The 288358-nt window shown below is 39.8% G+C and overlaps 12 protein-coding genes across 16 annotated transcripts; 5 read left to right on the top strand and 7 right to left on the bottom strand.

Moving 5' to 3' along the window:
• The first annotated feature begins 7394 nt into the window (after positions 1 to 7394).
• LOC121525816 (tumor necrosis factor ligand superfamily member 10-like) lies at positions 7395 to 21042 on the top strand. Its single transcript, XM_041811960.1, has 6 exons — positions 7395 to 8056; positions 10395 to 10535; positions 11107 to 11152; positions 11262 to 11378; positions 14385 to 14629; positions 16833 to 21042. Exons 1-6 carry the CDS (start codon positions 7943 to 7945, stop codon positions 17040 to 17042), a joined length of 873 nt encoding a protein of 290 aa, XP_041667894.1. The 5' UTR covers positions 7395 to 7942; the 3' UTR covers positions 17043 to 21042.
• A 128-nt stretch (positions 21043 to 21170) lies between these two features.
• Positions 21171 to 30020, bottom strand: msl2a (MSL complex subunit 2a). Its single transcript, XM_041811959.1, has 3 exons — positions 29014 to 30020; positions 26084 to 27501; positions 21171 to 23075 (listed from the first exon to the last, which is right to left on the bottom strand). Exons 1-3 carry the CDS (start codon positions 29153 to 29155, stop codon positions 22773 to 22775), a joined length of 1863 nt encoding a protein of 620 aa, XP_041667893.1. The 5' UTR covers positions 29156 to 30020; the 3' UTR covers positions 21171 to 22772.
• A 1340-nt stretch (positions 30021 to 31360) lies between these two features.
• Positions 31361 to 40709, top strand: pccb (propionyl-CoA carboxylase subunit beta). Its single transcript, XM_041813555.1, has 15 exons — positions 31361 to 31609; positions 32740 to 32859; positions 32965 to 33033; positions 33141 to 33197; positions 33388 to 33501; positions 33666 to 33776; positions 33971 to 34079; positions 35895 to 36015; positions 36124 to 36205; positions 36286 to 36409; positions 36696 to 36803; positions 37173 to 37273; positions 39442 to 39540; positions 39626 to 39725; positions 39829 to 40709. Exons 1-15 carry the CDS (start codon positions 31364 to 31366, stop codon positions 39948 to 39950), a joined length of 1683 nt encoding a protein of 560 aa, XP_041669489.1. The 5' UTR covers positions 31361 to 31363; the 3' UTR covers positions 39951 to 40709.
• A 1951-nt stretch (positions 40710 to 42660) lies between these two features.
• On the bottom strand, positions 42661 to 117167 carry stag1a (stromal antigen 1a). Of its 3 annotated transcripts, XM_041812964.1 has the most exons (33): positions 117015 to 117167; positions 89681 to 89799; positions 64305 to 64516; positions 63891 to 64011; positions 63626 to 63781; positions 62596 to 62692; positions 62440 to 62516; positions 60693 to 60897; positions 60216 to 60367; positions 59017 to 59090; positions 57642 to 57765; positions 57435 to 57533; positions 57233 to 57312; positions 56930 to 57037; positions 56631 to 56745; positions 55255 to 55372; positions 54942 to 55045; positions 54595 to 54687; positions 54053 to 54346; positions 52792 to 52862; positions 52121 to 52289; positions 50394 to 50486; positions 49927 to 50101; positions 49623 to 49765; positions 48635 to 48736; positions 48396 to 48544; positions 48107 to 48235; positions 47799 to 48001; positions 47548 to 47716; positions 46270 to 46386; positions 46029 to 46143; positions 45846 to 45926; positions 42663 to 43246 (listed from the first exon to the last, which is right to left on the bottom strand). In XM_041812964.1, the coding sequence occupies exons 3-33, from the start codon at positions 64331 to 64333 to the stop codon at positions 43223 to 43225; spliced, it is 3786 nt and encodes a 1261-aa protein (XP_041668898.1). In that variant the 5' UTR covers positions 64334 to 64516; positions 89681 to 89799; positions 117015 to 117167; the 3' UTR covers positions 42663 to 43222. The 3 variants fall into 3 exon arrangements, with proteins under 3 accessions (XP_041668899.1, XP_041668898.1, XP_041668897.1); XM_041812965.1 differs by lacking the exon at positions 89681 to 89799 and having other exon boundaries at positions 42661 to 43246; positions 49623 to 49762; XM_041812963.1 differs by lacking the exon at positions 89681 to 89799.
• Positions 117168 to 135876: 18709 nt separating this feature from the next.
• slc35g2a (solute carrier family 35 member G2a) lies at positions 135877 to 145490 on the top strand. The gene is made up of 2 exons (XM_041813061.1): positions 135877 to 136141; positions 143934 to 145490. Exon 2 carries the CDS (start codon positions 143952 to 143954, stop codon positions 145305 to 145307), a length of 1356 nt encoding a protein of 451 aa, XP_041668995.1. The 5' UTR covers positions 135877 to 136141; positions 143934 to 143951; the 3' UTR covers positions 145308 to 145490.
• A 2485-nt stretch (positions 145491 to 147975) lies between these two features.
• On the bottom strand, positions 147976 to 152454 carry LOC121526767 (pentraxin-related protein PTX3-like). The gene is made up of 2 exons (XM_041813494.1): positions 152281 to 152454; positions 147976 to 148634 (listed from the first exon to the last, which is right to left on the bottom strand). The coding sequence occupies exons 1-2, from the start codon at positions 152414 to 152416 to the stop codon at positions 147994 to 147996; spliced, it is 777 nt and encodes a 258-aa protein (XP_041669428.1). The 5' UTR covers positions 152417 to 152454; the 3' UTR covers positions 147976 to 147993.
• A 5874-nt stretch (positions 152455 to 158328) lies between these two features.
• On the bottom strand, positions 158329 to 168365 carry LOC121526371 (endophilin-B1-like). Its single transcript, XM_041812938.1, has 10 exons — positions 167927 to 168365; positions 167515 to 167656; positions 164753 to 164881; positions 164534 to 164667; positions 163614 to 163706; positions 163364 to 163447; positions 163246 to 163269; positions 162895 to 162984; positions 162178 to 162278; positions 158329 to 160005 (listed from the first exon to the last, which is right to left on the bottom strand). Exons 1-10 carry the CDS (start codon positions 167981 to 167983, stop codon positions 159399 to 159401), a joined length of 1461 nt encoding a protein of 486 aa, XP_041668872.1. The 5' UTR covers positions 167984 to 168365; the 3' UTR covers positions 158329 to 159398.
• Positions 168366 to 169229: 864 nt separating this feature from the next.
• atr (ATR serine/threonine kinase) lies at positions 169230 to 197377 on the bottom strand. Its single transcript, XM_041812812.1, has 48 exons — positions 197206 to 197377; positions 196944 to 197035; positions 195250 to 195402; positions 194203 to 195101; positions 193967 to 194097; positions 193456 to 193626; positions 193151 to 193314; positions 192828 to 192980; positions 192506 to 192704; positions 190526 to 190782; positions 190219 to 190415; positions 189504 to 189604; positions 188748 to 188919; positions 188307 to 188462; positions 187988 to 188182; positions 186174 to 186269; positions 185973 to 186062; positions 185339 to 185434; positions 185046 to 185176; positions 183646 to 183789; positions 182621 to 182714; positions 182397 to 182522; positions 181854 to 182060; positions 180854 to 180967; positions 180654 to 180769; positions 180367 to 180487; positions 180130 to 180267; positions 179885 to 180053; positions 179531 to 179697; positions 179078 to 179242; positions 178708 to 178799; positions 178339 to 178430; positions 178072 to 178249; positions 177797 to 177982; positions 177389 to 177548; positions 177124 to 177303; positions 176757 to 176899; positions 176367 to 176464; positions 175308 to 175537; positions 174938 to 175072; positions 174561 to 174761; positions 174258 to 174401; positions 172356 to 172506; positions 172101 to 172257; positions 171719 to 171872; positions 171418 to 171569; positions 171114 to 171219; positions 169230 to 169663 (listed from the first exon to the last, which is right to left on the bottom strand). Exons 1-48 carry the CDS (start codon positions 197256 to 197258, stop codon positions 169490 to 169492), a joined length of 7800 nt encoding a protein of 2599 aa, XP_041668746.1. The 5' UTR covers positions 197259 to 197377; the 3' UTR covers positions 169230 to 169489.
• An 828-nt stretch (positions 197378 to 198205) lies between these two features.
• On the bottom strand, positions 198206 to 221206 carry pls1 (plastin 1 (I isoform)). The gene is made up of 17 exons (XM_041812795.1): positions 221131 to 221206; positions 218700 to 218926; positions 217993 to 218083; positions 215604 to 215764; positions 215392 to 215521; positions 214977 to 215109; positions 213830 to 213911; positions 210566 to 210731; positions 208597 to 208742; positions 208411 to 208506; positions 204892 to 205084; positions 204469 to 204547; positions 202097 to 202211; positions 201874 to 202007; positions 199166 to 199289; positions 198957 to 199090; positions 198206 to 198867 (listed from the first exon to the last, which is right to left on the bottom strand). Exons 3-17 carry the CDS (start codon positions 218060 to 218062, stop codon positions 198729 to 198731), a joined length of 1902 nt encoding a protein of 633 aa, XP_041668729.1. The 5' UTR covers positions 218063 to 218083; positions 218700 to 218926; positions 221131 to 221206; the 3' UTR covers positions 198206 to 198728.
• A 1438-nt stretch (positions 221207 to 222644) lies between these two features.
• On the top strand, positions 222645 to 240840 carry gyg1a (glycogenin 1a). Its single transcript, XM_041812914.1, has 7 exons — positions 222645 to 222786; positions 227148 to 227283; positions 227381 to 227555; positions 227848 to 228010; positions 229975 to 230101; positions 231652 to 231889; positions 235062 to 240840. Exons 1-7 carry the CDS (start codon positions 222645 to 222647, stop codon positions 235224 to 235226), a joined length of 1146 nt encoding a protein of 381 aa, XP_041668848.1. The 3' UTR covers positions 235227 to 240840.
• A 715-nt stretch (positions 240841 to 241555) lies between these two features.
• Positions 241556 to 261991, bottom strand: hltf (helicase-like transcription factor). 2 transcript variants are annotated; one of them, XM_041812913.1, is made up of 25 exons: positions 261923 to 261991; positions 260107 to 260309; positions 259845 to 260011; positions 259553 to 259695; positions 257528 to 257613; positions 257091 to 257162; positions 255520 to 255711; positions 254849 to 254923; positions 254700 to 254757; positions 254542 to 254608; positions 254272 to 254333; positions 252982 to 253029; positions 252745 to 252855; positions 252539 to 252630; positions 252110 to 252253; positions 251758 to 251890; positions 251485 to 251620; positions 249591 to 249770; positions 249348 to 249463; positions 248626 to 248807; positions 248369 to 248491; positions 245103 to 245215; positions 244821 to 245001; positions 244022 to 244102; positions 241556 to 243475 (listed from the first exon to the last, which is right to left on the bottom strand). In XM_041812913.1, exons 2-25 carry the CDS (start codon positions 260302 to 260304, stop codon positions 243332 to 243334), a joined length of 2904 nt encoding a protein of 967 aa, XP_041668847.1. In that variant the 5' UTR covers positions 260305 to 260309; positions 261923 to 261991; the 3' UTR covers positions 241556 to 243331. The 2 variants fall into 2 exon arrangements, 1 of the variants encoding a protein (XP_041668847.1); XR_005993311.1 differs by having other exon boundaries at positions 243337 to 243475; positions 243557 to 244102.
• A 1580-nt stretch (positions 261992 to 263571) lies between these two features.
• On the top strand, positions 263572 to 282927 carry LOC121526605 (serine/threonine-protein kinase PAK 2-like). Of its 2 annotated transcripts, none has more exons than XM_041813249.1 (15): positions 263572 to 263832; positions 273752 to 273943; positions 274039 to 274145; positions 275363 to 275507; positions 276027 to 276043; positions 276149 to 276259; positions 276391 to 276514; positions 276615 to 276678; positions 276814 to 276862; positions 277605 to 277717; positions 277801 to 277918; positions 278889 to 278988; positions 279143 to 279339; positions 279738 to 279875; positions 281660 to 282927. In XM_041813249.1, exons 2-15 carry the CDS (start codon positions 273766 to 273768, stop codon positions 281744 to 281746), a joined length of 1548 nt encoding a protein of 515 aa, XP_041669183.1. In that variant the 5' UTR covers positions 263572 to 263832; positions 273752 to 273765; the 3' UTR covers positions 281747 to 282927. The 2 variants fall into 2 exon arrangements, with proteins under 2 accessions (XP_041669183.1, XP_041669184.1); XM_041813250.1 differs by lacking the exon at positions 263572 to 263832 and adding an exon at positions 273440 to 273559.
• The last annotated feature ends 5431 nt before the right edge of the window (positions 282928 to 288358 follow it).

The following is a 288358-nucleotide window of genomic DNA, read 5'->3' as shown; positions in this document are numbered from 1 at the left end:
AAAAAGAATGTTGCATGCGTTCCTCTGTGCGCACCCACAGTGGCTACAGCAATAAATACTCTCTCTGTCTTAGTGTGTTTCTACACTTTAAAAACGTTTCTATTTCCATGGAAGAAAGGTATTTAAGAGTGCCTATAAAAGTGGATGTTTTGCACTTTTATTGGTTTTATAAATCAATCAGGGTTAATGTAGTTTGGCTTTTAAATTTTTTTTAATCCATTCTTCTTTGCAAAACTGCTCAAGTTCTGTCAGGTTGGATGGGGATCAGGTGTGAACAGCCCTTTTCAAGTCCAGCCCCTGTAGCAAAGACTCGACCACTCCAGAACATTTACATTGTTGTCTTCAAACCATTTCTGTGTAGCTTTCTCTGTATGCTTCGGTTCATCATCTTGCTGGAAAATAAATCTTCTCCCAAGCCATAGTTCTCTTGCTGACTGAATAGGATTGTCCTTCTATATTTCGCTACATTCCTTTTACCCTCTACCTTTACAACCCTCCCAGGGCTGACTGCCGAGAAGCATCCCTGCAGCATGATGCTGCCACCACCATGCTTCACAGTGGGGATGGCATCTTCTCTGATCTCAATTTTGATTCCATCAGACCAATAAACTTTCTTTCACTTGACCATGTAGTATCCCACTTGCCTTTTGGTGAACTCTAGTCCAGATTTAATCTGAGTCTCTCTCTTTGCCACTCTCCCATAAAGCTTTGCCTGGTGAAGACCCCGACCAACAGTTATTGTATACAGAGTCTCCCATCTCGGCTGCTGAAGCTTCAGAGTAGTCAAAGGTGTCTTGGTGGCCTCTCTCACTAGTCTCCTTCTTGCATGCTCCTTCAGTTTGTGAGGACGGCCTGATCTAGGCAGGTTTACACATGTGCTATATTCCTTCCATTTCTTGATGATGGATTTAGCTGAACTCAGTGGGATGTTCAGTGCCTTTGAAATGTTTTTTTATCCATCCTCTGACTTATACTTTTCAATAATCTTTTCTCTGAGTTGCTTGGAGTGTTCTTTTGTCTTCATGGTGTAATGGTAGCCAGGAATACTTATTAACCAGTGACACTTGGCACTGTAACAACTAAAAAACATAATTTTAAATGTTATTGCCACAGATAATGTAGTTGGATGATATTTATATTTTTCCCCTTTCCTCCCTCTAACTGCCTGTAACCCCCCCTATAATGCCCCCTGGTGACCCTCCAGGGAGTTAGGACCCGACTGAAGAACGTCAGTCTAGCCTTGTCAGAGTCACATTCTTACCCTTGCACATTTTTTCCTGCTTCCAACACATTCACTTTAAGGACAAAACATTCACATGGTCTAATATTTCCAACACATTAACAGACGTGGTAAAAAGATGATCAACTTTACTGTCTTGTGCTGTTTTTTGCAGATTGGTGCAGAGTGTACTCTATCTTGTCTGCTTCTTGTGTGAAATCATTAAAGTGGCAGCTCCCAGCAGGTGCTGAATTTTATTAAAAAGAAGCTGTGGTATTTGGCCTTGAACCTTCAGTCTTCTCTGATAGCGCCTGAGAAAGAAAGCAAAGAGGAGGAAAACAGGAGCAAAGAGGAGTAACAATTAAAAGTGTCCTCCAGAGATTACAAATGTAGGATGTTTGTTGACACATGCAACTGAGAAACAGGTTCTTCTCCGGAAGCAGCAAAGCAGCCCAGACCATCACACTACCACCATGTTTGATGTTGATGTTGGCATGATGTTCTCCTTATGAAATGCTGTGTTAGTTTTACTCCACATGTAATCAGACGCAGACCTTCCAAAACTTTTGTCTGGTCAGTCCACAGAACATTTTCCCAGTCTTGAGGATCATCAGGATGTTTTAATCAAATGTGAGACAAGCCTTTGTGTTCTTCTTGGTCAGCAGTGGCTTTGGCCTTAAAACTCTCCCATAGATGCCATTTTTGCCTGGTCTCTTTCTTATTGTTGAATCATGACCACTGACCTTAACTGGGTCAAGTGAGACCTGCAGGTCTTTAGTTGTTGTTCTGGGTTCTTTTGGGACTGCCTGGATGAGTCGTCCATGCGTTCTTGGAGTCATTTTGGTAGCCTGGTCACTCCTGGGAAGGTTCACCACTGTTCCAAGTTTTCACCATTTGTGGATAATGGCTCTCACTGTGGTTCGCTGGAGTCCCACAGTCAAGATGCCATCTCATGACCTTTAACAGGCCATTAATGCTGAAAAAAAAAAAAAAAAACGCCCAGTGGGAGTAATTTAATACAATTTTGCAAAGAAGAGTGGACCAAAAAACCTCTTGGAGTAATTCTGGCAGGCCGGCTGCTCCTGGGAAGGTCCACCACTGTTCCAAGTTTTCTCCATTTGTGGCTAATGGCTCTCATTTCTTGATTCAACATGTCTGGCAGTAATTTAACCTAGCCTTTTTTTACATAGGGCTAGGCAGGTTTGGATGTTTTTTCCCTTAATAAATGAATTGATCATTTAAAAACTGAATTTTGTATTTACTGGGGTTATCTTTATCTAATATCAAAATTAAATTGATGAGCTGAAACATTTAAGTGACAAATATGCAAAAAAGGAGAAATAAATCAAGAAGGGGCTCTACTTTAGCTGCATGTCTGACAGAGGTCGAAGCTTAGGGTGTAACTGGATCCAAGACAGTGAGAAGAATAACGATAATGAAACAGATGTTGAATAAAATGGTTCAACATGACTGTAGCTGCTGTAATAATTCCACACTCACACCATCTCTCTCTCCTCTGTTTGCCATGAGACTGTAGGCAGGCATGTCTCTCAGGGTGTCATCTTCCCCGCCTGAGGCCACACAGTCTTCACATATCACTCACCGTCTCTCTCTGACAAGCCTGGGAATTGATTCACTTAAGGGAACACAGGAATCTTTTATCACTTTCTTCTCCCCATTTTAAGATTCTAATCTCCAACAGGAAGCAACCCAATGCCTATTTCCTTCTATGAATGTTGCACCAGCCTCCACTTCCAACATTTTCCTGGTTAAACAAGTGTGAACATTCTTGCTGCATCTGCTTGCACTGCACATAATTTCTCCTTGCTCTTGATTGTTAGGTGGGTCGTGCACTTACAGGCTCTGATCTCACTTCCTCATGCTGACAATAGAGCAGGGGTTAAAGGTGGAGGAATGAAAGTAAAGGAACCATGGGGAATCACTCAAGGTTAAATTTTGCAGATTGAATGACTCCCCTGTGACAGATTCCACTTAGACTACAGTGAAGCACGAACAATAGCAGGTCATCTGGCACTAATCGCCTAAAATTCCCTCAGATCATTTCACAATGGCAGGAAAGAGAAATTGAAAAGGCTTTCTTGGTTTGTTTTAACATGGTGGCTATCTTTTGTATGCTCCTGTAAGGCTTGGACGTATGAATCTGACAGCCATGCTCATCACATGCTTTTGGCCAAATGAAAAACCTGATAGCATGACATTCAAGCAAAAGAAATTGTGAGATATTTCCAATATGCACAGCAACAGTCAAACACGGATAAACTAAATCAGCAGCTGCTTAAAGCACAGCATTTTTACTGATGGGAAAAAGGACATGTCATAAACAGTGCTGGGGTAGGTCCTCAAAAAGTAATCCATTACACTTTACCAGTTACTTTCTAAAAAAGTACTGTGTTACATTGCTTAGTTACTCACAGCTAAACCACTAACTAACTATTAACTACTACCAACTAAAGTAACTAGTTACACAACTTCTTACTTTTCTATCATTTAACTGGTTAAGATACCAAAGTTTAAGTTAAAAACCTGATTGCAAAACATTTTCCAAAGCCAAGTAGACACTCCGCTTACAGGAGAAATAGCTCGTCCTCTATGAAAACATTAAGACACAACCTGTGTAAGATACGTAGCTGACCGAGCTACATAGTTAATAAAGCTATGTCGCTGTTGAGCTAAAGCTAAGCTCACAAAGCACCTACATATCTACGTTATCTGCATAGCTATGATAGTGTCAGCTAAATTTGCTAAAGCTCACTTTGCTGAAGCTAACGTAGCTATAGATAATGGAACTACATAGCAATGTAGCTAAATCTAAGCTCACAAAGCAGCGACATAAGCTACATATCTATGTGACCTGCATAGCTATGTTAGCTTAATTTGCTAAAGCTCACTTTATTAAAGCTCAGTTAGCTATAATTACAAAACTATGTAGCTACGTAGCTAAGCTCACAAAGGAGCAATGTATCTATGTTATCTGCATAGCTACGTTGGCTTACCTTTGTTTGTTAAATCTCTTTTTGCTAAAGCTAACTGAGCTATAGATAACGGTACTACTTGCTATATAGCTATAGCTAACTTCACAAAACAGCTATGTAAGCCACATATCTACACAATCTGCATAGCTATGTTAGCTTCAGCTACATCTGCTAAAGTTCACTTTGATAAAGCTAACTAGGCTATAAAATACAGAAAAATGTAGCTACTTAACTCAAGCTAAGCTCACAAAGGAGCTATGTTTCTATGTTATCTGCATAGCTACATTGGCTTAAAAAATTTTGCTAAAGCTCACTTTGCTGAAGCTAACATAGCTGTAGATAATGGAACTATGCAGCAATGTAGCTAAATCTAAGCTCACAAAGCAGCTACATAAACTATATATCTGCATAATCTGCATAGGTATGTTGGTTTCAGCTACATTTGCTAAAGCTCAGTTTGCTGAAGCTAATGTAGCTATAGATAATGGAACTACATAGCAATGTAGCTAAATCTAAGCTCACAAAGCAGCAACATAAGCTACGTATATATGTGACCTGCAAAGCTATGTTAGCTTCAGCTAAATTTTGCTAAAGCTCACTTTGATAAAGCTAACTACGCTATAAAATTCAGAAAAATGTAGCTACTTAATTAAAGCTAAGCTCACAAAGGAGCTATGTTTCTATGTTATCTGCATAGCTACACTGGCTTCAACTATATTTGCTAAAGCTCACTTTGATAAAGCTAACATTGCTAGCTACATAGCTACATAGCTACATAGCAAAAGCTAAGCTCACAAAGCAGCTATCTACATTATCTGCATAGCTATGTTAGCTTCAGTTACATAGCTAAAGCTCACTTAGCTAAAGATTATAGAATAACGTAGCTGAATCTAAGCTCAAAAAGTAGTCATGTATCTACATTATCTGCATAGCTATGTTGGCTCCAGATATATTTGCTAAAGCTCACTTTGCTGAAGCTAACATGGCTGTAGATAATGGAACTGCATAGCAATGTAGCTAAATCTAAGCCCACAAAGCAGCTACATAAGCTACTTATCTATGTAATCTGCATAGCTATGTTAGCTACAGCTACATTTGCTAAAGCTCACTTAACTATAGAATACGGAACTATGTAGCTACGTAGCTAAAGCTAAGCTCACAAAGGAGATTTATATCTATGTTATCTGCATAGCTATGTTGGGTTTAGCTGTGTTTGCTGAATCTCTCTTTGCTAAAGCTAACTGATCTTTAGATAATGGAACTACTTGCTACATAGCTAAACCTAAGTTCACATAGCAGCTATGTAAGCTAAGCATCTACATTATCTGCATAGCTTCGTTAGCTTTAGCTATGTTGGCTAAAGCTCACTTTGCTAAAGCTAACTCAGCTATAGACAACAGAACTACATAACTGTAGCTAAAGCTATGCTGACAAAGCAGCTATGAACACTATGTAAATCTGTATCTTTGTAAGCTTTAGGAATGTTTGCTTAAGCTAATTGGCTACACTGGCTTATGTTGTAACATATTTTTCCAAGCTAGTGTAGCTATGTTAGCTTTAGCTAAGGCTTTCAATGCTAAAGCAAGCCACTGTTCAAGTAACTACTTCTAGAACATGTCTCTGCATAATATATTTAGAATTTGACCTCTGACCTGTTTTTGTTTTATTCATGAACTGTTTTTTGGTCTGTTATGTTTGCAGTGTGTTTTTTCCATGAATGTAACAGCCAGCCTTTGTTTATGAATAAAATCTAATTAAATTAAAAACAAAAACTGAAAATATGTTATACTGGCACTTCCGTTCTGAGATAAATGGCGTTCTGAGATGAGCGGTGTGAGAGTGGCTGTTAGAAATGTAAGGTCCATCGCCAGACCTCTGTGGAATTTCAACAAATTATTTTCCCACCCTCCTGGTAATATGCAAGGACATTCAGAGCACAACCTGGGTTGTGTCAATCCTCCTTCCAGTCTGATGGTTCCCCTAGGCAACTTACTCACCATTACATGCCTTAATTCAGACTCAAGTTTTGGCCCAAACATGCCTAAAAGTCCTGTGCGTTACTGTGTGTATGGACGATCATACTGATAACTTGAAAACAAAATTCCTCCGGCCTTGACTGTCGCCGGGGCAGAGACATAACTACGATAAAAGACTATAAAAATGGAAAGTGAAACAAAGTCCAAATGAGGCATTCACAGAAAAAGGCAAACAACTTAATAAAACCCACAACTTTGAAACACTGATTGCTTCCAGGGTCGTTTTGCTCTTCAGATTGCCTCTTCAACTTGGATATCTGCCTTGAGCTTCTCCACATTTGGAAACTTCATGTCATAAAAAGGGTTTGTAATGACTTTAAATACTTCAACCCTTAAGTAAAAAGTAAGTGAACCCAGCTTTAAATTGTGACTGAGGAAATCAGGATTTAGGAGGATTCAAAGTACTTTGAACTTAAGACTGATTAACAATGTGGTATACAACAAAAACAGGGTATTTCAGCATCTGCTGCACAGAACTACAGGATATGACATGGTAAACATTAAAGTCTATAATGCTCTTCTTTGGATGAACACATAGACTTTATAGGAGAGGATACAGACTCTGGACTAACTTAAACAAAGAATTTTGGTCATTTTGGACAACATGCAAAAAGTATATTTGATGCATTTCAGTACAGTATTTTATTATCTGCATTTCCACCATCAAAAAGTTCTGTGAAGCTTTTTTGGCACCCTTCTGTTGGGGACCAATCTGAAAGGGTGCAGACACGTAGCAATCCGTTGATTAGCTGGGAGAATGATCACGTCCCACTTGATAGCAGTGAGAATGAACAAACACAAGATGCGCCTCACAAGTCCCTGCTTTTACATACGAGAATATTACATTTTTATTTTCCAACAACCTATAAATCATCTCTGCTGTAAGAACTTTTGAGATAATTGTCCCGAATGTCCACAGAAGTTTACGTGATGTGCTTGAGAAGTTGGGAGAATTGAGTGTAAAGTCACCTGTGTCTAGAAGGTCCAGTCACTGGTTAATCAGTATTTCTGGCTATCATTACACCGTGAAGACAAAAGGACACTCCAAGCGACTCAGAAAGGCGGTTGAATATTTATTCAGTCACTTATTTTACACATTTTTAATTTACTGACATTACACTGTAGAAATCTTTTTGCACCTTGAAATTAAAGAGGATGTTTTTGCATTTTTTTGTGTCAAAAAGCAAAACTATATTGGCCATGATTGATTTACAAAATCTATTAAAGGGTAAAGGGGGTGACTACTTTTATAGGTGCTGTATGTACTGTAGGGACGAACTTGGTCAGGAGTTATACGCACCTATGGCAAGATTTTAAAGGACAATTTGTGAGATTTATTTGATTCACTTAAATTATACAGAGGCTACTTGCATTTAATATGCAGTCCTCACGTCTGGTTAAATGGTTTCCACATTTCCGATAGCACATAAAGTTGCCCTGAAGTTGCACGTGCAGCGTTAAGGCGCTGTTTTATCTAATAAATGACATCTTGCTGCAAAACTCCATACTCTCTCTCTTTTGTCGCTCCACCTACGTGCTCTCTCTCTCTCTCTCTCTCTCTCCCTCTCTCTTACTCCTCCAGGACATAAATGCAGCAGAGCTTGATCTGACTTGTCCTCCCTCTATGCTGGAAGTATTTGGCTGCTGTTCGGGACTTATTTGGGAGCTGTTGGCCCTCTAACTCATGCTGTGATATGGCCGTGTATGTTTCTCTGCAGTGTCTGGGGCTCATTATCCTCGCTGCTGTCCTCCTCCAGACCGTCGTGGTTTCCGTCAGTTTTATTTACTTCAACAAAGTCCTGAACACGGTAAGATGTGCATTCTTCTGACCCAGAATTCAAAACATACTGAACACATGACACTGACTGCACTGTAAGCAGAGGAAGAAAGGTTTGACACAGAGTTTAACCATGGTAAATTTAGTTTAAACTGAGCGCTTTAACTTTTTACGGCTTGTTCTCCATTCAAGCGAGAATTCACCATAAGAGTCTATGAATTTGTCCAGGCATGTTTCATAGCTAAGTGAAGTCTGAAGCCCAATGAGGCAGTCCAGCATGGCTAAAATAGAGTTTATATGAGGTAAGTGTCCTACTTACGCGACAACTTCTGTCATTCTGACGCTGAACAAAGAGAAAGTATAAAGTTGGCAGGGTAGATTAAACATAACAATGGCAGGAAATTACACTAGTTAGGGACTTACAGGTTGTGACACCCTAAAGGAACATTTTTCTGTAGCAGAAAGTATGTGAAGTCAAAAGAATCCATTTTAATCAGGCTGATAGACTGAGTGCTGGACTCTGATTGGTTTAGACTTTCAAAGAAACCGCCCCCTTCTTCAAGCACACCTGTGACAACTTGAGAAATTCAGTGAGCTAATTTGCCTTACCAGCCCTGTCTGAAGAACTGGCTGGGCCCCTGATTGGCCCCTGATAAACCCAGGGATTTATGATTGTGTGTTGGATCGGTAACATTGGTGCTAGCATCCTGGCTAACAGTCAATCCATTTTCGAGCAGAAAAGTTCAAATTGGGTTCTGATGTTAAAATTATTTATTTGTGCCACTTCGCAACCATTTAAACCACCATTACTGCCAATTTTATTTGCTTTATTCATCAATGTTGTCCTCTTTATACAAATTTTTGCTTCTTTCTACCCATTTTCGCCTCTTTTTACCCATTTCTACACCTTTGCCAACTGTTTTTGCTACGCTTCCATTTCACTACCTATTATACCAATTTTTGCCACTTTTTTAAGCCCTTCTCACCTTTTTTGTTGCTTATTTCCACCACTTTAAGCACATTTTTGCCATTTTTTAAGCACATTTTCCCGCTTTCCAACTATTGTTGCCTCTGTTAAGCTTTGCCACTATAAACTGCTTTCCACCACTTTTTCTACCCATTTTTTTGCCAATTTTAACAGCATTTAATTATTTGTTTTGCCCATTTTTTTTTACCATTAAAACCCATTTTGAATCCCTCTTCACCACCTTTCTGCCTGTTTTTGCCACTTCTAAAACATTTTTGCTACTTTCAGCTTATTTATTGCCAGTTTTAACCCATTTTTCCACTGTAAACCAATTTTTTGCATTTCTTAAGCCAATTTTATTCACATTTTCGCCATCTTTTCTGCCCATTTTTTTGCCACTTTGAAGCCATTTTCCTCTGTTAAACCTCTAATTCTATTTTAAATGAAGATGTTTACATTTTAAAGAAGGCTGTATACTATAGCATGCATTTTTAAAATGTTTCTCTGATAAGATTGGTTATTTTATTGATAAGAAATAAAAATGTTTAATACAGCTTTAACGTTATAATGGACCATGATTTTGCTGACTTCCATGGGCCCCTAATTTGGCTGGGCCCCTGAAACCCCCCTTCTTTCCCCTGCTTACAGCATATTTTGTCTCATAAAAGGGAGACTTTGTAGGCTGTATCTCTGATTCCAAAAAAGTTGTTGTGCTATATAAACTGTAAATAAAAACAGAATGCAATGATTGTCAAATTTCATTAACCCATATTTTATTCAGAATAAAACTTTAACAACATATCAGATGTCGAAACTGAGACATTTTACTATTTCATGAAAATGTTAGCTCATTTTGAATTTGATGGCAGCTGCACATCTCCAAAACATTGGCTGGAAAAGTAAGTAGTACTAATGAAAAACTACTGGAGGAGCATTTTTGTAACTAATTAGGTTTAATTGGTAACAGGTTAGTGACATGACTGGGTATAAAAGGAGCATTTTAGAGGCAGAGTCTCTCAGAAGTAAAGATGGGCAGATGCTATCATCTTCTCTGGGCCAAAGCTCATTTAACATGGACTGAGGCAAAAAGGAAAGTGTTCTGTGGTCATATTAATCAAAATATGAACTTCATTTTGAAAACCATGGATGCTGTGTCCTGTGGACTATAGAGGAGAGGGTCCATCAGGCTTGTTATCAGTTCAAAGGCCTGCATCTCTGATGAGGGTTGCATTTAGCACCTTTGATCTGGGCAGCTTACACATCTAGAAAGGCACTATCAGTGCTAAAAAGTAGATCAACATCTCTTTCAGGGAAGGCCTTTCATATTTCATTTGACCCAAGTACACCAAATGTTTTTAGAAAGTTGGTCTGACATCCAAAACTTTATCTTTTCTTTTGACAGATGCAGGAGAGTTTCTCTCGCAGCAGCGTGTCCTGTCTCATTAATGCAAATCCACCCTTTGAATCAGGGGATTCAGCTGAGGACAAGAGGAGCGACCCCTGTTGGCAAGTCACACAACAGCTTCGCTTCCACATAGAGAAGGTATTTTTATTTACCTTTTAGTGTATTTTTAATATTACCAAATATGTCCTCAGGAAAAGGATAAATTTCATCAAATATTTCTTGAAGTGTTAAAGTTTTCAGAGCAACAAATCAAGTGATAAATAATTAGATGCTTGACTAGCATTCGAGTTCCAGCCATGCACAGGTTTGGTATTATATCACTGAGTAGCCAACACTTATACCATGTTAGATGTTCAGTTGGTTGAATACTAAAGGGGATCTCAGAAGAACTATGCAAATCAGCAGCAGACATGCCACCGATAATTAGTTTAAGAGTAAAATCAAATGCATGGATGCATGTCCTGTGAGGGCTTCCATACCCATCAGCCGTTAAACCAGCCCCATATTTGACTCAGCCTGAGGGGAATACTGCTGTCACAGTTCAACAGATGACGTATTTGTTTGCCCAGAGAGAGGACTGTAGGGCCTGGGGTTGAAGAGGTCCCCTGTGAATTACTGAATGTTGATAATAGAGATCTGAAGATACCTAATAGTCTTAGAATAAGATACTTAGTTCTACAGTCTCTCTTCTTGGTTATTTTTCTTCCAGACGATAGCCAACCATTTTCAAAAGGAGATATCAACGGCTATGAGAGGTAGGAGCAACACTCCTTTAAACATGCAGTTACTATAAACGAGAGTAAAAATTTATTTTTCCAGTAACAGTGTCCTGTGTTTGTTTCTTATCTGCCCGTGTTTTCACAGATAAGCTGACAGGAGTTATGCCTATCCTGAGCCCTGGAATCCGTGGGGTCCCGCTTCCCAAAGTTGCCGCCCATGTGACTGGTGTTCTTTCGTCCACAGGACCCCAAACAGCAGAGGGTGAGGACCCTGTAATACATTAATGAAGCATTGCTCCTGCTCATACACCCTGCAGGGTCGTTAACTTTATAAATCCAGGAAAGGCATGAATAAAATCTGTAACGTAACGTTTTGACATACAAACAATGCTTGCACACCTGCGAGTACTGTCTTGCTTCAGCTGAAGATTTCCGGGGTTAGAGGTGAGGAATGTGCTTCAAGGCTTCCCAGGCTGCTCTGAGTAATACTTTCATAGAGACTTCTGTCAGGATCTGCACGTGTGCAGCTGCTTTTCTAGTGTCCTGTCATTTTTGCAAATATTAAACGTTCTATTAAAGAAAAGTATCTTTGTAAATGAAAGGTGCACGGTAGTCCTCACCTGATATGATAATTATGGTTTTATCTAAAGTTGATTATCAATTGCAGTTCCTTAACATTAAACAAAAACAGTGCATTCAGAAAGTATTCAGGCCCCCTTCACTTTTTCAATGTCATGTTGCAGCCTGATGCTACAGTCATTTAAATTCCTTGTTAATTCACATTAATCTACACTCAGTATCCCATCATGACAAAGTAAAAAGCAGAATTTTAAAAATAATTGCAAATTAATAAAAAATTAAAAACTGAAATATCACATTGACAAAAGCATTCAGACCCTTTGCAAAAACACTTAAAATTTCACTCTGGTTCCTCACATTTCTCATGATGTTTCTACACCTTGATTGGAGTTCACTTGTGCTAAATTAAATAGATTGGACCTCATTTGAAAAAGCGCACACCTCTCTATAGAAGGCCTCACAGCTGACAATGCATATCAGAGCAAACACCAAGCCATGAGGTCAAAGGAACTGCCTGCAGAGCTCAGAGACAGGATTTCTGCAAGGCACAAACCTGGGGAAGGGTGCAAAAATCTTTGTTGCACTGAAAGTGCCCGAGAGCACAGTGGCCTCCATAATTCTCAAATGGAAAGTTTGGCACAACCAGGACTCTTCCAAGAGCTGGTCGCTAAACTGAGCAATCGGGGGAGAAGGGTCTTGGTAAGAAGTGTGACCAAGAACCCGATCCACATGAACGCCTACTTGAAGTTTGCAGAAAAAACCCAAATGTATGCATTTTACTGAGAGGAGAGGCTTCCGTCTAGCCATTCTGCCATAAAGCCCAGACCAGTGGGGGGCTGCAGTGATGGTTGTTCTTCTGGAACTTTGTCCCATGACCCTCTATCCTCCATCAGAAATGTCCTGAAGAAGTGCTGACAAGTAACTCAGGATCTCTCCGGCTAACCAGTCTCCACTAAAGTTTCTCTCCTCTCTCTTTTTTCTCTCTGAGTCGGCATCTGTAGAAGTTCCTCTGTGTGCTCCAGGTCATAAAAGTATCCCCTTAGCACTTCAGTAGACAGCTAATCTGATGTGGTGAAGCAGAAGAGCACAAAGCGGATAGGCGGAGCTTGCTTTGCAAAATAGTTCTGAACACAGAGGCTTTTTGATATGATGTAAAATTGAGCCAGCATTGTTTTTCTTTTGGCCAATTCTAACCAAAAGCTGGGTATAATCTGCATACTTGCATACTGTATACTCTGAACAACATCACTGGTTACAATACGTTACAACAGTGGTTCTCAACTAGTCCACCAATAGGTCCCACCATACCTTCACTTTATAAGAACTGTGACCCAAAATTGTGTTTTTTTTTTTTTTTTCATCATATGATGAAAAATGTTGCAATATGGACTTTAGAAGACAAAAAACAATGTAAATGTTGGTGATTTTTTTAAATCCTCAAAAACTGATACACCATTATAGGAAAACCAACTTTCTTGAATGTATCTCCATCCAAGATAACAGGATACTTAAGTCAAGATCTTAAGTAATCAACCAAGATGAACTCTTTGTCCAGCAGAGTAAAATAAAATATAGGGGCACAGGTCAGCCTAAGACTTCTATATATTTTGCCTTTTTTTTTTATTTCCAGGAGCCAGTTGGCAACCCACTGAAAACAGCTCCGTGACCCGCTTTTGGGTCCCGATGCACAAGTTGAGAACCACTGCATTAAGAAATACTAAACAAAAAAATCAAAACGCACCTACTGAAACTGGGGCCTGCACGTTGGCGCAGGAGTTTGCGCTCACGAGCAGGAAGGTTCCTGGTTCGCTGTGCAGAGTTTTCATGTTCTGCCTGTGGGTTCTCTCCGGGTACTCCAGCTTCCTCCCACATTTCTCTATGTATGCCTGGTGACCGGAGTCCCCCGCCTCTGGATAGGCTGGGACAGGCTCTAGCCCCTTGCGACCCCCCATGGGATAGGCAGTGTAGAAAATGGATGGAACTGCCCACAGTTAGGGCATCTTTTGTCTTTATTACCCTTTCCTAATAAAGGCAAAAAAAAAATTATAATCTGAAAAAAATTGCCCACAATTATAGATATCAGGTAGATCATGTACAGGCAAATGTGTCTGCCTCTGAATCATTTAGCATCCTTTTAAAAGCATCCATGAGACTGGCTCATTTGGCTGTCAGCCCTTTATTTTTTATGGGAACAAACCTGCCACACAGGCAGGACAGGGAAGTAAGAATTCATTGAGACGAAAACATTCTAATTTGGGTATTTTCACAAATAAGTCGGTATATTATAGCTAGTCCTCAATTTTATTGATTTATTTTTCCACATTAACAGAATTTATGGGTCTCTTAGAATTTGGACTTTGCCATACACATCTTTCAGTATGGCTGGATCTCCTGCTACTTTTTTGACATATGGCTGTTATTAATTAAGCTATAAACATGTCAGATATGATAAATGCTGGAGGCTTCTTGGCCCAAACGTATCTGAGGATTCTTTTCTTTCACATCTGCACGCCGTACTGAGTAAAAGTTCCTTCAACATTTGTTTCTTATTGATAAACTAAAGCTGTTTTTACTCTGTCAGTATGCCACCCTGCAAACTGAAATGATCTTGCATCATGGTGATTCGCTGTTATTTTCATATGTTTGTGTGTTTTGTGGTGTATTTATTTGTGCTTATGTTCTTTTGCAGGTTCAAGGAGCAGCAGGGGGTACTTGGGGGAGAGAATCAGAGCGTGGGAGGGCCAGAGAGGTCTGTCCTTCCTGCAGAACATGGAGCTGAGGGAGGGAGAGCTGTTGGTGCCCCGAGCTGGCCTCTACTACATCTACGCTCAGACATACTTCAGACTGCCCTCCATGGGGGGGACCGACGGGGAGGCCAAGGGGGAGACGGTGGAGGAGGAAGGAGCACAGCTTGTCCAGTATATCTACAAGAAGGTTTGGCTATAAAAAGATAAAACTTTATATGGGAGCGTACTTAAGACAAATAATCAATCACAGAGATGAATTTATCATTATTGGGCCCATTTATAGTGATGCTGATCGTTTGGGATGGTGTGACAGATGTTCTGGGCCTGTTTTACATTGGATATAATTAAGAATTAATTGCAGAACAGGAACTTTTTAAATAAAAGTAGCCATAAATGTACATTTCAACCCCTGTGATCATGTTTCCAGAAGATATAAAATGGGCACAGAAAAAATGTCTTTGGAAAATATTCCAGATGAAATATCTAAAAGGTGTGGTTGGCTGTTAAAGGGGTTTTCCACAACAGGTCTTTGAACATCTTTTAAGATCGTCTCATAAATCTTCACTGGATAAGAATAAGCACTACGTCTAAATTCCAGGTGGAGCATACAGTCAAATAGAAAAATCATGGTTAGTAAACTCTTCATATCTTATATAGATATTAACAAGACTTTTACTAGACTTTTAAAGTGCATGTAACATGTTAGTCTAATTGGAATTGTACTAAACCTTCTAGAAGTCAAATAACATCTTTACCTACCGTACTGTGCAGAATTTTTTTGCATGTTTTGGCCAAAAATTGAGGCTGGGGGTGCTGATGTGGTTGGTAAGCCTCCTGAGGGTGGGAAACGTGAATTAACACAACCCCAGTTGTGCTCTGGATGTCCTTGCATTTTACCAGGGACATAGGGAAACGATCTGTTGAAAAAATAACAACGCTAACACCTACAGGGGGGAGTAAGGGGTGGATGTGGTGAGTAAGCACATCCTAGAGCAGTGGTTTTCAACCTTTTTTTTTTTTTTTTTTTTGCCCAAGGCACACCTAAGATCAATCTAATATGTTAAGGCACACCATATCCATATCTATACAAAAAAGCCTCTATATAACATATTACAGTAACTTAGTTTCATTCAGGAGCACTCTTGTCATTCATTTTACCATTTTATTTCAAAATGGATGTACAGTTTTACTCGGCAGAGAAGCCTTTGCTCAAAAGAAGCTCCCTGAGTTAGCCAAGCAGCATGCTTTGACTTTCCAGGGGGTGCATAGCTAGAAACCCTCATATGGATAGATACATTATTGACAATGCATACTAAATACAATAAAATTCAAGCAATTCATAGCACATAGTAGCATGAATCTGAATATGAGGGGTGCAACAAACTATGAAGGAGGAGGCTGGGGTGGAGGAGGTTAAGCTTGCCAGCAGCAGCATTGTGGTGCATCTGCATTAATGCAAGCAGGGATTAGTGGGAATTCATATTTAAATATGCTGGTATGTTGAGAGAAAGAAGTGTGGGAGCTGGGAGGCGATAATTGGGATCCGCTGGCCGTCAGCTGATCACAACTGGGCATACGACTACTGTGTCCTGTATGAACTAACGCTGAGCTTCATTTGTTTTATAGTTGTAGTAAATGCTTATGGTTGTACAGATTCCCAAGACTTGCCTCTGTGCCTTGGCACACCATTTGAGACCTGCTAGCCTAGGGCACTGTCCTGGGCAGGTAGTAAGGTTGCCACAAACCCTGCTGTGCTGTGGATGTCCCTAGGGCTAGAAAACCTCCAGTAGTTTGTGCCTCTGGATGTGGCATATTGGGACTCTCCAGAGATGTTTGATAGGGTTCCAACCAGGGCTCTGGCTGGGCCACTCTAGGACATTCACAGTTGTCCCTAAGACACTCCAGTGTTGTCTTGGCTGTGAGTTTAGGGTCATTGTCATGTTGGAAGGTGAATCTTCGGCCCAGTCTGAGGTCCTGTGCATTGCGGAACATGTTATTAAGGATATATCTGTTTCTTGCTTGATTTAGCTTTCCCTCAACAACTGACCTGTCTCCTAGTTCTTGCTGCTGAAAAAATACCCCCCCAGCATGATGCTGCCACCACCATGCTTCACTGTTGAGGTGATGAGCAGTGCTGGGTTTATTCCAGACAAAAAAAAAATTTAGAATTGAGGCCAAACTCCCCCTTTATGGGCAGATTTGCTGATGGATATTAAAATAATCCCTGCTACAAGAGCTACCATCCGAACAACATGTCCTAACACTATAAAGTCAGCTGAGTGTTCAAAGGCATCTATTGTAAAGTATTGTAAAGCTTGCTAATACATAATGCTAAATGCAATGCTTTGTCAAAGTTTTTGTTGATCTTGTCTTTATGGTTTTGTTTGCAGATGAGTTCCTACACTGTGCCCATTCTACTGATGAAGTCGTCCCGCTCTGCCTGTTGGCCTCGAGGTCCCGAACCTGGTCTCTTTTCCCTGCATCAGGCTGGCTCTGCCTTTTTACAGCCTGCAGACCGCCTCTTCATCAGCGTCAGCAACGCCAGCACCATGGAAATGGACGGCAGGGCAAGTTACTTCGGGGCCTTTTTGGTTGGATAAAGGAAGAAAACCTTGCATAGAAATGTCTTTCACTGGGATGACTTAATACAGAGATCAACAGAAGTTCGCCCAAATGTCTGGGGGTTTGCTCTACAACAGGAGAAGTGGTCTGAGGGTACAGGACTGGTAGAAAAGAACCACCCATGAGGAGCGCCAAGGACTTTTCCTTCCTGGGTGGCCGACTCAGTGACCCAAAATGGCAGAGTAGAAGAGCCATTTGAGAGTGTTTACTCCAGGAGGTGGTAATCAAACCTCAGCGAGGTTATTAACGGTGCTGTGAAGGCTGGTAAACAGAGCGGACTGTACTGAGCAAACATGAATTAAGTGGTGCATACAGGGTACAGGGCATTTGGAGCAGTACAATAGATGCAGAAGTGCTCTTTTATTATGAACAAAGGGAGCAGGTTAAAACATTCAGTGTTTGTCCACAGGAAATGTCGGAGCTGTTGGACAAGGCACTGAAAAGGTCTGATAAACATAAAGAGCTAGATTGTACATATTCAACACTATAAATGAAGCTTATTTTAAATACACTACTTATGGCTGAATTTCCTCTTTGTGTAAAGGTTGGAATCTGTGTATGTTGTGGCAGATGAGCCTTTAAAGAAAAGCACTGATGTAGAGTGAATGGCTCAAGTATTCGAGTGTGTTATGACACATTTAAACTTGTATATCCAATGGATACCAACCCTTCTTTTATAGAGCTGGGTCAATTTTTTAATAACTGATAGCTTTATTAGCAAAATATGCAATTTCACACATTTACACAGATGAATTGTTCTCCAAACTCCACCGTTTTTTGAGCAACACTAGCTACATAAATAAGTAATTATGACTTTTAATAGGATTAACAGCCCCTTAACTAAATGTTAGGCCAGGACACATAGCCATATAGCAAATATTAGCATGCTAACACACCAGTATATTATACATGCTACATAAGCATCCCCATAATGAGCATGCTATTGCTAGCTTTATCACTAAATACCTCTTATTTCCAAACACAGGCAGTGTCAGACTAAACCTAGCACCAAAAGTAAGTATATTTGTGTTTGGTAGATTATTTCTTCGTTGTAATGATGCTTCTTGGCAATAAATCTTATGCCATGGGAAAGACTATTTATTCCCTTTTAAATGATGCCACATTTGTAAGGAGCATGCATTTGTGGGATGAGCAGCAGAGCTGAGTATGTGGGTTGCGCCCATGTGCTAAATCATCTTTGCCAGTCCCAAACAGCTTGTTCTACCATCCACTCTTGTTACACACTGCTGTGGGATGGCATCCTCTTCTTCAACCAGCATTTGTCACAAGTCAGCCAATGTGATTGTGTTGGTCACTCTGGCACCAACAGCACGCCCGAATCTCATCTTGATATTTATCTGCGTTGACGAGCCTCGTTTTTCCAGTGAGGGGGATGCTGCCTCCACCAAAAGATGTTACTGTAGCGATGCAGCAATTAGCATAGCTTTCTCAACATCTTCTCCATACTTGACCCTATGAGGGTAGGAAGAAACAGCCTTATCATCCTGTAAACCTTGACCACAAATCCGTAGAAGACAGCCTACGGTTGCTAAGTTCAGACAGAGTGAGGAATTGGTCTTCTTGCGGTGAAAAATAAACAGGGATATAAAAAGGCTTTCCGACTGTAAAAGATTTATGGCCAAGAAGCATTGTTACAACAAAGAAATAAACTACGAAACACAAATGTCCTTACTCTTTGTGCTATGTCTATATACTGTTTGAGTATTTACAAGGCAGAATGGTGGTATTTTGTTTAAGACCGTTGCAGTCTATTGGTGCTTCTCCGTTTTATGGTGCAGGCTTGACTTGTCTTGACTCAAACTTGATTTTTTTAAATTTTCCATTAGGGATTGTACCTGGTACTTCATTGTATAACCTCAGGCAAGTTTTTCATATAAGCTGAGTTGATACCAAAACAACTACACAGCAGAGTATAATCACCAGGAATGTCACAAATGGCATGTCCAACACGGGAATCGAACCACCCGCTGTTCAACTTCCCAAACTCTTGTGAACTTCTCAACAGTATTTTGTTTCACTGTTTGCAGCCAATCTCTGAAATACAGATGTCTCATTGCCATGACAAAATGCCACAGACCAAGAACCATAGACACTGTCCCCCAACAAGGGTTCCTACATACCTTTAAAAATTCAATTTAAGACTTTTTAAGACCTGAACTGAGAAAAAAATATTAACACTTTAATGGCAGCAATCAAAAATGAAAGGCCTGTGAGATTCTCAGTACAGCAGACCAGGACTGAATTTTCTGATTTATGTGCTCTTTATGAAATGTTAATTGTTATAGAACAGTGGTTCCCAACCTTTTTTCTTTTGGGCCCCCATACTCCTATCTAAGAAAAGCTAAGGCCCCCCAGAGCCCCCCACAGGGAAATTTAAACATCTGTTTTAATTGTTTTTATTGACATAAATCCCAACATGATAGGCCAACATACACTGTTTCTGCCTAAAAGATCAGTGCATGAAATAGACATTATTACGACCGCATATTAGGGCAACTCTAAATAATAAAACAGATTTTAAAAAATCTATTCGTTTTCAAGAAAGAAAAAAGTCAAGGACCTTGTATGAGAAAATACCTGAAATGTTTTACTTGACAAATTTTCAAATTTATGTGAAAAAATTTGAATTTTTTTAGATTAAATTAGAAATAAACCCATTGTATGGAAGAAAATCAAACCAGATGGATCTGATTTCCTTACACAGTTCCTGCAGTTAAGACCCTAATACAGTTTTACTTCTCAAATGTTACAGATTAATAAGGAAAAACGTAGGATTTTAGCCCAGAAACAACACATAATCGTTATCATCTGGCTTTAGCGTCAGGGTAATCAAACCACCAATTTTAGTTTGGTTTCATGTAAATTTTAGACTTAACAGTGTCATAAATTTATGACTAAAACCTTTGTATTTCTAAGATTAAAATGCAAAATATGACTTTTTAAACCCTGAAATTTATTTTTTTTTTCTGAAAAACGTAGCTTTCTAAACTTAAAAATTCAGAGTTTCATGTTTCTTGTAAATATGACTTTCTAATCTCAAAAATTATGTTTTTGCTAAAAACCAAACGGATACTTTGAGACCAGTGTTAATCATTAATATTATAATAAAGACTACACCCTATTATAATAAAGACCAGCCTTAATTCATTATTGATAAATATAGCAGTGAAGTAGTTTTGCTCTTGGAGTCAATGAAACTGTTCTAGTAATGATTATAGAAGTAAGAATGATGTTTGGAGCAATGATCACAGTAACACTAGCATTTGCAAAAGTAACTGCAGTGAAGAATATAAAATATATAAATGTGATAACAGCAATGCAATTTAAACTGTTTATGAATTATAGTAGTTATAATAATAGTAATACTATTTTTTAAAATATATGCACATCTAAGTTCCACTTTAGAAAATGCAGGGCTCCTTGTCCCTCTTCAGATCTCGGACCCCAGGTTGGGAACCACTGGTATAGAGTGAAGACATTTTTGAGTAATAAACACCAAAATTTGATGGTTTCTGGCACACTTATCACTCTATTTTGTTCATAAAGTTTATGTATCCTAAAAATTTCAGGTGTGCTAGCCTGATAATTAACATCTGAAACTTTAAAAAGGAGAAGTACACTTCCTGTCAGGGAAGGCCCATCAAAATAAAAGGGCCTGTGCATATTTTAGTGGTAAACTTGGTAGGCCTGAGAGCTGTAATGTGGACTAACTTACATGTGGAAAGAATGATTAAAAGCAAATAAGGTTGGCCATGCAGTCGAGCTTAAGCCAGTGCCAGTGTGGAAATAAAGCTTATGGTACAACCTTGCACAGCTGCTTGCATGACAACTGTTCTTTGTACTGTCTTAGTGTCAAATTTAATAATCACAATTCTCTGATCCTGTCTGGTTGTTGAGTTGTTTATAATTTTGTAATGGTTTGTTATTTCTTTGATACTCTCATTTAAACAGCTTTACAGTGTAAGAAAATGTAACACAACCCTGCATGAATAGCTTGGTTTGATTTATAATGCACTGAGCTCATCTACAGCCAACCATAAGTAAAGTCGAGTCACGGATCACCTCTTCAGAGGAAGACACACAACTGAAAAAGTAAAAAACTATCATTTAATTCATGTTGTATTACATGTTTCCATATTATGGCAGTGAATGTTTCAGCAATAATAAGATCCACTCCTCAAACAAGAGTTTTTACATAAAAAAAACAATACCAAAACTGATCAGGGTTCAAGTAATGCCCAAAAGAAATACACTTTGAAACATACACAGACACACAAGCAGGAAGAAAGATCATATCTGCTGATCTTACTGTAATCCACCTGCTGATTCTGGTCAATGAGTGGAGAACCAAGGTGTTTGTTTGTTTGGTCTGCCCGAGTCCTCTCTCGCTCTCTCTCTCCTTCGGTCTCTTTTTGGTCACCATGACTGGACTGACGAACATGTTGTAGTTACAGCTGAGACAGTAAACACAAACACGGACAACACAAAGCCTCTTAGGATATAGAAGGGCTTCAAGGTGCTTTAACCAAAACACAGTAAAGACAGTGGTACCAAATGGTTGGTATCAAAAATAGTCTCTGAGTTGGTCTCTAATCAGTCAGGACGCTACGACAAGGGGAAGAAAACGCACACGCAGAGGATATTTTGTCTTAATAACAACCTATGGCTTCAGTTATCTAAACACAGTCATGTACAATCTCATAATCAAGACATAACAGTGTAATATTTCAGAAGACAGTCATAGATTATAGAAATGGCAATGCTGTAAACAACTGTGTGTGCACAAGAGCTGGGAGGCCCCATGTTGGTGCTCCTATTGCTAAGGTAACCAGGACTGGTTTTTCATTGTAAATTGGTCAATCAATCAGACTAAGTGCTTTCAACCCTTCACACACCTCCTCACTGACATTACAGTAAATCTCAGCAGGCGCATGCACACTCACGCACTCTTCCCCACACAGGAACCGTGGAGCCCGCCAAGTGCTTTGACATTACCTCGCTGCCTGTACAATGCCTGCATCAGTCATGTTCGTTAAGACAAATTCATCGTTAATCTGACAGTACTTGGATTGAGTGAGTTCATGAAATAGAAAAGGCAAACAGTCGTGTGAAACAGGATTTCTCCGTAGATTAGTCACAAGATTCATTCACAATTAAGATGAGAACACATAACGGGACAAGTGTTAGTCAGGGCTGCCCTAATACAGATTATGTAATCGTTAAACACATGGAGTAACCCTCAAACATGTAAAATGCAGTGACAGGTGACTAGGAGATGATGCCATTTTTACAATTCTGTACCAAAACTGCACACTAGGAAATCTATAATTGTGTGCGGATACTAACAAAGACAAAACCAGTATGGGTTCCTATTGCCTCTTACAGAATATCTGTGGTCTAACGAACAAAAAGCACCTCTGAAGAACAAAATGGAGTATAGGTTTCACTAAAGGCAGGCAACATTACACACCGGCACACAGGCACAATACAGGAGGCTTTGGCACACCCATGCTAGTCTTACTACTCAGCATTTTCCAACACAGAAGAAGAAGAGCAGGTTACAGGACAGGACAGACCCATAGCTGCCTTTGATAAAGGGTGGGGGGATACAGGATGTCTGACAGACACACTGATCAGCCGTCACATTCAATCAGCACAGAGCTGTCTGTTAATGGAGTCCCAGCCTCTCATCCAATCAGCAGCTCCAGACTGTCTTCATAGTTAGGTTCTTGTGGAGGGCTGGGAGACAGGAAGGCCGTGGTAACGGGGGTCCCCGTTGCTGTGGCCACATTGAGGAGGGTGTTAGCGCGGATGCTGGTGGTTGCCGGGTTGCGGAGTGCAGCGGCGGCGGTAATGCTGGTGAGGTTTATGCCTAGGGTGAGTCGCGTCTGCTCCAAAGCTTTCTCTGGCACAGCGAAGGCCTCGAGCTTCTTCTCGCCATTGGCCATGTAAGAGTTCTGGCAACCACGACAGATGCAATCCAAGCACGCCTGAGACAGAGGATGATAAATATAAACTTAATATTGATCAAAACCTTTAGTTGATTAACTCTAGCAGGGTTCCTACACTCTTAAAAATCAAATTCAAGACTATTTAAGACCTGAACTGAGAAAAATTAATTCCAATAAAGCTGCATGGCAAAAATTAAAGGCACACAGGATTGCAATGTTTATGACAGGACAAATAGCACAAGGAAAAGATACTTTCTCATCAAGGATCCCCAAACTTGATCATTTCTGGCACATTTTATACCTCTATGGTATCAATATGCCATACAGTGATATTTCAAACATATTTTTAGCAGGTGTTCTGAGCTGATTCTAAACAGTTTAACTATTAAAAAGAAGAACAATGCTTTTGTCAGGGAGAACATGTCATAATAAAAGTAGGCTATACAAAGATTTAGGGTGGGCAACCTGGTGGCCCTAAAGTTAGAGAACTGGACTAGTGTTTGACAGCAATAAAGGACATATAAATCACAGAGTGATAAAAATTCAAAGGAGGGTATAGGGGTCCTCTGGAGGAAATTTTGAGCATACTATATTCCCTACATTCTTATAAATATTCATGAAACAATTTGAGGTGGAAATTCAGTAAAAAACAAAATTATTGATTAATAACAAAAAGACAATGCTATTTCCTTTATAAATCTTACATTCAGAATGCATAAATGCAAAAAAAGAATGATTCAAATCAAATAAATTAAGCATACATTAGTCAGCAGTCCTTCTCAAATTTAAGACCTCTCCCAAGTAAAATGAGACTTTTTAAGACGTGCGGTCATAAATTTCTAAACTCCAATTTAAGGCTTTGAGATTTTTTTAAAGGATCTGCAGGAACTCTGCCCAGGGTGTATACAGAAAATATGACATTCAATTTAATACTTTTAAAGAGCTTTTTCAAAACCCTCTCAGTATATTTAAGACCAGTTAAATTAGTGAGTTATGTGCATATCTTATACAGAATGTAAGATAAAAAAGTGACAACATAGTTAAAAAAAAATGCAGACAGTATTAGTTATTGTTGTATGCAAATAAATCGTTATTTGAGATGCTAGCAGTGCTATTATTAACAGACTGCAAAACAAAAGCTGCTTTTTTCAAACAAGTATCGGCCCCAGCTTCAGCTCCAATTCTTTTACCTCCAGCCACTTCTCAGAAAACTTGCATTTGCAAATTATTCACATGCACACATCACTGATCACATAGTTAATTTGCTTGCTAAAGGTCACAGTGGAGCTTTAAACATGCACTGGTAGCTCAGCAGGCCAGAACAGAAACAAGCTTGCAGACTAACATCAGATCTGGTGGAGTTCCACCAGATTCTCACTTGTGCTTAAAACTAAATACAAAAACAAAAGCAGAAACACTAGCATCCTCTTTTGACAAATAGAACAATTGTAGCTACAAAATTTAAGACCTTGTGGTCTTGCATTTAAGACATTTTAAAACTTTTAAATGCTTTTACTTTTGCAAAACTAATTCATCAACTTATGATACTTTTTAAGACCCTGCACACACTCTGAATTCAGATTTTTATATTGCAAGTGGATTTTTCAATATGTTGGCATTTGGGATTCATGGTATGGGATTTTTTTTTTTTTTCAGCTATCAGATATGCTGATATTTACAAATTAATTTTAGCTGATCCGGATGTTTAATTGTAGTCTTCAGTCCTTAAAATACACTTTAAGTGTAGGGTAGTGCCTACCAAAGAAGGTACAGGTGGACCACAAGGGTCATTTGCAATAAATTTAAAAACTGACATTTTTTCAATGATAATTAACCCTTTACCTGCTGCCATAGCACCGACGCTATGTTTAACCATAACTCTGTCAAAGTTTGTCCGATCAAAAAAATTCCAACGGTGTTGGAAAGCTGAGAACTGTGGGCATGCGCACATATATGGCTCATTACGGTACTCGCAACCATATGATGTGGGAATTCATAGCAAAACACCAGTTTTGTATTTTTCTTCTTTTAAACTGCTGACAGTTCCATATAATGTGCAATAATCATTAACCAGATGTTGAAAAGTCAAGTTCAAGTACTCCTGAGAGAAAAGGGACCAAAGCTCTCAGACTTACAGCCGTAATAACAAAATATGTCCAAATTGCCATTTTAACTCAGCAGATAAAAGGTTAATGTCCCAGAATTAAATAAACACAGCCAGCAGATTTACCTTCCACAACAAAGTTTTATAATTTATTTCGTCTTATGTACAAAACTGGTGACATGGTTTAACTGGTGTCGGATTAACTGGTGACAGCCTTTTAAATACTCCTAATGGCACATCACCATTTTAAGAAAATATCTCTGGAGACATTAAGGTTTCTAGGAGAGAGTTTCCAGGATCACACAGTTTATTTAAACAAAGGAATATAGGAAATGAAAATACAGATGACTTTGCAGACGCCTGCTCAAAACATAATAAATGCTAGGGTCTTGGTAACTGTACTCTGTGACTGTGAATGCTTCTCTATTAATGTTAATGCCTCTAAAAAGTAATTATCTGTAAATAAAGTAAAACCATGGAGGTAAATACTTTAAACCTTATGGTTTTGGTGGGCCCCAGAATATTTTGGGGTTTCACTTTGGACTGCTGCACACACATTTGGGAAAGACTGGTGTAAGGAATGATGATGAATAAAGAAAGACTTCAGCTGATGTACTGTGGGTTTGGTGATTCTTTGTCCGTACAGCCAGTATTTACAGCAAATAAAGGCAGATTTTTTTAAACATCGGTTGTAAATACTGGCAGAAATGGTCATATTTGCTGATGCAGATATCATGCAGATAATATTGTGCATCCCTAGTTGACATTATTTAACAATGATTCCTCATCAAATACAACACAGATGGCTGCTTAAGCTGAAGGTTTGCTCCACTGCATGTAAACGGCAACTTCAAAAAAGTAAAAAGAAAAATAGAACATGGCTGATTAAAACTTTTGCTCTCAGTTTGACAAACACTGAAATTTTGGCTATAGAAATCCTCACCTTACGGTTGGAATAGCAAGGACAGCGTTGCCCCCTGCAGGTCAGCACAGATGGATTCTGAGTAGCCCTGCCACACTTGCAGCCTTTCTTCTCTACCGGCTTTTTATATGGAGGCCTGACTGGAGCTGGAGGCACCAGGCAGCCAGACATCAATCGCTGGTCTTTGCTTCCATCCTTGGTCTTTGAGCCTCCACCACTGCGGGCCTTCACATGGGGCTTCTTAGGGCCCGGATCAACATGCTTCCTGGCACCTTTATTGTGATTTGGCGCAGGGCGACTTAGCTTTGGGGGGGCTCCATTAGAAAGGGTTGAGTATGTATGTGCTGGTACAGTTATGGAGGGTGTGGGTGGTTGTGTGTTCAACGTCTGAGGAGGTGGATGAGGATTTGGAGTGTGTAAGTGTGAGGAGGAGCCCTGCAGGATGGAGGCAATGGGGAGGGGTTTCACTTTTTCCCTGTCACTCTCTGAGCGGGATCGTTTTCGTTTAAGGCGGACCGGTGGGGGCTTGGAAGGAGGAGGGTCGAAGGAGGATGAGTGTGTATGAGCACCATGACTTGCCACTGTGTTTATCCTGTCTGTTCGAATCTGTGTGTAGTTGTGAGCTGTATCTAACTGTATGTACATCTGAGTGTGTGCTCTGTCCGCAGTGATGTGTGTGTGAGTGTGTGTTCTTTCTGGCTGAGAATGAGAAGGATCTTGACTGGGCTGTAGGGGATCCAATGTCTGTAGCACCTCCTCCACACTGAGAAGCAACACCTCCCCCTCCTCCAGCTCCCTGCTGCTTGATTCCCCATCCCTGAGTGAGCACACAGTGCCTGGAGTTGGGGCTAACGGTCCTGTGGTCAGACTCAACTCCAGACCAGCACAGCCGGTATCAGACACAGACAGGCCGGCCTGTGGCTGCTCCTCTACCAGCTCGCAGACTTCCAGCTCAGGAGATGATGGATCCAAGTCCTCGAGAACTTCTCCATTGCAGTCCTGTGGTCCATTAGAACAAGGGGGATCAGAGGAGGAGCTCTGGGGTACAGCTGAGAGCTCTGCAGGAGCAGGTGGTGCCTCTGTGGGGGTTAAGGAGTTGGGAGCAGAGGGATTTACATCTTCCTGAGCAAGGCAAAGGTCCTCAGACTCTACCTCCTCTTCATTTGACATTAGCACCTCCTCCAGCAGGGCCATAATCTCAGGGGAGCCTCCTACATGGCTGCTGATCAACTGCAGCAATGGTGAATGAGTCACATAGAGGCAGAGCTTCCTGTAGCACTGCACCAGCAAAGAAAGCTGTTTGTTCTCCTGGAAGCATGAATAGTCTTTACACCGGCTACACGACAGCCTGATACGCATCTTCTGGCCTTTGCAGCCCAAGCAGACACAATGCTGACACTCTGGATGTGTGGGTGAAATGGGATCTTCAAGCAGTTTACCTGGGACAAAAACAAGCAGAGGCTGTAAAACCAACTATTTGAACTTAAATCATTCTAAGACATAATTAAGTTGGCAATTATGTCCTCACTTAAGAGGAGCTTAGTGACAAAAAGCACCTGTCACAAGTTCTTAGAGCATGAGGAGCTTGCACCATTGGAGTTATGCATAAAAACCTACTTTTAAAAGATGCTACCGAACAATACTGGTCACGAATTTACAACATTGTTAAGAAACCAAACTGGAAAAAGTTGTTAAATAACCCCAGTTTACAGAAAAGTCTCTTCTGCTTCCAGATGATTACACAAATGTGATGATTCTGGGCTAAAGTCACAAGTAAGTCCTTATTTATCAGTCTCAGTAAAAAGTATAATTTGATTAGGCTCTCAACAGTGGGACTTGTGAAAGAAAAATAACTTCATTTGGTATGTTTTTCTTCCATGCAATGGGGAATTTTTAACTTTATAATCTCAAAAATTTCAAGTTTCATATTCATAATAAAATCATAATTTTACAACATTAAAGGTACCCTTTTCCCATAACTGAACAAGTATGGCTGGAAAAGTTTATTTTTTCTTGAAAATGAAGAGATCCTCTTTATTTATTAGTTTTTAGTGGCTCTTATTTGCTGTTTTGTGTCTAGTTTAGAACTCTGGTAGAAAGAAAAAGTGTGTAGGCCAATTATGTTGGGATTTTAACATTGACAACAATTAAAATTGATGTTTAATATTTTCTAAGTGGGTCCTGGGGCTGAGGAGGGTTAGCTTTTCTTAGATATGAGCAGGGGGGACCCTAAGGAAAAAAAGTTGAGAACCTATACCCTATACATATTCTGTTGGTAATCAAAAGAAATAATTGATTCAGTGATACCTTTGACATTTTGAGCAGTGTGGGAATCATTACATGTGAAACTGATAATGTGATCAGTCAGTCAATAAACGTTTTACTCCATTATTGATGTCCCTTTCAAAATTAAACCTATCTGCACAGACTTGATCATTATGTACACATTACAGATTTGCAGTGTATGTCCCTCAGCCTGTTAATATTGCATAGCTTACATATGCCAAACACCATTATATAATCAGCAGGTCAGATATACTGTTGCAGTCAATATCGCATTTCTCTAAATACAAGCTGTCCTTCTGTTGATGCTCCACAAGCTAAACGGAGTCAGTAAATAAGGTATGAATAGGAAACACATGGCTCTGCAGCAGCAGCCAAACAGAGAAGTCATCTGTCTTGACAAGAGGACAGATGACTGGGGCACAGCCTCGGTTGCTAAGGAGACCAAGGTGGTGATCACGACAAATGTTGTCAACTGCTGCAAGCACACGCACACCAATGCAAACTCCAATCAATATGATGGTCCAGTCATGAAATTAACGCACGTGTTTTAGGTGACCTCAAGCTTGTTTCAGTATAGTAATCATCATGCAACGTGTTGACGCCAAACAAAACAAGACAGGGGGATACATATTGTTGGTATGAAGTTGTATTTAAAGGATTCTTACCACAGACAAGACATGCGAGGGACTGTCGGAAGAAGGGTAGCAGCGTGTACATATCCGTGAAGGTGTTGGGCTGCCGGGGGTCACACTGCAGCACGGCCCGGCTGGCGGACACGTACAGAGCGGTTGCATTAACAGGGTTCATAGCGGTGTAGTCCGCAGCCACCGGAAAACACGGCCCGGGGAAATATCCAACCAATAAAGATAGCCAAGTCTCAGGGGGGATGGGGGGAAATATCAACTGGCCTGGAGGAGCGACAGTCAGCTCCGGTAGCTTTTCAATGCAGACTTCAGTATTATTGACTGAAACACGAATTTACAGCGAACATGGTGAAGCGGTTAGATCCAAACGCGCACACTAGCTCGACGGGATGCTAACTAGTGTTAGCATTACCGGCTCGTAGTCGCTCCTATTCACAAACAGGAGACGTTTATGCTCACAGTTAAAGTTTTCTTTTATCCGGATCAATCCGACCCTTCGTTTTAATAACTCACATCATCCCTAATACTACTTAACGGTTAACATTGAATCAACTGATCCAACGACCCATGATCAAAAGATTAGCATTGTGTAGCTAACGTTAGCTTATGATATCATCCAAACCGTTTCCAAGAAAAATGATAGATATTCGCCATAGAGTCCATTTACAATTGAACAACGTCTCCTCGTCGATGCCTTTTCCTCGGAGAGGCTGCTCCCGTGGTTTAAAATTCGCCTGGTTAGCAATTAGCCACCAGTCTCCAGGCGCGCACTTGATGTAAACAAAGCTAACCAGCAAGTGTTAGCATAGCTAGCTAAATTAGCTAGCGAATATTCAACCGTGTGACTAACCACCCAGGACCGCTTTATACCCCACGCAGAGGGGGGCAGTGCGAGCTGCGAATTGAAATTCTGCAATTTTCGTAGGTTCTTCTGTAATCTTTTGCGAGCAGCAGCCGAAACATAGCTAACTATCCGTTTACAAATGCATCAATCATTCGATTTTCCACTTTTCCTCGCATCAACCCCTCTCGACAGGCATGGAAATCACGCGAGATTACCAGCAGTTACCGTGGTTACCGTCCCTCTTCACACGGCACAGCACCTTCCCTGGACCCTCATTCACATCTCCTGCCATAAACGATGCTGCAGCCAGTGTACCTCTACCCTGCTCAACCAAAGAGCCAAACAGTTGAAAAAATACATATAGTCACATATACTCATATATATTACTTTTTATCCCCATTGTCAACTCTGTCAGTTGATGTTTTTTTTTCGTTTTACAAAAATGCATTATCCTCTGTTCATTTTATTCTGTTTATCTGTTTGAGTACTATGCAGTATATGCTAAAAAAAACAGATGGCTATTTTCTAAAAAGACTGATTCAGTTTGGTTGATATTAATATTAAAATTAGACAATCACAAAATTCTAAGATGAAAAGCTTAAAAAAAGCTTTAAAAGTGAAAATCATAGGCCAGCTGCTCCTGGGAAGGTTATCCAAAGTTTTCTCCATTTGTGGTAACGGCTCTTACTGTGCTTGGCAGGAGTCAAAGCCTTAGAAATGGCTTTTTAATTAAAGTTTTTGGAAAGTTGAATTCATTTTTTTTATTCACAGGAGGCCTGTTTATTGCCAGAAGAAATCACTTGAATAGATCCTGTCTAACAAAGTGAAGTAGGCTAAAAGATCTCAAAAAGCAACACATCATAGCACCTTCTATAGAAATCCAAGAACAAATGAGAAACAAAGTCATTGACACTTTTCAGTCTGGAAAGGGTTAATCACAGTTAATTCATGATTTAACAGGCGAGGTAACGGCTTTTCACATAGGGCCAGGTAGGTTTGGATGGCCTTTTCCCCTGATAGATAAAATTATCATTTAAAAACATCTCGTATTTACTCAGGTTATCTGGTCTAATATTAAGATGTAATTAATAATTTAAAAAGACATTGAAGTCGTCAAGACTTAAGAACTTTGTAAAACACAGTTTGTCAGTGTTTATTTTCAGCGTTAATTTGTTTTGGTGCTTATTTCGTGAATTTTAAATTAGACATTTGTTCATTTAAGTGATGTCTTACAACTATTGAAATATTCTCTGGTATATTTTGCAGGCAATAGTTGTGTTTTAAGGCTAAAATGAAAAAAAATGTTAGGAGTGGTGACAACCTGAACTCAGGGCTAAGAAATCATAATGCCATGTCCAGGTAGAAATTAACCAAAGAAAAGCCAGAACCCCCTTTAAGTCCCGCCCATCCCTCTATGTAATGAATTCGGTACTTTCTATTGGTTGTAAGAACTCGCCCCCCGTTTACCATTGGCTGAAAACTCTGTCCGTCACTTCCGCTTACTGTCATTCTGGAACTGACACGACAATGATGGCGGCCTTCAGTGTGGCTCGTAGCAGCGGTGGATTGATACACGGGTTGAGGACATCTCTGCGGTGTTTTGCGCCCGTTAAACATGGCGCAGTCGCCGCTACAGTACCGCAGAGGAATCCGCTTCGGGACTGCCGGTGGTATTGTTTAAGCCACCTCACCGTTAAAGAGAGGATTGAGAAGAAACGGAAGGCTGCGCTAGTCGGGGGAGGTCAGAAGAGAATAGATGCCCAACACAAAAGGGTAAAGTCAGCTAACTTGACTTGATAGTATGTGGAGATTCATTTATCTAAAGAAAAATGCATTCATAATATTATAATGACACCTGGATGGATTTAGGTTTAAAAGTCATGGTTAAGGGCTTTCAGCTGACGAATGGCTGCTGTTGGGATATATTTCAATTTCTCACACACTTTGAAGTGACCTTTAAAAAACTTTGTTTAAAGGTAGCTGCCGTATCATAATTCAGTGTATGCCATGTCTCCTCTTAATAAAGTCCATACTAACAATTCCCAGTGGTCTTGCGCAAGATTTCTCTGCAGCTACACATGACACTAGAAATCCTGGTTTTGCATGCTGGATCTGATTGGATTTCACATTCTAAAGTATTCCTATTGATTGAAATGCATTGAGGGGCAATTCAGTTCTTAGCATGCCTTCTTTAATTGTCTATCTTTCATGGCCACTGAAGAAGATGCAAGTTTTTGAGTTTTTACTTCTGCAGTGGCAGATGCCATGGACAAAACTGGATAACCTTTATGACATTTTCCATGCATTTGTGGCAGTTTGCATATCAGTATATCAGAGTTTCAAATCCTAAGATAGCGGGTTTCAACTGTTTGGACACCAGGACAAACCACCACTTCTTTAAAGTCTTTGTAAAGTGGAAAAAAAATCATTATGTTGGGTCTGTTGTATGAAAGATCATTGTGATACAAACCACCATGCCAAATTTCAGTCTGGAAAAACATCTATAAAGTTATAAAATTAAGCTTCAAAATCATAAAAAATGAGGCAGTAAAATCTGCTTTTGACTGGTGTGGGCATATCTGTTGAAAGAGCCAAAGCCTTGCCCACTCACAAGAAGTACAGTCCCCTCAAATAGAGAGGATTAAATAAAAATAATTCTTAAATAAATAATTTGTTTATGGAAACAACTACTGTGTGAACTGTTAAGGTATCAACACACCAAATGAGAATATTTAGTTTTTGTTTGATCCAATAAATAAAACTCCTGATAAATCAAGGAATGAAGTCATAAAAATTACATATTTCCATAAAGTAGCATTCAAACATGATGTAAACATCAGCCTCAAAAGCGCAGTATATATCATCCCTGACACTGGATAAATGTGTGATATTATTGGTTTAAGGGTAAGCTGACTGCCAGGGAGCGAGTGGAGCTTCTGCTTGACGCTGATTCCTTTGTTGAGTCGGACATGTTTGTGGAGCATCGCTGCTCGGACTTTGGCATGGAGCAGGACAGAAACAAGGTATGATGTAGCACAGCAGGCCATGATCGGACAGCAGAATACTGGAAACAGTCTCTTCCTCAAATTTGGAACCATGTATTATCATATCTTGATTTCTCTCAATAGTTTCCTGGTGACAGCGTGGTGACAGGCCGAGGCAGGATCAATGGCAGGCTGGTTTATGTTTTCAGTCAGGTACAGTATGTGATTACATAATAGGACTCATACTCTGTGTGAGCTTCCTATGGCACACAGCAGCTTGGTTCAACATGCATATTAATCAGTCTTTTTATTCCTTTTAGGACTTCACAGTGTTTGGTGGCAGTCTGTCTGGAGCTCATGCACAGAAGATCTGTAAGGTAAACACTCAGATACTGAGATGTGTGTCAAAGAGAGAGTGTATATTAAACATACGGTATCTCCTTCAGTAAACACTGCTAATTAACAACTGAGTGCTACTGAATGCCTTGTGTTGTAAGTCCTTTAACAGTGAATTTCCTGTTTGATCTTTAGTCATGTGATGTATAATTTTTGAAAATCTGTGCTTAGATTATGGACCAGGCCATGACAGTTGGAGCTCCCGTCATCGGGTTGAACGACTCCGGAGGAGCTCGGATCCAGGAAGGAGTGGAGTCTCTGGCTGGATATGCAGATATTTTCCTAGTATGACTATTTTTCAGAGTCCTTCCATGTTACAGTTTGTTTTTCTTTGTAACAACTTTTTAAACTATTTTTGGCTGAGTGTCTGGCACTAAGTGCTCCTCAGACATTGTGTTTTTTAACCTCTAAATGAACATGTTAAAGAACATAATGTTCCCCTCTTCCAGAGGAATGTGTTGGCCTCAGGCGTCGTCCCTCAAATCTCCATGATCATGGGTCCCTGTGCAGGAGGTGCTGTCTACTCCCCTGCTCTGACAGATTTCACCTTCATGGTTAAGGTAGGGAGCAGAACTAATACGGCTGAAACACCTTTCCTGTTTGCTCATTAATCCTCTTAAACTCACACATTTCAATCAGATAGCATTCCTCTGATTTTAGCCAGTTAGAGACACAGAAGTTTAAGTATAAGATGAAAAACATTTTTAACAATGCACTCTATTAGACTGACGTCTATATGTTTGTGTGTGCTCAGGACACATCTTACCTCTTCATCACAGGACCGGATGTTGTGAAGTCTGTCACAAATGAAGATGTGACTCAGGAACAGCTGGGCGGAGCTAAAACACATACGACTGTTTCTGGTTAGTTTGAATTATAAATGCTCTATTGATGCATTGGTAAAGCATTTGAGAAAAAGGTTAGGTTGGGGTAAGGATTGCCTGCAGATTCCAAATACTCTGCAGCATTGTGTGCACGCCACAGTTTTGCTCTGACTGACTGCACACGCCATGGTGCAATGGAGCATAGACCTGACCAGCAACAGTTGAGATCACAAGATCACAGGAGAACTACATTTAACACATGAGACTGACTGATATGATTTGAAACTGGATGAGAAAAATTATGAACAAGGCTTTCAAGTGAATAATTCAGCCATGGTTTAGGGATATTGAAGAGGTTTGAAGTAAAGATAGCTGCTACTCCACCACCCTGGCCAGTGTCTCACGGTAAATGATTTTTAATGTGAATAGGAGGAGTTGATTTATTTAAACTTATCTGATGTAGCCAGGTTTCACTTAAACGGAAATCAATATGATTTTCTGATATCAAATAATTTACTAATAAAGATTTAGATGCCAGAGATCTGAAATTAAGAAGACATCAATCTGTTGTCAGATTGTTATTTATTGTTTTCACAGTAGGTCTCTCTATATCGTCGTCCTAGCTGCTAATGCTAATTTGCATTGTTTTGTTGTCGATCAAACATGGTTGTTATCACTAATTCTTCACACATTGCCACCGTTATTATTGACATTAAAGCAATATACTACAAAATGGGAAAAAGGTTTATGGCCACGATAGCCAAAATTTGACATAAAGTTGATATAGTGAAGAATTTTGCAATCAGGAGTCTGCATTTGTCTTTTATTTTGAAGCTGACTGTGCATTCTAGCTCCTGTTTGGATTGATCTGCTCTACATGGATTGACACGTTTTGGCAGCAGGCTCTGCTAAAATAAACTCGTGCATCTCAAGTGAAGCCATGCTTCTAGCACGTGACCAAGATGGATCAGAGCGCAGTCTGTGGAGCTGGAAAGATTGACCATAAAGGGAGTTACTTGCTCCAGAGTCTGCTTCAAGTGTAGATTGCTGTGCTAAAGTATGTGGAATCTGAAGATTAGCATTACAAATGCTTTGCTGATGCATTAAAAAAGGATATGTAGCTGGGTTTATGAATGACACATAAGTGGATTAGTAATGCTTTGTAGATGATGACCTAAACCTTACTTGTTTAAAGTTGTATTAAAATATGTCTTAATATTGAAGTGCATTACCTCATAGGGGTTTGCTCTCACCTAGTGGTAGATTTCAAAACATATAAGGGTCGAAAAGCTGATACAAGATTACTGCCCACAATAAACATATAAACCTTAGTGCTCAGTCCCAGTGCATCCCTTGGTCCTACTACTTATTCCTACCCCTACATTTGGCACATTTGAGTCTAGGGGTAGGGTGTCTTGGGTCTTTAGATTTTTTGCTGGCCGCTCCAAACCAAGAGTTGTGCCTTGCAGATCATCGGCTAGATAGCTGCTCAAGGGGCAAAAGAAATGTACAAATGTCAGCAGTTTTTCCTCTAAATAAGATTTTTTTAATGACAACAACCAGGGCTTTATCTAAATTTTATCTTGTTTCAATGCATTATGGTCATTTAATTTCAACACAGGCATTTAAAAATGTTATATATGCCATTGCCAATTACTAATGACAGATCAGAAACTTCAAGGGTGGTGCTATTTTGCAGGGGAAGACATCAGCACTACACCTTGTTACTCTCTTCTCAGAGCTAGAAACTGGACTGAGCCCTTAATCGCAGGCTAATTTCTTTATTCGTGTTTTTTGTTCTATGTTTAAATTTGGCTGTTAAGGATCTGAAAACATCTTGTTTCATCTTCTTAGGAGTTGCTCATCATGCATTTGAGAATGATGTTGACGCTCTCCTAAATCTGCGGGAATTCTTCAATTTTCTACCACTAAGCAATCGAGACCCCGCCCCCATCAGGGAGTGCCATGACCCTAGGTAACCAACCGCCTCGGCCTCTCTTTCCTTACACAACCAGTGACAATATTTAAGTTGGACACATCTTATTATCACTGAATCCCTGCTCGATGTCTTGTCCTTCCTCAGCGATCGTCTTGTACCTGGCTTAGACACCATCGTCCCTTTTGAGACGACTAAAGCCTACGACATGTTGGACATCATTCAAGCAGTACGTGCACAAACACCTTGCTCTTTGAATACTCAAACAGGCGTGTTTTTAAAGCTCCCTTTCTTGATGCACTCCCTCAGATTGTGGATGAGAGAGACTTCTTTGAGATCATGCCCAACTATGCTAAAAATATCGTGGTGGGATTTGCCCGTATGAATGGTCGCACTGTAGGCATTGTAGGTAACCAGCCCAAAGTGGCATCAGGTGAGTAAAATATTTATATATATTATCAGTGTTATTTCAACAAGATTTAAATAAGAAATTAGAGACCAGGTTCCCCATACTTATGGGAATAAATACAATATTTTTGTTATAAATATTTTACTATAATAAAAAAATAGCAAAGAATTAAGCAGAATATCGTAAAAGTTCCTTGAAGAGCTTAGTGGGAGAAAACAAGAAGTTTTTACTTTATTTATAATAGTTATTTATGATAACTTAGAGTGTTTGTGCCTTGTTTCTCACTTTTTCATTCCCATTTGTGTCTCAGGTTGTTTGGACATCAACTCTTCAGTGAAGGGAGCTCGCTTTGTACGTTTCTGTGATGCTTTTAATATCCCTATCATCACTTTTGTGGATGTGCCAGGCTTCCTGCCAGGTACTGTTTGCATAAATCCTTGAGGTTTAAATCATATTTAGGAATAGATATAGACTATTAATGCTCTGTCACTCATAATAAAACAACCAACAGAATGTTTTTGCTACCTGTTAACTGTTTTTAACAGACTGGACAGTCTGCCTGCGCAGAAATCATTCAAACATTTGGCCTCCAGCTCGGAGGATAAAAATAAGCATTTCATATACACTTAAACATCAACAGCAATGAAGTAAACCACATTACTCAGAAATAGTCTAACTTGGCTAATAATGTACTGTAAGCAGAAGCTGACTACTGCCTTAGTTTACATGTAAACATTTAAATGCTACACATTTGAAACTGCTTTCACTGCTGTGATGTTATCAACAGGCACTGCTCAGGAGTATGGAGGCATCATCAGACACGGAGCCAAACTGCTCTATGCTTTTGCAGAGGCCACAGTCCCAAAAATAACCATCATCACCAGGAAGGTATGTTGGTAAAATGAGGAGAAAATAATGTGGGATTCAGGGTAAAATTTACCGTAGTTACTACAGCCTTTTGCTGGACTCGTTTTTGGATTTCTGAGCATTGCTGTCCGCTCCCGCAGCACATGCTATTCACTCACGTCTGCACCCACAATGGGCGTGTCCAATCCTGCCCGCATCCCACACGGATTCTGACAACCCATGTTAAATATTCAGAATAACACACAGTGCTTTTTAAATAATTTTACAACAATCATTTCAATTATATTTAGGAAAAAAACTCCCTGTGCACTGATTGGCTTGTCTCATTTGGTTGACAGATAGCTAGACAGGCAGACACTACCTATCTGTCAACCAGAAGGCTAGCTTTAGTGATAGCTGACAGGAAGTTGAGCTCAGTGGGTGGGCTCTTGTCTCCCATTAGGTTGCTCCAAAGTACGGTAGAGACATTTCAATATGGCAGCTGCCACAGATTTCCTTCAGCAGCTGTTTGAGTTTGCTCATTGTAATCAAACGGCTGATGTCACACAAGTTTTGTCCAATTCTTTTTAAAGTCTATGTCTTTACTCTATTTATGACGGGCTGTTACTGTCCCCATCATTAGATTATTAATGCAGTAAGGCCAATTTGCATGGAAATGGCTGTTTTTTCTGCAAATACCTGCATAATGGCTCAGTGTCTCTGCGCACTGGTACGCATGTGCAGTGAAAGGCCAACAATGCAACAAGGAGAGCATTGAAGCTGTGCTTTTTGACTTATTAACAAAGTTTTAGAGCATGCACTTTATTGTGGAGCTTTAGCAAAGCATCACACGGCCCACTGGCTGCACGAAAACAGACCAAAATTCAAACATGTTTACGCAGTACCAGCAACTACAGCTGACACAACAGCAATTAATTGCTGATAGCAAATGTTTCTAACGGCAGCATGTGATGCATCTCCTGTATTATCTTTATTATGAGCATGGAGAAGTTGTTTAAAGACAGCTGACTTTTATCAGGGTTTGTGGAGAAGGTGCATCATCTCATCCAAATACATTTCCCTGTTGGCATGTTTCAACAAAGTCCAGTTGTTTTCCAGCTCTGTCACTAACTTTTACAAGCTTGTAGCAAATGGAACATATTCAACTCAGGTGTAACGTCATACCCAGATATGACATCCATCTTCTGAGGTAAATTGAACACAGTAGAATCCCCAAATCATGACTCTGCGCAACATTTTGGGATTTTGTAAAGAATGTGTACAAATATATGACTTTTTCATGAAACCAGTGTTGAACCAGTACACCCAGGAGGTCTTCTGAGAGGGATTACGGACAATTGGAGCAACGGTGTGGCGTGAAAATTGATACAGACACATCGCCAATTAAAGTAGCAAGATGGTAATGTTGAGGTCTTCCATTTAATCATACAGAGAAGAAATAAAATGTGATAAGAGGTTACATTAGACAAACATTTAACATACATTAGATGACTTGGATCCCACAGGCAAAGTTTAAAGGTGACGCATCATACCTGTATTCCACCTTTGCCACAGGTGAGGGGAAGGTATCATTACAGTATTAACATGCAAGTCAAAATGGAAGTGAAGTGAGATGGCGCTAACAGCCCATGAGCGATGCAGGACAACCCATGTCCTGTTTTTATTCCGTTCCTGTTGCTGTGATCCTTTCTTACATAGATGAAGAACAAAGAGTGAGGGAGATTCTAAGTGAGAAAAGTCAAGAAAATCTTCCTGTAGGGCACTCTCAGCTTCTTGTCAAAGCTTGTTAGCTTGTTATGTCCAAGTTGAGACAGTTTTTCATCAATATGCATGCCCGTGAATCATGAGTCATGCTCTGACTTTTAACATGGAGGCAAAACTATTCCACTCACTGCCATCAAAAGCTTGTTGGCACCACCAAAATAAAAGCCCTAGATGTCTTTTTTTACAAGGGAAATTCACAGGGAAGGGACTTAAAAATTAAGCAGATGCAAGACAGCAAGCATGAGATGGAAAGCGACATCTGGTGCTGTTAGGACACGGTGTAATCGTGTAAAATATCAAGTTTAAATGGAATGACAAGTTTGGAGATTTTCCTTGAAATACTAACTCCTCGTCTACAATTGGTCTGGTATGGTAGCATTACGAGCTAAGTTGGCTTCTTAAAAAGCTTTTTATGTCTGTCTCAGGCATATGGAGGCGCCTACGATGTGATGAGCTCAAAACATTTGAGAGGAGATGTGAATTACGCCTGGCCAACAGCTGAGGTGGCTGTCATGGGTGCCAAGGTACAAAAATACTTTCTTCTCTTTTTCCCTTTATTTTCCTTTTAATCAGTAGTTTGATGGTCTGCTTGTTGCTTTCTCCCCTCAGGGTGCTGTACAGATTATCTTCAGAGGAAAGGAGAACCAGGCTGAAGCAGAGGCTGAGTATGTAGAGAAGTTCGCCAATCCCTTCCCAGCAGCCGTCAGAGGTAAACTTTCTCACCTCTCTCTAATCTGAATGTGCTTTTTAACCACATACCAATACAATTACTCATGCACTTCGTTTTGTGACCTGCCGAATGCTTGTTCCAGGTTTTGTGGATGACATTATTGAGCCGTCAAGCACTCGTAAGAAGATCTGCAGAGATCTGGAGGTGCTGGCCAGCAAACAGCAGGTCAACCCATGGAAGAAACATGCCAACATTCCTCTGTGAAACTTTTCCCAGAAACTCCGTCTCAAGGCACTCACTTTGGGATTTTCCTGACTTTGCATTCAGATGATCTGAGTATATGAGAGAGACTTTCCTGCCAAGTAGATGAAGTCTGGTTTTACCGCCATTTACCACTCCAGTAAAGCAGCTCATAAAGATCCTGTTAGAGCTCAATAGCGGCTTTGTATCACCGCCCAAACATTTATCCCTAGATATGACCAGATTTAGAGAATGAGGTCATTTAACAAATCAGCACCAGTATCTTTATAACACTAAAACTCTAAAGGAAAATTCTTCAATATTTTCTGGACATTTCACACCTTCATGGAAATCTGTTGGTCCCACACCACTTGTAGCTGATCCGTTCTGGCCATATTGGTCACTGTTATTGATATTTTAAGAACAAGATTGTATCTGAAAGACCAGATAATTTCAGTGTGGATAAAAAAAAGCAATACTGTATGTAGTCTGTACCAATGGATATATATTGTACTGTATGTAGGTCTTCTGCTGCATGCAGTAGTTTTGACTTTCAGACGCTCTGCTTACGTCTGATGTCTTCTGTTAAGGTCAAGAAAACTCACTAAACTGTGCCTTTTCTCTCTGGCAGCCTCTGTGCTGCTGTTTGTAAAATAAATCATGGATTTCAACAAATTATTGTCTTCACTTTTTCAATTTCAGAGTTTCTTTTGGCTCAGTTTAGTTTTTCTTTTTTTTTTTTTTTTTTTAAATAAAAGACAATTATACTGTGTATGACGTAGTCCCCGCAGATTGATTTTAAGAATAAAATTGTGTGATTTAATGAACTGGCTGTGCTTTCCGGTGTGTGTGTGGAGTATCTGTGCAAGACGGATGACATTAAATTAGAGCGTATTTATACTTGACTGATGCCAAACCCTCAGACGCTGGAAAAGAAATTATTACATTCAGGGTCTAAGTGGCCAAAAATGGGAGCATGCATAAATAACAATGAAAGTAATTTACATTAATAGTTTTCAAACTTATTTTGCATTTTTTTTTAAATCAGACCTGATCATAAATATGAAATATTAATTTATTTGGGGAATTTGCCCTTTCAATTCTAGTTTGAGTGCAAAAACCATGATGTTTGTCATAAAAAACAGAAGATGAATAAAAAGTATACTTGCAAAACAAGATTTCCTTGAAGAATATAACAGCCTTGACTGTGCAAATACTAAAAAACAACTTTGATTTTTTTATGAATTTTTTGTTTGAAACTTTAATCCGGTGTTTTTTGTGGATTTTATTTTTTCTTTTGTCAAGTTTTTTTTTTTTTTTTTTTAAATATTTGTGATTCTTAGAACTCTGATGGAATTTTCTAAGGAATTTTTCTTCAAACTGTCTTGAGACTTTTCATTGTTTATAGAAATAGAAATAAATTTCTATAGTAAATAGAAATTTCTGGGATTTTCCTTTAATTTTCTGGAACTCTCCTACACAGAGCAAGTTTTTGGTACAGTAAATCTTACATTTCCTAAATTGGCAACGTTTCCACAGCTGGAGTCTTCGGCTGCCTTTCAAACATTTTTTTTCAGCGTTATAAAAATTCAATGTCAGTTTGTCTCGATGATCCGTAAAATTGTAATGAGAAAATGTAGTTAACTTGATTGATCCCAGAAGGATTGGAAGAGCTAAGTGGAGATATTTTTACTGCTTTTCCCAGGATCAAAACTGAAGTGGCGTCAGTTAAAAAAAACAAACAAACAAACAAAAAAAGACATCTGTTTTAAACTTTTCTGAGGCTATAAAACAAAGAACAGAACAACAACGCTGGCTCATAAACTGATTACAGATTTATTTTATTAAAAAGAATTTAGGTTCACAGAAAAAAAAGAAACAAAACAGGCTTTTTAGAGCATTTTAGGGCAACTGATGTCAACTGCACTGCAGAAAAGATCCAATTGTCTCTGATATTTACAGGACTGCCAAGCCAGCCAAGGGAAAGGAAATGATTGATAAACAAACAGAGGGTGAGCAACGATATGGCTGGAAACATTCAAAACACATTCAAACAAATCTGTCAGACCTAGAGATCCATCACTGCACTTGATATGAACAATTTTAACAACAAATCTGTAACTCCTAGGATAATTTAACACTGTAGGCAGGTGTGAAACGTATCTGACCTGTAAAGTGAACAACAATACAGAGAATCTGCTGTAATACCCAACTGTGAGACGATTACAATCAGACCATACAGCGCTTTGAAAGCTGGTACCCCACAGCAACAATCTGGGCTTGGTAACCATTAGATATGACATAAAGGTGAAGGGAAGGGCTGGAATATACTGTATGTAGGCCACAATTTGGCAACAAACGAGATACATATTCAAGAAAAAGCTGTACAAACATCAGACAGAAACAGAAACACACTTGATTTAAAACTTTAGTACTAAAGCTACAGAATTCAAAATATGTTTATGGTCTTTTTTTAAAACTTTTTTTAACCTTAAAAAGCAGTTATTTGAGGGTGTGCAGAACATGTCCCAGATCTGAGACGGCGGGGCTTCTTCTGGCCAAGGAGACGGGCAAAATGACAACACTCGCTTCGCTGTGACATCACACACAAGACGGTTACATCACTTCCTCCTGACCGGTCCTGGTGTGCATTTGCGCCTCCTCAGCCCTCAACAAAAAACACCCAGAGGGGGCAACAGTGAGGGGACGGGGGGGGGGGGGGGGGTCAGTGGGTGGTAATAAGAGCAAAGATATAGAACATTAATCTTAGATCCCCTTTTTGTTTTATTTGACCAGACGGATCAAGGTGGGACACAAAAAGAAGGGGGGGGGGGGGGGGGGGGCTGTACAGAGTGCCGCGCTGCTGATTGTGAGCGGAACAGAACATCTGTGAGACACGGAGCCGTTAAAACTGCAAGAACTCGCCGGTCGGCAGCCCATCGCCATCGGAGCTACCGCTAACAAGAGCTAAACCAACAGGAAGAACAGAGCAAGACGAAGCTCTCCATAATCCGGACTAGATTCTGGAAAATATTCTGGATCCTGCAGCTTGCCTGAAAGAGCAAAGCCCATCCTCGCTGCACACTTCAAGGTGAGATCCGGCCGACGTGGGATCCTTCAAAAGACCCACTGGGTAAAGATCCTTCCATCATGTCTTTTAGAAAGAGAAAAGTACTTCGAACATGTGTTTTTTCTTCTTCTTAGGAGTTTGATTGGCAGGTTATCCCAAACACCACCTCCCTCTGCGGTTTAATCCTGATGTGGATCCTGATCTCAGGATCTTTGACTCCCCCACATCAGAACATTGGCATGCTGAATCCCTGCAGGACAGAGGGAGAGAAACCCTTAAATATGCAGCAGAAATGTCTTTGCTGTATGGAGGCTCATTAATGCCACTTAGAAAAGAAAAAATATGAAAATCAGACAATTCTAAATAGATATTTACATTGTAAATCGAGATCAAGTAATGAAATTACATAAAAAGTTGAAATTTTGGAGTAGAAAGTCATTAACATGACAAAATGCAGGAATTTTGAGAAGCAAGTCAAAATTATAAAAAAAAAGAGTCCTAATTAAGATATAAAAAAAGTCAAATGTTTTTAAATAAGTCAAACATGACGAAAAAGAAGGTTGACATTTTTAAAAGTCAAACTTATGAGATGAAGAGTCATTATTATGAGAAAGTCAGTCATTATTGAGAAAAACTGGAAATAATGAAATAAAAAGCGGAAATTTAGAGATTCAGTAAATCACAATTATGAGGAAAAAGCTAAAATTGTGATCATAAACATAACTTAAGAGTCAAATTTATTAGATAGTGAGTTATAGTTTTAAAAAATGTCTAATCATGATATAAACAGTCAACAATTTGAGGCAGGAAGTTGAAATCATGAGATCAAAAGTAAAAATTACAATAAAGTAAGTCATGTTTTTGAGAAAGTCAGTCATATTCAAGGTTATAATAGTTGTGGGGGTTTTTTTGTTCGTTTTTATTTTCATTTAGTTTTTGCCTCTTGTTTTAGATTTCTGTTTAGTTTTTTCTGCTCGTTTCTTAGTTTTGTTTTGTTTTTATTTTGAAAAAATACTTTGTTTTACTTTAGATTTTATTCGTTTTAGTTTTTTTTTTTTTTTCGGCAATATGGGACACCTGTAAAACTCATTTCATTTTATTTATTCATTATTTATTTATTTATTCAATTTTGATGTTTGTATACAACTCAAGACCTAAAATTAACCATTATGTGAAGTCTTCTGCATTAAAATCAGGTGCTTGGGTTCACATGTCAGACAGTCTGCTGCTGTCAAAGACTAAAACTAGAGATTTTATCTCAAATTTTATTTCATCTTAGTTAGTTTTTTGCCAGCCCAGAATTTAGTTTTTAGTTTTGGTTAACTTAAATAACCTTGGTCACAACTGAAAATTCTAAAATAATGAAATAAAAAGGTGAAATTAAGAGATTTAGTAAGTCAAAATTATGAGATAGTTGGATTTATGAGATTAAAAAAGTAAAGATCTTGAAAATAAAAAGTCAAACATGACAGAAGACAGTTGAAATTTTAAATAGTGGGAGAAAAGTCAAATTTATGAGCTAAAAGAAAAACAAAATAATGAAATAAAAACTAAAATTATGAGATAAAAACTAAGAAAAAGAGATAAAAACTAAAATGAGATAAAAACTAAAATTATGAAATAAAAAGTCAAAGTTATGAGATGAAAAGCCATTACTTTAAAAAAAAGTCAGTCATTATTGAGAAAATCTAGAAAAAAATTAGATAAAAAAGTTGAAATTAAAAAAATGTAGGAAATCAAAATTATGAAAAAAAGTCAAAATTATTATCATAAAAAAGTTGAAATTTACAAAAGACAGTCATATTCATGACATAAAACGTGAAATAAAACATTGAAATCATAAGATCCTACACGTACCATAAGAGTCAAAATTTAGGGACAGTGAGTTAAAGTTATGAGAGAAAATGTCTAACTGTGACAAAATAGTCAACTTTTTGAGTTAGGAAGTTGAAATTATGAGATAAAAGAGATAAAAGACGTAAACATGACATAAAGTCTACATTTTTAGATATTAAGTCATCATTATGAAATGAAAATGAAAATTATGAGACACAGAAAGTCATAATTTTGACCTAAAAAAAAATCAAAATCAGGAGGGAATAAGTCTTTTATGAGAAAGTCAGCCATAATTGAGATAAAATTCAAAATACTGAGATTAAAAGGTGAAACTAAGAGATTTAGTAAATCGAAATAGTGATTCATGAAAATGACATAAATTTTGAGACAGTGAATTTAATTATGAGATGAAAAGTAGAAATTTAGATGGTCATAATTATGTGATAATAAAAACTTGAAATTATGTGATGAAAAGTTTAAGTAAAGGTTAAGTTTTGAGATATAGTGAGTCATTCTTTTGAGAAAGACAATTACAAGAAAATGTATCATAATTATGACATAAAAATCAGATTTTTTTAGATAGAAATTCAAAGATATTAGAGAAGGATATTTCTAAATTGCCAAACTTTCATATTTTTCCTTTATTAATTAGCAGAAATGGTCTCAATAGAAATAATCCTTTACAGAAATGAGCTGTCATGGAAATGATCTGTCATATTGCTGTAACCCTGCCAGCAAGTGCTCCTCCCTAGACGTCTGCAGTTTTAAAGACCACCACTAGAGAACGTCAAAGTGAAAACTTAACTGCCTGAAAATCAAACTGGAAAAAATCAAAATCAACCCCAAATCATTTAAAACACTGTACCAAATAAGACCAGGGTCATTTTTCCTTTTTACCCTCATAAATACCTTTTATTAATCCCTTATCAGTGTAATAAAGTGTCAGTGAACTTATGTATACTCTAGTTCTTATTTTCCTGATTCACAGGTTCAAATCACAAAGTTTCCCTCACCGACTCATCCTCAATCATTGCTGCAGAGTCAAAGAAGTCCGGTCTTAACTCGGCTCTCTCACGTCTGTTCCTCGATGGCGGCTGAGAGAGAAAATGAGATTTAATGAACACAAAAGAATGAATCAAAGGAAGTATTTTTATTTCTTATATGTAGCATCATAATGTTGAACAAGCTGAACTGACCAGATCGATCACCATGGTGTCCTCAAACTCCTCGTTCATGTCCTCCAGCTGGCCTCGCGATGACATCATCACATCTTCGAAGATGGGCTCTGCGTCGTCCTCCATCAACCCACGACTGACAGGAAGAACACGGCAGAACAGGGAATTAATCTTTTCACTCAGTGTAACTTTGGTGTGATTTTTAGAGGACGTACCAAGCTGAACTCCCTCCATTATTACTGCTGCTGCTTCATGAACTTACACAGTCTGCCGGACGCCCTGATTGCTGCGTGACTTGATGTAGTTCATGCCCGTCCGGTCCTTCCTGTTCACCTCTTCCATCTTCTGCTGGCCGAGCCACGACATCTGCATCTGAGGGCTGAAGACCAACAGAGGAGGATTAAGGATTATCATTTTAATATTGACTACGTTCACACTTGACCCTCACAGTAGGACGCTTTCCTGCAGTTTGCATGGAAGTCAATGTAGAGATGTGGGAGGGCAAAGACAAAGAGGATAGCTGGCAAATTTAAGGGTAAAAAACTCTGCTGTTAGAGTGGTATGACGGAATAATCTCTGGAAATAAAAACAGTTTTTTATATTTCAGGAATAGTCCCAGAAAAGTTTGGATACTTTCTTTGGAAGTTTGCAGAATTTTCATAAAATTCTGTGACCTTTTGTCAAATTTCAAGGGATTTTTTTAGCAATTTTCAGTCCTAGAAAGTCCAGAAATTTTCTGTGACTTTTCTAAGAAATTGTCTGAGGAAATTTCTGAAAATTTTTCCTTTGAAATTTTTGTGATTTTATAGGAAAATTTCAGAGAGAAAAATCAGAAATATTTCCAGCAACCATCAGGGAATTTTTCCCAGGAATATTAGTTAGATTTTTCCATCCAATTTTTTTTTTTTTTTTTTTTGGTATTTTAAATAAATTTCCACAATATTAGGAGAATGTTACTATTGGGAATTTTTTTAAAGATATCTGAAAAATTTCTCAAAAAATGCAGTGAAACTTTTGTCTGAGATTTTTTTAAATTCTCACAGAAATCCAGGGAAGTTTTACTGGAGGACTTGTCTTAAATTCAGTAAATACGGAAGTTTTCAATGGGTCCTGGAAAAAAAAAAAAGATTTCTTTTCTGTGGTTTCTCCCAGAAATTTCCTTGTACTTTGGGGATTTTAAAGGAAATCAGCAGCTAAAAATATCATAAAGTTTTCTGTTAACTGTTGAGGGAATTTTCCCACAACTATTTGTGGACTTCACCATCTCTCTCAGTCTTTTCTTTTGGTTTTTCCTGGTATTTTAAATATTTTTCCTTGAATATTAAGAAGATGTTACTTGCAACTGGATGCTCCTTTGGCCAATCCACACAACTTTTATCTTACCATGACAAAGAGGTCTTGCTTGTGTGACAGGATCTTTGCTGGTTTTACACATTAGATCAGCTGTAACATTTAAACTCTGATGCTGTTTATTAATAATAACATTAAGATATTTTTACCTGATGTTTGGATTTTGTTGTGATTCTGTGTATGGACTCACTTGTGTACGTAGTCGTTCTCTGATCCTGGTTCCGAGTCTGGGTCTGGCATGTGTTCTGCTGGTCTGTTCTCTCTAAGGACTGTTGATGTGAGCTGAGGGGTCTGTAGTGCCCCTGGTGTCTGCAGAGTGTCATTACGCATCATCCAGGAGCCCTCCACACTGCTCTCTTCTGAAAACAAACACAGGAAGTTGACGGTATCAGAACCACAGCACAGATGATCAGTAACCCTCATGTCTGAGTGCCTCCTCACCCTCGATGCGTTTCTTGTGAAGCGGCGGTCGTCCTTTCTTGCTGCGGACTGAGCCCGTCTTGCTGCTGGATCCTGACGTGACAGACATGTGGTCCTCATCTCCTCCTGTCAGCAGGCTGTTCCTGTACGAGATCAGAGGCAGCCACACGTCCTCCCGACGCTCTGACATTGACTCTGACATGAACTTCTCCAGGTACGAGTGACTGAGGAGACACCACGTTTCAGCGCGACTCATTGTTAGGAAATTCCTTAATTAAAATGACAGAGTCTGACTTGTACTGGTGTAAATGATACTAAGGAGTACTTACACTGTCTTCTTGTCTTGGCGGATGAGTTTTGAGGAAAATTCACTCAGAACCTCCAAGAAGGCGAGGTTGACAGGAGGAAACTCTGCTCCTCGAGGGTTCTGGTACTTAAATGCAAACTCTATTCCATCCCTGAAAGAGAGGAAGAACGGGACAAAGAGAGGACGAATGAGAATAAAAGAGAAAAGGAAAAAAAACCCTAGAAAAAACGTCACCCTTCTTGTTAAACCACAGCCTTAAGAAAAGTGTAGCGCCCCCTAGAGGAGAGAAAAAACCCCTCATTGTCTCTTACTTGTGCAGTGTGGCAACAGCCTCCCTGGTCTTGATCTGGTCCAGACCGAAGGTGAGGGCAAAACGGCGGGCGAGCTCCTTGATGCCACTGACGTGGGACGACGTCCGGTCCAGGTTGGGTCCCTGGTCCTGCAGGAGCTCGTTAAACAGCTGCAACAAAAACACAAATACGGAGCGTTTTTGGGTCTGAAAATAAAAGCACAATATTTTAAATCTGTAGGATTAAGATGACCATTTTACCTGCTGCAGACTGAGGATGAGAGTCTTGGCACAGAGGATCTTGTCGGTCTGTCTGGTTTTACTCAGAGTCTCCTTGATGATGTCCCCGTAGTCGTTATAATACTGAGAGAGAGAAAAACAGTCAAAACGTGCAGGATTAAGGTAGGAAATTTAACTGTGGACAAATTAGACAACATCCCATCACATGAAAGAAAATTAAAACATATTACACACTTTTAAAAGCCTTTTAAAACCTGAACAGAGAAAAAATGATAGCACTTTTCTGTGCTTTCAAAAATGAAAGGCATGAGGGATTTCCCGGTACACCAGAGCAAATGAATTTTCTAAATTAATATCCTGTTCCCAAAATGTCAACAGGGGTTGTTCAAAGAAATCGTCTGGTCATAAACGCCCATATTTGATGGTTTTTGGCACATTTAATGCCTCTTTTCTATCAATAAGTCCTATTCTCATATTTATCATAGCATATTGGGGTCCTCCCCCAGGAAATTCTTAAACAACCAACATGGAATCCCTTGTAATCTGGAAAATATTTATACAATAAAGTGAAGAAAATTCAGTTAAAAAACTAATTATTGATAATTACTCAAAAAAAGAATACTATTAACTTTATAAAGATTACATTTTAGATCGCTTGATTTTTTTCAGTTGTAGTAAAACGGACATGGTGCTCAAGCTATATCTGAGGTCATCATCACACTGGAGGCACCCATTAATGATGGCTTTTAGTACAACTAAAGTAACTCTGGCGACTCCAGCATGAAGTTGAGCAGCTCGTTCTGCAGCAGCTGTACGGGTTGAAGACCAGCGTCTGGAGGCCCAGAGCAGCTAAGGCTCATCTCAGTCAATTTGCCTTTTAAAGTTAAGACCTCTCACTGATAAAAAAAAAAAAGACTTTTAAGGCCTTAGATATAAAAATTTTAAAACTTAAAGACTTTTCAAGGATCTGCAGGAACTGTGACTATAGTACATAAATGCGAGCAGTTACCTTCATGTAGTGTTTGAAGATGTCTGCAGCAGCTGGCATGTCTACGATGTCGTAGATGATGAGTTTGCAGAAAGCTGCAAGCAGATTTCTTCTTTTGTGAAGAGCCTCAATCTTATTCGCCTCATCCTCCTCATCTCCCTCTACTCCAAGATGAGAATATCAAGGAAACTCAGTTTGAATATCGAGTTAAGGTGACTTTTGAAACGGCCATTAAGCATATCTGATAGCTATAGACTTTAGTAATCTAGTTCCAAAAAAATAGCATGCTTTGACCCAAAACTAATGCTGTTTCCCTCTGTCCTACCCATGCTCTGATTCTCGTCATCCTGGTCGATGAAGACGTGGTCCAGGACAAAGTTGAGCAGCTCGTTCTGCAGCGTGCTGTCCGGGTTGAAGACCAGAGGCTGGAGGCCCTCTCTGCCGCCGGACGTCAGCTGGTGACTGAAGATCATGAGCAGGTCGCAGAGGAGCATGAACGCCTAAAAGAGAGGAACAAATCCGGAGTTGGGACTGCATGAGAAAACAACGCTGATGAGGTACTGATTTCTAGTAATAAGAAATATACTTGCTTTGTCAAAACACACCCATGCTTTTTCATACTACTTCTCTAGTCTTTAAAAATCTAATTATAACTCTTTTTTTATTGTTAGAATGGTTTAAAGGCATCTGTTGCAAATGCTCATTCCTAGAAACAGCTTACACTGTACTCCTAAAATGAGATATTTCAGTGAGGAATCCATAAATTTGCCCCTTTCCCCACATATCCCTCACCTGTTCTTTCACTGGTGTGTTGACGTTGGACAGGCACTGCTGGCACACGGCCAGGAAGGACTTGACGACTCTCCTGAGGGCCACCAGGTCGTCCTGTATCCAAACAAAGACACACCATTAATATCAAGTTACAAATCAACACTTTAACAGGGATCAATTTTAAACAAGCAAGTTGAAGCTGACTGGATGAGCGTTCTGTCTGTCACATTCATGATGGGCCAATCAGAACAAGAAGACAAAATGAGGTTGTACGCATGTGCTTCTCCTGAGCTGACAGGCTAATGCTGCTGTAGTTTTTGAAGGGCGGAGCTTCCTCACGGAAAAAAAGTCATGCCAAGGTCGGTTGGGAGATGTGCAAGAACATCTTCTCTGCCATGACAAGCTTTCTTTGCTCTTGTTTTGAAAAAAAAAATCGGTCCTGTTCTGATTAAACAGCAGCTGTCCTGCAGCTACATTGTAGCTAATATCTACCGCTGCAGCAGCCATTGGATACAGCGGAAAACCTCACTCACAATGATCACAAACCCATGCCGAAGCAGACCAGGAGAAGAGGAAAATATCTTTTCTGTCATAAAAAGATTTCAGTGTGGCTATTTGCTCTTTTTTTTAGTAAAGAAACGTAGTCAAAAACTGATAAAACTGCCGCCGTGACTACATCTGTGTTAATCACTCCTCTAGCAGCCATTGTAGGCACCCACACACACTACAACTAACTCCTTCCTCCAATAATTGCCGAAGAAGGTTGGCAGAGGAGCAAAAACTTTGATTCCATCATGATACTGCCGCTGCACTAAAGCTAAATCCAAGCTAATTGTCGCACTAGCGATAGCCATTGCAAACTGCTTCTGGTACATCTTAACCCTGCCCGTAGCTACCGCCTCATTCCAGATGGATTTGCTGGATGACAGAGCCTGGTAAATCTATCTGCTTTGCAATGTTACCCCAAGAATGTGTGCAAGAGTAAATAAATCGCCTAACATTTTGACTTCAATAAAGTTGCTTTTGTACAAATTCAGGCAGACTGACTTGTTTGAAAGCTTTAAAAAAAAACAGTTTTGTAAATACTTGTAAAATAAGTCTATTTGCCCCTTTGTTTTACTGCTGTTTATAAGGACATGAGTAGAGTTGAAAGACATCTATTGCACTCCTTACCACTGCAGTATTGCCTTTGTATGCTAACAGTTCAATGGTTGTTTTTACATCGAGTTTTTAGATTTTTAGCTGTTTTTAGATCTTTTTTTTTCTTACTGTCCTTGTTATGCGTATAATGAAACAACTGAAACTTGAATTTCTATCTATCTATCTACAGCAAAGCTGAGTAGAGTAAAGAGTAAAACTCCTCGTTTGAACACAACACTAGCTGACTGTGATTCTGATTCTGAACTCAGGCCTAAAAGAGCGTCATTTTACTCACAGTCTAACAGTTAATGATAGGAGTCCCAAACGTGGCACAAAGGTTAAACTCTTATGGAGGTTTGAGCTCTACAGCCTCTGAACAGTGTTTAAGCACTGAATGAGAAAGATTAGGGCCAAGCCCCAGTGTAGTGGCTCAGTATCCTTTCCCGATAATGAGATTGATCTTTACACCTGAACTGACCCTCTCTGCAGAAGTACAGATAAGCTTGCATCCCTCCAGGCTGGAGTCTTTACTCTGTGCCTGTGATGGAGAGAAAAACTGTGATCTGAGGGCAGTTGTTAGAGCTCTGTCGGGGAGGAGAGTGCAGCACCTTGCTGGGAGCTCCCTCGGTGATCTTGACCAGCTGCCACAGGATGGAGTAGTGGGAGCACTGCAGGGCCTGCACGGCGATCTGCTCTGGCATGGAGCCCTGCTCGATGCCTGCCTTCAGCAGTCGGTAACAGTTTCCAAATAAATCCCACCGTGTCAAGTCGTGGGCACTGAGAAAAGACAAAAGGAAAACCCATGAGTATTTTTAGGCTTAGTTAAGACTTCAAATGTACTTTAAAAACCATGTGCTTTTCTTTTTTCAGCCAATTTGTTGTTAACTTTAATTTTGGGGCCCCTGTGGACAAAACTTTCTGATCTTTCCCCAAATTAATTTTCAATGTTAAACAAGCAACCCATTATGAAGTTCTGGCATGGACTAAGTCAAAGAGGCTGTTTTGGCAGCAGGCTGTTAGTCATCTTGTCCCCATGGATAGCGTCAGGTATTAGAATAACCATATGGAGATTATAAATCCTGACTTTAATGGTCTCATTTGTTTTTGTAGGACATAAAAAAGCATCAGTATAATTTGAGCCTGCTTCATTTCCAGTAAAACAAGTGCATGGGAGCGAAATCCAACTTAAAAGACGAAGCTACTAATTGAGAAAACAACCAAAACATTTAACAGCAATGAATTTGTAAGATGGAGCCCAAAAAGGAACCAGAAGTCTTACTTGTGGAAGGCTGTGAGTCTCTTGAGAGTAGATAAAACATTGTAGATGTCGTCATCATCGGCCTCTTCAGCCTGTAGAATAACAAATGCAAACATGTTTCAGAAGGAATAATATTTTAAAAAAGCCTCTCCCCCAGAATTCACAACATGGAGATACGCAAAACAAGAAACAAACTGGCCCTCATTTATCAAACTTGTCTAGAAGCAAGTTTTGAAATCATCTTATGACAAGGTCAACATGTGATTTATGAAACATGAACAGTTTGTTGGCCTCATAGTCATTTTTTGGCCAAATTGTGATATGTACCCAACTATACTATCCTAACGCTGCTGATTCATTGTGCCTTATTTTTGTGAAAATCTTAAAATATGACTTAGGCGATTATGCCATGAGGCTAACAAGTTGTCGATAAATATGGTGGCTAAAAAAATGTAAATAACACACCGCTAGATATTCATGGTTCAGTCGGCCTCACCCCAAAAATTTACAACATGGAGGTATGTAATACATGTTACACATGTAATTATAAGGATAATTAATAGTGAATATATATATATATTTATTTATAGTGATTAAATACCAATAACTGACATATATAAGGAAAAGTAAGAGACTGAGGATACGTCCCTGAGGTACTCCACACTTTACACACCCCTAGATATTCACTGTTCTGCAGGCCTTGCCTTTAGAGTTAATGACGTGGAGATAACAAATATGGCAAAAATACAGCTCCCTTTATCACGGTTTCAGTCTCCAGTACCACCAGATTTACGCTGCAAGGCGACTCCACACAGAGTTGAAAATGTGCGTACACAAGCTCAGACCTGGGATTTGAGTGTATAGTAAGCTCATGTCCCTGTTCTGGTGTATTAATGTTTGACAAATGAGGGCCACTGTGATAAAATATCTGACATTTGTGCATCAATGGGATCACATGACTGCAAACAACCTACTATTTCACTATTATTTCAAATAATACAGCAAGAGATGGTGGAATAGAGACTGGTCTGTATTTAGAAAAGACCCGTATGTCTTCAGATTCATAAACTTGACTTTTGTCTTCTTGAGTTGGTTAGGAAAAGTGCCTGTAACAAGAGAACTATTTAACATGCGCTGTATACAGAATGAGAGTTTTGATAGGTGAACCTGCTCTCAAAACTCTTACAGAGCTTCAGACTGAGATTTACGACACGTTTCCCTTGCTGTTATCATGAATTAACAGTCCCTGTACACCTGTCCCCTCTACACAACACTGTTCTACCTCCTGCAGCAGCTCCTCCACAGAGTGTGCGAAGCGATCTGTCATCTCGTCGATGAGCTGGGAGCGTGCAATGTCCACCCGGTTCATGATGGTGTACTCCTCAGAACAGAGGATGCTGTAGGTCTTACTGCAGGCCTCTAGCACGTCTGTCTCGATGTGCTTCTCCACTACGAGCCTGATCTGCTTCAGCAAAGCGTCCAAGTGCTTCTCCATGCGGCCAGCGCTGTACACATCCAGGTCAAAGAACTGAGGGATCTGAAGCAGGTTGGCTACCTTCTCTGAGTCTGCCTGGTACTGTGAAGATGAAGCAGACAAAAAAGTGACATCAATAGGTTGGTTCTACTTCCCTGTTAGCACAATCACATTTTAACTTCTTATCCAGTGCACTTGTCCAGACAGGCATACGCTCAATAACAGCCCTCTTGACCACACAAATAACAAGATGATCAATAATTGTCGACTAACAGATCAGTCTTTGATCCCACTCATTCATCACTGTCTTGGGTCTCTCTGCTGCAGACCTGCTCTGATGAAGGTCTTACCTTGGACAGCAGCATGGGCAGAGCCATGATGAAGTGCTCTGTCAGTTTGTTCTTATCGTCAATCTGAGTCTTCCTCTCCTTTGCTGTCAGCACCTGCACAAGCAAAATTCATGGTCAGATTTGTGAGCTTTTTTTAAAGGAGGAAACAGGAGAACATTGTTTGAAAAAAGTCTTTTTTTTCTAAAATCAAACATAAACAGGAAAATATATTAAGTAGAATAAATCTGAGTCTGGGTCTTCTACACGTGTTGATTCTACTCATTGCTTCATCTTATTTCTAAGAAAAGGTGAACTCTGATAATGTATTTTAAGGTGTGAAGTGAGGAAAATATGTATACTAGACCTACCCGTTTGCCAGTGCCTCTACCAACAGGCGGATGCGCTTCTGCTGCCTGTCTGATGGTGCAGACTGTCAGCTCTATGAGAGCACTCTCCTGTCTGTCTGACAACACTGCAGAGACAGATAGGAAGAGAGGCAGAGACAAACAGAGAAGAGAGGATGACAGACAAGGAGACAAAAGGGGGAGTCAGATTTTAGAGGCAGATGGAGGGATTAGAAGAGAGATCTAGAGAGTATTTCAAGGAACAACATGTCATTGCATCATCTCCACTGCTCTTCAGCTGCAAAACTGTAGAAGTTGCAGAAGTCGAGAAACGCACCCTCCTCTCCCTGCACTGGCTCCTCCAGCAGAAGTTCAGTCATACACTCCCAGTCCTTCAGCAGCTCCTGAGAGCTCTCCCACAGGGAGTCCACCAGATAGGCCGCGTGCTCATGGAGCTAAAGGAGAAACAAAAACACAGAGGCCAACTTAATACAGGTTAAACTCTGCAGGGGCTGCACACAATCCCTGCAGCACTGACATTACGAGAGCTGTAAACCATTATTTTGGTCCCATCTCTTGAGGACCAAAAGTAAAACAAAAAAAAATCATTTTGTGACAAAAAGTCTTCAAGGTAGTCACATATTTACAAAAAAAAGTCCCTTTGCCTCTTTATTTTGGCTCTATTTGTGCCATTATTCAAAGCAGTTCCTGTCTGCAGAGACACAGAGGGCAACATCACAGCCTCTCTGTCTCTCTTTCTCTCCGTTATGATCTTTTCAGGCCGTCTCCTCCAGGATCTGAGTGTAATGACACACGCAGTTTGACAAAGTATGAAGCAACGATAATGGATAGCAATGGATAGATGAAACAGTCTATCAGGCCTGTCAGGCTAGGTATTAACATGTAGAGTAAAAGCAGTTTCACTGGACTACTGTCCTTCTCCCAGTAAACATGCACAAGAGAACTGATTCATTAACAGGAGCATGTCTGCCTCTGCTTTGATAGGTGGAGAGATATGCCCCCTTTCAGAAAGTAACTGTGGACCTTCTTCCTGTTGACCTTGATAATAAGTTAGCCAGCAGCTAGTCGGTTGTAAGCCTAATTATGAAAACATGGAAGACTTAACAGCCTTGAATATATTGTTCACACTCTGCTTTACTTTTGGTACAAATAAGATGAATGCAATACTTATAGCTTCTGGTGACAGCTGAAGGCAGATGACAGCTATTCTTTATATTTATGCTGTTTGACTACTGGGTCAAAGCCCGACATGAAGACTGTGGGGCATGGGCAGAACACCCTATCTTCCTTGGGGGGTTTGTTTTGCCACAGGAACTTTCCTAAATATTGTTTAAAGCAGACTTATGGTGGATCAGCTTTGAGTCTTTCTTTAAACTGATATAACAAAGAGAACGGTCTAGACCTGCCCTCTTTACAAAGGTGTCCTGGACAAATTTGGTTATGAATCTATGCTATATAAATAAAGGTTGACTGATTACCTCAGTGCCTTAGTCCAACCTCAAGAAATTCACTTAGTACAATTTTAGTCACGTTTTCGTGCATTTTATAAGTCTGGTTTCAGTTGAACTTACACAACATAGGATTTTTTTCTAAATGGATGTAAACTCACTGACTTTTATACTTTTAATCATGTATAATTGAAGCTTGCTAGGAATAATGTGTCACGTGTGCATCTATAAGCGTTAATGTTACCTCACTCTCCAGAAAGAAAAGCACCAGCATGCGGATAAGATTTCCATTTGGACTGCTTCTTCCTCTACGCTTCGCTAAAGCCTCCTCTGCCTGTGGGTCGTGACGACTGAACAACCTGGAAACAAACAGAGAGATGGAGAGCGGAGATTAAGAGACAGTTATTTGTTTTGTTGCTCTTCACTCCAGGTGTCCTCTCCTCTTTTCACCATCCCTGAAGAAGATTCAAAGATCCAAGGACCAAGGTAAGCTTTTAAAAATCAGTGCAAAATAAACTAGAAAAGATCACTGGGCTGACTCACTTTCTGTGCAGAAACTCTCCAGCAGCGACGGCCACCGGTCTGTGGGCTGAGTAAACCAGGTGGTACACGTTCTCACAGTCCTCGTTGGACAGGGCGTCTTCACTTCCCCTGCAATCATCAAAAGAGTAGAATTTTAAAAATGTATTTAGAAATCTGACATGATTTCAGATTGGTAAAAAACAAGTAGAAGAATAAAGAAAAGCTAAAAACATCCTGTTTGAGGAGAAAATTCTAGAGAAAATTATCAGCAGATTCCCATCAAAAACATCTTTTAATTTCATGATGCACTTAAAAGCGACTCACTGCAGGATGAGTGTGACCAGTCTGATGGCCTCCACAGCCACGTCATACTCCTTATCCAGTGTCATTGATACAATGCGGTCCTGTCAACAAAAGGTTTAAGAAAACAGGAAAAAAACTGGGTGAATAATCTAAAATATGACCGATATTACAAAAAAATCTCAATAAAATCAAAGCTTAAAAAAGCAGTTCCTGTTCTTTTTACCTTGAAGCGGTTGGTAAAAAGCTCCAGCTTGGGGAAAAGTTCTCGGTTTGTGTAAAGGTTCTGCAGAGCCTTCAGGCACTTCAGACGCACCTCTCCTTGCTGCGAAAGAGAGCGGCAGAGTCGGTTAAAAACATCGCAGAGAAAAGCAGACCCTCGTGGCCCGATGATAGCCCAGGACTGTCTGTCGTGTCGGTGCTGTCAGCTCACCCGGTCATGTAGCGTCCAACCGACATACTTCAGGTAGCTGTCATTGAGGAAAGCATCGCTGTACATCTTCATCCACACACCAATCTCCTCGATGCAGATGGCACGGATTTCAGCGATTGCATCCCTGAAAGAAAAAAAGATGTCATCAGAACAAATATTGCAAAAGGTAGCCACAAACCTTATCATGTCTAACAGATTATTAGCAGTAATATTGATAAAAATCAGCAAATTAAAAAAGCAAAGCTTTCAAAATGTCCATACTTTTTAAACTTTCAGATACCCTGTGTTTTTAAAATGTTACTTTGATGATCAGTACTATTAAAAACTATGAATATAGTGTGTCTTTAAAGTATCAGCTTTTCTTATGCTTTGCATCTAATGTGTTTTATGCACCTAGCTAGTGCATAAACAAAACTGTTCTCTTGGAATTTAATGAGTTTAATTTGATCTGTTGTGCATTTCTTGTGTTCTGTAAAGAAAAGTTTTGATAAGTTCTTTATAAATAAGGGTTTACTCATTTATTTAAAAACCTCAGAAGCATTACAAAAATTACATCTATTTCATTGGCAAGCATTTTCAGGTACATAAGGCAAAAATTAAGCCATCCACATTTACAGTGGCCTTTTGAGAAATTTATTTGTGCAATTTTAAAAAAGATGTTTATTGCAATTTTTGATAGCATAATAAGATAAATTACCAGACTGGCTGCCTCAGTGATGGGACACTTAGCTGAAAAGACGAGATTTTATAATATTTTTAAACTTTGAAAACAGAATATATGACTAGAACTTTTTTTTTTTTTTTTTTAAAGATTTATTTTTGGCCTTTTTGCCTTTATTTGATAGGACAGTGGATAGAGTCGGAAACAGGGGAGAGAGCAGGGAGAGACATGCAGGAAATAGTGCCAAGGGCCGGATTCGAACCCGGGTCGCCTGCGTATATGGCATGCGCCATATACCACTCGACTACCGGCGTGCCATGACTAGAACTTTTTTGTCATTTCAGTGAAAGTTTTGAAAAGTTGCACTGGTCATGACTCAGAAATGCATTTAACAGCACTTCATATCAAATATTCAGGCATGTTAATAGTGAGGTACAGTCTTATTACTTCACTTCCTATTGCTATAATTTGATAAATCTGAACCATCTTTACATTTCTACAAACATTTTTAAAATGTGAGTGAGACAGGCTGAAATTTATAAAGCTGTATAAATTCAGATAACTATTTCACATCCTCTATCAGGGATAATCACGTGGTACGAGATATCATCACACCTCTACTCTATAATTAACATTATACACTGCTATTGACTTAACATTACCTTCTGGAAACTTTTATTTGAATGGTTTCTATTCTGAAATATTTAAATGTACCTGTATCGATGCACGAAGATTCCTTTGAAGATGGAGTTCATCATATTTTCAATTTCATCCTGGTTTTCTTGAAGCTGCAGAGAAAAAAACACAAAGTTTGACAGTTTACACTTGTATACAGCAGTTGGTAATGAGTGTGCAGTCTGATACACCAGCTCTGGCATTAATTTGACTTTTGAGAAGCTTTTACATTTTTAGTTTTGTATACATGGTCAGAAAGAGAGTACATCTACTTTATATTTATCATTGAAGTCATAGTGGGTCGTGAATGCCTGCCAAATAAAAAATTGTGGTTAACAAGTTTATGATGTGTGGAAGCTCTACCTTGTCATACAGTACATCCATGACTTTTTGTAGGTTTTCCTGTAATAAGAGGAAATTTCCGTCTTTGTCCTTAAGATTTTGACTTAGTTATTTCTTTTCCCCCAGATAACAAAGCTGGCTGTCCATAGATAATAAGGAAAATCCTTGAGAAATTCTGAACAAATAAGTTTGACTTTTTATCTCAGATTTTGAGCCTTTAAATGTATCATTTTGGCCTTTTTAATTCCAAAATAATTTATCATCAGTGCTAAGTCCCGCCCCCCTTCATAAAAGTCAAATTAATTTAAGAGCTGTTGTATTGGCACACTGTCTGAACAAGATGCATATTTACATAGCTACTTTTCTTAATGATATGAAATTATGCCTCCATTTTTAAGTATATTTAAACATCATAATAATAATTTTAACAGGACAAAACTTTCCAAAATAAACAAGTATTTTCAAGTCAATGAATCGACAAGCAACAAACTCCAACAAATGCCCTTGTTTTCACAGCATGATCATGTAGACCTCAAAAAATCACTTATATATTTCAGCATCAGGTTTTCATCAGGAAGTGAAAAAAAACAAGACTTCCTGATGAGGGCCTGAGGCTAAAACTGTTTGTTGAGGTCCACCTGAAAATAAAGGCTTTTATTTGTTTAAAGAGAGAGCATTGACAGCATAAATCCCACGCCAAAGAGCACCTAAAGCGAACTCTATACCCAGTCCACAAAGCTCTCCTCTCGAGAGCATTTACAGGTACTGTTTTTAAACCCCAAAAAAAGGATTCTTGTTCGATAAGCTACTTAAGATGCAAAGGATCATGTTAAATTTTTGTGCATTTACTGCAGACATTTTAAAGATTTAAGCCAAACTTCAAACCATCCACCAACCTCCTTCCTCTTTTGCAGCAGCAGCTCCAGCTTCTCATTGGCTCGTTTTCCGACTATCTTGTTCCTCTCTGCCTCGTACTGTCTCTGCGTGTTGTCTTGGTGAATGCTCAGGTTCAGAGCCACGTTTACCAGTGCTGTCATCAGCTTCATCGCTGCACAGAGGAAGGAAAGCACAATTAAAGCTCTGTAGTAATTTTTTAAACAAACTGAAACGCTGCACACATTTCCTCTGAGGGATTTCTTAATCAGCATTGTGGCATCTCTATCATCCACAGTCCTCATTATTATCCCTACAGTCTTTTCTCTCACAGAAACAGGAGAGTGATGATTTAATCAAATCTTCTTGACATTTAAAGAATGTAACACCACCCAAACTGCCAATAAAGGGGTGTTTTTAATTCAGTTAAACACTGCTCTAACTAAATGTCCTACAGCGTTTGTAATAAGATTCAGCGTTCACAAAGATGTTGTCATTACCTGCTAACGTGGAGGTGTGTCTGAAGGCTCGCACTTGGGAGTCAGACAGTCCAGTGAGGAGGGAGATTACCGTGTCCATCATGTACTCGTCGTAGATGATGCTGTACTGGCACTGGCGGATCAAAACGGTGATGAACTCGCAGAAATTGTAGCGGAACTTTTTCCACATGGGCCCCGGCATGGTGAGAGGATAATCCCCGCTGTCCTGTTCACAAAAACAGTAATTTGAGGAATAGTTAGATGCTGTTTTTTTTTTTTTAGTTTTTTTTTTTTGGGGGGGGGGGGGGCAAATTTGCCAGCAAACAGGGTCATATTCTAAGCCATAATACCAACAACGGCTAGCATTAGCATTAGCATTGAACCATTCAGTGCTTCTGCTGCAAAATGCACTGCTATGTTTTTCCTTCATAAATGACTTGCAGGCATCTAAATCTGACTTTTTATTAACTTTCCATGTACAAAATGTGCACTACACAGATTACAGGGGATTTCTGGACAAGAGTGTTTACTTAACACTGGCTTACAGTGAGAAACATGCCCATTCTCCCATCAAGGCGAGGGCAGGGCAGACTGATGTCAGAACAAAAGGTCTATAAAGGCTCTATTGGTTTACAAGGCTTTTACATTACAAGCGATGTTTCAGATTTGTGTTTTCGGACGGCATGATTATACACAATTAAACTAATAATTCTTGAGAGATGTGTGTCCGTTAATCTGCTCTATTTTCCTCGTGTCCAGCATGGTCTATTGTAGTCATAAACCCTCTGTCTTGTAGCCTTTATCAGGTTTTAATCAGACCACACATGCAGTGGTAGACTTAACAATTTTGGGGGCCCTACACATCCACTGTTCTCCCCATTTTTAATTCTTATCAAAGAATTTGTAACTTCTTTTAATCAGTCTTTACACAGCAATGCTGAGAGGATGTCTGGGACTGGAATAAGATAATAAAAAATATAAGCAATTAAACAAATGCACTCACTATAAAAACTAATGTAATTTTCTGTATGTCTTTTGGCCTTACAGTCTACCATATTTCTTTTAAATTTCTTTTTGCAGTCTTCTAATGCATTCAGTGTTTTGTTTTTAATGCTGTTAAATGTTATGTAGTTATGGCTGTGATATTTTAGCTTGGAAACTTACTGGAGACACTGCCACATGCCTAATCATATTCAAGTTAAAATTTGATGCAACATAAACCAAAAATGACTGTTTAGCAATGTTTATTATAGAAATATCCAGGTAGAATTCAAATTGTCTATTTGGACACTCTGGAAACCAAATGACATTAAAGCTATATGAAAATTAAGTTTGCAAGTTTATTTCGAGGAAAAAAATAACAATTTTACTCAAAGAAAAAAATATGTTCCATTTTGGACTATTTTTGGGCCATCTTTTACCAACTAAAACCCCTCAAAAAGTGGCCGATATTACTCAGCCAAAACAGTATGACCAATAACAGTGTTAAGCCATTGAAATTCCAAATATCCATAATTTCTCCTGCACCAGGGTTAAGCTAATTATACCCTCTCTGGGACCCTAGCAGTCCAGGACCCCAGGTGATTGACTTACTTTGCCTAATGGTAAAGTCTGCTTTTGTGCATACGCTTTGCATCTCAGCATGTTTGTTGTCAGCGTACTGAAAAACAATTGTTCAGCCCACAGAGCAGGTTAAACCTGATTTATCTGTCGCTAAAATGTAAAGCAGGATGTTAAGTACGAATTACTCTCTGATGGAAGCAGTTACCTCGTCAAACTCTTCGGTCATCTTGCGGATAATCTCTGCGTTCTGCATGTTCCTGAACATTTCGATCCTCACAGTCCCTGGTAACAGAAAAAAAAGCATTTTTCCACTTGTTTTTCTCGTGTGCATAGATTTACTGACTCTCAGTAGTTCTCTTACCTTTACAGCCTGAGCACTGGATGAAAAAATTGATGAGGTCCAACAGGGCCAAGTCTCTGTCCTGTTTGTACGACTCGATCCACTCATCCACCACAGACTAGGGAGAGAGAGAATAACATAAAACACAGAAGAACCTTGATTTGATTGAACAACAAATTACATTCAACAAGCATTTTAACCCACAGAGGGTTAAAATGCTTGGGTTTGAGTCTTTTTTGGATTATTTTGAGGGGTAATTTTTTTATCAATAGAATTTTTAAAATTATGATCAGGTCTGATTTTGAATGAAAAAGATCATACAAAAAATTTGTTTTTTATTTACTGTAATTCAACCTATGTATTTCATCCATTTTTATGCCATACCCCGTCACGACCAGTGTAAAAATTTATTAAAATCTTAAAAATAAAAAAACATAAAATAATGCAGAAAATCAGTATGTTTCTCATTATTAACATATTCAAGGCGGTGATAATCCCCTTTCAGGAAATTGAATTTGCATGTAGTATATGAAAAATATCATTTTTGTGTTGTTTTTTTTTTAACATCAAAAATATTAGGGGTTGTGCACTCAAACTGACATTAAAGGGTTAAATTCCAAAAAAATTATTAAATAGCTGACATTTATCATCAGGTCTTATACTGACTGAAAAAAAGCCAAAAAAATCAAAGTTGTTGCTCATTATACAAATAATCAAGGCTGTGATAATATCCTGAAATACTGGTGTTTCTAATGTAAAAAACACACACAAAGAACAGAAATATTTTTTACTAACTATATGCAAATCAAATTTCCTTAATGGGTTTTATCACTGCCTTAAATATATCAATAATGAGCCACAACTTTGAGTTTCATGCATTATTACTTTTTAAATGTTAGGATTTAAACACACTGTTATAGTCGGGGTGTAAGTGACCAAAATGGATGGCATACATAAACAGCAATAAAAATATTTACATTGAAAAAATTGTCACTTTTCTGCATTTTAACTAAGCTTAAACATTTCTGTTCTTGAAACATCGTTTCCCCACCTGCATGGCACTCTTGCCCAGTTTGACCACTTCAAACAGCGTGACTGGGTCTCCTCCGTCTCCATTATGCTGAGCCACACCGTTCGCCTTCCCACGCCCTCTTGGCATGCCCACCGCCTTTTCTGTCGGCGACTTCCGAGGCTTCTTATTGGATGACTGCAGGGGCAGAGATTTCAGTTACAACAGGAAGAAAACAAAAGGGCCAAACTTCCTCATAATAATATGAGAATCAGAGAAATATTCAGATATTTTACATGACTATTACCTGGGTTTGTTTTCCAGGCCTCCCTCTCTTCTTCTTGCCTTTCGCTTCTGGATCCTCCATCTCACTCATGCTCATGCTCAGGCCCACTGCGTCTGTCGCCCCAGACTCATTGGAGGAGTCCCTGAGAGAGCACAAAAACATGACTCAAAAGCTTTTATTCACCATAAAATCAATGGAATAACAGAGAATCTTCTTAAGAAAAGGGAGAACAACCAAAACTTTAAGGAGAATAAACTAGTAGGTTTCTAAAAGTTTGATCAAAGGCCACAGAGGGGAAATCAGGAACACCCACTTCTAAAATAACCAGCATTTAAGGAGAAAACTAACATTTTTTAGAGGGGCATTTAGCTGTAATCAGAGTATCAAATGCATGCAATTTTCTTCTTCTTTCTTTTATCAGTGTGCTCCACTCACTGTAGGACGGGGAGCTCTGAGGTGATCATCCTTGGTCAGCTTGGGTGGCGGTTTAAGTGTTTAGCTTTGTTGTGTGTGTCTTCAGAATCAAAGATGTAGGTATGAGATCGGTTCAGCTGGGGGGGAAAGTTGAGGAAAGGGCAGGGAGGAGAGGCTCCAGGACGGATGGACGGACTGCACTCAACTTGCCGGCACTTAACTCTCTTCGCCTCCTGGAAGAAAACATGGAAGGGAGATTATTAGAAGACATTTAGAAATAAATACAACCATAAACAAATTCTCCACAAATTAAAAACAGAGTAAAATCTTATCCCCTGAGCTAAACGTCTTGCCACACCCCTACTGTTCAGATATTTGCCTTAATGAGCGGTTGAACAGGTGTATCTTAGTGAGTGTTTAAGTGCATTAACAGAAAATAAAGATATGGAAAAAGAAGCTGCCAGGCTGTCAATCATGCAATCGTGTGCTCAAATCAACTCGGATTTATTGATTAAAACCCTGACAGTTAAAGCTCCAAGTGTTTTTCAACCCTAACAGTCTCTAGGATGTGTGAAGGCTCCGCATCCAAAGTGTCACATTTGTCAAATGTCACTAAAAGCAAAGAAAGACAGCTCAATGTTTAACTCTGCTCCAGCAGGCTGTGTAGGTAAAATGGGGAAAGGAGGACACCAACTGGACACTTTGAGAACTACAACAGCAAAATATTATGGGAAGAGTTGTTCAGATTTATGCACAGGAGTGATGTAGTTAAGTCTTTTTGCAAAAAAATCCAACTTAAAGTGATAGAATTTACTTAAATTCATACAATAAACAGATATCTTGTGATTAAATCAAGCTGGAATAAGCTTTAAATGCATCATTGGGCTATTTTAAACTTTTTAAAGAAGGCTGTAGGGTGATAGAGATGGTATAACTTGGAGTTATTTAGTCACTGGTAAGAAAAAAAGGTGAAATATGGTTGAGATAAATATGATTTTTATGCAGGGAACCTCTCCTGAAATGGTGCAACAAAACCCTGTTTCCAGACATGATGCAACTCATTGAAACAATCCCAAAATGCCTTGCAACTAGAGCTGAGAGAGAGAGTAATTTCTCATCCAGATGAGTGGCAGCTAAGTTAATTACTGCATTAGTTACTGACCTGTTCATATGCTAATGAGAGCAAAGGGCAAAGGAGGAGTTATACTGCTCTTTACCACAAGGGGCAGTATGATCCACAAAGTCCTCTGCTCAAAGTCTTTCTCCAAACGGCTTAATTGACTTTTAAAAAGAGGGAAGGGGACTTGGAAAAATCATTTAGCATTCATTTGACTCATTGCTCCATTCTAGTCCGGTTCTGTTTGAATTCAGGGCGTTTTTAGGGCGTTTTTTCCCCAGAGTGTGTGTGAGTGTATACGTGTGTGTTTGAAAGTAGGTCTGGGCAACAGTAGGGGGCAGGCTAAGAGAGTGTGTATTTAAATACAGTCTTCCACACAGTGTTTGTAGTGAGGAATAGCACAGGCAGGAGAGCCCACTGTTTCTCCACTCACACTCACACATGCACACATGTCTGGCTCTGTTCTCACACTGTCAGCCTGTCAGCTGAGCAAAAAGCCAGGCGATGAGAACCAGGCTTCAGGTGAGAGCTTGATATCAAGCATTTCACCATGAAAGTCTACTCCTAGAGTCAGTTAACCTGCACGCCGTCTTGTAGGATGTAATAGAAGAAGTAGAAGTTGCTCTTTTTTTACACTTCTGACCAAAACTTCAAAAGGCAGAGCCCGGAGAGACGCACTTAATAGTTGGGATTTGACCTGCTTTCAAGCACATGAGCTCCCGATCGATTCTGGCACTTGATATTCCTGCAGCACAGATGATAAACCTACAAAAGGAGAGATTCCGCTGACATGACTGCACATATAAATGGTAAGGGGAAATATCCACACCACCTGTGGTGCAGCATTTAAAAATGTGCCCAGAAAAGGCAGGAATAATAAACTGCATGATACCACACTTAATAAGACTAAACATCTGCTTTTTAAATCGTGCAACCTGTTTGTCTGCACACAGAAGCTCTGCATCAGCATAAGACAGATACCTGATAGAAAACATGAAATTTAATGAGAGAACTACGCTCTAAGTCAGTTCATTTTGCCAAGGTATTAATGAATAATGCAAGACGGTGCTTTTGTAGGAGGGAAACAAAAGCTGCTACAAAATGTGTTTGCAAGTTAAATCAACATACATTTCAAAGATAAAAAAGAAATCTGCAGAAAAGCAGGAAAATATGCAAGACTTTTTGTCTCCACTGCAAATGTAAATCAATTTAAGACTTTAATCCTTTTCAAATTAACTTCCCACAGGAGATTGTTTGCCTAATCCTCTTTAGATTGATCTAAAAATAAAAATCTAGAACATTCATTATCATGTAGCTAAAAGACTGAGCTCCCATCCAGTATGTTTATTTTACAAGCTGTCAACTTAATTGACAAGTAATTTTTATAATGACAGAACTTTGGTACTTTTAAAGAACAATGTTATTTTGATTTTTATGACAAAGCACATGAAAAAGCAGCAAGGAATACCACCCAAATAAGAAGAAATGTAAATGCTGGCACTTGTAGACCAAAGCTCTGCATTGCTATTGAGTGTATCTGACAGAACAATAACTTAGAGCTGACTGAATTTGAAATACAACTCTTAAAAGTCCATAAAAGAAGGGAAGCACGTTATTATCGGCAGTATATCGGGATCAATAATAAAATTTATGCCGATCTGTACGGCTGATAATGTGATGTCATAATTAAGCGCACACGATGATGCTGGATGTGCGCCAACAACAAACTCAACATGTTGGCTGTGTAGCAGAAGTTTGAGGTGTGAGAACAAGACAGCAAAGTAGCTGTTTGCATCGCTTGTAAAGAACATGTGATGCGAGGAGGAGCTCGACAACAAACCTTTATTTTGCATCCAAAAAAATGTCACCCTGATGACTACAAGGACTTTCTTAAAATAAAGAATGACAAAACTCTGTGTCTGGGAAAACTTGTCAACCGCCTCTACTTAAGTAATTTGACAAAGCTAAGAAATACAGCAGCAACCACCCAAAGATAAGGAGCTAAACAGGAAAATGATTGAATTTATAGCTCTTGATAATCAGCCTTTCAGAGTGGTAGAATATACGGGCTTCCGTGGGCTACTGATATATTTAAAGCCCCACTACGTTATACCTAGCAGACGCTTATAGCCTTACCTGAACTGCAAAACTTCATTTCCAGTCACATAGAGAAACTCCTTGTTAAAGCTAAACATATTAGTTGTGAGTTGAGCCTCACTGCCTGAGTGGATATGAGGATTTCACTCTTAAAAAGCCTGTCCTACACTCATAGGAGTGCTCACTCAGTCACAGTTGGAGCTGCTTTTGATAACATGTTTCGGTATGGAAAATAGAGAAAAAGAACATGCATGTCATCCTACGTGACAATGCGTGAAACATGGCAAAATCAATGACGGACTTCTGTGTGCCAAGTCTCCCGTGCACGGCGCACACTCTGCAGGTGTCCTGTCTCCAGCATTAGAGATGTGGGTATCACCGGGTTGTTACAGAGCTGTTTACAGTGAAATGCCCATTAAACTTGGTTGCTTAGTTATTTAGTGTTGTTTAAAGCAGAATCAGGAGCTACTTCAGTTGAAGTTTTATTTCTTTTGTTCATCTTGAGTCTAAAAAATTTTCAATCCTGTTTAAGCTCTGAACTATAGCTAGATTTTTTTGCGTTTAAGAATCTGTCTTTTTGTTGTTGTTATTTAAAGAACTTTGTCAGGAGTATCTCAGGGAGCCATCCTGCAAACTGGCTGTTATGAGGAGAATCAGTCTAAATTTATAAACTATTTTCTTTTTTGCACTGTTGAGCTCAGTGTCAGCAGGTTATTTTGCTGCTTTTTATTGCCCTCAAAGATGCAGATGACTTTGGCTGTACTGTTAAAAATACATGTAGCATGTAATGCACATGTAACCCAAAGACATTACTGTAAGTTTTTCATTAGTGTATGGCTGTATTTGAAAAAAAAAATAAAAAAATCATCCGTCATTTATGTTAAAAATCAAATGTTTTGTCTGTTTCAAAAAAATAGACTACCAATATTTAGAAAAAAATATTTGTAGTACAGAATGGAATTGGTGATTTTTACAGTGGAAAAATATTTTTCAAATATCACTATCGGCCAAAATGAGTTTTAAAATATCAGCATATCGGATATCGGCAAAAATCCAATATCGTGCATCCCTACATAAAAGCAATGACTAAGACAATACACCTGCACATACAAGCACACAATGATCATACCCCTGCAAAAAAAAACTCATGTAGCAAGTGCAATGGAGAGAACAGTTTTACAGCAGCAAACAGGAAGACCAGTAAGGACTTGTTTCCCCGTATCCAGGGGTAAAAAACAACAACTGCATAAACAAAGCTGGTTGGGAGAAAAGTAAAAACATCATCTCCACCAAGAAAAGCTTTCAGTGTGGTTCTTTGTTCTTTAACCAGTTCTGACAAAACTGCAGCTGTAGCTGCATCCACGCCATCACTCCATTGGCAGCCATTGTCTACAGGCTTTCAGTGGAACTGAACCATGTCCATAACTACTTTCTTCTTCTCCACAAATGACACTGACTGGTCCATTCATTCCCTGAATGGCAACAGTTTTACCTTGAAGCTTGATGATGGATGTGGAATCTGGCCAACGGCTTTTCAAGGTTACCCAAGAAGAACCCAAGGATTCCCAGGGAGAACATGCTAACTCCACACATATAGGCCCTGTCCAATGGAGAATCAACATGGAGCCTTCGTACTGTGAGGCAGCTACAGTAACTACTGCACTACAGTGCAGCCCTGTTTCAATACCACAGGAAAAAAAAAAAAAAAAAAGTCCAAGGCATGATAACGGTATTGGCTGATATCTGCTAATATTTACATTAAAGCTGCATCATGCAAAGAGGAAGCCATATGTGAACATGATCCTGAAATGCCACCATGCTCTCTAAAACCATTTAAAATGGACTGAGGCAAAATGGAAAACTGTTCTGTGGTCAGGTGAATCAAAATTTTAAATTATTTTTTGAAAGAATCTCCTGCAGACTTAGAAGGAGAGGAACCATCCAGCTTGTTATCCTGGTACAGTTCTAAAGTCTGCATCTCTGATGGTATGAGGTTATACTAGTGCCGATGGTGTGGGCAGCTTACACATCTGTAAGGTACTATCAATGCTGAAAAGTAGATAGAGGTTTCAGTGCAGCATATGCTCCCATTCAGACGTCTCCTTCAGGGATAGGCCTTGCAAATTTCAGCAAAACCACATCGCACATCCTTCACAACAGCATGGCTTCACAATAGAAGAGTCCAGGTGCTGAACCTTTCACTTGGTAAATATTTGGAGCATGGTAAGGAAAAATGTGGCAAACATGACACAGGACTATTGAGGATCTTGAATCCTGCATCAGACAAGAATGGGGCAACATTCTTCTCCTAAACTCCATCCTCTGGTCTCCTCACTTTCCAGACATTTTCAGACTGTTGTTAAAAGAAGAAGGGATGCTACACAATGGTAAACATGGCCCTGTCCCTACTTTTTTTAAATGTGGTGCTGACATCAAATTCAAATGAGCTAAAATTATATAATACAGTTTCAACATCTGATATGTTTTTCATGCTCTACTGTGAATAAAATACAGGGTTATGATATTTGAAAATCATTGCACTCTGATTTTATTTACATTTCACTCAGCGCCTCAACTTTTTTGGAATTGAGGTTGTAGAATTTCAACCCAAAACAAACAGAGAAAGCAATGTCTACAATGCAGAAAAACATATGTCATGTTTTAGCAGTGAACTACTCCCAGTGTATTTGTAAAATTCAGACCGAGATGATCAAACACTGAATGCCTTTGGACTTCTACTTTAGCTGCTATGGCATGAACAATGTCAAACAAATACTGGCTATGAAAGGAGGAGAAACAGCTGAGACAGCTCATCAGCTGCTCCACTTTACAAATAATCCACAATAAAGTCCCATAAACATTGACGCCTCAATAGTTTAGAGTCCCAGCCCTGCAGCTTCACATGACCTGCTGCTGTTATGTAATCTTTCACTGTCCTGCTGACTAACTCTGCCCCCCCCCACCCCACCCCACCCCACTGGGGGGAAACCCCTCCCGTCCGCACCTCCACCTCCCTCCATCATCCCTCAGCTCTTCACAAACTGTCACGTCTCTGCTATTTGCACTCATTTTTCCCCCATCATGCCTCGGCTGCGTCCCACTTTCATCATCAGATTATCTTTCTCCGGAGGGACAAGAGCCAACTTCATTTGAATCATACTTGTCTGAGTCTTTTTTTCCTCCTCAGTCGTCCTAGTCTGTCCACAGAGGAAGAGGAAACGCTTATGTGTGTGTGAGAGTGTGTGAAAGCTGGGAGCGAGCCCGACCCATTATTATCGACCAACAACTAAATAATCCTCGGCGCACTTTGGCTTTTCTCATTTCTCGACACATCGGCACTTCCTCTGGCTTCTCACACTCGCACAGTTAGTGGCAGCCTCTTCAGGAGTCTATGAATAATTTGCTGAGAGACTCCTGAACTGTTCTTCAGTTTTTTGTGGACACAAGAGGAGCTGCCAACTGCATCACTTCACACCTCTGTTGTCTTTCTCACTTTTCTATTCCGGTATCGACTTCTACACAAACACAGTAAATAAACCCTCATCTTAAGAGAGAGACTGCTGCAGCACAATTATGAATTATGAAGGGGAACTACTTTTCCACCTGTGTTTGCAAATTTTTTACTGCTTTGAGACACCGACCTAAGAGGGATCTGTACGAGCACAAACTGAGCTTCAGTATCTTATCAGTTCTTTTAAAACGCATGGTTTGATTTTTCACGTGAATGTTCTATTATTAGACTCAGTCCCATAACTTTTACCCGAACCTCCAGCTTCCCCATGCTTGCCCCCTACAGTCACAAGGAGTAGCAGTGAAATCTTTCCCTGTGAAATGGGATGACCCTTTAAGACCATGCTGCATCATCATTAGTCATAGAGGGCATGTAATGTAAACACACATTAACAGAAGCTACATGACCGGGCGACACACTACAAGCAGTCTTGTCTATTACCGAAAAACATGACCATCATAAATAGAAACAGTACATTTGTTTAATACTATTAGTCTCAAAGGGGAAAAGGGTAAATTGGGACTGATCTAACTGGGTTTAAATACCCTCGGGAAAGTTGTTTGTGTAATGTAAAGTCCACCTTAAGAGTGTGTTTCTGTTTCCAGCAGCAGCGTCACCTAAGTGCCTCATTCGTCAACATGTAAAAAAAGAAGAAATGAAAAAGACTTGCTTTTTGGATGCATATGGTGGGTCACTGGATGAGTCTATACTACACTATATGGACAAAAGTATTTGGACACACCTGTTGACGATTGAATTCCCCCATGTTTCAATCAGACCTGTTGCCACAGGTGTATAAAATCAAGCACCTAGCCATGCAGTCTCAACATCTGTGATACAAAACGGGTCGTTCTGAGGAGCTCAGTAACTTTGATCATGGTATTGTGACGGATGCCACCTTTGCAATAAGAGATTTCATCCCTGCTGGATATTTCAGTCAACTGTTAATGGTATTATTAGAAAGTGGAAGTGCTTAGGAACAACGGAAACTCACCCACGAAGTGGAAGACCACGTAAAATCGCAGTGCGAGGTCAATGACTGCAAAGTTGCCAACACTGTCGATCCCATAGATGGTTTTCCATGGCCAAGCAGCTGCATGCAAGCTTCAAACCACCAACTCCAATATCAAGCACCAGATGGATTGGTGTTAAGCACACTGACACTGGACTGTGGAGCTGTGGAAACGTGTTCAGTGGAGTGACAAATCACTCATTGCCTCCTAGACTGCACTGAGCCAACTGTGAACGTTGGTGGAGGAGGGATAATGGTACAGCCAAGACACCAAGACATTTTGGACAATGCTATGCTTCCAACTCTGTAGCAACAGTTTGGGGAAGACCCTTCTCTATTCCAGCATGACTGTGCCCCAGTGCACACAGGAAGGACTATAGAGACATGGTTTGATGAGTTCAGTGTGGAAGACCTCTACTGGCCTGCACAGAGCCCTGACCTCAACCCCATACAGCAGCTTTGGGATGGCCTGGAATGTAGACCTTATAAAAGCCCTACAGAATGGATGGGTACATATTCCCACAGAAGAGTAGAGGCTGGTAGTGTAATGGTCAGGCAGCTGAATACTTTTGTCTATATAGTGTATATTTGGCACCATGATATGGTCTTCTCTAAAGTCAAACTGTAAAATGTGCACCACGGTTTAAAAATAATTCAGAATTCTTCTTTCTTGGTGTCTGCAATTATTTACAAGATTCATGTAGAATGAGCTTACATCTGCAAAGAGCTTGCCATTGTTGTGCAAAAACTAAATATTTAGAGTCCATCTTTGCCTGTATAACAAAAGGAACGCATGTATCGGCAGATATTGCTTAAAAAGTTTATTATATCAGGTTATATACACATTCTTGCCAATACAGTGGCTGTAAATATGAGCTTATAGCGGCTATAAGTAACAGCTGTGTGTATGAATATATTTATGAAATTTTAGGCAAGACCAAGAGAGCTACATCAGCTGAAATCATTGTTTTCATGCTTAAACTTTACATTGTGTTCAAAGGGTTGAGGTCTGTTTCTCTGCTCCTCCTTCAACTGTACGATGAGGTTTTCAAATGCCTGCCTGCGAAAAATTCTGGAAAGTTTAACAAAATTAAAAATGGAAAACTCAAATCTTTGTGCACATTATTTCATGTCCAATGTGCATGATAGACTCACAAAGACGTACTTATCACATCTGCCCACTGTACAGAACAACCTTTAAACACTAACTGCAGTTTTAGAAATTATGATAAATTTACATGTAATAGTCTAAGACCGGGCTACTGAGTAAAACTTGTTCACACAGACACAGCATTCATCCTGGTTCCTAACCTAAAAACAGAAGATTGCAGACAGTGTTATGGCTGGTATCTGTTTGGAGGTCATCCTTTCTACATGAAGGATTTCAAAACATTTACACTGAGCCTGGGTGGTGACAGACTGTGTCAGTGCAGCTCATCTAAAAAGGAAGTCTAACTGCAAAAAGAGAAGAGGAACCTCTCAGAAACTTCACCTTGATGGAAAATAAAACTCACTTTTAGTCAGAATAATAAAACTTGTAGAGAGGCTGGGCAGAAGTTTATACAGGAACGTTAGCTAACAGCCTTATAAAACAAGGAACGATGTGGTGGGCCAGCTGTTCTGCTTTGATTAGACTGAGAAAAATCAGCGGAAAATACTGAATATTATTCTGGGATGTTACAGGACAAAAAGCAACTTTTTTAACAGTTTTATTAAATATTTAAGGTATTGTAGGTGGGACTTTGTCTTCTTTATAAAAAAGGTAAGAAAGCGGTTCAGTGATGAGCTGATACTGCAGCCATTAATCTCAAACACTCAGGGGGGAAAGGCGGTTCAGTTATGAGTGCTGCTTCAAAGGCACAAAAACAAACCCCTCGTGTTAACTCTAACGTCTGTGTGTGAATGTGTGCTTAAGAGAGAGTGTAAGGCAGAGAGACAACGAGCGAGCATCTGAGAACCACTTAACATGCATGACATGTTCTCTAGGAGGCAGGCCGGCGTTGCTATAGCAACTGGTGTGGGTCATAAGCCCGGTGGTGACGGCGTATTTGATTGGCTGAGTGGAGACAGGAGGGACCCCAGTGAGGAGGAGGGGGCGCAAAACAGACCGGGACCAGTTAGAGATCCAATCAGTGGCCCTTTAAATCCGACTCACATGCTCTCACAGGACTCCTGCAGCGCGAGAGGGAAGTCGCTTGTTTTATTTTAAAGATGAATTTTTCTCAGATTTGTCACAGAGCAGAAATGGATATCATACTGCCATTCTGGATTTGATTTCAGCATCAGAAAAATGGGACATTGGCAACAAAACACTAAGAGTGTAAAATACTACAATGCTCTCTACCTTTTAAGGATATAAACATTTGAGGGATGCAGCTTATTGAACTTGGGCTAAAATCTCCAAACTCATTTTAGCCATACTGATGTATTCACACTAGAGCCCGACTGATTGATCAGCGGGCTGATTAATTGGGCCAATTATAGCGTATCACAGATTAATCAACATCGGCCAATATGTGGCTGATATATTAACCCTTAGAGCTCACGCAGCACAGATCCGTTGTGCCTTTCTAATCATGTCTTCCAAGCATTCGTAGCTCTTATAGAACATTTTCTAGTGAGCCCAGAACTTGGCTGACTTTCCAGAGTCTCTGAGGACAGTGTTGTCCTATACAACAATACGTGACAGTTTATAAAAACATTGATAAATTTTGAACCGTATGTCATAGAAATTTACTCTTTTTTTCCTCTGAAAGCTAACCATTTTGGCATTTGTGTGCTACCACCGATGTCTCCATAGCTCTAAAGGAGGCCATTGTAGCGAGCCTGGGACTCTGGTGACTTTTTGGGGTCTTTGGAGATTAAATCCACAGCGTTACATATGACAATAAACGTCTTTTTATCCATTTTTAATCCATTTTCGATCATGTACTTAGACTTTCCTCAGTGGGCAGCCATATTTGTTTGACATACAAAGCATTGTGGGAGTTGTAGTCGACCAGTTGCATCTGCTTAGAGGAGTAGAAATGCAGGAGTCGAGAATAAACAATGATAAATGCAACTGTTAATTAACATGTCCACCATTATCTAATATAAGACTATTATACAGCCATTTAAAGTCGTCTAAGTTGCATCTTTGTGAAATAAACAAAGATAATATAAATATAAGAATTTGTGTTCATGTACAGTATATATCCTGTGTATATCAATGTTCTTATTTCATATATCGGCCAATATATTGGTTATCAGCCAATATATCGGTTATCAGCCAATATATCGGATATCGGCTTTTTCTAGCCCCCAATATCAGCATCGGCATCGGCCCCAGAAACCCCATATCGGTTGGGCTCTAATTCACACCTTCTTTTATTGTAACAACATCAAGTATCTGCTGTGCAAAGAGAGGCTGAGTCAGGTGGGGCTGAGAGAGGAGCAGAGAAGGTGACAGTCTGGTAGTTGTTTTACCTTTGGGTCTTCATTCAAAATGTTCAGGGCTCAGGGTGGGCCTACTTAGGGATGGGACATTTGCACATTTTGCTACCTATGGCTCATATAAGATTTATACTGCTGATATATACTGCCCACATCTTAGAAAAAAACTACATCTATCTTATCACACAGGTGTCAAGGCCAGAAAAGGTCAGGTCAGGTATGGGAGCATATTTTCCCCGTCAACCTTGATCCTGCTCAGGGCTCCTGATGGCCATACCGGATGTCTGGACCAGCCCAAAGGGTCCTGGAAGATTTTGCTCCCGTATCCAGCAGCTGACCCTTCCCATCCCTGCTCTCCTGAGCACATCAGTAGTAGACAAATGGTCTTGCCAACTATACCCAAAAATACACATAGAGAATTTGTCACAAAGGAGTGCAGCCGGTGCCTCTGGCCATCAGTCCAGGCCTTGTAAGCATGCACAGATACCAGGGATGCCACACCACATTAACCTGTGAACCCAGCGCCCCATGCAAAAGTCAAAGTTTGCATTTATCTCAGCCTCAGAGTCAGTGGAATGATGAATTACGCTGCCAAAGTAAGTGAACTGCTCCACAACTTCCACGCTCTCACCATTCACAGACTCATTGCTTTTCTACTAAAGCTGCAAAATTAATCTAATTGCAATCACAGCATCAGGCTGTGCAATTACATAATCACATAAAAGGCTGCAATTAGTTTTGAATTAAGTAGTACTTGAAAGGTTTACCAAAGGGCCCGCAGAAAGGTTAAGTTTACAATAATACAACTATTGCATTTACAGAGGTGCCTTTATTTTCAACCAAGGAAGACTTTATTCCTATTTTCCTATAATACTTGTATGTTTTAGTTGAGAAACACACACTTCTAAACTATTATTATTCTCTGCATTTTCTACGATAACCAACCATTTCTAGACTATATATCTATATAACCAATTTCTGCAGCATTATTTTCTACCTGCAATTTCTTATAATATAAAACAAGAAATAACCAAATATTTGGTGTCTAAGATTTCTATTCTTCCTGTAACGGGATCAAAAGGGGAATCCATATCAAAGTTTAAATTCTGGTACTTTGAAAACCCTTCTACATAGCGTCCCAATATTTTTAAGACAGAACTGTAGAAACAAAACTCTTGCTAAAACTTTTGGTTTAAAAATCAAGCTTTAGTCTAACTTCATGCCATATTTAATTTCAACTATTGTGTTGACTCCACCACAGTAGTGCCAAGAAAACCCAAAAGCACAGAGACATCCTGCAGCTAACAGTCTAACCTGCTCTACTTGTCCTGAACGCAGCCTGACTGATGTCTTTTACAAAAAGACCCTTAAAACCAATCAAAGCTATGTAACTGCTCACACCTGTAAATGACTTTACACAGAAAACAGTTCTTTAGCCATTCCTGGAACAGATGCTCTGTTTGTTTTGTTTTGGTTTTTATTGGCCCCTGACAACACGCCCCCAACATTGCAGCTCGTTGCATATTTTAAACACAGACCTGTTACGCCCCCTGAGGCCACAGCTCGACAGAAAACAGCTCTCTATAAAAACAAACACAGCCCCCTCCATCGATTCAACGAAGCCTTCACACAGACGAGTCTGGCAGTCAGGAGTGACACAAAACACACAATAAGATCGCTCTGAAAAAGTTCATCCTATCTATGAGAAAAAGGGATAATTGTCACTTAAATATTTGTTGTTTTACCACTGAAAGACAACAAAACATTAATATGACTATGTAGAGTTTTACTGTTTCTTAATGTATGAACAAATTCTACTTTGTTTTGGCCTTTCAAAAGTCTTTATTGGTTATTGCTTCATACTGCACTTGGTGGGCATTTCCATAGTAACCAGAGGCCCCACCAATCAGAGATGATGCTGTGACACTCGAGGATTGTGGGTATTGCAATGTATTTTTGGCAGAGACTGCGAATAAACTTTTTCTTAAATCAAGCTTGATATCTTGCAAACTTTTGTCCTCTACAGGAACATATACTGTCGTTTCACACCCAGGGACCTCGCGGTATGTCTAATTTAGATTCTTCTGACAATATGGCTAATAATCAAATCTGCTATGGAAAAAATGAATGGGATTCGTGCTGACATGTCTACAGCCACCATGGTTCACATTATGCAGCTCTATGGAGTTTACTCCTCGGTAGGGGCTACGACGTCCCGTGTGTTGTTGCTCTGATTGGCCTGTAAACATGTGACACACAGATTGTTTACTCCAAGTTTTTTTTTGAAGGTTCTTCCCTTTCCCAAACGCTGTCTATGGGAGGTTTACCAGATGGATGTGTGAAAGAAATCCATCTGGCGTGTCAGGTTAGCGTTCAGGATCATGTCATCACAAACAAACCTTTTAGATGTTGTTAATCTAGCATTTTGAAACTTACTAATGGCTGATTTTCACTTATAATGCACAAATGCTCCAAGCATGGTTTATCCATCTCATGAACTACAAATTAACTGTCAGTATCTGCCCTGAAAGATCAATATCAGCTGACCCCTAGTGCTCTCCCTCCTTTGGTTTGAAGATACAACAAAAGATTATAAAGTTTATGAAAATCTGATACCACTGATCATAAAAATGGCAATCATTTCAAACACATTATTACAGTATAGAGTATAGAACATTTTGACAACCTAAAGATACAGAAATGCTGCTAATGTTTTCATACAATCTAGACAGTGTGCAGGAGTGAGCAATTTTTAATCATCTAAAACCACAAATTGCTTCAAATTGCCTCACAGAATTGGAAGAAAAAATATCAAGGATGGCTGAAAATAATGACAGTAATCATGACTTTAACCACTTTGAAAAAAATTGAAGTTTGTGATTTTCAAAAGCAGACTTTCTACCTCACAATAAAATGAATATAAAACTGAAAGGCAATAGAGTTTATTCTGGCAGCTGCACGTTGTGTTTAAGTGGAGGAAAACAAAATCTAAAGCCAAACTTCTGTCATCAGGCTCTAAACCGACATTAATGATAAACTGTAACAGACATTCATATAAAGCCTGACTGTGCAGTCCAGCGGGTAATGAAGTGATGCTATGAAAATTAATGGCTGTTATTCTAGTCAGAGTAAGGAATCTATTACTGATATGGCATAAAAGTGGCTTTACAAAACACGTCTCACACAAATCGATGTGTTTCATCACTTCATGTTTTCAAACAGAGGTTTTTGTTTTTGGTTGATGGGGGTAGAATAGCTAGGCTCTTGTCAGGTCTTGCAAATATGACTCTTGAACATTAGTCTAGCTTAAAGGCAAATAAAAGAAAAGCCAGATTAAACATGCATTCATACTTGGATGGAATTACCAGCTGTATTTCATAGATTTTCAGAGTGACGCTCCCTCCGTGCCTCTACAGATCAAAACACATGGGGTCAGTCAGGGCTGGTAATGATTCAAGTTGACTGGGAAAATCAACTTTTCACTTAACTGCCACTGTGGCAAGTGGATTCAAAATACTACCAGTCATTCATTATTTTTTACCAGCCACTACCAGGAGCATAAGTTAATGATTTATTACATTATAATCTAAGGGAATTGTATACTAATAACAGCAAACTGATATTGCAATATTTCCTTTCTGCTATTTTGTGATTTTTTTTTAATTGCAAAAGAAAACAAAAGATAAATTCAGTTTTCAAATCTGTTAAATTTTGTCTCCATGTAGCCCTGAGTGTAACTTCTGATTCAGCATCTTCAGCTGCCTGCTGTGCCTCTCCCACACTGCAGTACACACCTGTAGCTGCAACATAGCAATCAGCAGCACAGCTAGACCTTTGATGTATCATATCTGAGCCACAGCACTAATGTGCACTGGGACAAGGTGCTGCTGATAGCAGGAATCCTCTGAGTGAAGATTGGCTCTGTGTTACTGAGTATCTGCTTCAAGCACAATGCCGGTGTAGCCATCAGTGACAGCAGCAGTGTCCCCTGCAGCCTGTGCATTTGTTCATACAGGAGACACATAAACTCCACAGTATGCAATCCTGCAAGTCATGGCAACTCTGACTCTGGAGAGGGGAGTGGTGTGATTCATGGAAAGCAGTGTTTTCTCACTGAGTATCACACACCTTCATATACTGCTGCTGCAGTTTCTTTATCTTCAGGTGAAACTGTTCTCCTGTCCTCTTATATTCTCTCTCTTTCAACTTCTCTGAAAAAAGAAAGTTTCAGTATTTTTGTGTTTTTTCCAGTTGGGCCCAAAGAACATTGTCAGACCAAATGTCATTTGGTCTCTTCTCCCCATGTGCTTCTGTGGCTCAATTTGTTTTGGTGTTGGATTTCCCTTTTCTGGTTCTCATGCTGTGATTTCCTTTCATTGATACGGAGGTCCAAACCTTTCAAAACAATGCTTTATCCCTGGGCATGAACCAGACCGTGGTTCAGTTTGGTCCCAACTGAGATCACCTCTTTTGGTCGGACCAGGGTCTGGCTGTTTGGTCCGGACCTTGGTCCAGGGGAGGTTTCATAACTGTCATTTGGATTTGGATCAAACTAAAAAAGTCCAGGCCAAACGATGTAAGAGTGAAAGCACTCTAAGTTTATTGTTTGAGGCTTGTTAGAGTCTCCATAGCAGTCATGTTCTCAAAGGCTGAGTTAACTCCAGAACATTTTTATAAAAGTAAATGAGCTTATATGAGGACTGTCTTTATGGTCATATGAGTTTCTGCAGTGAAGTCTGCCATACTCAACTTGTGTGCACAAAACCAAAGATGACAGTCTAAATCACAGGACTGTAGTGTACGCCATCTATGTGGCTTGAAGTCTTATTTTCTGCTGTTTTTATTCCAAATGTCTGAGTTCCCCTGACTTTCTACCCCTTAAAACACTTAATTTCTTGATATGGCAGTCACACAATAAAAAGCCCTTCAACAACATACAACCTGGGTACTTTTGTTGTGTAGAATCTTTTGGAAATAGAATGCATTGTCTTTAAATTAACTAAGCTTTAGTGATGATTTTTGATAACACTGTAGGCAGAAACCACATTTTTGGACAATTCTTAATCTGCAAATCACAGCCCCTTTTTTTTTTTTTTTTAATCAACAGGTACTTAAGCGAGACAACAAGATAAACACTGAGACAAACTGTTTATCTGTTGGTCCAGATAAACAGTTTGCAATGGAAATCCATGCTATGCTCACCTCAAGTTACACCAAACCATTTCAGCACATAGCCTGTTACTGTAAATACTAACACTTATCCTGACATGAGGTGGTGCTCCATGCTCACTGAACATGTAGGACCACCAGAGTGCTCACAAAAGCAGAGTGCAACAAGCTGAAAACTGCAATTCAACCACCACTGGAGATGCTCTGTAAATCCACCCAGCACTGCTCAAAATCACCCTATAGGGAGCGATTTCCAACCCTGCTATGCAGCCATGACATACAATTTGCACTTTGATTTGAGATTTAAAACCTTCAAAGAGGGTTTTATAGCTGATAAAATAATGCAACAACTATTTTCATTCGTGCTCTGCTGAAAAGAGCTGCTCTTGCAGAAACTGTCCTGTAAACCCAGCTTGAACACACACAGGCAGGCACTAGCACACACACCTTTCTGTTGTCTTGGTCCCTGCTGGCCAATTCTTTCGACAACTGTAACCTGTGCTGCATCTGCTCTAATTGGCCATTATCTCTGGAGACAGAGTGGTATAAGCCTGTTTCTGCTACTGTGCCACATTTTGCAGCGTTTGAGGCTGAAAAACACAAGACTCGGCCCACCACTAATGATCCAGCAAAGACTAAAATGGGGGATGGTTCTACATTTCCAGATGTAGGCCTACACTTTACATTTACTGTACGCTCCCCTATGTATAACTTAACATCAATAAAGCCAATCAAGACGTGTGCTATTTCTGTCTCTGCAGTCGATACTTGAGGATGTGATCTTGCTCTGGTGAGTAAAGCTCAGTATTGACACTTCCCACTGGACCACCTGTGATGGGAGGATGGGAATTCATTAAACAGGATTAGAAAAGAAGTCAGAAAAAGTCAGCAGATAATGGTGGTGGTGGTGGGTGGGAGGGTTGTTTTGGAGGGTAATTCAGGAGAAAAGTTCATATTTGTCTAATGCATGGAACTGCTGTATAGACTTACTAAATACATTCTGAGCTGGTCCAAATGGGCAAAAAGCCAAGTATTTGCAAATGGATCCCTTAATTATGACCTAAACTTACCCCCCATTGGCTAAGTCGGTTAAGAACCTGGTTGGTAAGTCCCACATGAAGGGGAACTGAACTATTGCCCTCTTTTTACAGTGTTTTTGTTGCTTCAGGAAAGTGGTAGGTGGCACAAAGAACTGTTGCAGTTCTCTACTGCAAACGTAACAAATTCCTACAACTATTGCATTTGCAGGGATTTATGAACATTTATGGAGAAAAATCTCTGGCTTTTACAAAATGTAATAACTTCTCACGAATGTAAAATGAACATTAAAAATGACTGTTTGTAGTCATTTTTGTTAGTTAATTGTAGCATTTGTACATCTGCCAGTAAGTTCAAGTTAGCTTATGCTCAAGAAAAATAGAAAATGTAGTCATGACTAGTTTTGTTCGCCATAAAACAGGAAGTAGTTTTTCTGAGAAATATAAATACTGCTGAGCCAAGAATTTCAGCAGGAAGGTTTAAAATGTGTCCAAATCTTCATCAAGAGGGCAATTGGACTTGATTAAGGTTCTTCAAGACTAGTCCGACGGCCTCAGTCAAGTTCAGTTGCTCTCTTAAAGACGATTTGAATAACCATGACCTGGATGAATGAGAAATTACACAGAGATATTCAAATGTGTCAAAACAGCGCTCTGAGGAAATAATAAATAATGTTTAATTGTTTTAAAATAACTTTAAATTCCCATCCACTCAAAATTTGTCTTTAGTCTCAGGAAGTTTGTACCCTGTATGTTAAGGACAGAGTAACTTGCTTTAATAGGGAGAGACATCAAACTTTGACCAGCCAGCACAGCTTTGTCTGGTGAGTTTTGTTCACATGCAGAAACAGTTCTTGTCAGCTCTCTACAAACTGTAAACTACTTATATTCTGATCACATGAACCCTCTCTGAAGGCTTGATTCAAGAGGAATCCACTGGATTTTGCAGAATTTTTCCAAATTGAAGTCAATCCACTCTTTTTCTCATTAATATTCTTGGTAAGATTCGTGGCTCTACCAGTGTTTCGAGACTTGGAAAAAAAACTTCCTGTTTCATGGCGAACAAAAACAACACCATGAATACATTTTTTGATGTGACTTGAGCTTACGCTGACTGAAACCCTGGTAAGAGTTGTAAAAAGGCTACAGCTTTCATTTTTCATTTTCACTTTATGTTTGCAAAAATAAAGGTAACAACAGTGAGTTCTAGAGCGAGAACCATGCACAAAGTTTGTAATAATATGCAGGAGCAGTAAAGTTTTCCATGTTTTCCACATTTGGCATTCAATGGTGCCTTTTAATAACTTGGTATGGGATTTAATAGGTCAGCCAGAAGAAGGTCTAATTGAGTGTTTTCATTATGTGGTCTGGTTCAGGTTGGTTTGGTATGATACACAGTTGTTTGCATTTCCACAGTCAAGAGTTGGGATAGGATCCAAAATAACCAATAAGTAACAACCTGTGTTTCAGGCACCACTATCCAACCTAAAAGGTGGAGCTGGACACCGCCGGCTTAAACCCATTCTGGTCAGATCAGGGTACAGATGGTTGTGGAAACACAAGCAAGATCAGGATTTACTGTACCAAACTGTAAGAGACCACCCGGTTGCTTTAAGACTGGGACAGAGTAGTCCAGTTAAACCACCTAATGGAGGAATATCTGTAGCATTCATATTACAAATGCAGGAGAGCACACAAATCTAACTCAATGAAAGCAGTGCAGAGGATTTCAATAAAGTATACTCAGATTTAAATTCTGCCTTGATATTTTAAAGTGGACATGTGTAATTTATAAATCAGAATAAGGGCGATTGTCATGCTGAATGTCTTATTCCATTAAGTTTCAGTCTAGCTTACCAGATCCTTTAAAGGTGGATTGTACTGCCAAGTTTGTTCTCAAAACAGTTTTTTGGAAATCTATAAAACAAAGCCGGCATAATTTAAATCTAAATACTCCTCTGTTTCATAATTTCTCAATGTCAGACCTGACAGCCCCAAGAAATATGAAAACAGCTCTTAATAATATGAGAATGATTATCTGTAGTTGCAGCATGATCCATTAAAAAATTATAGTATTACAGAATTTTCTTGGCAGCATCTCTGAGTCTCATACACCATTTTTACTCCATAGAGTCGCTCCACTCAACCTTTGTCCCCTTTCTTTTGGTTCCAGGTACTTGATTTTATAATCACAGCTTACTCAGGACAGCAAGTAATTTAATTTCTCATTTGTTTATACTACTCTGTTTTATCCACAAAAAATGTTTCAAACTTAACATGGTCAGAAAAAACACAAAACCACTATTCATGAATTGTTAAAACAACAGGCAATTAGTTTTCTTAGACTATCTCATTATTATATATATTATATGGAACTTAATACTACAAGTTGTAAGTTGACTGTGATGTGCCTTATTGGCCATGACTGATAAAAAATTTTAGTCGACTCAATAAAATGTGTAGCCACTTATGTAACACGGCTTTTAAAAGAGGTGGGTTATTGCAGGACATCCTGGATTGCATGGCCAGTCAAACTGTCTGCAGTGTTTTGGACTGGATGGACTGTTTCATTTATCCACTGCATGGATCACATCACCTGGGAAACCTCTTATAGAAAGCGTAATGAAAGGTTTCAGTATTCTTTGCTCTTTATTTCATAAAGACATACATTCCAGTTCGGATAAAACAGTTGCTATACTATAGCTACATTAGAGCTAAACCCTACACTGGCTGCTTCCAATCAAACTAAAGCCCATCCATAGCTACCGCATCATTCTCCTCAAATGAAGCTGATTGGTGAGGTCCATTTTCAGAGCTGTCATAAATCATGTAGATTGGAGCTTTGCAAGTTGGAATTGCCTGATGCCAGACATGAAGTCTGGCCAATCCACCTGCTTTGCAAGGGTAACTGAAACTAGTATTTGGTATCAGTGCCAATACCAAGCCTAACCCATAATCTCATAGGCGAGCAACCTCGCACACTGGAAGCGTGCACAAAGCAATGCACAATGCAGCGTAGCCCTGATCAGCTTGAGACAAGACAGCAGAGATCATGGGGGAAGTGTGAGTTGATGCAGGAATAGTTTAGCAACAGCGGTTTATTCTGTCTTTTAAGGGCTGATTGAGCATTCATTTCGACATGATTATTGCTTCCCCCATTGATGAGTACATTATGAAATTAAAAGGTCAATGTTTGCTACAAAGGATGTGGCTTTTTACCTCAAAGGTTAACATTTCCTCACCAATGGCGGGGCTCTGTGACCCACTGACCTCCCCATGTCCTTTTGCCCGTGCTGCATAGTGAGATAGTAATAATTTATGATCAGGAGTTCACGTTGTTTTTTTGATAGGCTTGCAGGGTATCTCCATTGAAGCGGAGCAGAGTGGCTCTTCAGGGACACGCCGGAGCCGGACTGGAGCACGGGCAGTGGAACTGCTATTACTGACAAGAGAGGGAGCGGTTTGATCCACAGTAAGAGTCGCTGGTGGATCACAGCGCAGCTGTGAAATGTGGAGGCAAGTACTCATACTCATTTAACAAAGCAGAGAATGTAATGCAATGTCCGCAGCTTGATGATATTTCCAAAACACTTTTAAGAACAGTTATTATTAGGTTGTCATATTTTTTACCTGGTATCAGGGATACTGAAATGGAAGTACTTGTAAGAAAAATGTGTTATTGATGCATCGTTACTAAAACAGTATTTGGGCTTTTACCTTTAGCATCATGTCACAAAAACATGGCCATTGTGTGAATATGGTCTATTGTGCTAGGGCATCTACAATGAGTAATGGTGAAGGTCTCACTTACTGATATGACAGGGGCTGCATGGGTAAATGGGTCTTAGCCCACTTTTTATACAAGATAATTGGTATTAAAAGAACATCTTTTTCTTGTAGTTATTAGCTAACATACTGTAAACCTGATGCACAATGAAGGAAAAGAAGAGGCACTTCTGTAGCACTCAAGCATGACATTAATAGTTCAATAGCTCAACATTTCTTCAAACAAAAAATGTGAAAGTCTTTAATTAAAAAGCGGAGTCACATTCAGATAACAACATGACTGCATACCACAGGGAGTGTGTTCCCTCACTGTCTCCTCAAATTAGCTCCAGCTCTTCAAACAGGAAAAAACTTTACTTTAAATAAGCCTTTTAGCTGGATTTTTAACCATGACCTTAGACAAGCATTCACTATAAGGTTATGAATTGAACCAAAGCTGTGAAAGAGTAAAATAACCTTGATGTCTATCCTCGTAATAAACTTTTGTCAATCCCTGTTAAATAAAAACCACTCAGACAGAGATAAGGAGCTACAGTTTTCTCGTAGCCACACTGGATGTATTGCTCTGCAGAGCCTTAACCGACTGACACAAGCTAAAGCTGCTTAACTTTGTCTCTCCAGCCTCCACACACTACAGCCACAGAGCTGATTTTACATCTAGCTTTGGCCTGAGAGGATATTCACCTCCTTCTGTGAGGCTGCATTCAAAGCAGTCCAATTATTTTTACAATCTCTATTATTTAAAAAGCAAAAGAATGCCCTTTCCTCTTATACATGGATGCAAAACACTTGACTTTGCTCGGCTGGTTTCCGTAGCAACATGGCCAGGACAGACCTCAAGTGTTGTAATTTACAACATTATTCAATATTTTATTATTCACTCATAAAAGGATTTATCTTGGCTCTTTGTGCTCATGAAGGATTTACCCCTGAATCATCCTCAGCTGTTTTTCTTTATCTCTGCTCTGGTCTCAGGTCTCCTATTTCCTCTTTCACCACCACATTTGAAGACAGGGAGTGAGGTGTCCCGACTTTTCAATCACAGTATCACAGCGGTGTTGTGGTTTGAACCCTGAGGGCAGTGGACTTGTTTAACCCCCGATGGATTTAAATGGATTTAATTATCTTAAAGCTATGTTGACATGCCGGCCTCAGGGATCATCCTGTTACTAGAAAACAAGACGGTTAACCCTCCAGACAGCAGGTCAAAGTGACACCGAGCCCTATAAGCACCAAGCAGTCAGCTCTACAGTGGTGTGAATTGGCAGTATGGATGTATACTGATTGTGCTATTAGCACAAAGTGGATAAATATTGATCTAGCGTCTTAAAGAGACTGAGGTGTGTCTGAATAAGCTTGTCCCAAAATAGACAAGAAGAATGCGTGTAAATGTCTAAACCACCTGGTGAAGCTGTCAAACAGCCTGCAGACATCTTCAGTAGGTGTTGTAAAGTCAGTCTATAAGTATGACAAACAGCCTGCAATCAGTCAGACAGCTGCATGTGCAGTCAGAGCAACTCAGAAGCCTTCACAGTTCGCTCTGACTAAACCTGTTGTTTCAAAATACTCTTTGAATTCACCACTGAAAAAACTGTTAATGATATTACGCCACCATCTTTAAGGCTTTTATTGATCCCTTTAAAATGCTTATTTTGAATAAACACAAGATACTTGTGCCTTAAAAGAAAGGATCAGCACTTCGTGAACAACTTCACCGGAGTTGTCAAGTGGGAACCCTCCTTCGTCTGTATTTCATTCAGTTAGTCCCACAACACCTCCAGAGGGCTGAACGGTGACCTCCAGCATCCCAGAGCCATCCCCCATCCATGCCAGCCTCACCACCCACCATGCCAACAAGGAGACATCCTCTATCTTACTTACCCTACCACCTGACCATCACAGCCCAAACAGCAATGCCACCCTCAACAGACACAAAAGCTTTTGTCTTAGCTTCAAGTTGAGCAGGTCAGGATTTATGTTGGTATATTCACCCATAAAAAGAGCCCTTTATAGATAGTAGGCTGTATAAAGAATGGACAATGCAACACCTCCCCTCAGGTAAAGCCAAAACCTTTAGCGTTCCCCTTACTTAAAAGCTGCATCATAGATAATAAACCTCCTTCATGTTAACAGCTGGAAATGAGTCAAACTTTAGAACCCAAATACACAGCAATTACATTTTTCTTTAACCAAGTTCCAACAGAAAAGCTTGTTCTTGTCACGCCGATTGGCATTAGCCATCTATTTTTCTGCTAAGCTCCTTTTTGATCTGTGACTGACAGCTCTGTTGATGAATGTGGCTCTTTCAGAGCTGTGTATATCTGATTAGCACAGCACACATCAGAACCTGGAGTGTTGAGTTGTCAGTGCCAAACAATTCAGAGTAGATTTTAACTCCATTCTGAGTTAAATGGCCTTCAGTGTCCAACTCTGCAGAGAATCAATTGATCTAAACTCCGCTCACTGCTAGTTCAAAGTTTGAGGGCAGAGTTTTCCCACCATGCCCCTGTGTGTGTGTGTTTTGATGTGTTTTGATGTTGCCTGTTGTACAGCAACCACTGCCCCTACCTTTGTTCAACTGTAAGAGGCTGAGACATGTTGTCTGCATCATATATGGAGTCACCAAACCAGATAACAGATAGATATTAAAAAACAATCCTTTGGTAAGCTGTTTAAACTAGAGATGCACGTGATTAATCCCTAAAACAGCTAAATTTGTTTATCAAATTAGCCGGCATGGGATTTACATTGGTTAAACAAACTACCTATCCCTTTTTATAAACAGGGGCTTGAAATCCCAGTCTATAATGCTCTTTTAAACAGTAATAAACCTCCCACCACTGTAGCTTCAGTTAATGTCCGCTGCTTTCCTGTCTGGCACTTCACAGATGTAAACATGAGAAGCTTAGTGGTAGCTCAGCAGGTAGCATGTAGTAGGAACAGTGCGGTATGACAGTTTTTAAAAGTAGTAAAAGGAAACAAAGGGGTATGCAGGCTGTCGAGGGTTGAACTCGCGTATAAATTCCACCCCAAGTGAAAAGAGGCCAAATATCAAAGCACGATATTAATCTGCAAAGAGGAACGAAGGCTGGCAGCGCTAGCTTGTAATGTTAGCCTTGCTGTAGAGAGTATATCAGGCTAACATCATGCCCGCTGACACAATGACCCTGTGAGGAATTTGTCTGTTTTCTAGGGGTTTTCTCATTATTAGACTAGTCGGTTAAACAGAATTTAAATTTAGCCGAACACAGATATAGACGCTTAGGAACATCTTTAGTATAATATTAACATAACAAATGGCAAGCATTCAACGTCACAAAAACTCTATTTAAATTTAGAGCTGTACTGAGGAAACAAATTGTCAACAACGATCTAAAATTCGTTACTTTTACCTGCTTGTTTTTACTCATCCCTGTTACAGTTAATTAGAAAACTTGGCTTGGGACCACAGTCATGAAAATGACTGACAGATTCAAAGATCTGTCATTTAAAAGAAAAAAACAACTAGTCAATAACCTAGTTAATTGGCAGACTGACAATGAAAGAGTCATTGTGATTAAAAACCTGCATAAAACCAGACTAATAATATCAAATATTCATGTTGGTACACTGGTTTCAATACTGAGCTTGGGGGAAGTGTCCAGGCAGCTTTGTGACTTATCATTTATTGCATTAAACACCATGTATAATCCAATTTATGTCACAAGTAACAATTAAATGAGCCACCTTTAAATGTAACAAAACGCCTGAATCTCTTTGCAAAAGAAGAAAGAAATCAAGCAGCTTCAATCTCAATAACTCTGACTGCCTCTAACAGCTACATTCAGGTTATGTATTATGGACTCTATTAAATAACTGGCCAAGGTCGTGTGCATTATGCTTGTAAGACTCGGTGAGAAGCTGTAAGCTGCAACATTAATATAATGAAAGGAGGGCACTCTGACTGGAAAGGCTCAGCAGCACTCTGAACGGCCTGCAGCGGTTCTAACTGACATGTGACGTACTTCTGTAATCAAATATAATAATATAGTGCCTGTCATCACAAACCACAGGAGCAAATCTGGTAAATCTGAGGCTGTTCTAGCTGTAAAAACACTCCAGACATTGGCCAACATCCAGTCAGCAGTTCAGCTCTGAATTATCAGCTCAGTCTTGACACTGTGAGGCTGCAGGGCCAACGAGGTGCATGCAAAACTACGATTAGTAAAACATGCCATCTTTAAATATTTCACACACCCCAGACCTCTCTGCTTGTCGAACTCAGCGCAAGTTGTGTTTTTGGCTTAAAATGCCTCAGCCAGGAGTCCTGCTGCATCAGATAGGGTGGTGATTATGATCGCAACAGACCAGCAGATCTGCAAAACACATTAAAAGGAAAAGAGGGAAAATCATATAGAGGAACAAATACCACTTAATCCTGTTAGAGTGAGATGTGCAGAAAGAAAAAACACTTTCAGAGGGAAGGAAACTTCCATACTGGAGATCTGATACAACTTTAAAAAGGTCAGTGATTGTGTTCTATTCTCATTTAAAAATCTGCAAGATGCATCAAACTACTCTTTGCCAAGTATGTCACTATCTGCTTTGCACTAATGCACGTAAACTACAGCAGGTGTGCAACAGATTTGCTGCTTTGCCCCAGTCAGAGGTAAAAGCAAAAGGCTCTTTTTCTTTGCTACAGTGATATTCACATCCACATGGTGCCATTTGAAATGCTCTACCAGGTTGGGCATGCTGTCAGCAGTGTACCAATCCCTGCTGAGTAATGTCCGCACACCTTTTTTGTCTTGTCCATTGTCGGATTTCACTGGGAAACCAAAACGTTCCCAAACAGAAGACCTTAATAACAGTGGGGATCTTGAAGCTCTTGCTTGGTTGTGGTTGCCAAGATGGTCCAAGCATTTTGAATGTTGCACATTCATGCTTTCCATTCTGTGTGGGACTTCAAGTTTAAAGTAGATTTGTCATAAAAGTATTTGGACTGGTTCACCATGCTGACCATACCATAGCGAAGTCAGTGCATTTCTTAACCACAACTTCTTCTTGTCAGCTGCCAGTGACTAAGTAGTGGGTAGCTCTGTGTTTAACAGATTTTAGTGATTTTGTGGACAATACATACAAAGATGTTTACCAGCATTCGGATTAGCATGCCATCAGTGCGATAAATCAGATTAAAATGTCTGTAAATGAAAAAAGATTGCCATACAAAGACATAGAGGCACTGTCAGAAGAAATACCGAGAAATGTGCAAAGCAAACAGGTGTAGAAGGAAGATCAGAGGAAAATGATCTGCCTGAGAAAAAAGGAACAGAAGCAAAGTATGACAGATGGTAACCTGCATGATGTGTGAACATGCTGCTCTGATAACCAACAACAAACAAGAAGTTGGATTGTTTTTGTGACTCAGCAGACCAGAGGCAAACACACAAAACCAGCAACAGCTTCTCAACCTGACTGCTTCATTTCTCACATACTTTCTCACCAGGGTTCCCTGCAGAAATTAAGTCATGTCAACTGCAGAGAGGCAGAGCTGGGAGGGCTCCAATTTGGTCCGATGAAGAAGATGCATTCAATCTAGCACCTGCCAGCTCGGATTCACTTCCAATACAGTGAATCTGAGTCCTTTACAACAGAGGGAAAATACGGACTAAAATGCCATTTCTTTACTTCTGCAAAGTAACAAAACAAAAATGAGGAAATGCAAGCACAGGAGTAGGTAGTTATGCAAGCTTTAAGTACTTTTAAATGATACAACATTACGTTAATCACAACAGTATTTAGCGGAATAGACTCCACTATTGCAGTCATCCTGCTGCCACAAATGTCTCCAGCTCTTTCCTCATATCTTGTTCACAGAGAAAGTTTACGGCTTGACATCTGAAATCAGAAGTGATGCACGTGTCATAACTGATCATGTGGTGCTTGACTCTAAAAAGATGGGAAAAACTGACAAACATGTTTGACCACTAGACTCCACCAGAGAGCAACAACATTAGTTCTTGGTAGTCTGACTGCTGTGAAGCTCAAACAGTTAGATTAACGACACATTAACTTCAGGGATGCATGATAAGTCTGCTCATCTATTATCATAATCACCTTTGCTTATCTAGATCAGTGATGCCCTTACTGCCAGCATGGACGGATTTCTCTTTCCAGGAGCAGTCCAGCTAAATGGCATCGAAACAATGAGTAATGTGGACATTAACCTGAAAGGAGGAAAGGGAGACAATGACAGCACTGCTAATACTAGTCACATCACATAGCGCCACACACTTCAACGGCATTTAGCTCAATTTTGACTGTTGGACTGTTTTCTTAAATTTAGACCAGCCCACTTGTCTGGATTTTAGTTTTACGCTAAATAATAGAGAACATGTCACTAAGAGCATCCCTCGTCAGCTTCACTCACAAAAAAATGTTGGATTCTTGTTCGGGCCACACAGGCTATTTAATGCTGCAACAGTCGGATTTTGTTGCTGAGTACTTCTACAGGAAACTCCCTGTGAACACAACACTGATATAACAACAAAAAAAAGGCCTTTCACAGTTAGGGTTGGGCGATACAGTCTCAAAATTAAATCCCTATATTTCAATATATATATGACAATACAGAAAAAGTACTGAACGATGTTTTAGCAAAACTGCAGCTTGCATGCAGCAGCACTTATGGGTGCAAACAAAACAAAGATTTTTCAAACCTTCTTTACTAATGAGATCAGTGATGAGAGTTGATGAAGGCACTGCCTTTAAAAAATATACACTAAAACAACACATCAAAAATGTAATCAGTACACTAACCAATAATTTAATTTCATTTGCAGTACCTTCAAACAACAGATAAATCTTATTTTTGGGAAGTTTGTTCCTGAATAATTCCTGATCAGCTCTACCAATTCTTGAAATCCTCTGTTAAAAGCATGGGAAAAAATAAGGATTACTGTAAATTTAAAAAGGAACAGAATAAAAAGAATTGGCAGTCTTTTATGCCTTTAAAATCCTCTCCACAGAAAGGCCAACCAGAGCCTGACTCTTGAGCTTGAACCACAATCGGTCTCTCTGGGCCAGAGCTACAAGCTGAACCACCAGAGACAATAATTGTACCTCATCGAGCTGCCAGCCTCCATACATACTGAGACCAAAGAGCCTTGGCCTCGCAATGTGGAGCAGCCTCAAGGCCAACTGTGGCCGTCTGGTTTAACCAGATTATGATTATGTCACACGGGAGATTACCCATCCGACACGGAGTCAGAGAGTCAGACACATAGTCGTGTCTCTACACACACACACACACACACACACATGCACAGCCATCTGTTATTGCCACAAACTACAGTACTCTCACTCTCTGCAGCACACAAAGCCTGATCTTAGCACAGGAGAAGAGGGGAGGGGAAGGATGCTGTGTGAACTGCACAAACTGATAAGATCTCAGCTGAAAAATAGATTTTTTTCAAATCTCTGGAGAAATACCTCTGTGAATAAAGGATAAATAGATCATAGGAAAAAAAGGGCAAGGTTATGGAAAGGCTTAAAAGAAAAAGAGAAGAGGCAACTAATTTCTTTTCCCCCTCTCTGTGCAATGGCTTCCTGTTTGCAGCAGCTAACGTAAAATGGAGCCGCAAGAGAAAGGAGAGAAGGGGTGGGGGGTGATGGGGCAAATAAGGAGGAGGGGTAAGGTGGGGAAAGAGACAGCAGCATAGAAGGGAAGAGCTTGAAGCAGAAAAATCCTTCATTCTAAGGTTGACAAATGTTATATGTTCAAACTCCTTGATGCTACAGGTTTTTAATTTGATCTTTTCACACAAAGCTAGAGGATAGGGGCAGAAGTCTTTCAATTCACAGGCCTGATAATACTGACATTTCTCAAGGTTTTTTAGCTGTTTTCACATATGTACTCCTGAAAACTTCTAGGAAATATCAGACAGCCTGCGCCTGAAATCTTCCTTAGTTTCATTTAGATATAAGACCCCCAACTCCAGGAACTATCTCCTTCCAGTCCAATACTGTCAAGTCAGTTTCTGCCCTTATATCAATGTTACATGTAACTCAACATACCAACAGTATCAACCAAGTAAGGGTTAATGCCCAACAAGGTGTCCAATAATCAGGGATCAATGGACTTCAGAGAGGCAACTGTCCTCTGCTGCATGTCGGACGGTTCAAGCCTCCACGTGGTCTACTAATCCCTGATAATTGGACAACTCCTTAACGGGCATTAACCCGCTTAAACCATGGTCACTTGCCAAAGAAAGGACCATGGTATATGGGTAAAACTGTTTATCATTTGATAAGTTTTGCGATCAAACCACAAAGTTTTACTCAAGCAATAATTCCTTTTCCCTAGGAACGCCTGAGGGCTTGACAAATAACTGGAATAGCCATTCCAATCCCGTAATGTTCTTAGGGAATGTAAGCATAGTTCAGTACTCCAGTAAATAGGACAGGCCATAGATACGAAGTCACAACGGAACAAAAAACTAGTCCGCTCGGCGCACTTTCTTAACGGATTTGTCAATGAAAAGGCATTAAGACGAGGAAGGCGGAGAGTCATCTTTGATCAGACTATAAACCTGTATGTTAATAAGGACAGTCATCTGATAGAAAGCTTGTTTCAGCAGACCAGCTCTGTTTGAGTGAACAGAATAATATCCCTTTCTGCACTACGAGGTCACAGAGGTGAGACGGAGCTGTCCACGCCCTGCAGGTGCTGATCCTCCGTTAGACACGTCAATATCTAATCAGATATTATCATGCCGGTTTATCAGAAGCATTTCTTTTCACTCTACATAGAAATAATGGCTTCTTTTATTTTGTTTTATGTCATTTGAATCTTCTGGCAATAGTTTATAGAAGTTAGAACAGGAGGGAAGTGAGTTTTTTGCCGGTCTGCTGGCTCCTTAAGCTGGCATCTAACGGCTACTGGGCATTGATTTGGAACAGTGTAAAGATTTTTGCCTTCAGCATTCACAACAATAAGTATTCATTCCACATATTGGTTATGAGTCTCATGAACTACTAATAATTAGTATCGTATTGGCCCTAAAGGAAAACTGTATCCGCCAACCCCTACTGTTAAAGTCATGTGTAGTTTGCAGTCTTTATAGCTACTGTTACGGTCATAGTTGTTGAGTGCATAAAACAGTTTTTAAGGGATTTTTTTAAAGTTCCAAGCATGCTTTGGAGGTTGCATCTTCATTGTGTTTTTCACCCCTGGAATGTTGCCAGTGTATTTTAGGAATGTGAACAGAGTGTGGTATTTTGCTCACAAAATTTGGTAGTCATCAACAAGAAATAACCAGATACTGGGTGCCAAGGATGTCTATTTTTGTTGCTGTGGAACAGAAACAGGTAACAATATTTTTGCTAATATCGCATTTAAGCTCAACATTCAGCTCTAATTTGTTCCTATCTGGTTTGTTTTGGTTCCCTCTGTCTTTCACCTTGGCCCTGCCTTGCATTCATTTAGTAGAGAAAGGAAGAGGCAGGATTCACACTCACACAAACACACACCCCTCACAGATGCCATTAGTCTTCACAGCCATCATTATTACTTGGTAATGATCCAGGGGCATGTAGAAGATTTCACAGGAGTGAGAGAAGCTTACTAATCATAGCGGGCAGATGTCAACACAGAAACAGAAGAAAGACTGTTGTGTAGTGATAATGTAAATGCAGCTGAGGGGAATAATGACAGCTCAGATATACACTGAGAATTGGGGAGAGGGCGGTGAGCTCTAAGAGGAGCAGATGGATGATTTAATGTACGTCCCAGCCAGGTGTACATCCAAAAACAAAGAGGACAGAATCAACAGTCGGTAGTGTTTTAAGACAAAGCTCTCCTGCTGAGGGACGCACAGCTGCTAAGTCTTCTGGAGGCTATTTGGAATTTTTCAGACAGCACATCAAAGATATGAATATTTCAGAGTGATGTTTCATTTATTTGAGCAATAAATCCATTTTCAGAGAGTGTGATGCTGATATTGTCTGAGCCGTTTCATCCTTTGTCTTTTACTAAACAGATTTAAAATGCTTGTACTGGCTACAACTATGATTAAATTCCTTTTTTGTTTTCATGTCATTGTAAATAGAAGACATACTGTGCTGTTTTTAGTGTCTTTTACAGTGTAAGCAATTACAAAAAACTTCCAAGTCCTAGACACCAAACATGAGGGTGTTTTTTCCTTTATTTACCACAAAACATTGGACATTTAAGCGTTTGAGCATATTTTACAGTGCTTTCCAATGTAATACAAAATCTTGTCCCAAGATTTGACGCTGAGTGGATGCAAACGACCACATTTTTCACCTTGACATCACCTGGAATTTTTCCTGCCTGCCGTTTGGTAAAATTATGGAGGCATGTTGTCATAAAACTTTATAAAAACTGCCAAGAGTGAACGTGAACAGACAATGTGTTGGATTCAAGGGGGGATGCGGGCAATTAAATTCAGATCCCTTGGTAGTTGGCGCCAGAATGACAAGTCAGTTCAGGCCCATAATCTCGTTCAAATGCTCCATCTGGGCTCCAATGCAGCGGCCACCACTAAAAGCCACCAAAGCTGTTTTTAACTACAATTAATGTGACTTAATCAACGTTGAACTGATAGCATCGACAGTGTCTCAAAGGAGTAGCGTGTTTTGGAACTGTTTTGATCTTAAAAATGAGGGTTAAGTTGCCCAGAGGCTGTCGGGTTATACTAACTTATAACAGAAGCACTGAGTGACGATAATCAGCTAAGGATTTGGACACTCACCTGTAAAGAGGATCAAAGGCTGGTGGTGCTAGTACTGCTAATGTAAGCCACATTCTGCAAATGAACTTTGCACTGTTACAGTGTGCAGCTGGTTTATCGGTATAGCCTCAGATCCGTCATTGATGTGTTAACCTGACTTAAGACTAGTCAGTTTAAAGAAATTATAATTTGTGGAAACCAGATGTGAAATTATTCACCTGAGAGCATCCCTACTTCAAAACCAAAATCCAGTTTCCAAATAAAAGGGACAATTTGGAGCTTGACTTACATACATATCATAAGTTGACTATTTCTAGAGGTTCTTTACAAATGACATCACACTTAGAACACCCACTGGGGGGCAAGGAGGGGTTTTGCATAGAGAAATGCTACTAAAAAGGCCATTTTTTGTGCTGTTCATGACTAGGCCAAGCATTCAAAGTGCAAAAATTTAAAAATCGTACGCTGTTTTTGTGTCCCAAAAGATGAGGCACATTCAGCTCAAGAAATTAAAAGTAAAAAAAAAAAAAAAAAAAAAAAAAAAAAAACCTCCAGCAGTAGCAGCAGCAGGCAGGGATTCAAAAAGCCTCCATCTAAAGATTGGACAAGCAGTGTCCCACAATGCTCATGTATGGTCTGTTTCCATAAAGCAATCCAGATTGGTTCAGTACAGTTTTGCCGTGTTTACCGAATTAAACTCTGATCTTGCCTGTTCAGCCGATTCTCATCAGCTGTGACGGGAAATCTGTGTGACAGAAAAGAGATCCAGATCATTTGGCTCAGCTCAGTAGAGTAGTGTTTTGCCCTTAAATTACCCTTTACTTATCAAGTGCTTGGATTTTTAAATGTGGAGTAAAAAATGGCAAAGGAGGGAAGAAAGGAAACTGGCACTCAAACGAGAGCTAGCTACTGTAACTCACATAAGAGAGCCGTTTAGTAGCACAGGCTCGTTCATGAACAGCACATCGTTGCTCAATCACTCACCCAACAAGGTTAATTCGGTTGATAGATTATTACAGCTTCAGTTAAAAGCATCTTTGTGAAAAAATGATTGATTTTTTTATATGCAAAAGGGGCTCAGCTAGCTTCTTTGCTAAGCACTGTTTCCCTTTATCTGGCTAGATGACGCTAGACGCTGGCAGGTCTGAGTAATTTGTGATACTGATTGCTCCACACCAGGTTAATCAGTCAAATTGTGGAAAAAAAAAAACACATTTTGGTAAAGCGTAGGGATCGTACTCAATGCATATATAAATTTTCTGATGATAACTGCAGCTTTCAGGTCCATTTAGAGCTGTAAAGTTCTAACTTTCCTCCGTTCCCATTTATTCCTAATGGCTGCCCCCCACTTCCTGGAACTGGATGGACAATCAGGATCACAAGATTGCAAACAACCTTTTGATCCAGAGAATACTCCACATATTCACAGTATGAAACATTACTGAAACTCATTTCCAGTTTCTGTTTGACTTACAGTAGGAGTTTGGCTGTCATTACTGCTCAAAGTAAAACAGATCAACTACTCAGTATCCACTGATTTAGGTGCACTGAAGTGCATCGGCACTGTGTATGAGGAATGTAAAGCAGTGAGTAAGCCATGGTAAGATTTTCCATAATAGAAATTCAATGACAGAGTGAACAAAATAAACAGATTAACAGATTAGTCAGGGCCACAGCTGTTTTATGAGGCACAACAAATGGAAACATTGTCTGGTTTCAGTTTCTCACATGTGATTTTCTGCCTCCGTGTTTAAACTGAATAACTCTGATGTAACCTTGACTATTTAAAATGTGTTTATATCGATTTATTTGATATTACATTGACTCAGTGAACTAGCAATTAGAAAAAAGCATTTGTCTTAGTGAACTGTTACACTTGCTCACTGATTAATAATGCAGTTTTATACCCCTAGGATATGAGTTGTATGTATTGGACATCGCCAAATGACCTTTAAACTTGCACATATTTTTCAAAATCAGGAGTGTTTGTATATTAATGGAGCCCTATTCCTGCTTTTTACATTGCCTTATGAAGAGGCTGGATTAAATCAGCACACAGTGAACCTTTATAGCATAAAAACAACGCCACACAGGTCACATTTAAAATCATTAAAAAGCCCACAAAGGGCAGATTTACTGCATTAAATCAATAGAACCACATCCATGTGGTATCTAACCATGACTATAAAAGCAAAACTGTTTTAGTAAACGTGCCTTTAGTTGGTTTGTTTGAAATGATGCCGAGCAGGTTGCACTGTTTGGTTTAATGCTGGCAGGATAATATGGAGTCAGTGGGGAATAAGGAAGGAGGTTTGCGGGTAAATAGTCTGCTGGAGTCAGCCAGTGAGGGCAGGGAAGTCCCTTAATCCTCTGCTTTCCACAGGCTGCGAGAACAGATGGGGTCTGAGGGATACAAACTAAGGATGATCACAGCATATTGTAGGATCTGCTGCTTCTGCCCATCAACTGAGTTTTGAGAGGATTTTAGCCTAACAGTCTTCCTGATGAGAATTTATGACAGGAAATAAACCAATAAAGCCTGAATCAAAGCATGTATGTAAAGGAACTTATAGTCGCACTGGTCCTCATTGATAGAAGTCATAAGCACTAGTTGTGGGATCGATTTCCAGCGAGCGTTCGCTTTGCAGAGCGGAGACGCTCTGCAAAGCGAACGCTCGCTTCATGTTGCAGTTATTACAGACATCCACCTTCAGGAGGAGAGAACACACCTTTTACCTCATTACTGTGCTTCATATCAATTACATGGAACAAATGGGTTGTGTTTGGCTTGTTATCTGGCTGCTCTTTAGTGTTGGAGTGACACATTGGGATGACTGGACTTCAACTGAGATGTTGTCTGTCACATTATGGTGGCATTGTTTAAGTCTCAACACGAGCATTTAAACCGGACAGCTAAAGAAGAAAAGTGAGAGGCAGCAGTTGGTTAACGAAAAAGGTAAAACTACCTCAGTCATATGGAGCCACTCTGGTTTGAAGAGTCAGACCTGCAACTATGCATACAATTTTCTACACGGTTGTGGCTACCTTTCAAAAATGACCCATTCATTTAATTATTGGGATTCTAGCACAAAGTGGTATACAGTAATCATGATCTCAGTATCAAGCCAATCAAATATAATATGTGACGTTAAATAATTTCTGATGCCAGTCCGCCCACAGAATCGGCTGAGCCCCTGAAAAACCCAGACAACTCCTTTTCGTCACTGTTTCTGCCCATTTTGCCACATTTGTTTCCACACTAAACCCCTTTTTGCCGCTCACACATTTTGCCAACATTGCCCCCTTTTTCCTTTCTTCTACCATATTTGTTGCTTTATACAATTTTTTGCTTCTTTTAACCTTTTTTGTGCCACTCCATAATCACGTTTAACCCATTTTGCTACTTTTTCACCATTTTCAGCACCTATTTTTGCCCCCTTTCTCTTATCTTTACCAATATTTGTTGCTTTGTCTCATTTTTTGCCTCTTTAACCCATTTTTTGCCACAACATTGCCACTTTTCTCCATTTATTTCTGCCAATTTTGCACTTTAAAACCAATTTTGCCACTTTTGACCCATTTTGAAACTATATTTAACCACTTTTCACCCCTTGTTTCTGTGATTTTTTCACCCACATTAAATCTGTTTTTGCCAATTATACTGTTATTTCAAAGTATTTAATTATTTTTACTACACTTTCTGCTTTAATCTTGGTATCGTGCCATTTGTGTACTTCACAGCTTAGCTATAAAGTCTGGCTATACTTTCCAAATGATTTGGTCATTGAACCCATCCATATATTAAAAAAAGTACATCTGTTTAAGAAAATGGGTTTACATTTTGAAAAAGGCTATATTGTACTGCAAGATAAATAAATAGAAAAGTTCGAGTTTTTTTGCTTCAATAAGAGTGCTTATTATTCAGGTTAAATATAAAATTTGGTTATCACAGCTTCATTTTATAACGGATCATGATTTTGCTGGCTTCCATAGGCCCCCCAGTTAGCTGGGCCCCAGAAAATTCTCCCTTTTACCCCCTCTTATGGGTGGGCTTGGTCTCCAAAATTATCAAGATGATATCATCAAAAATTACACAAGATAACTATGAGAACTGTCTTTGACCAAAAGCTGCCAGGAGCAGAAGAGAGAGCAATGCCTAAATTCAGCAAGTATGTTGGCATCATTTCAGCACCAATGGTATGTAGAGGTTTAGTTGCAATCTTCAGTAACTGAAAACAAGAAAAGACCAATTATTGGAGTCCTAATCCTGCATTTGTTGCTGAGGTTGGTTTCTACTAGAATTATATTAGAGTTGAATAATCTGGTAGAAAAAAGGACAAAAGTTAATGCTCAGTGAGGGTAGGAAACTTTTCATTAGTACCCGTGTAACATAAATCTCTTTTATTTCCCATGTAACATGGTCTTTGGCTGAACGCAGGGTGACAGTGATAATTCTGAGCAGCTAAATACAACACATCTTCCTTGTTCTATTGTTTCAATTTTAACTGATGAAGTTGCTTTGGGAGGGAATTGTTAGCCCAAGAAACTTTGTCATCTTTTCCCTATTTATGCTCTTAAATACTTTTCCAGTGCTCTGTTTATATGCAGCAATCCCTTTTTTAAACTTTGCTAAAGTTTCTCATGGGGTCTGTTTTCAATACCTATAAATATTTGACACATTCACAGCCTGCTCTGTTACCAGCCCTGTGTTGTGGCTCACTTTGCTGAAATGTCTTCTGCTTCCACTTCATTTCCACAGTGTGCAGCCAAAGAAGTGACCAGACACAGACCAGTGAATCAATATTAAGTAAGAGAGTGTACAAATAACACTGACCGCTGAGAAACACTCTGCTCTGCCACCGCTGATGCTAAGGAGCTCATATTTGCTGCTGCTTGAAGCTGGATCTTAACCTCGCTCGCACAAACGACACCTGGAGGATTTGCAGGTCTGGTCTGATGCCAAATTTAGATCTGGCTGCCCGGCATGAGAAATGTAAATCCAAATGAGTCAAAACCCTCAGCAGCAACAGGGAGGATTTACCCCAGCCTTTTCATATCTGAGGCTTTGAAGACTATAAGCAGGATATCAATCTCTGCCTTTGAAACAGGATGTACTCTCCTCGGCCCTATAAAGAGATCAATATATCATAACTTGTCTGCTCCTTTCATTAAAATCTCTCATGAGAAGACAAAGTTACAGCCCACACATCTCAATCACTGTAAATGCTAATCGAGGACTCTCCCTTCATTTCCATACCGTGGCTGAGGCTCCTGAAGAAATTCATTCTACTACAGAATAAAAGACAAACTGTACTTAGAAAGCGGGCTTTTTTTTTTTTTTTTTTTTTTTTTTAAATCTGAACAGCCCGCAAGAAAATTCTGACATTTCCTGGCAATTATTTGCTTTATTTAATAATTGTAGCTTCATTATAACAATATATAACACAACCACCCATCTTTGCATAATGGATTTTTATCTGATCTTTGTGCTGCACACATCAGGCTACAACCATGGTCCTGTTTTATGTAGATCTAAATCTTCTCAATGAAAGTAAAAGGTTGTTCATGATGTCTGTTTTCCACATAATAAAGAGATGGCAAATTCAGGGCTTTCCAAACTTTGCTGAAGTAATCTCAAGTTGCTCATTTTGCTGAGTGTCTTGCTTTTTTAAAGGTCCTTTAATTTCAACACTGTGTAACCACAGCAGTGTTTTATTTGGTTCCCCCGTCTGTCAATTGCCACTACATTACGGTACAGCGGAAGCACGAGAGAGCACGAAACAGTGGAAGCTCCGCATACACTTACAGTCAGATATGCGCACAAACACATGCTACAACTCCACTGCTGGCACTGCAGATCCTGTTTTTGCCTCTGTTACTATCTCCAAAGCTGGCACAGAAGTATGATCATTCGTCATGCGTCCCAGCATTCCTGCAGGCCTATCAGAACGTCAGAACATAATTTCAAAGTGGCCGACACGTTCAAACTGAGGCCAAACAGTTAATAACTAGAGTAACACTGAGAGTTCCGTAACCAAGGTTCTGAGTCTCCAGAAGCCAGAATCAGATCTGTGTTTGTCTGAAAGCACTAAGAATGAAGGTAAAAAAATCACAGGAGTGTAAACGTTATGACTTGAAACGGCAATGGATGAGGCTTTTAAAAAGCACCAATCTGTCTGAAAGATTTTTAATATAAATTTAGTTGAAATAGTTAAAAATGCAAAAACTCCCCAAACGGTTTATAATTACTCTGCAAGTATTACTCAACATTAAATAGTGCTAGAGCCTATCCAATCAATCTGAATCACTTGATATTCAGTTTTTAAAAATGTTAAAGTTTTTCTCTTAACCCATTTAGACCAAATGTAATATTTATCTGTTTTAACCTTTAAGGATAAGAAAAAATCATTTAAAATCCTAGATGGAATTTTTTTAAAGGAAAATCAGGGATTAGATTTTTAGGCCATATCGCCTAGGCCTAATACTTTCGTTGTAGAGAAATTGTAGGTCTAAATGCTGCTATAACTCTACCTATTAAGACATATTTTGGATTTTTAACCTTAGGGGTTTGTGTGATTCATCACCTTAATTACTAAATGCTGTCATCCTTGCTTGTCTGTACTAGGATCTCTTTGGTTAAACTTATAATTGGTACTTTTATCAATAAAGGCCCACAATGATGGTCATGTGTTGCATCTAGGAGTCACCAGATAGCCCAGCAGGTATTAGAAGACTGTTGCTCTTTCACCCTCAGCACTTTGCCTCATGTTACTCCCAACTCTCCCATCCTGGGTTCCTTCTTGATCCCGTCCTCTCAATAAAGGCAAAACAAGCCTAAAGATAACTATTAAAAATAGAAATAGAACAGGGTGGTTAAATGGGTTCACAAACTGAAGTCAGATTCATTGCAATCCTTAGAGCAAGGGATGAACACAAACCTGATGACCCTGACCTTAGAAACTGGGTCTTTTGTCCCAAACGGTGCAGAGGATGGACGTCGTCTCACAGTGTGAAGCAGTTTGGCAGAATTTTGATCTGATAAAAATGGAGATAAAAATGTATGTGGGCTGCTTCAGGTTAAACTGGAATACTGCATAACCACATTCAGCCTAGGCTGAGGATTTTTAGCCAGCAATGATGCTGAAGGCTGGCAGTGCTGGCACTGCCAGTGTTAGCCACCATCTGCTAACCAATCTTACATTGTTTACTTGCAGTGCCACACATTTCAGCTTCATCTGAAATAGCTTATCTGCATGGTTTTTTAAACCTTTATACTGGTCTACTAGCCTAAATCTTTAAGACTACTGTCATTTATTTTGCTTTTATGCCATCATCTCTATGTAGTAACACTTTATAATGTCATGGATCAACATCTTAAGTCATATGTGTGGGGAAAGGTTAACAAAATGTTTGTGTAAAATGTATTTTAGACTTTTTATCAGTTAAAAATCTTGCTTGCAGACACCTAAATGTGCTGAGACTTCAACACAAAGGGTAAAAGCTCTTTCCACCTTAAACCCTCCTCTGCTCTCAGTAACAATAAAAGCCAGTCTGTGTCGCCTTCTCTTTGTCCAGGGCTCAGTCTTTAATATGGTGTTTCAGTCTACAAAGCCCTCCCTCAAAGTGCTGATATAAAAATGAAGTGCTGTCAGTGTCGGCACAGCAGGACAGGAGCAACACCTCCTCTCTGTCCTGACAGAAACAGCAGATGTGACACCAAAACAGCCACCCAAAGAGCCTCGAAGACTGCAGAGAGTTGCACTGTTTTTAATAAAATACACCATTTTTAGTCATTATTGCCAGATATGACTTATGTTGTAAATCATTTTCACCAAATACCAAGTCATTGTTGAGAATCAGAGGACAGCAGTAAGTGTTTTTTATTTATGTTCTCTGTTTCCATGGATTCACGCGACATTGAGCCACAATGTCATTGAGCTATAACATTCATTATCTTTTAGAGCGCATGAGAGCTCACATAAACACTACTCTGGTAGAACTTCCTCTTTTGGAAAACTCTAAGGGCCCCACCAAACATGTCTTAAAAAATCTAATGATTTGAATTTTGAGTTATAATTTTGGCCTCATATGAGTTTACGTAACTATGGAGGCTAAGTTCAAAGGTCAAAGTTGTTGATAAAACAGCAGAAAAAACAAATATTTACACAGTTTCTCAGAAATATTCTAACCCATGCTAGCATGCCAGAAAATACAACTGCAAAACAAACCTCTTTATGCACTATTACTGCTCATTCTTACACTGCCAGTTTGCATTATATTATAGTCATTTCCATTTTCATATGAGCTCTGGACTGATTTTTAGTGTTTATTTCCTGTTTTTTGTTTTTTATGTGGTGTTTTTATCGTGTGACTTTTAGCCTTTTTAATTGGGCCTTTATCACTGTTGTGATTGTTTTTTGTTGTTCTCTTTTGTGCGCTCCTGCTGCAAAACTAATTTTCCCCTTTGAGACAATGAAGAGAATCTGAATCACTGCTGGCCTGGAGCTCGGCTACCGTATTAGAACTAGCAGAGGGGCAAGCTGTCAGTGTTAAGCTGATTGCTGGAAAAGCTACACGTCTTCTACGAAACTGTGCACGGTGGACATTCATGCAATCATCAGGCTGGACAAGGCTCTAAAACTGTATTTCCCTTGCTGAGCGGAGCAAAAACAGACTGCAGCTGCATATATTGGCGCGACCTACTATCCAGATATTACAGTAACAGGCAAGTGAGATTGAGGAGCTCCTTCATGATGAGGACAAGGGTGTCTATAGCTGTGTTTTAAAGCTTTTTCTTTTTGAGGTGTGCTTTAAACAGTTGAAAAATCTCACATCACCCCAGTTGAAATGTCTTGATAAAAATGAATCTGCCAAAGGATTCATTAAGTAATAGAGTTAATAAGATTAAACTCTTACACCTGTATGTTCAACAAATAGTTTTGCAGACCTTAAAAATGCATTTTGGCATTAGGACATGGTTGGGAAGACATGCAGACCTAAAAAAAAACTTTAATGCTGAACAGAAAAACAAAAAATCCCTGCATGATTCTTGTGCAGCACATACAGATGTAACCTCTTTATTTGCTGGCCTTATCATTTATTAAAAAGGGTATATGATACAATTTTGATTTTTTTACACTGGGATAGGATAGCTAATAATCTGCATATTCATGGTAATTCTCAATTCAATTTGAAGCGTTTTAAGGCCCAGCTGGCAATGCCAGAAGGCACCCCAGTTGAGAACAGCTGGTTTATGGCATCATTTTCAAAACTTTGCTCAATCCTTACACAATAATACATATTTTCTATGAAGAGTTTAAAGATGCCACAGGTTTGAGGGTTGAGATGATTGAGTTTCGTACATGCTTTGTAGTAAAAAGCAATCTGTTGCATATGTAGGTACCATGTAGTCCAACACTGACCTTGCTCTTCTAAGCAGGATTAGATCTTTTTTGTCTTAACAGGTTTCCTCCCAACACTGTCAGACAACAGAGAGGACAAAAAGGCTAAATTGGGGGGTGCCGGGGCAACAATTAGCAAAGCTGTTAGGTCACACGTATAGAGGAAAGTGTACCTAAAATGGGCAGCACATTCAACTTCAACCATCAGCTCCTTTACCCACTCTTTCTCTCTGTTCCCCCACTCTATCCACAGTTCTGTCCCTCTTTAGAAAAGGTTAAAAAACGTCTAAAAATACATCCAAATAACTGGAAAACTAGTCATCATTGTTTCGGACTGATGCAAGACTCCTTAAATATAGATAGGGAGCTAAAAATAAAGAGGTGGCTTGAAACTTGGAGAGTAAAATCCTGTTATTGTTTTCCCCCTCTTAACTCTCTATAAAACTACTATTAGCCACAGCCAGCTGGTATCTTGGATGCAGCAGTAAACAAACTCCAGCATCAGCTGCAGGTAGATTCAGCTCACTCAGCTTAACAACCACTAAGCCATGTAGGAAAACCAGGGAGAGATCACAAACACACATGGATTAAAAACACACACACATTACACGGCACACCTTGTCTCGTTACTGCTAAACCTGACAGCTCAATGGTAATGCTTCAGCAAATACTCCATGACAGATCAGCCTCCTTTACTGCTAAGGTAATACATGTGGCTGTCGCTGCATTATTCAACCTGCAGCGTCATTATGTCAACACTATTATCATTGCAGGAGAATAACAGCATATTCAGATTAGCAAGACTTTGTAAGTAGAGAGGGCCTAGTCCCATTCAATCCCAACACTGGAGTCAAAAGATCCAAGAAATCCTTTTTTGCCATATTATAAAAAAGGACGCTGTCGAGCCTGCAGTACTGTCTCTGTCAGTGTTTTTGATTCACCGAGGGATTTGTTTAGGACACAAAAGATCATGTCAATAGGGAAATGATATACATGGTACTGTAGAACAGTGTCTCTCAACGATACATGTACCTACGAACAGCTGAACACCCCCTGACCCACCCAAAACCCACACCCACACAAAACAAAAAAAGGGTGATCAATTGCTGTTAAAAATCAGCAAAGGTCTGCACATGTTTTTCTTCAACTCAATTACTGTTAAATCATGCTGTTAGTTCAACAGGTGCAAAACTAATTTTGGCAGCCTTAAGAGCAGACAAATCCTCTTTCCTCCTGAGATCTTTGGTGGTCCTCTTTAGGGGGTCCCGGACCCTCGGTTGGGAACCAATTCTGCAGAAGACACAAGTTCATATTCTATCAACCTCACTGTGAGAAAAACAGTTTATTTACAAAAAGAACTGCACAACCTACAATCTTTGGGTATCAAAGTGAGATCTCTGATTGGTGGAGCCCGCTGTTACCTGCATATTTCCGCTGTTGGTTGCCACTACTGAATTTAACAGCTGTGAAAAAAGTGGGCGGTCACTGTTGAGCTCCGTGGTGATGATGCTGGCACCTTATTGGTCACCTGCCACCAGATCGACCATCAGAAAAATTTTAATGAAGTAGCTGGTGTGCTGCTAAGGATGTTGCAAGGTGGCTTTATACCTATCCAGCATTTGGATTGGCTAAAGCTGTGTGTCTAAAGTTAGCAGCTAGCCCAGACTACATTCCTCTTTGCATGTTAATATTGTGCTTAACATGTTTACTCATCACTTGATGTTGAGTAGTTAACAGCTGTAACCCTCTACAGCCTACATATAAAACTTCCATTTTCTAGTAAAAACCCAGGTTGTACCACACTGTTTCTACGGCATGCTAACGACTAAGATTCTCACGTTTACGTACAACAAAGTGCAAAGGAAAGCTCTGACAGGAAGGCAGCGGTCATTAACTGAAGTCACAGCGGCTACTAGTGGTGAGAGGCTTCAGTTAAGTTTAAAAAGAGCATTTTACCTGGATTTCAGGCCTGTGTTCATAAAAAAAAAATTATAGGTTATTAGTTAAACTTGTAAATCTTGCGCCGTCTAATTTGATATCTGAATGTAGCTATTTAGCAGGCTAACCACGCGCATCCATAGTTTCAACACAGCTGACAAAGAAGGTGGTCTGGAGGTTGAGTTCCTCTTAAGAAGCAGTGTTAATTTCGTCGACTAAAACTGACTAAAACTATTCGTCGACAGCCTTTTTTTCCATGACAAAAACAAGACTAACACTAACAAAAATAGATCTGTGATGACAGAAACTGACGAAAACTAAGTTTAGTTTTTGTCAAAATAACTAAAACTAGACTAAAATGTAAGTTAGTTTTTGTTGGACATTCAAAATCTGTGATATTTGTGAGAACACACTACCATGATTTGGTACCAAATTTAGGCCTGGACTAAAAGTTCAGACTAAAACGTTAGGACTTTTTATGGACTAAAACTAGACTAAAATGTTTCGAGTTTTCGTCAACTAAACTAGACTAAAACTAAATAGAGTAGAAATGACTAAAATGGGATTAAAACTAAAATGCATTTCATTTAAAGACAAACAAACTAGAATTAAGAATAGCTGCCAAAATTAACATTGTTAAGAAGTAAATGTTGAGTGTATGGTTGTCATCTGCAGCTCTGTAAAGTCTCAATAAACCTTCTAGATTTTTTTTGAAATGTTATAGGTTAAAAGATAGTAAACAAATTGTAGTTGCAGTCCTGGCTGATCTGTAAATGCTGCCACCTTAAAATCAAAATCCAGCTGATTACAGGACTGATAAAATATGTCCAAATATGCTATATAAAAACATAAATACTCTTCAGCTGAAATTTAAAGTATAAAATTGTGAAAGCATATATCAGCGTTGGAATTGTAGTTATTTTATTGTTAAATCTGTCCACTTCTATTTTAGGGCTGGTTTTTCCTAGAGTGCTTCTGTACAGCAGCAGTGCAAGAATTCTCAGGCTTCCATGAATGAAAAGAAGGAAAGAACGCTTAATAAACCGCTGCCAGACCTCATGTCAGCAGCCTGCTCTTAAATAAACAGATTGAACTGGGCTGTACTGTAAATAAATCTGAACCCAGATCTGACCTGATTTACCCCAGCGTGAGAAAAAGGCACAGGTTTGAGAACAACAAAGCTAATTACACAACAGGAAACCACAAGAAAGGAATGCCTTACAGCAGCATCTGGAGGTGACAGAACTATTTCTGAGAGCGTTATGCAGGTGTGTTCTCACAGTGACAGCAGACTGCTTTGGGACTAAATGAGAAAATAAATGGCAAAAACTATGCTTGGATTAGTTCAGCATAGAGCATGTTATACAGAGCTATCAGGGCGTGGATCTACCCATCCACATCTGCCTTGTGCTATTATTCTAATACACATTATTAAAAGGACAAATTTATCCCACTCGTACTGCCACGTTTCCAAAAAAGTTGGGATGTTGTTTAAAGGTACAGGATTTCAAATTTTAGCACTGAGATGCCTAAATTGATTTAAAAATGACTACTCTTATGTTATATATGTTTCAACAGTTTTCAAAGTCAGAGAAATTCTTAATTTTTACATAAAGTGTCTTATCACAAAGGCTGCCATGTCAGGAGACAAAATGTTTATTACTTCTCTGCAAAGACTGGATCTTGTGCCAAAGCCTGCTACATATGGAGACAAGAACTGCTGAAAGCTGCTGTTCTGTTGCTGTACATACCAGGAAGGTCACTTTTAACAGCTTTTCTCCCTCATTATGTGAGATTCATCCATGAAACATAAACACTGGTTTACTGTTTAGTAAATACACCTTGGACAGTGCATTTCTTTTAAGCAAGAAAGTCTTCTGAATCCAAAACAAGTAGTAACGTAGCAATTAGACCTCTCAACACCATTTTTTCCTTCCCGATTCCGATACCAGAGCGTGGGCTATCAGCCGATACCGAGTACTGACCTGATAGCAGCGTAAAATTCCTGGACCAGCTGTGCTGTGGAGGACTAGGATATTATTTTACTCTGTGACCCCTGAAGGTTTTTCCTGCTGATTAAAGTGAGTTTTACTGCTAAATATTAAAATAACAATAACGCATCGCAGGATCTCTCTTTCTTTCTCTCCATTATGCTGTAATCAGGGAACATGACATGATGCTAGTTGACAGACTCTCACTAAGGGAAAACAACATGATAGTTAGCATTCCAGCTAGACGTTGATAAATGATCGAAAACAGATTAAAAATTGATAAAAAGACGTTGAATACTGGGTTTACTGGTGTGGACTTAAGGTTTAGCTCCTGAAAAGTTAACCGACTTCCAGTCTCGCTAGAAATACTGCCATAAGGGATTCAAAGGTATGGAAAGTGCCAAGAGGAAAAACAAATACATACAAATTATAGTTCAAAATTTATTTTTATTTCTTAAGAAACTGCATCACCTCTTGTCATGAATGACAAGGCTGGTCTGGGAGGTTTTTTAACAAACACATACAGAGAATAATTGTCGCTGCTGCAGGGAGTCCTTTGGCTCTTCCTGTTGCTCTGAAAATGGAAGCTCATGCATGCAGTGAAGAAGAATTGATTTCTGGTTTATAATGCTCAAAGTTAGCATGGCTAAACGGAGCAAAATATAAAATTAAACAAAAGGGTATTGAATCAGTGCATGAACTTGTGTACTCACCGATACCAATACCTGCATTTTAAGCAGTATTAGACGTATTTCAGAAACTAGTATCGTAATCAGAACACCTCTACTTTAAATATCGTGATTTTAAAGATGTAAATGGAAACTGAATAAGAGTTTCCTTACCTCACCTTTTCTTTGCCAACATTCTGCAAGTATTTACGAATTGATGAGATCAGTTTGTATTCATGAAAGTGGAACGTGCTTACAGTTCTTGCTTAAAAATTCAAGCTATTATCCATCCACCAAATTTTCTACACAGCTTATTATTGAATGAGAGGCGGGGTACACCCCGGACTGCTCGCCAGTCAATCACAGGGCTGACATATGAAGACCAGGCACTCTCACGACCAATTTAGAGTCCCCAATTAACTTAACAAGCATGCCTTTGGAAGCTAGAGTACCCAGAGAGAACCTCTGCATGCATAGGGAGATCATGCAAACTCCACATAGGAGGGGTCTGAACCGGGGACCTTCTTGCTGTGAAGCAACAGCGCTAACCTCTGCGCCACTGTACAGCACAATTCAAGCTATCATTATGATTAATGATGTACAATTTCAACTGCTCAATACTTCAGTGTTTTGTCATATCATACATTTTATGACGGGCCAAATATTTTGATGAGTCCATGTCATGCCTGCATGTAGCCCAATTTAGCACCCAGACTCTTTTACCAGGGAGCCATGTTGGAATATATTCCAGAATGCAGTCTGATGTTGTGTTGCTGAAATAAGGAAGGACCTCCTTTAAATAAAAAAAAAAATCTCTAAAACCTGGTTCTGCATTATTGGAGCTCTTACAGATGAGCAGGTTGTCCATGCCATATGCAATCATGCACCCCCATACATCACAAATGCTGGCTTTTGAACTAAGTGCAAATAACAAGCCGGTCATCTCTTTCCTTTTTAACCCAGATGATGTGACGTCCATCATCATACACTATTTCAAATTTAAACTTGCCAAACCACAGGGCAGTTTACAACTTCACCTTAGTAAGTCATAAATAACCTCAGATCTAGAAAACTGTCCCAATGTTTTTTGAAATGGGGCAGTATAGTGTGTAGAATTACATGCTTATTCATCCTATTACCATAATGTGTTTCTTCACATGTACGAAATATAAAAATAGATATATATTCACAATACTAATGGACACAAGTGAGTGGTGGCATTTCCTTTGACTTTGCTCCAACAGTGCTGAGAACTGCCAAAGGTTGAACAACAATATGAACAGGAAATATTGTTCTTTCTACATTCCCCCTCTTGAATCAAGGTCACCATGTAATAGGCTCTGACAAATGTCAAACACATTACATAATCTCCCGGGCTGTGTCATTATAAGCATATGGCTCTGTAGTTGAGCCCTGAGAGCCTCTGGGACTATTATATGGCTCAATTCAAACACACTGAACCTCTTCCCATTTTGAATAATTGACTTACACCCTCGATAGTAGCTTTATGTTCCAATATTATTCATAAACAGTGTGTCTTGTTTTCATTAAAAGCCATTAAAAAGCTGTCTGCCTCTCTAAGTCACACCTGCCTGAAACCAATTCTCCTGAAAACAAACACCCATTACACATTCACACTTTCAGCCACAGTTACCTTTAAATACAGTGCATGTTTATTCAACCAATTACAGCCTTAATGGCACGTCTTCTCTGTCCTTTATTGCTTCGAGGTGGGAGGAGGGGTAGAGAGCACGGCAATTTACAAGACAGAGGAAATAGGAGGAATTATTCATCGTTTCTGTCGACAGTCAATGTCATCCAAGAGGTTTCTAACAATGATACAATCTCCCTGTCAGCTACCTTTACAAAGTTACGCATGAGATGATGCTGAATGCCAACTTGGAGTTATTCCACAGCCTGAGGCGAAGACAAACTGATGCATTAATGAATATTTATTATTGTAACACATAGAAATAAAAACAGTGGGGGCACTTAAACACTTCTGGATAGCTAGTCTTTAATACTGGAGTAAGGAAGGTAAAGATTCTGTGCCATCCTTCATAATGAGCTTTGGATGTCTAAATCAAACAATAATGCTATCTGCTCAATACCATAATAAAAAAATGAACATCTGGCCAACCAACATTGGGTCTTTTTTCTGTCAGTTATCAAACATTGCACGCAAACTCCTGTTTATGTAGAGACGACGTGCAGGAGTTTGATTGCAATATTGCATGGGGTTTTTTCCTCCCCTATGCACCTGTTTCATTAAATAAAGAATATTTTTATAATGTTAAGGCACCTTTCAATATTTTCCACCTGAAAAACAACAGATATCCTATCCTAAAAACAGCAGTATTGAACATTTTTGCAGACTTCAAGTCTATAACTGTCAGTGTGTGTTTTACTATGTAAACTGAAGCAGCCTCTGTGTGTTTCTTGCAGTTCAGTAAACAACTGGACAGAATCATCCAACCTCTGTCATAGCAATAGAGTCTGCTGTGATTCTCATTATGAAAGAGGAGCAAAGGTCACAGTGTAAATGTGTAGGTGTTCCATTTAGGTTTGGTAAATGAGAATCACTTTTGACTTTAGCATGTAAACAAACTAATAAACTACTGATAATCTAAACTGGATGATGGATAATTGATGGATAATGGGATACAGAGCTTCACAAAAATTGCATTTACAATAAATACATTGCAAAAGGCCTTAATTCATCACCATGAATAAGAACAATATTTTATGTGGCCTACACAATTTCTTTCTCACCAAGCATGCAACAAATTCTACCATGGAAGCCTGAGTATAATAACCATGTTTTGACATAGTCAAATGAAGCTCAGGAAAGCTGTTGGCTAATTAGCAACCACGTCACTGTGCTACACTGCCAGTGCCGTGGTAAACAATGAAGCAAAGCAACAACAAAGCCGTGGTAATTTAGAAAAACATCTGAGATCAAGATTTTCCTCCTTGTTGAAATCCCACAAACTTCTGCATTTTAGCATTGTCTCCATTCTGCTGCTAACTTGTTTGTTTGACGACGCCAGCATCACGTTCATCCTTAGGTCATTTCTTGCTGCATTCCTATTGGTCGGTTAGTGGACTCAAGTCGTAGCAGCAGTCACATTTGGAGATGATCATCCTAAATTTCTGACACTGTCAGAATTTTACCCCAGGTTATCTTTGGTCACAAGACCATGGCGACAGTGGTCTGTCAAGCTGTCTCAGTGCAACGTAGGACCACGACCTTAGTTATCACCATGACGGGTCACCTGTCATCGGGGACGGCGTAGAGTGTATACCAGGCTTTAGAGTTCTCATGATGCCAAAATTTTGAAAGTCACTTTGATGCTGATAAAAACCAAACTATACCAAAACTTGTTTCAGTACCACAGCAGTAACAAAAAATCACAACAGTTACCTCCTAGACACTCAGAACTGGTTGATTTAGTTATTTTTTATTGCCAGAGTGTACATAAGAAAAGGTCAGGGAAAAGATATTAAAATCAGACATATTGTTAATATCTGTCTGATACGCCAATCTTTAGTAATTCATATGAGCTGATATCAATATTTAAATGTAGTTCAGACATGACACTTACGGTCATAAAACACACAATTAAAAGTTTAAGGAAGAGCAAATTAATACATTTTAGTCCTTTAAACACACTTTAACGTGAAAGGAATGATGATGACTAAAGAGTAAGACTTCAACTGCAAGCCTATTAATCCAGGTTAAAAGGCCACAAATTCAATTGTTGATACGGCAGATATTTACAGCTGGTATTGGCAGACTTTAATTAGTTGTCGTTAATATCAGCATAAATGTTCATAGCTGTAGATACAGAGACCATGCCACTATATCGTGCATCCCTAATTGATGAAAGTAATTAAAAGTGAATTAAATTTTCCTAAAATAAATTTAAAAATGTAAAATTTTCAAATGGTTTCAAAGTTTTTCAGAGAATAACAGCTGTGAATCAATTACATAACAACATGTTATTTCTTTGTGTCACTGTTTTGTTTGTCACTGCCTAAGCGCTCTCTCTCTCTCTCTCTCTATTGATGTCAATGTCGATTGCCCACTACTGCTTGCTATGTGTGCTCTCTCTCTGTTCTCAGTAGCTTTAAATTAAATTATGAGTATATATGCTATTATTTTTAGACAACTTTGGGACCTTTGGCACAATCAAACATAAAAACAGCATATATTGTATTATTTGAGGCATGTGGTAACAAGAAAATATTAACAAAGTAGGCCTATACAGCAGGCCTAATGGGAAAATCTCTTCTTACCAATGCTGCTTTGGTAAGAAAATTATTTCTGGTTTCCATAAAAAATCTACCATCTCATTCCACACATTTAACTGGTGGAATTCAGTGTGTCATGTGTAAGGTTAAAAGATAAATCAAATCAAACTTTATTTATAAAGCACAATTGATACACAGGGCAACACAATGTCCCTCACAGTCAAAAACAAGTGAGAACACAATATAAGAACTCTGAAAAAGCATTTCTATTTTCCACATTCAGCAAAACTTGTTAAAACAGACAGCAGCAAGCCAAAGGAGGGTTGGTGGAAGAAAAAATAATACCCTAAATGCACCCTAGTTGATGATACCTAGGTATAACCTATTTTGTGAACAAGAATAACAATTTGTAGTCCAAAAGGATGGACAAAAATGCACCACTGAGGCAAAATTTTCTGTATATTCAATTACCAATTGTGGTTTATACACACAAAATGTTCAAATAACATATAAATTCAATAGGACATTCTTGAGTAAGCAAGATAAAGAAGCATTCATGTGCAAGAAAACAAGGTTACACTTTAAAATATTTCACATATCAAAGGGGTTGCTCAGTGGTGCAGGATTGTTATCTCACAGCAAAAAGGTTCCTGGTTTGAATCCCTGTCTAGACATGGCCTTTCTGTCTACATGTCCTCTCTGTACATGTGCAGTCTCTCCAGGTATATTGGCTTCCTCCCACAGTACAAAGACATGCTTATTAGGTTGATTGAAGGCTCTTAATGGCCAGTAGGTGTGAGTGTGGCCTGTGAATGATTGGGCATACCCCCCTCTCACCTAATGACAGCTGGAAGTGGCTCCAGCCACCCGCGACCCCAAACACAATAAGTGGTGTAGCTAAAGCACAGATGGATGGATGATAGAAAAATATTACTGAATATTACCGGAACAAAAAACCAATCATTGAAAAAAAATAATTTCCACAGGTCTAAATGCAACTACACCCATTTGTTGGCCCCCAAAATGATGTTTTCAGTGGGCCATTTTGTGTGAAATATAAGAATAAAGAGGATATTCATCTACACTTGAGTCATTATTTAAAATGTGTGAATAGGTAGTGTTTTGCAGCACCATTTATGGCAAGAAAACAGGGCCTTAACTTTTTATCAACCACAAATATGGACATATATGTAGGGTCTTACATGCACTGTTTAAGCTGTTTGGTCTCTGCATATTGTCTGATTTTATGCACATTTTTTACTTTTATGATGCTTGATGCACACTTTTATATGTATACCATCAATCTGGCAAGGACTTCTGGTGGAAATTAGCCTATGGATACAATCTGGCACATTTACATGTCCATGTTCATTAATGTGCACTGTCCCCTACAATAAATAAATAAACCCATGACAATACAATTCTAACTGTGTACGAAGCGGGATAAAGAAACATGACTTGTGCAGTACAGGATGCAGAAGTGAGTGATAACAGAGGACAAACTGGCAGACAAGCAAGCTGCAGAAAGCAATCCAAGACATCCTGCATGCAAAAAATCACATGGCTCACTGTAAACAAAGTAGTTATGCAACAATATGAGGGTTGATGCACACAGCCCAGAGGGACTCTGACCTCCCATCAACCAGCCCTAACTACACTACACAGCAAACAGGGTGAGCTGAGCCAGGGTCAGTGGAGAGGAGGAGGGGTAGGGACGACCACAACTGGGGCATGTTCAGACCTGTAGGGATTGCTGGTGGAGCCCATCCCCCCTAATGTGACTCATGTTTCCCCGCTCACTGTTGCCTGTTTCCCGCACAGAAGGGGGCGGGAAAGGGGAGAGAAAGCGCCATAATAATGTTGTGAAACATTGCACATTGAGTCCACCCTGTAAACCGTGGCTATGTTAGCACACATGCACGTGCTGTCATTCATCAAAAGAGCAACACGTTTATTATTAGCCGGGTTGAAAAGTCACCACTACTCTAGAAACTTGAAGGCAGGGGGAGGCTAGGATGCTGATGTTGACACAGGAGAAAGTAGCCCACATTAATATCTCACTTTAAACACATCTGAGTGTGCAAACTAACAAGGGAGAAAAAGTCAACAACAACAATATGGCATCAGCGATAATGACAAACCAAAGAAAGCAGCGCGCGGCAGGAGAGCTGTAATACTGTAGCGTACAATCATAATACGGCTGTGCAAATGAGAGAAGGTGATGCTCTGAATCCTGCCTTGCAAACAGCAAGAAAACACGTCACACAGCATGGCTCTTTATTTGTTGACAAGCCAAACTCCAGCGCCGAGTGAAAACTGATGTCAAAAACAGGTAGCGCTGCGGCAACCACTTGCCCCTCTAAGCAAGTTGTCTTCCCGAAATTTTGGGGGGCTAGCTCGCAAGCTAACAGCTCTGCTAGGCTATAATGTAACTGAGGAAGAGAGAGAAAGCACATTCACCTCCGTTAGCCGCTAACGCCCATCCCCCAACCAACCAGTCTTCCCTGTCTGTGTCCACCATCTTTAATCTGTGCTCCGTCTCCCTTCCCACCGCACAAAACACGACAAAAACACATCACACTCACCTTTAACGACCATCGCCGAATCGATTATCACCTTCCGGAACAATAAATCGATTATCGTTTTAATATTGTGCGTATTTTATTATTGAAAATTGGCCGTGCGAGCGGAACCGCGCCTTGAGAGAAGAGCAGCAATCCTAAACCGCCATCTGGTGGTATTTTCCTCTCTGTGATGCAGCGGGAGCGGCGCAGCCTCAGACCGAGACACAGCTGCCCCCTGGCGGACACACCGGGCCGCGGCGGACACGCGCCTTTGGGGCTCGAGGGGGGCGAGCGCGGGAAGGGAGGAACCGCGAGACCCCGCCAACGCTACACCGACGGGGACGCGCACAGGAGCAGAGAGACTCCCCTCCTCCTCTATCAGCCCTGTAATTATATTGAAAAAGGCTGTGTGATAAACAAACTATTAAATGCAATCTCAAGAAATAATCCACAAATAACCTGCTGAGGACTTTCACTTAGTCATTTAATATGACGAATGCCATTGAAATATAGTATTAGTCACATAAAATCCTAATTATATAAACAAAAATAAAGATGTAGCCTATTTATATGTAATGATATAAGCCACACATGTAGGCTGCAGCTAAGGCAAGGCAAGCCTGCACCATTAAAAATTATCAGAAACATATGAAGCAAAAAATAATATGAAAAATAAACGTAAATCTAAGCCCAAACATCCATTGATTCAACCCCCTTTTAGCCTAAGTCTGCACTCAAGGTTACTCTCTAACTTGTAAAATAGTTAAATGGCTTCTAAAGCCTTGTCAGCCTGTCAGCTGCATTTATTTATTTGCTCAGTCCCATCATTTATTTCATATCTGATTTTGATTCCTCGATGATCCTCTTTTTAAATTGATAATCAATTTTGCAGAATATCTTCAAGTATGCTGCTGAACTTGGCCTTGGCCTTGGCTGTCAGATGACATCCCTGCAGTAAATCCTTGGCACCCTACAGGCCAAAAACTTATGACTTAAATTCTCATGTAATTTTTGTGGGTAATTTTGCTCGAAAATCAGAGATATTGTTGTGCATTTATGGCTTTGTTATCATTATTATATATATTTTAGAATATGTGTCTTGCCATCTTCAGTAAACTGTCTTTAGAACATGTGTTACCACATAAAGAATTTTCCCTTTGAGTAATATTTCTCCAACCAAAAGGATTTGGTTGCTTAAGAAATAAATCCGTCTCATGAAATAACCAGAGGCACGGCTCACCACCAAGCAAAGCCCCATGCCAATCGGGGGCCCTGAAAGAAGACAGACTGCAAAACACAGCTGCTGCTCAGGATGTGCAAAATTTGCAATGACAGTATAGGAACCCCCACTAAGAAGGCCCCATCTGAAAGCACTCAGTCTTGATTGCTGCGAGGCATTGCATGTCTTCTTACTGTGAAAACCATAGTTTGTCAAGAGGAAAATAAAGAGCAAATATTTTCATGTCTTGTCCTATTCATTTAAGAATGGAAAATGTTCATACATATTTAGTATAATATTAAAAATTGAATAGAACAGTAGCTTAATTTAAATTACCATGTTGTTTTGTGGGTATTTTTGCTTAAAAAGTCAGATATATTCTTGTGTGTTGTTTGTTTTGAAATTTATTGTATTGTTATCATTATTGTTAATATTTCGGTGTGTCTCTTCCCGTATCCAATAAACTGTTTGTCCTAAGAACACATGTTGCCTTGTACAGAATTTTTCCTTAGAGTAATATTTCCACAAATGATGAATGTATGAGTTGCAGAAATAAATCTGTCTCATGAAATAACCAGGGGCCCAGCTTGTCCACAAGCAAATTAGGAAACTGCCCAGGGCCCAAGAGGGGGCCGTGAAGGTAGACAAACTGCAACACACAGCTGTTGCACAGATTGTGCAAAATTTGCAATGACAGTAGAAAACCTCCCTAAGGGGGCCCCATTTGCACTCTGGTGTGCTGCTAAGTAGTGCACATCTTAGTTCTGTGAAAACCAAAGATTGTCAAGAGGAGGATGAAAAGCAGTTATTTTATGTCTTGTCTAACTAACTCAGCAAAAGTAGAATATACACATCCACATTTAGTTTACTATCTTAATTTGTAAAGAACAGCAGCTTACCTTAAAATCTCATGTAAGTTTAGTGGGTATCTTTGCTTTAAAAAGACACTGCCATATTGTTGTCTTTTTTTTTAAATTAATTCTATTCATGTCATTGTTATCAATATTAGACAGACTGTAAAACACAACTGTTGCACAGAATGTGCAAAATTTGCAATGACAGTAGGACCCCCACCCCCCCAAGGGGGGCCCCATCTGAAAGCCCTCAATCTTGATTGCTGCTAAGCATTGCACATCTTATTCCTGTAAAAACTAAAGTTTGTTAATGAAAGAGGAAAATGAAGAGCATTTATTTGGGTTAAAAATGGTACTGTTACAGTGATGAGTGGAGAAAATGATGATGATAGCAGAGAATGACTGAATGCTATCTAAACTCTGGGCAGAGTTTCTTAAAGAACATGGATTCTGCTAGCTTTGCATTATGGTATTTGGTCGTTACTAGGCCTGTTAATATAAATGCATTAATGTTCGTGATTAATCCAGAAAGCTTAATGCGTAAAAAAAATAAATAAATAACACAATTTAATCATATGACAAAGTTTGACCACAACTTCCTCCCATAGTCCTCCTGCGTGGATGTTTATGTCCCTGGGGTGAAAAGGTTAAAGGCGGGTCAAATGCAGCCAGCAGTGATGAGTAAGAAGACAGACCCAAGTCTGCTACACAGTAAATTTCGATTTAAAAAGCTGCCTAATGGAATTCTGGATGAAACAAAAGTTGTGTGTACATACTGCGGTGATGAACTGTCTTTACTCTAAAGCACGAGTCTGAAGTACCACCTCCGGGCAAAACGCATCTTTGCTAATGTTAGCAAAGACGCTAACAACAACACGGGATCAAGCCATGACAGCTAATGTTGCTAATGTTAGCAAAGACGCTAACAACAACACGGGATCAAGCTATGATAGCTAATGTTGCTAATGTTAGCAAAGACACTAACAACAACATGCTACACCAGTGCAGTCCAGCAGACCCAGATGTGTCTCCAAAACAACGTCTAAGCTAACTGACGCGATCTCTAATGGGTTGCCCACAACTGCAGACCATCGACATCATTTGACAAGGGGCTTCAAGACCTTATCCGGGTCCACCTGGATGACCCGTACCACAGGACACCCACGAGAACTACTGTTACAAGAATCCGTGACCTGTATGACAGCTAAAAAGGCAACTAAAGTGAAGCAGCTGGCCTGACCTAAATTTATTACACTGACGAGAGACCCCTGACCTTCAGCTATCTTGTGGTAACAGTACACATTTCACTCTACAGCAGAAGTTATTTTTTACCTGATTTGTTTGTCTTCTTGACTCGTATATTATTGTGGGCCAGTTTAATATTATTGCTCAGTGAATTAAGACACTCTGATTTACAAATCACAAATAAGTTATAAACTCTCTTTTTTTGTTGTTAAAAGCACTTTCAAAGGGCTGTACATAAAGTTAAAATAATGAAAATAAACATTTGATAAGAAAAAATCTAAAAATTACTAAAACTAAAGAAATAGGGATGTGATTCATTTGATTATTTTTAATCAATTAACAGCACTAGTCTTTGCATTAAATGGTAAATGGGCTTGAGCTTGTGAAGCACTTTTCTAGTCATCTGACAACCCAAATCACTTTTTACACCCCCAGTCACACTTACCTATTCAAAAGGCTGCCATGTAGTGCGATCTGTATTCACTAATGGCACTCATATGAATCCATGCACATGCCACTGACACAGCAGAGGGAAGAATTTTGGGTTAATTAGGTTGCCCAAGCACACATTGACTGCAGGAGCTGGGGATCGAACCCCTGACCGGTTGAGAGACAACTGAGTCAACCTGCCGAGCCACAGTTGCCCCCAGCTGAGCAATGATAGGTCAAGGTCTCCACCTTAGTTAACTCTGCCTTTAGAGTAGCTTAGTCCGTCCACTTCTGCCGGCCTTGACTGGGTGTACGGTTCCTGGACTCGGAGTCAAGACACTGGCAGTCATTTGTTGCCTAAATGAAAATAGCAGCGCTAGAAATTACAGTATTAATAGTTCATAACCTGTCAGAGAAACAAACACGGCCTTTTCTGTGAACCTAGAAATAAAAATGTTTATATTTCCCAATTTTCTGCTGGTTTCAGGTTATTTAAAACCTAACGGTGATGAAGTTGCATGAGGGGCCCCTTGTGAATCTCTGCCTCAAGCCCCCAAAAGACTCAAACACTGGCGCTCTTTGACACCTCTCCCCCTCTGCCATCGAGGCTTCTCATCTCAAGTTGACAAAGAGAAAATAAAGGAGAGAGTATTTGAACTCATGACTACAGTCTTAATGTCATTTGTCTCCTCAAGGTCCTCGGTCTGGAGTTTGACGTGCTTCAAACCAATTACAGAGCCTGGATGGACGTGTATTACTCACTGCTGCTCACTGTAGTCTGGTAGGGAGAGAGAGGCAGAGACAGACAGGCCTCACTTAATTAGATTAGTCCCACTTGAGAGTCATTAAGTGGGTATCAAACACCTGTGTTACATTTGTGTGTAAGTGTGTGCGTTGAACAGAAGGAAAGGCTGATAGAAATTCTTATGTGGAAGCTTTTCTAAAAATCCTTGTTATAAATAAGGCATTGACGCACACAGCCACGCTTGGATGCATACATACAAACAAATGTACAGGGTGGTTTTTCGTTTGAAAGACACGCTGCTGCCTACCATAGCAACAGCAGATCCTGTCCATGAAAGCTGCAGCCAGATCCTCTCCTCAGGCTTATTTCAAACGCACACAACATAAATATTCAGACATTATCTTCTCTGATGTCAGTGTAATGAGGCGTTTAAGGTGCTGCGTGTCAGCAAAATTAAATATAGATGATCCATTTTCAGAAATGCTTTGACAAGAAATCCTCAGAATCTTTGCTTACATTTTTGTGATCAGTATTAATTAAAGCTCAAGTGAAAAAGTTTTAGCTGGCTGGGAAAAAGGACTGAATGTATACTAATGTTTTTATGAGCTAAAAGCACAAAAAACATTAATGACAGAATTGATCATTTCTATTTTGTACATTTGAAGTCTGTCACTGCTGCTGCAGGGTAGGTGTCAAAAATATTTTAGAAATTGGTACAAATTTATAAAAAATTAGAAACTGAAATATCCCATTGATGCAAGTATTCAGACCCTTTATTTAGTCCTTAGTCCTTTGGCAGCAATTACAGCCTCAAGTCTTTTTGAATATCCTCCTCAGAGCCTGTGTGCACTAGTGAGGACAATGTTACATTTTTAATTTCTTAAAACATAGTAATACATTCTGCTATTATAATTTTAGAGATAATTGTCCAGAATTTCAGTGAAAGTTTAAGTTATTTGCTTGGAATATCTGGAGAATTTGCCTTAAATTTTCAGGAATTTTCTTCAAAATGTTGCTGAATATATTTGTATGTTTTGGAGAGCTTGCTTTGAATTCCCAATTTTTGGGGAATTTAATTGGAAATTTGGGTCCATTCAGAGTTTCCTTCAACTTTGACCAGTTTCCCAGTCCCTATTACTGAAAAACATCCCCACAACATGATGCTGCCACCACCATGCGTCACTGTTGAGATGGGATGGGGCTTGAAAAGCCCTGTCTATAAAATTTAAGTTTAATAATCAGTTGTCTTGCTATTATCTATTATATAGATACGTATGGCTCTATCGTTAGATACCTCTTAAAATCAGAAGGTTGTAGGTTCAATCCCCAGGAGTCATAGTCACATGGCAGTGTTGCCCTAGACAAGATACTTAACCCCAATGTTGCTCTACAAAGCAACCTTTACCATCAGTGTGTGAATCTTTATGGCTGTGTATGAATGAGTTAGCTAAGACTGATGACCTCTATAGTAACTTTCACCATCACTAGTGAATGTCTATGGCTGTGTATGAACAAGTTAGCTAATACCGATGACCTCTACAGAGCAACCTTCACCATCAGTGCGTGAATTAATGGTTGTGTATGAATGGGTTAGCTAATACTGGTGACCTCTACAAAGCAACCTTCACCATTAGTGTGTGAATGAGGAGAGAACAGTTAGGAATGGGTTGGTGTGATCTGTGGTGTAGAAATGCTTCGAGTAATCAGATGACTAGAAAGCTCTTTACAAGCTCAAATCCATTCACCAAGTCCATTTATTAAACAAACACAAGAAAAGTTTTCTCCTGTTAAAAACAACATTATAAAACACAGTAGATATGAATAAGAAGTAAAAACTGCACCATTTTTTTGTCTTTGGACAAAACTGAGAGAAAAATAGAAGAAATAAAACCCTGTCAGGTCTAGAATAGCTTTACAGGGCAGGAGGAGGATCTGTTGTCAGAATATCAATAATGGGTTTGCAAGTATCTATTTGTCGTTACATCAGCTGCAGCTGTCTTTTACACACAACTCTGACCACTTTATTTACAGCAGAGGAGTGGTTTATTTCCTGACCCATGTAAAAATGCTGCACTCAAAGTCAAAGAGATTTAACTGTTTGGAGTTTATGCACCTTAAGGCCATTTACTGCTAATACACGCTTTTACTGGCCTTGTTTAAGGCTATTAGGATTACGATACCCAGGATATTTGTTTTGTGGGTTCACCTTAGTCATCATGCTCCATCAAAGAAAGGTAACTGTGAATAAAATCACGAGTGGTAAATCACAAGGCAGCACACACTTGAGGCACACTTTCATGTCCTACATATTTATAATTGTGGCCACTATGAACAACGATACCACAGGGTAAAAGCCATTTAAAGTGCATCTGCAAGTTCTCTTGTTTTCTCTGTGATATTTTTCCACAGGGACAGTGGAAAACTAAATTTATGAATATGGGTACAGGAGGCAAGCTTCTGATTTAACGGACTCAGTGTGGCCCATTACATCTATACAATCAGTAGCTTTTTGATGAATAAAGTTTTTATAAACACTTTTATGGGCCAATTCCTCTGAGGTAACTTTAAATTATTAACTGTCTGGGTAGTCCAGGGGCCCATGCATACCTGCGGGGCCAATAGCCTGCAGCTACTGGTGGGGAATCATGATGAAATGCCCTGCCCTTTCAGTGGACAAGTCATGACAAAGTGACTTCTGCGGTGCCTTTTCAGTGGGGTAATATGGTAAAGTGGCATCTAAGGTGTCCCTGCAGATGACTAAATGTAATCAGGTGTCTTAGGGTGCCTTTATAGTCACCCAAACATTGTTAAGAGCCATCAAAGGTGTTCTTTCAGTGGTCAAAACATGGCAAAAACCCTTCTTAGATGCTCCACCAGAGGATAAAACATGGGAGAGTGCCTTCTTGGATACCTTTCCATGGGACAATACATGGCAAAGTGCCTTCTAGGGCACCCTTTAAGTGGCCAACAGGTGGTAAGGTGCGTTCTAGGTAGAACTTCGAATTGATAAATATGGCAGAGTGCCCTCAAGGGTGCCCTCAGTTGACGTAGTGTGAAAGAGTACCTTCTTGTGCCTTTTCAGTTGCTAAAACATAGCAAAGTGCCTTCCAGGATGCCCATGCAGTAGATTAAACTTGGTGATGGACCTTCTAATGTGCCCTTCCATTTGACTTGATATGATAAAATGCCTTCTACTGCTGTTCCATTTAAAAAAAAAAAAAAAAAAAAAAAAAAAAAAGAAAAACTGCCTTCAGTGGTCCTCTTCAAGTTGACTTAAGACGATAAAGTGCCTTCTTCTGTGCCCGTCCAGTTGGCAAAAGGTGACAAAATGCACTTCCAGGATGTCCTTTCAGTGGACAAATTTGGTAAAGTGCCATCTATGGTGTCCTTAGAGATTACTAAATGTAATCGAGTGCCGTCCAGGGTGCCTTTTCAGTTGACATAACATGGCAAAGTGCCTTTTAAGATGTTCCATCAGTCGACAAAACATAGGAAAGTTTCTAGGATACCCTTCCATGAGGTGGGACCCTCTATGGTGTCCTTCTAGTCAACAAGATCCTTTCAGATAACAAAAACTTGTACTTCTTTTTAGTGTGAATGTGATAAAGTGCCTTCTGGTGCCTTTTCAGTAGGCAAAACATAGCAACGGGCCTTCTATGATGGCCTTTCAGTGGGTAAAACATGGTTAGATACTTTCTGGTGCACCCTTTCAGTTGACCTAATATGATAAAGTGCATCCTGGTGCCCTACCAGTAGGCAAAACATAGCAACGTGCTTTTCAGGGTGGTATTCCAGGAGAAAAAACATGGTGATGTGCTCTCTAGTGTGCCCACTCTGACGTCTTTATATGATAAAGTGTTATTCCTAATGCTATAATAAGATAAATGCCTTCTATGGTGTCCTTTAAGTTGACGTAGACAATAAAGTGTCTTTTTTGGTGCCCCTCCAGTTGACAAAAGGTAACAAAAATGCCCTCCAGGATGTCATCTAAATGGACTACTGTGGTAAAGTGCCTTCTACAGTGTCCTTAGAGATGACTGCCATCCAGTGTGCCTTTTTAGTTGACACAACATAGCAAAATGACTTCTAAGATGCTCCATCAGTGGATAAAACATGGGATAGGAACCCAGGGTGCCCTTCCAGTCAAAAAGATCCTTTCAGATGACAAAACGGGGTGATTTCCCTTTAAGGGTGCCCCACCAGTTGACTGAATGTGATAAAGTGCCTTCTGGTGCCTCTTCAGTTGCCAAAACATGGCAAAGTGCCTTCTAGGGTGGCCTTTAAGTAGGCAAAACATGGTTGTATGCTTTCTGGTGTGCCCTTTCTGTTGACCTCATATGATAGAGTTCCATTCCTTTTGCCAAAACAAGATAAATTGCCTTCTATGGTGTCCTTCAAGTTGATTTAAGATGATAAAGTGCCTTCTTTGGTGCCCCTCCAGTTGACAAAAGGTGACAAAATGCCCTCCAGGATGTCCTTTCAGTGGACAAATGTGGTTATCAAGTGTCTTCCAGTCATCCGAAAGTGGTAAAATGCCATCCACGGTGCCTTTGAAGTTGACACAACATGGCAAAGTACCTTCTAAGATGCTCCATCCGTGGACAATACATGGACCTTCTAGGGTACCCTTGCAGTCAACAATACCATTTCCCTTTTTAGGGTGCCTTTTCAGTCATCAAAACATGGCAAAGTACCTTCTAGGGTGGCCTTTAAGTGGGTAAAAAATGGTTAGATGCTTTCTGGTGCACCCTTCCTGTTGACTTAATGTGATAAAGTTCCATTCCATTTGTCAAAACAAGATACATTGCCTTCTATGGTGTCCTTCAAGTTGACTTAAGATGATAAAGTGCCTTCTTTAGTGCCCCTCTAGTTGTCAAAAGTAGAAAAAAATCTATCCAGGATGTCCTTTCAGTGGACAAATTTGGTAATGTGCTGTCTACGGTGTCTTTAGAGATGACTAATTATAATAAAGTGCCCTTCCACTGCTGATAAAGTGCCTCCTGGTGCCCTTTCAGTCACCAAAATGTGGCAGATTGTCTTCCAGGGTGCCTTTTCAGTCAGCAAAACCCTTCCAGTATACCTAGCATGGTTAAGTGGACCCTAGAAGGCATTTGCTGGTGCCCCGCTGCATAGCAGGTGCCATTAATATTTTTTCCTCACTGCTCTGCACTGATGATGACTCACTGCTCATCATCCCTTTCTGTCTAATTATTGTCTCATCTTTATTTTCAGGCAGACTGAGACAAAAGAAGTCCGTCTATGCACGTCTTTGCAGTGTTCTGCTCCAATTTTTAATCTTCTCATCTTTCCTTCAGGGTGAAATCTAAGCTCATTCTGCACTCCCGCTTACTCTGTTTCAAATGTAGTTCTTAAGCTAATGTAGGTGTTCCCATTCTGGCTACACCTTACTTTTTGAGTATGCATGGTGCAGTGTGCCGTTACATAACCTGCAGACTTCCACTGTGTCTGCTTCAGAGTGTCTGGACCCATGTTCAGTGTCGTAATCACCCTAATTTCAAATCCTGGTGTAGATTTTGAGAAATGATGGCATGCACTGTCATACTTGGCTGCATGTGTTTAATACACTCTCAATCACAGCATCCACCCTTATCTAAAAGAACTTATCCCTGGGCTGTAACCATGGCAACAAAGGCAGTCTGCAGTGCAATAAAAAGAAGAAAAAAAAACCTTTTGGACTGTCAAGGTAATCACAGGTTATGGCTTCAGTAGTGAAGAGCGCTGACAAACGTCTTGATCTGTGGGGAAACAAACCAGAGAGGGCCAAAGGGGCTCTGATGACTCCTGTAAGGATTTACTTTAAATGATCTGTGCTAAAATACACACTTGACGTGCTGAGAGTTACACAACAGAAGATCCTGCCTCATCTGTGGGGCTGTTGACTAACAGAGAGGCTCTACATGGCCTGGTCTATTTTTAATTTCCTCTGACCTTGCTTGCAGTGTTTTTGTGTCTGAACCCCGTCTCTCTCTGCATCTCTCCCCTCATCTCCCTTTACCACCACTGTGGTCATGCAAAATGTATAAAAGTCTGAGTGCTGTACAGGGAAAATATTGTATCACAGCCTGACTTGTGCAGTAAGCAATAGTCATCCACCTTTTTTTTTTTTGCTGCAGTGCTCCTAATTCCTGCATGTCGTTATCTTCCCAGCTTTATCTCAGCATGAGGGTTTTGTCCACTCTCCCTTTAGCCGTCGCCACCGCAGAGGGAGGGCCGCTGTGATGAATATGTCCTGTCTGCGGTTGCAGTTCACTTATTTCTGCTCTCATCAGCCCTGGCTGTAATGAGAACACACGCTCAAACATCCAGAGACCCATGCTTTGAATAATGACACCCTGTTTTGTCGTTCAGAAGCACAGAACGTCCTGAACAGACTAGAGAGAGAGTTAGTACACAGGAATATTGATTTACACTGACTAGAAGTCTATGCTAAGTAAATATCTCCTGTTTATTCATCAGATAAATCACCAAGGTGTTAATGAAAGTATAAAAATGTAAATTAAATGTCTATGAATGGTGATAATTTACAGACAGACGGAGATTTATGATGTCCCCAGAGTGAAATTAATGTGAAATTGGCTGAGAAACAACCTGCTGCACATGTGCTCGAGCAGAAGTGGGAAGCAGAAGCAGATGAAATGTGTCTGAGCAGGTGAGAGAGAGAAAGCATAAGGATGCTGCAGGAAATTGGAGACATACAGTGCATCAGATAGTATTCAGACCCTCTTCACTTTGTTATGTTGCATCCTGTTGCCTCAGGTTCCTCCCATTTCTCTGGATCTTTGCTGAGATGTTTCTACACCTGATTGGAGTCCACCTGTGGTAAATGTGATTGTTTAGACATGATTTGGAAAGGCACTCACCGCTCTAAAGAAGGCCTTACATCTGACAATGTATAGAGGGAAGACCAAGCCATAAGGTCAGAAGAACTGCCTGTAGAGCTCAGAGACAGGACTGTTGACAGGCACAGATCTGGTTCCCAAGAGCACAGTAGCCTCTATAATTATCAATAGGTATAAGAGTGGCCCAACCAGGTCTCTTGTAAGAGCTGGTTGTCCAGCCAAACTGAGCAACTGGGACTCAGTCAGAGAGGGGACCAAGAACCTGATGGTCAATCTAACTGTAACTGTACACTCTAAACACTCTAACTGAGCTCCACAGATCTTGTGTGGAGACAGGACTGATGGGGCTTTTCCATCATGACTGTGGGCCGCACCGATCCAAACCAAGCCGTGCTGATTTACTGTTCTATCACCAGTTTGGCCATGTTGGGCTAGCACAAGCAGCACTCAAAATGGTCCTGCTCTGGAGCAGGGCCCAAGTGCGTCCGCCCCGTCTTGAAACGTGGTTCGTCATCATTCAGGGATGTCACACAGATGCGTTTAAGTAGCAACCACCTCACCAAACTTTAAAATACCTACCTGATAACCAATAGAAAAAGTGGAAGAAACTTTGTCATAGAAATGATGGCCAACTCTTGACCAAAACTATGCTTACAGATGAGGCAGAAAATCTTCCAATCAAGATGTGCAAAGCTTGTTTCGTCATTTTCAAAAAGGCATGAGGCTGTAATTGCTGCCAAAGGTGCTTCAACTGAGAACTGAGAAAAGGGTCTGAATGCAAAAGTAAAAAAAAAAGTCTTGTGGTGTCCACCAATGATGTTTTAGGGTTTAGGTGTTCTAGTGAGTTCCTTATAAAGGGTTAACGTTGCAGCAGGAACTTAAAAGACATATACTGAAAACATTCAAGTTTAGAGCACTCAGCATCTGCCGCTTTCCTCCAGCATCCTTCATAATTCATCCCATCCTGACTTAACTTGGAGCGAGAGAGTCAGAAAGCTTCTCCATCATGTGCTTGAATTAATCAAAAACCCTCTCCCCTCCTCCTTTCTCCTCCCTGATGCTGTCAGCTCACCTCAGTCTCCCTCTGCATGTTCTCATCACCAACTCCTCCCAGGAGGCTGCACCTCCGAGTCAGAATACAATGAACCTCTTTCCAAAAAACCCCCGGCCCTGCAGAGCAGTCGATGGGATTGAAACTGTGCCCTAAATAGCTGGGTCCGATGTACTCTTAACCACCGTCACCATGGAAACACTGGATGTTCCCCTTCATCCCGGGAGAAAGAGGCATAAAGCAGATGCATGGATTAGATAGAGAAAGTAACAAAGAAATTGAAAGAACTATAGTTAGTTGAATTCTTAATACCACCATGGATCTTCTCAAGGCTGCTATAAAAACCTCCCCAGGGAGAGCACAGGAGGAAATTACCTGCTCTCTTAGTGTTCTATTTATTCATATTGAACTCATTCTAGCAGCCAATGTTGGTGGCATTGCCATGGCAATTATGCAAAAGCACCACCCTGGTTGTTTTTAATAAGTAAACAGAACAAATTTGGAGCCTGGCATTGCTCATTTACATGGAGCTGGCAATGATTCTGAGGACAGCCAGGCTCCTGAGGGGGAAATAAGTCTGCAGAATGACATAGGGAAGGTTTGGTTGGAGCTCAAGCTTACAAAATGTGAAAATAAACGACAATAATCAGAGGTATATGCATGTTTGGGAAACTTTGCTTATTGGTAATGGGCTTTCGGTGAGAGGATTTGTACTTTGTGCGCGTGAATGTGAAACTGAATTAAGTTTTATGGCTGCAGTGCAACAAGACATGCATTTTAGGGCTCAATAATGGTTCAGCTTAGGCTACATCTAGTAATGTAGAGTGGAAAAGTTTTACTGACAAACATGCAGGTGGTTTAAGCCAGACTTTGCATTGGCTGTCATTAGCTTTACAGAGTTTTAATTATTGTCTATAACATCGGCTTATTGTTTTGGTTGTATGGCAAACAACAACATTCATGCTAACTTTTCCTGTCAAATGTTTCAGCAGATAATCTGAGTAAATGCAAAATGCAGTTTTTAAATGATAATTTCGTTTATTAAGAGAATAAAGCCATCCAAACCTACCTGGCCCTATGTAAAAAAGTTGTTGCTCCCTAAACTGGTTGTTCCATCCTTGGTGGCACCAACTGTGAGCAAGTGTTTGTGATAGATTAGATTTAAGTCCAGACTTTGACTAGGGCACTCCAGAATCTATATTATCATCTAGAGGGGGGCTTGCTGGTGTGTTTTGGATCACTGTCCTGCTGCATAACCCACGTGTGCTTGAGCTTGAAGGCATGACCTGATGTCCAGACATTCTCCTTCAGGATTTTCTGGTAGACAGCAGAATTCATGGTCCAATCAATTGTGGCAAGTGGTCCTGGTCCTGAAGTAGCAAAGCAGCCCCAGACCATCACACTACCACCAGCATGTTTGACTGTTGGTTTGATGTTCTTTTGATGAAATGCTGTGTTAGTTTTACTTCAGATTGAATGAAAAGGTTAACTTTTGACTGGTCAGTCCACAGAATATTTTCCCAAAAGTCTTGGAGATCATCAAGATGTTTTTAGTCAAATGTGAGAAGAGCCTTTTTGTTCTTTTGACCTTTGAACTCTCCCATGATGCCATGTTTGCCCAGTCTTGTTCTTATTGTTTAATCATGAACATGGCCTGCAAGTCTTTAGATGTTGTTCTGGGTTCTTCTGTGACCTCCTGGATGAGACATTGGAGTCATTTTGGTTGGCTGGCCACTCCTGGGAAGGTTCACCACAGTTCCAAGTTTTCTTCCTTTGTGGATAATGACTCATTGTGGTTCAGTGGAGTCCCAAAGCCTCAGAAAGAGCTTTGTTATCCTTTCCAGTCTGATAGATGTCATCCTTTCTGGAATTACTTTGGATGATGCCATGATGTGTTGCTTTTTCAGATCTTTTAGCCTACATCACTTTGTCAGATTGATTCTATTTAGATGATTTCTGGATTCAGCAGGTCTGGCGGTAATCAGGCTGGGTGTGGCTATTCTGTATCATGCAAAGAAGAAGCCATATGTGAACACTAACACGAAAAATCCCTGTCCTCTCTAGGTCAAAGATCATTTAAAATGGACTGAGGTACAATGGAAAATTGTTCTGTGGTCAAATGAATGAAAAATTTAAATTCTCTTCGGAAACCATGGCACCGAGTCCTACACAGTTCAGAAGCCCTATGGTGGCCTTGGATCTGCCCTCGACTACACTTAGGCTGGACATAACACTTCCAATATGGTGACCACCATCATTTGGCCTTAAAATGTGCCATTTGTTGAACACATCAGTTTAAGTATCGGTCTTTTGTGTATGCCTGTGTAGAGTAGACATAATATTTTTTTACAACCACAGTTGGATGGTTTCAGAAATGACTCCTCTGAATGTTAATATTGCTCTTTGACAGCTCAGTGTTTAAGTAGGAGCTGCTTCAGTTGCCTAATCACAGTATCAGTGATGAGTAGCCAATGGACCATAGCACAGAAAATCAATCTACATTGGCATCACAAAGTAAAGAGCTAATTAGGAAAATCTACTGTAATTGGTTGGGAAGGAAACTTGCCCATTCTCTGCTGCATTCTCTGTCATTAGCAGCACATTTACAGAAGAAGTAAAACATTCATTCATAGACTTGTGGTCCAGAGCTACTGAAACAGCTTTATTAAACTACTTTCCAAATATCTGGAGAAATTAAAGAACATGGAGTGACATCTGCTCCTTCTAATCATATGCTCATGTACAGACTGTATTTGATCTTGATATTGACTGCTGTGATGTTCCCAGTGGGGCCACTTGAGAAGCCACTTTCCCTGTTCTAACAGCGGAGCAGCAACCAGACTTCTTATTAAACTGTAAGATGGTTAATTCTAACAACAGTGAGTCCGGCAGCATTTGTCAAAGGTTAATACAGCCTGAAACAGAGCAGGGCACACAAGTGTTACAGCAGCAAAATGTCAAAGCAATTACTGTCAGGCTGCAGAAAGGTGAAAGTGAGAGATTGTGCAGTGTTTGTATGTCGAGCAACAGCGGACAAAAGAGAGGAAATGCAGCCAAATCCTTCAAAATCTGTATCAGGTTTATTAAGTCTGTTATGGCTAGCACTGCTCTGCTATTTAAAAATTCATTGCAAAAGCAAAAAGTGTGTGATCAGGTGCAAAAACATCTCTATTTAATGATATATTGTGTAAAAATCAATCGCTATGCCTTTGTGAAATCCTTGTCTTTAGTTCAAATGCTTTTGCACCAAAGCCGCTGACTTCTGCAAGTTTTAACCCTCGAGGCAAAGTGTAGGTTTATGCAAAATTTGAAAAAGATCCCTCAATGCATCCTTAAAAAACTGTCCTTACAAGATTGACTTCCAGAGTTGAATAAGTTAATTATTGAGTCAGAGAGGATATTTATGCAATGTTTGAAGAAAATGCCTCAAATCTATCAGGTTCACAAAGGATGGACATAAGACATGATGACATTGACATTTGACTTCCAAAATCTAATCAGTCCATCCTTGAGCCAGAGTATACTCTTGTGCAAATCTTCAAGAAAGTCCACTGAGGAATTCTGGAGATATCCCATCCACAAGCCAGGAATGAACACGAGGCACAATGACCTTGACCTTTTAGATCTAAAATTATCATCAGTTTTTCTTTTTGTCAGAGTAAGCATTTGTGCAAAGTTTGAAGAAAATCTGTCAACCCGTTCTTGTGTTCAAAAGCAGTTTCTTCTTCGTGTACAGATATACATTATTAGAAGGTGGAAGCATTTAGGAACAACAGCAACTTAGCTACATGTGGAAGACCGTGTAAAATCACAGAGCGAGGTCAACGTCGGCAACTGAACTTCCACTGGCATTAATGTTAGCACAAAAACGGTGCAGCAGGAGCTTCATGATTGGGTTTCCATGGATGAGCAGCTGCATGCAAGCCTCATATCACCTATTCCAATGCCAATGGACTGGTGTTAAACAAAGACACTGGACTGTGGAGTTTGGTGTGGAAGAACTTGACTGGCCTGCACAGAGTCCTGACCTCAACCCAAATCGAGCACCTTTTGGATGAACTGGAGCGAAGATTGCAAGCCAGGCCTTCTGGTCAAACATCAGTGCCTGACCTCATAAATGCTCTACAGAATGAATGGGCACAAATTCCCACAGAAACACTCCAGAATCTTGTGGAAAGCCCTCCAAGAAGAGTGGAGGCTGTTTTACCTGCAGAAGGGGGGCGACTCCATATCAAAGTATATGTATTTGAGTGCAATGTCATTGCAGTCCCTGCAGCACATTATACTCTAGAATGGGAAATTTAGTGTTTCTTTCTTATTTGCAGAACAATCACAATGAAATCTGCCTCAACTGACTCAGTGACCAGTCAGTTCTCTTAAGTGTCTCTTCTTTGTTCTCTTCCGCAATAATTGCAGTTTCATCAGCCATCATCAGCTCCAGCATAATACGTTCAGTTTCAGTTGCCATGGATTCCTGTACACAAACAAGCCTTTTGCAGCAGCTCCAAGAACAAAAGTAACCATATAGATAAAGTTAATCTTTATGTTTATAGTCTTTTTTGCTGCTGCAGGTCATAAAAAAAGCATCAGTTTTAATTTCAGTCTGGTTTGTAACCAGTTAAAAGCTCCTCACAAGACCTTTAAGAACTGGAATGTTAATGTTAGACTCAAGTTTTGTCATAATGTTGATCTCTTTCACTACAAAATACAAGGGTACATATTCTGTTGCAGTTGAATTCCAGAAAATAAAAATGAAAACTCAGGGTCAATGTAATTGGGCTTTTGCATTTAAAAATGTTAAAAAAAAAAAAAAACTCTTTGATGTCAGAGTGAAAACAGATTTCTGCAAAGTAATGACAATTTTATAGAAATTACAGCACTGATTTATGTGGAAAAGTTTTGATTTGGCTTGCACATTCTGACACTGCAGTTTTACTCTTTACAAAACTGCTCAAGCTCTGTCAGGTTGCACAGGGATCTGCTATGCTATCAAGGCCAGCCACAAATTCGCTCTTGGATTAAGGTTGAGGCTTTGACTTGGCCCCTCCAGAACATTCACCTTGTTGTCTTTAAACTATTTCTGTGTAGCTTTCTCTGTATTCTTCGGCTCAATGTCCTGCTGGAAAATAAATCTCCCAAGCCATAGTTCTCTTGCAGAATCAATAAGACCCCTATATTTGCTGCATTCATTCTATCCTCTACCTTTACAACCCTTCCAGGGCTGGCTTCTAAGAAGCATCCCCACAGCATGATGCTGCCACCATCGTACTTCACAGTGGAGATAGTGCGTTTGTGGTGATGTGCAGTATTTGGTGTCTTATCTGATGACCAAAAAAGCTCTATTTTGGTCTCATCAGACCAAAGAACTTTCTTCCATGTCCCCATGGAGTCTCCCACATGCCCTTTGATGAACTCTAGTCCAGATTTAATCTGGGTTTTCTTTAACAGTAGCTTGCTCTTTGCCACTCTCCCATAAAGCTTTTGTGAAGAAGCCGTTCAACAGTTAATGTAAGCAGAGTCTCTCCCATCTCAGCAGCTGAAGCTTGTAACTCCTTCAGAGTAGTCCTAGATGTCTTGGTGGCCTCTCTCAGTAGTTTCCTTCTTGCATGCTCACTCAGTTTGTGAGGACAGTCTGATCTAGGCAGAGTTACATGTGCCAAAGTCCTTCCATTTCTTGATGATGGATTTAACTGAACTCTGGGGGAAGTTCAGTGCCTTGGAAACCTTTTTGCATCCATCCCCTTTCAATAACCTTTTCTCTGAGTTGCTTGGAGTATTCTTTTGTCTTCATGGTGTAATGGTAGCCATGAATACTGATTAAACAGTGACTGGACCCTCCAGAAATAGGTGTCTTTATATTAGAATCACTTGAGACACATTCACTGCACTCAGGAGATCCCGGTTTTACTGATTTTGAGACTACTAGCACCAGTTGGCTTGACCTATGTTGAATTAGGTCGGTCACTTCAAAGGGGGTGAATACTTATGCAGTCACTTATCTGTGTAGGTTCTCAGTCATCCAGATCATGGTTATCCAGCACAGATCAAAGGGGAAAATGGACTGGGACTGATTTGTTTCCAGTCCAGTTGCCCCATTGATCAGTGTTGGATATGCAGTCATTTTTTTTTTTTAATTGACATTACTTTGTAGAAATCTGTTTTAACTTTGACATTAAAGCCATACTACATTGACCATGACTGGTTTGTAAAATCAGTGAAGGTGAAAACATGTGTAGTGTCAGCAGTATACTAGCCTCCCCTACGCTCATACACGGAGCAGTGACAGATAACATTTCAATGATCGGGGGGATACAGTGCTGCTGGTGTTCAGTGGATGTCACGCATGCTCAGACGTTATGATTAGTCTCTCAATTCCTCCCTCCCCTCCCCTTCCCTCCCTCGCTCTCTCTCTCTCTCTCTCTCTCCAGTGAAGCTGAGGAGGAGCATCTGTATCAGTACCTCAAAGGGAGATGGGTGAGCAGCAGCAGAAGCAGGTCGCCACCATTCGCGCATTTTGCTGCCGGAGAGTGAGCTAAGGTGACCGCAGGTGTTGGAGGGAGCGCGGGACGAGGCGAGGTGTCCTTGAGGAGAGGGTGCCGCAGGAGAAAGAGGAGGAGGTGAGCGTGGCAGCATTTAAAAAAAGGAGACGAAGAAGAAGAAATGGCCAAAAAGAGGTGATGGAGCAGGAGGGATGCTGGGTTAGTGACTGAGAAGTTCAACCGTCCACTCCTCTGAGGGAAAGCAGGTGAGCTATAAATAACGCACCTGCTGGTTTATTGACACAGGTCGGGTAATCAGCCAACCGTCCGTGTCAAACCACAGCTGGGTCTTCATTGATCGAGCCGCCGCGTGCCAAAAATGCACGCGCGTGTGGAGTGTAGGTAAGCGCGCGCGCTTGTTTCCCATTCAGGAATTCGTCATGGGTCACGGGTCGAGCTGTCAGCGTACGTTACAGCATAATAACGCAAACAGAGATGGGGGGGGGGGGCAAAAATCACCGTGCGTCACGGGCGGGGACCGAACCTGCGTCTCTGTCGCCTCAGCAGCCGTGCTGTGTCTGGACGAGCAGGGACGTAATGTTTAGTGAGGTAAAACGACGGTTTAATTGAGTTTGAATGCAGCGCAGCCCTTCTGTTTCTTGACACGTGCGTGTGAGCGCGTGCCAGCCCTTTGGCGTCACATGGGCGCATCTCCAAGGAACCTAGATAACCTTGAGAACAACATCTAACAGGCACACAAACACTTAAAAAACCACTCTTACACGAACATGTTTAACCGTACAGCAGAAACAGCCTCCTGCACGTGAGTGTTTACCTTTAAAATAACAAAGCACTATAATAATCACTCTTAGCTGCATGACATTTCAAACTGTTTAATTATTAACGGCATAAAGGCACCATCCCTAAAGTGTTTGCCCTATTTAAAGATGTTATTGATTTTAACTGCACTGAAGTCTTTACAGGATGTTTACTATGAAGAAAAGACAGCTTAAATATCAAATATCAAATAAGCAATAAAAAGGCTAAGGTTTCAGTTGTTTCTGCCAGATTTCATCCCTGAAAACCTGAGCTCCATCCACAGCTGCTCCCCCTTTGTGCAGGTTTGGTGTTTGCTCGTAGTAGCAGCTCACTTTAGGGTTGTGTAAGGTGTGAAAGAGCTTTTTAGAGCAGCAGCAGCAGCATTGCAGAGGTAGGCTGCATCACCCAGAACGGTAAATATTAACTGAAGAGAAGACAGGATCTCTTACTGCTCTTTGTGGTCTCACAAAGCAGCAGATCCAGTTTCATGTAACCTTAATGGAGGGTTAATGTCTTCTCAGATGTCATCCGTGCAAACCCATGCCTGTGATTTTTAATCATTCACAGAGCTGTGAAGTTGTGAAATCAAGTCCTGATCTGACTTAATTGTGGTCAAATTGCTGCAAAACTGACTTATATTCATGTCACAGAGGCAGTAAAACTTCCAGGAAATGTCTTCATAGCTTTCTTTTAAACTCAGGAGCGCAAATGAACCTGCTGAAAAAGCACTCAAACCTTCTAGCTGTTATAATTTGTAAAAGGCAATTCAGGCTGATTCATGGCAATACTCTACAGCCCCAGGGAGAGTCCAGGCCACGTATGCAGGCACAAAATCACGGCCTGTCCCTGCTGCCACCAAATAAAAGAAACTGCACCAACAAGGAAAAGAGAAATAGATCATTCACTCAGAGCTTTACCGATCAAGAAAACACAATGAAGCAAAATGGAAGACAATCTAGACGGGTATGCATTTAATCAGCTTGATTATTCACAGATCAATTCTGCTTTGTAGTTATTTAATCTATTAACTCTTTAGGATATTGATTTTCCTGCTTGGCCCTATAGAAATGTCAGTCAGTTTTTCTATCCTTTTAATACAGGCCAGTCTAAAATCTCCCATCCACTTTCACTTGATTGGCACAAATTTAATGTAGAAATTTCACTGTAAAATGTGACCCTTGGAGTTGACCTCTAATGCAGGGGTGTTCAAACTACAGTGTGCAGGCCAGCTGAGGCCCATGGAGTCCTTTTCTCTTAGAAAGGTTCTGAACTTAGTGAAACGACCTGGAAGTATTTTAGTGTCAGCCATGAAAAAGGCTGTTCAGTTCTCTAACTGATAAGGAAAGGTCCTTCATGATTCCCTTTATTATCTCCTTTAGCCTAAGAAACACTGGACCATCCTTTACCAAAGCAGAAAGAAAAAAAGGACCCACAAATCTTTGCGTCAACTTCAATTAAATGGGCGCACCTGTTGACCACTCATCCAAACAACGATCAATATGACCGTAATGTTACTATCACCGATTTAAACAACGAAATTCATCGTCAAAATTGATGATTCATGTGATACACAGTAGGAAATAAGAACAGAGGAATATTACAAATATGACAACTATCGTCTCATATATGATAACTTGCCTATCTCTTTTTTTTTCATTTTTTATCCAAACAGTAAATCCATCAGTCTTTCAGAGTGCATTTGTGATGTACATTTATAAATCGCAATATTATTCATCAAGTCGTACTGACTATGAAGAGAGTTCAGATTAAGAGAAACATTTCTGCTGTTCTAGATGTTCACAGTCACAGAGTCTCATTCTGGGGAGACATTAGGCTATAAAAAACTGAATAAACTTATCACCAAGGTTTTCACGTTTCATTCACTGCACTGAATACAGAGAACGCCCCAAGTATCATCCGCCTAGGGAAAATATAGTCAGATTTCTTAATCACCGCATTTCTCCTTTTCTATCCTCTTACTCCCACCTTTTTCTTGACCCTGGGATTTTTTTTTTTTTTGCGGGATTAAAGAAAGTGGAAAGGATTTAGGAGGTAATTTTTTTGACTTTACCGATGGACCCTTGGTGATTCAGGAGACTGATTAGCCATGAAGGAGAGAGAAGAAAACAGAGGAGAGGCTCAAATAAGGACATCTTTAGATACATGGAGATATAAAAAACTTTGGATTTGTTTTTACAAAATGACAACAATGTGATGGTAAAGTGTAAACTGTGCCCAGGCCAGAAACAACACTCTATCTGCCGTGAGCTCCACATTAAATCAGTCCAAACACCAACAGAGACAGCAGGCTAACACAAAGCTAGAAGCTAGAGACCCCAAGAGCCTGATTGAGGCCGAGTCCACATGTAGGTGGGTATTTGTGAGTTTTTCCTTATCTGTATTCAAAAATCTCATCCGCAAGCGCTGTGTTTTATAAAAAATCTTTGTCTACATGAATGCACAAAAATGCACTGCTTTATAAACACAGACTGCATGGTGGCACAGGGGTTTGCACTGTTGCCTCACAGCAAGAAGGTCTCTGGGCCACTTCCCAGTCAGGGCCTTTCTGTGTGGAGTTTGCATGCTTTCCTTGTTAATGGGTTCTCTCCGGGTACTCTGGCTTCCTCCAACCACCAAAGACATGCTCATTAGGTTAATTGGTGACTCTAAATTGCCCGTAGGTGTGAGTGTGCCTGGTTGTTGCCTTGTCAACAGTTATTGGATGAAATCTTTATTGTTTGTATCACATTTAAAGCCACATAGATGAAATGAGGCCTTCCATAGAGAGGTGTGTGCCTTTACAAATCCTGTCCAATCATTTTGATTTACCATAGGTGGACTCCAATCAAGGTGGAGAAACATCTCAGCAAAAATCAAGAGAAATGTTTAGTTTTAATGTTTGCTGTAGTGTTCCAAGTGCAGTGCACAAAAGCTGAAGGATGTTTTCCAAATGCTCTTGGAGCTTCCTTCATTATCCAGTCACTTGAGTGAGTGTGATAATGACTATTGGACAGAAAGGAGGCGATGTATGATGGCAGGTGTCCAGACAGAGCTTTATAAATAAAAAGCAACCCATGCCTGTCCTGTCTGTTAATGAAGGCCAGCTTGATTTGTCATACAGGATGCAGTGATGAGTGGCGTCATTGGTAATGAATCTCAGGGCAGAATGATACGCTGAGTCTGATGGTCTAAGAGAGCTAGTGCCACGTCACATATATCCCACCTTTTTGTTGAGCCATAGCACAAACCACTGTTGGTCGATGATGTCCTTTAACATTGTAATGCTCAAAGCTGTAAAATCAAGTTAACACTGGGGGTTGTCTTTGCATTTTCACACATTATTTTAAACAAAAAATCAGTATGGGTTTGAGCTGTCAATGGAGAAAGCATCATAGCAAAAACAAAAAAAATCAGTTTAGAATGGAGAAAAAGAATTGTTGATGTTCACAAAGACGGAGGAGGATCTACAAAGTTCCCCTGTGTCTTTATGCACAATGGGCCTAACCTGGTGTGGAAACATATGAAGGCTCTGTAACAGTTTTGGACTGGAACAGGTCCAGATAAATGGAAACCTTGTTAATTTTTGGCCCAAATCTGGTGCAAAACCGGGATAGCCTGTCCCAGCTTTGAGTCAGATCTGGACCAAATAGGGCCGCCTTTGAGCTGGATCTGGGACAGATTTCTTTGCTACCTATATCTCTGATAGAAAAGACATTTCCCCCAGTTCCAGCTAAAAATTGGCATAGCCTGTGTCGGCTCTATGTCAGATCTGGACCAAATATTGCCAGCTTTGAGCCAGATCTAGGCCAAATGTCTTAGCTATACATTCTTGGTTGCATTATGCTGTGTCCAGCCTTATTTGATGCAAGAGCGTTAAGCAGTAGTGATTGCTAGGTGAATCTGGCTTGCTGAGGCAGACTGAAGTCTGCTAAGGACAACTTAGTGAAAGATCCTGATACTGGAAGCATGTCCTTTGGTCAGATGAGACTAAGCTAGAGCTCTTTGGCCGTAGAGATGTTGCTAATGTTTGGAGAAAGAAGGGAAAGGTGCAAAGAATGCCATCCCCACAGTGAAACACAGCAGTGGGAGTATTATTCTGTGGGGCTGTTTCAGTGCATCTGAAACTGGGAATCTGGTGGAAGGAATCATGAGGAAAGAAGGATATGTGAAGATTTTTAAAGAAAACCTCATGCAGTCAGAAGTTAAACTGGGTCAGGGTCGTTGCTTTGTCTTCCACCACAACGACAATCTAAAACATACATTCTTCTGGTAAAGAACTACCTCCAGAAGACCGTTATTGACTATCCCGTACAAAGTCCTGACTTGAATCCCATTGAAAATCTGTGGGGTGAACTGAAGGCCGAGGTCCATGCCAAAGGACCATTAAATCTGGAAGAGCTTGAGCGACTTGCCAAAGAAGAGTTGGCTGGGATTCCTCAGATGTGTCTGAGACTTGATGAAAATTATAACAAACAACTGCAGGCTGTTCTCCAGCAACCAGGAGACACAACTGACTGTTAGCCTCAGGGGAATAATAATGTAAACCCTGGTAGTTTATGTTTTTGTGAAATTATTGTGTTTCAGTCAGGAACACTCTCATATTTTACCATTTTATTGCAAAATGCATGTGCAGTTTTACTTGACTCTGCTCAAAAGATACTCTCTGGTTTAGTCAAGCAGCATGCTTTGACTTTCCAGGGAGCGCATACCTAAATATGGATACATTTATGCTCATGCGTATTGCATATAATAAATTTAGTTCAAAAGCAATTAATCCATGTTAACTTTAATCTGAATATAAATGTGCAACAAGCTTTATGCTATAAAGCAGTGGTTCTCAACTGGTGGGTTGGGACCCAAAAGTGGGTCACGGAGCAGCTTTCAGTGTGTCTTGAATGTATGTTTGGAAAAAAATGGTGGCAAAAATCTATCAAGAACATGCAACCATACTGTTTATTTTACTCTTTTTTATTGTGATAATGGGTAAATTTAAATGTTTTATCAATAGTCTAACTCATGTATCTCCTTTTCTTGCAATAAAAGAGATGCTTTTACCTTGTTAGTTAAGTAATTTTTCAAGATCTCTGGAAAATTGGCTAAAATGTTCATGTTAGCATTAGACAATAGGGGTGTAAAACATGTCAGTTTTGCCTGCCTCCTCTGTTCCATCCAAGATCTTAAGTGTAACATTTTGATTTACTAAACGTGCTTTGTTGAAAAGTTTTGGAAATTTGGGTCACGATTTGTCATTAAAGATATTGGTGGGTCCTGAGGCTAGAGAAGTTGAGAACTCTAAAGGAGGTGGCTGGGGTGGAGGAGGTAACGCTTTGCCAGCAGCAGCAGAATGGTGCATCAGCATTAATACAAGCAGGGATTAGAAGTAGAGTGAGAAGTACGTTATATTCAAATACACCACTGTGTGGCGAAAAAGAGCTGTGATTGGCCTGGGAGATGGGAGCTGGCTAACGCTAGGCTTCATTTCTGTGTGCAAAGTAAAATACCGTATTTTCTGGACTATAAGTCGCTCCGGAGTATAAGTCGCATCAGACAAAAAATGCGTCATGAAGAGGAAAAAAACATATAAGTCGCACTGGACTATAAGTCGCATTTATTTAGAAATTGACACACCATTGTCCGTGCTCTGATAGAGAGGCGGTTGTGTTGCATGAAACGGTAACACCAAGAAGGCCCACCTGCAAAGTCATTTATATTCATCTCCTTGGCAACTACCAGGGCGTGGAGACATAACTGCACCGATGACAAGCCTCTCCCTGCAGCACGTTGTTCAAGCACCCATCTGTGGACTCGTTCCTCCAGCTCTGCCATCTTGCTTTCAGCCTGCCATTAGCTTTCTTTGTTTTCTTCATTGCAGTAAGATTAACCTCTGCTTTTCGCCATTCCCTCACAAGTTTCTCACTCACTCCAAACTTTCTTTCTGCTGCTCGATTCCCATTTTCATTAATTTTTTTCAGTGGTACAGGAGCAGCATATAGTTGTCACAAGCCCAGAGCGTGCTCTCGCGGCTGTAGACGGTAATGTTTACTCCTCGTGTATGTCAGTCAGCATGAATTAACATTTAGTAACATGTTAAATTATATATGTTTTGATATATAAGTGGCACCTGACTATAAGTCGCAGGACCAGCCAAACTATGAAAACAAGTGTCCAGAAAATACAGTAATCTAAGAATCGAAAAAAAAGTTGGATGTTTGGAAAAGCTGTGTTACAAATTCCTTGCTCTGTGTAACAGAACTTGGGACATGCTTTTTCCTGCATCATTTCTATACAAAAATATAGCACTCTTTGTGTTGCATATCATTTCTTATCCACATATAGTTTATATTATTTAATCTCTGCAGAATGCAGTGTTGTGCATGCATGCTTTGTGCATTCTGTCCATTGAACTGTTTGCATGCAGTAAAGCTGAGATTCAGGAAAATTCCAGTGTGAGGTAGCCAAATTACTATTGAGTAACAATTTGCAACTCCAGGGAAATAACTGCGCGCCATAGGCTTATTGCCTTTGCATGAATAAACATTGTGTCATGTGAAATTATCCCCCACTCCCAGAGGAACCAGTGGGCCACTGCGTGTTTTACAAGCATAAATGCAGCAGTGGGGATGTCCTGTGTAAGGAGCAGACTGTTCTGCTGCGAAGAGCTAGTACTACACAGGTTACAAGCTAGTCATGTGTGGAGTAGGACCTTGAAGGGAAAAGCTAAAGAGATGGAGGAGTGAAAGATGGATGGAGGAGAGCCAAAAGTGAACATTTCTGTTGTATTTTATTCTGGAGGAAAGAAAAAGGATGGAAAAATACAAGTAAGGAAAATTAGTCTCAGATGGAGAGGGAGGCTGAAGGCAAATGAGGCAGGAGGTACTCACTTATGTAACTGTCATTGTCAGCAATCTCCAGCCCTCTGTGAAGGTCATGCAATACAAAGAGACTAAGAGCCACGATAATCACTAATCTCCCATCATGTCTCCTGTGGTTCTGCCAGTATGAACTTGATGTGAACCCTCATCACTCAGAAAAGACACAATTAGGGTGTTTGCTCAGAGCTTACGTGGACACGCTGCCAAAGACGTGGGGTACATGGAAAGGCGTGAGTCACTTCTATTATTATCTGGGATATGAAAGATATATGAGATACCAGTATCTCAGAGAGCGCAAGAGAGCAGAGAGTCTGTGTGTAAAATATGTATTGAATGTGCCTCTAAAAATGTGCTTTTTTCCTTTCAGGTGTCTGTTGTTTCAAAAATGGAGTCCACTCACCTCCTGAGCGGCTCCAAGAAGAGAGTCAAGATCCACCCTCACACCGTCACAGCCAAATATGCCACCCACGCCCCCTACTCCCCCCAACCCGGAGTGCACACTCATTTCCCCCAGCCTGGAGACGAAGGCTACGATGACGCTCCGTCTTTTGAGGACTTTGGTTCCTTCCTGGAGGAGACGTCGGACAGGAAACATCTGACCGAGTCCAAGAGGTGGCCTTTGACTCTGTTCAGCTCCAAAGACAAGGACACAACCAGCAGACCTCAGGCTGCCGGGGGAGGAGAGACAAGCGATGGAGGAGTCAGAGCGGCAAAAGGGTCTGGGAGAGGAGTTGGGGAGCAGCTTGCAAGTTTCGGAGAGGCATCTGTGTCTGCGTCCAGGCTAACGTGGGTTGGGTTGCTTGGTGCAGCGTTAGCTCACGGTGGTTTGATCGTTCTGACACGTCTCGCCTCTGAACGCTTCAGCCTCGGCCCCCTGTTCCTGCTCATGGTTCGCTCCATCGTACAGCTCGTCTCCTTGGCCGCACCCCTGCACAGGGGGGAGAACCCTTTCGGACCAGATGGCTATCGTATACGTCTGCTCTGCTACGGCATCACCTACTCTCTCTCCCTCTGCTGCGCCTACTCTTCGTTAAGCTTCGTCTCACCTGGGAATGGCACAACTACCTGGCGTTTAGCGACCACGGCGCTGTCAGCCATCTTGGCCTTCCTGCTCCTAGAGGAGAGGTTAGGATTAGCTGATGCAATCACTGTAGCTGCAGGACTGTGCGGTTTGGGGCTTGTGTTGCTTCCCACTGCAGACGAAAGCAACACGGATTCACCGACTGATCCCGTGGTGTTCTGGCGGGGGGCGTTCGGATGGTCTCTCTCTGCTCTTGCAGGGCTGTGGATGGCTCTTGCACTCGTCGGGTATCGCTCCCTGAAGGAGAGAGTAGGGGTTGGCACTGCTTTGTTCACAGTCAGCTGGACGGGCTGCCTGCTCGCCCCAGCCACCTTGATTCTCCTTCAGGAAGGCTGGTCCTGGCCTACGAGCACCCCGGCTTGGGGCGTCGTTCTAGGCCTGGCTGCCTGCTCGGTCACAGCCTTCCTGGGGATGACGCACGCCCTCACACGTCTCCACCCGGCTCTGGTGTCCGCTTCTCAGAGCTTGGAGATACCTGTCGCCTTGCTGCTGCACCTGGCCGTGCTCCCGGTTGCTCCGACTGCACCTGAGGTCGTCGGGAACGTGATGGTGATACTGAGCGTGGGCTGGCTGGTGGCGATGAAGCTGCTTCCGTCCCGTGGTGGAGGACGCCGCCAAAGAGAGGAGTATGAGGAGATCTTGGACTCCCCAATTAAATGAATGCCACCTCCTCCACTTCCCCTCACTCCCTTCTCAATAAGATTGTTTCCAGTGTACATAAGAGACTGCTAAATGTTTCTTGGAGCTTGATTGATTTTGTATTGTCCTTTTTGCTTTTGGGAAAGTGCCAATATTGTCTTGTGTTGTAACATTGTGACGTGATATTAAAATCTCTCTGAAGAATGCTCCTTGCTGCTTGTAATCACTATCCCGCCTCTTTAAGACTGCTTGCATAAGTGTATAGACTTTCATAAGAGTGTAATGTCAGTCACTTTAAGGGTTAGACGAGGACTGATGCCATCTTTTTGGCTGCAAGCTGCTTCTGAGGGAGAGGCACAGAACAGGAGATGGGAGCAGTGGAAGATAAATGGGAGCGCAGGGAGAAGATGATTGGATTGGCACTCAGATAAGAAGCCATAGAGAAAGAGGAGTGACAGCTGATGAGGAAACAGATGAAAGAGAAGGAAGCGAGGGTAGAAAGCGAGGCAGCGTTGGGTGATTATTTTGCTGTGTCTGGCCAGCTGGCTGATAAAGACTGTGCCATTACAGCTAATAACTACCTGTCAGACACGTAATCACCGTCACTCTTCTTTTGTGGGTCTCTCATCGTATATTTTCCTCACCATTAGCCCACAGCTTTTATTTTCCTCCAGGTCTTGTTTTTGCTGGGTTTAAATGGAATGAAATGACATGAAAAGCTCCCATTTACTAGAATGTACTTACACAAGCTGCACAGATGGAGGCTTTTAATAGAAACAGGTGCTTCAGTGTGTGGAAGTCTCAATGCTCCTCCCTATGTTGACAGACAAAACCATACTGATATTGCCTGCAATTCTCTAACTGGCTTCAGATTTACGTGCACAAGCACGTGCATGCATAGATGCATTTAAAAAAAAGGTTCAGTGTGGTTAAAGCTCATAAGTGGTGAAAATACACGAGTGATGGTGCAGACAGATTTAAAAGCTTCTGCAATGGCTTAGTGGATGTTTATGAGCCAGACTTGAATGTAAACTGAGGACAAAAACAAACAAGACCATCAGAGATAAGACTGACTGTTCTTGTGTCACAGCCCCAATTCCAAAAAAGTTGGGGCACTATATAAAACGGGATGCAATGATTGTTAAATCTCATAAACCCACATTTTATTCACATTTGAACATGAAAAACATTTCAGATGTTGAAACTGATGCACTTGCACTTTCATGGAAACATTACCTCTCTTTGAGTTTGATAGCAGCAACACATCTCAAAAAAGTTTAGACAGGGCAACAAAAAGCTGGAAAATTAAGTGGTGCAAATGAAAAACAGCTGGAAGAGCATTTTGCAGCTAATTAGGTTAATTGGCAACAGGTCAGTAACATGACTGGGTATAAAAGAAGCATTTTACAGAGGCAGAGTCTCTCAGAAGTATAGATGAGCAGTGCTCAGAAACTATCCCACCATCTACAGTCCAACATGTCATTAAAGGTTTCAGAGAATCTGGAGGAAACAAGAGACAAACCAAGGGTCAATATTGGATGTTCATGATCTTCAGGCGCTTCAGGGGCGACTGCATTAATAACAGGCATGATTCTGCACTGGAAATCACAGCATGAGCTCAGGAACACTTCCAGAAATCATTGTCTGCCAACAGTTGGCCGTGACATCCACAAATGACAGTTAAGGCTGTATCATGCAAAGACGAAGCCATATGTGAACATGACCCAGGCAGAGAGAGGCTAGAAGCCTTTTGTTGCCTCATTCCAACTTTTTTAAGTTGTGTTGTTGCCATCAAATTCAAAATTAGCTAATGTTTTTAATGAAATGGTCAAATGTCTTAGTTTCAACATCTGATATGTTGGGGGGGGGGGTTGAAATGTGACTACAGTATGGGTTTATGAGATTTGACAATCATTGCATTCTGTTTTGATTTACACTTTACACAGTGTCCCAGCTTTTTTGGAATTGGGGTTGTATGTCAGAAATATGCATGTATGTATTCAGGGCTGGGGTCAGCTGTTAAAATATTATAGTGTATTTTACATTGTTCATACTGTTACGCAGTATTGCCCACTCTCTGTGTTTCACCAGCTTTATATCCTCTTTAACCCTTAGAAAACTCTCCCAAACAAGACTACAAATACTTCCAAAATGACTGAAGAAGGGATCTTGGACCATAATGGAAAAAATACGAGGAAAGTACCTCCAGTAAACAGCGTCCTCTGTGTGGTTTATATCAGTGTGTGGCTGCAGGACTGACAGGCGGGCGTGTTACAGCTCTGGCAGCGTTTCATTAATCATAAACGCCCTGAGCATCGTAAGTCGTGGCTTCTTGGCCACTAATGAGAGGGTGGGACCTGCCCACAGTGCAACACTGTCCAAAACCTCTGACACACTTCTTTGTGGTTGTGCTAATTTGCAGACAATGCCACAACTGTACAGACAAGGTGTAAATTTGTGCACATGCAGAGGACAGAGGGCAGACTGAGTCAGACTAATGAAAGAGTTGGCATGTACAAAAACATGTGGGAGGAGGGAGGAAACCTTTCCATGAGGCTGATTAGGTTGTTTAATAAGTTTTTATTCATTAAAGTAAAACCACATCATTTATGACACCTTTAAATTCACCAGACATAAACAAGAAGACAAATAAGAAAAAACAAGTGTGCAAAATCTCATTGTCCCCATCCAGTTCTTTACTCCCCCTTCATGATTCACCTCTGATCTTCCTCTGTGTTCCCACCTGCTCGATCACTCTGCTCAGCTGCAGGTGAACCCTTTGCAGCTCTGTCGCTATAGCAACCAAGGCCTTTTCCATAGTGACCATGTCGAATGCTGAAATCACCTCCTGCTCTTTGAGTCCGGATGGGAACGACTTCATACCCAAGCCAAACGCTGTACCCAAACCTCCAGGTCTCTGCGTGGGTTGGTGTCCCACTCTGCCGTCTGTCGCTCCCGATGGCCTGGCTCTGAGGCCGCTAACTTCCTCCAGACGCTTCAGCCGAGTGTTCCCTTCATGGTTACTGTGCAGGAGCTGCTGCAAAGTGGTGTTCAGCCTCCTCTCCCGCTCCTCTTCCTCTTCCTGCAGTTCTACAAAGCCTCTTTGCAGCCTGGTACTCGCCTGCTCCACCTGCGCCCTGCATGCTGACTCCAGGCTGGATGGACACTGATGGGACGTCCCTTTAACCAGTTTATCCACCTGGGTCCTGACTGAGTGCATTCCTCCACAGCACTGCTCCAGAGAGTCCAGGAGCATATTCTGCCTCATGTGGGAGTCCTCCAGGGCGATGAAGAGTTTGTCCCAGCGGGAGAAATCTGCAGCCTGGCATGGAGGGGCTGGAGTTTCTCCTGTTGAAAAAAGCCAAGACACATCAGTTATAGGCCTCCAGTTTCATATCAAATACAGAAGATGTTTGTATTACAATAGATTAGAAATAATTAGCACATTTGTAACATTTGAAAATGTATTCACCCCCTCCCTGATTTCTTGGGTTTTTGCACATTTGTCACGCTTAATCCAAGTGAATACAAAATGCAGTTTTTAAACAATAATTTCATTTATTATAGGAAAAACCCCGAAACCTAAATGGCTCTTCATAAAAATGTAACAGCCCCCCCCCCCAAAAAAAATTCCTGAGCTAACTGTGATTAACCACCTTATGACATGTATCATGTATCAGTCTGGAAAGGGTTACAAAATCATTTCTGAGGCTTTGGGACTCCAGAAAACCATGCTTGAAAGCTATTGCCCACAAATGGAGAAAATTTGGAACAGTGGTGAACCTTCCCAGGATTGGCTGGCCTACCAAAATGACTCCAAGAAGGTCCTAAAAGAACCCAAAACAACATCTAAAGACCTTTAGGCCTCACTTGACTAAGTTAAGGTCAAGTGAGAGCCATTTCTCACAAATGGAGAAAATTTGGAACAGTGGTGAATCTTCCCCGGAGTGGCCAGCCTATTAAAATGACTCCAAGAGCAAATGAACGACTCATCCAGGAGGTCAGAAAAGAACCCACAACAACATCTGAAGACCTGCAGGCCTCACTTGACTCACATAAGGTCAGTGTGAATGATTCAACATTAAGAAAGAGACTGGGAAAAAATGGCATCCATGGGAGAGTTCCAACGCCAAAACCACTGCTGACCAAAAGGAATCCAAAAGCTTGTTGAATGTCAAGTCATGACCTCAAGCTCAAGATGGGTTTTGCAGTGGGACAATAATCCAAAACCCACCAGCAAGTCCACCTCTGAATGGCTAAAAAAAAAAAAAAAAAATCAAAATGAAGGTTTTGGAGTGGCTGACTTTTTCACATAGGGCCAGGTAGGTCTGGATGCTTTTTTGTCTTAATAAATGAAATCATCATTTAAAAACTGCACTCTGTATTTAGGGTTATCTTTGTGTAGTAATGAAATTTGTTCTGTTTGATGGTCTTAAATATTTAAGTGTCAAATAAAAGAAAAAAGAAATAAGGAAGGGGACAAATACTTTTTTTTACAGTACTGTAATTGTGCTCTGATGAAGGGACTCACAAACTCTGTAATGTCCACTTTTGTCCCACCCAGCAAGTCAAATGATGGCAGCAAGAGCAAGGACACTATGTAAGTTCTCAGGCAGGAGCCTTTCTTCACCAGTGTTTCTTAAAATGCGTCCTTTAACACTTGAAGAGGGTAGAACAGAGAGTTACAGCCTCTGACAGCCTACACCCTCTGTGCTCGCTCTTATACCCATGTGTCTACTTTCTTTCATTTACTCATTCTAACACGTGAGGCTTTCAGCCCAAACAGCATCACAACTTCCAGCAAGCTGCAGGTAGTGACAATGCTGGAACTACCTACCCTACCTTCTGGACCCTGATGGCTCCTACTAAGAAACAAAAGACAAAAATGTGTGGTGCCAACATTTCACATCAGAAAAAAGGAAAACTGGCTGTTAAAAGGAGAAAAACAACATTCTTATAAAGGACACCAAGGTAAGCTCAGAGTGATTGTAATTTCCTGTTCTCTGATTTGGCTTACAAAAGGTGATATTCCACATAGATATAGAGCAATAAAGACAAATGTGTGTGCCCTTTGCTATTGGCAGTTCTGAGCTGAGTTTCCCCTGACTGAAGAAATGATGTGTACCTGAAAAAGATGTTATAGTTTTAAGAGACTAATTGAAATATTAAGGGACAGAAATATTATAGAAAAATATAGCTGCAAAACAAAACTGTAAGAGAATAAAAACATCACAATAAGTATGTTTTTAAAGTAGAAACTGCAGATGTGCAGGCTTACTGGTGGATAAGTTATAGTGCAGTTTTCTGAAGAATATAGCACGCACAGTGTGTAGTTGTAAACAGAAGAGATAAAACTGGTTTGCGATGTAACGTATAAAACCAGTTTAAACATGCACTGGCACACATCTGTGACCTACTGAAGCTTTATAACCCACTTTTGGGTTTTTGCCCAGTAGAGAAACAGTGCTTTTAGGTTAATGTTGCTATTATTCTATATGTTATTATCTTGCAACTTAATGTGTGCAGCACTTGGAGTTCAGGACAAATTTCCCAAAGGGGAATATAAAGTGAATCATATCGTATCATCATCATCATCAACCTTCATAAAAATCTTGAGGATCATTGAGGATTCCCTCTTTTACAACGATATCGAGTCACAGAATAATAAATAAATAAATAGAAATAAAACTGCTAGTAATAAGGTGTGTTTTATGTCATGAGATATGAATGTAAAAGCTATTAATCTTAAGTCAACCACAGACTTCAGGTCAGGACCCAACCAGTCCTTAAAAGAGACTCACTGACTAGAGATGGACAGGCCTGCCCACAGATTTATCTGACAAACCCAGAGAACGGGCCGTCCCCAGTTGTGATTCATTGATGATATCAGTGTTTTTGTGCTGGATCAGTAGCATTGATGCTAGCGTCCTGGCTAATAGTTTGGGGTAAGGTAACAATTTGGAACTGAAAAGTGTGTCAAGCTTGGATCTGATGTTGTAATTATTAATTTTTGCAGCTTTTTAACCTATTTTAACCCATTTTCAGCCCATTCTTGCAAACTTTGTTTGCCACTATTCATTGATTTTATACACATTTTACCCAATTTGGCTCCTTCACCAACTTTTGCAATTTTATAAACCCCCTCCACTGATTTTTCTGCTGTTTCATCCACTTTTGATCCATTTTTGTTACTTCCTACCAATTTTTTGGCCTCTGTTAACCCTGTTTCCCTCTTAAAACCCATTTTTGCCTCTTTTAACCAATTTTTGCCCGTTATAATCCTATTTCACCCCCTTCTGCTCATGTTGGGGATTTAAGTAATTCTGACACTTTCCCATGACTTTTTGGGCCCATTTTGCCTTTTTTTTAAAACCATTTTTTCCACTTTAAACCTATTTTAATTCTGTTTTAAGTAAAGGGGTTGACATTTTTAAGAAGGCTTTATAAAAAATAAATACAATTTTGCTTTGATAACAGTGCTTGTTTCTTAGGTTAAAAAAAAAAAAAAGAATATCACAGCTTAAATTTGCAATGGATCAAGGCTTTCCAGACCTCAACGGGCCCCCCATTTGGCTGAGCCCCAGAAAGCTCTTCTCTTTATCTCCCTTACGAGCTGCCTTAAATATGGAAGTGCAAAATTGCTGACTGCTTTCTCTGTTTTAAAAAATATTCGTCCAGTCAGAATGCAGAATTTTTTTATGGTGTTTTCGTCATCGTTAAAAATACAAACTCATCTTTCTTCTATGTAGATTTAACCAGGTGTCATCTGCATAAAAAGTGTATCAGATTGCATTTAGAGAACATAAGTGGTTTGAGAATAGACCCTTGGGGTACACCTTTACTAATGAAGTTAGTTAATAATTCTGCACTGGTGAAATGTTAACTGTACACTTTGTTTTTTGAAAAGATTGAGGTGAAAGAAGTCCTGCTAATTAGACATCTGTTCACTAAAGCTGGAAACAAAATGGAAAAATGACTAACAAACAAAACTCACCCTCCTGAAGGTCCTGGGAGATCTCGTTGTCATAATTGTCAGCGTAGTTTCCTTCATACTCAACTTCATTCACACTCAGAGATGCATGCACAAAGCCAAGCACACACAGCGCACGCCAGATCCTGAACACATGCATGATGCAGCTCTGAATATCAACACATCAGAAGTGTTTGCAGCTCCCAGCTACTTTTCCTCAAAGTTCTGCACACTGAGCCGACTGCTGAGGGTGCTGAGTTTATAACCATGGAAGAAGGAGGGATGTCTAGGAGGGTGGGACGGCGGTGGGGGTGCTGTAGAGGTTGGGTGAGTAATGCTTCAGTGGAGGTAGTATGTCAAGAGTCAAAGTGAGTGGGAAATTGGGGCATTATGGGGAGAGAGAGTTACAGGGGCACAGGGAAAGTGGGGATGACAAGAAGTGGAGAGAAGGAGGAGGGAAACAGGAAAGAATGCAAAAGTCTGTTTGTTTCTGTTAGAGGAAAGGAGTTTCTCTGAACAAAAGCAGGTCACATTGAAGAATTAATGCTCCTCTGCTTTTGTCAAAGCCTTAAAATGCTGATTCACTCTGATGTTCACAGAAGGGAGCAAACTTGAGATTGTTGTTCTTGGCTTTTTTTCGGTTAAAGACATCCTAAAGGCTTAATATTTGAAATAAACTATTAGTGCTGATACACTATATAGACAAAAGTATTCAGCCACACCTGTTAATTATTGAATTCAGATGTTTTAATCAGGTCAAAGGTGTATAAAATCAAGCTCCTAGCCATGCAGTCCTCATCTGCAAACATTTATGATTCTAAATGCTCCAGCATACCAGGACATTTTTGAAAATGCTATGCTTCCAACTTTGTGGCAACAGTTTCTATTCCAACATGACTGTGCCCAAGAAGACATGGTTTAATGTGGAGGAACTTGAATGGCCCACACAGAGCCCTGACCTCAACCCCATTGAGCAACTTTGGGATGATCTCGAACAGAGATTGTGAGCCAGGCCTTCTCATCCAACATCAGTTCCTGACCTCATGAATGCTCTAGAGAATGAATGGGCACAAATTCCCACAGAAACACTCCAATATCTTGTGGAAAGCCTTCCAAGAAGAGCAGAGGCTGTTATAGCTGCAAAAAGGAGCAGCTCCATATTAAAGCACATCTATTTGAGTACAATGTTATGACAGTCCATTTTTTGGCTACATTTTACCAGTTTGACCCATTATTATTATTCTACTTATTTCTTGGCCTCTGCCAACACAATTCTCCTACTTAAAACCCATTCTTGCCTCTATTAACAAACTTTTTGCCCCTTATAATCATATTTCTCCACCTTTTTTGTTCATGTTGGGGGATGAAGTCATGTCACTTTTCCAGGGGTTTTTCTACCCATTTTGCCTCTGTTAACTCTTTTATTGCAACTTTTAACCCATTTTTATTCTGTTTTAAGAAAAGGGGTTGACATTTTGAATAAGGCTGTTTACTATGGCATAAATAAATAAATAAAACAATGCCTTTATGCTTGTAATGACAACCACTGGCTTCTGATTTTGCAAAAATGTATGCAAGTTTCTCTAAATGAGACACTGCATCACATTTTTAAGAAATGTAAATACATTTTGCTTTATTTTTGCCATTTTCAGCCAATTTTGGTAAATCTTATATGCCAGTTTTCTTCTGTTTTGCACACTTTTACCCAATTTGCCACCATTTACCAATTTTGCCACTTTTCAACCCCTTTCCACTACTTTTTTTGCTTCATTTACCACTTTTGACCCATTTTTGTTACTCCCCACCTGTTTCTTGGCCTCTGTTGACCCTTCTCTCCTACTTAAAACCCTTCCTTGCCTTTATAATCCAATTTTTCTGCCCCTTATAATCATATTTCCCCACCTTTTCTACTCATGTTTTTTCCATGACTTTCTCTATCCATTTTGCCACTTTTAACCTATTTTTACTCTGTTGACATTCTGAAGAACGCTATTTACTATGGCATAAATGAATAAAGAAATAAAACAAGGCCTTTGTGCTTGTAATGGAATCACAGGCCTCTGATTTTGCAAAAATTTGTGTAAAATTCTTTAAATGAGAAATTGCATTGTATTTCTGAGAATATTTAAGTACATTCTCTTTCTGCATTGCAAATTAGGCCTTAGGATTTGCTTGTAATATCTTAAAATGATATGTTTATCTAGAATCTAGAAGTAAATATGGCTATTACTAAGTGAAACAAGATATTTTGGACCAAGAATCTTTAAAAAATATTCTCACTAACTTGAGTCTTTGCAGTGTAAGGTTCAGTTTTATTCCCTGGAGGATGGCATATGAAATGCAGTCAAGGCTCCATCATTCTGCCTGACCAAAATTGGATTAAGTGGAAACAGAAATCAAAATAGAGAGAGAAGGAGACCATGAAAGTATTGTTGGAATAAAATACTACACTATATCCACATATACCTAAAGACTGGCAATGTGTGTATGGTATAGGCTGTTTTTTTTTCTTCTTTAAAATGCTTTAGTATTTACTGATTCTCAAGAAGGGGCCTGATACATATATGGGGGGTTTATTTCTAAAATCCCCTATGGGCATTTTACACTCTTTACTGATGCATCAAGGTCATTCTCTGCTTTGGGCATCAAAACCAAATCCCTTGACCTCAGGATGTTGAATCTGGGTCATCTGTAACGCCCCTAATATGTTTGTTTTTAGCACTTGGAGCTGATTTTGTTTCTTGGGGATGCTGAATTTAGGCTGCAGCAGTGACCGCATTCTAGTGATCTTGTCAGTTAGATATTGAGGAAAAGAGACCAGTTATCAGACTGTTAGAAAGACCAAATGGCCTCATTCTTACAGACGAAGTGCTCTGGTCAACAGGTGTCAGCAGCAGAAGTAGGACATGTAAAGGTCAAAGGAAAAGCCTTGACCTTTTTTTCTCTATAGATCTGCAGACTGGGTCTCCTCTGCAGGTGTGAGCTGGTAAATATGATGATTCTCTCTGTTTGGAAGGCTGTAATCGCTGCAGTGGGACTAATTGGTGTGACGGCTGGCAGGTTTATTTCAGTAAAAGAGGGAACCTGCGGAGGAAGAGACATGGGAGAGGTGGAAACAGGAGCTGACAGTTTGTGAGGAGAGGTGCAGAGGTGCGACTTTTCTTTTCCTGTTTGCCGAAAAAACCTGACACACTTTGGAGGTAAGTTCATTTCTTTCCAGTTTGCATGAATAATTCTGCTAGGTAAAGCAATAACTTGACATAAAATTCAGTGTAAATGCACGGTAGACACAGTGGGTACTCTCATCTTGTTCTCATTTGTGCCATTTTTCTATATATGTGGTCATGTGACTTCATGAAAAAAGGGGCTACATTTACCAGCAGCCACCAGACTCTGCTCACCACCCCCACCTGCACACCACACCTACAGTTAAGCTGTCACACTAAACTCTCCCAGCTGGCAGTGAGGGGGAGGGATGATGAGACATGACAGATTGGCAGAAAAAAAAAACTGAGAGAGAAGGATGGAAAGCAAGAATGAAAGTTGGAGTAGATGGGAGAGAATCAGACAAGGACAGATCCTTTCGTCTAGTTTTTCAGGATGGAGCAGGAAGATGAGGGAAAATGGGACAAAGGGTGTTGTCAGCAGAACTTAAAAACAGACGTCTCAAAACAGGAACAGGACTTTCCACAAGAACAAACCACACACTAACATTAACGCTGCAGAATCAGCCAACACAGGCAGTTTTTATGAGAACAGGGTGTATCCTTTTTATCCCCTTGATGTAGGAAGAGAGAAGGTGGATACCATGGATATATGACTGAAATACAGTAAATAATAAAGACATGGTTAGAATGTATGAATAAGAAGGTCTAGTGCTGTTACAGAATAGTCAATGATTGTCAAAATTTATACATATATTATTTATATATTAGACAAAGGTAACCTGAGTAAATACAAGCAGTGATTGTGGTCTTGGAACTCTCCCATGATGCCATTGTTGCCCAGTCTCTTTCTTATCATAAACACCGACCTTAACTAAGTCAAGTGAGGCCTGCAGGTCTTTAGGTGTCATTCTGGGATCTTCTGTGACCTCCTGGATGAGTCTTGGAGAAATTTGGTAGGCCAGCCACTCCTGGGAAGGTTCAACACTGTTCCAAGTTTTCTCATTTTGAGGATAACGGCTCTCACTGTGGTTGGCTGAGTCCCAAAGTCTTAGAAATGGGAAGGTTTCAGTGAAGGTTCAACACTGTTCCAAGTTTTCTCAATTTGTGGATAATGGCTCTCACCAATGTTGGCTGGAGACCCAAAGCCTCAGAAATGGGAAGGTATACCACTGTTCCAAGTTTTCCCCATTTGTGGATAATGGCTGTCCTGATCCAACGGGTCTGGCAGTAATCAGGCCTGGGCGTGGCTAGTGAAGGTGAACTCAGCTTTCCAAAAAATGTGGTTAATCACAGTTAATTCATGATTTAACAAGGGGGAGATGACTTTTTCACATAGGCCTTTGTAGACTGGGATGGCTTTTTTCCCCCTTTATAATTAAAAAATTTGAAAACAGCATTTTGTATTTACCCGTTTATCTTGTCTAATATTAAAATTTAGATCTAAATATAGGGTTTTAGACTGAGCTTTAAATAAAAATAAATTGGCCTTACTTGGCTGATGTGGTTTCTATGGCTATGGTAGACTCTTCACTCTCTGAAGAAGGTAATAGTATTTACCTATCTGTACCCATATACTGCAAATCAGCAGACATGGATTTATAAACCAAGTACAGATTTAGACATGGTTCCTCTTTCTCAGTTAACACTCCCATCCTGTTGAATACAGGCTGGTATCAAACTGTACAATAGGCCACAACTATTTTATCTACCCTTTTCAGGCACAGGACATGAAGGAGCCAAAGTAATTGAATTTCCCCTAATCTGCCTTTGTAACTAACTCACAGCCAGACCTACAGAATAGTATTTCAGCTTCCTGCTTCACACAGCCGGAACAGAATCAGAGCTCCTATCTCTGCTGATGGACATGACGCATGCAGGAAATTGTCAGTGACGTTGTTAGGACTTGCTGTAATAAAGTGTTGAACAGGAACTCATGAGCAGTGAGAGACAGATTGAGGAGAGCTTTTTCTTGTTTGGCTGAGTCATAGGAACGCTACAGGAAAGGAGAACGCTATTTAATCCATCTTTAAGTGCTAGTTATGCCTCCTATGAGGCCCCCTCTTAAATGTAAAGACGATATAGTGGAGTAATAGAAATCTTTATGGTGTTAGTGGACAAGGGGCCTCCTGGCTGAACTTAGATCAATATCACATAACCTGAGTTTAATCAATCTGATCTGTTTGTGGAGCGCCAGCCAAGAAAGACAGCAGAAGTGGGAGCAAAATACAAGAGGATCACACACAACTTATGGTGCTTTTAAGTATATTCGCCTCCTTGGATGTTTTACTCCTTTATTGATTTTATGAATCAATCATGGTCAGTTTTACCAAATTATGTCAATCAAACAAAAATACCAGGCAAAATACATGATTGCATAAATATGCACCCCTTGTAGTTGACAGACCTAATTCAACAGAGGTTAAGCCAGTTGGTGCTGGTTAATCAGTATTCCTGGCTACCATTACACCATGAAGACAAAAGAACACTCCAAGCAACTCAGAGAAAAGGCTATTGAAAGTGTGTCATCAGATTGACACAAAAAAATTCAAGGCACTAAACATCCCTCAGATTTAGTTACATCCATCAAGAAATAAAAAGATTATGTCACATATGGACTGTGTGCAAGTCCTGAGGTTGTAGCAAATGTCATACACTACCAGATCTCATTATCCTGTTTATAAAAACAATGATACAGCACTCAGTGACATAAGCCAAGCTTAACTGCTAGCTTCAGCATCAGCACCTCTGAATGATATGACAGATTCTTGTATTCTTAATGATTATACGTATTAGATTAGGTCATTAGGATTGGCTGGGGTTAGAAAGTACACTCTGCACAAAGCCGATTTTAATGAGGAACTTTAAGAAACAGGAGTACAAGAATGAACACTTGACATCACTGTTTTCATATTTATTTCCACATTTTCACATGAAAAAAAAAATAAAAAGCCCAACTTTGAGCTGACATCAGCTCAATCTACAGTCTTTAACAAGTATAAAACTGGCAGCAGCTACAATTGAAGTGTTTCTATCCATACGGGCACACTTCTTTACATTTTGGGACAGAAGTGTGGAGCGTAGAGCTGTTGGGTGATTACATCAGTAGGGTTAGTGCTACATTAATGCTTGTTTCCATCAAGGGGTCCCCAGAGTAGACCCACACCACAGTAGAGCAGGGCTGCCCTAACAGAGAAAATGAACAACATCTGGACATGGAAACTTCTATCCATTTCATCTAGTGGGGGCTTTGAGGGGGTAAAGGGCTAAGAGTGAGTTTGTGATTTGACTAAGCACAGGGGGAAACACCCAGAGAACATATGAGGCAACAGTTTTTGCCATGCTATAGCATAAAGACTCTCTTTAGCTTGGTGTTTTTTGTCACCTCACGGGGCTCCCAAACGCACGTAAGTGACATGTTTCACATGGAAAAATGACCTCAACTTCAAGCGGGGGCAGAGTCCCGTACGTAAACATACACATAATTCTTTTTTGAGGTGTTACAGGTCTGGGTGAGCTGTAAACACTGGGAAGTGGCAGATGAGGACACACAAACATGGAACTACGCTCTCACAACAACAAATATACACAAGTAGAGTAGACTTGGCACAGAGCTTCATTAGCTTCATTTAGCTAAAAAAAAAAAAAAAGAATTAACAACCGTCAGCCAGGCCTCATCTCCCAGCCAGAAGCTTGGAAATCTTACTGTCTGCATTAAATCCATTACAACAAGGTGACTGATAATGAAAACAGTCATCAATTATGCTAATTATTAATCATAACATGGCTAAAGGCTGTAGTGATTGTGGCACTAGATCACCTTTAGAAAAAAAAGCACTTTCACAAACACTTCACACATTTTCCTAGAGGTTTTCTCTCTATCTAAAAAAAGACGATTCTTCAATACGCAATGTCAGTTACAACTGGTTTAAACCAGCCAAAGATCCTTCCAGCTGACACATTTTACTGACTGGATAATCATGACTCCTGGACATCCTCTCCATTAACGGCAGGCAGGTGGTTTGAGGGTTCACTGGTTGTTTCAGGCTCAGTAGCCATGCCATTGGTTCCCAAGGTCTCAACAGCATTATCATTGGTTGCCATGGTCTCACTCTCTACTGCATTTGCTATCTGAGGCTCATTTGAGCTATCGCTGATCTCAGAAGGGGGGGAAACCTCCGTTAAGCTCAGGTCACCAGCCCCAGCTGTTGCTCCATTGGTCTGATCTGATGGTAGACTCTGTGAGATTGGTGTACAGGCGTGATCAGATGCTTGGTTGGAGGCTGCACACTGGCTTGTGTCCTGGCCGTTAGCAGCGAAGGTGTTGTTGTTATTGTTCCTGTTTGTTTGATTAGTCGGCTGTGTGGTTACAAAGGAGCCTGACATTGTTTCCTCGGGTCTGGGTGGTGGATTTACTGTCCATGAGTCCTGGTCAAAGTCTGGAATTTGGTGCACTTCTACAGGAATCGGGTTGACGTGATTTAACCCGGTGGGCTCATTAGCTACATGGTTGCTTGTTGATGGATGATTGCCTTCGGTAGTAATTTCTGACTGCCAGTTATTGGAGCAGAGGACAGCTGGAATGCTGCAAAAGAAAGAAACTCATAACTAAGCCATTTATATGAAAAATTAATAAACTTTGAAAGCTGTGCTCTGCAGTTTTGTGATTTACGAGGGACCTGGGATGTCCTGGCTGCAACGACTACTACTCTGTGGCAAAATACTGTGAATTTTGCTAGTGGGGCTACAGGAGCTGCATTTTGTCAGTGCAGTGTCAAAACCAAAAGCTTCAAATTTTAACTCATATGATGCATTTAGAATAATACTCAGGTAGCAATATGGATGTGTGCAAGCAATTTGTTGGTACCTAAACATGATTCAACCTTAAATGCATGGAAAACATTTTGACCAATATAAAAAGAAGAACAGCAAAAACAGCAAAAAATGAGGAAGGAAACACTTAAAAGCCAGAGCTTTTTTTAAAACTGACTTGGCCATTACAAAAAAGGCTTTTTAAGAATTTGCTTCCTCATTTTTTATATTTTATGCGTGGAGTGCCTGATTTCCTCTTTCTAAGAGTAGGTTGTCTGAGTCTAAAAATGGGGCCATCTCAGCTTACACTTAGTGATACACTGTGGTTTTGTTTCTAGAAACAGAGAAATGGTCCTTTAAAACTCAGAACCCTTAAACCATATTGATTTGGTCCTTGTTGGAGATGGGTCTAGCTGCAGACCGCAGATCTCAGACAGCCCCTCTTGCAGACCACTACCGTGGGACACGGACTCTGTCAGTACAGAAGTGACATGAATTGCGGATAAAACTTATGTCCACTTTATTTCTAAATTAAACTTAATTTATAAACAAAGTCTGGCAGTTAAATTTGTGAATTAACCACACTGCAAACACGACAGACTGGAGAACATTTCATAAATAAAACAGAAAAAAGGTCATAGGTCTAATCAAGGATATAATTATGTATGGACCTGTTTAAGAAGTAGCTAGGTGAACAGTAGCTCACTTTAGCTTCAGTAGCTTTAGCTACTTCGTTAGAATTTGCTAACACTGACGTAGCTACTCTAGCTATGAAGTTAATGTTACTTAATGTTACTACCTAAGTCAATGTAGCAACATTTGCTTTAGTAGCGCATGATTTAACAAATAAAGCTAATGCTAGCATAGCTAAATTACCTACATAGCTTATGTAGCTTTTTTAGACTTAGCTATGTAGCTATTTTACATGAATTAAATGTGGGTTTATAAGATTTACAAACCTGTATAGATGTACAGTCTTCTACTACATTAGTCATGTAGCTTACATAGCTAATGTAGCTTGTTAGCTTGTTAGCTTTAGCCTTGGCTACTTTAGCTTACAACATTTTGTAATTAGGAGTTGTAGTTCACGTTTTTGAGTTAACTTCTTGTAGCCTAACCCTTACCTTTACCTTCAACCAAACTAAGGATATATGACATTGTTTTTGTTCCTACATTCGATATGCCAATATTTACAAATTATTTTTAGCTGATACTAATATCAAAAGTCAAATGTAGTTCAGACCTAAATCTTAATTCATTAAAACAGACAATTTAAAGTTTAAAGATGAACAAATTGACACATTTCAGTCCTTAAAACACACTTTCAATTGTAAGGAATGATGATGATGATGAACAAAAAAAAAAAAAGACTTCAGCTGACGTAGGCCTGTTGGTCCAGCCTAAAACTCAACTTATTTGTTGTATGGCAGATATTTACAGCTGATATAGACAGGTTTTTATAACCAAAATATTGGTTGTAAATATCAGCAGAAATGTCTATATCTGCTGATACCGATATGCCAATCATATCATGCATCCCTAACCCTAACTAGAAGTTTGATCTGATTTTATTTTGAAAGTTTAGCATGTATTTCTGTCCTGACAAAGGCAGCGTCTCACAGTAGTGTTCTGTAAGAGGGGGCGTCTGAGAGCTGCAGTCAGCAGCCAGACTGTCTTGCCCTGTTGTGATTTAAACAGTTGTTGTGTCCTGTTACAAATGTGTTGGATTGAAGATTACACTGCATAATTTAAGATGTACATTTATATTTTTTCAGAGTAAAGCTGTATGCTGTAGCTTTGTAGTGTTGTGTGAGAAAACTTTGGAGTAAACTTTATTCTCAGTTTGTAAAGACATATGAACTAAAGGGAGGCCACTGGGGGACTTCAATGCCTTAATTCAGTTTTACAGGATAAGTTATTTAAAGGTAATAAAACACTGACAGACCTGGCCAGCTGTTTCTGAAGCTCCTGAGCATACTGGTTGCATTGGTCAAAATAACAGGCCTGACCCTCCACAAAGTCAGTAAGGCTCCTCATATGATTGGTCTGGGGGGGGGGGGGGGACATCAAACAGATTAAAAAAGATTTTACTATGCAAATAAATTACAATCGTATTAATAAACTCTGCACCCTTAACTCATACTCTTTGCTGTTTTAAGAGTATTCGTTTAATCCAGAAATATTATACTATAATATCATACTGCAGCCGTTCCAAAAAATCTTTAAAAAAAAAATAAAGAAAAAGTAGTCATACATGTCCAAGGGAAAAAAGCCTTCAAGTTAGAATTCTAGACCATAAAAATCCTAAAAAATAGCCACATATAAAGTAAAATTTGATTAGGCTATCTGCAAGCATGATACAAGGCAAATAGCATCCAGTATGCTTTCCTTCCTGGTAAGATTACAATCTTTGAGAATATCAGAGGTTTATTTTTTGTAACTATTAAACTAAATCTAAAATATTAAGAGTATTGTTTCTCATAAATGTACACCTTATTGATCTACAACATTTGGAGTTGTTTTTATTGAAATTGACAACTCTCTATTATTTTTTTCATGGCCCTAGTGCTGATGTAACAAACACTTTCCAAACTTAGAAACAAAATTGATCCACATTTTTTGTATTTCTACGTATGAGCATGAGTGCTTTTTCTGCACATACGTGAGTGTTGCTGATTCCCTCCACAACTCGTCTCGTAATTTCAGACTGTCGATCGAAGAGACTCTGACAAATCCTCAGCTCCATCTCTGCCTACACACAAACACAGGCACACACATCATCTTTTATAGTCTAATAATGCCATGCTTATTTTCTGAAAATTCCTCATTAGCAAAAACTTAATCCTTTAACAGCTTAAGTCTAAATAAGCTTGACAGAAGAAAGAAAATAATTACTCCGGGTTGCCGCAGCATACAGGATTGTATAACTGCTGGCTGTGTTAAAATAGTCTCCCTCTTTTACAGCATGATGAATATTTATATAAGCTCTGTGTGCGTGTAGAGATATGCTTACCTGAGAGATTTCCTGAGCCCACATCTGATTGGATAAGAGAGACAAAAAATTACTTATATGACCAAATAGTGGTTAAAGCTGTGCCTGTCAATGTTCATGACCTTTCAGTGTCACTGACCTTTAGCCATTTCACACGCAGGAAGCTGAACATGTAGGAGACATGAGCCACGTAGTCATCGTCCTGTGGGTTTGCATTCAGGTTCTGATGGAAGGGAGCAGGAGATTGGGAATATTTACATTAACTAAATGATAGTACAAAGAGATTTTAGTGTGTTTAATATAGATATGATGAATGTAATGGAGGAAATTTTTATATATTAAAAAGCTATCATGTTTCTTAGACATGAAGATCAAGAAATGTAACTTACTCTGGCCTCTCGGTCAGCTTCATGAGCTTTCCTCAGTCTGGTATGAGCAATGTCCAAGTCCAAACGCTTATTCACCAACATCCTACGCTCTGTCTATGAACAATTTCACACTCAATGAAAATCACATTACATATACAAGCAAACTGAGGGAAAACTGTGCGATGAGGGAGATTAGAAAAGACATTATTGAGAATATGATATCCAAACACATAACCATAAAAGGTATCTATTTGTCAGAGATACAAGCAGTAAATTGAATTTACTCCTGTTACTTTCACTGAATAGCTTTTTGAGTAATTTTACTTTTACCTAAGTACATTTTGGTGGATGTTTTGTACTTTGCTACAGTCTGCATAGCATCTGCAACTGAGCTCAGTAGTTGAGACCCCCCCCCCGGTAATGTGTAGCATCCTCTCTCAGTGTGGCCCCACAGGACATTTCTCAGCTGTGCAGAAATTCCCTTCTCAAATTTGCAAACCTCCACTGCTTGCTTCTCATTTTGAATTGAAGAGTCTTTTCAAGAAAGTGCACTCCACAAGGTACATTTATTAAAATCTACCGCTTTCATGTTAAAGATGGATTTCACATCATGCTCAGACATGACTTTAGTATGACATCACAGGGTTGCTTTGGGGGAGAAGGGGATTGCAACCTCTGAAAATGCATTTAAATGCATTATCTCTTTCAATTTTGCGATACCAGGATACAATAATCTTACAGTGAAAGGTAGAAATAAACACTGTGATATGGCATTCAGGCCATATCACCCAGTTCTTCAAATTAATGACTTTTTTTAAACTTAGCAATTTATAGACCAGTAATTTTCTTTAAATCAGGCACGTTTTAAACCAAGTTGTACTTTTTTTTAGTACAATATTTGCATATTCTCTCCATCCTGGTATTAGTGATTTGTCTTTTACCTGTATGGCTTTGTATTCCCCATCAGAGAAACTCTTCAGAGGGTTGAGATAGTGGATGTTGGTGCTCTGGACAAACTGTCGCTCTGCTTCCCCAAGTTGCTTCTGAGTCTCCCCACATTTGAGCAGTGCTGTTCCTGAACACGTAAAAACATAACTACAGCTGTATGAAACAAATCTGCATTTATGAGATGAACATGTTCCACATGAATATGTACTTACCATACGGTGTGCTGGAACCTATCTCCAGTCCAGCCTGGATCATTAGATCTCCCAATACCTCATGTGCACGTGGCCGTGGTGGGACACTCCAATCCAGATGCTCGTACAGGCGGTCCTCAAACCGTGCTCCTGTTCACCAGGGAAAGACAGCTCATCTCACATACCAGGGCTTTCTCTTTTCACAGTGCACTGTCTATTTATTCTGACATTTTCTAGATATTTTAGGAGATGCTTTTAAGAATTACATGGACACATAAACAAACATTTAACTAGACACTGTTTGAGATTAATATAGGTGTCCTGCTGACCTGCTGCTAGAGAATACACTAATATTGCATTAGTTAAATACTGTATTCTCTAGTTTAAACATAGACATTTTGTAAAGTTACATGACACACAACAGTAGGCAGCTGCTTGCAAACTGCTTCTCCTCCCTCTAAGCCCTTCAGGTTCTTCTTAAGTAAGCAATAATTATTCCTCAGAGAGACTAATAGCTCTTGGTCATATATAAACAAGACACGATCTGCAAATATACCCTTGACGATGAATAAATGTATAAGATTATGATTTCTGGCAGCTAAACGCTCCCTTTACTTCATATTTTACAGTCCACTCATTCATTATTCTATTAGCTGAGGTAATTGAATATAACAAGCAAAAGAATAACCATCCCTTTTCTTCTGAATACAGCATAACAGTCCAGGCATGCAGAGCTGAAATACTGGGTCCCAGAGGAGAAATGCAAAGTCACTCAGTGGTAGACCATAATGGCCAGTGATAATGCATGTCTATAGTTATTTGTGGTTTGGTGCAGGCTAGAGGATGGTGATGGTGTGTTATCAGGACAACTGTACAGCCGATTATTATCTACATGCACAGAACAACATCCTGAATATGAACATATTTTTAGATTTGAAACCACCCAGACTACCTTTTGTTTTCATTACAAGTGTTGCGATACATTCATACTAATTGATGCAGCCGTGTGTAAGTCAGGTAGATATAAGGCAATGGTGATCTTAGTAGCTATTTTAAATCTAGTTTTTGTCTTTAGATTAGAATTACTTTTAGTTTACTGACATACCTTATATGAGAGAAATATCATGGATTTTGAATGTCCAACAGTCCAGCACTAACATTTCAGTCTCCTCTACAAAAAACAAACTTACTTTTCAGGGATTTTATCACCAAACATTTATGTTTAGCTAGTATTTGTCTAGTCTTCCTCATAGAAAAAAGTAGTCAAAAAACATTTGTAGCCATAGTTTTAGTCAACAAAATTAACACTTTGATGAGGAGGTTTGGTATATGCTCTAAGTCAAAGGTTCCCAACCTGGGGTCAGGCTACCAAAGAGTACCAAAGATCTTGGGCTTGGGGGCAAGACCCTGTCTGCTCTGACGTTGTCAAAACTAGATGTAGGCATATCCTTTTAAAAATAGATTTAGACATATAAGAAGGCATGTTAGAGTAAGCCTTAAAGGTAGAAAAATAAAGCAGATCTGTTCATTTTGGAGCAAAAATGATTTTTCAAAAATTGGGAAGGAAAAAAAACAGCATTTCTGAGAATGTAAATCATACATTTACAAGGAAATAAACTTTGAATTTCAGGGTTTAAAAAGCTGTAAATTTACTAAAAAAATATCAGAATTTCCATGTTTAAAAAGTCTTACACATTAGAAACCCTGTAAGTTCAAGTTTTTAAAATCATAGATTTACAAGAGTGTGACGTCAAAAATTTACAAGAAACCAAATTGAAAAAAGACGTTGGATTTACAACATTTGGATTTAATAATCTTGAAAATTCTGAGGTTTAGTCGATGTGCATTTAAACCTTTTAAAGTCATACAGTTCTATGTTTTTTCTCTTATTAACAACTTTTAAAACCTGAGAATTTCGAGTTTTTTTTACTTGAAAATTAACAGATCCTCTTTATTATTATTTTTGGACTGGCCCTAATTTTTGTAATAATGAAACATTATACATAGACCTTTTGGCAAGAACTAGTGATGTGTGGTTCCTGAATGAGCCAGTACAAAGTGTTGGCTCTTCTATGAGAAATATAAGATTTTTCTTCTAATTATATATTTTGTGTGTGTCCGTGTCTACCACAGGCACACCATGCGTTAGGCACACAACTTGATGGGGTAACATTGTTTTGCATCAGGTGTGTCATACAGCCCAGCCAGAGAGCAATACAACAATGTATTTTCAGAAGACAGAATATCTAAAAAAATAATTACATGGCATTGTAATGTATTAAAAAAAATAAGAATAATTGGAGTAAAATACCTGTCATATGTCATGACACTGCTAAATTTGGTAGGTCAAATGATGCCAAACTGGTATCCAAATGAAGAGCTGGCTATTCTTGGTGAGCAGAGCTAAATGACCCAGATCACTAAAAAGATCAGGAATTTCAACCACTGGTAAGAACAGGTGGGGTTTTCTCAATGAAAACAATTAAAATTGATGTTAATTTTTTCCAAGTGGACCCTAAGGGTCTTAGAGCTTTTCTTAGATGGGAGTATAGGGGGTCCTTTAGGAGGGAATGTAGGAACCACTGCTCTAGGTCAGTGCAGTGACCTCCTGTTGACATAGTGACTTCCATCAGTTCATAATCAATAAAAGTACGCATTTCTAAAATGAAAGGAAGGCAATTTAGTAAAGGGACTCTATATGAAATTCAAGACATTTAGAACCAGCACTCAACTTCCTTGAATGAGCACGAATAAATAAAATAAAAACACTGTAAGTCTCTTACCGGGGTTGGGCTGCAGTAAAACCTCAGTCTGGGAGATTATCTGGTCGGTCCAGGTCTTGGTGGCGTCAGCACGGGCCAAAAGCGCCTCCAGTCCGGGGTCCAACGGAGTCTTGTCTGCCTGGCCAAGACTCTCCCCTGTGTACTGAGGGGAACATTTAAATTACACGTCAATAAAGATTAAAGAGCGAAAATGCTATGCTAGCTTTGTCGCTTGTATTCTATTTACGTACATTACGTCAGTTATGGGAGTGATTCCGTTCTCTTAAGGGAGAAATTAATGTCTTAATTGACGTTTGGGACTATTAAGTAACAATTAACAGACACTAATAGGAATACATTTCCTAGTTAACAGCAGACAATATAATTAAACGTTAACTGAGGCACGTTTTCAGGGATCTCGAGGGTCTATTACCTGAACAGCACGGTTGATGAACTGTCCAGCATCTACAGCAAGCCGCGTGAAATCCATGATCCTCAAGGTCGCGCGCTGTCCTCGGTGGTCCAACAGGACGTCAACGGTCCAGGAGGACTGACGTTGGCTATAAAAAGCCCAGTGACCGGCAACAATTTCTAGCTAACGTCGCCATGACTTGATCCGCTAACTATCACTCTCCCTGTTAGCAAGATTACTGTTGGTAAACACCTACCAATACAGCACACAGACACGGAGGCGGCGCAAGTGCAGGCACCTGCGTGTGACGATTTATCCTCCGGCTATGATGAGAACTTCTTAGGACATGTTGGCTGTTTTACCCCGGGTTTAGAGGCTCTGTTCGGGTGTAACGGGCCACCAATGCCCCTTGGTTGTATTATGAGACCCGCTATCATTACCCCTCTCCCCGTAAGTTCTCTACTAGCTATCACACAGCCCCATGTCACTTAAGAATTTCAAATACAACAACAATTATCTATTTTAATCCTTACATTTTTAAGTATCTGTTGACTAAATGGAGTAGGGCGATTACAAAAAACCTCATACGATATCAAAATCACAAACTTCCGGCTCAGATTTTCGAAATAAAACCATAATCTCTCGTCGGTATGTCTACGCTCCTCCAATTTAGTCGTCATTTAGCTGTTAAATAATATTTTAAACTCAAGTACAGCTTTCTTTTTGGTCACGATTAATTACAATCGTCTGCAGCTTCTTTGTCAACCATAAAATGAAGAAAATGTACTAAGTCTACTAGGAAGCTCCAAGGCAGTTTTGAAGAAATAATCCTTGCATGCTGTGATAAAAGCCATCCATTGCATCCTGAAAAATGGCTGATATCCAGTGAGAGTTTGAAAAACTTCCTCGAAATAAAAAAAAAAATAGTGCTGATATTTAAATGATTTTATCCAAAAGCAAGCTGCAGGAGCAGCCAGGCATTGACAACAAGGAGAAAAGTAATGACAAAAAACACAGTGACCTTTTGAGTGTCTGTGCCCATCACTGCGCAGCAAAAATCTTCCTCAATTAAGAAATTCTGCTTCACTTCTTTACCCTTCTATGCCTGCTCAGTCTTCTTCGGTCTCTCCTTCTTTCCATAAGCAGCACTGGTGCACTGTGAAAAAGGTGAGCTGATTGGAGCGTTGAAGATGTGGAGAGGAGAGAAACACACACACAGAGGATTAAAACAATCTTACAGCTAAAGAGAGGCTAAGGAGGGTTAAGAGATTAAAAGACCCACTAATTCTAGCAGACACATTTACCTACAAATGCAAATCTGCTGAACACATCTTTTATTACAAAGAATGTAGAGAAATACAACAAATATTGTTTCCAGAAAACTGTAAACAATGCTGTAAGTGCTAGAACAATAAATGGCAACATAACATTTTATTTCAACATTCATTACTAAGATGCACTTTATGTGCAAAATACTTATTTGCATGTGATCCTGATACACATCAGAACATTTAAGGTTGTACTGTTGGTGCATTCTTTAGCAGAGCAGCTTCTACAGTAGTTACAGTCTCTTTTTTGTGTCTATCACAGGTAAGGCCCCCAGCCGAGGTACATCTGACAGAGAAGTTTGTCGTCAGTAGCTTCCTGTATGAGGTAGTGGACATGTCCCTCTATAGACAGAGGTAGACCCAGGACTTTGTTCCTGCTCTTTATTACTCCCTGCAGACGCTGCTCGATGTCACACACATGGGTTTTAGCCTAGAGGAGACAGATATGAAATGTTACCAAACTAATACAAGTAAGTGATGTTTAGAGAATACAGGGAAATCTAAAAAAAATGGATATCATGATTTATTCTGTGATTTAATTCAGCTCACAAAAATCCACTATTTCAAAATATAAGAATATCACAAAAAAAGATTTATAACATGAAATACATAAATAATGGCATCTATGCAACATGGTATGGAGCTGATCAGTCTGTGGCACTGCCGGGGTTTTATGAAGCTCAGGTTGCCCTAATAGCAGCCTTCACCTCCTCTGTATTGCTGAGTCTGATGCCTCATCTTCCTCTTGACATTTCCCCAGTGATTCTCTATGGGGTTCAGGTCAGACCAGTTGGCTGGCCAATCAAGTACAGTAATACCGAGGTCAGCAAACCAGTTTCTGGTAGTTTTGGCTTCACTGTGGGCAGGTGCCAAGTCCTGCTGGAAAAGGAAATCAGTATCTCCATAAAGCTTCTCAGCAGATGGAAGCATGAAGGTCCCTAAAGTCTCCTGGTAGACGGCTGACAGAGTTGACTCTGGACTTGATAAAGCAGAGTGGGCCAACAGCAGCAGATGACATGGCACCCCAAACCATCACTGACTGTGGAATTTCACACTGGATTCCAGTCTGATCTTCCTCCAGACTCTGGGACCTTGATTTCCACATGAAATTCAAAATTTACTTTTGTCTGAAAACAGGACTTTGGACCACTGAGCAATGGACCAGTTCTTTTTCTCCTTAGCCCAGGTGAGACACTTATGACCTCTGTGGCTCAGGATTGCCTTGAAATGAGGAACAAAACACTTGTAGCCCATTTCCCGTCTGCATGGTGGATCTTGATCCACTGACTCCAGCCTCAGTCTACTCCTTGTAAAGATTCAAGAACTTAGGGTAAGTTCTTGAATCTGCTGTATTTGACAATCCTCTGAAGGCTGAGCTCATCCTTGTTGCTTGTGCTCCTTTTCTTACCACACTTTCCCCTTTCAGTCAGCTTTCCATAATATGCTTTGATACAGCCTATCAACATCCTGCCCTTTCAGCAGTGACCTTCCGTGGCTTACCCTCCTTGTGAAGGGTGTCAATGATTTTCCTCTGGAAATTTGTCAAGTCAGCAGTCTTCCCTATGAGTGTGGTTGTGTGTACTGAACCAGAGTGAGAGAATGAAGGCTAAGGAAACTTTTGCAAATGGGACTTTTCCACAATATTCTAATGTTTTGAGATGATGGATTTTTTAAGTTTTGTAAGTTGTAAGCCGTAATCGTCAAGATTAAAACAAAAAAAGTCTGGAAATGTTTCACTTTGTATGTGATGAATCTGGACTAGAATATATAGAAATTTAACTTTCTAAAGAAAATATCTTTTTCAGGATATTCTTATTTTTTGAGATGCAGTTGTATTTAATAAATAGAAGCTTCTCTCAAAGTCCAAGAAATGCACACACCTTTTCATTGACTATCTCTCCGGTCTCGTTGGCCTGAGTTTTGGATAGTCCTTTGGCTTGTTTGCTCCACTCCACCAGCGGGTCATGCAGGAAAGTTTTAAGAACACTTAAGAGAGGAAAAACAGATTATCTAAATCTGGAAAGCCTTTGAAAGGGGTTACAGACAGAAAATATAAAGATGATAAGCTTTTCAGTGAGTACTTTTAATATGTACATGTTGCATAGGGTTAACTAGTTTTGGCTGTAGTTGTGAAACAAATACTTGAGGAGCATTTGAATATTAAAGTAATTTATATGCATTTACCTCATGAGTGGCTCCCTCTGGTCCCTCATTAGTCTCAGAGTGACTTCACAGGCTTGTCTGAACAGACCCTCAGTGCCCATCGGCCCCATAGCGTGGACCATGTTTTGGGTCAGACGGAAAGGAACTACCTCAGGCACATCAAATGTCTCCCCCTAGTGGCAGTAAGATACAGAAAGAGGGTTTTAGAAATGATAAGGGGAGAAAGATGACAGAGAATAGTTTAACTGCAACTTTTATTTCACTATTTTATATGAGAGTAGATTACACTCAATTTTCAATGAAATTTAAGACAAACACAAACCTTGTTGAAGAGGCAGTTGAAGTCGACATGAACACACTCCCCAGTGAAAGAGTCAAATAGGATGTTTTCACCGTGGCGATCCCCCAGACCCAGGATGTAGCCCACCATGGACATTACAGCAGTGGAGCGACAGTACGCAGAGCGACTACTGTACCTTTACACACAAACACACATACATGATATGTCGAATTGCATATCATTTCTAGCACCTTATTATAAATCCAGTTTTAAACCTGAACTGATTCTTATCTTTTTATTATGCTGACTTAAATAATCATCAAACTCCAGATGTGGTACCTTACAAGGATTCTAAGAAATTAGCAGTACAGCCTTATCCCTCATGGACTTAATTGTATGAGAGTTGTATGATGCAGTCCTGTACCATGATGTGGGGTCAGGGAAGGTCCGGAGGAACCACTCGTGGAAAACGGGGATGTGTCGAGCACAGAGCACCTCCTTGTGAATTCTCAGCTTCTCCTCAAAGGGAGCCGTCTTTGGCAGAATAAGCTTCCTGAGCTCTTTTCCTGATAGGTAAATACCTAGAAGACACATATGCACATATGACCAGTCAAATAACTTCACCATATCTGTTCACACTTTTTCTCTCTCCTTATATAAATGTTTAATGGGAGGATACCTCTTTCCTTATACAGCTTAGTGAGAATGTGTCGAAGCCCAGCCGTGTTATTGACCCACTCGATGATGCCACATTCCTCATTGAGAGGTATCACAGCATAGGTACGGATGTGCAGCTCCCTCCGTCTTGACTCAGCATCTTTACGTAAGCACTATTGGCACAACACAAACATTATTTAACGATCCTGAAAACCCCAAGTATACACTTCGCTTGTTTGAAAGTTTTGCTTCATATTATGTAAGCAAAGTCTTGATTCATCTTAGTAATTATTTCTGAAAATTTTAACAATTTGCACACTGAGTCTGTTATTTTAAAATGCGTTTCTAGGATCTACTGACTGATAAAAACCTTGCACACCCAGTCCATGATTTTACTTCTTTATGCATGTTTAAATTTGCAGTGTGAGGCAAATAGTCTGTCTTGCAAAGAAAAAAAGCAGTGAAGACAATTTTGTGATTCTTTCACTCAGTGAAAGAGAAAAAGAAAACAGAGTCCATCCACTCCTGATGTAAGACCTTTATGTAGCTTGTGCATCATAACAAATACAGATTTTGGCCTTTGACTATTACGTTCCATGGGTTATAGCGGTGTGATACATTGGCAAAGATGGTGTCTAAAGCAAAGTTTCAGTATGATGGAGAAAGAGAAACAGAGCTGCAGCCACTGCTCTGAATAGTCGAACATCCATTTAAATGACCTGGACTGATGCACAAAAAAATCGGAACCTGTTCCAAAAAATGATTTTAGACCAAACTTTTGACAGCATGATCACATTAAGATCACATTTCTTTTTTCAAAAAAGCAGCAATTTCAGACAAAATGGACTCAGTGTGCAGAGGCTTTAAAACTATGCAAGCTAATGTCCTGTATTAACTTGAAAAAGGTAAAAACTATGGCTCATGTGCCAAATGGGGCCCATTTTTTACTTGTCTGCAGCAAAATTTAAAATAAAAAATTAAATATGGCTCACATCTGAGCATAAAGCTTGTGCTTGATTTTATTGTATTTCTTAGTTACAGCGTAAGATTGTACTATTATGTCTATTCTGTAAATTGAGATAACACTGTAAATGATCAACTAGATCAATCCCCCCTTCCTTTCTCCACCTTTCAGAAAATGTGTGCTTAAACAAGCCGTTCACAGATTTTCCCCTCATGATGTCATGTGGGGAGTTAGCACCACCCCCAGGTTTGGTTGGCCCTCCCCACATGGAAGAAAGTTCCGCCCTCCTCTCCTTATCCCCCTCTCAGCTGAGAATCGGGACAGCCACTTTTCTGAGAGGGGTGGAGTCAGACAGCTCATTAACATTTAAAGCCACAGACACAGAAACAGCTCGTTCTGAGCGGGGCTGAAACAGAGGGGGGTTTTTTAGACATGCAAAAATCAATTACTGGAGTGTTTCAGCAACAAACTTAACAGGCATGTTTTGGGGACCTCTGAGAGCAATATAAACTTGGCTTAAAAGGATTAAATATGTGACCTTGAAATGATTGGCTTTTCACCCTGTCAGTGTTATGTGGCATTGGCCCTACCATCCTTTTAACTGTCTCTATGTGGCTCTTAATGGAAAAAGTTTGGACATCCCTGAGCTGCAATTCCCAGACTTGGTCTGACAACCCTCCAGATCCCTTACATCCTTGCAGACTGAACTACTGCTGCCCCATGATAATTATCTAATGAAAAGAGTACTAATAAAATAACTTTGGTTTCTTTTTTCTGTTAGTATTAGAGACAATGATCATTTGTAAAGATTTGCGGTTTGAAAATAAAATGTGGTATTGCTCACAAAAGGAACATATTATAACATCTTAAATTCTACCAGTGCAGCCCAATATGAGTTGTCAAAACTGCTTTTGATTGTTACTAAAATTAATTGGCATTTAATGTTCGGATGGGACACACCTTGTTGATGAGGCAGTTGAACTCCATAAGTCTGCAGTCCTTTCTCAGGTCATCTTTCGGTTTACACATCATGGTGTAGCTCCGACCATCTGACCCCCTCAGACTTATCTTCTTGGGCTTCTGTAAGGAAGCCAAGATCTCCACCTACATAACCAGAGACACAGGGCAGGTTTTATAGGAATGTAAAGATGATTTTTTTACAATCCCATCATTTTTCCTTTCTAAAAACATCTTTATAACTTTGGCTTGTAAAAACAGAAAACCTTCCTGCCAGTAAAATAACACCCTCTATTACTCTCTTACACTGTCTTCAAAGCCATCCAGGTACGCCCAGTGACCAGGGAAGGCGTCATGCTGTGTGTTTGCCCCACCAGTAGAGGGCAGTGTAGGGATGAGGACTGATTGTAGTGGGATCAGGATCTGGCTGAAGGTTGGCTCCTCCACCAGACGTTTGAGCAGCTTGAAGTGAACGCTCATGCTGAGGGTGGTGCTGTTCCCATCCACCTGAAAGACACTCATAAAAACATGAATTAATCCATGTGGACAATTATGATAGGAATGTCATCTTAACTTGAAAAAAAAAATATTTAAAGCTTAAGAATTGAAAGAAAGTGAGCCAAAAAGACTCCATGAATATGAAATCAGCAGAGTTTGTCATTAATGATTATGTGTTTGTGTACCGGCTTGTTGCAGAGCTCCAGCAGCTTGTCAGTCAGTCTGTTTGCGTCTCCAATGAATTTCTCCAGGGACGGTTTAAGGCTGATGGCTTTCTTAAGGATCTGATTACAGCGATTCATGCGCGTAGGGTAGGAAGACTGAAAGAGTTATGATGATATAACTCACAGTTATGAGTGTTATAAACACTACAAATACAAAAAAAGAGCCTGAAAGCACAACTGAACATTATTTACACTTGTTTTATGAATATGATGCCAGTAAACATGCTCTATTTGTTCTTGATCATGCTCTATAAAGATAAACTCCAATGATTCATCACATAAGGACCTTTTTACTTATCAGGTTAGGAAGAACAAGTATGCAGACTCCTACCTTGGAGACAGCTGTCATTAGCCACATGGCCTGTTGGGGATAGGCTAGAAACACTTTGGCCACGATGTTCATGAGGACAGTGAAGACCTCGTCGCTAGAATGACACACTCTGGAGATGAGCTGGGAGAAGGCGGTCAGGAACTGGTACGGCGCCAGGTTAGCACAGTGCTCGCTCACCTGAGTGTTGATTTTCCCCAGCTCCTGTCGCATCTGTCTGTCTGCTCTCCCAGCTGTTTTAGAAATATCAATCAATGTGTTTACACATTTTCTGCAGCTTAAAAAGAGGAAATAAATAGATGGCTCTTTTTGCAGTCTTCTGCTAAAAGCCGCTCAGGGCCCCAGCAGTATAGGGGGGAATATGATGTGCAAAAACTGTTTTCAGTTTTACCATAATGATATTTAGTGTAAATAAACTAATACTAAGGTATCTTTATTCGCCTTGTTTATAGCTTGTTTCTCCTGAATCCAAAATAAATCAAGGTTATTATTTCCACTAAATTTGAGTGTTTAGAATTTGAAGGACAATAGCTTAGCAAGTTTTGGTTTGATTTTACTGCAAGACAGTGGCATGACTGAGTAAAATGCAAGCATGCTGTGGAAGAAACATTGCTTGTTTGCGTAAAATATTTATTCCAATTTGTCGCAGTAAAGTCATACTTCTGCAATCTCTGCTGCAAAAGCTCATACTGCAATAATAATAAAATTGCGATATATCATGCAGCTCTAGTGTGCATGATAATGCAAATCTATGCTGTATGCATGCATGCTTACATAAACTCTCATAAAAGCCAAGTCCATAGTGTGCAATAAAATCTTTGATATTTTACATGTCTAATGCTTACTTGGCAGTATATTCACTTATTATATAACAATGCTACACATCTTTATCTTCTCATGAATGAAAGTGCACAGCTTATCACTGTTATCACTTCATTACCTCCGTCCAAGACAACTAACTCTCCCCCAGTGGGGTCAAAATAGAATATGTCATCTTATCTTTACATTTCACTGCCCTGTGTGGTTTTATTTTACAATTTCTAGTCATTTCTGGCCACCCACCTTTTTCACACTCACACACTTTGGCTCCAAAATCCAACCAGAGAGAGAGCATGCGAGGCATGGCTTGGTAGATGTACTGGTTTCCAAACTGCAAAGCTCTGGAGAGAAAACAGGCAAAATTTAACCATAAATACAGAGATAGAAGTAGGTGACAGTTAGGAAAGACAAGGCAAATTTACTTAAATACGTTTCACACATACACAGAGTAAGTCAAAGTGCTTAACAGAGCTAAAAGTGGAAAAATTTATAACATTTAGATTATTAAAACAGCAAAACCACAACACAATGAATCACAAGATGAAAAAGAACTAAGTGGGTTAATAATACTGCTGTTGACGTGTTGATCTTAGACTAAATAACAGGGACTCTACACTGAGATTAACAACTTACTTCCCAAAGTACATGACAATGTATCGGATGAGGTTCCCCTGTTTCTCCAGCTTGTTATCCGTAACCATTGGCATCACTTTGTCGTAGTACTTGGCTAAGTAGAAGTTCCCATCTTCCCACTCAGGCAGAAGGTTGGTCACATCCTAACACATATGACACAAACGTAGGACAGGGCTGTAAATAATATTCAGTGTAATAAGTGGTTGCTTTTAACATGTTTTGTCCCTGGAGAATTGCCTGGTCATTAAAAGACCCATCAGACATAACTAATAATGTATAATGTAATGTAATAATGTAACAACTCTAATAATGTAAAGTCCACGACGCTGCCTCATCACAGCCTTTGCCGTGGTTTATTGCTCCTCACCTTGTATGCCTTCATGATGGCGTTGGACTCAAAGTTGGCCGTCTCCTCCATGAAGCGCCCCACCAGCAGCATTGCTTTGCCTTTGATCTGCAGACTGCGAGGGTCCGTGAGTGGCTGATCATCAGGGAAACACTGAGCTACGCCCTTTTGCAGGACTATCAGGGCCTGGTGCACATCACCCTGATGGCAAAGTAATATGGGAAATCTTTAATGATTACTTTTGTCACAGTTTGTATCCACACGTTTAAACACTTTTACAGGTTACCTTGGACCACAGCCACTTGGCTTTTTCGGTGACCAGCTCAGCTAGATTAGTGTTCTCTGCATTCAGGAGTGCGTTGAAGGCAGTCTGATGGTGTCCCGCCTTTCTGGCCACACGAGCACTCTGCAGCCAGCATTCGCCGACCAGCTCAGTGCTCAAAGACCTGCAGAGAAAGCGTAAGCAGAGATCTGTTCTGTGGCTGTGTTTGACCATATCAGTTACACTGATTTTTTTTGTATGCAGTGAATTCATAAAGTATTCAGACCCCCTTAACTGTTTTCAGTTTTGTCATGTTACAGTCTGATGCCACACTTGTTTAAATTCATTTTTTCTCTTATTAATCTCTGTTCTTTGCTCTATTAAGCTTTCTCTCAACCCTGACCAGTCTCCCAGTCTCTACTCCATCCTTACTGTGCTCCCAGGCTGAGCAGTGAACGTCGCAGAGCAAGGACTGGCTCTTTGGCCCTGAAGGAATTCTGGGTCATCTCCAGCCGGTCTGACCAATGAGAAGGCAGCTGACTGAGGCTGGGGGCAGAGCGTTCTCTCTGTTCCTGCAGCTCTGTAAATGTGTGCTCCAGCTCACTGAGCATATGGAGCCTAGCCAAGAAAGAAAACAGCTTTAAGATCTAGAAATCATTGCTGTGTCACCTAACATGAAAACAAGAACAACATGTTAGGTGACACACCTGACGATGTACTCGTATCCTCTCTGGTAGGTCCCACACTCATAACTGGCTGCAGAAAGAGGGACGACCTGCTCCTTCCTCACCACCTTCAGCTTCTTGTAGAAAGTTTCAGTGTCCTGCTTCTTAGCTGAGAGTAACAATTGGCCGAGCCGAACACCCCAGCTACTGGACTGGCTATCTGTTGATACAATTGCAGTCCATTGTTTGTAATTTCTCTCTTTTTTTAAGTAGGCATATTTGCTACCAAACAATGCATCTGATAATAACCTGAGCTCAAATAATCTTCTAGAAGGTCCCATTTTCCGAGCTTCCAGGCCGCCTCCACTCTGTACGTGTTCAGTTCCGACTTCCACTGGGGTCTAAAGGTTAACAGATGCACAGTAGATACATTCAATTGCCCTTGGCTGACTCACAGGTGCATTGAAAGTGTAAAAAAAAAACAAAAGAACATTAGTTATGAAACCATCAAATTTAAACCAAATAAATACAGAAATGTATAAATTTACTACTAACAGTTTAAGTGGATTTATTGAAAGTTAAAGAGCAGCTTTTGAGAGAGTTAGCAGTTAGGCTGTCCTGAAATCTTCCTGAAATATTCAGGAGTGCACATTCGAAAACAGCTTATGTGTGTCTTACTTGTTAGCCAGCACTCCATTGACCTGAGTGATGACTGTTGACAGCTGTCCCAGGCCAAGCATGGAGGTCATCACCCCATGATAGTGACCAATCTGTTGATGGAGGAATCACAAAAGGTATCATGCAAGACACAGTTTCAATTATTTGCATAATGCTAATTAAAAATCTACACAAAGCAAAGACCGACAGAAAAAAATATCAAAGCTCTAAACATGGCACTGTCCAACTAGAATTTGGGATGCAAACTGACTTATGTTTGGTATTTGTTTTTTTCCCGTTTTTGTGAGTTTAAGAGAGAGCACTGCAGCATAACACTTCACATGGTTCAGCTCCTGATGTACAGGATGTGCGCGCGTGACTGTATATGCACCTGGTCTGATTCCAGCTGTATCGCTCTGTCGTAGCATGCAGTTGCATCTCGTAGAAGGCCGATGCTCTCATGCTCCAGAATCTGTTCACGTAGCGAAGGCTCCTCTCTCCTCAGAGCGTTGACGCCCCTTACTCCATCAGGCTCATGCATCGCAGCGTAAAGCGTCTGTATTAATAAAACAAACAGCTAAGAAAGCTGCCATAAATCATGCACCATCACTTTGTAAGTAACTTGTGACTTTTCTAAAGCAACTACCCTTTTTTGTAGTACAATCTTTTAAAACAGCTGTAATTCCATTAAACCTAGTCCTGACTCTGCTCAGACTTCTTTAGACCAAAAAAAATCCTCTGAATAATTATTTCAACCTTTTCTTCTTAAAAACACTGATCATTGTTATTAAATCACTGTTATCCCTCCATTTATAAACATATTTTGCTTGCACTTTCCTCTGACCTGCAGGAATGTAAGATGGTCCTGGACATCCTCTTTGTTTTCTAAGATGTAAGACTCAAAGTGCATGAGAGCACGGGTGTACGCTTTGGATCGTAGAGAGGCTTTAGCCAGAACATCCTGAGGAATACCCTTCAGAAAGGCCACCACACGCTGGTAATCTCCACTTTCTGCAAAAGCACATATTTGATTTGTAATATTGAGTAGCAGTTTACCATGCAGGCTGATAAAAAGGAATTATAAAACATGTTAAAAGCATATCTTAAGGTCCCAGATATCAACGAATAACATGCAAGGTTTTCATCTCAACAGGAAGAATGTTTTACGGTCAGATTTAAGTTAAAACATGACACTGACCGTGTTTGGGTCTGGAGTAGAGGATGTGCCGGCTCCATTGTGTAAGGTGAGACAGCATGCTGAACACAGTCTGGATGCTGAGCTGTGACAGGCTGGAGGCCGTCTCCTGACTATGCCCCCCTCCTGGTCCGTCACCCTCTGTCAGCACAGCCAGCATCTCCTCTGTTACCTAGCAGGAGGCACAGTTATTAATCATTCATATTCTAACTGTACTTTTAGCTGTTCTGATTCAGATGTTTGTTTACCTCCTGCTGCTCTGCTGGTGTGCAGCCCAGCAGCATGTAGAGCAGAATATGAGGCAGCAGGTAGATCGTCACCTTGTAGTCGTGTTTGATGATGAAACTACAGCAGGTAAACACTCTGCTGGCCAACTCATTTCTCACCTAGAGCACACAAAACCACTATTAGAAACAATGTTGACATAAAGACATAACTGGTTACATTTTCTGATTTTTGGACACCTTATAAAAAAATATACTTACCTTACTGATAAGATACCCTGCCCACGTGGCTGACCAATCAGAGAATTTGCTGCCTCTCTTGCTTAAGTACACTGGTTTCTTCAGCTTAGACCAGTTAACCTCCTTCTGACTGCTCTTATACCTGAAGATTGAGAGAAAGAGTGAGAAAAGAGGGAGCACAGGAGAGGAATTAGTGACATTTAAGAGGGACATAATGTAGGACAGAGAGTAAACAGAAGTAGAATCACAACATGAGCAGACAAACAAGTGGTCTCCTGTTTTTCAGCCTGTGTGTTTGGCTCAAATACCTGCTGTTGAGGTGTGGTTCAAGTATTTCCTGGATCTGCTCTGGGAATCTCCTCCAAAGGCGCCGCCCTTGGGAGTCTGTTCTACCCTCGCGACACTCAAAGATAGACAGCAGCTCCTGCAGGGTAAAATACATGAATGTAAACCAACAAAAAGAGCCAAAAAAGGAACAAATTGAAGTGAAAAAGTGTCTGAGTTTCACCTGAATTGCATAAGCAGCAGAGTCTTGCGCCCTCACATCATCAGCATAAGCCAGAAACGTTCTGGTGAGTTCAGTTAGAAGGTCATAGGCGAAGTTTGGATCATCAACACCACTCTGTTGAGAGAATTCACATTTGAGGATTCACCTAAAAGATGGTTGGCATGTGTTTATTTCTTCAAGTATGCTTATATTCACTAGATTAATGCTAAACAGCAGCACTAGCAATGAAGCACAGCTCTAAAAAAGGTAGGGTTTAATCTTGGCAGGCAGTACAGCCTCTGATGTGTCAGGGGAGAGTTTTATAGAAGGAGCAGGCAGCAATGGAGAGGCCCTGTCACCCCAGATTCAGTCCTGAGTGATGAATAAAGGGGGCTGGCATCAGAGGACAGACAGCAGGAAGGAGTGTGGGAGAGGAACAGGCCCGGTTATAGAGGGCTTTGTAGGCACTTTAAAATGAAAGTGTTGTGGAACTGAGAGCAAGTAGAGATTTTAAAGGGCTAGGATGATGTGGTTGTGGGAGTGCATGAGCAGCAGAGTTCTGGATGTGCTGGAGTTTAGTGAGGACTTTGGGTGATGAATCATGTATGGTTGTGATAAATACATGGTTTAGAGTTTCAGCAGCAGAGAAAGAGAGAGTTGGGCTAAGACAAGTTATGTTTCTGAGATGGAGGAAGGCGGACTGAAATGTCAAAAATACCTCCAGGGTTGTGAATGTGGAGTGATGGAGAAAGAGTAGTCTACATTGTTTGGTAGCCAATATGTCTACTTAAACATAGGACCGTGAGGGACACCTTGGTACAGAAGAGCTGGAAGGAGAGTTGCTGATATTTATGAGCTTATCCCACTTCCAATTCTTCATAATCAGTCTGACTGGACGGCTACACACAGGCATAAAAACCTACCTATTTTAAAACAGAATTTTAACTAATCATTACGATATGTTTGAACTTAAAACTGCACCTTGTACAAAGTGCTGTAGTTTTGCACTTGTTTCACGTACCACAAAGGTGTTGCGGTCCCCGTGGGTGTGTGTATGTGACAAGTCCAGACGTCCAGGATCCACTGCACCCAGCTCCCCAAGACACTCCCCACAGAGCAGCCTGGCCTCAGGGGACGAGTCCTGGCAGCCCTTCAGCAGGACGGACACCAGGCTGGAGATGACCGGCTCCACTGCCTCACTGGCACAAACCTGTCGCAGCAGCCACTCCTGCAGTCCACAACACAAAACAAACACTTGACAGTTTCTGTCTGGAAGAATGAGGGATTTTTTTCACATTAGTGGGCTGAAGCAGTATGGGTAAAAACATGATAAACTTCACAATATCCTAAAGGTAATTACAGGAAGCCACAACTTGTGTATCTTCTACAGTATGTTAAATGTTCAGTCAAGCTGAGGAAATCAATACTCATGTTGTCATTGGAAAAAGAGCTGAGTGTACCAGCTTCTTTTATTGATTTTCTTCAGGAAATTGGATCCAAACTTGCAAACAGGGAGCGTGAAGTCCTCCTGTAAAGGAAGTCGTCTGACATATTGTGCTTGTACCTGTTTGCTGTGCATCATGTCTCTGAGGCTCGTCAGGGCATGAATCCTGACATCCACATTTTCATGCTGAACTGCCCTCATGGAGAGCTGCAGTGCTGCAGCAAGGTCACTGCTGCTGGCTGTCAGCTGTAAGGCATGTCATATTATCATTACATCTTATAAAACACAACACCAACCCCCTTTTTACTTCATCATCAACCCATACTGTCATCCTCAGCACTGACCTTTTTATAATTCTGCAGCACAGTGTGGATGTCCTTCAGTTCAGGGTGGTCAGGCAGGAAGTAAATCTCATGGAGGTAGTCTTTGACTTCTTCCCTGTGGGAAACTAAAAGAGTTAGAATGCAAGCCTGGGATTTGGTAGGAATGATTTTTTTTTGTAGGGCTGCATGATATTATGGGTACGGTAATCGTATCAGCAGATATTAGCTTATAAAGTTAATCATTGATATCGACAGATATTAAAATTTCTGCTAATATTTTGGTGATAAAAATCAGATGATATCAGCTGTAACAATTGATCATATGCACAAATATTGGAATTTTAGACTGGTCCAACAAACCTATGCCAGCTGAAGTCTTTGTCTATATTCATCATCATTCATACACTTTAAAGTCTGTTTGAATCACTGAAAATGTGTTCATTTGTTTATCCTCAAATATTAAGTATGTTTTAACATCCAAAGTTTTAGATCTAAATAACATCAAAAAATTGATATTCATATCAGATAAAATTATTTTGTAAATATCTGCATACTGGAGATTGGGGAAAAAAAACTGATATGGTGCATCTCTTATTTTTTGTTACACTATGTTAAAAAATAATTTGAAGAAGTTTTTGTATTTATTGGGGCAATTATTTAAGAAATACACAAAAAGAACAATGCGGAGGAGAGGAGGGTACAACCATAAACTGTAAAAGCCATGGACATAGTCTCAGTGACATCAGCACTGGTTTTGTAGACACTTTCTGAAGCCTAATGATGGTGTTCCTCCATGTTGGAAATGCTATCACCACCTAACCTAACCTAAGATGAAAGTTACTTAAGCTGAAAAGGGCAGGAGCTAAGATGCAATCCTGCCTCAACCCAGAATCAACTGGGAAGAAGTCAGAGGTGGAGCCTCCGCACTTCAAAGCAGAGGGCAGACATCAGGTTGACAAGCAACTCAGCTTCCGCAGACTTCAAGAATCCTCCAGAAAGCATCCCTCACATTAGTTTCAACACCAAAGGTTACTGCCTTGGCTTACCTGTTGTCCAGTATCAAGAAGCGGATTATAGCAGCTGTTTCTTTGGGCTGAATTGGAATCAATGGGAGCAGTGCAACAATAACATGACTCAGCAGAGGGCCCAAGTGTGCCGGCTCCACGCTCCTCACAAAACACTCCCACGTCCTGTCAAAAGAGAGAGCAGTTAAGAGAGAATAAGAGACAACAGTGGGGCTAATGGCACATGTTTGATCAAATCTATTTTTTTCTTCCTGCTCTGCTGGTCAATGTAGATGTAAATACAGGTACATGCCAAAATAGCTACTCCTTTAAGATTGAACAGGTATAAGTTATAGTTAGTGGAAGAAGGAAACTAGTAGGACGGTTAGTTAGATAGCAATATTTGCCTACTAGTGGGCTATTTCTAACAATATCTACTTGATTTTTGTTGTGTTTCAGGAGTGAGCTGTAAAGTATACATTAAAAAAGTCAGTGGTTTTCAACTGGTCAGGCACCAGGACCCACCATCAACCCCTTATGAGAAATTGTGGCCCAAACTTGCACAAATGTTCCACCACTCATATCTATATATAGAAAAATGTTGCAATTGGGTCCTAAATGGAAAACAAAGCATTGCTGAAATAAGAGACAGGACAAACAAACAGGTTTAAAAAGCACATCATTACAGAAGGACATGCTTGCATACATTTGATCTTACTCTATCTTCCCAACATACCATAGAATTATAGTAATTTTCCAAGGAATTTCCTTATTATTTCGGCAAGACCAGCTTTGTTATGTGGGAAAAGTCCACATTTTTATGTATGTTCACTTAGGGCTTCCGTACATCATGGACTCTTTGTCACATTTTTGTCCTGGCAAACATTAGTGATCCACTAGAAACAACTTTGAGGCCCATTTTTGGGTCCCTACCCACCAATTGTGAACCGCAGAAAAAAGTTTTAAATGTTAAAAGTTCTAGATTACAGTAGCAAAAGTCAGTGCTAGGATCATCCCCGAGTAAGGATTCACATACTCAAATCTGATTGGTCAGATTTTGTCTACAGTCGACAATTCATTGACTACAGATAATAAACACATCTTAAAATGAATGTTCAAATAGCAAATGGTCTCACGCATGTCTTGGAATTTAATGTCTTTGAGTTATTGAGAATCCCTTCATACTATAAATAAAAGTACCTAAGATAAGATACTCTTTCATTAGTCCCACAAGGGCAAAGGATAAACATTGTGAGTAAAGGGATTTCCTTCACATTAACATGAAACTAACTTTCTTTTGCTGCAAAGTGTAGAGCAAAGGCAACATAAATCAGCATGAATATGTTGTAGGGACTCTTTAGAACAGATCATTGAGTGTTTGGGGTCACTGGTACGCAGTACTGATTTATGTTTTGGAGTATTATAAAGGTGTGTGTACTGACTGGCAGCAGAGAAGAGGGAAATCCTCTCTGTATCGAAGACCCGTGCGGAGCGTCGTCATCATCTTCACTCTCACAGAGCTGATGTGTTTGGAGCCCATCAGACGTATAAGAGCCATCACACTCGTCAAGGCCTGTACAGAAAAACCACAGTTGGACATTTAACAAGCCGAGCAGAATCACGTTTATCAGGGCTTTTGAGTTTTTCTGAACTAAAAAAAAAAAAAACTCTGTGGAAACTAAACAGTTTTAGTTTTAATATCAGTTAATGATGATTGTTTTTGTGTGAATCCCACCAGCTTCTTGCGGTCCTTCTCTCCCGCACTGGAGCTGAGCAGCTGCATGTTGAAGAAGGCAAGAATTCCCAAAAGCTTCGGCTGCAGGTAGTCGGCCTGTTGCAGAGATTGAAGGAGGATGAGAGAAAAAAATGTGGATTCAGTAAAACAGAAGGGAATGTCATGATGTATAAATAAAATGTGCTGAGAAGAAATATATATATAAAAATGACTGCTTTAAATAGAGTACAGAACAGAAATAATAATTGAAGGAGAGATTAATTCTGATGAAAACGGAAGATATCAAAACATGTTTAAATCAAATCCGTAGGTTTATTGTTTTTTAATTTAAACTTTCATTTATATGTGTCTTTAGGGAGGGAAACTGATGATGCAGATGGAAGTTAACTACTAGGGCAGTAAATATACAAGTCTATAAAGACAAAAAAATGCTTTTCTTGAACTGTCAAAAAAAGGTTTTGAAGGATTGATTTTAGGATTTTGGGATTAATTTACATTAATGTGTCTTTTAAATTTTGCATCATGTGGGGTGAAAGTGAAATATTAAGTTTCAAAAATTAAAGAAAAAATACCAGTCTGCCTTTATATTCAAACACAAGAATAAACTGAGACTTAATTTTAAATTTAAACACACCATGCGCTCTGGGGTGGTGATGTCTCTTGGACCCTGGTACGGGTCGTCATTGGATGCAAAGGAGGCCAAGATTGCAAGACCGTTGAACACCTTCACAGCAATACAAAACACATGTAAACAAACAAGGAGTGAAATAACAGATGCATTTGGTTCAGAAATTGGCTATATTCTGATACAATTCATGTTGGTGTGCATGTGGACCTGTTGGTAGTGTTCTCCGAGGCGAAGCAGCAGCTCGTTGTGGAGACCCTGGAAGTCCTGCCTAAGCAGAGAGCCCAGCTCGATCTCTGTCTCACTCTTAAAGAACATCGCAAACAAAACATATATTAAATAAAATATTTATTTTGGAAGATCAACTTTAACAGGGTACCTCCAATACTCTGCAAGTATTAAAGACTTAATAAAAACCACTTAAACACCCTGTAAAAAGATAATAAACTGTATTTACGTTTGTTGTATGACAGGCCAGTGTGATATGAACCAGCAGGTCAAATTTCAGTCCTGAAAAACATCTCTAAGTATAAGAAATTAAGCTACAAAATAATGAAAAATGAGGTGGTAAAATCCTCTCCAGGATGGTGGGCGTGTCTGTTGAATGAGCTGAAGCCACGCCCACTCAGGAGAAAAACAATCCTCTAAAAATTGATAAAAAAAAATTCTACAACCTGGATGTAGGAAAGCACTCAGGCTATAAGCATGCCCCTTGACCTTACGTTGAATTAATGATCAGAGCGCAGCTGCCTGGCTCTGTGCCAGAGAAGAGACAAAGTAAATTTTTCTGGTTTAAATCTCTGTTTTATGATGCTTCAACGATCCATATGGCTTATAGATTTGGCAAATATACCTCATTATGAACAAAACAGCGGGCAGTTGGCTGGTAACTTTGCTAACAACAGACTGTACTGAGATGAACTGCTCTGTGATTTTATATTGTAGCGTTGGGGGGATGGGGTCATTCCCCATTGTGGGCTGGTGACAGCATCAACTAAAATATCTGCCCCGCCCACATTAAAGCCAGCCAGTAAATAGGTGAAAAAATGGTCTAAATCCAAAATTCAGTCACATGCTGTTACAGTGTTTTCGCATGTTAACAGCAGCTGTATTCCAACATATCTAGTGTGTTACGACACAAATTTTGGATTTCACTTTACAGGGTCTTTAAGGTAGTACATAATGCCAACATAAGGGGAAAAATCAGCAGAGGTATGAGGAAACAATCGCAAATTTTAACAGAATTTCTACACAAGAAAAGAAATGGTTAGCTGTAAATAAATCTTACATAAAAAATATTAAGAAAATAATAATTTGAAGCATTTTGCATCGTTCTTTATCTATCATTGTTTTACATTAAAACTGACACAAAGCAAATTCTGACACCAAGGTTTTGAATTTAATCGAATACAAGACAAGAAAAAAACTAAACCTGTCAAAGACGCCTCAAGACTTTAAATGCCTTATTTTTTAATTTTCAAATTTGAACATTTAAAGACACAAACACCTACCAGAACCCTGTGATATGGATAATTATCTTTATAATTTTTAAAAGCTTTGCCAAACAGCTGGGACTCGAGGCCTGCTGATTCTTATCTTTGATTTAAACTCTGTGTTAATGGTTATTCTTTCCCTGGTGCTTCAAATAACACTAGATATTGGGTGAATTTGGAGTAATTTTAGTGTAAAATCTGTCCTCTCTTGTGTTCTATTACCAGCAATTAACAGTTGTTTTTTATTGTCAAGAACAGTGTTTCTCTCATGATCAGGGACTTTCATTTATTTATTTATTTAACCTTTATTTAAAGAGGAATATTCCCATTGAGATACAAAAAACTCTTTTAAAAGGGAGTCCTGGCTAAGACAGTGGCATGATAAGTTTCACACATATGACAAAAAACAGGAAATAAAAACAAAAAGTTAAATCAATGAAAAATTCAGCAGCTCTAAGTAGAAAATCATGTGCACACACTGATCAAAGCCAAACATCTTAACTACTGCAGGTAGATAAATGAGACTTTTACCTGCAGGTAGTGGAAAGCCCTCTCCAGCTCCTCCTTTGTGCAGGAACAGACCAGATGACTAAAAATGTACTTGAAGTTGTTGATCAGGATCTCTCTCCTGTTTGCCTTCAGCTCATTGGCCAGAGTACGGATGAGGGCGGAGCCAGTGGAGCTCGCTTTGGCCGCCAGGTAGGGCAGGAGAACTTGAAGAGTCCTCTGCATATAAAAGTATTCATTAAATGAAAAACAGAAACCTACATAAACAAAAACATTATTAACATTTAACTTTATGTCTACAGTACTCTTGTTGTGTTTGAATGTAGTTTTGTGTTTGGCGTACAGTGAGGAAGCGATGGAGGTCTGGGAAATCAAAGGCGTGTGCGATCTGAGCCAGAATGTCCAGAGCCAGCTCCCTCTGATTGGCTGACTCACTGCCCTGATCTGGTGTGCTTCGCAGAGCCGACGCATGGCGAGAATGTAGCGACTCCACCAGGAACTAAAAGCACGATAAAAAGTAATTCAAATAACTTTTTCTTAATTCTAATACATAAAATCTTATCTCTGTCAATGCAATCCAATACAACTATGATAGAAAATATTTAAGAACTCATACAACTACTGTTGGTGCTGAATCTTTAGTACATCTCTTAAATTATTTCTCGCCTATTCAAAGAGTTGCAGATGGTCCTGCTGAACACTTAATTTCAAATAGTATGCTTAAAGAATCTCAATCTCAGATAAAAAGCAGAGGCACACCAGCTGAAAGCTTCAGGTTTTATACCTGGCATATAGGGTTCTTGTACTGGCTGAAGAGGGTCTGCAGTTTTAGACCTTTGGCAGTAGCCAGAGCTCTGATCTGAGTGTATGCAGCTACAGACACCTGGGACGACTTGGACAGCAGACAGTGGAGCAGCCGCAGCAGAGAGAAGGACACCAGACTTCCCTGAGACGCTCTGACAAAAGAGGACAGAAAAAGACAGTTTTTAACATCTATCTGTTCATCCAGCCATCCACAATTTTTTTATACTGCGTCACACTGGCAGTTGGTGATCTCATAATCAACCTCAGCAACGTTTAGCAGCTTCTCATGGGGAGTCCCAAGTGTTAGCAAGCCAAAGGGGATGTGCAATCCCATTGTACTACCCTCAAATAAAAAGACAATAAGTGATACATTCTGTAGAAGGAAAGAATACTAAAACAAACAGGGGTTTTATAAAAAACAGAAGTATGTCCTAGATCCAAGATGCAATGAAGATGAGGGACAACAACCCTTTCCTTCATCTTTTATGTCCTAACATTTCATTCTATTATAAAATATTTTTCTTCTTTAAATAGATGTATGTAATTTTACGTGTGTCCTGTGACATCTTGGTGGTTTTGCTTTGTTTGTCTCCCTGGTGTGGTTGTCGCAAAAGTAGATAACAGACTGTACCTAACTGACACACAGGCTTTTATATTTTATCTAAACGCAATGTTTCTTTTATCAGTGGGACACACAAATAAACAAACAAATAAATAAATAAAATGCTTAGTGTACCTGCCGATCTCTCCAGTGGTGAGGATGAGAGTGTTGCGCAGGTCATCATCACGGTTGCGTTTAGCGGTGTTGAACGCTTCTTTGAGACGAGCAACCAGGAGCTTGATTTACAAAAAAAAAAGAAAGACTCATTAATATGCATGATTTCCTCTTCAAAGACTAGCATTAAAGCTGCATGTCATATAGAATTCTGCTTGGTCAAAAAAAAAATGTAGAACGCCAATTCCAAAATTGTTGGAGCACTGTGTTAAATATGATAAAAACAGAATGCAGTGATTTTCAAACCTCATAAGCCCAGACTTAATAATAACACATAAGAAACATCAGATGTTGAAACTGACATTTTACCATGTCGTAAAATTTTTTTAGCTCATTTTGAATTCGATGGAAGCAACACATCTCTACACACATCTACAAAGTAGATACAAGGCCATGTTTACAACTGTAGCATCCCCTCCTTTGTAAACATCTGGGAAATGAGGAGACCAGTTGCTGCAGTTTTGCAGGATTCTAGTTGCTCAACATCCTTTGATCGTCTTTGCTTGAATTTTTGGTTTTATGATGCTCAAAGTGTTTTTTTAATTGGTTCTCTTGGTAAAAGGTCTGGGCAGCAGCACCCCCACATTTTTGGAATTGTGGTTGTACATGTGTAAAATAAAAGCGATATGTTTGAGGGGTTTTTGTACATAACCGATTTTGTAGTCTTACCACTCACCTCATTAAGAGAGCTCTGCTCAGAGTTCTTGCTGGTCTCTGTTAACAGAAAGCGCACCGACTGGCTGAAGCATTTCCGAATTCCTGAATCCGAGTCCTCCATGAGACCAATCAGAGCATTAAGAACTGCTTGTGAGTCACTGTCTCCACTGACAAGATTCACATGCTGGCAGAGGTGAGGTAGAGCCTCAAGGAAAGCTGAGAAAAAAGAAATGCTTAAGTAAAAATAACACAAAAATGTACTTATAAATTATTTAAATCACACTCAAGTAAATGTTAAAAGTATTAAAACAAAAACCACAACCCACCTTGTTTGACACCACTTGGAGCTTGCTGTCTTAGCAGAGGGAGGAAGGGCTTCACAACACTCGCTTTGAGAGATGGAGAAGAGCTCCCAGCATGCTCTGTTACAAGTGTAAGTTGTTTGCACAAGATTTCAGGGCGGTGAGCCGAGTCTGTATGAGAGACACTAAGCTGGGAGAGCTCTGACTGGATGCAGCTCAGCTGACCAATGATCCTGGCGAGCTCCTTCTTTACCAGCTCCGAGCTGTCCGCCAGGCAAGCACTGCAAGGGACCACATGGACACCAGGATCATAAGGACCAAATGGTTGAGTTTAAATGAGAAGAAAAGGATAAATTTTCATGAATGCAGACTGGTTATTAGGGGTGGAAATGTCAGGGTAATACAACATACGATACATCACAATATGATGGGATGCACTGCAACACAACAAAAATACAGTATGATGTGGTGTGTTATGATAAAATGCAGCATGATGGGATGTAAAACAGTGATAAGCAGACGAGACATTACAATTTGTAAAGATACAATGCAATACAATGCAGTACAATACGTCATGTTACGTTACGATATGTAATGATACATAATGATACATTGCAACACGCCACATTGTGATACGCTACATTGTGATATGCTACATTGTGATATGCTACATTGTTATATATGTGGCAAAACGGAACACTGCGATACACTAAGTTGCGATACACTACGTTGCGATACACTATGTTGCAATACAATACATTGCATCACATACTTTGAGATACATTACGTAAAGATACATAATATAATATATTGTGATACGGTATGTTGCAGTACAATATATTGCATCACATACTTTGAGATACGTTACGTAAAGATACATACTATGATGATATGTTGTGATACGGTACGTTGAGATAAGATACGTTGCGATTTGCTATGCTGCAATGCACTACATTCAGTTTGCTACATTGTGAGACACTACTTGCAATAGGACACATTGCAAAATGATATACTGCAGTTCGATACATTTTTATATATGTTGTGATATGCTGCAATATGTTGCAACACTCAACGTTGAGACAAGCTACATTGCAGCACCCAACGTTGTGCCACGCTACATTTCGCCATGCAACATTGCGACGCGCTACGTTGCAATGCCCTACACTGCAACACGCTACGTTGCGACGCTCTACATTGCGACAGGCTACATTGCGACAGGCTACGTTGTGATATGCTACACTGGGATACGCTAAATTGTCATATATGTGGCAAAATGATAGGCGGCGATATGACAAACTGCGTGAGATACTTTGCGAAACGATTGTACATTGTACATTGTAACGATTTGATACATTATGATACGATATGTTAAGATTTGATATGTTAAGATGCGTTAAGTTGAGATACGATTAGTTGAAATATATGTTTTGATAAGATACAGTGCGATAAGCATTTTGCTATAAGATTTGTTGCATAATGCTGCGATAGGATGCGATGCGATGGGATGAAATAGGATACGACATGACAGGATACATTAATTAAATATAAAACATGTTATAATGCGTAATGATATGGTATGATACAGAAAAATATGGCATTACAATATTATACAACAGGATACAATGGCACGATACAACACAGCAAAATACTATACAATGCAGTGTAATAACAGATGCAATATAATATGCTGATACTATACTAAATAACATTGTATACATTACAATATGACAGGATATGAAATGATGCAGTGCGATAGGATACCATACGATGGGATGCAATACAGTAAGATACGGAACAATAAGGTATGATATGTAACCAGTGGAAATGTCATAGTGTTGATTCTGTGATGCTTGATAAATTGCATGACAGCTTTACAAAGAGACATCACAAAATCTGGTTAACTGAAAAATATAAAATGCTCCCAAAATGTTACAGCACAGTTTGAATGTTGTTAGTCACATTCAGATATCCCTTATGCATACATTACATGCAGAATGTGCTTACAGCAAAGTGGTGCCGATGAGTTTGTGGTAAGAGTTTCCCAGGTGGTGCAGCAGAAGAGGAAAGGCTCTGACTGCCGCTGCTCTCACCACTTCCTCTGGACTCTCTAACGACTTGGAAAAGACACAAACACGCCAAGTGTCGCACACACCACGAGGCAGCAGAGCCACCACAGACACACAGTCTGCCTTGAGCTCAGGTGCTGAAAGACAAAGACACACAAATCAGACATTAAACTAAAGCTTGGATGTTGATTATTGCAAAAATGGTTATTTAAATTAGGTAGGTCTACATTAACACAAAGATGGCAGCCACAGGGACTCACAGTAACAGAAACTGAGCCGATCAGCTAAAGTAGGCAGCCAGGAGGGGAAACCAGAACTCCTATAGGCTGAGATGCTCTTGTTCTCGCACACCCAGGGAAGACAGAGGAGCGCACAAACTTGCGGCTGGAGTCCTTCCTCACTCTGGCTATTGACTGATAAAACGCACAGTGATGAAATAGGCGGTTATCGACATACTGCTGATGTGCTTTTTGGTTGGTTAGCTGGAACAACATTAGCAGCTGTTAAGCAGATAGTAACATAATAAAATAAGTACAGAAATAGCAGAATTATTGAGCATTTTTGTGAGTATTTTTATTCTTACTTGTCAGGTAGAGGATTGAGTCTAAGACCCCTACAGTAGTCTGGACAGCAGAATTAAAGTAGTTCTGATTTGAGTCAGGTTGACCGCCTCCCTGTAATACTGACTGACAGCTCTTCAGCACCCTGCCTAGAGTCTCAGTGGACACCCAAAGGAGAGGAGAGGGGCTGCCAGAAAGGATGAAAAAGAAAGACAGGGTACACAACCAACCAAGATAAGTGAAACTAAGCAAAGAAAGTAATTTTCAGGGATGGCATGTGAGAGAATTATAACTAAATTGGCATAATATGTAAATGTCAGTGTTTCACCTGGTGGGAGAGAAGCAGCAGGCAGCCAGGTGCAGGATAAGACTCACACCCTCCAGGGCAGGGAGAGTCTGTGTGGTTTCAGGTCCTTCAGAGTTTAACATGGTCACCAGATCCTCCAGACGACTGTTTGCTGCAGCCCAAACTTCACTGCAAACACGCATGTCCACCTCACTACAGACACAAAGATGCATGACTGTAAAACACTGATTATTTGATTTATGATGGAATTTTACCTCCAAAAATTACAGAAAACTACAACCTAATAAAATAAATTTAAATGACTATAAAGGAAATACTGCAAAAAACACTTTAATCTACACAAAAAAAGGAAAGACACCCCCATCTTTTGCACAGTTATCTGGAATACTCATAACCCCTAACCTCAGATACTCTACACCTGAATTTTCCTATCTTTCACTCTGCATATCTAAAATAACTGAGCAAGCATCCACCTCCCTTTTATATGACACATAGTGTATCAACACACAGTTTTAAATGCATATGAACTCACTCTGCTTTTGTTTTTTGGCTTTTGGTTGTAGATTTGCAGGGTTTCTTGGCAGCAGTCTCTCCATCTTCTGACTTCTGCATCACCAAAGCAGTCTCAGCCTTCAGGGCAGCTTGGAGAAACCCTTTAGCACACTGGGAACCACAAGCAGAACATATGATACCATAAAAAGGATGAGGGATTAGAAAGCACTTCAACAGTCAAAGGTCTTTAACATGAAAGACAAAAAAAGCGCGTACTTCAGCTTGATTTTGTGATCCCACAGTGTGTACCAGCGCCCTGCAGACCTCTGTGACCTTCTGCCTTCTTAGCGATGCAGCACTTTCATAAACAAAAGCAACAGATAGCAAGAAGCTGAACAGCAAACAGAGGGATTCTGTAACCTCTGTCCCCAACTTGACGCCAGATCCTCCAAGAGTGCAAACACATTCAAACGTCTGTGAGAGATGTATGGGCTCAAAGTGTGAGTGAGAGGACTGGAATATGCAGCGTGTCAGGAGAAGCAGCTCTCCTTCATAAGCACTTTTCTCATCCATGTTTGCTGTATAAGTGAAGGTGTGCATTTCTAGCAAATGAAGGTAGGCTGAGAAGAACTCGTGGCCCTGGATCTCAGGAAACCCTCCCAGCTCCACCAATCGTCTCAGCATCACCATGGAGAGCCTCCTCAGCCTGATGTTACCATTAGCAAGGAAGGAGCAGGCCATCTCCCATGCAGCACTGAGGTCACGACAGGAGACGACTCCTCTCAGGGAGTCGGTTAAGACGCCGATTGTCACTGCAGTTAGCGACTCCAGGGCTGCCGGAGAGGAGAGACTGAGAGGAGATGAGGTGAGGTACGAAGAGCCATGACCAGGTGAGACAGTGAAGCACTCAAGTGTAAGCGGCCATTGGTTCTGTGGGTGACCATGCAAAGTGTTCCCAGTTCCAGGCAGTGTTGTGATATGATTGTACAGGATGTCACTGAGGTCCTGGGCTAAGATAATGAACTCCTGGGTGAGGATGCTTGAGATGAAGGGCGCCCTGGCCCTCAGAGTGTGGAGTAAAGAGCACAGCACCGCAGACACCCGCCTGTGGATGACGTCACAGTCTGGAGCTGCTGCCACACGAAGCAAACGCACCGCCACCCACTTACTAAAGTCTGGATTAAGAGGGGAAATAGATGAAGGGACATCAGACATGGAAATAGAAAGAAAAGCACAAAATACAGAAACACACAGGAGCAGAGTTTTATTTCAATCATATAAATATTTATCATGATATTGCAGCTTTTGAGCACCAACACGTACCAGTGCAGCTCTGTGTCGTGTCGGGGTACTCGGCAGGCTGGCAGGAAGGATTAGCAAACATCAGAGAGGAGGATTTGATAATATGCTGCACAAAATCCAGAAGCATCACACAAGCCGGCTCTGAACTCGACTTCTTATTTAGCCCAAGAGCAACTGGGGAAGGACAGACAATTTTACAAGAAAACATCCAAACTGAGTTTTAAGATCAATCTGAAAAGTCTTTGAGTGTTGTGAAAGTCTTAGAAATGTTATAGACATGTACAAATGCATCTAAAAATAGAATTAAAAAAATTCTTATTTACTTCATAAAGTTAAACTTCCTTATATTCTACATTCATCCCATACAAAGAGAGCTTTTTTTTTAATCATGATGATTACGGCTTTCAAAAATCAAAAAAACACTATCTCAAAGATTAGACTATCACACAACATCAGTGCAAAAATGGGATTTATAATAACGTAATGTTGATCTTCTGGAAAATTTAGATAATTTATGCACTCAGTAATTGGTTGGAGCTCCTTTTGCACAAATTAGTGCATCCATGTGACAAGGCATGGAGCCAGTCTGTGGCACTGCCGGGGTGTTATGAAGCCCAGGTTGCCCTGATAGCAGCCTTCAGTTCATCTGGATTGTTGAGTCTGGTGTCTCTTATCTTCCTCTTGACATTTCCTCAGAGACTCTCTACGGCGTTCAGGTCAGACCAGTCGGCTGGCCAATCAAACACGGTAATACTATAGTCAGCAAACGAGTTTCTGGTAGTTTTGGCTTCACTGTGTGCAGGTGAAACGGAAATCAGTATCTCCATAAATTTCTCATCACAAGGAAGCATTTTGTGCTCTAAAATCACCTGTTTGATGGCTGACAGTGTTGACTCTGGACTTGATAAAGACCAGTGGACCAACATCAGCAGACGATATGGCACCTCAAACATCACAGACACAAGAACCTTGATTTCCAAATGAAATTCATGATTCAATTTTAATCTGAAAATAGGAGTTTGGACCACTGAGCACCCGACCAGTTATTTTTCTCCTTAACCCAAGTGAGACGATTCTGATGTTATCTGTGGTTCAGAATTGGTTTGATACTTGGAACACAACACTTCTACTCCATTTCCTGGACCTGTCTGTGTGGTGGCACTTAATCCAATGACTCCAGTCTCAGTCCACTCATTGTGAAGCTCCCTTAAGTTTTCTTACTGCACCTTTTTCCCTTCCAGTCCATGAGTATCCTTTGATACAGCCTCTGAGAACAGCCTGCCCTTTCAGCAATGACCTTGTGTGGCTTGCCCTCCTTGTAAAAGGTGTCAATGACAAGACTCTTTTTGACAAGAGTAAAACCAGCAGTCTTCCCCGTGATTGTGGTTGTGTAAACTGAACCGGAGAATGAAGGCTCATGAAACTTTGCAAATGGGACTTTTCCACAATATTCTAATGTTTTGAGATAAGGGATTTATTTCTTTTTGTGAGCTGTAAGCCGTAATCAAGATTAAAACAAAAATCTTGCAATGTTTCACTTTGTATGAGATGAATTTAGAATATACGGAAGTTTAACTTTATGAAGTAAATGATGGGATGCAAATGAACGCTTACATGGCTTTCTAATTTTCTGAGATGCACCTATATAATATTAAACAGTAGAAACGAAATTCCTGGCAGTTCATCCTCCTCCTGTATGTGTTATTCTGACTTACTGACATCCACATCGGTCAGGATCCTGTCAATGAACTGACACAGGATCTGTCGAGGTTTCTGCACCGCCTGCTCGTACTCAGCAGCGCTGGCACTGTAAATACCGACATATTTAGCATTTATTATGATTTCATTATAAAATGAAGGGTTATCTGACTTAACAGTGTGGTTCTGAATACGAGGACAAGGTTCAGCAGAAGCCTAAACAGTTTCAGGGTCTGAAATATTGCTACAAACTTAGCTTCTCCAACTTTAGCATCTCACCTAGCTAGCTCCTGGAGAGCCGGTATCATCGCAGACATCTCTAGTCCCTCCATTTTTTACTGTAGTTCCCTGTAGCGATATACGAAGAGCGTATGTAAGTCTTAAATATAATAATTCACGCTATTTCGACAGCTAAAGTCCTACATGTCGCGTCCATCCTGTCAGACGCTTCGAAAACTTTCGCTCCAAAATGACGTATTTGTTTTTGTACGGCAAGTAGCGAGGGTCAGAATACCTACGGAGAAATACTCGAAATACAAACTGCTCCCGCGGGTTAAAATGGTCCAAATACCCTACAAGGAACACTACACAAGAAGACATGCTGACTAAATTAAGTATAATTTCTTTTATATGTGTGACGTACACAGAAACACATTAAATACTAACATTAAAAGAACGTCACACAAAGGCTGCCATTGTTGTGCAAAACACACTGCACGTAGTGAAAAGACTGCAGTACTGTTATCCCCATCTTTTCCCATGGTGTGTAATCCTTAAAGCATGTTTAAGTTTAACCCTGGTACTGTAGGTTAAGTAAGGTTTTAGTAAAGGTTTCTTTTAGAAGTACAACTCAAATTCCATAAAAGTTGGGACGCTGTGTAAAATGTAAACAAAAACAAAATGCAATGATTGTTGCATTTCATAAACTCATATTCTGCTTGCAACAGAACATAAACAACATATCAGATCTTGAAACTGTAACATTTTACTTTTTTATGAAAAATATTAGATCATATTGAATTGGATGCTCTGAGCATTCAATTTTGATACTGACACATTTTCTATAAGTGAATTTGTCAACAAAGCAGCCAAAAACTAAAACCATCAGATGAACGTCTTGGACTGTAAAGTATTATATTGTCCAGACTAATGCTCTGGAATTAAATACACCTATGAGAAAGGTTGATTTTTAATTTATTTGATGCACACAAAAATACATTTTAGTGAGGTATAATTATGGCAAAACATATAAGAAATTGTTTAATGATGCTTTTACTCATGTATAAGTCTATATTAATGATATACTACAGTAAAAATGTTGTAATTCACATGATTAAAACCTGTAAAAGGTCTGAAATAACATGTATCCACAGACACATAAAAGACTGTGCAGTACTTTAATAGACTCTTCTTAGTAATTAAAAAGCAACATTCAATGCAAAACATTTACATTCATAAGAGCTTCTCTGTATGATTTTGCTGTGTAGCCTACTCTCGTCATATAGCACAACAAGTCAAAATATGAATATATGCAATGCCCTATTAAATACCTTTAAACAAAAGAACAAATGGAGTTTGTTCTGTAAAATCACAAGTGCAGTAAAAGTTGTTCAAAACAAACAATGCATTTCAACTTAGGGCAGGCTTATTGTCTTCATGAAAAAGAGAATAAAGCATTGTTTTCTCTGTGGGATGATCACAGCATGATTAAAAGTCAAAAGTTAGAAAATACAAAGCCAGAAAAATGGGGAAGTAGTGGATGAAAATAAAATGTTTATTGGTAGCTGGTTTTATGTTTGTTTTTAGCTGTTGGCCTTTTTCAGACTGTGGCCCATCAGGGTCGCGAACAGCGTCAGCACCATCTTTGGATTCACCTCCACCAAATCATCCGGCAGTGCGTAGACACGAGCTCCAATCTTACGAGCCAATGAGATTGCATACCTGACAGAGGAAGGGGAAAGGAGAGGATTTAGAAGATGATAATAAAGTGATAAATTCACAGTTTTATGAAGTGCTCAGCGGTCTTTTACTTGGCATTCTCCAGTTTATCGGTTGGTTTCAGCATCCCTCTGTCACCTCTGTTCACCATGTCCCACTTGACAGTACCAGGAGCGATTGCATCAATCAGGTCGATCACTGGTAGACTGGTGCTGATCCTCAGGTCCTTAAATAAACAGGAGAATAGTCTCAGTTAGACATACAGCCTTTTGTTAACTTAAAGTTAAATTCATGCACACACCTTGAAGCTGCTGATCTGTGAGTCCTTGCGTTTCTGGCTCAGGGTTGTGTTGACCCAGTTGAGGATGATCTCATCTTTAATCTTCTCTCCATCACCCAGATCTGATAAAACACGCACCGTGTATCTGCAGGAGAGACATTTAGAAAAATAAAGCCATGAATGGTATAACACATGCAGTTTTAGTGATGTCACCAATCAGACCTGAAGGGGCATTTTAAAGCCCAGGGAATGTGGACGTCATATGGGTTTAGAAACAAGCAAAAAGTTGGGTAAAGGCAGGTCTAAGCCTCCTGGTAATCAGTTACAACACACCCACCAGTAAGTCAAGCCAGCCATGGCCAGATTCACCCATAACTCGTTGGTTAGATACAATAAAAACAGATAATCTTCTGCTTATCCGGGCCAGGTCAGGAAGCTAAGCAAGTCTATCCAGACACCCCACTCCCCAGCAATACTTTCCAACTCATTTTGGGGAATCCCAAGGTGTTCCCAAACCAATCCCTACAGGGAATTCTGGGTCTTACCTGTGGTCTTCTCCCAGCCAGATGTGCCCAGAAGGGAGGCGCCCAGGAAGCATCCTGATTAGATGTCTAAACCACCTGATTTGGCTCTACTCCTTGTTCCTTCTGGATGTCTGAACTCCTCAGTCTATCTCTAAAGCAGGGTACACACATAAAGATAATCGAGCTGTTTTTGTCCTAATTTTCCCCCTTCCTGACCAAGGATGGCGAAAGCCCTATTATCTTATGTCTTATAAGATTATCCTGTAAGATTATTCTGTGGTCTGAGGTGTGTTAAGAGCGAATTTGTCCTGATAATCGGCTCCAAAAGCGGTCAGGGCCAACAATTGTAAATATTGAACAAGTTTAATATTTTCAACCAAAAATCTTCATGTGTGGGGAAAGTTGACAACTCCCAAGTCATGACTCCGTGAGTTGTGATGTGGAACAGAATATAGCCAATCAAGAAGTGAGCTGACTGAGGAACAAGGAAGCAGGCATAAATAAAACAAGCATGGCTGATCTTCCGAAGCATCATAAAGTTCGGTGGACTTTTTTTTTAGTTCGGGATTTTTCCCGTTAAAAATAGTCCCAAAAACACCATCATTCCCTCTTCTTGTACATCCTCTTCCATGTTGTGTGTTGTGTTTTTCTGGTTGTTGCTATGCTTCTTCTTCTTTGTTTTAGTTAGATCATGTGTGATTACGTGAGATTTCTGGCTTGGAGGATGAGATTCTAGATCGGTGGTGGGACAGAATTATGACATGTGTGGAGTGCTGTGTTTACATTAATGGAGCACGCCACACACAGTACGATCAAAACTGTTCAATGCCTGATTTTTTATCTTCATGTGCGGGGTTTCTAACAGATAAAAAATCTCTTAAGATTTAGAAAAATCCTTATGTGTGTACCTCACTTTAGGCTAAGCTCAGCCATCTCCCACAGAAAACTCATTTTGCTGCTTGTATCTGTGATCTCAACTCTTTACGGTCATTTCCCAGAGTTCATGACCATAGGTGAGAGATGGAATGAGATTGACCGGTAAACCGAAAGCTTTGCTCTGGCTCAGCTCCCTCTTCACCACAACAGTCTGCAATGTCTGATACTGCAGACGCTGTACCAATTCGCCGGTCAAGCTCACAATCCATTCTACCCTCACTTGTGAACAAGACCTTGAGTTACTTGAACTTCTTCACCTGAGGCAGAGACTCATTTCCCCCCAGAGAGAGTAATTCACCATTTTCTGGCAAAGAACCATGGCCTCTGACTTGAAGGTGCTGGCCCTCGTCCAAATCGCTTCACGATCGGCTGCAAACCACCCCACAACATGCTGGAGGTCCCCAGCTGAGGATGCCAACAAAACAACATCATTCGCAAAAAGCAGAGACAAAATTCTGAAGTCCCTCAACTTGAATCCTTCCTTCCCCTGACTGTGCCTTGAGATCCTGTCCATGAAACTGACAGAATCTGTGACAAGTGGCAACCCTGGCAGAGGCCAACACGCACTGGAAACATGTCTGACTTCATGCCGAGAAAGCGGAAACAACTCTCACTCTGGTTATGTGACGACCTAATGGTTCACCCCAACGACCCCAGGACCCTATATCCCCTGTAGTACCACCCTGAGGGACACAATGGTAAGCCTACTGCAAGTCCACATAACACATGTAGACTGGATGGGGACCTCCCATGTTCCACCAAGAAGCTCTGCAAGAGAAAGAGCTGGTCCCCTGGCCCACTGGCCCATGGCCAGGACTGAATCTAATAGAAGAAAATCCATCCAAGAATTTATGAGATATTAAGTTCACAAGCAAGGGATGAACCAAAGGCCCGTTAAACTTAAGAGCTCCAAAATCTAATCAGTTCATTCTTGAGTCAAAATGGACATCTAGGGGAGCAGGTGGCCTAGTGGTTAAAGGCGCTCCCCATGTACGCGGGCGGCCCGGGTTTGAATCCGGCCTGAGGCCCTTTACCGCATGTCTCTCCCCCACTCGACCCTGTTTCCGACTCTATCCACTGTCCTCCTCTATCTAATAAAGGCACAAAAATGCCCAAAAATAAATCTTAAAAAAAAAAAAAAATGAAAGGATGAAAACGAGGCCTTGTATTCATGACCTTAGACCTGCAAAACATAGCACCTCTAGCATTACAGCATAAAAGTAGGCCGACTTTCTGTACTTAACAGTGTTCAACAGATAAATATCATACCTCCTCATCAGCTGCCAGAGCAGAGCCAGCGTGTGCATTGCACTCCCCTCATTGATGTTTTCTCCTCCGATGCCGACCAAAGAGAAGTGAGCCACATTCTTGCCCAACTCCACGGCATAGTTACAATTCTCCAACTACAACATAAGAAAAAATATAATGTTACATCTCTGTTTTTTACTATTCTTTTATCCTGCCCTTGCCAGCTGTGCATATATTCACACACCTTCTTCATATTGCTCCCCAGGTAAGGATAGGGAGGCATGTTGACTCTCTTCCAGTTTACAGGCACATTAACCTTCTCATAAAGCTGCAGGATTATCAAACCATCAATCAGGTCACTGCAGAGAAGACACAGGAAAGGAGATCTAACAAGCAGCAACCTTCTTGTTTCAAACAGGGGAATAGAAAAACATCAGAAACACTTTAAAAAGCTAGAAATATATAACACTTTTAACTTTCTGTAAATCTTGTTCGGTGTTACTATTCCAAATAGAGCAAGAACCACTACTGTTCTCTGGGCATTAACCTTAAAGACCTCTAACCTTAATATTAAGGCTTGTTATGACTTCTTAAAATGTATGGACATTTAAAAGGTTAAGTCTAGTATATTTCAGGCCCCATATGTTAACATTAAATAAATACATCTACAGTATGCAGGAGTCAAAAATCTTGCACCACTTGATAAAATGACCAAGGTCCAGCTTAAAATGTCTGGGACATTTTTGTTCTTGTGCAGAATGTGGCTTGGCATTGACTCACTGAAATAAGATGGGGTATCCCTAGAATTATCTGGATGGAAGCATATGGTGTTCAAAAGCCTGTATGTACCTCTCAGTATTGATGAGGCTTGCACAAATGCGCAAGTTACCGATGCCATGGGCACTATAACACCACTCTTGACGGTGCTTTTCCTGTTTTGCCTGAGGATCTGACGGCCATTATTTCCAGAAAACATTAGAAATGCGGACTCGTCAGACCACTGAACCCTTTTCCACTTTAGGCTAGTCCATCTTAGATGAGCTCGGGTCTAGAGAAGTGGGCTATACTTCTGAATATTGTTGAAGCATGCGTTTCATATGAATGGTAGAGTTTTGACTTAGATTTGTAGATGCAGCTACAGTGCTGTGAAAAAGTACTGTCCCCTTCCTAATTTCTTATCTTTTTGCATATTTGTGACACTTAAATATTTCAGATCATCAAACAAATTTCAATATCAGACATCAGATTGCCCGAGTAAATACAAATGCAGTTTTTAAATGACTAATTTATACTGGAAAAAAGCCATCCAAACCTACCTGGCCCTATGTGAAAACGTCATTGTCCCCTAAACCTAATAAGTGGTTTTTCCACCCTTGGTGGCAACAACTGCAGTTATCACAGTGCATCTTTCACATCACTGTAGAGGAATTTTGGACCACTCTTCTTTGCAGAACAGTTCTAATTCAGCCACATTGGAGGGGTTTCCAGCATGAACGGCATGTTTAAGGCAGCAAAGCAGCCCCAGAACGTCACACTACGACCATATTTGACTGTTGGCATGGTGTTCTTTGATGAAATGTTGTGTTAGTTTTACTACATATGTATAAGTTCAGTGTTTGTCTCCTCAGTTTACAGAAAATTTTCACAAGTCTTGGGGATCATCAGAATGTTTTTAGTCAAATGTGAGACGAGCCTCTGTGTTCTTTTTGGTCAGCAGTGGTTTTGGCTTTGGAACTCTTCCATGGATTACATTTTTGCCTGGTCTCTTTCTCATTGTTGAATCATGAACACTGACCTTAACTGAGTCAAATGAGGTATGAAGGTCTTTAGATGTTGTTCTGGGTTTTTTTTTTTTGGGACCTCCTGGATGAGTCATTGATGCACTCTTGGAATCATTTTGGTAGGCTGGCCACTCCTGGGAAGGTTCACCACTGTTCCATGTTTTCCCCATTTGTGGATAATGGCTCTCACGTGGTTCCCTGTAGTCCCAAAGCCTCAGAAATGGCTTTGTAACCCTTTCCAGACTAATAGATGTAAGTGACTTTGACAGACAGGTTCTGCTTAAGGGATTTCTTGATTCAACCGGTCTGGCAATAATCAGGCCTTGGTGTGACCTCAGCTTTCTAAAAATGTGGTTAATCAGAGTTATGATTCAACAAGGAGGGGCAATGGCATTTTTACACAGGGCCAGGTAGGTTTGGATGTCTCTTTCCCTTAGTGAATGAAATCATTATCTACAAATCAAATTCTGTATTTACTCAAATTATTCTAAGTGTGACAAATATGCAAAAGAATAAGAAATCAGGAAGGAGGCAAATGCTTTTTCGTGTTTCTGTATGTACTGTGTTGACTGACAATGGTTTTCCAAAGCGTTTCAGAGGCCACATTGTAATATCCATCACAAAGTGATGCCAATTCTTAGTGCAGTGCTGCCTGAGGGATCAAAGGTCACAGCCATTCAATATTGGTTTTCAGCCTTATCCCTTTGTATATTTGTCTGCTTGTCCTGTCTCTAAAAGGCAGTCTTAAGATATGAAGAGATAACTATTCAACCATGAGGCATTCCTCCTCCTCTGATAAGGTTAAATCACACTGATATATCCACTTGTATCTTACCTGTACAGGTAGTTGACATAAGGAGAAACACCTAGTGAGTTCATCCAGTTCCTGAATGTTTTTTCTTCTTTGGTCTCAGCTGGAATAAAATGATAAATATCAAATGATTAACAGCATCACGTTTTCTGGCAGCTGTTCCCATACTTGCTGTCACCTGGTAGGAATGTTGTAGGTTAATTAAACAGTAAATACAAGTTTATGGTAACATAATAAGTCATGCCCTGAAGCATTTATATCTTGGATGTTTTTATTGGGCTACGGCCTGTCTTCAGTTCCCTCCCTCTTTATTACACCACATATCATGGTCTGAGTGTGAGTGTGTATTTATAGCTAGAGTCTACTTCTGAGTCTAAAGAGAAGCAATAGGCAGCATAGCTTCCATGTGAATCTGCAGACAAACCCTCATACGGCATGTTTTCTCACCCTCTATGTGAGCACTCTCGCCGTTCATGTGAGCTCTCTGCAGACCAGGATGCATGTTGAACAGGTTGGCTACAAAAGCCATGTTGAGTTTGCTGTTTCCAGATGTGACATCATGAGGGGAGACAAACTGTCTGCAGTCCAGACGAGCTGCCTGTTGCAGCATCAGCTCAGCCCTTCTGTCCAGATCAGGCACCTTTGGATACACAGAAATGAGACACACATGCGCATGCATGGTGAAGTTAATAAATGCATGCATGATAACAAACATAAATCCACCAAGAAGGGCATTAGTGTAAATAATATGATCACATCTTAACACCAAAACAGAACCTGCATCCAGACATTTTTATGTACTCCATTTTCTAATGATACAAGTTATTTCAGATGTTTACGCAAGACCTGGGATCTGCTATCAAAATTAATACATTTCTATCTCAGCATAGAGATATGTTGTCTGTTGTCTGGTGATAACACAATAATTCCTTGGCAATCTATTGGGCGGTAGTTATGATTGGCCAGCCCATGATATGCCATGCTATCACTGCTTACACTTGTGAGAAAAGTTTATTCTATTTCTTTTCTTTTTTTGTGCTTTTGCAACTCTAAGGATAAGCAATAGATATTTCTTAAGAAAAAAACTGGAGAATACTCATTATCATGGGAAAACAAAGATAATTAGAGGATGCATTTCCATGCTGCATTCTGAATGCCTTACATCCAGGTGCTAAAGTCGGTCTGTGAGAATTTTGAGAAAATGTTCATGTTTGCACGTTATTGAGCACTTACTAGCTCATCTCTTAGAGTTCCTGATGGTAACTGCTGTTTAACTGCTGCGAGTCTCTGCTTATCTCAGTGGGATTTCACTTGAAGGTACCTTATGAAACTCCTGTCAGTGTGCCAAGGCAACAAGTGCTATCATCAAACAGATTGCACCCTGAACATCGCAAGGCTTTGATGAAGCAGTCGGGTTAATTTCAGGTTGTTAGAGCAAGAAATGTAGCTGGGGCAGCAATATGAAAAAGTACTTTCTTCTGGTGTCCCCTACATATTCCTGCCAAACTATTGCATTAGAGTATCCACCATATTCCTATTCCCCATGATTCTCTATGTGAAATATGGGCACAACTTCAGCTCCGTTCTATCTAAATGAGACTTTACATAGAAACGAGATGCTGTAAACTTGTAAACTTCCACTGCTTTACCTCAAACGGGATAACGTTATTATTTCTCCGCCCTCTACTAAAGAGTGCAAAGTGACAACATTACCTCAGATAACCTAGACAAGCATATTTAGCTAACGTAGTGAGCTTCATATCAGTACAGAAAGAGACGATCACGTTTTATTAAAAGGAGTTTTGACAACACCTTCACATAAAATTCTGGTTTGTGGGGTTGCTGAAATGTTCATTTCACAAACTAATACCTCTTAAAATGTGGGAATTAAATTCATAAAACCAAACAATCCAAATATTTAACTTATATATTATTATTGTTACCACGAACGAAGCAACAAGTACTGAGCATTACAGAAAACATAATTCAAAATCTTCAGCTCATATTGATGTAACAAAAATGAAGCTGTATTTATTGCAGCAAATATTTTTTTCAGAACAACCACTGTTGACGCTAAATCACTGTGGTAAGCCCTTGGAAGAATCGTGTTTTTGCTATTATTGTTACTGTACGGGAAGTTCCACCCACATTCATAGCTACAGTAAACCCCCCAGGAATAATGTGGAATCCACCTTATCTACTTATTTACAGCTTATAATACAAACTATGTGAACATGTGATCACAAAAATATATTAATATTTACCAATTCGAGGTGAATTCCTATCGAAACAACTGTCGTTCTTTGTTAGCACCTGTCATTAGCTGCTGTATTAGAATAGATGTATTTAATGTACTTCCGCTTTAGCACCGGAAGTTTTGCCCATATCCGCTTTACAGTAGCGGCCCCAGGAATAAGGTGGATATAGAGTTGGTGGTTTTCTTGTGACAGTCAGCCATCTCATGCCAAAAGGGTACATTCTATTGCTTTGGTTACTGGTTAAACACAAGCAGGACAAGATTAGCTACGTTTGGATGTATCTTTTATGTATGTGGTGTTAGATTTGTGGTTTCAATCGCAATTTGTTCTGGAAGCTAACTAGCTACTCAAAGCAGCCTCCCCACTCTAACGCCCGTTTCAGACAGGGAGCGTGTTTTGCTTCTTGCGTGTGTCGCGTGCGTCAGCTCCAGCTCCTGCCGTTGCGGCTTTCACGCAGGGCGCAAGTTTTCTGCATGTCAGCCACATCTCCCCTCTCTCAAAGCCCTGTCCTTCTTCATAAGTTTTACTTAAATAAACCCCCCCTAAAAGCGACTTGATTCAGTGTACAGGGAAAGTTTGTCAGGAACTATTCAAAATAAAAGCATTGTGTACAAGTGAACAGAGTTTCTCTACAGAAATGCTAAACCGGACTTTTACTTTGAAAAGCACAAACCAGAAAAGCGTACGTGCGGTGTTTATCTTTCCTGTGACATATTCAACCACTGTGGAGACATAAAGTTTTACTAGTTGCTTTTTAGAGAACAACTTTATCAAACAGGCGCATTTAAGCTTGTGGCCTTCCTCAGGGTTATCAAGAAACACATTGTAAGCATATTCTATGTGCATATTTGCCACAACAATGTAAATATGGCTCTCCATTTATAATTTTCTTGTCTAATATGGTCTACAGCCACATGCGGTGCGCAGAAAAAATTGGCGAGACTTTGAATGTCTCAACTCTCCGCGCCTGAGCCCGGCGTATCAGCCGCGCGAAATGCAGCGCACGTGCAAGCAATCTGAAAGCCCTGACTTGTTAACATGCACTCAAACTGAAAATCCACATGTGACGCAGTCAAGATGCACGCGTCACACTTCCAGTCTGAAACGGGCTTTAAGGAGTCTGAACACTTTCTGCCATTGAAGTGAATGGAAATTGGCTTGAGGGGCTGAAAAAGGTGATAGAACTTTGAAAGGTCGCTGTGAAGAAATGCTGGATGATATGAAGGAGCTGAATCATACTGAATTGGCCTAATGTCTTGGGAATATTTCAAAAGTTAAGTGGAGATTTCGGAGGAAATATGACTGAGTTTTACGACTGAGTTCGAAAAATGTTGTAATGTTTTGTTTTGAAGATTTTAACCATTACTTTCAACAGTCCCAACTTTTTTGGAAATCACTGAATATCTTGGAAAGTTTGATGGATATGAATTAGAGTAGTCAGAGCAGAAATGTCTTAATGTGGCTTAATATTTTGACATTTGAATGGTTTGAATCATCAATTTTGTGGAAGAAGAAGCATGCCAAAAAAGTGGGCAGAAGAATAATAAAATATAAAGAACAAATGGATGCATGTCTGCTTAGGACTTCTGTTCATCTTACATCCAAATCACATTTATCATTTTATGCTTTTAAACGTTACCGTCACATCTGACACTGAACTACATATCTACCGTGACTTCAAAAATGTAACACTAATAAACCGACTCACAGTGAGGCCGCTCAGGTCAATTTTGACACTCATTTTGTAGTCGTCCTCTTCATGTTTGGCAATCTGGTCCAACAGGTAGAAGTAAGCCCGTGAGTCCTGCAGAGGCACAGTTAAAGATCAGGGGTTACACTAATTTATACGGGTGACAGTATGTGTTCTGGTGTGTAGGTGTGCTCTGAAGAACACCTTTATATCTTCACTGAAGTTGTTGATGGTTGTTGTTCCTGCGTTGCGCAGGTGATAGTTGACCCAGCGCAGCAGCAGCTCCTCAGGGGAGAGAGACATGAGACTTTCCAGTTGTTCGTCATCTGTTAGGAGGAGTCTGAAAAGAGCTGAAAAGGAAAAAAGGTCGTTAATAAAACTATGTGGAATGTAGGTGGTAGCTCCTTCAAAACATAGCCTATGCTCTGACAATGAGGAATATCTTTCCCTTCACTTCCCAGACACCATGCAAATATGTTAAACTGGTTTTAGGAAGATTAATTGACTGTGTTCCATTGCTGGTGCTGAGAGAAGTTGTGGTCAACGACACCCATAAGGGGGATAAAGGGGAGAGCTTTCTGGGTCCCTGCTAAATGGGGGTCCCATGGAAGTCAAGAAAATCATGGTCCATTGTAAAGTTAAGTTGTAACAATAATCATTTCTGTTCTGAATTATAACTACTCTTGTCAAAGCCATGAAAATTAACTTTATTTTTGCTGTGGTACAGCATACCTAATTAAAATGTAAACCACATTTCTTAAACTGAAAATACCCTTTTTTTTGCTAATGTACACAATATGGGTGGGCAAATTGACTAAAACAGCGGTTCTTAACTAGTTTAGCTTCAGGACCCATTATCACATCCCCAATTGCAAATTGTAACCCACATTTCTTACATTCTTCAATCTATCAGCTGATTGTAAACTTTTCAGATTTTTTTCAGCATAAATCCACGAACCACTGGAAAGGATTTGCGACACACTTTTGGGTCCCGACCGACCATTTGGAAATGAAGGGACTAAAAAATTTTTGAAAGTGAGATCAGACTTCATAGCTAAGCCATGATGTGCACATATGCCAGGATGCCAGAGAATAAAGTAGAGGGAACTGAAATATCTTTAAGGAAAAATTAATGAAATATTTGGGGAAAAAAGTATACATGGGTCTAAAAGAGGCAAAATTGGGTCAAGAAAGGTAAAAAATGGATGAGAAAATGGTACAAAATGGCAAAAACTGGTTAAAAATGCATTTGTACAGTAGACAAAAGTGGCTAAAATGGGCTAAAAGTGGGGAAAAATGGGTGGGAAATGGTGGAAAGCAGTTAAAAGTGGCAAAAATTGGTTAAAAGGGGCAAAAATAGCTGTTAACATAGTGGACATTTGTTAAAAGTGGCTATGATGGGATAAAAGTTGAAAAAAATGGTCAAGGCAGGCAAAAAGTGGCCAAAAATGAGTTTGAAATGGTGGAAAGCAATTCAAAAGTGGCAACAATGGGTTAAAAAAGGGTCAAGTAAGGTGAAAAAATGCATTAAAGGGTAAAGAAAGGCAAAAATGGGTGGGAAAATTGTATAGTAGTGAACAAGTGGCTTAAATGGGATAAAGGTGGAAAAAATTGGTCAAGGCAGGCAAAAAGTGGCCAAAATCGGGTAGTAAATGGTGGAAAGAGGTTAAAAAGTGGTAAAAAAAAAAAAAAAAAAAAGGCAAAAAGAGAGGGTCAAGTAAGGTGAAAAAGTGGCAAAATGGAAAGGAAAATGGTGAAAGTGGTTAAAAAGAGTGGTGTAAATAAGTAATTTCAACATCAGAACCCAGTAACAGCTTGACACACTTTTCATCTCCAAAATGAAGAAACTGTTAGCCAGCACATTAGCACCAATGCTACTGATCTAACACACATGCACTGATATATCAGTAAATCACAACTGGGGAGGGTTTGTCAGGGGGCCAGACAATTCTGTGGGCAGGCCTGGTTGCAGCACTACTGTAAGTGCACTGGAGTGCATTATTTTTTAGCATAAATGTGATTTTTGTCTGTGTATTTAGTGTACTTCACTGTTAATGTTGTTTAGCAGCTTTTTTGGCTTTATTTGTGAAGAAGAGGAAAATTTTTTGCACTTGTCTGAACTCTACGCTGTTTTTACTGTTGTTATTACTGTAACTGTGTGCACCATACTGACCTTCGTTCCTGCTGATTTCTATATCAGCAAGAAGCCCAGCTCTGATAATCTGCCAGAGTAATCCAAGGACCAGATGGGGTTTCCCAGCCATCAGATCATGGGCATCTATGTTCACCACCATGCAGCCAATCGCTGAGGCAGAGTTCAAGGCCAGGACCAGATTCTCCTACAAATGCAAAGACAATAACGTATCCAAACATTCATTAATACTAAAAATGAGATACTTCAGGGCCAAACTTGTTAACTTGTTTTGCAACAGCTTGGTAGAAAAAAACAGTATAAGTGCTAAATCTGCCAAGTAATAACAAACTTAATTCAGATCAAATGTATGACTCTAATTTGGCATCTTTAAGAACTTTGATAAGCCTGCTAGAACTAAAAGGTGAAGTTTTTTTATGCTTTCTTTTCAGAGGTAGAAATTATACAACCACAGGGGCATAAAACAGCACAAACGGGAAGTATGCATGAAAAAGTTAATGTATGACAAGCTTTTTAACACAGTTCCAAATTATTTTATGACTTTTTACACTGATGTAAATAAATCTGTCACTGTATAATTTGACAGAGCCTATACAGTATGACTTATTGTTACAAAGTAGTGGCTCTGGAAAATGTTCACTTTCTCCCATACAGACTGAGATAAGAAAAGCTCTTAGCTTACCTAACTACAGCCCTACAGTTTAATGCCACCATAAGGTTTATAATTGCTCTTTAGTTAAAGCAAAGAGGTGGTCAAGGAGGGCTGGGGTTGTTTCTTTGGTAAAATTTCTTTAATTAAAAGACAAACATGAGATCCTTTACATTGGCCTCCATTTTTGTAATCAGTTAATCACTGAGTCAGAGTGGACAGTTTAACAAAGTTTGCAGGAAGTTCTTCAGTGCATTCTAAAAAATCTATAATCCCAATTCCAAAAAAAAAAAAATCAGATGACATTTTACCATTTAATTAAGAATATTTTGAATTTGATGGCAGAAACACATGTCAAAAAAGTAGGGACAGCGCCATGTTTACCATTGTGTAGCATCACCTCTTCCTTTAACAACAGTCTGTAAACATTTGGGAAGTGAGGAGAACAGCTTCTGGAGTTTTGGGAGAGCAATGTTGTCCCATCCTTGCCTGTAGAATTCTAGCTGCTCAACAGTCCTGGGTCAAACTTCAGCACATGTACTCTTCCACTATGAAGCCATGGTGTTGTGATGAATGTGGTATGTGGTTTAGCATTGTCTTGCTGAAATAGTCAAGGCCTTCCCTGAAAAAGATGTTGTTGAACTAAAACCTCTATCATTGATATTGCCCTTTCAAATGTGTAAGCTGCCCCCACCATAGGCACTAATGCAACCCCATATCATCAGACATCCAGGCTTTAGAACTGATGTGATAACATGTTAGATGGTCCCTCTCCTCATTAATCCACAAGACATGGCGTTGGTGGTTTCCCAAAGAATTTCACACTTTGATTAATCTGGCCACAGAAGAGTTTTTCATTTTTCCTCAGTCTATTTTAAGTTGGCTTCGGTCCAAAAAGATGATGACATTTTTGGATCGTGTTTACATATGACTGCTTCTTTGCAAGAGCCAGCTTTAACGTGCATTCGTGGATGGCACAGCCAACTGTGTTGGCAGACAATGATTTCTTGATGTGTTCCTGAGCCCAGTGATTTCCAGTACATTTCTACCTCCACCAAGGAGGTTATGTGATCAGGTGGGTTTGTTTGTTTGTTCGTTTGATTGTTAGCAACATTACTCAAGAAGTTGTGGACGGATTTTGATAAAATTTTCAAGAAATGTCAGAAATGGCATAAGGAAGAACTGATTAGATTTTGGGAGTGATCCGGATCACCATCTGGATCCAGGATTTTTTTTTAAGGATTCTGTACTATTGGGAGATAGGGCTAATGGCGGCGGTCTGTGCTGTTACCACTTTACACCAGGAGATGGCGGACATGAGTAACTTAATCCCAGCAGCAGTTTTTGGTTGTGTTTCTATTCAAAGTTTTGAAGTTTATAGAGTTTGAAAGACGCACATCCAGTCGAGGAGACAAGTCAGAGCGTAACAGACAGAAAGACAGCAAATTGTAGCGAGAATACTCACAATGCTGGGAGGAATAGAGGAATATTCACCCTCTGCCATGACTTCCAGTTGTCCAGAGAGACCTTAGGTGCATCTGTTGGCACCTGTAGCGAAGCCAATGCTTTGCCTCACCGTGTTTCTTCCCAACCGGGGAGGGAGTAATCGGCGAATGCCATGGTGGGGGGCATATGGTGACGGATCCAGGAATTTTTTAAAGGATTCTTCACTATTGGGAGATAGGACTAATGGCGGAGGTCTGCGCTCTCCAAGTGCTTTTCTAGTTCTGAAATTGTGCCATAATTTTTAGATGCAGTGTCTTGCAGATTGGCGAACCTCTGACAATGCTTACTTCTGAGAGACTCTACCTCTCTAAAATACTCCTATTATACCCAGTCATGTTACTGAACTGTTACCAATTAACCTTATTAGCTGAAAAATGCTCCTCCAGCTGTTTTGCATTAGGACCACTTACTTTCCAGCCTTTTGTGGTCCTGTCTCTTCTTTATTTAGTTGTGTTGCTGCTATCAAATTCAAAATGAGCTAATTTTTTTCATGAAATGGCAAAATGTCTTAGTTTCAACATCAGATATGTTGCTTATGTTCTACTGTAAATAAAATATGGGGTTTTGAGATTTGCAAATCACATCTTCTTTCAAATTTACATTTTACACTGCACCCCAACTTTTTTGGAATTGGGGCTGTAATAAGTTCATCCTTGAAAATGTGTGGACATTTGTGAAAAGTGTTCAATCATTTGATGGACAGACGGACAACCCCATAAATAAACTGCGTTTCTGGATTTAGCATTTCTTTGTTGACCACCTCACATGACAACAAGGTCATGCTAATCTACTGTAACCAGGGAAGACACAGTTCAGCATATAAGCCACCAAACACTTGGTTTGGAGCTGCTGTTTGGCATACATCTATTGACATAACATGCCCAGCTGTTCCCTTTAGCTTTTAGCTCTTATGCTAACATAATCTAAAAAAAAAAGAAGAGGCATCTTAGATAACTTAACCAACATTTCAAGCTAATCCTGTGGTTCATTAAAAAGCTGTTATAAGTGCTTTCTTCTTTATATTCATGTCTGTAAGGGTACCACTGCACCCCCACTAATACCAGTTCACTAATAACAATGTGTTGGTATGAGTGGAGTAGGAGTGTTGTGAGTGAAAAGATGCTACTCACTGTCTTTTTGAAGGTAGTTAGTTTCTTTGTGTTGATGACTCTTTCGTCAATCGTGTCAGGCTGCGATAGGTTGATCATTTTGCTGAAAGACAACAGTGTCAGTGTGAATTAAAGGAAAAGCTTGTGCTCACTGTCATTTCAGTTATAATCTTATATTTGTCAGGGCAGCAGCCCTCTGTGAAGTGTGCTCTTTTTGTCACGTGATAAAACACTCAGTGAGATTAAAAGTGAGCAGGGAGGGGAATGAACTACCATAAAACTGCTATAAAATGGGATCACGCCATTTCAGGCGTCGACCTTTGTTGCAGGAGAAAATTCTAAAATAATCCTGACAGACATTGTCATTGCTCGTGTAAGCGTAGGTCCACAATGGGTTTTACTCAGAAAAGTATATAAATCACTGACATTAGAAAAGTATATACGTTTGATTCACTATTGTCAGTCAAAATTTGGTTTTAGAATATTTTTTTAATATATACAGTACTATGCACAACATTTAGGCAAATGGGCCAAAAATTTAAGCTGAAATAAGCTAAAGAGGATTTACACAATTCCGGTAGTATTCTGAATATCCTTGCATCTTACCAGGGGCATGAGAAAAAATTATGTTGAAAAAATAACAAAGTCAGCACTTTTAGGGTGAAGTAAGTGGATGTGGCATGTAAGCATGGCCTAGGGTAATGTCTGTCTAAGTATCGGCTAAAATGAATCTGTAAATAACGGCATATTGGGTTTTGGCAAAAATCCCATATCCTGCATCCCTAGCAAAAAAAGATAGCATCTGATCCACAGAGTACGTGCAAGGGGAAATACACACTAACTGCACGCAAAATAAATGCAAACTGCTCAGCCAAGGGTGTCAGTTTAGCTCAGTGTTCAGAGCAGGCACCCATATACAGAAGCTGGTGTCCTCTACACTGGCACTGGTCATGGAATCGATTCCTGGTCTCTGCCCTAGTGCATGTCGTCCCCCACTCTCTCCCCATATTTCCTGCCTCTCCTCAGCTGCCCTTTCAAAATAAAGGCAAAAGCCCCAAAAATAACCTCAGCAAAAAAACTGCTCAGCTGAGCAAACAATGCCCTGTCCTATTTACATGCATGTAAATGAGGGAATATTTGCCTGTGTGTTTGTTTGTGTATGTGTTACCATAACAGGACGCCATCCCGGACAGAGGTAAAGAGGCTTCCATCGTCAGGGTTCATGGGCAGCAGATGTTGGCAGTCTGGATCTTTTGCCAAAGCTTTGTTCATCCAGTTCACAAAAGCCACCTTCTCCTCATCTAAACACAAACAGAATACACACATGTAAGTCTTATGTCTAAGTTAATAATCAGATGAACAAATATTCAATCTGTGATCATTTAATCTTGATAAACTATTATAATAAGCATAACTGTAAAACATTTTCTTCTTTAGTCTTGTAAATGCTGTTTTTTAATGTACCTCAGGTCAATAAGGATATAATCTATTGGGTTATATCACTGATCAGGGCAAAACAAGATTGTAAAAAGCATGATTCATAAATGGAGAAATCAGCACCTAATTAAAACCCAAACCCTCACCAGCATAGGAATGCTGCGTTCCCTCGCTGGAGATTCGTGAAGTTCCTCCAAAGGAGCGGATCCCATCCTTCCTGGTGATGGTTTTCCTAAATGTCTCACTTAACTCCTTGCTCTTCAGCTCTTGATAGATCTGATCATGAAGAGGCTGTGTTATTCCCTCTGTGATTAAATAAGTAAACTATCCATTTCTATGGATCTTAATCAGAACTCACAGAAACAAATTCCTCAAAGCTGATCTTCATGTCCCTGTTGGTGTCTCCAGCAAGGAAGGTCGCAACGATCTCTCGCACTTTGTACCCCGGCAGGGAGAAACTCGCCTCCCTGAACAGCTCCTGAAGCTCGAAGTCGCTCACATAGCCGCTGTTATCGATATCTGGACACAAATATTCACACAAAGAAATGCAAACACAGATTGAAAAACTCAGTTTGCTTCACAAATGTTAGCTGAAACCAATGAGCTAAGTATGGTCAATATGACACACAGGTGATTAAAGGAAGCAAGCCAATACTTTACTACCTAATTTGTTATTATCTAATGATTTTTTTCTTAGTTGCCAGGAAGCATCTGAGTTATCTGGCCCACACATGAAGAATGTTGACTTAGTTTGTGAGAATAATTAGATTATGTGGTTAATCACAGCAGAGTTCAGTTAATAAGTTGTATGGGTTTTACAAACAGATATTTCTGTACTGTATACATTTTTTAAAAAATAATAGGGGTGGGAATCACAGGGTAATTTACTATACTATATGACAGGGCTGGATGTGACACGATATGACATGACACAGTACCGTACAGTGCGTCGCAATGCAAAACAAAAGGGCTGGACAGGATATGATACAATATGAATCAATACTGCTTGACAAGGTACAAAATGATACAGTATGAAAGAAAATTATTTTAATCGATACATGACAGTGCAATTTAATATGACAGGATACGATATGACAGAAACGATACGAGGCGATACGATCGATAAGATATGAACGATATGCAACACGATACGATACGATATGATACGATATGATACAATACAATACAATTGATACAGTACACTATGTTATAGTACGTTACAATAAGATACAATTCTGTTGGACAGGAAACAATTTTATTAGTGACATAGTATGGGGGGGTATGACAGGGCAGGTTACAATACAACAGGATATGATACAATAGGACACAATACGATAAGACACAGTACGATTCGATACGATACAGCAGCCTTTCCCAATCTTCATTATGCCGCAGCCCAATTTGAAACCTGAAAAATTTCAGGGACCAACAAAAACCTTCATACAACCACAACACCAGACTCACATTATTTAGCTCCAAATGTTTATTTGTTAAACTGAGGATTTCACTGTGAATGCAGAGACATTAAAGGGATATCTCTGGTGTTCTGAAGTTGGGTCATTTGAGGTGTTTGGCTATAGTAATGGCATTAGCCTCCAGTGATTTCTGTGAAAGTTGGTCCTGTGGTTATTACGAGCTCAGAGAGATCTGTGGCATAATGGCTATAGATGGGATTGTTTTATCAGCGTAATTTAACGAGTCTTACGTAAAAATAGGCCAAGAAAATATATTGGCTCGCCTGTACGCTGTCGAAAACGTGCAAAGTGATCAATTTCTCCCAAAATAAACCCTCTGTGTCAGGCACTAATTCAAAATTCAGCTTTCACCATTTTGTCTCCTTCCACCGTGCACTGATCTTCTGATCAGCTGTGTAGGTCTGCAGGCTTCTACAGGTATAATAACACTACACCAAGCTAAAACAAAGACAGTATCAGTGATTTCAACTCGAGTGATGATGATATGCAGTTTACTGTGGATAGGAGAGGATATTTGTATGAACAAGAGTACACCAAAGAGGAACTTATACAGATGGAGAGTCAGCGGGCTGAAAGAGAGCGCAGAGAAACTTCATTTGAAAGTTTTGAACAGGAGATCCTGAGTTACCTCATGGTGGGGGGGGGGGTGCAAACCCATGCTCAGATCTTTCCTTTTATCATAACTGATAAAGTCCAAGACTAAGAAATAACATATGACCACAATATCTGAGAAACTGAGGAATACTGAATGCCTCTAAAAAAAAATAATTAATGGTTTTTTTTTACTCACTGCAATTTCCTTCCAGTTCCACCTCTTACCCTAGTACTTACTTACTATCAATATTTTGTCCCAGCCCTATTTAACAGCCTTTCTATAACTTAACAAAGAGATGTCAGTCCTCTTGTAGAAATAATGTTAAAAGTGAATTATTTACACTTAAATGTTATGTGACCTTTTTTAACAAAGCAAAAGCTCTATCTCTCTCTCCCTTTTCTTGTTTATCTTTAGCCCTGTTATTTTAATATGACTTACCAGCATATGTTCAGCATTTTTTCATAATTATACCTTTACAATGCTAAACTGATAAAATCCGGCAACGTCTTATTATTGCATTTTAAAAAACACCTCAGAGACAAAGTGCTCAGCAAACCACGCAATAAAAACCTCTTACGTAAGAGCCATACTTTATGGACTGATGTAAATCTCTAACTAGGTTCATTAATGCATCTTTAGGGTCATGTTAGGTGTGTGTGAAAGTGTGCAGAACTGACCAATTTTATTGAAGGCATCTTTGAGATCATCCAGGTCTTCTCTGGAAATCTGAGTGATGTAATTCTCCATCGTAGCTCCTGCTTAGTGTGCCTGAAACATCCACAACAAAACACACATACAAGATGGTTTTGCACAACTGAATAAAACAGTATGAGTACTTGAAGTGTTGCACTTTACCTCACTATTTCCATGTGATGCACTGGAGGCTAGGATCGCCTTGAGCAGTTACTGCAGTAGAATTATGCTTTCTTTTAATTACTAAATACATGCTATGCATTATCATCTACCACACGCAGAGTATTTTTCCTTTATCATCTTAGGCATATTTCACAGCATATATTCTTGAAAAAATAACAATCTGAATGCAGGACAAGAATATTCTTACAAACCTGGAGTAGTATTTCTCTAGTGAAAGATCTTATGGTTCTCATACTACGATATTAAAACTTCAAACCCACACAACTTTTCAAATGTTTAGACTTTTAAAAAAAATCAGTTTCAGACAAATAACAAAAGCCCAGGGTTATTTTGTTGACAGTTATAGGATAGAAGCAGACAAACAACTAGGTAGTATTTTCTGGAATCTGTCCAGAGAAGCCTTGTGACTTCTCAACAGGGCACCCACCCAAAGGTATTTGCGATTAACAAAGATAGTATACCAGTGGGTTTTTATATGAATATGACAAAAAAGAGACCAAAACAACACCTTCATAAGATCCTGTGTGCTCCTTGTTTTTCCTGTCTTGAGCTAAAAGGCTCCCAGTATGGATCCCTCTGGACTGGCTGCAGGAGTCGGGACTTCCAGATGTCTGTTAGGCTTCAGACAGGCACAGTGCGGAAGCTGGATCCTGGAGAGTCTAGATAGCTGGTTAATCTCGTCGAGGAGGAGTCAGTGAAGACAGGTGCAGAGTGGACCTTTGGCCTGCCTGGACCCTGGGACAGGCGTAGTCTGACGGTTAACATTTAACACCTCAGCTGTGTCATCATGTTATTGTCTGGTTCATCAGTTTGTGTCTTCCGTGCAAGTAAATAAGAATTAAGGCACGTTTCTGACATAAAGCATCAGCAGAAGAAATAGCATTCAACTTAAGGATGAAAAGGTGAAATGTTCTGGTTAAAATGGGGATAATATACAGCAGAATAAACCCCAGAACTCTAAAAACAAATGGGGGGGGGGATAGCATGTTTGCAAACTGGTAGCAGATTCTGCATTAGTCGCTACAACTTTTGCCCTGAGTTGAACCTAACAGGCAGGCAAAGCTCTTCAGACAAAGTGGATATACAGTACATTTTAATGAGCTGTGACCTTATCTTATGAAGCTCCATCCATTGTTGAATCTAATCCTATCTATCTATATAATGCTCCATCATATGAATGGAGAATTGTGTGCTTTTAACTGCTTGTGCTTTCACCTTGTTTGTTGAGAGCAAAGACATGGCAGCAAACAGCCAGTTACAAAATAAGAAACTTAATGCTGTCACAATTAAATTTGCTAAAGCATAAAGTAGTAAAAATTAAGCTAACTTAAGCTGTTACAAATAACAGGCTACAAGTAGGAAACAAATAAGGAAGCCAGACTCATTTCAAAGAGATTCACTAAAACGCTTACAAATAAACTTACTAAAGCTGTTACAAATTAGCACGCTAAGGCAGCTAGCAACAAATAACTAAGCTAAAGCTGTCACAATTAAGTTTGCTAAAGCACAAAGCAGTAAAAATTAAGCTAGCCCAAACTGTTACAAATAAGCTACAAATAGGCAACTAATAAGGAAGCCCAAGTCAGTACAAAGAGGCTAGCTAAAGTGCTTACAAATAAACTTACTAAAGCTTTGACAAATTAACAGTTAAAATTATGCTAAAAGCATAAAGCAGTTAAAATTGAGCTCGCAAAAACTACTTTAGCTATTTAACCTTTAAACAAGAAATATTCCATGGTAAATTTGTGGTAGCATTAGCTAGTTTGTTTGTAGGTACTGTCGCTAGCTTAATTGTAACCACTTTAAGTGCTTATGTGTAGCTACCTCTTTTAGCTTGCTAATTTGTGGCAGATTAAGCCATTTTATTTGTAGGTCCTATAGCTAGCCTAATTGTAACCACTTCAAGTGCTTATTTGTAGCTAGCGCTTTTAGCTTGCTAATTTGTGGCAGCTTTAGCTAGTTTATTTGTACTGTAGCTAGCTTAATTGTAACCACTTAAACTTGCTTATGTGTAGGAAGATGCTTCAGCCTGCTTTTTTGAAGAGACATTAGCTAGCTAGCCTTCCTGTGATCATTAGATATTTCTGCTTCATTTTTGCTTCATGCACCTGCCTCAACTAGACGTTTTTCCCCTACATCCCCCGAGAGCCAGCAGTTTAACACTTCTGTTTCAGTTCTGCTGGATAATTATACTTCCTTTTTTAACATAGGTGTAGTCGACTACTGTATCTTGAACAAGTGAAATTCAATAGTAGGCTACAGTACTCCTCTTTGAATGGGTGAAAGAAGGTTAAAGAAGCTAGACTAACAAAGGATAAGCTCTTGAAGTAAATAATTGCTTTCTAATGTGATTTTACATTCAGAATTTAGATTTAACAATATTGTGAAAATATTAAGACTGAAATATTCATGAGAGTCTTGGCAGTAAGAGGTAAATGATCAGAGTAAAGTTCGGCTCAAGGAGGATATTGTACTAATCATCACTTCAAAGGGGTTTATAATGTCTTGAAAAAATGTAGGCAAAAATACAAACTTAAACTGTCTTGAAGAAATACTTCTTCGTATGTGAAAGTGTTTTTCATGGTGCTTTTCTTCATGTTTTTAACAGACCCTGCTCACATTTTGCATTTCTGTCAAACATGTTTAAAACATGAGGCTTGTGTTTGCCTGCATGGTGTGCCTCACTGCCACACAATGCCCTGTAACCTGAGGCACACAGCCAACCACATCACCAAGAGGAAACTGCTTCACTTCACAGCAAACACTGACAATTCACCATTGCATTCAGTCCTTATTCCAACACACAGCAATATTTTGTTTAGCTTCAGGAGCCATCAGGACATTTTTTTAAGCAAAACTTTACATTTAGCAGCAAAGTGAGCTTGTGTTAGAGATATATAAACTATTATGTAAGGAAAGAACAGAATTAAGGAGCTTACATTCAGTCCCAGGCAGGCTGAAAGGCTCAGAGTCCAGAGCTAGGCCAGTCCAAAGTAGAAAATCAGCTTGTTGCAGCGTAGTTTTGGGCCTCTTTCTTCCTTACTCACGTTTCCAACCCCTTCTTTTCACGTTCCTCCTTTTATATTAACCCTTTTTCCACTTGCCATATCCCCTTTCTTGTCCTTCTCCTTGTCCTTACAGCCCTAACACTGCTCAAGAAGATAAGCAAAACGGCCAAATCCACGACACAGGACTTTGCAAAATGCTCCAAGACATTTTTTTTAAAAAACCTATTCACCACAAAGCCAACTGTGATCTTAATTTATCCTTGAAGTCCAGCCTCCATCCTCCCTCCTCTGTCCCCATCACTTTTGTTTCTCCTCAGACACCTGATCAGCCCAGTTTCACTGTGTGACTCTGAGCTGCTCTCAGGTTACCGTCTTCTCTCCATCAGGCAAGTGCTCCACCTCCAGCAATGAAGGGAAACCAGCCACAAGTTTGGGTGATGGATCAGTTGTTGGTGTAAAACTGTAACAGCTGGCCAAAGACTTTCTCATAAGCCTCCTGCATAATTCAGCAGAAGATTAGAGCACATGCACAGCTCAGAGAGAGAATAAACACAAAAGCATGCTGCATGTGTAAGATAAATTATGTTATTGTCCATTCTTTGACTTAAAAAAAGATTGCAGACCTTTATCCCTCAGTAAATATGTGTCTGTTGAGGCACAATAAGAGATGCATGTAACCCAGAAAACCTGTAACTGTCCTATTACCCTTTATTTTAATTTTTACTTATTTATATATAATGCAGTAACGGCTGGTTGACATTAGCTTTATCACTACTCTAGTCATCATATTATTACTCTGCGTCTTTTAATGCTGCTATCAGATGTAATTTGAATATATGGCCACACGGGGGCAGTGCTGTCTCAAACTAAAGGGCTACAGGGGCTATTGTTTTTCAGTTACCATACAGTTGACTAGTGAGCAAGGTGTTTTTTTTCAGCAAAGCTCTTGAGAAAGCCACCAAAACGCACAAATATTGAAAAAATTGTTGAAATAAATTGGATTGATGCATGTCCTCTCCCTTTATGGGCTTCCACATAGTACTTAAAATTCACATTACTTTTCACAGCTTCAGCATCACTGTGATACTTAACACCCTACCACCCAAAGTGAACTTTATTCTGAAATTACATTGTGAAATTTGCATTTTGTTTTAAAAATCTTGGTAAGATAACATGTTGCAAATTAACTGATATAATTAGAGTAGCATGTTTTAACCATCATTTTTAAAGTGAGACGCATGCACCAATTAAAAATTGTACTTTCTTCTGTTATTGAATAGAATATGGCATTTATGCGTTTATTTGTGCACTGTTTTGTCAATGCAAACGGATGTTCTCCCATGCAAATAAAGATAGAATTGAATTGAACTCAGTGAGAGAGAGAGAGAGAGAGAGAGAGAGAGAGTGAGACCAGGCAGGGGGGCGTGTCAGCCCTACCTGGTCACATGACCCGGAAAATGTGGGGCTTGATTCCTGTGTTGGACTGCTCCCAGCTGCTGAAGCTCTGCCCTTCGCAGTGCAAGCTCTCCATCTACCCTTTCACGACCCCCGCTCCCCGGGCGGACTCTCCTCAGCGCACCATGTCGGGTAAGAAACGCCGGGGCCCGGGGACACTCACAGCAGCCACACTGACACCGGAACCCGGCCAAAGCGGGCCTGGACCGTACCGGGGCTGCGCGAACAGCCTGTTCTCACGGAATATCGCGAATCCAGGCTTTCAACCTGCAGGAGCGTGCAGCTGCATTCATCACAGCTGCGAACACACGGAGGATGGAGAAATATGAGTCGATGCATTTCTAACGTGTTTATCACGATGAAATAGACGCTGTGCTTATTTAAAGGGTCGAGATGCGTTTAATTTTATGAGTTGCTGCAGCGGTTTTGGATGACTGTAAAGCTAAAGATAAATTAAAATAGAACATCCGGTGAAAATTTTCCAAGTTAAACCGGAGCAACTGGTATTAATTTACTGTACTGTAGGTTTTTGCTTTACAAGTTTTTCCAAATGCGTCTATTTTATACTAATCCCATAAACTGTAGAAAAAAAAAGAAATGTACATGGATCTTGGAATTTCAGTCCTACATACAACAGTAATATTAGACAAAACACAATGAACTCTCCGTTAAACAAAAGTAGCCTTGGACAACGATTTGTACTGTTTGTTTGTTTGTTTTTTTGTGTCTTTTTTGATAACGTGAGCAATTTTTTTTCGGCATTTCTCTGTTGTAATTTCTTGTAATTCATTAGCCAACTCTGACAGCATAGTCGACACTTGAGCAACTGTGTTCAGGTAGATGTTGGGCCAGTTGTAAAGCTTAGGTGTGATACGAACGGAGTTACGTCAGAGTGGAAGTGCAGGTTGCGTCACGACGCAGATGAAATTACTGACATTGCATCAACACACATGATTTCTCTATATTTATCCAGCTATCTTAGCTTAGCTCACTGAAATTTAAATAAGTGTTGGTCAGAGGGGGGAAGAGCACAAGAGTGTTGTACTCAAGTAAAAGTAACTTAATTAAGTAATGACTTGGTAAAAAATAATTGAAGTAAAAAATAAAATTACTGAAGTACAAGTATTTCATTTTAAGTTTACTGGAGATACTGAGTACCTACTAAGGAGCTGTACAATAAAATCTGATCTTTCAGTAATGGCAGTAACAACACAAAATTATGAATCTTCAACCAGATTGTTTAGGTAAAGCCACACCTTTATAATAAAGTGAAATTAAACAGCTGCTTATAGGTGTAATGTGGAATCATTCTATTGCTGTGTGACCAATAACATCATGTGTACTCTTAGCCAAACTTGTACTTTACTTTGTTGTTTTCACTCACTACTTGACGCTTTTTGAAATGTAATGAAGTCTAATCTTTCCCTCAAAATATGCTTACAACTACTGATTTCAAAATGTACTCAAGTACACGAAACAGCTACTGAATTACATTAATTTGGATTAAAGTGATTATTTACTCACCATCTGTAGTGGTAGTGCAGCGTCTTAAAAGTTTGGAACATAAGTGAAACGTTGAAAATAAACTTTTGTCATAAGCCTTTCGGTACACTTTGGTTCAGGAATTTCAGTGTCTACTTGCAGCCATAGTGATGTAAAATAAGTCCATCACTGCTTCTTCGTGTCTCATTTTACTTTAAACAACTCACAGACAGCTCGGTGGACAAGTCATAGTCATCTGAACCTTTTAAATCCTCTCTAATTTCGTTTTCAATCCATAACAAGTTCCTTTTTCTGCTGTTAAGTTCATGTTAAAATCCTGATCTGCTAATAAAAGTAGGTCTGTATCTCAATATGAAGTCGGTTACCCTCCGTTTAAGTCAGTGGAAAACTCAATGGTGGAATTAAAAATGTGATTAAAAGGGTGTGATTAATTGCAATTAACCACAGAAATTCTGAGATTAATCATGGTTAAAAATGTTAATCTTTTGACAGCTTACTTTTAAGCTAATACCTGCCAATACTGATATAAAAAGATTTTTACAAAAGTTTAGAATGAATATTTTATTTTCCAGATCTTTTTCTATATGAAAAAAAAACACTTGAGAAAGTAATGGCCAAAAACTGAGCTTTAAAACGTCGCTCGTTGGAGAAACAAGAGTCCCTTGTTTCAACTACACTTTATTTCACTACTACTAACCGGTTTTATTTTGCAAGGATGACTCTGTTCACTTCCTGTGTTGTTGTTGGGTCTTCGGCTAACTTGGCGGTTTTCTCCCAGTGCGTACGTGCGACACAGTGTGTCGACATGAAGTTTTTTTTTAAATAATGGCTGTTGGTGTCCCGCCTTTTATAGTAGCTACAAAAACATCTGTTTACTATGCTAGGAGGAAATAAGGAGGAGAGTTATTTTATCAAAAAGGATTAGTATAAAAGCATGAATAATAAAGTATAGCTAGTTCACATAAATGTATGCTCAGGAAACAATGAGAAGCTGTTGTTTTACATATACTTTTTCATGTGGAACCTCTCTCAAAACAATAAATTCGACTGTAATATAAATAAACAGATCGTTTTCCTCATTATTCATGTATGATCTACACCGTGCTGCAAAATCTGTGCACTATTTAAGCCATCACCACCGTAGACCGTTAGAACCAGGTTATGTAATGAAGATAAAACATCTATTTTAACAGTTTTCTGAGTAAAAGATGGACAGCTAATGCAGCTCTGCATACTGTAACCACAGATAGCAGTGGGAACACAGCACATGCTTGCTCTGCAGCCTCGTAGGCGACACAGGCTTCACACTCTTTTGATTGTTACTTTATAATTCCTCTACTCAGACCCTAGCAACCGTACAACACTGCCTCTCTGATCAGGTTTCCCAGAAGCCTCTTCTTCAACACACACACACACAAAGCTAGAAATATTCTGTCTGCTGGCTCTGGGCCGGCTTTCACTCATGCAGCAACAGTGTCCCCCCCCTGCTGCTGTTAATATATGCATGATAGAGGGTGGGAGGATCTCATTAGCCACTAGAAGTTCTCACAATAGAGCCAGCAGATGAGTTAAACACACTGAATTGGGTTTTACTGCATGTTTATGTAGTTTACTGTTGATTCAGGAAGGGATTTAAAGATGTAGTTAACTCATGAAGATATAGATCAGAAGAATAGGCTCAGGATTACGATTTTATTGTAATTTGTAATGTTTTTAAGGACATGATCAAGCTCTTTTATGAACAAATTTACAACTACAGGGACTGTAATAACATTCAAATACATGTATGCTAATATAGAGTTGACCCCCCTACTGCAGCTACAACAGCCTCCATTCTTTTGGGAAGGCTTTCAACAAGATTTTGGAGTGTTTCTGTGTGAATTTGTGTTCATTCATTCTGCCTGACTGCCAAATAGAGATAGGTGATTCCCCACTCCACGGAACATGTTTCCACTGCTCCAGAGTCCAGTGTCAGGGTACTTTACATCACTGGATCCAATGCCAGGCATTTGACTTGGTGATATGAGGATGGCATGCAGCTGCTCAGCCATGGAAACCCATTTAATGAATCTCCTGCTGTAGTTCTTGTGCTTACATTAATGCCAGTGAAAGTTAAGAGCTCTTAAGCTATGGAATCAGCAGAGAATTGATGACTTTTACGCACCATGCGCCTTAGCAGTTGTTGACCTCACACTTAAAGTCGCTGAGATCTTCAGAATGACCCATTTTGGATCACTAATGTTTGCAAATCTCTGCTGATCAGGAACTAGTTTTTCACACTGCCACATTGGCTTCATTTTTCAACACTAGAGGTTTCTGCTTGGATGTACCGTTACATCCTGAAGCAACAGTGTTACTAACGTCCAATTTGAGATCGAATGTACTGTTGTGGCTGCTCTTAATCCTCTCTGTCAACATAGGACCAAATCTTTCATCTTATTCTCTTAGCCTGGTATAAGACACAAATATGAGTTTGTTGTACACATCTGGCAGGAATGTTCTTTGTTTTTGGACTTTAGCTCAGCCCTCCCTCCTCTTGCTTACTGGTATTTTAGCTGGCATTTTACATTTCTCTGTCTGCAGAATTACAGGGCTCTTAAGCCAAAGGTCAGGATCTTCTGCTGACATCTATGTCAGACACAATACCTGTGCTCAGTCAATCAGGTTAAGGGTCAAACAGTTGCAACTACATACCAGATTGAACAAATGGGGACAAATTCTAACAGATCTTATTTTTAGACTGAAATGTTCTTGGCATGCCAAAATGACACTTAGATAACCTTTGGAGTCCATCAGATTTCTCTTGATTGTTCTGTTATCTTCCGAAACTGATTAAATCAGTGTACAATACATCAATATCATGTCTTTAAAGGGACACAAACAAATTAGGATATCAGTGCATATTTTTGCTTTTGATTACCTTAAAGAGAACAACTATTGATATTGACCGTCATGCTCATTATTTGGCTGATTATTTTTTTTCCAATCAGACCAAGCTTTTGTGACGTTGGCCACAAATGACAGCTACGCAAAAGGAGCGATGGTTCTCGGCCAGTCGTTACGAAACTACAAAACAACCAGGAAGTTGGTTGTACTTGTTGGACCTCATGTTGGAGAGCCTTGCAGGTAACCCTCTGCCTCTGATTTAATCAGTGGTCATTAAAACAGACATTATAAAAAAAAATGCACTTCAAAATGACATATTTATTCCCTTTTGTTGTAGAGAAGTATTACGCTCCATTTTTGATGAGGTGCGTGTGGTGGATGTCATGGAGTCCGGTGATACAGCCCACCTAGCCCTGATGAAGCGACCAGACTTGGGTGTAACGTTCACCAAACTGCACTGTTGGACTCTCACACACTACAGCAAGTGTGTGTTCTTGGACGCAGACACACTGGTGAGAGAGCAAAAACCACACTGCAGTAGAAAATAGAACACAGGGGCTACGAAAATAACATGAAACAGTTCGAGGAGTTTTTTCATTTGGTACTAGCAATATGAAATGTCTGTTTTTCTCAAATAATCTATTCATTTAACTTTTTTATGCAGTAGTAATTAAGCTGCATAACATTTAAATTGATATTTAATACCTACAATAGCATCACACTTCTGTAGTTTTCAGCAAATGTGGAAGCAATATAGATGAAACAGAATAAATCTGTATCTAACATGGATCTAAATGCATTCAGGTACTATGTAATGTCGATGAACTTTTTGAGAGAGAGGAACTTTCTGCAGCACCAGATCCTGGCTGGCCAGACTGTTTCAACTCTGGGGTTTTTGTCTTCAGACCGTCCAATGAGACACACGAGAAGCTGCTCACATTCTGCAGTGAAAATGGCAGTTTTGATGGTGAGTTTTTTTCCTCCTATTTCTTTCCATCTCAGGCTAAAAATGTCAGGATATAATCTGGAAAAAACAGAGAGAAATAACTTCAAAATACACCTTTTTCATTGAATATTAGGAGACAGATGTTGCAGGATGTTTATCAGTTACTGCACTTGCATTATCTGCACCTCTTGAGCAAAGTGAAAGTGTGCTCATTCAATTTCAAATGTTGTAAAAATCAGAATTTTATTGGAGTACATTATCTTTATTGTTGTCATACAATGAAATACACAGTCTAGTGTCAGCGTGCTTTACACCTCTCCATCTGGCACTTGGCACTGGACTCGGTGATGTGAGGCTTGCATGCAGCTGTTCAGCCATGGAAACCCATTCCGTGAAGCTTCTGCAGCACAGTTTTAGTGTTTACATTAATACCAGTGGAAGTTCTGAACTCCACAGCCTTGGAATCAGCAGAGCACAGGTGACTTTAACACACCATGGGCCTTAGCACCCCACTCTCTGATTAACATGGACTTCCACTTCATGGCTTAGTTGCTGTTGTTCCTAAACACTTCCACTTTCTAATAATATCATTTCCAGCTGACTGTGGTATATCCAGCAGTGATAAAATGTCAGGAACTGTTTTGTGCAAAGGTGGCATCCATCTCAGTACCACACTTGAAGTCACTGAGTTCTTCAGAACGACCCTTTTAGTATCACTAATGTTTGCACATAGCGACAACGGGTCTGATTAAAACACCTGAATTTAATAATTAACAGCATTAGCATGGATAACTGCTTCACCATCAGTTGTCTGAATTTTGATTCAGAAACGCTTCCCTTTTTTCAAATAAAGTATGTGCATTTTGCTTAAAAAAATAGAGTTCAATGATAGTATTTTGTCCACAGGATGACTCCGCTGCCTGCCGAAAATGTCTTTGGAAAAGATGAAGATGTTTGCATGACAAATTTGGTGATTTCCCCTCACAGCTTGAGTGTTTTTAAGGCCAGCCCTTTTAGGCAAACAGCTATAACCGTGGGATCTTGCGCTCTGGGATTGATTCTCTTCCCTGGTGACCGAAAAGAAAAGAGATGGATGACCATTTGAAGCTATTCCCAGACATTAATGTTTATAAACAGATGGACAAGAGGAAGGACAAGACTTGGCTTTGGAAGAGTTCTGGTTTCTATTTGTGGTAGTCAGTGTGACCAATCATGTTCAAGAGACAGTCAAAAGACAACCCAGAAACCCAGCAGGTTTCTGTTGAAGACAAGCTTTTGATTAATATCTACGACCAGATCCGCACATAAGAGGACTCCTTATACTTGATTTTTGTGTCTCAAGTTGCTTGTCGGACTGTAGACAATGAGCATTGCATGAAAAGGGAAGGCTGGACCCGGATATCTGTTATCAGTTATCCGGATATCTGCTGGCTGCGCTGGGAGCAACTGAAATTTTGGCCGATGCTCCGAGAGCCTAATCATCATCAGATGACAGGTTAGACAGAGTTTTATTGAATGAACAAATTCTAGAGTGTACAGCTGTATTCCTATGTTAATAAGCCTGGTTGAGTGCTTTACTGGGCTAAAGAATAATATAAAGCTCTAGAAGCTCCTGCCATCCCCCTCCTCCTACGTGTGTCCTAATGTGACCCTTACAGGGTCTAACCTTGTCCTCACACTGCCAGCTCACCCCTGCCCTTTATCTGCTATTTAACACTGTGTCACACACATGTACCATCTGTTTATGAGAGTATGTGGCAATGAGTGGCATGTGTGTATGAGGAGTTTACCACTCACTGCAGTGTGACTGTCTGAGTTTGAACAATTGGAGACGGTGAGTGACATATATGTGGAATCATGTGTCTTTAACATACCAGAGCTCCTGGCTGTCATCTGCTCTCCTTTAGACAGAAACCATGCCTACAGCCATTTTTATTATCTGTTGGAGTGTTTCTGAACCTCTTTTTGTGTGTTTTTGTCCACAGGTGGAGATCAGGGGGTTCTCAACAGCTTCTTTAACTCTTGGGCGACGGAGGATATTTCTAAACACCTTCCCTTCATCTACAACCTCAGCAGTATCGCCATCTACTCCTACCTGCCAGCATTCAAACAGTCAGTACATCCAGGGTGTCATTGTTTGTTAATATTTAGCCACTTGTTCTGATCCTGAAGCTTTCCTTGTGATACTTTGAGGTGTTTGTGTGTTAGAAGGTGACAAGCTTATGCAAGGTCAGTTCAAAGGTTGTGTATTTGTGTGTCTGTGGCCCGGACCGGTGTTGAATTACAAGAAGCCGCTGAAACTTACAGCAAGGGCGACTCACACTCAGACACAACTTGTGTGAGAGAATCAGAGCCACATTAGTTACACTTTGGTGCTTTCAGTTTTATATAACTCTAGTTTGTCCTAAAAAAAATTAGAATACCATGAAAAAGTTATTTTTTCCTGCAGTGAAATTTCCAGATCCTTTCCCTTTCTGATTTTCCTCCAGACTCTGGACCATGATTTCCAAATAAGATTCAAAATATACTTTAATCTGAAAACAGGACCTTAGACGGTCCAGTTCTTTTTCTCTTTAGCCTACATGAGAAGCTGATGACATCTGTGGTTTGGGATTGGCCTGATACCAAGAACACGACACTTGCAGCCCATTTCCTGGACCCGGCTGTGTGGTGGCTCTTGACCCACTGACTCCAGCCACAGTCCTTGTGAAGCTCCCCTAAGTTCTTGAATCTGCTTTGTTTGACAATCCTCTGAAGGCGGAGCTCATCCCTGTTGCTTGTGCTTGTTTTCCTAACACCTTTCCTATGATTGTGGTTGTGTGTAGTGAACCCAGTCCATCTCTCTGAATCTTGGAATTTTCTTGACTTTTGGAAAAAGTAATTTTCTTTGAAATACACACCCCTTACTGTCAAACTGTATGTTAGATATATCAGCTGTAAATATTGGTAGAAATGTTCAGATCTGCTAATAGCTATAATACAATTCTAAGATATTATCTGCCAATACAGGTTGTGTTATTCTCATTCATGTCACAAGCACCACCTTAATGAATCATGAAGTAGTTACACAATGAGTCAAACTGGCTGGGAATTTAACAGAGAATTGATTATTGCATCACCTGGATAATACCCCCCACACACCCACCCATGATATTTTGTCCCATTCTCTGGTGATAAGGTTGGGCTATCTGTCTCCTTTTCTTTCACAACTGATCTCTGCAATCATGACACTACTGTCCTGTGGCCCATTGCACAAGAGTCATCTGTAAGCACTTCTTATATGCTGATTGTGGCTGATGGCAGCAGCACATTTTGCAAACCATTGCCACTCAAAGTCTCCTTGCACAGGTTTCAGAGAGAACCTTTGGATTATGTTGTACAGATACAGAGACAAAAACACACTAACTTCAGAACAAATATGTGCTGTTTTCTGAATTAAGAAGAAGAAAGTGTTTTCCACACAGAGGCCATAGAAAACCTCAGTGTATTTACAGTCGCCTAAGTATTTTTGCTGACCATTTTTTAAAATTCATGTATCATCACTATCCAAGCATAAGAGGTCAAAGTGAAAACAAATTTCTGCAGGATAAGGTCAGGTAAATAAAAACCATGTTTGTTTGAATTTTTTAGCCTTTAGCTGACTCTTCATTTTGTCTTTGCAGGTACGGCCGTAACGCCAAGGTGGTGCACTTCCTGGGTAAGGTGAAGCCATGGAATCACTCCTATGATAACCAGCGAGGAGTAGTCAAAGGACAATCTCAGTCTCCTGACCTGAGCCCGCTGCACCCCGATTATCTGCTCATGTGGTGGCAGCTGTACGCCAAATCTGTCGTGCCTTTACTGCAGCAGGCCTACGGGGAGACGCCCTTCGACAGCGGCTTCTTTGATTCGAGCGAGGACGTATGTAAACAGATGTTTGACTCTGAGTGAAAGAAAAGTGTTTGGTCATAGGTGTGGTGGCAGAGTGATGTTAAGCTTGTTGCATAATCCTTGTGTCCTGTCTGTGATGAAACCTCTTATATACTCTCATTTCTATTTCCTTTACTTTAAAATGTTAAAATCCTTTACTGCTTGCTCTTGCAAAATGCAGAAAATTCCACTTCTAAGGCCTTTTTTTGGACTCCCTTTTAAACATAAAGTTTCTTTTAGCTGTAACAGTTTATGGTTTTACATTCCTCTGCACTAGTTTGTTGCCAAAAGTCATGTCCCCACTGGTATTTCCAGTCCCTTCGATCATTTAATGACTGTTTAAAGATTGTTGTCTGGTAAATGACACAAGCACAGTCCAAACCCTCAAACAGTTTCCTTTAACAGAAGGAAGTAATGTGTTGTAACAAGACAGACAGGAAATAGTAACCTAGTCAGAGAAGGGTGGCTGCCAAAACCCGAGGCCCTGTGCAGTCGCTTAAAGCTGTGCCATCTTGTGTCACACTGACAATTTTATATCATAGACTATTAATAAACATGGACTTGGGCTCACTGAGGTCAGCCACTGGTTTCTGAAGAGGAGTTGTAAGGCTCAGTGACGGTGCAGAGATAATTTCATCGACTAAAGATGTTAGTTCACTGCCTTTTTTCCACTGTGAAATAGATCTTTGAGGATAAAAAACACCAAAAATGCATTAAGTTTTTGTCACAGAAGCTAAAGTAACACTAAAATGTTAGGGCTGGACTGTTGGACATTCATAACCCAAGATATTTCTCCACTGTGCATATAATTGGTGAAAACACTGATTGGGATTTGGGTAGAGAACATTCAGACTCATCATTTTTTTAAAAATAGTTATTAAGTATTGACAGGCCATTTATATACTGTACTGTGCAGAACTTGTAAGAAAGTTTGGGCCAAAAATTGAGGCTAAAGTTAGGCAAAGATGTGGCGAGTAAGCCCGCCTAAGAGCACCATAGGGCAGGTAGGAGGATTGACGCAACCCCTGGTCATGCTCTGGATGTCCTTGCATATTACCAAGGGCATGGGGAAAAAAATGTAGAAAAGATATCAAGGTCAGCACCTTCAGGGTGAAGTAAAGGGGTGGATGTGGTGTCAGCATGGTCTAGGGCAGTGGTTTCCAAAGTGGGGGTCACGAAGCATCATTGGGGGGTCGCGGAATGCTTTCCAAAAAACAAAGAGAAGTTTAATATGATTTATAATCATACATTTTTTATATTATTGTAAAAAAATTGTTAAATAGACTTCAATTTAAAATAAAAATGTAGTTATCTAGTGATACCTGTGCTTAAATTGAAGTAACAGTTATAAAAAATACTGTCTTAAATCAAAGTTTTACACACGATGCTATGTGCAACACCGTGCACTTTATCCCCTTAAGGGAAGTTGGGGGTCCCAGATCTCTGACACCATTATTTTTGGGGTCACAGGCTGAAAAGTTTAGGAACCCCTGGTCTTGGGTACCTGCCGGCCAGGAGTCCCTTGTCTTGCTGAGGATGTCCCAAGGGCCCAAAAACTGCCGGTCCTCTCCAGGCGTATGACCAGGGCTGAAAAGGACGGAACAAAAGAGATACCGTCGAGCCAGGGCTAGCCATACTATACGATTTTAAACCCAACTTAGGGCCAGATTAGCCTCTTCTGCCGATTGGAGGGAAGCACGTCCAGATTCGAGGTCCATCATAAACAATTATTGGTACAAATAATCCTTAAGTGTGTGGTGTCCAAACAGTTATTTCACTACTCCCTATGGCTCTTTAGTCTACCCAGATTCGAAACGTAACTATCCGACATGTTTGATATTTAGGTCAGACTCCCTCTGATGGAACAACCATGATAACCAATGAAGGTGAGCAGATCAGGTAGTGTCACCAACTGGACTCTAAGCTCTTGTTGGCATTATTTCTAGCCTAGTCCATGTGCATTTATAGTATGGTTGCAAACGTGCAAAGGGTGCAAGGATGCTGACTAGACATGATCAGAGTAGAAAACGTGCAAGGCTGTGGGCAGATTTACATGAGTTAGATACTTTAAGATAGTATGGTAAATAGATTCAATTCTTTTTTTTTAATTTATGCTGTGACTGTAAGACATGCTAGGAAAGCCTGCTGAGGATTTCAGTCATCCTCCATGTTTGTTTTCTTCTAAATCATGTTTGATAATGCAAATTCCTGCACAATGTCATTGAGGGTCCGCCATATTGAGTACAATTTCATTTGTAAGGGCCACACCATCACCAGGATGCGATTTGAAAATTATTTATTGATAATTTTGTAATGATTCTTTTGAGTTATGTGACGTTAGATGTTGTTGGCAATGGTTTGGGGAAGCTGAGGGAATCCGCCATAGATCTGGGGCAACGAACCCCCTTTAGAGCGTGGTCCTGCTCCTGAAAGTTTGCTATGTAGTATCCCCAAAAACACCTTGAAGAGTAGAAGTGCATAGTTCAACCCACCATCATTGAGTGTGCACCATTGCTAATTCACTGAACAGGTTTGTTCATCATGATAGCCGCTCCTTAAGTTAGGCTGCCATACTTTCACTCTCACAAACTTAATTTATGAAACATACACAGCAGGGGTGCAGATTGCCTAGCGATTACGTTGTGCCCCATGTACACAGGCTTCCCAGTTTAATCCTGGCCTGCGGCTCCTTTCCTGCATGTTTCTCCTCCACTCTCTCATCCCTGTTTTTGTTTCTATCCACTTTCCTCCTCTGATTTAAGGCATACAACCCTCCAAAAAATATCTTTAAAATGGCACTGCGCTCTCCTGCTCGCTGGTGTGGACCCAGACTTGCCTCTGTAATGATCACTTTGACCCCCATTACTCCCCTTTGGCATTTATAGTGAAATGGATCAGAATGGTCCTTTATTTTCTTTTCTTTTTATGTTTTCCTGTAAACATACTAAACTCTTTTCTGCAGTAAGTGTATTGCAAAATGCCAGGTCTTTTCCTTGAGTCTTGTGACGAAACAGCTGCATGTGCTCATTGTGTCTTCACTGAAGAAAAGAGAGCTCAGCTGAGCGTGGTCAGGCTTGGGGAAACTTGTCCTTATAAAGTACTGCTCTTTTCTTATGTGATGAATCATTCGGTCTCTCTCTCTCTCTCTCTCTCTTTCATGCAGGGTCAACATGAGGATGTGAGCGCGCAGGCAGCTCCGTTTACTCCCCCTCCCCAGAAAGTCTCATCAGAGGAAAGGAAGCAGCGCTGGGAAGCGGGCCAGATCGACTACATGGGAGATGACTCCTTCGCCAACATCGAGCGAAAGCTTGACTCCTTTTTAAAGTAGTGTTCAGGAGAGGGAGTGTGTGACGGACAGAGAGAGCCCCAGTTGAAGCTCTGTGAGGGCGGGATTTAAGCACTGCTCAGCCAATCACGGGGGCTTTATTAGCAGGTGACTGCATCTGTGAACCTTTAAACCTCACTCTCTGTCAACGTCAGTGTGTGTGTGAATGGCAGAGAGCATAAGTTTGATACAGTTCCCATGCACTCCTACCATTCACTGTTTTCCTCAATGGAAAAGTTTGATTTTTCAGGATATACACTCATAGATTCTTGCAGTTGGTTGAGAAGCAGCAGCTGGCTAACTTAGCTTAGCTTTGGGACTCATACTGGCTACGTTACTCAGTGACTTGGTCACATAGCTTTGTGAATTCAAACACAGGAGGAAAAGATTTTTCTGTAATCCCACAGATGTTCACCGTCTTCCCAGGATGCTAAAATGTTTGCCTTGGGCAAATCTAATGTTTAAATCCAATATTCCCTCTGACTGCACCACTCCGGTCTTTGTCTCTCTGTGCTGGATGTAAACTTTGACCCGTTTTGATCCGGTTCGGGAAATACCTTTGCAGATTGAATATGGTGCTGTAGAACAAGAGTAATATGGATGATAAAGTAATGTTTTGACTTTCTCTTCAAGTGTACCTCTGTACTGCTCTTTACGACAAAAACACAAAGTGATGTCCAAGTACTGAGGCTGAAATCAGGGCTAAAAACTGCAATTTTTTTCTAAATTCAGAGGCTGAAAAAATCTGCCTGCTAGCATTTTTAAAGCTCACAAATTGGCATGTTAATCTAGAAAAGTTTAGCATCATTATGTTACTGTAATCCAGAGGGGTTTATGTATTAATAACAGACAATTATTGGGCAAGACCTAGTGACAGAACCTACTGGGTAGGAAAGTAGGGAGCACAAAGGGACTATTTTATAATTAGGGCTGTCAAAAGATTAAAAAATGTCTGAAGTTAATCACAATTAATTGCATCTCATTTATTGCATTGTAAAATTCTACTAGTTTGCACTCAAAACTGTTTTGTGCCATCTTGTCTACGGCGTGAAGACAACGGTAATCGACTTCCTGTTTGCATACAGGAATACCCACTTGCATACATACCCGATGGTATCAAAGATAAGCTTAGCCCCCCAAAACCTACATTAAAAAAAAAAAACGTGTTGTTAAAATCAACATCTATTTAATTGTTTCATTGATAAAACCCTAAGAAAACATCTTTTCACATGTTTTTCTTGCCAAAAGACCATTTTATAAACTGATTATTAAGTGTTTCCTCTTGTTTTTACTTAATATGTGCGAATCTGATTTTGACCAGACCAGACCAAGCCCCCCTTAGGGGCTCCCGGGCCCCAGGTTGGGAACCACTGTTCTACATCACTGTGGCTGCAGGGAGACACTGATGTGGCGTAACCAAAGTGTACTGAAAGGGACAATAAAGCATGTGATTAATTGCAATTAATATAGCACTAACTGTTCATCTGAGTTAATCATTATATAATCATTATTCTGGGAATGTTTAGAGACGTAAGAAACTTTCAAGGTACTCCTATCGATTTTTGGGGGGGCGGTTATTGAAATTTGGGAGAATTGGTATGGTAAATATGTCCAACTCCTTGGAGGTTTTCCAAGCAATGCAATGGAAGTTTTGTAGGGAATTAATTTTGAGAACCTTTGGATGCTTTTCTGGAATGTTTTTGGGAAGTCCTACTTGGGATCATTTGAAACGTGATGATTCATACAGAAATTTCATTTTAAAAAATTGGGATTTTTCCAGAATTTTTCAGGACTTTTCATTATTTGAAACTCCAAGTAAATTCGAGAACATGTATCAGGAGTTTTCCCTGAAATTTGAGTTTCAGGAATCCAAAACCATCTTTTCTTTAAGAAATTGTTTAATAATTGAATTTGCAGGAACTAAATGGATTCTTAATGTTGATTGGGAGCTTTGGAGGTACTGGTTGGTAGACTTTGGATGTTTGGCTGGATAATAATCGTTCCCTGCTTTGTCATAGGACGTACAGACCTAACCACATAGGAAATAGTATTGAAGTACTCATCAGTCTTGGTCCACTTTTAAAACTCCCTGTCTTATTGGGCCTTGGATGCATCTCTATTCAGTCAAATCTAACCAAGAGTTTTGTTCTAATTTAAAGACTGGTCAAGACCAGAGCTGCAGGTGTGTCATGAAGTATTGTTTGGTTTCTGTCATTGCTAGTAGCTTATGTCATCAGCTACAGGTTGTCTTATCAGGCAAATAATCACATCCTGCTCATGGTAACAGTCAAATGTCTCACCGCTTTGTCATGAAAAATTTCAAGATGCTGTTCCTGAAGTGTGCGGTTAATGACCTCATCCTACAGCTACACCATGGCAGCAGTATCAGGTTTAAAAGAAAACTGTAAAGAAATAATCTATCTATATACAGATGATGCTGTTTTTTAGGCACCAGTGTAAAGTTTAGTCTGAATCATATCCAGCTGAAAACAGGAACGCTTTTACTGAAGCGTTGACTGGAAGGTAGATTATGGGTGCGGGGCATGTGGTGACATGATAATGTTAAGTTATGTTTTGAGTTGTAAACAAGTCTGAGACAGGTCACAGTAAAACAATGTAGTTTCAGTCTAAAGTTATGTAATCAGCTAGTGTCAGCTCTGGAATTATCCCGACAACACTATCAGCTGCTCTCAAACTTGGTGAGATTTCTAGAGAAGCAAAACACAAAGCATGCTGTGACCCACCTAGCTGCATTAGAAGCTCAAGGTCGATAAATAACTAACTTATATAGATGAGATCAGTCTTGTTGCTGATAGTCTTCTTTGCTTCCTCTCTGTCTTTTTGATGACCAGCTAAGTCTCCCTCAATGAGGGTTAGTGTTTACTTCTGTAATACCATCTGGACATTTCATATAATGCACTCACATAATTTAAATACTAAAAAAATATCTTGGATCAGCCATTCATGGTTTCTTGTCTGGACTCAGTCTCAATCTTTGAAGCCTTAGTATTGATATCCTCTGGTCTTGGCCCTTTCTTGGTCTTTGTTCAGGTGATCTTTAGTTTGCAGAAGTGTTTTAAGCGTCCCTTCTAACTCGCTTGAAGAAAGAAAATTAGTGTACCTCCCAGAATTTCAGACTACTCCTTTAAGTGAGCTTTAGTGTCAGATCATGTTGGATTCAGTCTTCCAAACCTGTGGAAACTTTCAGCTACAACTAACAAACGTAAAGCTGAGGTCTGAACAGGCATCAAAGGCTTACTCTGCAACTTTCAGAACAGAATTTTAGACCAAAACAAAATCTTTATGGATGCATTTCCTTAATCCTTAGCTCCTCCTCCAACCTTCCCATCTGTTTACACTAGCAAGTTTTCCATGGGAAAATCTTTTTCTGGGTTAAAGGAATATTTCGTTATTTTTGAGGTGTGTTGTATAAGGTGCTTGGTGATAGTAATGGCACTCCCCTCTAGAGATTTTATTGAGTTTTGTCCCTTTAGTCATGACACATTTGGGGAAGAAGGCTTTACAGCATAGCAGATGGGTACAGTTGCTTCACTTAATTTAGCGAGTTTTAGGTAAAAGCAGGCAAAAAAAAAAATGCTGGCTCAGTTGTAAGCTATATCAAAATTTTTTAAGTATTTTATTTTTCACACAGAAAGCCTCTGTGTTTGGCACTATTTTGGGATGCAAGCTTCGGCTACCAGCTACGTGCTCCTCTGCCTCATTGCATTGGAACAACTGTTTGGGTCACTAGGCTTCATCAGAGAAAACAACAAATTGTACTAAAACTAGTTTATTTTTTCTCAATTTAACCGCTGACACATTGTTTTCGTAAACATATACTGACTGTAGCTTGTCTAGCTATTAGACGTTAGAGGAACAAAGCAGCAGCCATAATCTGACTTGTAGGAGCGTAGATGGTCTTGTTTTCAAGTTGCACCTCATGGCGGTTCAAGTCTGTCCTGTGGCTCCTTTCCCACATTTCTCTCCCCTACTCTCATATTTCTCTTTCTGACTCTATCCACCATCCTTCTCTAAACAAAGGCATATAAAGCCCCCCAAAAAAACTTACTAGGATGACAGATTTTCATTTAGCTCTTCTGGTCATCGTTAGTTTTCCCAATTTATCTCTGAAAGTAGAAGAAGTTTGGTAAAACAGCAGCATTCAGTAAGGCAGGGAACTCTGGATGGGGAGTGATGCAGGCTGCAGGTGTCTGTGAGCCGCTATCCTCCATCAGAAGTCATACATTTGCTCTCTGTGTTCATGGGCATGGGCTCACAGTTAGCACACCTGCATCACCAGGTAACCTGGGATCTCTCCTGCTCCCTAAAGTTTCTCTCCTCACACTCTTTCTTCCTGCTGTCGCCATATATAGAAGTTCCTCTGTGAAACTGCACCCATCTGGTACACTGTATAGTCTAATCCCTGCAAGAACAACCAGCGAGTTTTCTTAAAGGGGCAGCGCACACCGCAATCTCTGGAGGCTAATGCCACTACTGTTACCAAGTACCTATATAACCTAAAAATACCAATATATCTCTTTTAAAAGTTTGTTGGCTCTTCTTCAGTTGTACACACTTCTTAAAACCTCCATCATTCCTACAATGTTCCTTCCCCACACTGTTGCAGGGTTCATGGTTGGAGATTGAGCAGTATACGAGAAAAGAAATATTTATGAAGCATGTTTGAGCCTCCAAGTGTAACTTAAAAAAACCACCAATTAAGAGGCATCATCCTGTTAGCGTGCACACAGAGCTGAAAACAACAAACCCGGAGGGTTTTTGCTGTATTAATATTCTGAATGTGCATAGTAAGCCTTTCAAAGTTGTTTCTTGAAATTTACCACAACTCCTCTCCTGCAATAAGTCATTATATCTTCTCTGCTTTTGAGCAGGCATTCAACAACGATCTTTCTCTTTTCTAAATCCAGTTCTGAAGATCCTGCTCCAGTCTGACAGCATTTATCTCAGCAGTTTATAGACAACATCCCTACCTGTGCTTCTGACACTCACCAGCTTCCTGTGACTTCAGCTTTGTAATGTCTGGTCTTGTATTAACGATCAGGGCTAGTTGTGTTGTATTTGCATGGCACAGAGTTAAAAAAGTGGGTCAGTAATGAAGTATTTCAGCCACATCCTTAAGCGATGTTGACAGTGGTGTTTGTATCAATGTGCTAAACAGACATCTCTTCCGTCCCTGCATGTTCAGTTCCTGCCAGACCCTCATCTTAGTGTTTCATCAGTCCCCCGTCTGCAGTGTTGCCAACTGCCTTATTGCCGTTCACTGTTTACAAAACCTCAATTGCTGTAACTGCTGCAAGTAGCACAACTTTTCTGAGTTCCTCCTCTCCTGTTGCCTTTTACCTCTTCACTCCAGCTGTGTGCTCTTAAATTAACCATAACCATGTAATAATGATAACCCTATATATTAAACACTCCTACTAGAAGGCTGGCAAGGATATGTGTGAAACTGTAATTGTCTAACCTGCTTAATCTGGGTTACCCATGAGTGTCAAAGTAATTCATAACTGTAAAAACATCATTGTCAGGCTGTTTTGTTCACCCAGCTGTTAACTGTACATCCCTGTTGAAGCGCTAATAAAGAATGGGTGAAAAGCTTTTTTATTATCTGATTTCTAATGTCATTGTCTGTTTACTTCATTTCATAATGATGAGATCTTTTAAGAGGAAAGAAAGAAAAACCATTCTGAGAGCCTAGCAACTTGAAAAAACAGAAAAAAGTGGAAAATTCTTGAATTTGAAACAACCTAAAGTCTAAAGACCCCAGAACAACTGCCAAGACACACATGAATCACTTCTGCAGAAGACAGACCCCCATGCCTGACTGAAGTCTGCTAAGAACAACCTGGAGAAAGAGTCTGATACTAAAAGAATGTCCTTTGGTCAAATGAGACCAAACTGGAGCTCACTGGACATGGAGATGCTGCCGATGTTTGGAGAAAGAAGGAAGAGGCATATAACCCAGAAAAACGCTGTAGGGCCATAATAATTTAGACTGTGGTAGTTTTTGGCTTTTGTGCAATAATTTTGTTTCTGTGTGAAAAGTAAAATAATGTTAACATCCAAAATAAAACAATGTTTGGAAAAGCTGTGATGAAAATTCTTTCATCTGATGAACAGCACTTGGCAAATAATCTGTATTTCCAGAGATGCTGCAGAACATCAACACCCATGATTGTCTTCATTCAAGAAATTAAAAGAAATTAAATTCTGCCACTTTCAACTCCTGTATTTGGTGTATTTATGATCAAATAAATCAGGAAAAACACCTTTAACACATTAAAACCCAACAAAGATGAGCACGTCAAGTGGTACATCCTGAAATGAACTGAACATTTATTAAAGGTACAAGGAAATGACAATATTTTATCTACATTTATGAGTTAAATACTTACATCACATCAAAATGTCAGTTTACCATGTTCAAAGTGGGAGAAATCCTTTATTTTTGTAGTTATAACAGGAAATGTTTGTCTGCCATGAAAATGCTGAATGTTATGTAAAAGTCTGCTACATAAGGAAGCTGTAACTGCTGCTGTATCTCATTCATGTTATGTAAAGCTCACATGTGATGGACCAAGATTATTCTTAGCCATAGGCTGCAAGTTAATTTGGTTAAGTTAACCCACATAATGTGAAACTCCATCCTCATAATGCATGTTAAGTTGTGGCCCCACCAGACATTTCCAAGTCAAGTAGATACCAGACAAGCTGCTCAGCTCCACCCACCTCTGTGGCCCACTTATGCACTCCATGAGGTGTACTTACCCCCTTTTTTGGTTTCATTGATGAATTTCTTTGCAAAGCATCTTGGGTTTGTTTGCAGTATAATACAAGAAGGGCACTTTAATGGCCTTTCTTCCACATCATGTGAAATTAGACATGGGCGATATGGCCTGTATACCATATCATGTTTTTTTGCCATTTGTGGCAATGATATTATATCATGGTATTACAAAGTTAAAAGAGATGATGCATTTAAATGTATGTTCAGGGGTTACAAACTTCTTCTTCCCCTAAACAAACCTGTGATAGCATATTAAAGTCATGTCTGAGCTTTAGATCACAGAAAAAGGTTTTCATAAGTCTCTCTGTGTTCATTTTCTTTATAACTGAACCTATAGTTAAAGTGTATTTGAATTATTTGTGTCAAAGCCTGAAACAGGCTGACAGAGACGCTGTACAAAGCGAACACTTGCTTCCTGTTGCTGTTATTACAGACATCAAACTTGGGAGGAGAGAACACACCTTTTACCTCACTACCGTGCTTCACATAAATCCAAACGGGTGATGTTTGGCTTGTTACCTGGCTGCTCTTTAGTGTCAGAGCGAAACGTGTTGATGACTGGATTTATACTGATGGCGGCATTATTTATGCCTCGTGTGTCCACCACAGCACAACACAAGCATTCAAACTGGTGATGAAAGTGTTGCAAAAATCCATACCATGGCAGGAATTCCACCAGTGATGGTACTGATACTGGTTTACCACCCACCACTATGTGATGTTCATTACTGAACAGTCATCAATTCAAAACAAAAGGTGAGTAGCAGAGGTGGGCAGAGCTGCATGCCTCTGCTCTTATTTTTTGTTGTTGTTTTGATTGAAAGCCTCTTGGTTTTGAATTCAGATATTCTGGATTTAAAGCTCCTGCGAGCATTAGAGGGTTTGTGTCAATTTTGGCGCCCCCTGTGGACAAAGCGGTATCTTTCACCTCTTAACTGCATTTGTCCTGCACATGTATAAGAAGTGTTTTCTACAAAAAAAAAAAAATCAGCTTTTTCAAACAGTTAAAGAACTAATTGCAGTTTTTGTAGCATGCAATTAAAGTTACAGACATTAAAAACAAACAAGTAAGAACAGTTGATTTATGCTAATGGTATGTTTCATTACAGGAGCTTTAAGTAAAAGATAAATCTTTCAGTTTAACTTCAAATGATTTTTCCAGTCGATATGCTGATTAAACAATAAAAACAGGTCTAAAATGTCCCTGCAGACCGTAAGATATGAACTATTAGACCCACAAAATGAAGACTGTAAAGAGTTTGAATGCTTTGCATGGTGTTGCACAGTAGCCACAGGTAAACATTTACAGCTCCATCAGAGCTTTTATATCATTAATGCGAGATGTTTTTCTATCAGTGTTTGAGGAGCCGAAAGCCTTCTCCACCAGGTCCTGCTTCTGTCTCTGGATCTTCACCATCCTTTCCTCCACCGAGTCTTTCACGATGAACTGCAGCATTACAAACAAACTGAATTAAATACTGAGATAAGAGCAGAATTACTAATGCTATTAGATTTTCAAGATATTCACCCATCTGTTTGGGCCATTCCTCTGAACACTTTGAGGGATTCTCTTCAAAGTCTGCACTAATTTCCACTCCGACTCAAAGATAAATGAAATACAATTTAGAGGTTCAAGGTTTCTGTTATCTTAAATCTCCAGAGCACTGAATTTCAAAAATGCCCAAACACAAATTTACACTTTGACTTCAGGGTAAACTGATAAAAATTTGGAGGTCAAAATGAATTTCACCCCCCTACATGTTACTAGCTCTGCAATCCAAAGTTCACTACCAAACATTACCACCAAAACACCATCCAGGCCTGCTAGATTGTACCAATGTACTTTCACTGCCTGGCATTCAAATACCTCGTATACATATGTTTTTCCACGACAATGCTTTGTTTTCAGTCTTTACAGTATGAAATGACTAATATTGCCCCTGATATGGCAAATCTGTAATCAGTAATAGATTTGAAGGTAAGCTTTACTGACCTTGGTTATGACCACTTTCCTGTTCTGTCCCAGACGGTGGCAGCGGTCGATACACTGCTCCTCTGAGGCAGGATTCCAGGCCTGAAACGGAGAGTAAATTATGAAACATTTTCATTTAACACTTCTGTTTTCCTGTTTTGATCTTATCTGCAGGATTTCCTGGAACAGAAAGAGTAGCTGTCAGCAAAAGATGCAGCAAACTCAAACATTATCCAGGTTACAGCGAGAAATTTCACATCATGTGTCCTCTTCATGTGTGAGAGTTGGTGGATTGTTTTCAGCTAGTCAGAGATTATCCCACTCATATACAGTGCATTCATACACTTTTATGTTTACACTTTGACTGTTTTTACAGACAAAAATCATCTAGTAGAAAAATGCTTTTTAATGCCTTTAGTCTCTTTTATGACAAGCACAGGCGGTGCATTTTGACTTCTGTGTATTTAAACAATAAAAATACAAATTTATCCCCTAGCTCTTTTTTCTATGCTTTTAATTATCTTTACAGTTACATATACAAAGTAAAGGTTATTATATTTAAAACTTTTCTTTGATAAAATACAGTTTATTAGACAATTGATCCCATGTAACTTTAAGTTTTATCTGACAAACCTTTCCTGTTTCACTAAATGAATAAATAAATAAATGAGAAGTACAAATATTTGTCCTTTCAGATGTTGGAAAGAAAACAAAAATCTTTTTTCTCACTTGCCTGTAAGAGCTTGATTAAAAAGTCCTGTCACAATCTGATGCATAAATCAGTCATAATGGACCGTACACATGAAGCATCAGTACTTACAGGGTCCATGAGAAAAACATGAGACGCAGCGGTCAAGTTAAGCCCCACCCCTCCGGCTTTGAGTGACAGCAGCATGATGGAGGGGCCGTCAGCAGCAGAGCTCTGAAACTCCTGGATGACCTGAGTCCTCTTCTTCTGGCTAAGGCTGCCATCCAGACGAACGAAGCTGAACCCATGCTCTCTGGTGAAGAGAGACGACAGTAACACAGACAGACAAGGTTTTTTTTTTTTTTGCACTTCTGCACTTGCTACATTTTTCAACTACAGGAAGTTGCTGCTTACCTGAGCGGAGTCTCCAGTATCGTAAGGAAGCGTGTAAACTGGGAGACGACCAGACACTTTATGCTGCTGTCTTCGCACCTCAGCCTGAGCAGGTTTCCCATCAGGGCTTGCACCTGAGCAGACCAGAACAGGATTAAAGAGGCAGAACAACATGAGGAGGAACACAGGCTCATTGTCTGTAAATGTCACACTGTGGCTTTGAGTCCCTGTGTCAAGATTAAGAAGTCACAAACATGTGGATCAGATGAGCTCACAAATAGGTAAGAGGTCCAGTACAACAACAAAATGGCAGTTTAGAGTGTCTTTTGTTGAGCATATTATTTTTAGAGAAGTAGAAAAGTTAAAAGTATAAAACCCAGCTCAAACCACAGAGACCATTTCAGAACATCGAGGGGGAATGTTGCAGGTGTGTGAACTGAAATTTACAGCTCAAATCAGACTGTCTGATGGGGTTGCCTGCAACTGAGTTTATAAAATTGCCCATAACTGTTTTTGGATAAATGGGAAATGTACATCTTCCTCTAAGCAATAAACAAGTGAGTTTTGGAAATGATTGCATTGATCTTTTTAAAATATAAACTTCTCACATGGAAACTTCAGCCTGATGAACACTCTTAGCCCCTCTATCAGCTGTGCACGTAAGCAGGACAGCTATGAACCAACACAAAGAAAAACTTGGTCGACTAAAATCGTACCAGATCATCAATTAATCGATTGGTCGTGGGACGGACCAAAATCATCCCTTTTAACAAAATGTTGCCACACCACTGACTTTTTCGACATGTTGTCAATTAACGGAAAACGGAGTATAAACTTGCTTCACGGGCTTTGCTCGGTGGGAGGGTCCTAGTGACGTTGTTTTGACTTTCTGGGTATTTAGCCTGTAATTAATTACCCTTAAAGGCACAAGTAAATTATATTTATAGCTATTTTTTTTATTATATTTTGTAACACTAGATAACTGAAAAGTAAAAACACATGACATTTCCCTTCTCACCCCTGCATAAAATGGATTCTTCAATTAAAGTAGCATGTATGATTGTTCGACCAATTAGATTTTGTCATCGACCAAGTAATCGACCAATTGACTTGAGGCTGTCAGCCCTAAACACATTAGAATTTCAAGGCTGTGGAAGCTAAATTTTTCTAAGGAAAAATATTGTTGTTAGCAGAAATGTTAGCTCTAAGAAGACTGAGCTAGCAAAATGTTATTGTTTGTACATATGCTGTGAAATTTGCTGCCATGCTATGCTGGAACATGTAGCAGGTCAATGCAAGCTTTCACGCCAGCAACATAATTTCGTTGTGCAAAATATCTGTAAATATTTATGCAAAGAGTCAAGTTTCTGTAAGCATTTGTCTGTAGCCAGTGCTAAGTTCTTTAATTCTTTAGTTCTTTTAATCTGATATTATGTCTCCCAGATCGAGAAAGGCAGCACACTGCATGTCCATGTGAACATAAATGTGCTACATGCACAGCTAGGGCTGAGCAACCTGGGCTTCTTAACACCCCACAGTGAGTCTGACTGGCTCCATGCCACATCACATAGATGCAGGCGTTTGTGTAAAAGAGGCTCCAACCAGTTACTGAGTGCACAGGTGAGCCAAGACTGATAATTTACCAGAAGGTCAACATTTCTGTATTAGAAATTCTTTCTTGGACTAGCGTTTTTTGGTGTACTAATATTTAGAGATAGTGGATTTTGAACGCTGTAATCCTTAAGATTAAAACAAAAAAAAAATCTTGAAATATTTTACTTTGTAGTTTCACCTCTTGAATAAATCACAGGGAAAATTAACTTTTTCATGATACTGACATTTTTTGAGAAGCACTTGTTCATTTCACAACAAAGTCAGTCAGTTCCCTGAAATTACTCTTCTTACCACTCCATAACACAAACAGGTGAGCCAGCTACCCCTCACACTGAACCTCCCGTGTGCCCTTTACATTATTGATATTTAACTTACAGAATGAATGCAATGTCTGTCCATTCTTACAATACATTTGGCTGAAGAGAAGGAGCAGCAAAGTGAAGGGCACTGTGACACTTTATGCTTAGACCAGCAGAGAGAGAGGCAGACACCTCATTTTGTCTCAATTAATTCAGAAAATCGCATGGCTCCTGATGTGCCAAAACGTATCAAAATTTGGCTCAGAATTATTTAAACTGTCATGCTGTTTATTTGTATCATCCTTGATGTGAAAAGGCCTTGAGAGTCATATCAATGGAAAAAATGTATCATCTCCTTCAGTTGCAGTGGTGTGAGCTGGCAGGCTTTCAGAATGTCCCAGAGCAGCCTGTCAGAAACAGTTACAAGTTTTAACCCGTCCTGTCACAGATCACGTCTGAACTGTCTTAAATGCAAATAGAAAAGAACTCATCAGTAGGAAAGTGAAAAATCCTTTGTACTATCATGATCAACACAATGAGATTTAATTATAGGCCCACCTAAGGTTTGTTCGATCTGTGCTTAAACTATTCAGCATTATGACATGTTTTTAACAATAGAGGATCTGTTAATCTTCAGGAAATACTTAAAAATTCTCGAGTTTAACAATGCTGTTAAAATACAAGAAGAAAAATAGACTGTTTTTACTTTAAAGGTTGTAAATTTACATAACACAAAACTTGGGTTTTATTAATCATAATATAATATTAATTAAAGTGCAATGTGGACAATCCAACCACTGTTTTAAGTTTGGTTTCTTGTAAATTTTTTACTTGACACTGTTGTGAATTTACAGTTTAGAAAATGTTAAATTTTTGTGTTTCTGTCAAAATTTCCAACTTTTTAAACTCTGAATTTCTGAGTTTGTTATTATATGACTTTTTTCCCCCTCAAAAATGTTGACATTTTTCCTCAAATATTGACAGACTTCTTTTCATATTTTTTTGTCAGATTGGCCCTTAAACGCTGTTGTATATTATGTCTCTGATCATGACTTTCAAAAAACATATGTACATCTTATTTTGACATCAGCACAGACAGGGTCCTAAACCCCTGTGAGATCTTTGGTGCCCTCCTAAGGGTGTCCAGGCCCCAGGTTGGAAACCACTGCCCTACCTCAGACTTGCGTATACACTTTCCTTTTGAAAGCTGTACCTTCAGAAATTCTAGTTATGTGCAAACATTAAATAAATAAATGCTTCATAGCATCAGAACATCTGGATAAAAACCAATGCAACTTCATTTCTTTTCAGAATCATAAACAGAGAAGTTATCTGCACTGTGTTTTAGTTTAATCAGCAGTTACTGCTGTTTACCTTTGAGCTTGTCCTCCACTTCTCTGAGCTTACACTTTTCTCCTCCTCCAGTTCCTCCTGTGGAAACTCCACCAGTTCATTGGTCTTGATCTCACTTCGACACAGAGGACAGCGTGCCGTTTCCTACAGGAGACACATGCAGAGTTAAGGAAAAGAAAGATAAACAGCTAAACTGCCAGTGACATTAAAATGAAAGCTGGTCTTTAAAGTTGACAGTCAACACTGTTAATCTGTCTCAGCTGAGAGATGACATTTACCTTCTCGGTGCTGATGACCTGGGCGATGCAGGGCCGGCAGTAAACGTGGGCACAGTGTGTGATGACGGGCAGACGGACAGAGTCCAGACATACGGAGCACTCCTCATCAGAGCCACTGGCTAACACCAACCGCAGCTTCTGGATCAGACGCTCACGCAGCTCTGCGGGTGTTGCTGAGGCAGCTACAGAAAAATAATATTTGACAGATTTGCATGCAAGATTTGACAGATAAGACAGAAACGTTTCTGCATTGGGAAGCCAGGAATGTAACTGCACATGGTGTTCATTATGTCCTTGATTTCAAATGTAAAATTATGATATGTATCTGATTGGACTAGTAATGTCACATAGCTATATAAACAATGACATGGAACAAACTGCCAGTCAGACTTGCTGTAGACATCAGCATAGATTCAGCCATCATCACCTGAAAGTACTGGAAGTATTTTCTAAATAAAGCCTGTTTTATGTCATGTCACATCAACCCCAAATTTTTGAACTTTGATAAAATACTAGCAAAACTCCAATGATGTTATTTCCATGTTTTGGAGTTTGCAATGTTCAAAAACACACAGTACAGGAAAGTATTTAAAAGTTGTGACAATCTTAGTCTCTATTAACCACTTAAGTACATAACCAGAAATCTCCAACTAGCTTATTTGCTTTATCAGTGATCATAGAGTCCAGATTTGTGGTTTCAAATGCTTGACAAGTGGCTTTACCCAGGTCTGAGGATATTTTTGCCAGGAGATCAGGATGGCAGCAGTACTGTCTGAGCCTCATCAGGATCACCAACACGTCCGCATAGTTCCTCAAGATGGTCCCTTCAGCCACATATCTTTACACACAGGGTAAGAGCATGAAAAACAACTTAAAACATATGCATTCTTAAAAAAAAAAAAAAAAAAAAAAAAAGAGTAACACCTAAAGTCTAGGATTAAACAGTGAGATAAATGCACTCGTACCTTCTGATGGTGTTCTGTCCCTCCCTGCGTGCCAGCTCGTACTCCTCTCTCTCAGACTGGCTCAGCTCCACCTGCTCCACACACACTGTCTTCTCAGGCAGAGACACCAGGGGGCGCCCGTTCACTACACTGCTCTTGGTCCGGCGTAGGGTGATGCACTTCACAAGAGTCTGAAGATTCCTGGTTGAAGTATCAGAGGTCATCATTTGTTACTAATTGATGTCTGTGGTGTTATAGATGCCAAATAAAAACAAACTGGTTTAAAAATCCATCAAATGTACTGGCAGGAAAGTCCCACTTCATGCTTGATACCTTATTTAAAGGTGATATATCATACCCCTTTATTGCCTTTAAACAGTATCTTGTGGTCTTAAATTGTTTGAGCTGTGCTTTGGTCAAAATGCAATACAGAGTAAGCACCAGGGAAAGTTTCTGACTCTATACCAGCTCTAAACAGCCTCGGCCACTACTGTGCTTCACAGTGGGGATGGCGTGTTTGTGGTGATGTGCCTTTTGGTGAACTCTTGCCAAGATTGAATCTTGAGTTTTCTTCAACAGTGGCTTTCTCTTTGCCACTCTCCTATAAAAATTTGACCGGTGAAGAACCCGGGTAACACTTGTTGTATGCAGAGTCTCTCCCATCTCAGCTGCCGAAGCTTGTAACTCCTTCTTGCATGGTCACTCAGCTTGTGAAGACAGCCTGATCTATGCAGATTTACACATGTGCCATATTCCTCCATTTCTTGATAGATTTAACTGAACTCTGGAGGATGTTCAGCACCTTGGAAATGTTTCTGTATCCATCTCCTGGCTTATACTTTTCAATAACCTTTGCTCTAAGTTGCTTGGAGTGTTCTTTTGTCTTTATGGTGTAATGGTAGCCAGGAACACTGCTTAACCAGTGACCGGACCTTCCAGACACAGGTGGCTTGATAGTAAAATTACTTGAGACACATTCACTGTTGAAATCAGTTTTAACTTTGTCAAAAAAAGCCAAATTATATTGACCATGATTGATTTATAAAATCTAGTAAAGAGGGTGAATACTTTTCATAAGCAATATACATTGACCATCTTCTGTCCAGACTGCCTAAAAGAGCAGATTATCTGCCTTTCTGATTTATTAAGACAGCTCTGTTTGTAAGTTTTTTATGCAAATTATAACAAGTACGACTGAAACTGCATTACTTCAAAAATAAGTCAAACATAGCTTTGATATAAAACAGGAAGAAGCAGAAGAGAAATCTGAGACAGAGCAAAACGCAAAAGATGAATAAGCCAAGTAGATTGCAACCATGTGAAGAACATGGACTGGAGAACATTTCTGCTCAGCCATAATCCTGTCACACAGTCTTTGCCAGCTGTACCTTCAATAATTTGCACAAAACAAGCACCCCCTGGAGAATATCACTGTGTAGTCCAGGGGACTCCCCTGTTGGGTTGGGACTGAAAGTGGGTCTCAATTATGTGCCAGGAAAAAAATATGTTGCAAAAAAAAAAAACTATGATGTAGAAGATGCCCTAACAAACCTCCATACATATACTGTAGTTTATTTTACTCCAGTTTCCTGTGACAATGATGTTAGCTGTTTTCTTTACTTATCTATCTTGTTTTCTTGTGATAACAATGCTGTTTTTAATCATGATAATGCGTTAATTTCTCAGGATCATTAAAAAACAACCAAAACTTATACAGCAAAACAGTGTAAAATAAAATGCACACATACATTTACTTCCAAACAGCAACATTTTTCGTTCAGTAAATTTGAGTGGTTGATTTTTTTTTGTAAATTTGATGGTGATTTCTCGTGGTCCTTGACATTAGACTAGTTGGGAACCACTTAACCATATTATCACATCACAGCCCTGTAATTTATGTATCTTGTGCACTCACTGCAGACCGGCTCTGTCTCCTTGAGTCACAGGTCTCTGTATCACCCTGTTCCACCATTCTCTGACATTGAAAGGCTTCAGACGCAGGAAGGCCAGCAGCATCCACAGATCCTTCACGCTGTTCTGGATGGGAGTACCTGGAGGATGGGAGAATAACCACACACATTTACAAAACCTTCTGGTTTTGATGTCAATATTTAATTTTCATCTTGACATTTACTACAAATTCTATTGAAGTATTTAAAGATGTACTGATGCTGAAAAGGAGGAATACCTGAAAGAATCCAGCGTCGCTGAGCTTTTAGGTCCAGCACAGCTTTACTCATCTGTGCATTGGGGTTTCTTATGATGTGTCCTTCATCCAGTACAATCCTCAGCCAGTTGATACCATGAAGGGGACTCTTATTCTGAAAGGAAAACATACAGCTTATACTAAGTCGTATAAAATGTTTTTGTAAACAGAAGTGCAACAAAGAACTCAGTGTAATTCAGGACAGAATTGTGTTTTGAGCCATAAAGAGGATTTTTTAAAATAAAAAAAACTGAATCTGCAGCTACAACCTAAGTTTTGTGCCTATGTTGTCATTTCTTTTCTGTATTGTTGTACATATGATCTCTAAACTCACCCCAAAGTCAGAAGAGAGGATGTTGTACGTGGTGATCACGACATCCTGAGAGGACAGAAACTTTTTGCTCCTGTTGCGCTCTGAGCCGTAATACAGATACACGTTCAGCTTCACATTAGAGCGCACATGCTGCTCAAACTGGTCCTGCACAGACAGTTGAGAATCACAAAGGAAGAAACATGATGTATGGTTATCACAGGGATGGAAAGGTTTGAATACCAATTTAATATAGTTTTAAAAGATGACCTTTTACAAAAATCTACCGTGCTAATTTATCACATTTTATTGTCTGTTGAAAGGGTCTTTTCAGTGTTTCTCCTCCCTTCTCTTCATTTGCCTATACCAAGAGCAAGCTAACTCGCATCAGCATTTAAAAGATGGTGGTTGATGACAGTATATGGTTTTGTGTGTGCATTGTTTTAGGTTTACCAGCCAGTTGCTGAGCACAGACAGCGGTGCGATGATGAGAGTCGCTCTTGCTGATAAGTCCTCTACACTTTCAGGGATTGAGGATCCCTCACCTGTTAGAATAGTAGGTACACACGCATTTACAGAGTCACTCCATGTAACTTTTCATCCACTAAATTCAGTGTCTTTCATGAAAATGAAAACCCTGAGTTGAAGTTTAAACTCACTTGTTGTAGGGTTGGATTTGCTGGATGTTTTCTTTTTCTTTGGGCCTGTTTCTGATGCGGAGCCTCCCAGGGCTGCAGCAAAGTCCAGATCCTCCAACAATACTGGGGCTTCTGGGAACACAGATTGATGGTCTTATTCCATTAGGTTATGTTGCCAAACTGAATAATATAAGAAAAATAATATAAGATCATTAGGATGCCTTCACAAGCAAATAAAAAAGTATACTGGGTTTATACCTTTACTGGACTTTCGCTTGATGGCTTTTATTTCCCCTTTGCTTGCAACTATTAAAAAAAATATGTTAAATCATGTATGCAACTAAACATCCACACACAGAAAAACATTTTGTAAGTGTTCATATGAAAGTATAGGTTTTAGAGTTTTTTAAACTAAAAATATTAGTAACATGTTGGTATGAGATGCATTTTTGCAGGGAAAAAATCTACTCTGCTGGTCCTGGAAAAAGACTGCAACAACAGATCAAAATGGGCTACGTGTCTGAACTGTTGTAAAGTCTTAAGGCAGACACAAAGCTGACAGCCTAAAAACAACATCAGTCTTTATTCATGTGTCACCTGTGCAACTTTAAGACTTAAAAGCATGAGTATCTCCCAGTATCTTAACCTCCTAAGACCCTGCATGTACATATGAGGACTTCACATCTTGTCTTTTCTACAACATAGGAATACTTTCTGCTGTTAGTATTTTTTCATCCAGAATGCACACTGAAGTTTGAGTAATTTGATGGAAAGTTTGGATAATCTGTTATGAAATTTTCAAGAATTTTTATGGATATTTGAAGGAGTTTGTACTTTTTGGGGGCATTTGCTTGGATACTTTAAAGGAAATTTTAGGGGGATCATTTTCATATGAATTTGGGAAATTTGTTTGGATGTTTGGTGGAATTTGGAGATTTTCAGACATTTCCATGAAAATTTAGAAAATGTTTTTGCGTATTTTTGGAAATCTAGTTTTCGTGGATATTTGGGAAATGTACCTGAAAATTTGTGATTCTAAATGGGAATTTAGCATGGGGTGTCCTTTGAAATTGACACCAATTTTTATGGAAATTTCAGGGAAAGTGTTTGGATGTTTGGGGGATTTTCCCATCAATTTCATGGGATCTTGGGGAATGTATTTGACATTTCTTGGAATTTGAGAAGAAATGTTTCGGGAGGATTGACTTTGAAATTCTGAAAATTCCAGGAATTTACATGATTTCTTTTTATTTGGAATGTTTAAGTTTTATGAACAAGTTTCACAAAAACAGTTTGGGGGATATTTTAAAACATTTTGATGTACTTTTTCATGGGATTTTTAAAATTATGTGTAGGTATTCTTATAGAAATTTGAGGTAATTTCGTTGAAATTTGGGGGAATTTGTGTGGATTTTGGAGAGGAAAATTTGCAGACATTCCTGTTCAAAGACAAGGATGAGCTTATAAACATATCAGGTCCAACAAATCCTAAAATAAGCAGATGGATATATGTTTTTGTACTTTATAGATATGAAAATGAATTCTTACTTTTAAAAGACTCAACCTTTTTCTCTGCAGAAATTGGTGAATCAACAGAGATCACCTGAGGACTAAAACACAAACAAAAGCACACCAAGTTATGAGAATAAGAAGAAATTTCTGGTTTATGTACAAGAAGTACGATATTGACATAACTTTTAAAATGGGTCTGCAGAATCAATAAAACAACTGATGACCCAATTAGTTTAGATCTTTGCATTACTGCTGACATTAATGCTGACATTACAAACAGCTTAACTTCAATTAAAACAGCCTCACATATCTGAGCATGCAGAACCAGCTGATGCTTCATCCACTCCTGCTCCATCACCTGCACGGCCACTTCCTGAAACAAACACACAATCCCTCCTGTTAAAGCACTCTCTCTTTCTCTTTCCTCAGATCTGCTGCATTTATCCATTTTAAGTTTAGGGAACCTTCTGGTTTGGAGGTCATCTGTGGTTTACTTTTGGCTTTGAACAGGGAAGACTGCTCCTGCAGACATAAAAAGAAACCCTTAGTAAGTGTTGAACTCAGATAACTGCATACTTATTAAAACTGGAAGATTTACACACACAATACTTACACATTTCTCCACAGGGAGAGGCTTTCCTCCATGAAAGTTTGTGAGGATGAGAGCGATGGCTGTCAGAGTTTTTCCCTAGAGAACATAAACACAGACTTTATTCATATTTGCTTAGACAGCTGCAGAGGGGAGCATTTTCAAGAAAATATAATCTGCTGGCAGGTTCATTTATTGTTTCTTCATACAATTAAATTAAATTGTCTGCTGTAGACAAGCTGAGCTGAACAAAGCATCTAAACATGGCTTGAAAATATTTAATGGGTCCAAACATTGCAGGGTTCAGGTGATCAGAGATGCAGGCCAAGCTGATGGCTGAAAATCTTGTTTTCCATCACAAGTAAGAAGATAGATACAACAGCTTCCAGTAGCAGTCTTTGATGTAACATCGATAAAGATGGACATGTTTTATCAGCTGTAGCAGCTCTGTCATAGTGACCACCATGACGAGACACATCTTGTTACAACTATGAAAACTGAGAAATTCTCCAGCTTTGAAACTTGCTGGAAATACCTGACGTACTGTAAGTATTCAACTAGAAAATTTATATGATATAGGAGTAGTAATTTGGTCATTAATGTGGACATTCCAGTGCCAAAATTCTACATATTGTACCTTCAAAGTCTGAGAGTTACAATTTGAGGATGTTTGCAAGTTTGTGAACATCACCAACCAGTCCCATGTCATCTGCCAGGATCCCTCCACGAACTCTCTCAGGGATTTCTTTGGCAGAGAAACACGTCAGGCTGTTGTAGTAAAGCTCTCCTCTCTTCTCCCAGAAAGGCGGCAGCCCAGACTTGTTTTCTCGAGCGCACATCCAGGACAGTGCCTGCTTCTGGTGAGGCAGGAGAGGAGTGCCCACAGACTGTGGAGAGAAAAAGCAGCACGATGACACTGAAATGGTATCGAGGCATATTAGCAGAAATATACAATTATTATAAGGATATTTAACATGTCAGGATGCAAGAATGTGAAAACTGAGGTGGAGAGCAAATTCTTTAAAAGCTGCAGCAAAGAGAAGGTAGAAAGTGGATTTAGCCAATGCTGTTTTCCTCAATGTTAGAATAAGCTTCATTTTTAAATCAGCATCACTAAAAGCAGTCAACAGCAGAGACTTTGAAGCCTTCCCATTAGTGGTGTGGTGGTGCACACAGAGGTGGGCATACCCTAAATTTATAACCCCGCCTTTACTTTACTGACCCATGCAGCCAAGCGGGTAAATGGCCTGTGTTTGAGGCTGCTCTTTTATATTATTAAACCAAAAATAAGCCTTTTGCATTTTACATTAAAAATCAACTTCTACTGTTTGACTTTAGGTAGTACGGATTTTAAAAGAAATTATGATGAGGGTTGAAAACTGATAGAATGTACGGCCATGAGCTCAGTTCACAATGCCAGATATCCCACAGTCGCAAAATCTGACCCAGTCCTTGACTTGAGATTCGTACCCAACCAACTTGTAAATGCATCACAAGTTTTAGCCAATCATAAATAGACTAAGGTGGGCCGTGCCTAAGCCATCCTAGGACAAAAGTGCAGCACACCATCAGAGGGACTGAGAAGTCCATATACTACATGGAGACTGAACTACACCACTGCTTCTAATACTCCATCCATTTTCTACACCGCTTATCCCATAGGGGGTCATGGGGGGCTGGAGCCTATCCCAGCTGTCATTGGGTAAGAGGCGGGGTAAACCCTGGACGGGTCACCAGTCAATCACAGGGACATGTAGAGACAAACAACCAGGCATGCTCACACTACAGGCCCTACAGGCAATTTAGAGTCAACAATTAACCTAACGAGCATGTCTTTGGTGGTGGGAGGAAGCCAGAGTACCTGGAAAGAACCCAAACATGCATGGGGAGAACATGCAAATTCCACACAGAAAGGCCCTGACCGGAAAGCGAACCAGGAACCTGTACAGCTGTGTAGCTCCCTTCTAATACTATTCTTGTAAAAAGGCCTGACAACAACATATACAAAGGCTACAATTGCCATTTGCAATTTGGCAAACACTTTTATGCACAGCAGCATACATCTGTGACACAGACAGGTGTTCATGGTGTTGAGGACCTTTGCCCAAAGGTCCACACTAGATTCCAATTGTGCCCAGACCTGGACTTGAACCCCCTATCAAAGTCAGTGATGTAAACCACTGGCCTATCCAGCTGCCACATATGGTTCAGGGACAGGATGAAGTGGATGGAAATATGTAAAATGAGCAACATGGCAGTGGCAAACCTTGGCTGCTTCTTTCTCTCCATCTTTACTCTCCATCAAGCCTTCAAACAGGTTGTCAAAAGCATTCTTCAGCTGAAAGACAAGAGAATGTGACAAATAATTACAACTGATATCTAATTCTGGAGACCAAACTTTAGAATTTTGGTATTATTTTATTACAGAAATGATTAATATCTGATTACACTGATAAATATGAAGGTCTTAATGAATTATCAATATCATAATCAGATAAAGCATCGTCTGTAAATGATTTTGTTTTGCTTATTTGTGTCATATTTTAACTACACATTAATGCTAATAAGAGACAATTATATGCAAATATATCAGATGTTAGAAAGACACATAGAACTGAGATTTTCTTTAATTATTATCATTTAAATGTAGTCTAAATAGCATTGATTGATTTATTGTAAATTGACTTAATAAAAGTCCAGTACCTCCTCTGGAGTTAGTGCAATGGTCACACCTTTTTTCGATGCCAGTGCATAAGCAGCCTGACTACTATAGTATCTCTGATTGCCACCTGTAATCAATAACATGTAGAATATATGAGAATATAGTAAAACAAATAAAAAATACTTTATAATCATTTCAAATTGTATCAATCAATCAATCAAACTTTATTCATATAGCATTTTTCATACAAGACAATGTAAGTGCTTTATAAAAAGATAAATTAAAAGAAGATAAAAGGAAATATGACCCAAACCCACTCCGCCCAACCCTCTAACCCACCCACCCTGCAATTCATACAAAGTATTGGCAAAACGTATCATAAATAAAAGACACTTGTAGAACTGGAAAATTTATGTATAACATTTTATGTGTTTTAAGACTGCAGTCAGGCTACTGCACCAGGAATTATATTGCACTGTGGCTGTCAGCATTAATGCATTAATCATGATTATTACAAATCCAAATTAGTACATTAATTTGTTTTAATTTCATCTTTTGTCCTTTTCAGCACTCAAGTTAAGCCACTGCATCGCCTCCCTGCAGTCACAGTGATGTACCGGTGCTCTTTAGTGTCTCATTTCACTTAAAAAACTCACAGACAGCTCAGTGGCCAAGTCAGAAATCGTCTGCACCTTGAGTTATCAAACAATTATCCTCTTTTTTTTTGTCCCCTTGTTTCCTTTTCAATCCATAAATTTCTTTTGCTGCGATGAAGTCCATATCGTAATCCTCAATCTACCCAAAGTTCTTATTGTTTTTCAAAATAAAAGGAGGTCTGTATCGGTAAGTAAACTGGGATTAATCACAATTAAAGATGTTAATCATTTGTCAGCCCTATATCCTAATCTAACCCAATTTACTTAATTTCTATAGCACATTTTTAAAACATTAATGTTTACCAAAGTGCTGCACAGTGACTTAAAAAAACAGAGATCAAACATAAACACAGTGGAAATGAAAACAGTAAGAAGAAAATATAAAAGCAAGAAACAAACACCATAAAATCAATTAAAAAAAAGATAAAAACACAATACACAAATAGCAACACAAAAAACAAATAAAAGCTATAAAAACACAGAGATTAAGAAAATAAATTGACATAAAAGGACAGAGATCATACAACTAAAGCCGAGTTAAAAGCTAAAGAATAAAAATAACTTTTAAGACACATTTTTAAAAGTTGGTAAGGTGGGGGGATGTTTTGATTTCAAAGATAGATAGTTCCATAGTTTAGGAGCTACTGCTGTAAAGGCTCAACCACCCCAGGTTTTTAGTTTGGACTAAGGACGACAAGGTGAAGTTGATGAGCAGAGCTAGAGGACTGCGAAGGGGTGTAGACATATAAAAGGTTGAAAATGTGCTCTGAACCAGGGCATACTAAATATTATGCAGCATGAGTATTTTATGTAAAAAAAATATGAGTGTATCATATATTTTATTGCACATCTGATCATTGGTCCCCACCCTCAGGCCCAAACACCCCTTGAGATATGTGAAAGATCTTGTGGAGTGGGGTGTCTGTCTGCTCTCAGGTTGTATAAATCAGCTTCGCAGATTTAATTCAAATAGTGATAAAATGCTAATAGGATAATGCTTTCAAAAGTCAAATATTTCAGTCTACTTAGTCAGCTAAGTTTTTCACTCATGTTATAATGAAATTGATTAAAACTTGTGTTTTTACAGCAATGTATCATTTTTTGTGTTTGCCCTGGGAGAGCACAGCCTTTTTTAGATATAAGATGAGGTGGGGAATGGGAACGGGAACCACTGCATTAAATGCACATAGTGTCAACTATAAGTCTAAGTCAGTCTTTTGCCATTACTGCCACGGGGCAGTGTTACTGTCCTTTCAAGTTTTTCAAGTCTCCCCCAAGCACAGGTCAAATGGAAACAGACTGAAAAAAGTGACATTTCTGATCATGATCAGTTTTGATGTAACGATATGGGCTTTATGGAAAAACTGTAAAGGAGCCAGATTAATATGCTGAGCATGTTTGAGTTTGTACCTGTTGCTTTGCTCCCTCCAGTGTTCAGCTTATATCCACGCCGTGCCATGCTTTCCATCACAGCATTTTTGTTCTCTTCTTTCCCCCAGAAGGAGAGCATCACTGGCATGGTGAATGAGTTTTTCGTCCTTGAATGCACCACCCTGGTGCAGAATAAAACATGCAATGATTTAATGTTGATTTAATAATAATGAAAACAGTCATTCTTGGGATAAACTATTAGAAGTATGCGTTTTTCCTGCCTGACTCTAAACAGGTCAACAGGAAATAAAAATAACAAGCAGGTACTCACCCCTCCACTTTTGCCAAATTGTTGTCCATGACATGGGCCATTGCAGCTGCCAGCTCTCGCTTGATGTGTCCCACCTGGTTGCCATAAATGTTGGCAACCATCACAGCATTGCGGTCATACGGATTCTGAGGCTCACGCACCAAACCAACCATTTCCCCTTGATTTACCTGAGAGTCAGACACAGATCATTTCAAGTGTAAACATCTGACATTCTTCTGTATAACTGCATATAAGGAATAAAGAAACAATGTCCGATCCTCACCACCCCAGTGTAATATCTGAGACCGACTACTGTGCCCTGCAGATTCCCAAATAGTACACTCCCATCTGCATCTGGCTCCTCTGATGCTGCAGCTCTGATGGCCTGGGAAAGCGTTTCTCTATTTGACTCATGTCGGTCTGTGAAGAGGTCAATCTCAGTGAACCTGTCCCAGCCAAACCTCCACCTTTGGGAAAACATGACACCTGGAATGCACATGAACAGAAAAATACATAAAGAAAGAAACAAAGGTGAAGTTAAGGAAATGCATTTTGAAACAGAAGAGACAGGAGACAGCAACGTTAAGTGACAACATAACAACAGCGGGCAGGAAGTGGGGACAGTCATTGGGAACAAATGGGAATGGAGTTTATCTGATCCACCTGGCATGGAGGCGATCAATATCACAAATCACTCTGTCTTGAAGGCCCCCTAGCATCTAGCATCATCTAGTCAGATGAAGGGAGACACAAGTCTAGAGGAGTCGTGTACTGAGCTAAGAGGCTAGTTGAGCTGAAATATTCCTCATTTGTCACAAACATGCTTTAAATTGAAACGATATATATATATCGTTGATATATATTATATACTGAATAAACCTTGTGAAGTGAGCAACCAAGTAATGATGTGGCATTCACAAATGAGTTTGTTCTACAAAAACGGCTCTTTTATGTTAGCCCTGGTAGCTAGCTCCAGTTTGAGTGCCAGTTTCCTTTCCTCCATCCTTCGTTGTTATTCAATCAACATCTCAAAAGCCAAACTGGTTCTAAATGAAGAGCCGTCTGGGAGCTAAACAACCAGCTCTACTGAGCTGGGCCAAATGATCTGGCTCTCTACAAAGAGACATATTTCCCATCACAACAGGTGGGGGCAAAATCAGAGTTTCATGAGCTAAACCATGGCAATACTGGACTGAACCATACCAGATCGCTTTCTGGAAACAGACCATGCACGATTGGTGTGTGACACTGGAGACGGAGGCTTTCTAAGAGCTTTTTAAACTTTTTATTATTGTTTTTTTTTTTTTTTTGTGGTTGTTGTTGTTGTTTGTTTTTTTTGTGTGTGTGTTTTTTTGCCTGAATATTTCACTACTATCAGGAGACAAAAGTAGCCAATTCTTTTATTTTTGCGTTTTTAAATGCTTGGCATAGTCGTGCACAGCACAAACATGGCCTTTTGATAGTGCTTCTTTATGCAGAAATCACTTCCTGTCCCCCATCTGGAGTTCTCTTGCTGTGGGACTTGATCTGCAAAGACCCTAAACAGGAACATATCATAGGTAATTTAATTTTTGAAGTTCAAGTCTTTGTGTGAGACTTGGGGAAGTAAATGCTTCCAATGTGTTTAGTTGTGCAATTTCATAGCAAAAGTGCATTAATCATTACTCCTGTTGGTCCACCGTGGTCAAATTTGGCGGAATCAGCCCCAGCAGATGACACATGTATGACACTGACAGGGACAGCTAAACAAGTCTGGTCAGCAAAAGATACTGATGAAGTAGTTCAATCACAACCAAACGTAGATACGTAGCTGGCTTAACAGAAACGTTTTTCTGACAAAAATGAGCCCCAGTATTTAAGCTCATTATACTGAGTAACCGTGGACTTGCCACTTTATTTAGTGACCCTCAGGGTTAGTTAATGTTAGTGTAAGCACTGTTATCTGATACGAATCCTAACCGCTGCTTTGAGGGTTGTTAGCTGCTAATGCAACATAAACAATGAAGTCATAAAATAAGTCATAAAAGACAAACATGTATAACAACAGTATGTTAAACATCCGTTCTTGCTTTCTTCGCACAGGCGACTTTTATCGATACCTGTTGTCTGGAGTTTTCTTTACTGATGTGGTTGTTAGCTTCTGTTTCCTAAATCCAAATGTGACAAGGTAACAGCAGTTAATGCACAACTTCCGGTACTTGACGTCAAAATAATATCCCAATTTTCTTTTACGTTACCTTAAAATACATTCACAGTTTATTCAATTTTCATGCTTAAGAATGATATATTTGAATGTGTCGTTCTTAAAAATATAGTATATACTGGGATTGTATGTCACTTATGCAATGGTGGAAAGTAACTATTACATTTACTAAAATTATTGTAGTTAGTAGTTAATTTGGTTACTTGTACTTTTTTAGTATATTTTTAAATCAGCACTTGAACTTCTATTCAAGTGAGTTTTAACCAGAGTAACTGCACTTTTACTTGAGTATAATACTATTGTCCTTTTCCACCTCTGCTCACTACATAATAGCACAAAACGAGAGCATGATTCCACCTCACATGCCAAACAGCAAAACTTGAATAGTGTTGATATCTCAAGGTTAAACATTTAGGAGTTGGCTTTGCCTCCCAAAATATAATTTTGACTCCACTTCTGAGTTAAATGATCTTCAGTGTATTTACCAGTGTTGATCCATCAGTTTTAGTTCAACTATGTAAATAAAGTACTAATCTAAGCTCCACCTTCTGTGATTTCAAATCTGGGGTCTGTTGGTGGAGTTCCCCTGCCCTTGGGCAGGGTGTTCAGATGTTTTTTCTGTGTGTTTAGTTGTGTTTGGATGTTTGCCTGTTGTACATGCTGGCATTGTTGTCAATTTAGTGAGAGACATTTGCACCATGAGTGAAGTTATCCACCGAGTTGGGGTTAACCTAAGGTTTTCCTAAAGACTACTTAGTATTTTTCTCATAGTATTATGTACTCGGTATTTAAATTAGATTTTAAATTAGATATGTTTTACTTTTTCTTGAAAGTAAGTTTTAATCAACAGTACTTTTAGTTAAGAACAGTAGTCATGTATTATTCCATCTTCATGTGGGCTGTCTACAAGGACACTGAAACTGTTTGAATACTGAAGTTCTTTTGTTGGATGGTAATGTTAGCTGTATAGCTCATATCGAAACTGATATCAATTTCCCAGTATATGAATACTCATAATTGATTTCATTATTTGCCACATGGGTTCTTTATTAAAATGCATTTTATGCAGTGAAATTTATTCAGGGCCACTTTTACACAGTTTTTGCATTGATAGAGTCAAATATGAGTTATAATCGATAACTTCACGCCAAAACAAAAAATAACTTTTCAAGAGCCATAGCGGACTGCATAACAATAAGTTAATGTTGTCTATTAGCTGATGGACAGAAGATTTTCTACAATAAATGATTAATTAATGTTTTGATGTGTCTCTTGAGCTAAAATAAATCAAGTATATCAGGGGTGCTTTTTCAACATGATTGATTAAAGCTATTTAAATTTATGTTTGTATATATTTTAACTGTTTGACGCTCTCAAACAAACATAGATTTTATTTTGAAATTGTCGTCAGGCTGTTTCCGTGATTCCGTACAGACTTTACCGTGGCAACAGAGAGCACGCAGTTGCCTTTTTGCCATCTACGCGCCCTTTGTATTTTGCCTAGTGAGCGTTACGGAAGCCGCGAGGTTCCGATTCTAGGGTTTGTTTCTACGACGTTCCGCTTCCGGTCTTCTGAAAGCTCCTCCCCGGTCTCGGGAAGGACCGGATAGAAAATTATTGTGGACTGAGGCAGGGATGGATTGTGTGACCAGGGAGAATACGGAATTTTCTTAAACTGTCTTAGGAAAGCTTGTGAAATCTCAGAGTCAAATCTTTGCTAAAAGCAAAGGGGAAAGCGGTACAGACGGGACGGAGTGTCGCAAGTTTGTCCGGAGAACTACTGCTACTACTTTTTTCTGTTCATTGGTAAGTTTGATTTTCTCATTCATTACCCTTTCATATCAGAGCTGCCTCTTGTCCGAGTTGGTGGAGTTTTGTGTCAATAAATGAGTGTTACTAGCTTTTTTACTAGCATATGAAGCTGTGAGACTGATTAGCATCTTCGACCGTGGCTGTTATAGAGGAGATACTTTTCCTGTCTCTTCTTCAGATGGTAAATACAGAACAACAGACGAGACACCAATGTCCCTGTGTTTGTGGGATATGTGGCTTTCTTCCTTTTTAATTACAGCAACCAATGCTAGTCTGCAGGGACATAATGATAGGTTATTGTAATAACATGTCAAAGACTGTACAGTCAATGCAGATGATGTCAGTACATGAGCAACAACAGTGAGTATGCTCTGTCTCTCAATATGCAGGATAAGTAGGGGTGTTACAATGCACCGTTACACCAACAGGGACTGCAATGACATTGTATTACAATAGATGTACTTAAATGTGGAGTTAGGGTAGGGTAGGGTAGGGTAGGGTCTTATTATAAAGGTGTCATCCATCCCAGTACCACGCTTGAAGTCACTGAGCTCTTCAGAACGATGCATTTGTATCGCTAATATTTGTCAATAGAGACTGCATGCCTTTATTTGGTGCTTGATTTTATACACCTGTGGTAGCAGGCCTGATTGAAACACCTGAATTTAATAATTAACAGGTGTGGGCAATTACTTTTGTCCATATAGTGTATGTTAGTAGCTCTTGTGTGGCACTTAATTTAGGTCACTTTCACATGTGGTTCTATATAGACAGGTATATGATCTTTTGGAATTTGACTGCAGCAAAAACAGCCACACATAAAAAAAAAAATCAGGTCTGAGAAGACATCAGAATTGAGTATTTAGGCCTGTAGTTTGAATGTAGTCATAGAGGCAATAAGTCCCTTATGCAGGAAAAGTGATGAATGCTAAATTACAGAGTTAAAACTGTAGATTTCAGTGTCAGTTTAGCCCACTTGTTGGAGCAGGCACCCTTGTGCAGAGGCTCCAGTCCTCATCCACACTGGCTGCAGGAGCGATTCCCAGTTCTGGGCCTGATTGGTGCAGGTCTTCCCCCACTCTCTCCCCGTATTTCCTGTCTGTCTTTAGCAGTCATATCTATGTTAAGGCAAAAAGCCAAAAATAATCTTAAAAAAAAAAAAACTCCTGGACTATATACAGAATGGACTGCACAAGAATATGAGAGAAGTGAAGCCAAAATATTTAGAGCTCCCCCTGCTCACTGCAGTGTTAAACCCCACCTCCTCCATGTTAACAGATGGAATATGGAGTTTACTTTGAAATTAGAATACAATACATTTTTCCCAACATGGCTTCTGTGTTATAAGTTAGTTCCCCTCATGCTGATTGTTGATTCTTCTGTGCAGATCTGAAGGACCACTGCCCTACATAAAATTAAACTTGTGCTTTGACTTGCAGAAAAGTCGGGGGGTTAATTTCACAGCTCCACTAGTTGATCTCTTCTGAACATGTCTTGGCTCCAAATAATCAGTGCGTCTGTAAGGTAATAAACAGCACACAGACGTATAAGTTCTCCAGCCACAGCTCTGGTTTTATTAACACGGAAAGCCGGGTTACAGCAACAGCTGCTTAACGACAGCCACAGTCATTCTCAAGGGACATATTAGTCTGATGACTTGATATGTACACATTTTATTACGAGGAAAGGAAGCAACACCACAGTAGTAATGGCAGCATGTTAGCTTCTGTTTTTCCCCAGATTGGTTTCAGCCTGAACCAAAGAAGCTTATTAGGACCTCTTAGAGTTTGATTACTGCATAAGAGTGCATCAGACCCTTGGGGACACTTCATATAAGTTAAGGGGATTCATGGCAAGGTCCTAACTCCTCATATTTTTATTGGTAAATTTCAAATACCATGTGAAACCGACCCAACTCGCAGAAAGATTCTTGACTATTTTGTGCTGGTCTGTTTCATATAACACTGTATGAAAGAGTTTAATTGAGGTCTCGTAAAATGAACCAGTCATTCAGGCTCTCAAAACTGACAGACTATAACTGGAGCTCTGTGCATGGTTCAGATCGTACAGTGACGTTTTGACAGTGAGGTGGGACTTGAGGTTGCCAGGTTGGTGATTTGATTCATAAAACTGTTGACACAGAGGTGGAGGCAGCTGTATGAATAACAGGATAAGGTGTAGAGTGTGGGCGTTCAGCTGGGCAGCGTGTTTACACTTCAATCACAGCCAAGCCATAATGACTGAGGTGGCTGAAGGTAGCGAGCTCACACAGTAAACATTAGTGGGTTTTTATTCTGTTTGTTTGTTTCTGTTGTAGTCAGTAAATGAAGGTAAAGGTGTGTGAAGTGTGTGCGTGTTTCTGTGTGCTAGCTTCATCACTCCTTCCAGGAAGTCCTCCACTATATTTCCTTTTATAGAAGCCGAACACAAAAGGCTTGCTGTCCACTTCCTGTAAACAGCTTTGCCGTCTTGTTTGCTGCAGACTGATTGGCCAACTCAGTTCTGTGACCCCCTTCTGGCGCTTGGGGAGTTCCAGGATGAGGAAGTGGGCTTCCCTTGACAACTGCCAGCCACAGGGAATAGAAAGTACTGTGATGCAGAGAATGAGGAATAGAAATTAGGAAGGGCAGAGGGCCAGTAAAAGAGAGGCTCTGTGAAGTGAGAACAGATGACAGATAGAGTTAGAAGCCATCTGGATGTAAGATAGTCTGTTGTAACCAACAAAGAGCACAGAGACAGAAATGTGGAAGAAATACACAGCCTGCCATTAGAATTCATCCACAACAGAGGAGCCTCAACAGCTACATCAATAGAAAGACTGACAGGAAATCAGTCTGTAAGCTCTTTACAACATGCAATTACTATTAATAAAGTTACTTATAAGCTAAAAAGCTTCTAGGCAGTTATTTTCTTTTAACTTGACACACCAGATAGACTATTTCAAAGATCCAGTGCATGGATATATTTTAGGGGTGGGAATCACTAGTGGCCCCACAATATGATATTATCATGATACTTTGGTCAGGGTTCGATATTATTGTGATTTTAAGTGTTTTTTAAGCGACACTATGCTGTATCGATTTTTTCTCCCACCCCTGTTCTTAAGATTATCTTTCCAGATAATCCTGTGGTGTGCAAAGTGTTAAGAGGGAATTTTTCCCTCTCCGACCTGGCGCTCCAACTTGAGACCATAAATATTAAACATGTTCAATGTTCATGACCAAAAATCCTGTCCAGTAGAGTCGAGCAGACACGAACATCGGACAGAGCAACAGCCAATCAAGAAGCAAGCTGACTGAAGGAGGAAATAAAATGAAAACACAGCCATGTCATGTTAAAGTTAGTTGGATGTCGGAAATGGAATAGCTTCTTGGATGTAGCATGAAGCTAACAGCTAGCCACAGTAGCTTGATTCCTCCAAAGTCATCTTGACCAGGCGAGATTTGGCATTCTGAGCGACGAGGTCAGGCCGAGAATCTGATAGTCCTTGAACAGAAGCTAGTTAGGGGTGTGCTGTATTGAGCCTCTCATTCTACACACAGTAAACAAACAAAACGGTTAAATCAGTAATTATTCGTCAGCATGTGTGGGGTCTTTCCGATTCCGATACCAGTGTCAGAAATACATCTGATACTGCTTAAAGTGCAGGTAATGGTACCAGTGAGGGCACGAGTTTATAAAAAGATCTGATACCATTTGGTTTAACTTTATATTTTGCTTCGTTTATCCATGCTAAACATTAGCCTTATAAACTGGAAATCAATTCTTCTTTGCTGCCGGAAAACACTGCATGCACAAGCTACCATTTTCAGAGCAGCGAAGAAGAACCAAAGAACCTACTGCTGCAGCAAAGAATGGTGGCTTCATGACATTTTTTTCTCTGAATGCTGCCGTACAAGACAAGAAGTGACACAGTTTAGCAAAAGTTAAATAACTTTTAAACCATAAATCGTTGCCTCTTACTTGTTTTTCTTCTTGCAGCTTGCCATTGTGTCTTCCCATTGATGCTATTGATGCCTTTGAATCCCTTGCGACAGCATTTTCAGAGAGCCTGGAGCTCATGTGACTTTTTGGGACTTAAATGATTAAATCCACACCAGTAAACATCAACGAACATCTTTTTATCCAGTTATGACCATTTATTACCACTAGCTTGAATGCTAACCATCACATTGTTTACCCTTTGTGAGGGTCTGTCAGCCAATGGCAGGCTGTTCATAACCATGTCATGTTGCCCGAATAGAGCATGATGGAGAGAAAGATAGAGAGAGCCCGTGAGGAAGCCCCCTGTATTATTGTTATTTTAATATTCAGCAGTAAAACTGAATCATCAGCAGAAAAACAACTTTAGCATCACAGAGATGCTGTACGTTATGATTCTGTTTGTTGAGCCATGTCCTTAGTCAAATAAAGGTCTAAAATAATTTACTTGTCAGTCCGGAAAGTTGGGTATTGGACCGTTACTCAGTATTACCATCTCCGTGTGTTCAACATTAGAGTGTAAAATGTGTTTCCTCTCAAGGGTTAATGAAGTGTATTTTGGGAAAAGAAATAAATAACAGAGATTATATCATTTGAAAACATCACATTGAAAAGTAGTGATGTATCAATGTCCTCAAATGACCTGACACAATCTTTAGATGTGCTCTTAATGAATAAGTAACATGCTGAAAAAACATTTAAAAATCATTGCAGCAGTATTTAGGGAGTGTTCACTTATACTAACACACCTTTAGCCTGCGGTGCTGATGTGTGCACCTGCCTGCTCCCCTCTGCCATGCTCAGAAAGCCTCGCTCTCAGCTACGTTAAAGATGTTCAACAAGTGCTTACAATGAAGCCCCTGTTGGCGAAGGGGGTGTGTGTGTTTTAGGGCAGGGAATGTGTGTATGGGACAGGGCCTGCATGAGGAGGAGCCTTGATGAACAGGAGAACACGCCTGCTGCCCTGCAGCCATGAAATTCCTCCTGAGAGTCGACTTGTCTCGGCCTGGCCCGCCTGCACCCAACACTTAGTCCAACACACACACACACTGGCTTTGAAAATGCACATTTACGCTGGACGGGGGCTAATTTTATCCAGCCGGGGCAAGAATACACATGTCCCGGCCAATATCGCTGAGGAATGAGGTAGCCTGCTAAGACCTGCCCTGAGAAGGCAGAAAAGAAAGAAGCAGTGAGAGCTGAGTGGATAGATGAGCACTAGAGAAACTACAGCTGGATTTACTTACAGGGAGTTTAGCAGAGTTTATTATTTACCTGGTCTTCTGTGAGGCACAGAGGAGGCAACAAACAGGTGAGTACTTTCCAGCTTATGCTGGTAATTGAGGGGGTATTTTGGCATTTAAAGAGGGCTTGACCAATCAGATTTCTTGCAAGTGGATGAGCTCATTGGGGCATACATTTGTACAGAATTTGAATCAAGCCACACTGAAATTTTGGACTTTATGAATATGTAAAAAGTTAATACAGCTTAAACAGTCATCCTGTGATAATAAATCTAGTGCATAATGGAGTCAGTAGCAGTGCTAGCTAGGATAGCCTCCACCATTACCAGATTGTTTGTTTTCCTCCACTTATTTGCACATTAACATCCTATAAATGCAGACGTGTTAAATACTATGCAATGTTAAATGTTATTACACTGCTTTTTACATATCACACCATGTCACTTTGCATCACCACGTGTCATTTTTAACCTGCCATTCCCTGCACAGAAGGTGAGTTATTGCCCCATACCTCCCATTTTATTGTATTTTTACCACTTTTTGTCTTGTGTTGCAGCAGTGCCAGAGTTTTCCCTCTTAAAGATTTTTTTATTGAGAGAGGAGGACAGTGGATAGAGTCAAAAATAGGGATGAGAGAGTGGAGATGAGGAGGCCGAACTTGAATTGGGCCGCGCAGAACTGCTAGGACATCTGCACCCCCATTTCTCTTTATCTTATCTTGTCGACTTTTATCTCATTTTATCTTATTGAGTGTTAAAAATACAGTGAAATTGGATTTTATGTGGATTTTATGTGGAAGTGGATTTATTAAACAAGTTAATAAAAAAGTGTGCTATTTTGGTTCCACTGCAAAGTGCATTTTCCCCTCTGGCTTTATTTACAGCCTCACCAAGTGTCCTGTAAATCCATCTGGGTCATAAAAAAAGTCCTTTGGTAAGAAAAACATGTTTGGACCTATTGTCAAAGTTTTATCAATGCAGCCTTAAAGTCAATGTAGTTTTTTGACAGTAATGTGTGGAGTCTAGGGCTCCAAGGAAAAAAAAAAAGGTTTGCAAACACTGATTGCAAACCACTCTGTCCATTCTAGTCTAAAAACAGACATAAATCCATATTTTTTAGAGTGTTGGAACTTTATGAAGCAGTCAATCATGCAAAAGTAGAGATTGCATCATTTTAAAGCCTGCACTATCTGGAAGTGGTGGTCCTGACACCCATAGCAGGGAGGACAAATGGCCTATCCTTAAGTTAGCACTGCTGTGCTTAGCCTGATGACTATCACTACCCAGGACCAGGCAGATCAGGGACTTGTTGATGTCAGAAGCCTCAGTGCATTTGAGACAGGACTCAACTGTTTTTACATGTCCTAGAGGTGAACAAACTGTCACGAGAGAGCAGGTTTCATGTGTGAAATTCGAGGTCACAGGCAAGCCTACCTGAGCTACGCTTGTTCTCCGGGTTTTATACACGCTGTGTCATTGGCGGTCAGACACAGGAAGTGAGGAAACCTCTGTTTGCTTCCTTTTTCCTGTCTGTGATGTCAGACAAAGGAGGCTGCAGTTTTAGAGTGGATTGAACTGCTTGCTTTGCAAAGACTGAAAGTTGTGGTTGAGGGTTTTGTGCGCGTGCCTGCATGTGTGTGTCTGATTATGTGTCTACAATCTCAGTTTTCACCATATTAGGATGATTGATGAGTATTGTGCATGTGGTTGTGGAAGTATTCAGATCAAGAAGAGTGCACAAAAGTTGAAAGACTTCATTATGAGGAAAAGTCTGAATTTAAAGCTCCTGTGAGGAGTTTTTGCAGGTTATGAAAGCTGCTGGGGGCTAGGTGTCCGACAACATGGTTAACTGTGTTGCAGTAACACTTTTGTAAATTCTTTCCCCTGCAAAGATTCTTTCTGATTTTGGAGAATGACTCATTCCACTTGAGAAGTTACTATAGCATTATGAGTGATTTTTTGGTTGTTAATACTGATGCATTGATAATTAGGTAAAATGTTAGTGTTGCGTCTTCATTAGATGGTAATTTAGTCAAATGGAAGGGTCCCTAAACTAGGGCTTCATCTCCCTTTAACTTAGTTTATGATTTTCTTTCTTTTTTGTCTCAAGATTTCAGTTTTTCTTTAAATGTTTGACAATTTTGGGATCGCTAGGCTGTAAAATTCATTTATTTGGACCAATCAAAATGCTTCTGTTGTTTTTGTTAATACTGAAGCTGTCAACAGTTGCAATATTAACCATGGTTACTCCCAGAATTTCTATGGTTAATCCAGATACAAATCTATTTTTTCCTATATTGCATTTTTACTGTCTTAAACTAAGAGTAATTGACCTCCTGTTTGGATACAGACTTCCTTTTATTTTGAAGAAAAGTAGCTTCAGGTTGAAAAAAGATTATGACTTTAAATCAACCACAGGAAAATGATTTATGGTTAGCATTCAAGCTAGCAGTAATAAATGATCATAATTGGGTTAAAATGGAAAAAAGACTTTCAGTATCAGGTTTACTGGTGTGGATTTAATCATTAAAGTCACGAAAAGTCACCAGAGTTCCAGGCTCGCTCAAAAAGCTGCCACTAGGGATTTAAAGGCATCTATACATCTGAAGCATCAATGCTGGCACAACGGCTAGCTTCAAGGGGAAAAACAAGTGAAAGGTAACAAGTTATGGTTCAAAAGTTATTTAATTTTTGATAACCTGTGTTATTTCTTGTCTTGTAGGGCAGCACGGGTCTGGAATGCATTTTAACGATCACATTCAGAGAAAAAATGTCATGAAGCCACCATTCTTTGCTGCAGCAGTGGGTCCTTTTGTTCTTCTTCGCTGCTCTAAAAACAGTAGCTCGTGCATGCGGTGTTTTCAACAGTGAAGAAGAAGTTTACAGCGCTAGCAATTAACATGGCCGATACCAATACCTGCATTTTAGGCAGTATCGGACGCATTTCTGTAAAAAGAGGAAAAACTTTCATTATTGCAATTTAAAAACCCCAAATGCACTAATTATGGACATTAATTTTTCCAAGATTAATACATTAATGCTGACAGCTCTAGTTAATGTGCATTATGTACTATTTTGTAAATTTACACTAATAAGGTTTCATCCTCAGGAAAAGAAGGATGTGACATTCATTTATCTGACACTAAAACAGAATTTCACTCAGCAACAGGCACACACCAGCAGAATGATTCATTAAGTAAACTGTATCAAGTACATGGTCTTTCTGAAATAAGCCAAGAAAAGAACATCCACAATAAAAGCCAGAGCAATGTGTTTTTAAGTCTGTGATATTTCTGGTGTTAGGATTTCAATGTGATGCTGACAGCAAAGAAGTCTAAATGTTGTTGATTGGTAATAAAGTAGCTTGTTGAGGGAGCAGTTTGACAGTAGTAAAGTATATAAAGGTCAGGCCAAGGTGAAAGGTTTGACCATGATAGATCAAGGTTGAGCATCCCCACAGCATGATGCTGCCACCACAGTGGGTATGGTGTGTTTGTGGTGATGTGCAGTGTTTTGTGTCTTTTCTGATGGCCAAAAGGCACAATTTTTGTCTCATCAGACCAAAGAAGTTTCTTCCACTTGACCATGCAGTCTCCCACATGTCTTTTGGTGAAATCTCATCCAGATTTAATCTGAATTTTCTTTAACTGTGGCTTTTTCTTTGCCACTCTCCCATAAAGCTTTGACTGGTGAAGAACCTCTGCCGTATGCAGAGTCTCTCCTACCTCAGCTGCTGCTAGGTGTCTTGGTGGTCTCTCTCTCTAGTCTCCGCCTTTCACACTCACTCAGTTTGTGAGGACAGCCTGATCCAGGCAGATTTACATATGTGCCATGTTCCTTCCACTTCATGTTCAGGGCCTTGGACATGTTTTTTTGTATCCATCCCCTGACTTCTACTTTTCAGTAACCTTTTCTCTGAGCTGCTTGGAGTGTTCTTTTGCCTGCATGGTGTAATGGTAGCCAGGAATACTAATTAGACTAATCAGACCTTCCAGGCACAGGTGTCTTTATACTACAATCATCCGAGACACATCCACTGCAGTCGTGTGATCCCCATTTCACTTATAGTGATACTACTAGCACCCATTGCCTGGACCTCTGTTGAATTAGTTTAGTCAGTTTGAAGCAGGAGAACATTCAGTCTGAGATGTAGTGTTGTACAATTCTGAAGCATGAATTTGAGATAGTAAAGCACTCTATTGCACTTGACTTTCTTCTGCATCACCTAACTTAGCTCTCTAAATCTTTTACTGATTTATTTTTTACTTTGTTCTAATTCTCATGCAGTGTTAGCCACCCCCTCCCTCTCTCTCTCTCTCTCTCTCTCTCTCTCTCTCTCGCTCGCTGCCTCCTTTCCTTCCTCATTCATTCGTACCAGTAAGCGAGACTGAACACGTCACTTTGCCCTTTCAGCGTTGCTTCCTGTTCACACTCTCTGTTCCCTTCTCCTCAGCACTCACAGCAGCTCCACAGGTTGTGGCATGGATTGATTCTTAGGTCTGTGTGAGTTTTCTTCATTGTTTTTCTCTGCTCTGTTACCTTGTGTAGAGGAGGCTAGGGTATACATGGGTTGCAGCAGCTTTTCAAGCTAACTGTTGTGAAATACAAAAACAGGAAGAAGCAGGGATCCAGTGTTTTAGCAGAATTACTTGTCTTCACATGTGCATTTTCATTATTTGTGTGTTCCAGGTGTTAGTGTGTAGATGTGTGACAGCGGAGTGTGTGAGGACAAGCCCCCCGCCCCCCCTGTCAGGATGAGCAGCCAAGGAGGAGGAACCAAAGACTCCCAGTCAGCCAATCACAACTCTCGGCCGCTGCCGTCTGTACCGGAGGAGAAGAAGTCCAGAAACAAGATCATCTCTATGTTTGCCTCTGAGAAAGGTGGGGGGCTGGAGGAACTTCCTCATTTTTGTGGGAATAAAGCATATTAAATGCAGCAGATGATCAATATGTTGATGCTTGACCTTTACTTGCAGGGGGCAGGAAGAAGGACAAAGACAAGGACAGGCCTGAGATCTCCTCCCCTTCAGACTTTGAACACACCATCCATGTTGGTTTTGACGCTGTCACTGGAGAGTTCACGGTAATTGTGCAGCTTTTTCTGAATCCATCACTAAGATTGTGCCTAGTTCGCCCTTGTTCAGTAGTCAGTCTAAGTCCAAACGAGAAGAAAAACAGGGTTGAATTTTAAAAAATATTTACTTGCATAAGAAGGCTGAAAGTTGTGCTTAAATTTGCATTACTAGGGACAGGCTAAGGAGACTGAGAATTGAGCCTGTTGACTAAATACGGGTCTCGCATTACTGTTATTAAATACACTCACCAGCCACTTCATTAGGTATACCTGTTCTACTCCTCGTTAATAGCAGTATCTTATCAGCAAATCACATGGTTGCAGTGATTTCAAGGCAACATTTTCCCAGGAAAAAATAATTAGCCATGAAAAAAAAATCAACATTTAAAGCAAAGAATATTACCTGAAAAGTTGAGAGTTACAAAGAGGAAGAGAAGAGGAGAGAGAGACTTTCCAGCCACATTGGAGGGACTAGAAAACTTTGATAAAACTTTATAAAAACTAAAATCTGACACCCTCTCACATCTTAAGACAATTTGTCAATTATCGCAGAGTTTTCACTCACATTTTGCAAAGACTGGGGATCTATTGCAAGACTAGGATTGGATTCCTTTTTAGATCAATTCCTATTATGCACCAGGTGGAAATCTATTTGAGTATAGAAACATTAGGGGGTTTTATATGGAAATCAACAGAATTGTATCCGAGCCATTGATTATAATGGTGGGGCCAGTGATCTATGACCTTGTAAGATGGATAAGCCAGATTCCATGCCCTTCATCTTGCAACAATTTTAGCTGATACACTTGTTCTAAGTCAGAGAATAACAGGACCAATCACTGTCATGTGAAGAGAAAGAGGCGGTAGCTATGGTATGGTTTAGTTGAAATGACTGCAAACCTGTAAACAATGGTGGAAAGTGAAGAGTTGAATGTTTATGCAGAAGTAGCAGATGTTTTACAAAAATTGGACATTTCTTTATTATAGGAAGAGCAAAGACACTGAAAGCTTTTCTTCATGTAAAATTAATTTAACAGCTGACCCCAGTGATAGTGAGGGATCATGTATCGCCATGACAACAGCTACCCGCCTAGCTTGTGTTATGTAGTTTACTCTGGTGTTGGCTCACACCTACTACGTTATATTCCTTTTTATATGGAGATGTCGTATATGTTTTTCAGTGTTTTTTGCTGTGTTTTTATTTAATGTATATTCTGTTTTTCCAGGGCATGCCGGAGCAGTGGGCCCGTCTCCTGCAGACCTCCAACATCAGCAAATCAGAACAGAAACAGAATCCTCAGGCCGTCCTCGATATTCTGAAATTCTACGACTCCACCAGTGAGAAACAGAAATACCTCGGCGTTTCATCAGGTCAGTTTCAACAGATGCTGCTGAAAATTTTTCCATTTATTTTAAATGTGCAACAACTACATGTTTGATAACAATGCAGAAACTAAAGTGGATTTTCAATACTCTTCAATATTGTAATGCTTTTAGCTGTGTTTTTTATTTTTATTTTTATTTCCCTTTACTTATTTCTGTTTTTATATTTCTTAAAATGTGTTTATTTATTACAAGTATACAGTGTTGGAATACTACTGTAACAATGTTATCAATTACCACATAATCCAGAGGCTGTTAAAGAAAAGTAAATCACAACCTGATTTCCAAAAAAGTTGGGATGTTGGTTAAAATTTTATTAGAAACATAATGTGGTGATTTTTTTTTTGGAATATTAAAAACCCACATTAGATTTAAAATAACACAAATTAAACATATCAAATGAAAAATTTCATTCACAGGCAACTTTTTAAGAAATTGAGTTGTATTTCTGCTTCTTTTTGTGATAAAAAGTCTCACATCTCTGTCACTATTCTTGCTCTCTTTCAGATAAAGATTCACCAACCGTGAGTAGTTGTTGTCCTTTTTAGCTAATATCCATTTATGGTACTGACATGGTCACATGTAACTAATGTAATAACAATATATATACATTGTTGTTGTTGCTGCAGGTCAAGCCAGGTACAGGGACTTCCCCACTGGGTGGGAAGGATGGAGACGATGATGATGACGATGATGCACCGCCGCCAATCGTGGCACCGCGGCCCGAGCACACGAAATCGGTGGGTCAAGATAACAGGACTGTAATAGATTGTTTTGCCCATTTAGTTGTCATCATTAGTATTTCAGATTAAAAGTACACCTCACATCAAGTATTTTAAGAGTATTGCAGTAATGCTTTTTCTTCTCTCAGGTGTACACAAGGTCAGTGATAGATCCGATCCCAGTTCCAGATGGAGACGCAACCTCTAAGGCGGCTGACAAACACAAGAAAAAAGGAGGCAAGATGACTGATGAGGAGATCATGGAGAAACTAAGTATGTTTAACAGCATAAATCATTTTGTACAGGTGGAGTGTATCTTTTTTTTTTCTTGCTCCAGTAGTGCTGACTAAACTAATTTCTTATGGACTTCTAGGAACTATTGTCAGTATTGGAGATCCAAAGAAGAAATACACTCGCTATGACAAGATCGGCCAGGGGTGAGTCCAGATTTGATGATGTGTGTGTATCAAGTTGACTAAAAGTCGATACTGAACCAGGTGTGAGTTAATAAAAACTGGTAAAAATGGTGGAAAAGACTCTTTTTTTGACATCTTTCTGTTTTTCACCTTCAGGGCGTCTGGAACAGTTTACACAGCAATAGATGTTGCCACAGGACAAGAGGTGAGGATACTTTATTTAAGGCTCTACCATCCTAAAATAATAAATGTTTTTACTTTATGAGGAGGTTTAAAAGACTGTTTGCATACCTTACCCTAAGACCATACTATGCTCCAGATAACTAGGCATCTTTGTCAGAAATGAAATATTCAAGCAAGAAAATAAATGGAATATTGATCTGGGGATTTCTTTTCTAACTCCTCCTTGAAAATGATCAACATTTTTTGTCAAAGCTGTCATTTAATTGAAGAACTGGTACAAAATTATTTCTATGACATCTTTTTTTTGCTTTTTTTTTTTGCTTTTTATGAAACAGACTAAAATCAACAATTTTTATTACCAACGATAGCAAACAAGATCATCAGAACAAAGACTGACTATTGCTGTCTGCTATTTTTATTTTTTAAACTACTGCAGGGTGGGTGTCAATAGATTTGACAAAAAAACCTACTCTTGGACTTCAGGGGGAATGTACATTATCTGTAAAGAGTACACAGATGTTTTACCCTTCATTCGATTTTATAAATCAGTCATGGTCTACATAACTTTTTTTTTTGTCTTCTTGACTTTTAGTGCGGAATTTATCTGTGTCTCTCTTGGCAACTTTACAGATTCCGAAAATGGTTTTAAAGTAAACCAGTTAAACCATTATTTTGTCAGCCAGTACATTTGCCATTCTTTGGGATCACCTTGATAACTTTCTGGTATTTGCTGCAGGATATTTACAGGATTTTGTGTTTTTTAGGTTGCCATCAAACAGATCAACTTGCAGAAGCAGCCGAAGAAAGAGCTTATTATTAATGAGATCCTCGTCATGAAGGAGCTGAAGAACCCGAATATTGTCAACTTTGTAGATAGGTAACACTGACTTCACATACAGCTATACAAACAAAATGCATCCAGCTGTGAGTAGAGAGCCTCACAGTTGTGTTGTTGTTTAGTTTCCTGGTAGGAGACGAGCTTTTCGTGGTCATGGAGTATCTGGCTGGCGGATCCTTGACCGATGTCGTGACGGAGACGTGCATGGACGAGGCTCAGATCGCTGCGGTCTGCAGAGAGGTAAGAGTTTTCTCAGTTAACTCGGGTTTAAAATGTGGTCAACAACTTTTTGCTAACTGTCAAAACACTGTTGTGTGTCTCTAATGTCAGCCTGAGGCTCATTTTTGACCAGATCCTGCATCAGTAAAGCAGCTTGCAAAGGGGAAAGTTACTTTAAAACTTAAATTTACATGCTAATGCAAACTAACAAAAAAATTTGAGGCCACTTTTTATGAATATCTACCTTTAAAAAGTCTCAAAATTGCTTTAAAACTTGCAATGCTAAACTCGCATTTCATTGCATTTTATTTGTGCATGTATGGTTAGACTGGCCCTGAACAAACAGGTGCATATCAAAAGATAGAATATCATGCAAAATTTCTTTTTTTCACTTCTGGAATTAAATCATGGGAAAAAAATGAACTTTTTCAGGATATTCCTTTTTTTATGCACTGGTATGTGCATTTACCATCAAACTGCAGACAGGAATATGTCAGACAAGAAATGAGTGACAGGAATGCATACTGGTGCTCTGGCACCCTCTTGTGGCCTTATAAGGAAAGACAACACAAAGGGCCAGAAACATACAGATTAAGTTACATTGCATGACTACATTCTGATGGTGTGTGCATGTATGTATAACCTGAAGAATAAGTAGCATGAGCAACTGTGTGGTTAAACACAATAAGATAATGCAATTAAGTGTTTATTCTCAACAGGCTGATAGCAGAAGGAATGAGAGACTAGGAATAGTGGTTTGTTCTCCCGAGGCATACTTTAAAGCTCCAGCCTGAGCACATTACCATGACCTCACTTGACAGGATGTGGTGATGTTGGATAGTTACTCCTTACCCACTTCTCCCACAGTGAGCATAAGTCTCCCTGGTGGACTCTTTCAAGTCGTGTGAAGGAATGGGCAGGCATATGTATCCCGCTCATGTACAGTGCATGCCTCTTCAGATTCGTATCCTTCCCTCCTCTCTGCCTCCAGGTGCTGCAGGCTCTGGAGTTTCTTCACGCCAACCAGGTCATCCACAGAGACATCAAGAGCGACAACGTTCTGCTTGGGATGGATGGATCAGTCAAGCTCAGTAAGGGGCAGCAGATGCAATCATGCTCACATCCACACACACTTTCAGGACATTTCTGGCTGAGAAGCACAACATATTTTAACCCTTTTATGTGTGTATTTATCTGAACTGTTTTAGAATTAATCTGAGAATATATTCATTTCTATTTTTACAGCTGACTTCGGCTTCTGTGCCCAGATCACCCCAGAGCAGAGCAAGCGCAGCACGATGGTCGGGACCCCGTACTGGATGGCTCCAGAGGTGGTGACAAGGAAAGCTTACGGTCCTAAAGTGGACATTTGGTCTTTAGGAATCATGGCCATAGAGATGGTGGAGGGGGAGCCTCCATATCTTAATGAGAACCCTCTCAGGGTGAGTGTGTAAGAACTGAAGGACAGATTTACAGACTTTATTGTCCCTGACATACTCATTATTTTAAACATTTAAATGCAGAAAGTGATCTACACATATACTCTTCTCAGTGCCAATCTTTTGAACACTTTCTCTTGAACATTTTACTTTATTAAATATATTCTTAAAATCATCATTATTTCCTGAAGTCAAACATGACTGAAGTAGGCAACTTTTCTCCCTGGAGAACTTTCTTCATCATATCAAACAGAAAATTCAGAAAGCTGTCACTTCTCATTTATGCACAGAAGTCAGAGCAGTTTCAATTGTGCTGTCTAACTCTGAAAGAAATATTAAATTTCTTCAACTAACTAGATTTATCAGTGTCTGTATCATCTGACTTTGCTTTTTCTTTTCAGGCATTATATTTAATTGCCACCAATGGGACGCCTGAGCTGCAGAGTCCAGAGAAGCTGTCGCCTGTCTTCAGGAACTTCCTGTCACGCTGCCTGGAGATGGACGTAGAGAAACGAGGATCGGGCAGAGAACTGCTGCAGGTAGAGAAGGCTTACTTACCTACACTCTCATGAAATATGCAAAACAAACACCCCATGTTATGGCTGCAACTAACAGTTATTAGCATTTAGCTCATTCTAAAAACATTTTGGTTGCACTTTACTTAGGTGGGCCCTAATTAACTAGTAATTTCATAGTAATAAATGTAATAATTATCTGATCATTTCTCAAGAATGAGGTGGTAAATACCAAGTAATAAGTTGGCATTCTACAAAGTGGAAACTCCGTAATATGAAGAAATTAATAACCTGGTAGTTATGAATTATTTTATCATGTAATATATATAATAATATTGTGGCAGTTTAGTGGTATTTAGGTAGTAGTTCACACTAACCTTAAACTCCTTACCCTGGTAAAAATATAAGTAGGCAAGTTAAAAAATATAAAGAGGCAAGGGGCTAGTTAAAATATTGAAAGGCCAATTGAAAAAACAAGATGCTTATAAAGCTATTAAGGAGCTAGTTAAAATATGAAAAAGCTAATAACAAATCTAAAAAAAAGCTTGTAAAAATATTAAAAGGCTTATACACAAAGAATGAGCCAATAAAAATAATGAGAGGCAAAAAAAAATGTAAAGGGGCTAATAAAGATATTAAGTGCCTGATAAAAATATTAAGAGGCTAGTGAAAATTATTATTAGTAAAATAATAAAGAAGCTAGCAGAAACACTAAGAAGCTTATAAGACATGCTGAGAGGTTAGAAAAAAAATATTAAGAGCCTAAAAAATATAAAGAAGCTGGTAAAAATATTGAGGGAGGCTAAAACAATTATGAAAAGGCTAAAAAAACATAAAGAGGCTAGTAAAAAAAATTAAGAAGACAATTTTAAAAACATTAAGGGCTAGTAAAAATATTAAGAGGCTAGTAAAAAACATCAAAAGGCTAGTAAAAGTATTTAGAGGCTAGAAAAAGTATTAAGAGGCTAGCAGAAAGACTAAGAAGCTTTAAAAAATGCTAAGAGGCTAGTTCAAATATTGAAAGGCTAAAAAATATAGAGGCTTGAAAAATTTGAAGACGCTTATATAACATTAATTGACTAGTAAAAGATATCAAGAGGCTAGTAAAAACATTTTGAGACAAAAAATATCTACAAAGGCTATTAAAAATGTTATGAGGATAACAGAAATATAAGGAAGCTTATAAAAATGCTAAGAGGCTGGTAAAATATTTAATTGCGAGTAAAAATATTAAGAGGCCATTAAAATTTCAGGAGCCTAGAAAAATATTGAGAGGCTAGTAAAATTATTAAGAGGCTTGTTAAATATTAAGGGGCTAATAAAAATACGGAAAGGCTAGTAAAAATATTAAGAGGCCAGTAAAATCCTGAGAGGCTAGAAAATGTTGAGAGGCTAATGTAAAATTTTAAGAGGCTAGTAAAAAATATTAAAGGCTACAAACTTCACAGAAATATTTTGTAGCAAAATCATAAATCAAAATGCAATATAAACAACACAAAACATACAAGGTGCAAAAAAGGAGAGACTGCACAGATGAGCAGGTATATTGGTTAATATGTTTCCACAGTTTTCTAAAAGATACAACACACACAGTGGAAGGAAGGACCGAAGTTCAAGTAGAAGTCTCAGTGTTTTCAGCTCAGATGGAAGGCTCTTCTACTGTCTCAGAGCACAACAGCTGAATACGGCATCACTTGTTAAATATTGGATTTATAGAGGCTGTTTATATAATTGACCTGTTTAGATTGGAAAAAATGTCCTTTAAAAACATCCATACCTCACATGTGCTTATCTGTGTCTGTCTGTAGCACCCATTCCTGAAGCTAGCGAAGCCTCTTTCCAGCCTCACCCCGCTCATCCTGGCAGCCAAGGAGGCCATGAGGAGCAACCGCTAAAGCACACTCCTCAAGGACTTTAAGAGCTGAAGCCAACAACACACAAACCAGCCGTACCAGCAAGCCTCTTCTATTGGTCTATTAAAGAAGAACATCAGCAACCTGCCAGGACCGCCAAATCTTTCTCCACTCTTTCCAGTGTTTTTGTACTGATGCCAGATTTATTTTTACCTTTGTGCCTTTTTCTCAACCTTGAAACAGCCATGATGTGTTTTCTATTTGCAGCAACCAAACCACACTGAAACCGGACACATCATGTAATCTCTATCAGTGAACGCAAGTCAGTATGAGAGCAAAGGACCAGTTGAATTAGGGGGGTATTTTAGATGTTTTATGAACTGTGATACATGTGTTAATTGTTACAGTTATTTACCTCAAAATTTGATTACATCTCCAATTATGATTTTATCTTTCTGTGACTAAATCCCCTTTTCCAGACAACTTTCTGGCAGCAGCTTGGGGCAACAAATTTCCCATCAGTGACCTGACTCAGGCTCCTTAAACCAAAGTTATCAAACTATATCCAGGAACTTTTACAAGCCATACAACAACCCTAAACACAGCAAAGTCTGCCTAAAGTGTGGTTTCTAATACTATGTTGTATTGTCTTTAGCTGTACCTATTGCATTTCAAGCCTTTCTGTCTATGTGAGCACAAATAATGTATGATGATGTCTAAATGTGCTTAACTGGAGCATGTCTTTGCATTTTTTGTATATTATGTATTGGTGATGTTCTGTATTTTTAACGGCTTTTAAAGAGTATGTAAATCATTTTTAAATGTGTAACTAACAGGACAGAAAGAGAATATTTTTTTCACTTTTATATTGAATCAATTTTTCTCATATATATATATAAATCAATAGTCACAGCTGTGATTCTGGAGTATTTTGGACTGATAATTTTTTGTCAAGCACCAGAGTAGATTGGTTTTTACTTCTTAAAAAGCATATTAGATGATCATTTCAGGCTGTTCAAATGTCTTTATTTATGCAGTAAAACCCACTGGAATGGTGCTTAATATATGTATTGGTTTTTCAACAGATTAAGTATTCAAGTTTTTCATCTAATCTGAATGATTGCAGACTTTTGAATTAGTTTTCTGTTCATCACCAACATCTTCCAGTGTTTAATAAATTCCATAAGGTATGTAAATTATTAATAAAGTTGGACTGAAACTGCCCCGTGTTTGGAGCACTCAATGGGATTTCTGGGCAAAGGAGTCACTGAGCTACTGGGCCAGAGCTTCCATTTGAAGAGACTGTTATTTTTAGTGCTATGAGTCAACTCAGCCTCACAAAAAGATCCAAAGGGAAACACAAGGAAGAATAAAAAGGGAGTAGGTAGAGACAAAGCAGGCAGGGAAAGAGTATAGGGAAAGACAGTATGAAGAGGGTACAGGCAGGGTCAAAGCAGGGGAAAAAGTAAGCAAGGAGTGGGCAGAAAGCGGCAGAGTAGGGAGGCAGTAGGCAGGGTCAAAGCAGGTAAGACTAGGCAGGGACAAAGTAGGCAGAGAAGAGAGGGTAGAGACAAAGAGCAACAGAATAGGGAAAGGAAGACAGGGACAGGAACAGAAGGGGACAGGGCAGGAAAAGAGTATAGTTAGAGACAGTATAGGCATGGGAGAGAGTAGGATAGCAGAGAGAGTATAGGCAGGAGCAAAGCAAGAGCAGAGTATATGCAGGGACAGAGATTAGGTAGGAACAGGGCAATGAAAGAGTGTTTAGGGACAGGGTTAGGCAGGGACAGAGTCCAGGCAGGAACAGAGTAAGGAGAGAATATAGGTAGGAACAGAGAGGGGTGAGAGTAAAGGCCGGGACCGAGTGAGGAGAGACTTAAGGCAGGGACAGAGTCCAGGCAGGAACAGAGTATGGAGGAGTAAAGGCAGGGTCAGAGTCTAGGCAGCAACAGAATGGGGAGAGAGTAGAGGCAAGGACAAAGCCCAGGCAGGGACAGTCTAGGTAGCGACAGAGTGCAAGGAGAGCAAAGGCAGGGATAGAGTCCAGACAGGAACAGAGTGAGGAGAGGGTAAAGGCAGGGAACGAGTGACGAGAGAGTAAAGGCAGGGACAGAGTCCAGGCAGGAACAGAGTGAAGAGAGGGTAAAGGCAGGGAACGAGTGACGAGAGAGTAAAGGCAGGGACAGAGTCCAGGCAGGAACAGAGTGAGGAGAGGGTAAAGGCAGGGAACGAGTGACGAGAGAGTAAAGGCAGGGACAGAGTCCAGGCAGGAACAGAGTGAGGAGAGGGTAAAGGCAGGGAAAGAGTGAGGAAAGAGTCAAGGCAGGAAAAGAGTCCAGGCAATAACAGAGTGAGGAAAGAGTCAAGGCAGGAGCAGAGTCAAGGCAGGAGCAGATCTCAGAGAGTGTAGGCAGAGTGGATGGGTTAGAGAAAGGTTATGAAGAGTGAAAGAGGAGGGAAAGGACAGCAGTCCCCCTGAGTATGTTGGAGTAGGGTGTATTATACAGCTCCTCTTAACTTGTTGAGATTACATCACATTACACCTTTTTTCACTGCAGCAGCTCAGCTGCCAGATTTGATGCTAAGCACGCTGGGTTCCTCAGGGTGACTGTCTGACATTCCCTCCACCTTTTCCTCTTCACCAGCCTTCTTGTCGCTCTTAGCACTTTCACACATCTCTCTTCCTCACAGCAGCGCCTCGCTCTGGAACATCCTCTCAGTGTGGGGAATTTATAACCATGGATTTATGGCAGGGAAGCTTCTCTTTACATGCCTGGGTGGTGGTGTTTGTTTTCATCTTTAAATGTAACTAAGACAATTGTAGCATCACTTTAAGTTTCCCACACAGGATAAAAAAATCCATCCTTGATTATTTCCTTTAGACTTACATTTTTCTGTATTTATTTTCAAAACCCTTATGTTTCCAAACTATAAGACCAATGATAGAATAATAGTCTAACTGCGTGTGATTTTCTATGTGAAACTTTGAAGCTAAGGTGGAAGAACACCTGGGACATGCAGATCAGCTTTCTGAGTTTTTCACTAACAGTTTTTCTCTGAGGTGTTGATTAGTTCTGAGCATCCTGAGGTATGGTGATGTGTACTTTTTTTTTATTATTTCACAATTAATTATTTGTAATCCACAAAAAGAACTGATAACTCCAACCCCACTTCCAAAAAATTTGGGATGCAGTGTAACATGTCAATAAGAACAGTTTGCAGTTATTGTCAAATCTCATAAACCCATATTTTATTCATACATATCAGAAGTTGAATCTGAGACATTTTTATCATTTCATGAAAAATATTAGCTCATTTTGAATTTGATGGCAGCAAAAAAGTAGGGGCAGAGCCATGTTTACCATTGTGCATCCTCTGTTCTTTTGACAACAGGCTGTAAATGTCTTGGAAGTGAGGAGACCAGTTGCTAAGAGTTTGGGGAAAGGAATGTTGTCCCATTCTTGTCTAATGTAGGGTTCTAGCTGCTCAACAATCCTGGCTTTTCTTTTCCTTTTATGTTGTGCCAAATGTTTTCCATTGGCGAAAGGTCTAGACTGCAGGAAGACCAGTTCAGTACCTGGACTCTTCTACTGTGAAGCCAAGCTGTTGTTACAGATACAGTATGTGGTTTAGCATTGTCTTGGTCTTCCCTGAAAGAGATGTTGTCTGGATGCTAAAACTCTATCTACTTTCAGCACTGATAGTGCCTTTCCAGATGTGTAAGCTGCCCACACCATAGGCACTAATGCAGCCCCTTACATCAGAGATGCAGGTGTTTGAACTGCTGTGTTGCTAACAAGCTGGCTGGTCCCTCTCCTCTTTAGTCCGCAGTACATGGCATCTGTAGTTTCCGAAAAGAAATTCAAATTTTGATTCATCTGACCACAGAACAGTTTTCCATTTTGCCTCAGTGCATTTTAGATGAGTTGGCCCAGAGAAGACGCCGGTGTTTCTGGGTCATGTTCACATATGGCTTCGTCTTTGAATAAGCCAGCTTTAACCGTCACCTGTGGATATCATGGCCAACTGTGTTGACATAACAGTGATTTGTGGAAGTGTTCCTGAGCCCATGCAGTGATTTCCAGTACAGAATCATGCCTGTTTTTAATGCAGTGGCCCCTGAGGGCCTGAAGATCACGAGCATCCGATATTGACCTTCAGCCTTGCTCACAGAGATTTCTTCAGATTTTTGATATTATGGACTGTAGATGGTGGGATGTTCAAAGACTTTGCAATTTTACATTGAGGAATATTTTTTTTATTGTTCAAACCAGTTTTTTGATGTAGCGTCTTTATACCTGAGAGACTCCGCCTCTCTAAAAGGCTCATTTTATACCCAGTCCTGTTGAATTCAAAATGAGCTTATATTTTTTCATGAAATGGTAAAATGTCTCAGTTTCAGAATCTTATACGTTTTTTATTTTCTATTGTGAATAAAATATGATTTCAAAATATATTTTTTTGGGGGGGGGGGCTTTTATTCAATAGAGGACAGTGGATAGAGCCAGAAACAGGGAAGAGAGCAGAGAGCGGGGAGAAACATGCAGGAAAAGGCCACAGGCTGGACCCGAACCCAGGCAGCCCATGCACCCGGAGTGCACCTTAAACCACTAGGCCATCTGTGCCCAGAGTTCAAAATATTTACAATCATCACATTCTGTTTTCATTTTTATTATACATAGTGTCCCAACTTTTTTGGAACTGGGTTTGTACATAGATGAAGGGTTTTTTTTTTTCCCTAAAGCCATGGGTACCTTTAATACTATTATTATCCAAAAAAAACAAAACAAAAAAAAAAACAAACAAAAAAAAACACAGCTGTATCGATGTGTTATTGAACATTTTGTCAACCTTAATCCCTTGGAGACTGTGGTTTGTGGGCTGAACTGAAGGACAAAGAGATAGTGAGATGGACAAAAGACAGATAAAGGAGAGATGGGCAGATTGGGTTGAGGACGCATCCACCTTGAAGGACAAACCCCCCATACACAAATTTACACAAACACCTTCCTGTACACATGCGAGACGTCACATCCACACTCACAATCACGCCTTCTCTATTACACTTACACACAATTTATAGCCGTTCCCTTACTGGCCTGCCTCACTGATTAATTTCTTTTCTGGTGCTGTCAGCTGTTTTTTTTTTTCCTGGGTGTCATGCACACTTTGACACACGTGACTGTGGCTCCAAGCTGCACATGCACCCATCATGGACATCCTGGGCTCTTGTATCCTGGGAGTCACTTACATAATAAATTCTGTCACTTGATTACCTCAGAGGTGCATGGAGGCAGATGCACTGTGCTACTGTATATATAAAAATGGTTTGGATAAAAGTTTGAGGAGTGAAAGGAGGATAAAAATAACCTAAGTGTGCAGAGAAACAATGCTCTGATGACTCTCCAGTTTGAAAAAATAGTAGGTGGAAAGCCTTTGTAGTTTGTCCTTGTTTGACTTGTGTTTGTCTTCATAACACTGAGAGAGAAATCAACATTAAAAAAGCTGAGTAAATGGAGGAAAACTTCATTTAACACCAAGGGGCCTAGCCCAGACCCTGAAAACCAGCCCCATACCAATATCGCTCCTCCACAAAGCTTCACAGATGGCACAATAACCAATTCACCAGTATACCTGCACATCTGTACAGTTTCTCCTTTGCATCTTTGTACATACTTACACTCTATTAATATTCTTATTTTGCCACCATATTTTTTCTATAATGATTAGGGCTGTCAAAAGGTTAAAGTTTTTAATCACAATGAATCTAAGAATTTCTGTAGTTAATCGTGATTATTCGCTACCTTTTCATCACATTTAAAAAATCTATTTTGAATTTTTGTTTGTGTAATTTTTCTGTCTTAAACTAGGGGTAATTAGACCACACTATCCGAGACCAAGACTTGCTCGAGACCAGAGTGCACCAAGACCAAGACAAGACTTTTGTAACCTTGCAAAGCAGATGGTTTCCGGTCCGTTTCCGTGTTTCTCACTGGCAAATCCATCTCGCAAAGCTCCCATCTGAGCCGCTTGGGCCCAGTTAGAAAGTGACAGGACCAGTCAGCGTCGATGGGCAATACTTTTGGGCATGGCAGAGTTGTGACATATGCAAGCATGGATGTTGCTAAAGTGCTTGTTTTATCAGAACTTGACGACATTTCTTCGTTAAAAGAAGAACAAAGAACAGCAGTGAATTGTTTTCTTTTTAAAAATGATAAAAGTCGTGTACAGACATGTTTACAGTCACCATGGTTCGCATTATGCAGTTCCCTATGGAAAGACAGAACGTCCATCCAGTCACCTTCCAAGGGTTTTTTTAAAGGCTCTGCCCTTTCCCAAACGCTGTCTATGAGTGGTTTACCAGATGGATGGTTGAAAAAAATCCATCTGGCGTGCCAGGTTAGGTCTCGACCGGTCTTGATGGAAAATCCAGAGTCCGGCCAGTCCAAGACCAGACAAGACTGAATAAAAATGCTCTTGAGTCCGAGACAAGACCAAGACATTCAAACTGTATTCTTGAGATCAGTCTCAAGACCAAGACTGTTCTGGAGTACTTACAACACTAGGGGTAATTTACATCCTGTTTAGATACAGACCTACTTTTATTGGTAGATCAAAGACCTTAGCGTGAACTTAACCTCAGAAAAAAGAACG

The sequence above is a fragment of the Cheilinus undulatus genome, linkage group 18 (assembly GCF_018320785.1).
Source record: "Cheilinus undulatus linkage group 18, ASM1832078v1, whole genome shotgun sequence".
Taxonomy (NCBI): Eukaryota; Metazoa; Chordata; class Actinopteri; order Labriformes; family Labridae; genus Cheilinus; species Cheilinus undulatus.
The sequence above is the reverse complement of the archived record's forward strand: the minus strand, read 5'-3'. Positions and strand labels throughout refer to the sequence as shown.

Excerpts from the sequence above, each read along its gene's own strand:
- LOC121525816 (XM_041811960.1), top strand. The coding sequence starts at position 7,943 with ATGGCCGTGTATGTTTCTCTGCAGTGTCTGGGGCTCATTATCCTCGCT. Across the intron at positions 10,536-11,106 it reads TTCGCTTCCACATAGAGAAG|ACGATAGCCAACCATTTTCA; the intron begins GTATTTTTATTT and ends TTTTTCTTCCAG. Across the intron at positions 11,379-14,384 it reads AGGACCCCAAACAGCAGAGG|GTTCAAGGAGCAGCAGGGGG; the intron begins GTGAGGACCCTG and ends GTTCTTTTGCAG.
- msl2a (XM_041811959.1), bottom strand. The coding sequence starts at position 29,155 with ATGAACCCTGTTAATGCAACCGCTCTGTACGTGTCCGCCAGCCGGGCC. Across the intron at positions 27,502-29,013 it reads CCTCGCATGTCTTGTCTGTG|GTAAACTGCTTGAAGATCCC; the intron begins GTAAGAATCCTT and ends TTTTTGTCCCAG. Across the intron at positions 23,076-26,083 it reads CTTGCTATTCCAACCGTAAG|GCGTGCTTGGATTGCATCTG; the intron begins GTGAGGATTTCT and ends CCTCTGTCTCAG.
- pccb (XM_041813555.1), top strand. The coding sequence starts at position 31,364 with ATGATGGCGGCCTTCAGTGTGGCTCGTAGCAGCGGTGGATTGATACAC. Across the intron at positions 32,860-32,964 it reads TGGAGCAGGACAGAAACAAG|TTTCCTGGTGACAGCGTGGT; the intron begins GTATGATGTAGC and ends TTCTCTCAATAG. Across the intron at positions 36,016-36,123 it reads AGGGAGTGCCATGACCCTAG|CGATCGTCTTGTACCTGGCT; the intron begins GTAACCAACCGC and ends GTCCTTCCTCAG.
- stag1a (XM_041812964.1), bottom strand. The coding sequence starts at position 64,333 with ATGATCACCTCAGAGCTCCCCGTCCTACA. Across the intron at positions 57,038-57,232 it reads CTGGTCACACTCATCCTGCA|GGGAAGTGAAGACGCCCTGT; the intron begins GTGAGTCGCTTT and ends TGATGATTGCAG. Across the intron at positions 50,487-52,120 it reads CCGAGGGAGCTCCCAGCAAG|GACGACCTGGTGGCCCTCAG; the intron begins GTGCTGCACTCT and ends GTTTGGATACAG.
- slc35g2a (XM_041813061.1), top strand. The coding sequence starts at position 143,952 with ATGGAGTCCACTCACCTCCTGAGCGGCTCCAAGAAGAGAGTCAAGATC.
- LOC121526767 (XM_041813494.1), bottom strand. The coding sequence starts at position 152,416 with ATGCATGTGTTCAGGATCTGGCGTGCGCTGTGTGTGCTTGGCTTTGTG. Across the intron at positions 148,635-152,280 it reads CTCCCAGGACCTTCAGGAGG|GAGAAACTCCAGCCCCTCCA; the intron begins GTGAGTTTTGTT and ends TTTTTTCAACAG.
- LOC121526371 (XM_041812938.1), bottom strand. The coding sequence starts at position 167,983 with ATGGATTTCACGCGGCTTGCTGTAGATGCTGGACAGTTCATCAACCGT. Across the intron at positions 164,882-167,514 it reads TTTACTGCAGCCCAACCCCG|GAGCACGGTTTGAGGACCGC; the intron begins GTAAGAGACTTA and ends CCTGGTGAACAG. Across the intron at positions 163,270-163,363 it reads TGCGTGTGAAATGGCTAAAG|ATGTGGGCTCAGGAAATCTC; the intron begins GTCAGTGACACT and ends TTATCCAATCAG.
- atr (XM_041812812.1), bottom strand. The coding sequence starts at position 197,258 with ATGGAGGGACTAGAGATGTCTGCGATGATACCGGCTCTCCAGGAGCTA. Across the intron at positions 180,770-180,853 it reads CTGCTGCTTATGCAATTCAG|GAGCTGCTGTCTATCTTTGA; the intron begins GTGAAACTCAGA and ends TTTACCCTGCAG. Across the intron at positions 171,570-171,718 it reads TCAACTGCCTCTTCAACAAG|GGGGAGACATTTGATGTGCC; the intron begins GTTTGTGTTTGT and ends TACTGCCACTAG.
- pls1 (XM_041812795.1), bottom strand. The coding sequence starts at position 218,062 with ATGGAGAATTACATCACTCAGATTTCCAGAGAAGACCTGGATGATCTC. Across the intron at positions 213,912-214,976 it reads CGGGATGGCGTCCTGTTATG|CAAAATGATCAACCTATCGC; the intron begins GTAACACATACA and ends GTTGTCTTTCAG. Across the intron at positions 202,008-202,096 it reads TGGGGAGCAATATGAAGAAG|TTGGAGAATTGTAACTATGC; the intron begins GTGTGTGAATAT and ends CTTATGTTGTAG.
- gyg1a (XM_041812914.1), top strand. The coding sequence starts at position 222,645 with ATGACCCGGAAAATGTGGGGCTTGATTCCTGTGTTGGACTGCTCCCAG. Across the intron at positions 227,284-227,380 it reads CATGTTGGAGAGCCTTGCAG|AGAAGTATTACGCTCCATTT; the intron begins GTAACCCTCTGC and ends CTTTTGTTGTAG. Across the intron at positions 227,556-227,847 it reads TCTTGGACGCAGACACACTG|GTACTATGTAATGTCGATGA; the intron begins GTGAGAGAGCAA and ends AAATGCATTCAG.
- hltf (XM_041812913.1), bottom strand. The coding sequence starts at position 260,304 with ATGTTTTCCCAAAGGTGGAGGTTTGGCTGGGACAGGTTCACTGAGATT. Across the intron at positions 257,614-259,552 it reads TGGAGGGAGCAAAGCAACAG|GTGGCAATCAGAGATACTAT; the intron begins GTACAAACTCAA and ends TATTGATTACAG. Across the intron at positions 254,609-254,699 it reads GATGACCTCCAAACCAGAAG|GAAGTGGCCGTGCAGGTGAT; the intron begins GTTCCCTAAACT and ends TGTTTGTTTCAG.
- LOC121526605 (XM_041813249.1), top strand. The coding sequence starts at position 273,766 with ATGTGTGACAGCGGAGTGTGTGAGGACAAGCCCCCCGCCCCCCCTGTC. Across the intron at positions 276,679-276,813 it reads TATGACAAGATCGGCCAGGG|GGCGTCTGGAACAGTTTACA; the intron begins GTGAGTCCAGAT and ends TTTCACCTTCAG. Across the intron at positions 278,989-279,142 it reads GGATGGATCAGTCAAGCTCA|CTGACTTCGGCTTCTGTGCC; the intron begins GTAAGGGGCAGC and ends CTATTTTTACAG.